Below are 288,358 nucleotides of genomic sequence, written 5' to 3'. Positions count from 1 at the left end.
AGATGGTAAGAAGGGCACAATCATGATAAAATCAAATCCCATAACTGCTAGATGGGTGACTCACAAACTAGAGAACAATTACACCACATAAGTCCACCCACTAGAGTGAAGGTTCTAAGCCCCATGACAGGCCTCCCAACCTGGGGGTCCAGCAACAGAAGGAGAAATCCCCAGAGAATCAGACTTTGAAGGCCAGAAGGATTTGATTGCAGGACTTTGACAGGACTGGGGGAAACAGAGACTCTGCTCTTGGTAGGCACACACAAAATAGTGTGTACACCAGAATCTACGGGGAAGGAGCAGTGACCCCACAGGAGACTGAACCAGATCTACCTACTAGTGTTGGAGGGTCTCCTGCAGAAGTAGAGGGTGGCAGTGGCTCTCTGCAGGGACAAGGACACTGGCAGTGGAAGTTCTGTGAAGTACTCATTGGCGTGAGCCCTCCCAGAGTCCACCATTAGCCCCATCAAAGAACTTGTAGTCTCCAGTGCTGGGTTGCCTCAGGCCAAACAACCATCAGGGAGGGAACTCAGCACCCACCCATTAGTAGAGAAGCATATTAAAGTTTTATTGTGCTCTGCCCACCAGAGCAACACTGAGATCTACTCACCACCAGTCCCTCCCATCAAGAAGCTTGCACAAGCCTCTTAGGTAGCTTCATCCACCAGAGGGTAGACAGCAGAAGCAAGAAGAACAACAATCCTGCAGGCTGTGGAAAAAAAACCACAATAACAGAAAAATAGACAAAGTGAAAAGGCAGAGGACTACATACCAGATGAAGGAACAAGATAAAACCCCAGGAAAACAACTACATGAAGTGGAGATAAGCAACTTTCCAGAAAAATAATTCAGAATAATGATAGTGAAGATGATCCAAGACCTCAGAAAGAGAATGGAGGCAAAGATCAAAAAGATGCAGACAGCTCAGATGGCGGAGAAGTAGAGAGACGTGGAGTGCATCCCTCTCCACAGATGCATTGGGAATGCACGGAAGGATGCAATAATTCCCACAGAGAGCCAGCTGAACACCAGCAGACGGCCTCGGACACCAGAAAGGGCTGCGGGGAGCCTGACATAGCCAGTAGGGAGGCATCTACGAGGGCTCAAAGAGGGTGAAGCGGCGGAGCTGTGGCAGACGGGAGGGAGTGAGAAACACACGGAGGGTCCGCAGCGCAGCTCAGGGTTCCCGGACCGAGACATCGATCCGTGGCTGAACGGAGGGTCCAGGAGTGGGAGCGTGGGAACCGGAGAGCTGGTTCAAGGTGAGAAACATTGTTACCGGTAGGGTGACGGACCGAGAGGACAGGAGTGAGGAGGTCCGCGGAGAGGAGTGCCCGTCCCTGAGAGCTGCCCGGCCGTGATGGCGGCTGGAGGCTGCAGGCTCATGGGCAGGGGGGAGGAGCTGCGCATGTAGCCTCTCTCTCTCTTTCGGCACCTCTGCAACAGGCAGTGGAGAGATGCCCCTGGGCCACCTAAGGCGCTCAGGGATAACAAGCACCCTCAGGCACTCGGGCGGGGCTAGATTAAAACCCCTTGCAACTCCAGCAGCAGGAAGAGAGAAAGGACTTGAGAAAATATTTGAAGAGATCATACCCAAAAACTTCCCTAACATGGGAAAGGAAATAGCCACACAAGTCCAGGAAGTGTAGAGAGTCCCAGGCAAGATAAACCCAAGGAGAAACATGCTGAGACACATAGTAATCAAATTGACAAAAATTAAAGACAAAGAAAAATTATTAAAAGCAACAAGGGAAAAAGAACAAGTAGCATACAAGGGAACTCACATAAGGTTAACAGCTGATCTCTCAGCAGAAACTTTGAAAGCCAGAAGAGAGTGGCACAATATATTTAAAGTGATGAAAGGGAAGAATCTACAACCAAGATTACTCTACCCAGAAAGAATCTCATTCAAATTAGACAGAGAAATCAAAAGCTTTACAGACAAGCCATAGCTAAGAGAATTCAGCACCATCAAACTAGCCTTGCAACAAATGCTAACAGAACTTCTCTAGGTGGGAAACACAAGAGAAGAAAAGGACCTACAAAAATAAACCAAAAACAATTAAGAAAATGGTAATAAGAACATATATATTGTTAATTACCTTAAATGTGAATGCATTAAATGCTCCAACCAAAAGACACAGAGTGGCTGAATGGATACAAAAACAAGACACATATATATGCTGTCTACAAGAGACCCATTTCAGACCTAGGTACATTTACAGACTGAAAGTGAAGGGATGGAAAAAGATATTCTATGCAATTGGAACTCAAAAGAAAGCTGGAATAGGAATACTCACATCAGACAAAATAGACTTTAAAATACAGACTATTGCAAGAGATGAGAAGGACACTACATAATGATCGAGGGATCACCCAGAAAGAAGATATAACAATTGTAAATATTTATACATCCAATATAGGAGCACCTCAATATATAAGGCAAATGCTAACAGCCATAAAAGGGGAAATTGACTTTAATGCAATAACAGTAGGGGACTTTAACACCCCACTTACACCAATGGACATATTATCCAAAGTGGAAAACAAATAAGGAAACACAACCTTTATATGACACAATAGACCTGATGAACTTAATTGATATTTATAGGACATTCCATCCAAAAACAACACAACACACATACTTCTCAAGTGCACATGGAACCTTCTCCAGGATAGAGCACTTGCTGGGCCACCAATGTAACCTCAATAAATTTAAGAAAATTGAAATCATATCAAACATGTTTTCCAACCACAACACTATGAGATTAGAAATAAATACAGGGGAAAAAGCATAAAAAAAAAACAAACACTTGGAGGGTAAACAATACACTACTAAATAACCAAGAGATCACTGAAGAAATCAAAGAGGAAGTAAAAAAAAAATACCTGGAGACAAATGACAATGAAAACATGACAATCCAAATACCAAGGGACGCAGCAAAAGCAGTTCTAAGAGGGAAGTTTGTAGCAATACAATCCTACCTCAAGAAATAAGAAAAATCCAAAATAAACAATCTAAACTCACATCTAAAGGAACTATAGGAAGAAGAACAAACAAAACCAAAAGTTAGTAGAAGGAAAGAAATCATAAAGATCAGAGCAGAAATAAATAAAATAGAAACAAAGAAAACAATAGATCAATAAAACTAAAAGCTGTTTTTTGAGAAGATAAACAAAATTAACAAAGCTTTGGCCAGACTCATAAAGAAAAAGAGGGAGAGGACTCAAATAAGTAAAATTAGAAAGGAAAAATTACAATGGACACTGCAGAAATACAAAGTATCATAAGAGACTACTGCAAGCAACTATATGCCAATAAAATGGACAACTTGGAAGAAATGGACAAATTCTTAGAAAGATATAAACTTCCAAGACTGAATCAGGAAGAAATAGAAAATATGAATAGACCAATCACAAATAATGAAATTAAAACTGTGATTAAAAATCTTCCAACAAACAGAAGTCCAGAACCAGATGGCTTCACAGGCGAATTCAAACAAACATTTACAGAAGAGGTAACACCCATCCTTCTCAAACTCTTCCAAAAATTGCAGAGGAAGGAACACTCCCAAACTCATTCTACAAGGCCACCGTTACCCTGCTATCAAAACCAGCCAAAGATACTACAAAAAAAGAAAATTACAGACCAATATCACTGATGAATATAGATGCAAAAATCGTCAACAAAATACTAGCAAACAGACTCCAACAACACATTTAAAGGATCATACACCTTGATCAAGTGGGGTTTACCCCAAGGGTGCAAGGATTCTTCAATATGTGCAAATCAATCAATGTGATACATGATATTAACAAATTGAAGGATAGAATCCATATGATCATCTCAATAGATACAGAAAAAAACTTTTGACAAAATTCAAACTCATTTATGATAAAAACTTTTCAGAAAGTGGTCATAAAGGGAACCTACCTCAACATAATATAGACCATACATGACAAACCCACAGCAAACATTATTCTCAAAAAAATGAAAGTGTTTCCTCTAGGATCAGGAACAAGACAAGGATGTCCACTTGCCACTATTATTCAGCTTAGTTTTGGAAGTCCTAGCCATGACACTCAGAGAAGAAAAAAAATAAAAGGAATCCAAATTGGAAAAGAAGAAACAAAACTGTCACTGTTTGCAGATGACATGATACTATACGTAGATAATCCTAAAGATGCCACCAGAAAATCACTAGAGCTAATCAATGAATTTGGTAAAGTTGTATGATACAAAATTAATGCACAGAAATCCCTTGCATTCCTATATACTAACAACGAAATATCAGAAAGAGAATTTAAGGAAATAATCCCATTCATCATTGCAACAAAAAGAATAAAGTATCTAAGAGTAAACCTACCTAAGTAGGTTTATTCCTCCTTAGGCCTGTACTCAGAAAACTATAAGATGCTGATGAAAGAAATCAAAGATGACAGAAACAGATGATGAGATATACCATGTTCTTGGATTGGAAGAATCAACATTGTGAAAATGACTATACTACCCAAAGCAATCTACAGATTCAATGCAATCCCTATCAAATTAGCAATGGCATTGCTCACAGAACTAGAACAAAAAATCTTAAAATTTGTACAGAGACACAAAAGACCCCGAATAACCAAAGCAATCTTGAGAAAAACAAACAAACAAAAAACAAAGCTGGAGGAATCAGACTCCCTGACTTCAGACTATACTACAAAGCTGCAGTGATCAAGACAGTATGGTACTGGTACAAAAACAGAAATATAGATCAATGGAACAGGATAGAAAGCCCCACAATAAACCCACACACCTATGGTCAACTAATCTATGACAAAGGAGGCAAGGATAAACAATGGAGAAAAGGCAGTCTCTTCAATAAGTTGCTCTGGGAAAACTGGACAGCTACACGTAAAAGAATGAAATTAGAACACTCCCTAACACCATACACAAAAATAAACTCAAAATGGATTAAAGACCTAAATGTAAGACTGGACACTACAACATTCTTGAAGAAAACATAAAAAGAACACTCCTTGACATAAAACACAGCAAGATCCTTTTGCATCCACCTCTTAAAGTAATACAAATAAAAACATAAATAAGCAAATGAGACCTAATGGAACTTAAAAGCTTTTGCACAGCAAAGGAAACTATAAATGAGACAAAAAGACAACCCTCAGAATGGGAGAAAATATTTGCAAACGAATCAATGGGTAAAGGATCAACCTCCAGAATATATAAACAACTCATGAAGCTCAATATCAAACAAACAAACAAACAACCCAATCAAAAAATGGGCAGAAGACCTAAATAGACATTCTGCAAAGAAGACATACAGATGGCCAGCAAACATGAAAAGATGCTCAACATAACTAATTATTAGAGAAATGCAAATCAAAACTACAATGAGGTATCACCTCACACCAGTTAGAATGGGCATCATCAAAAAATCTACAAACAATAAATGCTGGAGAGGGTGTGGAGGAAAGGAAACCCTCTTGAACTGTTGGTGGGAATGTAAACTGATGCAGCCACTATGGAGAACAGTATGGAAGTTCCTTAAAAAACTAAAAATAGAACTACCATATGAACCAGCAATCCTACTGCTGGGCACATAACCAGAGAAAACCATAATTCAGATAAATACATGCACCCCAATGTGTATTGCAGCACTATTTACAATAGCCAGGTCACATAAACAACCTAAATGTCCATCCACAGATGAATGGATAAAGAAGATGTGGTACATATATACAATGGAATATTAGCCATAAAAATGAACAAAACTGCATCATTTGTAGACACATCGATGGACCTAGAGAGTGTCATACAGAGTGAAGAGAGTCAGAAAGAGAATGACAAATATCATATAGTAACACGTGTATGTGGAATCTAGAAAAACGGTACAGAAGAACCGATTTGCAAGGCAGAAATACAGACACAGATGTAGAAAACAAATGTGTGGACACCAAAGGAGGAAACTGGGGCAGGGGTGGTGGGATGAATTGGGAGATTGGGGTTGACATGTATATGCTAATAAGTATAAAATAGATAACTAATAAAAAATTAATTTAAAAATATGCAGTTCACTATTTGCTGTAATAAATTTCAACAAAAACAAAATAAAAGGGACAAAGCTGGAGGGACTGAGGCAGAGGTTCTCAAACTTTGGCGTGCGTCATGATCCCACTGAGGGGTCGCTCAACACAGATTGCTGGACCCCCCAGGGCTTCTGATCCCTTAGGCCTGGGGTAGGGCCTATAATCTGCATTTCTAACAAGTTCCAGGTGATGTCCCTTGTGGTTCACACTCAAGGAACCACTGTATAAATGAAACAGAGTTGAAAAGTGTTCATAATTGTTGAAGCTGGGTTTGCAGTCTATGGGAGGTCCTTATACAATTCTCTCTACATTTGTGTGCTTGAAATGAGAGGTTTTTAAACATCTTTTAAACAATACATTTTCTGCACCTGTTTAGAGTTGAGAGACATGTTGACAACTCCGAAATCAAATTCTTGCCAACATCTTTCTCTACCTAAACATTGCTTGAGAAATCATGTAGCAACTCCAGTAAAACTTCAACAAACTCAACCACAGGGTGCCATTTGCCTCTCCCTTTTTGCATTTGCAGAGATTCTGGCGGTACAAAGCCGTGGGAGGAAAAGAGAATGGGTGGAATAGTCCCAGCAATTTGTCACAATGGGAAAGATCTGTGTTTAAATAATATAATTCAATAATAACCCATGTTCAGTTCAGTTGGCTGTTGAAATATTTAGTACCGTTTGGCTATGAATGACAGAAACCTACCTGCCACTCACTCCCTCTATGTCCTCTCACCAGGAAAAAAAAAAACAAAAAACAATAAAACACAGCGATTTAAATGAAAGAAATGTTTCTCTTTCCTCTGGGGCCTCATGAGCTGGTCAGGGGTCGCACCACTGCCTCTTGGCCCAACATGGCAGAAAAGGGGGATGGGACAGGACGAATCTGGACGGCTCCGGAGTCTACGAGCCTCCCACCAACGTCTCCATCTGGGTCCACTCCACCTGCCAGGGTGGCAGACAAGGGCTGCATGTAGTCAGAGAGGAGACAGATGTTCAGGAGAGCCCGAGCTCTCTGCCTGGGGGTAGGGCCAGCGGAAAGTGTAATGAAAGGACCACATTTCTGCTCTTTACACTCAGGACCCATCCAAGCCCCAGGACTCAGCCTTACAGTCAAGTCTCTTGCCAGATTACCACTGATCTACCCCAGAAAACAATGGGACAAGAAGTGCCACAACACCCACTAGCAGAGTGGAATTTGAATTCTGGTCTCCTGAACAAAAAAAGAAATGAAGAACTTATCACCTGTTCTGCTCAGTGACAAATTTCCTGGATTCTGGAGGCAAAGACGGGCCTCTTGGTCAGCATGCAGGAAAAGCAAGCACAAGTTTACAACTTGCCACTATCCTAATGGGTTAGGTCGGCAATTTCATAGTGATGCCAAGTTTTAAACACAATCTCTAGGTATCTCCACAGAGGAAAGGGAAGCATAATACAAACCCCATTCCATAATGCAAATGCCATTGGCTCTGGAGGGTCAATAAAACCCCAAGAGTCTGAAGGACAGTTGGTCCAGGGCTGACACTCAACAACACCCTCTCCAGAGGAACCAGGGTCTCTGTTTCCACCCCACCCCCTCTGCTGGCACCCTTCCCTAGAGAATGCCTTGGAGAGAGGGTACCATGCCTGTGTTTTCTGGTTCTTTCCCCTTTGGGCAGACGTGAAGAGTGAGGTTCAAGGCTGTCCAGGAAATGAGTGGCAAAGGCAGACTTCAAGCCCAAGCCTGCCTGTGCCCCAGGCCCTGTGGAGGCTGTGAGCAAGGGGAGGGGGATGGAGTGGGAGGGAGGGAGGGACGGGGCAGGGGGAGCGACTGTGGGAAGAGCTACCTCCTCCCATGCAGGGAACCACAGACCCCTCTTCCTCCTGTGAAGTGTTATAAGGGGGGCCAGCTTCCAGACCAGCACTCCATTTTTCAATCACGCCATGCAGTGGAAATGATATTACCATCACAGGACGATCAGCAAAATTGACCATTTCTTTGGGCCAACCTAGGAAACTAGCCACAGGTACAACTATGTCTTGAATAAGATGGGGCCTACGTTCCAAAAAGCAAACTGAGAAACAAGGCTTTGAAACCCCAAGAATTTGGAGGCAGAGGCTGGGGCTGAAACACAAAAGCAGGTTGGATTGGCTATAGGTAAATCCATCCCCTCCCTCACAAACAGTGCCCACCCCCGCCCTGTGTCTACTCTGTGGGGTGCGAAGATGGAGAGAGATGTGAGTAAGGGTGGACAGGTGGCCCCATTGATTCGCCCTCCTAGAATCCATGTCCTTGGCTGGCCCCGTCCCCTTGAATCTGTGCCGTGTCCAGGACCTGTTTAACCAGTGGAAAGTGGCAGAAGTGACAAAATGCTGGTTGCCAGGCTAAACCCCAAGAGGCCCTGGCAGTCTTAGCCACGTCGTGTGTTCCTGGGCCCCTGGGCCACCCCATAAGAAGTATGGTTCCCTGCTGGAGAGCCCCATGGTGAGGCCTGGGACAGCATGACAAGAGATTTCCCCAGCCCTCGTCTACTCACCAGCTGAGCTGGGGCCCTGGCTTGTTCTGTCCCAACCTCCAGCCCCTGAAATTGCAGCGCAGCAGGCCCTGAAGCCCCATGCCCCCCTAGTTTCCCCATGCCCCCCTAGTTTCCCCACCCATCTGGATTTCTGCATTTACTTCCTCAGTCCTGACCCACCGCATGAGTCAGCTGTGCCTTCGTTGTTCTGGTTCTTGGCAGGAGCAAACCCTCACCCCCTGCTTTCCCAGGACAAAACGGGGTTCAGATATTCTATATTCAGACAAGACGTTCCCAAAAGAGATGACTTACACTGGAGCACAAAGAACCTCTGTCCACTCAAGGAAAAAGGGTAATCATTGAAATAAATAAATCATGAACAGGTCTGCCAAACAGCCATCACTTAAATACCTTTAATAGGAGGGTAGATTCCATGTTTTTGGTGGCTGAGTTTTCTTTTAAAGTCAGAGGTAAACCGTATCAGTGATTCCCAATCCTGGCTGGTTGCTCATGTCGCCTTGAAAGATGTTTCAAGAGCACTTAAGAGCTTTTAAAGACACAGGTCCCCAGATCTGAAGCCCTGATGAATGCGTTAGGGAAACCTTGAACTTGATGGCTTATTAAGATGCCATCCAACAATTGGTTCTATAGTTCTATGCTGTTACTACTGTTTTTCTTATCAATGCAGAATGAGCCCCTAACTACAGCAATCATAGGAGATGTCATTTTCATCTGTAAAAAGTGTGAAAAAACCTTATTGTCATGATCATTTAGTCCGTTTTTGTAACTAGTTAAGTTTTCATTGAAAAAAAGAATTGTGTTCTGTAGAGATACAAGTATGTGTTTTTTAAATAATTCAGTCTCAACTGTTGTTAAAAACTGCTTCTTAGTATTGAAAAAAAAAAAAAAAAAAAAAAAGAACGTTGAGAGCTAAAAGTTTGAACAGCCAAAAAGAAAATAATATCCATTGGTGTTTAAAATCAAGTATGGTTTAAAATTTGCTTTAAAGATAAATAAAGCTCATTTGTATTGAGTTGTGGTTATTACTCATTGCCAGCCTCTGTGCTAGGGAGGAAGCTTTTAATCCTCCTGATAAACTCAGAGGTTGATCTTGCCTTGCACCCAGCTCACAGGGGAGACGGCAGCCACATGGGGTCACTGCGGTAATGGGAGCCAGTGTGGGGCCAGGGGACAACCCTGTTATTACACTCTTATAACTTCTGCTGTGCTTTGAAATAGAAGCAAGAAGAGAGCCATGAGACTGTAAAAACTGTAAAGAGAAAAGCCTCTCATGTGCTACATAGGGAGCCTCGGGGGACCACTCACCCAGGAAGAGGCTGGCTGCTGCAGGAAGCACATGGTAGGTGCACACAAACATGCCTGCAGCTCAATAAACGCTCGCGAGATGACTCCCTTGGGTTACCAGCACGTCGATGATGGAATGAAGCATGACCAGCCCTCCAAATGGCCCCTAGCGACCCCTTCGCAATCATTATCCACCCAAATGCCTGCTATGCTGATTTCCAGTCCCATACATGTTTGCCTGGTTTTTAAATTTTAGAATTGTAACCATGCCATGTGGACCTGTTTGCATCTACAGCTTAAGCAATTCACAAACCAGGTATGAGCTGCTCCTGTTCCAGGAAAACAGCCAGGTGGTCAGGAGAGAAGGGAGGAAGAGCCAATGCCGTTCCTTCTGGCTGCCGCCAGCCTCCTGGGCCCTAGGTCCTGCCTTCTGGGATGTGCAAATTATGAGCAGGGTTAATTCCTTTCTCATGATTTCAGTGCAATGACCCCTGTGGGTCGCCAAACCAATCACCTCACTTCACAAGAGAAAGCTGAAGCCTCCCATTAAATAAAGTGGTTCATCTGGAAGAAAGCCAGAGCTGAGGTTGGGCCTGGGACCCCTGACTCCGTCGGAGGATCGTCAACTAGTCACCTGGTACCAGCCACTGAGAGCCTGAGTGCCTGGAAGCATCTTGAGAACCCTCAGTCTCCCCTCACTGTGATAGAAGTTCAGAATGAAATGTGTTGTTAATAAAACATGGTTAGTATATACCCCCCAAAATTGAATTCAGGGTCTTGAGGAGATATTCGTATACCCATGTTCATAACAGCATTACTCACAATAGCCAAAAGGTGCTCGTTGACCAGATGATGTGCGTACAATGGAATATCATTCAGCCTTAAAAGGGAAGGAAATTCTGACACATGCTACAACATGGATGAACCTTGAGGGCATTATGTTAAGTGAAATAAGCCAGTCACGAAAGGACAAATCCTGCAGGTTCCACTTAGATGAGGTCCCTAGAGTAGTCAAACTCATAGAGCTAGAAAGTAGGATGGTGGGTGCCAGACGTTGGGGAGAAGGGGCAATTGGGAGTTGTTTAATGGGGATGGAGTTTTAGTTTGGGAAGATGAAAAAGTTCTTGAATGGATGGTGGTGATGGTTGCACAAACTATGTAAATATATTGAACCCTATTCAACTGTGTATTCTAAAATGGTTAAGATCACAAATTTTATGTCATTTATATTTTATCACAATTAAAATTTTTTAAAGATGCTAAAAGGGCTGACTGTGGGTTTTCCTGTCTTCAACCTTGTATGGACAGCATATGCCATGTGAGTGAAGAGTTGGAGCCACGCTGGCTGCACAGACATTGATTGAGGAGCTGCTTTGTGTGGCCAGGACTCCAAGCTGGCGTTGGGGTGCCCCTGCCCAAGCCCCTCCTCAGACAGGGATATGATGGTGATGGTGATGATGGTGACACCGATTAGTAAAATCCATGCTTGTGGATTCATATCTCCACTATGTGAATGAGAAGGTTGACACTCAAGAGTTTCACAGAATGCACCCAGAGCCAAGATCAGCAAGTAAAACAAATGTGTATATACAGAAAAGGCCATCTCTGGAGGCCATAAGAAATGGTTGCTTAAATTATTTTTCATTCCAAACCTTATTTCTCACATATCTCCCCCTACTAACCTCAGTCTCTTTGTTCTCAAACTACTAGGAAGCCTGTATATTTCTGGCCATCCAAAGTTAGCAGAGGTTCTAGAGTCTGTTTGGATTCCGGGGAAATTCTAAGGCCCTCCTAGAATAAAGGCTTGATGTGTTTCATAAAGTACAGACTTTCTTATCCGAGCTGTTCCACAGACTGTAAACTGCATCATAGATGTGGTCATTGCTGTGTCACTGACCATGAAACCAAGGTCTGGGGAGGGAGGGCTAAGGGTCAGCCAGAGTCCTGAGTGAAGAAAGGAAGAAGAAGGGCCCAGTGAATGCCCTGATCTCACTCAGGGTGTAAACTGATGAACAGACTGCTCTGACCTGAAGCCACTGAGAGGAGGGCTCCTCCTCCCTGAATTGGAGGAGAATAATCACATTTTGGAACAGCCCCTTCAGCACAGGTTAAGGAGTTGGTGAGGCTGAACTTGACACCCTCAGCCCCTGCTGGAGGTTCCACTTCTAGCTCACTCTGTCCTGCTCTTGGGAATCTCAGTCATTTCCACCTGGGTGGGGTCTATAGCGAGCTCCACGCTGATTTTAAGTCTACTTTCTAATGATGACGTATCCTATTGAATAAATTTCCAGAGACTTCCAAATCTCTTTGCCTTCAAAGAGAACAAAGATTTAAGACAGGAAACTGGATGATGGTGTCTGGTGGAGGGAGAGACTCAGTGGATTAACTCTGTAAGTGTCACAGGTAGCCAAGCCTTGGATGGCAAAGGTGGGGTGTCTGACTACTTCAGCAGTAAGAGAAATGTCTTTTCTAAGTTCCAAATTGATCATGTTTTTGAACAGTGTTTTTACTTTAATCTTAAACACACACACACGGAAGATTTAGAACTTGTACAATCAGCAAAAGGGGAATCCCAATGGGAACGTATAAATTCCCAGCAAATTCCTACCAGATATGGCCTGGAGCCCTCATGCCAACTGTAAGATTTCCTCTACTGCAATGTTTCTTTGTATGGATCAGAAGGCAATGACGATGCTGGTGATCTATTAAAAGCAAAATCTGCTAGTGATGCTCTCTAAGAAGCAAAATCTAGAGATTCCCTGAAACCCAGTTGCTTCATTCGACAAAAAGTTCTTTTTATATCAGCTTAATAATTGATGGTTGCTTTTAGAACTTAGTCCCTGTGTGGTCTACGGACAGTGCGGTGAAACACCCAGGCAGAGCCTCATTCAGCTGGTCAGGGTGGGGGCTGAGGTTCTGCACATCTGTGCTAACAGTCTGTAGACCATGCTTTGAATGGCAAAGTTAAAGGCATTTAATTCCCCAAAGTGACCATGAAAGGTGGCCTCAGATTATCCAGGCCCACCCAGATGTACTGATCAGAATTGGCGTTGCAGGACTTCCTAGGTGGCACAGTGGTTAAGAATCCGCCTGCCAATGCAGGGGACACAGGTTCAATTCCTGGTCCAGGAAGACCCCACATGCCGTGGAGCAACTAAGCCCATGCGCCACAACTATTGAGCCTGTGTGCCACAACTACTGAAGCCTGTGTGCCTAGAGCCTGTGCTCTACAACAAGAGAAGCCACCACAATGAGGAGCCTGTGCACCACAATGAAGAGTAGCCCTGCTCACTGCAACTAAAGAAAGCCCATGTGCAGTACCAAAGACCCAATGCAGGCAATAAATAAATAAATTTATTAAAAAAAAAAAAGAATTGGCATTACAACAGCATCCCCAGATTTGGGGAACCACCCAAGAGACCCCAAATTAGTGGGCATGGGGAGGGCCTGGGAGTCTATGCATTTACAAATCTCAGAAAGTGATTCACACACAAGCAGAAGGAAGAGGGATGTAGGATGCAGGAAAACAGAGCCCTAGGGTCCAAAGTTACATGGCCTTTATGTGACCACAGATCCTCTTTGCCCCCAAATATATAAGCCCAGCATACATGTGTGCTAGGGTTGCTGTAACAAAGCACCACACACTGTGGTTGGAACAACAGAAAACCATCATCCCACAGTTCTGAAGCCTGGAAAGTCTGAGATGAATGTGTCAGTAGGACTCTTTCCTTCTGAGGCTGTGGGAGAGAATCTGTTCCAGGCCTCTCTGTTTGAAGGTGGATGTCTTTGGTTCACACGCATCCCGTGTGCATGTCTCTGTGTCCAAATTTCCCTTTTCTATAAGGACACCAGTCATACTGGATTAGGGCTCACCCTAATGACCTCATTTGAACTTGATCACTTCTGCAAAGACCCTGTCTCCAAATAATGTCACATTCTTAAGTACTGGAGGTTAGAACTGCAGCATAAGAATTTTTTTGGGGGGGAGGGGACACAACTCACCCCATAACACCCAGAAAGGTGGGGTCAGGGGCAGCCCAGAAGCATTGCATAATGCAAGCACTAGAAACCTCTGGAACACAACAACCTCTTGTGCACAACCAAACCCCTCCTTCTCCAGTGTTGCAGTGGAACAAATGTACCACGGCTGTGAGGTTATAATGACATTTTTGTGGCAAACATGAGGTTTTGAGCCTTGATCTTTGAGGTTTACTTGCAATTTCATGGGCTAGAAAATTCACAGGTAGAAGCTCTGCAGGTTCATCATACATGAAAAAGCAAAAAGCTTGTTTTCATCTTCAGAGACTTTGGGGCTCATTGACTGGCCCACCTTTGCTTCTCCTTTTTACCTCACATATGTTTCACCACCTTTCACCTGGGAAAACTGGAAAACAAATGAAAACCTCAATTTTCAGACCAGTTGTCTCACTTGAATCCAATCTACTAAACACAATAACATAGGGTTTTTCATTCTTATACCTAAGATCATAAAGTTGAACTCCCCGAGAATCTCTAACTTTATCCCAATACAACTGAAAACTAACATTTGATTCCAAGTGAACATGGTGAGACATGGCTCATTTGATTTTTTTTGTATGTATGTGGGATACTTCAAGGTCATAAATGCTTCAGATCTCAAGGTTCAGATAATCTCCCAAATAAAGATGGATAAAAAGAGCTTTTTTTTCCGCAGTGTTTAGCCAGGCTGAAAGGATATCCTGCCTCTCAGTACCTTTCCATTTGTTTTTGCTATTCCCTTCTTTTATTCTTTCTTCCCTGTGCTTTTGTTTCATGTCACTAATTTTCTCTAATTTTCTAATCCTTTTTCATCCTTACAGGTTCCCATCTTTTTCTTTTCCTTGATTCTTAAGCTCAACTTTTACTTGTCCTGACAAAACACTAGTTATTAAACTTCAGTGCAGAAAGGGTTTCTTCCTTTTTCTTTTTCATCATTTTGTGTTCTCCTTCTCATTGGATTATAAAGAGAGATATACTGAGGTGTGGTGACAAGATTTCAGGATGCTAGGAAGTGTGGTGTCCCTGGTCTGGAGGTGTTATCCACACAGCATCACTCACTGGTGACCAAAGCTGCCAAACGTAGGGACTGGGGCAGTTTTGACTTTCCCTCCTTTGGCCTATCTGCACAGTGACTTTCACCCTCAACGGAGTCACCTCAGCTTCAAAGCACACATGATGAGAAAGGCCACTTCACCAATAGGATTCTGGTCGATTCAGCTAGCTGTCCTTCGCCTGTTTCCAGATGGTTTTTAAACTGCACTACTGTTTCTCCCCTACGAACACAGAGCTTCAAAGCAGGCATATGCTTTTTCACTCTCGCTCATACATTTAATTCCTTTCCAATTTTCTCTCCTCAGTTGTTTGCAGAGAACTGATTTCTGCATCCTCAGGAATGTCAGCATAATCCTGGATCTCTGAAGCTGGACATTTCCATTAATCATGAACAAAGGCCAGGCTGTGCCTCTCCACATGTGTTTGTCTTGCTGCTCTTTTTACTGAGACTGAGCAGTTAATCATGTGTGTCCTGGTTTATCACCTGGTGGGATGCTGGCTCCGGCGCCATGGCACCCCTGTGCTCACAGTGCCAGGAGAAGCTGGTGGATGGTCGAGAAAGCCACCCTCGGAGGGCACACTGTCACGGGTCCATGTGACAATCAGACCAATCAGACCGGGAGGCACTGCAGCTCCAGTGCCTTTGAAGAGTAGGTGCCCCTTGCAGGATCCAGACTCTGTGAGTCTCTGAAAGGCCACACATCCAAAATGCTCCTGAGACTAAAGTGCCCACCAGGAGCTCCCCCAATTACTAACTACATGGGCCACTCATACTGCTCTGCAAATAGGCTGCATGGAAAGCAAGTTATAACCAGAAGTCACTTGACCGATTCACCATGAAAGAAAAAAAAGACTATCAAAAAGCCCAGGAATCAGCACAGCACATGCTTTCTCTGGAGTAGGTCACAGCACAGGCTGTAGGAGCCACAGAGCCAAGGGGTGACCCAGAGTCTGTGCTCTGGGCTGGTGCTCACTGCCACCCACGCTGGTTTTGTACAGATCCCTCAGAGGTGTGTCACATACATTGATGGCCTGGTAAAACCATTTAAAAAGCTGCTGTTTGTTATTTGGTGGGTGTGTGGGCTTCCATCCAGTTCAGGAAGCAAGAACTAGAGGGGTAACCATGAAATACTGCAGAAGGATGAGCAGCTCCAAGCGGGCTCCAGCCACCTCTGCTGCTAACCAGCTGTCACCAACCAGCTTGGAAAGTTGAGCAACCTCTCTGGTCATCCACCCTGTCATTGGTCAGATGAGATGGTCAGGCCCACTTGGGGTGCATCCTGGGGCATCACAGCTTGTGGAGCAGCAGACTGGCATTTCTGAAAATCCTCTCCAGGTGATGCAATTTTCTGCCCCTTTAATGCACCACAGCCAGGTGCCCTTGAAGATGCCTTCCACAGCTAATGGGTTGTTTTGGGGGTGCTCTGCAGTGTTTTGAGTGTGAGGGCGCACAGGTATTTGAGTTTACAAAGAACATTCACACTGATTGTCTCATTCATTGGAGAACTCAAACCCTAGGAGGGAAGGTTCCCTTCCCAAGGACACAGAGCCAATAAATGCCACATGAGCTCTGGGTCAGGCCCCTGGACCCCTGGTCCAGCAGTCTCGTGACCCTCCTCCACTGGTTCTTGGGTAAATGGCACCAGTAGCATCTTCTCCACCCCTTCCTGACCCAAAGCACCAACAGCCTCCTTCAAACAGTGGAGAAAACCATGTTCAGAGCTCCATCCACTCAGTTTTTACTTTTATTTCAGGTTTAAGCCAATTCTTGTCAAGGTCAATAGCATCTTGGTTAACAGAATCCTTTAAAATGCAACATAAATAACCTCAAGTTGTCTTTGGCAAAACATGCTTCAGAAACATTCTTGATGGGATTTGACTGGGACAGTTGAGCTCTGTGTTCTGTGGGAGGGGCAGTCTGTCCCTGGAGCATCCTTTGAGACAGGCGTAGAAAGGTAGCTTCAGTGAATCAGGTTAGGGATTCATTCTTAGCAGCTATAAATAGCCTCTAGCCCAAGGGTTCCCAACACCCCGGGCCGTGGACCAGTATTGGTCTGTGGCCTGCTAGGAACCGGGCTGCACAGCAGGAGGTGAGTGGCCGCAGGCAAGTGCGCGAAGCTTCATGTGCCACTCCCCATTGCTCTCCAATGCTCGCATTACCTCCTGAACCATCTGCCCCCCATTCTCACTGTCCGTGGAAAAACTGTCTTCCACGAAACTGGTCCCTGGTGCCAAAAAGGTTGGGGACCTCTGCTCTAGCCTAATCTCCATCTGTATCCCAAACCTAACATTCTCATTCTTTTGTTGGGAAGTTAAGCCAACTAACTAGCTCAATCCCCATCTTGTGTCACTTCTATGAAGAAGAGATTGTTTATTTAGCAAATTCCATTTTTCATAACCCCCGTCTGCCCAACGCGGATATCCGGGCACATGGGCTGCCCTATGCTGGTTTCCTCCCCATTTCCCCTGAACCTGGCAGATCAGCTCTTTTCTTGAGGAGGCAGGTGAACAGAGTTGGTGACCAGAAGGAGTTACTCCTTCAGCAGAAACTCACCAACAGCGTGAACCCCATCTGCTACCCAGATGTCCCTCACACCCTGCTGGGTCACTCTGCTAATGGGCTATGGCCTCCAAGCAAGAGTATTATTCCTGGAGACATCTGAAATCAATCCCAAGTCTTTTCCCAGAGACTTCTCTCACCAAGGAGGAAAGACCCTGCTGGGGACGGTGCAAACGTAGGCCAGACAATCTCCAGGAATGAGAGGAACTTCCCGTGCCAGCATCCCCCAGAGAAGCACAGCCTTCGCGGGCCCTGTGTCTACTTCCTGTCAAGCAGGAGGCACTGGGACAAGAGTTTCAGAGGGGAATTTTGTTCTTATTCCCAACAAATGCCAATCCAACATGCAGAGGTTGAGCCCACAGCAGCTGCAGACCGCTAAACCTGTGAATTGTATACACTCATTCTCAGAAAAAAACATCGAGTGGGCCAAGACAATAAGAATTGCTGATTCAGAGTGTATCTGAATCAGGTGTATCTCGTGGGAGGAAAACTGATTGTAGAGGGTGGATCTGGGATATGCAGAGGGTGTATGTAGAGAGTATATGTAGAGGGTATATATAGAAGGTGTGTGTGGAGGGTGTTATGAGCTGTAGATTAGGATGAAGGAGGATATACTAAGGTCACTTTCCGGTTAGTGTTTGGTTTTAGAAAGAGTACAGAATAAGTGTTTTCAATGATTCTCCTGAAACTAACACAATCATTTAAGGTCTTCATAGACATGAAACAACTCACATACAAACTTTTCCAAATTATTTACAAGGAGCCTTTAAAAGGCAATGGGGAGATTTTTACTGGAGCACAGTGAGAAATGCTTTGAGGGCATCTTATTTTCCTCACACCTACTAAAATTTTAAATGCACTGGGCTCTCAGCAGGTTACCTTCATTCCAAAATGCTTAAGAGTCTATAAATCCTCATTTAGCTCTTAGGGAGGGCTTGTGCTGTGGCTCTTAAGACCAGTCTTCCTTAATTTGAAGGGGTTAAAATTCAGAAAGAAAATGTAATGAAGAAAGGGAGAGAGGTGAGAAAGAGTGACTTCTTTAAGTTTCTGGCAGAAAATCCAGTTTGAGAATGGAATCTGTGAGGGGAGAGAAGGCAGATGGGTGACATACCAAGAATTCTGAGAGAGCACCAGGACCTCCCCATTCCTCCCATCCCCCCACCCCCACCGCATCCCCCCACCCCCACCGCATCCCCCCACCCCCACCGCAGTGCGTCCTGTGTGATCCCCTCCCCTTGCGTGTGGGCGGGACCTAGAGCCTGCTTCCAACCGTGAGAACACAGCAGAGGGAATGCGATGTCGCTGCTGTGAGTGAATAGGTTACAACACTTTGTGTCTTTGTTGTGCTTCCTATATAAGAGAGAGACTCCTGCTGACCTTGAAGAAGCATACTGCCATGTTGTCAACTGCCTAAGGGTAGGTCAGAGACTCAGAAGATGTCTAAAACCTGAGCCAGTAGCAATTAAATTATGCCAACAACCAGGAGAGCTCTGCAGAACACACCAAACTTCAGAGGAAAATGCAGCCTGACTCCTCCCTGATCCGCAGCCCTGTGAGACCCTGAGCAGAAAACTCAGCCAAGCCATGCCCTGATTCCTAGCTCATGGGTACTGTGAGATAATAACAGGTGGTTTTTTTGGTTTTCAAAACAGCATTCTCATAATCATTTCGCATACATACAGTTCAACCATAAAAGTGTATAATTCAATGCATTTTAATGTATTCACAGCGTTATGCAGTCATCAACACTAATTCTAGCATATCTTGATCCCTCCTAAAAGAACTGTCATTCCCATTAACTATCACTCCATATTTCCCCCTACTCCTGCCCAGCCCTAAGTAACCACTAATCTAGTTTCTATCTGTATGAATTTGTCTATTCTGGACGTTTCCTGTAACTGGAATCATATAATATGAGGTCTTTAGTGACTGGATAAATTCACTTACCATATTGTATACAAGGTTCATCTATGTATTAACATGTATTATTACCACATTCATTTTTATGGCTAAATAGCATTACATTCTATGGACATACCACATTTTATTCACTAATTCATAAGTTGGTGGACATTTGGGTTGTCTCCTCTTTTGAGCTATTATGAATAATGCTGCTATAAATATTTGTGTGCATGTTTTTGTGTAGATATATGTTTTGATCCTCTTAGATATGTGTACCTAGGGGTGGAATTTATGAATCTTATGATCATTCTAGGTTTACCATTTGAGGAACTGCCAGACTATTTTCCGAGGCGACTGCACTATTTACATTCCCAGAAGTAGGTATGAACGTTCCAATTTCTCCACCTTCTAGTCAGCATCTGTTGTATCTGTTATAGTCATTCTAATGGCAATGGGGTATGTTTTGATTTGCATTTCTCTAATGACTAATGATGTCTTTACACATTGGCCATTTGTATGTTTCCTTTAGAGAAATTTCTATTCAAATCTTTTGTCTATTTTTCATTGGATTGTCTTTTTAATGTTGAGCTAAGAGTTCTTTATATGTTCTAGAAACAAGCCCCTTATCTTATAGATGATTTTCAAATACCTTCTCGCAGTCTGTGGGTTATCCTTTTCACCTTCTCGATGTATCTTTTGCAGCACAACATTTTTAATTTTGATGGTCTAATTTATATCTATTTTTTCTTTTGTTATTTATGATTTTAGTGCCATTATGTAAGAAACTGTTGGCCAGGCCAGCATCATGATGATTTACTTCTCTGCTTTCTTTTAAGAGTTTTTTGGATTTAACTCTTACATTTAGGTTGATAACTCATTTTGAGTTCATTTTTGTGTATAATGTGAGGTATGGGACCAACTTCATTTTTTAGCATGTGGATATCCAGTTGTCCCAACACCACTTGTTGGAAAGATTATTCTTTCCCCCATTGAATTGTCTTGGCACCCTTGTCAAAAATCAATTGACCATAAATGTCAAGATTTATTTCTTAACTCTCAACTTTGTTCCATTGATCTATATGACTATCCTTATACCTTAATTACAGCCGCTTTGTATTGTTTTGAAGTTGAGATGAATGAGTCCTCCAACCTTATTCTTTATTTTCAAGATTATTTTGCCTGTTCTGGGTCTCTTGCATTTCTATATGAATTATAGGATCAGCATGTCAATTTCTGCCAAAAACACCAATGGGATTTTAATTCACACTGAATATGTGGGTTATTTTGGGAAGAATAGCAATCTTAATAATATTAACTCTTATAAACCATGAAAATGGAATGTCTTTACATTTATTTAGCTCTACTTTAATTAATTTCAACAATGTTTTATAGTTTTCAGTGTAAAAGTTTTGCACTTCCTTTGTTAAATTTATTCCCAGGTATCTTTTTTTTGATCCTATTGAAAATTGAATTATTTCCTTTAACTTTTTTTTTAAATGTTCATTGCCAGTATATAGAAATACAATTGCCTTTTGTATATTGATCTTATCTTCAGAGACCTTACTGAACTGATTAATTAGTTCAAATGGTGGGTTTTTATGGTAGATTCCTTAGTATTTTCTGTATACAGTGTTATACCATCTGTGATTATAGTTTTACCTCTTCTCTAATCTGGATGCCTTTTATTTTATTTTCTTGCCTAATTGCCCTGACTAGAACTTTCAGTGAAAGATTGAATAGAAATATTAAGAGCAGACATCCTTGTTATGTTCCTGATCTTAGAGGGAAAACATTCAGTTTTTCACCATTAAGATGATGTTAGCTGTGAGTTTTTCATAAATGTCCTTTATCTGGTTTAAGTTCCCTTCTACTTTTGTTTGTTGAGTGGTTTTATTATGAAAGTATTTTGTCAGGTGATTTTTCTGCATCTATTGGTATGATCATATTTTTTGGTTTTATTCCATTAAATATCACATTACATCAATTGATTTTTAATGATTTTTAATGAATCTATTGGTTTTAATGCAACCTGGAATTACTCAGACAAATCCTCTTTGCTAATGATGTATAATACTATTTATATGCTGCTGGATTCAGTTTGTTTATATTTTGTTGAGGATTTCTACATCTATATTCATATGGAATAGTGGTCAGTAGTTTTCTTTGATGTCTTTGTCTAGTTTTGGTATCAGGATATTAGCCTTATAGCACAGTTTGGAAGTGTTCCTTCTTCTTCCATTATTTGGATAAATTTGTGAAGGATGAATATTAATTCATTATTAAATATTTGGTAGAATTCACCAGTGAAATCACCTATTTGTGGGCTTTTCTTTGTGGGTAGTTTTAAAAATAACTAGTTGAATATTTTTACTTGTTTTAGGTACATTCAGATACTCTCTTCTTGAGTCAGTTTCAGTAATTTGTATCTTGCTATGAATTTATCCATTTCATCTAAGTCAACTAATTTACTGGCATAAAATTCATAATTGGCCCTTATAATCCTCTTTATTTCTATAATGTCATGTCTTCTCTTTATTAGTTTTTTTCTTCATCTGTGTAGGTAAAGATTTGTCAATTTTGTTGTTCTTTTTAAAAGCCAACTTTGGTTCCATTGATTTTCTCTATTGTTTTACTTTTCTCTATTTCATTAATTTCTACTCTAATCTTTATTTCTTTCCTTTTGTTCACTTCATGTTTATTTTATTCTTTTTCCACTGTCTTAAGGGAGAATCTTAGGTTATTCATTAGAGATTGTTACTCTTTTTTAAATATAGTCATTTATAGCCATAAAATTTCCTCTAAGCCTTACTTTAACTGCGTCTCATAAGTTTTAATATTATGTCTTTATTTTCATTCATTTCAAAGGCTTTCCTAATGTCCCTTGTGATTGTCTCCTTTAAGTCATTTGTTATTTAGGAATGTGTTTACTCTCCACATCTTTATGAATTACCCAAATTTCCTTTTGTTAATGATTTTTAATTTCCATTCCATTGCAGCTATTGTGGACAAAAGCATACTTTGTATGATTTCAATCCTTTTAAATTTATTAAGGTTTGTTTTATAGTCTAGCATATGGTATGTCCTGGATAATATTCCATGTGTGCTTGAGAAGAATGTGTATTCTCTTGCAGAAAGGTGAAGTGTTCTTTATATGTCTGTTAGATCTCTTTGGTTATAGTGCTGTTCAAGTCTTTTATTTTCTTGTCAGTCATCTACCTAGGTTTTCTATTCATTTCTGAAAGTGGGGAATTAAAGTCTCCATCTTTTATTGTCAAATTGTATATGTCTCCCTTCAGTTATGTCAGCTTTTGCTTCATGTATTTTGGAGCTCTGTTGTTAGATGCATGCATGTTTTTAATTGTTATATCTTCCTGATGGATTGACCCTTTTATCATTATATAATGCTCCCACTTTATCTTAGTGACATTTTTGGTTTTAGACTTTATTTGGGGGATGTCATCATAGCCATTCCACTTTTCTTCTGATTACTGTTTTTAATGTATGTATACTTTCATTCTTTTACTTTCAGCCTATTTGAACTTCTGAATCTAAAGTATGTCTCCTGTGAACAGCATGTAATTTGATGTTTTTAAATTTTACCCACCTGGACAATCTCTGTCTATGATTAATTGTTTAGTTCATCTGAAATTTTACTTTTCATTTTCTGTCTCATACATTTTGATTCCTTTCTTCCTCCTTTCTTTGCATTTAGTGAATATTTTCTAGTGTGATGTTTTAGTTCTTTTAATGATTTAATGACTTTTTTCACTATTTTTAAAGTTATTTCCTTAGTGATTGCTCTAGGGTTTACAATATACATCTTAATGTATCAGAATCTACTTCAAATTGACACTAACAATTTCAGTGATATATATATCACTGAAATATATATATATATTCCCTATAACCTTTTTTGTGTTATTATCACTATACATATTATGTCTATATATGTTAAAAACTCAACAATACATTGCTATAACTAGTACTTTATGTAAAGAGGAAAAAATGAGCTAGTATATATTTTTAGTGTTGGTTCAACCACAACTTTTTGCTTTTATTTTCAAATATATTACATTTTATATGCTATAGGTCCAACAATACAAATTATATACATATAAAATACAAATTTAATATATAATATATATAGCAGTTTATACAATTACTTTTCAAATCAGTTAAGAGAAAAGAGACAACAAATAGAAAAATGTACATATTTTATAGCTACCTGCATATTTATCTCTACTGGCACACTTTGTTTTTTATGTGGATTTGAATTATTATCTAGTGTCTTTTGCTTTCAGCCTAAAGAACTGCCTTTAATACTTCTTATAAGGTAGATCTTCAAACAACAAATTTTCTGTTTCTGCTTATCTAATGATGTCTTAATTTCTCCATCATTTTTGAAGAATAGCTTCTGTTGTGTATGAGACTCTGGTTTGATAGTTTGGGGTTTTTTTTTCTTTTGGCATTTTAAGCATGTTATCCCACTGCTTTCTAGCCACCATTGCTTCTGTTGAGAAGTCAGCTATTCATTGTATTGATGTTCCCTTGTACATTATGAGTCATTTTTCCCTTGCTGCTTTCAAGATTTTCTCCTCATCTTTCAACATTTTTGACCATGATGTCTATGTCTAAGTATTCATCTTTTTGTGTTTATCCTATCTGGATTTTATTGAGCTCCTTGGATATATAGAAAAAATATTTTAAATAGAATTTGGGAAGTTCTCAGCCATTATTCTTTCAATATTTTTCCTGTTTCTTTCTTTCTCCTCTCTTCTGGTATTCTCTTTACTTTCATGTTGATGGGTTTAATGGTGTCCCATATTTCTCTGCTCTTCTGCTCATTTTGTTATATCTTGGAGCTCTCAGCCTTCTCTTAACTGCTTTTCACCAAGATATAACTCATTTCACCCAACACCCTCAGGCATAGATTCTCTACTTTCTGTGCCAAATAGTCAATCCTTTTCACTAGAGATACAGAACTATCTTTTGGCCTTCCTATCTACTGAACAGGACCTCTGCATCAGTGCACCATAGCTGGGAGGCCAGACCTTGCTTCCCTGGGAGTATCACCTCTACTTTACAGCTGCCCCTGGTCTTCTCTTCTTGCTCCTTCCAGCATGGCAGCAGGTGACTGGGGCCCCTAAGTACCTAGCCTGTCACACATGGGTATAATTTTCACCCCATGAGCCAGGCTGTGTGGGGAAAGAGAGACCTGGTCTTCTTGTCTGTGCCTGCCTGCCTTCTTGTCTCTATGGAGCTTCTGCAACACAGTGGTGGAGGATGCAAACACCACAATCTGCTCATCCCAAGATGGGCCTGTAGTAAGTACAGACTGGGCAAGAGGGGACCCTTGAATTCTTGGCTGCATGCACCCAGGGCAGAGCTTCAATCATATGGAGCTGTTGGGGCAGGAGCGTTAATAGAGCAAGCTGTGGTTCAAATTACATGACTCTCACTGTTTTTTATGAGATTTAATAGATTTTCTTAAATGAATGTTTCACTATCTGTTGTGTGGCCTTAGGACAATTTCCAGAGACTTTACATCATTGGTTTTTGGGTTTTGTTTGATAATTTCACCAGTTAAATTGTTGTTTTGTCAGAGAGAGTGTCCATGGAGCTCCTTACCCAGTCATTGCAGAAGTTCTCTAAATTTGTTTTTGTTTTTAAGCCATCAACTGTATGACAATTTGTTGCATGGCAATAGAAAACTAATAAAAGTGTGGTTTGTATTCTGATAGCTATTCTATTGAGAATGGAAAAGCAACTGCAGCAAAATGTAGGAAAAATGCCTCTTCAGGTTTATCCTTTCGAGTCAACACCCAAAAGCACAAAGCCTGAGGGCATGTATTCTTGGCGGCCACTGCCTCTTCCTGGCAAACTCACAGGGACTGGGGTGGAGCCCAAGTGCGGTACAAGTCCCAAGGAGCTTTAGGGCTCTCTTTCTTTTTTTATTGAAGTATAGGTGACATATTATATATTATATTATATTATATTATATTATATTATATTATATTATAATGTTTCAGGTATACAACTTAATGATTCAACATTTATATACCTTACAAATTGATCACCGCAGTAAGTTTAATAACCGTATGTCAGCATACAAAATTATTATAATAATACTGACTATATATCTGTGCTGTATATTACTTACCTGTGACTGCTTTATTTTATAACTGGAGGTTTGTAACTCTTAATCCCCTTTACCTGTTTCATCCAACACCCTCTTTCCCTCTTTTCTGGTGACCATAAGTTTGTGCTCTGTATCTGTAAGTCTGTTTCTGTTTTGTTTTGTTTGTTCATTTGTTTTGTTTCTTAGATTTCACATATAAATTACATCAGATGGTATTTTCCTCTGTCTGACTTATTTCACTTAGCATAATACCCTCTAGATCATCCATGTTGTCACAAATGGCACAATTTCATTCTTTTTTATGGCTGAGTAATGTTTCATTGTATATGTGTACCATCTTCTTTATCCATTCATCTGTTGATGGACACTTAGGTTGCTTCCATATTATGGCTATTGTAAATAATGCTGCAATGAACATAGGGGGTGCAAATATCTTTTAAATTAGTGCTTTCATGTTCTTCAGTAAATACCAAGAAGTGGAAATGCTGGCTCATATGATAATTCTATTTTTTTTTTTTAGGAACCTCTATACTGTTCATAGTGGCTGCAACAATTTACATTCTCACCAACAGTGCAGGAGGGTTCCCTTTACTGCACATTCTCACCAACACTTCTTAATTGTTATCTTTTTAATAATAGCCATTCTGACAGGTGTGAGATGATATCTCTTTGTGATTTTGGTTTGTATTTCCCTCGTGGTTAGTAGTGTTGAGTATCTTTTCATCTTTCTGTTGGCCATCTTTATGTCTTCCTTAGAAAAATGTTCAGTTCCTCTGCCCATTTTTAAATGGGACTGTTTGGTTTTTTGATGTTAAGTTGTATGAGTTCTTTATATATTTTGGATATTAACTCCTTATTTGATACATCATTTGCAAATATCTTCTCCCATTCAAGTAGGTTGCCTGCAGGGCTCTCTCTTTGCCTCTGCCCAGCAATCCAGGGATGTTGATAATACCACAGGCCAACTTCGGAGCCTGAAGCACCTCTACTCAGAGCAAATTAGCCCCAATTTATGACCAAGAAAAACTATTCAGTATGAGGTATGTGTTTAATTTAGACATTAAATGCAGATGTGACTTAGTTAAATTTAGTAAAATGTTCTTAGCAAATACCTAGGATTTGTTTTTCTTTTAATCATCCTGTTTGAGCTTATTGGTAAGTTATAACTAGCCATGATTAGGTTTACTAAATTCCTGTGTCTTATTTTAGAAAAGGGGTTCCATTTATATGTCAGATTGACTTTCTTTAATCCAATCATTGGGAAATATTCATGCAACCTCATTTTCAGGAACTATCATATGCCAACTGGCAGGTCCATGTGTTGTAGCCCACCATCCTAGGGAAAATTGTGAACCTACTCTGGAGAAGTGGTATGAGTCTAGACCTTCACGTGAAGCAGATATCACCTAGGGAGGAAACAAACTGAAGGCCTGACAAGGCACAGAATCACATTAGTGCTGCTGCCCTTTCTGAGAATGCCAAGGGCAGAAATGCATGGCCAAGTGAGGCTGGATGAGGCTTTGCATAGGAAGTTCATTACAGGAGTATCCATACCTGTGAAGATTCAGAACATGTTAGCCATCAGACAGTAGATAAGTGTAACTTAATCATGCATCCATGTCATGGAAAACAGCTATTGAAAATCATGTTTTTGATATTTTATGGTATAAGGAAAAAATACCAGTTATTTTAGCAAGTAGGACAGAGACTTTATATCACACAACATTAATTTATAGCATACAATACATGGTAGCTCCCTATAGATTTCATATGCATGTGTTCTATGTACATACAAATACACAGACAGTACATGGTATCTTCTTATATGTTGCACACACACATACACACACCATATGGTAGCTTTCTCTCTCTCTTTCCCTCTCTCTCTGTCTATATATATATACATATATATATATGTATGTATATAGCAGTCCTACTGTGTGCCCAGCCATGCACTGTACTAAGTGCTTAGAAATATTATCTCATTTATTCCTTGCAACAACTCTGTGAGAGTTGTATGTACTGAGTTAAATAACGTCCTCCAAAATTTATGTCCACCTGGAAACTGACTGTAATCTTATTTGGATATAGGATCTTTGCAGATGTGATCAAGTTAGGATGAGGTGATACTGGATTAGGGAGGTCCCCCATTCCAACGACTGGTGTCTTTATAAGAAGACGAAAATTTGGACACAGACGTATAGGGGAAAAGGCTATGTGAAGACAGAGATTCGAGTGATGTGTCTACAAAGCCAAGGAACATCAAGGATTTCTAGCAACCAGCAGAAGCTGGAGAGGCAGGGAAGCATCCTCCTAGCACCTTCACAGGGAGCATGGCCCTGACATCACCTGGATTTGAGTCTTCTGGCATCCAGAACTGTGAGATGATAAATTTCTATTGTTTTCAGCCACTCTTTTTATGGTACTTTGTTATGGGGGCCCTAGGATATTATTACAAAGTATCAATATACTTATCCCCATTGACTACATAAAGACAATTAGAATCAGTAGGTTTAAGGGCACACAATTAATAGCTGCAGAGACAGAATTCAAATGCCAATAAAGTGGTACCTGAGGGACCCAGAACCACAAGCCACCTTGACTCCCAGTTTTCAATAAATTTCCCAGGAAAGAAATTTTTAAACATTTCAACATTTATTTGGGGTAGTTGAACAATAGATGATTTTAATTTTTTTATTATACTTTTTTGTAAATTCCAGGTTTTTATGGTGAATATAGATAATGTTTATAAATCCAAGGGAGAGAATGTTATTAAAGAATTACGGCTCCATGCCTAGTGAGACTGTTGTCACTGGTGAAGGGCCCTCCTCACCTTTCCATTCTAGGCCCTTCCTCAGGGAGCCGGGTTGAGGCTAAAAGAACAGCAGTAAGAAATAGCAGTGATGTCTTTCCTAGGAGAAAGCCCTACAGCCAGTGGGGCAACTAGACCACTAGTGGCTTCAACTCCCAGGACAATTCTTAGTTAGTATTGGGTGGGATTCCCAGCTGAAAGCCAAGCCCATCCTGCAAGGCCTTGGTTCCCCAGAAGCACTCCCTGATGGGGTGGAAAAATTGGGGGTGGGGAGCGGCTCAAGGGAATTCTGCCTCACCCCACACTGTCCTATGACCAGCACCACCCATGTCACCCTACTCAAGCAGGCAGGCCACCAGCACAATTATTTCCACCAAGAATGCTGGTTGTTTCTTTTTCTCAGCTGAGGCTTTTGGAAACACCACCACATGAGGGCTTGAGTCTGGTATGTTCTCCTCTTCCTCCAAACTCCTACTGTGGAGTAACTCCTGGGGCAACAGCGGGGCTGCCTCCCCTGGCACCCGGGAGATGCAGATGATCCAGACAGCCCTGCCGGGGGCCTGGTATGAACTGCAGCTGTGTACTCGTCCACATGAATACTCACAAGAAAGACCGATGCTGCTCAGGGTCCTAGGAACCTGATGGTCCGCAGACCTTCCGGAGGCCTGAGAGCAGACGTCTCACTGGGCTGATGGCTCTTGGTTCCCAAGAGCAGTAGAAAACCACCTCCTGCCCCGCCCACCAGAGACCCAAAAACCACTGCTTTTTCACCCTTCCAGTTAAGATTAATATGACCAGTGTGTCAGTCTGTGTGGCCTCCCTGAAGAAACTCCTGGGGGAAGTCCTCCAACCAAAGGATGCTGACATGAGAAGCATGTTGGGGTGAATAAATGGGCCAACAGGGCATGCAAGGATAGAGTGTAATGGATCTCTGAGTCACATAGACAGTGAAGGTGGTGATGTGGCTGAGGGTGGGCAGGCAGGCATTGCAGATGATTTAAAACAAAGAGACATATGGTATTTTAAAGTTGAATAATGGCCTAGAACTAAAAGTTCTAAATTCTTCTTTTTGGGAGTTGTTTGGGTGAAGTGAGGAGGGAGGTGAAATAAGGAAACAACTAAAACATTCTGGAGAAACTTACTGTTTCTATAGTTATGAATAAAGATTTAATTATAAATGTTGAAAACAGGAAGTTTGTTGTAAATATAATCCCAATGTGAGTCAAATAAAACTGAACGTGCTGTTATTATCTACTTTCACACAGGTGTTATCTTAGATACGTGCATTCAGTGATCTGAGAAAACTTACCATGTAGAGCTTTCACTAGAAAACAGTGACATCAGGAAGCCAGGCAACCTGGTGACCACCATCTGGAAAGTTCTGCAAATGACAGGAAAGTTCAGAAAGAATGTCAGCCCTACATGCATGGCTGGCTGAAGGAGACCACTTTCCTATATCACAGAGTTACATTACCCGAAACCCACCATAACCCTGTCTCCTTCACTGTTACCTGTCAGAGCCCTCTTCTTAACTGGTCCTGCACGTGATGCTTCATGGAAACTTCTGCTTTTAATGCCTGGCTGCACCCCTTTGGAGGAGTGTGTGGGCAGTAACAGCCCCTTTTCACTTTTTTCTTCTTTATGTGAAAGCAGAATCAAAATGGAAGGAGGAGGGCAGGAGGGAGTCAGGGTATCTTGGCAGAGGGGTGGGGGCAGGGCCAGAGAGGGCTTGTCATTCATCTGTTTAATTATTTATGAGATGAGCTGTCCAGGAGCAGGAGGGAGCCGGGAGAAAGGATGAGATGAAGGATGATTGATTGAAAACATCGTGTGGAAACAGGCTTTGACCCTGGAGGAAGAAAGCGGGGATGGGAAGTCCAAGGTGGATGCAGCATCCTTGAGTAAGGTAGTCCGGGGAAGGAGGCGAAGGGTGTGCCAGTGCAGGCCACGCGGGGCGGTGCAGCATCTCCCGCTCCTGAGGGGGGCATGGGTGGGACATCTGGTGTGAGGAGAGGTGATGCTGAGAACAGCGTGGGTGGGGACCGGGACAGGGGACAGGATGTACAGCCATCAGCTCTGAGGGTTGGGCTGAGGTGAGAAGCTATAAAGTTGTGGTTTTACCGATCTGTAGGATAAAGCCTTAGAGGGCAAGAAGGCAGCTGGTTGGAAGGATTCAAAATAGGACACTAGCAGGGCAGCTGTGGCAGATGGACAAGAGGACAAGGAATTTGAGGGTGTAGAAAAGAGGTAAAATCGTGCAGGAGGAGAGCTGGGTTGTGAGGGAAGCTTGTAAAACCTTGGGCAGCGGGTCAGTGGACTAGAAAACTCCATGACGTCAGAGCACTCCTCAAAGATGGAGGAAGGAGAGGGCTGGGGTTATGCTCAGAAAGTTGGAAGTGGAAGACTTCAGGCAATCACAAGATGACCACTTGGCGTGGGTACAAAGTGAAGTGTGTAAAGGTTGTTGGAACATTGGCTGTTCACAGACACTGTAGTGGTCCGGGATGCTGGCATGAGTGTCCCTGGTAGAAGAATTCTGTTTAACATGGAATTTGTTAAAAGTCTACATGTTACCAATCCACACTTGGGTCCACTTGCCTGCACACGACAAAGCCAATCAACGGACACCAGGGTGTGGTGAAGGAAACTGCAGCATCTATTGCAGGTGCCAAGCAAGGAGTCCAACTAGCTAATACTTAAAAGGCCCGAACTCCCCAAAGGCTTTCAGGGCAAGGTTTTTAAGGATAGGGTGTGGGAGGAGGGTTGTGGGGTGTGTGGTCAGCTGATGGACGTTCTTCTGATTGGTTGATGGTGAAGTAATTGACAGTCAACGTCATCAACCCTCTGTCTCCAACTCCTCTGGGATCTGTGTGTTTGTGGGCAGCATACAGTTAACTTCTTCCACCCAGTTGGGGTTTCAGTATCTGCAAAATAGCTCAGAGGACATGGCTCAGAATATTATCTATGGCAATTGAGGAGGAACGAAAGGTCCTTGACGTCCTTTAATGGCTAAGTGTTATTATTTTGTCTTGCTTGACTGTTTTCCTTTCTTTCTTCATTTTCTCACTTCTCTGATTAAATTTGCTCTTTGGAACTTGGGGAAGGGCTAGGAGGCTAATATTTTTCTATAGACAAGAGACAGACAGAGAATATGGATGGGGGAGGGGGAAGGCCCCATAGGATCCGGCTGGGGTACATAAAGAGCTACACAAAGGCAAGATGAATACCATCTATCTGTTTTCCTAACAATTTATTCCTATAGCTTCAGAAAATATTATCAACAGTAAGATATAAAAGGAACCCTACATCCTGTATTCAGATTTTTTGGTGCCATCACAGAGCTTCTGGATCAAACCCTACTTGAACCCCACCCATATTATTTCAGGCATGTGCTTTAGGTCCTCGGTTATTTGCAGCTGAAAGCATCTAAACAGATATAGGAACTATTTGTGAAGAGTTATTTCTTTGTTTCCAATTCTTCTTCCCATCCCCTACACTAACTTAGCTAGATTAATTCTCCCAGCAGACATTAATGGTGAATTTCTCCTCAAAAAAACTTTTGCATGCAAATCAGCTGCATTGTAAACTAATAAAGCAACAACAGTGTACCTATGAAAATGATACGCTAGGGTCATGCGAAACACCAAAATAAGAACATGAACTTAAAAAAAACATTTCCGCAGAATTCAGACGTGTAGGAGGCCAGAACATAAATGTTAAAACAACAGTCACGAAAAGGAAACTTTCTCTATTATCGAGGCCAAATCTACAGGTCACCAAAACATCAGGAACACTGGCCTTGCAGGGGACAAAATGCACACACAGAGATGTTCACTCTCAGTCTTTGGTAACAGAAGAGAAACTGCCAAAGAGTGAATCCAGACAAGGCCGGGTTCACTGGCAGAATCTGTGAGGCAGAGCTTACAGAAGTACAGAGGATCACACCATTTGCCCTTTTCTTCCCTGCCTGTGTTCCTCACTGTCCTAATCTGTGAAGGCAGCCAGGCTATTTCCTGGGGGCAGTTCGTGTATGGCCCAAAGCGGAAGTTGCCAGCAAGACTCTTCCTTTGCTGGCCTTTGTTTCCCTAAGGCCTGAGCTTATGAAAAAGACTATCTTAAGAGCCTCTTTGGGAGACCAGGTGGATAGAATGTGCGTGAAATAAGAGAGCCAGAGGAGGAGGGAGGCCAGAGACGGACAGCCTGCAGGCACTCTCAGCTTGGCTACAGTACCTGTTTCGTGCTCGGCACGCAGGACAGAGAGCTCCCTAGTTCTCCAGGCCATGCCCAGCCTAGACAGTGAGGACTTCAGCAACTGCCAGGGTGGATTTCAGCTTAGAGGCCCCTCCCATCACATGAACCTCCCAGGGTGGGTGCCACCTGGGGAAAAGGAAATTACGAGACTGCCTGAGATCCAGTGCTCCAGCAGCCTGGAGGCATAAAGATTCAGAGTCTGATTTCAAGAAAACCGAAGGCATGACTGTGTCTTGCTGACCTGAGTTTGTGGTCTGAACTCAGGACCACTGCTTATCAACATACACGTGAGGTTTTACGGTGGGTTAGCCTTTTCTTAACTTTAGAAAACCAAGTCTTAAACAAAAGGGTTTGTGAGAAACATTGTTCATATGAACCAAAGAAGCTAAAATTAGACCTACTTCTCAGTATATATCTGAAAAAAACCAAAAACTAATTCAGAAAGATACAAGCATCCCAACATTTGTACCAGCACTATTTACAATTGCCAGGAGATGGAAGCAACCTAGGTGCCCATCAATAGGTGAATGGATAAAGAAGTTGTGGTGTACACACACACACACACACACACACACACACACACACACAATGGAATATTACTCAGCCGTAAAGAATGAAATTTTGCCATTTGCAGCAGCATGGACAGACTTAGAGGGCATTATGCTAAGTGAAATAAGTCAAGCAGAGAAAGACATACTGTGTGATATCACTTATATATGGAATCTAAAACATATAACAAACCAGTGAATAAAACAAAAAAGAAGCAGACTCACAGATGTAGAGAACAAAGTAGTGGTTACCAGGGGGAGGGGCGAGGGGCAACACAAGGGTAGGGGATTACAAGGTCCAAGCTATTAGGTATAAAATAAGCTGCAAGGTTGTATTGTACAGCACAGGGAATACAGCCAATATTGTATAATAACTATAAAGGGAGTATAAGCTTTCAAAATTGTGACTCACTGTACTGTACACTTGTAACTTCCATTGTATAGCAACTATTGCTTCAATTTAAAAAATAAAGTAAAATTAAAAAAATGGTATTTTAAAAATTTCCTGTTCTAAATATAACTAAAAAATCAATAGACTGATGATGTAATAAAACTGAAGACACTGGTTAGAATTCATGTTTGTTTTCATATAGGCAAGGGCAGATAGATACTGAAATAAATGTCAATCAGTGTGCATTAAAGGTTAGCCTGTACTAAGCCCTAAGCTTTAAAGGTTAGAGTCACTAACTAGCTCTGTCCACCATGGGCGTCTCGAAGCAGTGATATTCCAGGAGCAACAAGCAGATCCAGGTCCTAGATCTTAGTGTCTAAACACCAATTTCCAACAAATGGAACCACAGCTCCCTGGAGGAATGGCTGATTCCAGGACAGAGGCAAAGAAAATACCAGATGAGCTTGGAACATCTTGTTGTGCCAGAAATTAAGTGCTCCAAAAAAGAACAAAAAGATAACAGTTGGGGCATTTTGAAAGAGCATAGGAATCAACCTGGAAAAATTCCCAGTGGCTGAAGCTGGAACAAATTGGGCAACAAAATAAATAAGGAAAATATTAGATTGTAATCCAGAGAAGAAAATAAATATCTACGAGTACACACTGACATAAACAAATGATTGAAAAATAAATAAATGGGGAAATGGGACAAAACTTCCTTCACAGATTCCAAACAAAAAATGTAGGACCGAGGGAAAAAGAAAATCCCCATGAGATCCCCTCAATAATCATTGCCGCGGGCAAGGTCCACAGATGATGCTAAAATGAGTGGATATTGGCATAGTCTCAAAGTACCTACTGCAAAACATTTATTAATTCCTGTGGTGGTTTTATCATAGTTCTCAAATGCTTTGATCCACCTCCAGGAGGAGAATCTTACTTCCTCTTCCCTTGAGTGTGAGCTAGACTTAGCGCCTGGTTTCCAACTTACTGAAAGAGAAAAGCAGAACTTTCAGAGAGACCCCACCTTAACTAGGAGATCCAGGTTACTCGCACCAGGGAGGTGCAGCTGTGATGTACCTCCTGATATGAGTATATGAGGAGACACTTACCCCTATAATGTTCTCCCTAGAATAATCATGAGAAAGCCTCAGACAAACTCACACTAAGGGACGTTCTACAGAGTACCTGACCCATGCTCTTCAAAACCATCAAAGTCACACAAAGAAACACCATAAACTGTCCCAGGCCCCAGGGGAGAGTCATACAACTAATAGCAACATGGAATCCTGGATTGGATTCTGGGGTAGAAATAGGACATTGGTGGGGAAATGTGACATCTGAATGGTCTGGACTTCAGTAAATATTGTAGTGCCAATGCTAAATTCTTAGTTTTGACAAATGTACCGTGGGTACGTAAGAGTTCAACATCAGAGAAATGGTGAAGGTGAGAGTTCTCTGTACTATTTTTTTAACTCTTTGTAAATATAAATTATCTCAAAATAAAAAATTAAATTGTTTTAAAAAAAGAAGGTAGGCCATCAAATGCCAGAGGATGAGAGGCTATCGAGAAAATAGCCATACAGAAGGCCTGAAACATTTGATATATTCAAAAAATGTGGGTCCCCTTCTCTTCCCATCCTAAGTCCTTCTTCTTGCTGATGAAACAGAATAGGCCTCCTGAGTCAGCCTAAAGTGGTAGCCATTAGCTGTATTTTTCCTCAAGAAGGGTTGTAACTATCACTGGAGAGCCGTTTGAATAAGATAAATTTTTAGAGGTGGAATTTCAGGCAACAGAGACCAGCGAGGGGGCCACTTTCACCAAAGTAAAAGGCTAGTAGCTACTAGGAATGTGTCATCTGCCATTTGACTCAGCAATTCCATTTCTGTTTAGGAATTTATCCTAAGGCAAAAATCATGTATGTGTGCAAATATTTAGCTATGAAAAGACCCACTCCTGTGTTACCTATAATAATTAAAAAAGTGGAAATAAGCATCTAAGAATAAAGAATTAGTTAAATAAGCCATGGTACATCTGCAAAAGAAATATTATGAAGTCATTTAAGAAGATGTTGAAGTACAATGGAATATTATTCAGCCTTGAAAAGGAAGGGATTCTACCACATGCTACAACATGGATAAACCTGAGGACGTTATGCTCGGTGAAATCAACTAGTCACAAAGGGACAAATACTGTATGATCCCACCTATATGACATCCCTAGAGGAGTCAAATTCATAGAGACAGAAAGCAGAATGGTAGTTACCAGGGGTTGGGTGGGAGAGGAAAAGCAGGGAGTTCGTGTTTAATAAGGACAGAGTTTCAGTTTGGGAAAGTGAAAAAGCTCTGGAGGTGGATGCTGGGGATGGTTGCACAACAATGGGAATGTACTTCAAATCACAGAACAGGACATTTAAAAATGACTAAAATGGTGAATTTTATGTTATGTGTATTTTACTACAATTTTTTAAAATGTATTGAAGACACAGAATCACATGGAAACACGTAGCCAAATATTATTCAGTGGAAAAAGCCATTCAAAAAAGGATACTTAAAATATGCCATTTTTGCAAAAAAAAAAAAAAAACCCACATACATGCGCACATAGACACACACACACACACACACACACACACACACACATAGTACATAGAAAGTGTTTGGAAAGAAAATGCCACAGTGTCTACAGCTTTGGGAAGTGGGAACAAAAAATGACTGTGATTGGCTTCTTTTTACTCATTTCTATTTTCTACATTTTCTAAGGCTGAACCTTGAACACTGTCAGTCATGTCCCTGAGAGTAACTTGGAAGGTTCCATAAAGTATTTTGAACCACAGGATCGACTTTCATGGGAGTGGTTCTTGAGAGTGGAGAAAGGAGTGGAGAGGACCCCTAGAAGAAGCGCCCTTTCCAGGGAATTCCAGCAGGACTCCTGCAATGTCCCAGCCATCCCACTCCACACTCAACCTATTACACGCGAGAGCCCCTCACCTGGAGCTTGGATGTGAATATTTGGGGAGATTTATCCATGTTATTAGAGGTACATGTCAAACATTCATTTTTGCAACTTTGTGACCTCATCACCATTTACTCCTGTTGAGGGACATTGGGTTAGTTTCTAACTTTTTGCATTTAAAAATTGCTGCCACAGATATCCTCCTGCGTGTCTCCTGCTTAATCACAAGACACATACCTAAGATACTAGCTAGTCATAGCGTTTGCAGAGCAGATACTTCTTTTCCAAGTTTGTTTATAATAAAAATTCCCTGGTTTATCACAGATGAGAACAAGGCCAGGGTACATTCCAAGCTCACAAACTCTCCTAATGCCTGAATTTCCCCTCCTGCAGCTTTTCCACATGCTCTCAGGAGTGGATAAATGCTGTCATAGGTTCAATGACTCATAATGACATAAACTTGATTACGCTCAGAGATTTGGGGCTTTTTAATCAAGGCTAAATATCATACTTGTTTTCTAATGAAATGAGCGTCTAATTGAGTCATTGTTTCAGCAGAAGTGATGAAGGGGGGAGGAGGTAGGAAGTGAGTGGGTTCTTCGCACCCTGATACCACACGGGGGAGGTGGCCACCCACCCCTGGCAGCCAAGAGGGACATGGGGGTGTTACCATAAGGTAGGTGTGTGTGTGTGTGTGTGTGTACAGTGGGGGATGGCTAAGGTGTCATCTGCTGTGTTTCCTCCAATCAAAATTCTGCCTTCTATTTGGCCGAATTGGATCTTCCTATGTACCTCTTCCAACATTTTCAAGTACCTCTTTTCCTTTGTGACTGGAGAGGTGCGTTGGGAGACTTTCTCTAATGCATGCAAGTCTCAATTCATTCCAGGTAATTATCAGGAAGGTTTTAATGCTCTCAAGGCAATTGCTTTAGAGGCAGCCTACCCTCCATCTATGGTACTGTCCTTTGGGTGGGGGGCCTGGACAGGGAGTGGTTATGTCTTCCAGAAGAGTTCTGAGGCACAGGCACCCAAAAGCACTCAAAGGGAAAAGAGACTTAAACAAAAAATATTAGCAGCCCTATAAATGAAGCTTGTCAGAGAAGCATTCTTGAGTTTATAGAAAGGAAAGTAAGTTCAAAAAAGAAAAGATGCAGCTGGGTGCCCTCACATCGATGTTCTGTGGGCGTGCACATTCTGTAGCGAAATGTCCTGGAACAGGTCAGAGATCACTGAGTTTCTGCACAACTGGGAGACTTCGTTTCTGGACACGTGCCTCATTCAGCAACCAAGACAGGGCACCACTTTCCTGAGAGGCTTTTTTCCCCCTTCATTGTCCGGCATCTGGAATCTGACCTTGGAGACTCAGCACAGTTTATTTTAAGACCCAGCCACTCAACAATGCCCACACACTCCTTACTGATAAGCAAAGTTCAAAGGTGTCATAGACAGTTCCCAGAATAGAAGCGTCTCTGCTGCTTCCGGCAGCACTCCCGCTTGACTGACAGGGCGGTTCCAGGCCAGCCGCTCGTGCCCTCTCTGGCTCCACCTGCATGCGGCCACGTGCTTGGTAGACAGGCGTTTTCATCCTTCGCCTGGAGACCAGGGTCCCTAAAACCTGCTGGGACAGCAGATGAACAGGAGTCTTAGGACAGCCTATTTGTAGCACAAAGTCATAGAAATACACTGTGATTTTTTTTAACGTATATACAAATTCCCCAAGAGCAATGGAGTTCAAATTTTCATATTCCAAAGGTGCCTGGCCAACATTCCAGCACCGTGAGCTTACAAGTGTGCTCATGCTCTAATGCTTATTGTTGAAAGGTTTATTTTGCCCGCTCCCTGCCAAAAGCCATTTCTTTTAGGACTTATCTAATCTGTTTCCACAGTATTTCGAAGAGAAGATCCAGGCTTGATTTCACAGACATGCAGACTTAAATAGAAAATGACTTGTCCAAATTAGTACCTGCCCATTAGGCAATACGCGCTGGAAAACCGTCTCTTTAGCTGGCTTGCCCATTGTGAAGATGCCCCTTGCAGCCACCAGCTGGAATCTGAGAACCTGCACCATGGGTCATTGGCGCCCTGTGGGACTGTTGCCATGCTCCGCCCACCATCCTGGGGGCCCTGCAATCTCATTTTCTACACCACTGACCAACACTACTTTTCCTACAGCGTGAAGCGTACCCCCACCCCCACACGCAGTCAGAGATCCCTTTGAAACTTTGATGAAAGCCAAGGAGAACAAAGGCACTTGTTCATACAAGTATTCTGCATGCCTGTTCTACAACTGCCAGTGACATCTTCCCAGCCAATCTCAGCAGCTGCTGCCGCCTCTTCCTCACCTGCTAGTTACCTCTGGCTTTCCTCAAGAGATGACCAAGTCCTCCTAGAGGCTCCTGCACGCCCCTGACATCCGCAGGGGCTGGGCTGGCACCCTCTCACACTCATTGCTCTCAGCATGATTGTAATCACCTGGGACTTGTTTGGAGAGTGTTTATTTTGTTGTACTATTTGTGTCTTTCACAATAACACATTTATGAAACATACACACATCACAGACAGAGGCAAACAAGACACAAAGGTCTAAATTTTTTCACTGAAATGTACTCACAGTCATCACTAATTTAAAAGAATCAAAAGTTTCATGAAGGTAAAGCTTGGGAAAACTAACGCTCCTCTATTATGTGCCTACAAGAACGCAGGCATCAGTGAGACAGGTCCAGTTTGAAACTCAGAGACTTCAGTGATGTAGCTCTTTGATCACGTTTGTTTTTACACCCATTGTTTTTAAGAATAAAGAGAAAAATGGATGGTGGTAAAAAGAAAGGGCCAAGGCAAAAAGGAAGTCATGGTTTACTAAAGGTCAAAACCCTTAATGTGAACTCTTCAGAGAGACATCGATCAGGTAGAAGTATTTTTTGTGAGGTAAACACCATGGGGAAAAAGGAATGAGTCATACTGGTTAGGGGTGGCAAACATGGCCAGAGTTAGCTGTAAATATTGAAAAGTTAACTCCTCATAAACTAAGGGTTATTTTCTTAGCTAGTCCTCAGCTGATTAGGAAGGGCAAAGCAGAAACCAGCAAAATTCTGTGGGTTTTGAGTTGTTTCGACCTGCCTGGGTTCTCAGTGCTGTTCTCTGGGCTTTTGGTAAACACAGAGTGGCTTTTGACGTGCTTTTGTGTTACAAATAGAAATGTATGTTTAGGAGATGGTGCAAATGAAAACCCCAGTGTGACAATTTCACATCAGAGGTACCCTTGGGTGGTCATTGCCACATTCTGTAACCCGTGTGTGTATGTGTGTGTGTGTGTGTGTGTGTGTGTGTGTGTGTGTGTGTGTGCGCGCGCGCGCGCGCGCACAGGAGAGCAGGTCCCTGAGTGGATGCACATGTGTCTAACCCAGCTCAACAGTGGTCGCCCCCAGCTCTTGTCCATGTGGAGCCACAAAATGCATTGCTCCCACAGTGTCACCTGTGTGATGTCTAATTACTTTTTTTTTGGCCTCGCTGCACAGCTTGCAGGTCTTATTTCCCTGACCAAGGATTGAACCTGGGCCATGTCAGTGAAAGCACTGAGTCCTAACCACTGGACCACAGGGGAATTCCCTGTGTGATATTTAATTTTAACTATCAACTTGGCTGAGCCGTGGCACCCAGATGTTTGGCCCAATGTCTTTTGTGAAGGTAGTTGTAGATGTGATTGACACTTAAATCAGTAGACTTTGAGAAAAGCAGATAGCTCTCCATAAGGTGGGTAGACCTCATCCAATCATTTGAAGACCTTAAGAGAAAAAAGACCCGAGATCCCCAAGAAAGGGGATTCTGACTCCAGATGCCTTTGGACTCGAGCCACAACATCAGCTCTTCCCTGGCTCTCCAGCCTGCTGACTTACCCTATAGATTTGGACTTGCCAGCCTCCACGATCATGTTAGCCAATTCCTTAAAATAAGTCTCTTACCTGTCTGTCTGTCTATCTATATTGGTTCTGTTTCTCTGCAGAACCCTGACTAAAACATCAGATGATAAGTTCATGGCCCCTTTCTCTTGGTTGGAATCCAGGCAATGCCACCATCAGTCATGTTCTGTAGGCATCATGGTACACCCCCTTAGCTCCAGGCCTGTGCAGTGAGACACAATCCTTGCTCTCCAGGGGCCACAGTCAGGGAAGGATGTATCGAACAGAGGCCCCGGGGAGCTGAAAGGAAGCAGACATAACCCAGTCTTTGATGAGGTGGTCAGAGAATGTTTCCGGCGGGAGGAAAGCCAGCTTGGAAAGAGACAGCTAGAGAGATGGAATGCCTTCCGTTTCTTCTGGAAAAATGAGTGTCAGAATAATGGTGTAAAGCACCACTAGTCTTGGTGTTTGGGATTACGGGCTGAATTTTACCTCTGCTGATCTGCACTGGTTTGAGGCTTATTATGTTTTCACTGCAGTGGTTCCTGGCATCAGAAGCCCCCTTCAGAACTCTTTGAAATGCAGAGTGCTGGGCCCTACCCCAGAGTTTCTGACTCAGTAGGTCGGGGTAAGGCCCAATAACTTGCATTTCTCGGGTGATGTGGATGCCGCTGGTGCTGGGGCCACACTTTGGGACTCCGTCTTACTGGGACAGATTTTTAAGGATCTGTGGTCCTTCGAGATTGAGGGTGGGGTGAACCATCACATATGCAGATCTATAGGACCATTTAATCATCAACTTTACCTGGAATCCAAAAGAAAGCCACCCAAGAAAAGATGAGGTTCTCAGTGCCACCTTCTCATGGAAGAAGTGGGAGGTCACAGGTGAGCTCCTCCCCATCCCCCAATTGTCTTCACAACCACATCCACCTAGCTTCCTAGGTCACCCAGGCAAGGAATCTGGGTTAGAAGGGTGGCTCATACAACTTATATCCTTGTCCCAGGATGAGGTTTAGATCTTTTCAATCCACAGCCTCTGGAAAACTGTTCCCACAGGTGGGATCAGCAGGATGCTGAAGAATGGTGGTTGATTCTCATTTCAATCATGACCACATTTCTGTTATGCCCTCACTGGATCTGGCTTTTTCTGGGGGCTGCCTCAGTGGGGAGACGGCATGTCGAGAGGCCTGCCGTGTTCTGTCTCAGTGTCAGCCCCGGGGTCCCTCTGCCTCTGGCTTCCCTCTGCTAAGACCTCATGCTCTCCCAGACCAGAGTGACTGCAGGCTTTCTCTCAACCACCTTGCCTTCCCTCCAGCTTGTGGATGAAATCCCACAATTAAACTCCCATTTGTCTGTCCCTGCAGAAGAATGAAGACACTCTTACTTCTCAGAGCAGTGCATTATCCATTGACTGCTTGGGGATATTTATTTAAAATTAAAATATAAAGCTGCTTCCTGAGGCCATCAAATCAAAAGTTTTAGAGCCAGAGCCCAATAATCTGCATGTAAGAGCGCCCCTGACCCCATTAGGCAAGCTGAGGTTTGAGAGTCGACGGGAGAGCAAGCCTTGTCTTTAGGGACCATACAGGCTGCAAAGCAGGGAGGCATCCTCTCGGTCTCGCCCATGGCTCCGTACCAGGCTGCCTCCACCAATTCAGCCAACACATTCACTGCTATTCCAAGAGTGGGTTTCTTAGACCACCGCAGAAAAGAGGTGGGAGTGGGGAGGCAGAAAAGCTCTCAGGCAAAGCCCAGCCAGACACCAACTGGCGGGGCCACTAAGAAGAGCAGCCCTCCAGGCGGCTGGGGTAGTGGCGTGCGTGCCTACAGGATGCTGCAGCCTCAGCCTCGTGGGGTCTGGAGTGACCACTATTCACCAGAGAGCGAGTGGTCTTGCAGGGCACTGATAATTTTCTCCACTGTGAGACACCTAACTCGTCCTCCACACTGAATTTGAAAACTCCGGGAGGGAACAGCGTTCTCTGCTGACTTCTCACCTGTGTGTATGCTCGAGCCCTCCATGAACATCGACAGACCATATGGGAGAGGTCTGCTAAACAGAGTACCACCCTTTATACAGAAACATCTAACTGCCCCCGGGGGTTCCAGGGTGGGCTGGATCCCAGGGTCTGAGCCTGGTTGGGGGCGAGAGCAGGAGGGTCTGCCAGCGTGTTTTGATTCAGAGCCTCTCTGGGCCTGTCCGGAGCTCTCTTGGGAGGCAGCCTAGACCTGTCGGGTCCCACACAGGGTCTCCCTCCCCAGCAGCTGGGTCCAACCCTCAGTGGGAAGCTCACTAGTGTGGCCTTGAGGCTGCCCAAAGGCCTGCAGCCAAGGAAGGGCCAAACCTCCCAAAGTTGGTCACAGAGGCAGGAGCAGGGAGAATGGAGCTGCTTTAGAGTGACGTCAGGCAGCTCAGCTCAGCTTTCCTCCACTCAGCTCTTCCAAGGGACCCCCACGAATTCACAGCCCTGTGCCCACGGGCCAGTGTGCAGCCAGGGGGCAGGAGGCTTTCCTGCAGAGCCCAGAGCTGCCCCATCAGTGGGGTGGGCCTCTGGACCAGCACGATGATAGCCTGACAACACCATCACAGGAGCACCTGTGTACTTTTAGGGAAGTTCTAAAACTAGGATGGCACTTTGAAACTCCTTCAGAAGCTCTGTGTCAGTGGTCCTCAGTGAATGTGATTTTGTCCCCCCAGGGAATAATTGGCAGTGCCTGGAAGATATTTTTCGTTGTCACAACTGGGAGGAGGGGATGCTATTGGCATCTAATGGGTAGAGGCTCAACATCCTACAGTGCACAGGACAGGACCCGTAAGAAAGAATTTTCTGGCCCCAGATGCCAGCAGTACCAAGAATGACACCCTATTTTATATGCTTTATATGCTTTTTTTAAAAAATTTAATTTGTGTTTTTTAATGTTTCAATTAAAAAGATCTCCCAAGCATGCCGTGCTATCTCATGTCTCCAAGTATCGCATCTGTTCCCACCCCCACTCCTAAGACATCTCCCCATCCCGCCCCACCCTGCCTGCTGGATGGAGCCCTAGACCTTGACCCACCTGGCTCCTGGCTGTTTGCATTTGTGTCCTGATTTGAGTCTTTCCCAAAGCAGTTGCTGAGACAAAGTTTGGTAGCAGTAGTTCATCTGGAAATGGTTGCGGGAAACCCTTACTTGGGGAAAGGGGAGGGGGGCTAATGAAGTGTGTGCCACTGAGGTGCTGGGGGCACCTGGGGCTCAGTCCTGCTGGGAACCCTCCAGGGGCTGGGGGGACCTCCCCCATGGAGCAAGGAAGGCAGTGATCCGCAGTCCAGGCGCCTCCGTGGTGAGGGGTGACCCTGGGCATTGGCTCCCCAGCCCTTCCTGACATCAGAGTCTGGGCCTGCTCCGGGGTGGTCTGAGGGAGGGTCAGGAAGCTCGGGAGTGGGCGAGGGGCAAGGGCAGGGCTCTCGCTCAAGCTGCTGCCACTGACCTCCCCCAATAAACATGGGCATCACACTGTCACCATCACCATTTCCCCATAAACTCCTGTACAGCAGTGATCACATCTTTCAGCTTTGTGTTCCAGGGGTTGGAGGCCTGGTACCCTCGAGAGATAATTGATACAGGAAGGAAGGAACTGAATACCTGAAATATCCAAGTGGCTTATGATGGATCAGTTACTTTATTTCCACCGACCCTGCCTGCTTTGCCAACATAATAAGAAATACACTGTGAGAGCCAATTAGCCAAAATACAACCATAAAATTGTATTTGAAAATGCATTTCGTGCTCAGCATTGATCCACAGTCAGGAAGAGAAAAAGTTTATGTAACTTGATCCCTGCCAAAGAGGATGAGTATCTAATTGAGAAGACTCATACCCCATAGATTGAAAAGCAGCAGCTCTGGTGAATGTGACAAGTGTTCTCTAGGTGCACCTGCCTGCTCTTGGCCAGAGGTAAGCTGCACATAACTAACTAGGGGAGAAAATCAAAGTCGTAAGGATTTGTAAGATTTTGAGCTATCATCCCACCATCTCCACCTTTTTCTTCCAACATTTTGTTGTGAAATGTTTCAAATAAACCGAAAAGCCAAAAGAATTTTGCATTGAACACCAATATGTGTACCACCTAGATCCTACCACTCCCATTTTACCTTACCTGCTTTATCACACATCTATCCATCTCTCCACCTGTCCCACCCTCCATCCATCCATCCATCCCTACCTTCTACCTTTCAGCTCAATGACCAAGTTAACAAGCTCCAGCGTCGTGTTGCATTTATTTAGAGAAGACAGAGAATAGACATCACAGGCAACACAAATGTGCAAAGAGTTCCGATTGAAGAAAGCAAACCCATTTTGAGACGGCTTCCCTGTAGCCACATGGTGGAGGTTTAAAGCTATAGATTGCTTACAACTGTGGCCAAGCCACAGTTCTCATTTCCATCTTCAAAATCATGGGAGTTGGTAACAGCAGTGAGTACATTGTAGGAAACTTAGTTATAGCAGAATGTTGTTTTAGGACTTAAGAGAAAGGGCTAGGCCTGTGCAAGTTGATGGGGAAATGGGATCCCTTTGTGCAGTGGACTGTTCGGCAGAGGCTGTTGTCTGCTCTTCTGATGCATAAGGAGATTGTGCCCAGGAAAACCTTGCTTAAAATTACCAGTGTGGACTTTAGCTGCTGGAAATTTATTGCTTAATATTTTGGAAATTCAACTTTCCATTTCTATAGGTATTATTAAGCATGAAACATTGAACTCAGTGAGATGGATAAGGTTAGGTCACAGCTATGGGCATGTCTGAACATTTAGTTACTTGACGGCAAAGCTTAGGGATTGTTAGCAATTGTTGGTCTAATCAAAGATTTGAGAGTAAAAGGAAATGGCTGAGACACAACAGAAGAAATATTAAAAAAAAAAATAGGGAAGGACAAATAGACCACAAGACTAACATGCCATTTGAAAATGATAAATGTAGACAAAGAAATAAATAAATCAATAAAAATTGAGAAAGACTGATTAAGAAACAGAAAAAACAAAACAATACATAAGCAACGAACTATAAAAAATATGAAAGAGCAGAACAGGAACTTCCCTGGTTGCCCAGTGGTTAAGAATCCGCCTGCCAATGCAGGGGACAAGAGTTGGATCCCTGGTCCAGGAAGATCCCACATGCCACAGAGCAACTAAGCCCATGTACCACAACTACTGAGCCCACGTGCTGCAACTACTGAAGCCCTCACGCCTAAAGCCCGTGCTCCACAACAAGAGAAGCCACTGCAATGAGAAGCCTGTGCACTGCAATAAAGAGTAGCCCCTGCTCTCTGCAACTAGAGAAAATCCACATGCAGCAACAAAGACCCAACACAGAAATAAATAAATAAATCATTAAAAAAAGATTTAAAAAATTAAAAAAAAACAGCAGAACAGAGAAAATACATACTAAACTACAAGCACTGCATGCATAGCAAGATACCAAGCGCAAGATTAAAGATATTTTGTTATACATTATTATACTTGGCCTGGAGTTTACCTAAGAGTAATTTGTGTTTGTTTCGATTGCAGTGATACAAAATAAAGGCTGAAGGACAGCTAAGGATGAGAGTTGTTGCAGGGAGAGGTAAGAATCCAGAACTGTAGGCAGAAAAGCTTTCTCTCCTGCCACAGAGCATCCTTGAGCACGTGAGCATCTCCTGGGCTCCCACCGCCGCTAATGGCTATAGGAAGCCAAGTCCATACCTGCCCCACTGCTCTGCACATGGTCAGCTCAAGTGTGTTCTAATCAGCCTCCCACGAGACAAATATATTACAATGCTCAAGAAATACACATTAGTTAATGATTCCAAGTGCACTGGAAACTATTAACTGAGGTCACAGCTCTGTCTCCTGCTCTTAGCCTCCTTGGAAATAGCCTTCTCTAGGGACTGTCTTCCTCTCCTTCTTCTGGGTGGTTGTCAAATGTTGTAACAACTTCTACAGAATAAGGCAGAGTAAGTGTAACCCAGGTGCAAGCTGTCCAGGCTTTGGTGAAGAGTATCCTTAAACCAAACATTTTCCATTTACCAGTGAATTTCAATAACTTGTGCAAATTTACAAAAACAACTTGCTATGATAATAGTCAATACCTGGCACTTTGTATACTGGTTAAATAGGACAAGCATCACTCAGTATACAAGAATATTGATCACAGTAAGTATATTACTTAACATGAATGATTAAATAATTTAGGGATTGTATTGAAGATGACTTTTAAATTGAATGGAAAAGCAAATGCAATACAGAGTTGCCAGAAATAAAAATGAGACTCTCAAAACAATATATTTCCCTCTTGCAATATGAAGGGGTCACACCCATAACATATTATAAGGTATTTGGGGTTCTCTTCTGTTTTAAGAAACCCTGACCAGTGGACATGTCACCAGTTCAGTTTCTTCTGGAACACATAGCCTGGAGAACCCTGTAATGCAGTGAGGGCTGAATCCGGGAAGAGGCCTCGGCCAGAAGAAACTGGATGGTAGGCAGAATTCCCCTCCGGCTCCCTTTCCTCTCTTCCCCTGATACACACAGTGGGCAGCTAGGCTTTGGGTGGCCACCAGGGAGGGCCTGGCACCCAGCAGGCTGCTTCTCTGAGGGTGAGGCTCTGACAGGTGCTGCAAACACCCTGGGAGGCTCTGAATCAGAATTCTTCCTTACCTGAACTCTTCCAGAAGTTCCTGTCACACACAGGCTAAAAACCCAAATTTCTTACCTGGCTGATAATGACTGGACCCTCAGAGGCATACTAATTATGTCTTAATCCCTGGAACCCATAAATATGTTACCTGCCATGGCGAAGATTGCAGGGGGAATTAAGGTCACTTCTCAGGTGACTCTAGACCATCCTGGATTACCCGAGTGGGCCCAATGTAATCACAAGGGTCTTTGAAAGGGGAGGAGAGAGCCAGGGAGACAGCAGCATGAGAAAGACTCTGCCTAATGCTACTGCCTTTGAAGACGGAGGAAGGGGTCACAAGCCAAGAAACGCAGGTAGCTTCTAGCAGCAGAGAAGACATGGAAACAGATTTGACACTACAGTTTTCAGAAACGAATGCATCCTACAGACACCTTGACCTTGGCCCAGTGAGATCCATGCCAGTCTTCTCATCTCCAGAACTGTGGGGTAATACTTTTGTGTGGTTTTAAGTCACTAAGTTGGTGGTCATTTGTAAGAGCAGCAACAGAAAACCAACACAAAGCTTTGTTCCTCTGACCTTAGATTATACCCCTCTCATCCTGGCTTAATATTCTCTGGGAAAACCAACCTTCTCACTCTTCCCCAATATGCCAAGTTGGTTCCTACCTCAGGACCTTTGCACTGGCAGTTCTTTCTGCTTGTACCACTTGGCCACCAACCCTCCCCCTCCCCATTCCATTTTTGCAAGGCTTGATCTCCCAGCCAACCAGTGATATCACAGGTAAGCACACCTTCAGAGGTCTTCCTTGCAGACCTCAACACTCCTTTTCTGACTCAAAGTGATTTGGGCAAAAGGTGCCACACCCCTACTACACTCAGCTCCATATGTCACATAGATGTGTGAGTACCCAACCTTAGCCAGCATCACTCCTGGTCATTTTTTATTTCTATCTTATTCCCACAAACACTACTTTTTTCTTCTTTTCACTTTTTCCCTCTTCTCTTTTTCCTCTGATGGTTTGATACCCAAAACTAAGCAAAGTTGCACAGCTTCCTTAAAACTGACTTCATAAAGACAGGTCTTGGCTCTAACATCCAGGGTGTCCAGTCTGGCTACAAAATGGGTTGAGAATGTAATGTCCTGGAGTGATGATTCCTGGAGGTCCCTGGTGGTCCCCAAGGACTCTCATTTTCCCAGATGCACAAGTGGGATCATTAAACTCTCACACAATTGTTTTACTCCCCAGAGATGTGACTTTTGTAACAACCATGTTTGAAATTAATGCCTTGCAATTAACACTTTAAAAAAATGCTTTGAAGTCACCAAGCATCCTGGATGTGAGAGCCATCTGCCCCACATACCTGATCAGGGAAGCAGCAGGCTTTCCCCTCACCCTGCACATTCTGGCCTGGGGGCCATGCCCGGCTTCAGCCTGGCAAATAAGAGGATAAGCTTCCCCACTAGCCCTTCCAAAGCATTTGGCACCAATGTCTTCAGTCAAAGAAAGAACCAATCTAAGAAAAAACTAAAATAAAATGCAAGATAAGAAATCCAAGACACTAGTAACAATGACAGATGTTTTACAAAATTAAATTTGGTTATAAATGTTAAGAAGTTGAGTTTCTTAAATACAAGAGAGAAATTGGAAAGGACTTTTATAAATAACAAGAGGTGCATTGTAGCTATGGCACAGATCTCTCAGCTAGCCAGATTGAATTAGCCCAACATGTCTCCCCTTCAGGTGAGAGCTGTGGAGCAAGATGCAGAAAGTCTGGAGACTTCTTGGGAAGGGTCCGAAGTGGGTAACGTTCAATGGGGTTAACTTCTCAGAGTCAGCATGCAAAGTGTCCCCAAACTGACTGCAATGGACAGCCTTTCTCAAGCCAGCTGACTACATCTCTCAGTGAATATATACATATTCTTCAAGGTGGCATGTGACATTATTTTCTTCTGTCTGAATCCTACAGGTGGGCTGCCTGTGAGTGCAGACTCAGGCTGTCCAAGTCATCTGGGCCTGCGCTCACTTTGAGTGCTGAGTGGAACAGGCTGTCTGCATTCAGATGACTCCCTTGTTCTCAGAGGTCAAATTTCTCCCAAAGGCCTCCTGAAATATTGTAGTCTTTCCTTTCAGTATGTTTCCAGGTCTCTGTTCTTGCTCTCTGAGCTTTGATCTATATTGTTAGTCACTAGGAAGGGTTGAGGAAGCTTCCTTAATTGCTGAGGTTCTTAACTTGATGAGTCCCCTTTGTAGTCCAGCTTCTGCAAAGGGATTAGGAAGAGAAGACTACTCAGAAATTCTTCTGATGCAAGGCATGTTTGTGTTTCTCAGAGGCAGAGAAAGCTACCTCTAGGAAGGAAAACCACATAAACAAATTCACAGGTTAAGTTGAACTTCAGCTTTTTATTTAACAAACCCAAGCATTGCAAATGTCCTTGCTTTGAAGATCATCCTTGGAAAGTATCCAGAATGGGAACTATCCTGGCCTCCTGATGTAATTTATGTCTATGCTTTTCATTTTTCCTGATAGCATTGTCCTTCTCCATCTTTTCAAAGTGCCTGAACACTTGAGAAAAAAAAGAAAAGAAAAAAGAAAAGTAGCTGTATTCATAGTGTCAGAAAACAGTCTTGGACGTTCCTTTATTATAACTTAACATTATCAAGGCATTTCTCCCAACCACTGCCTATAACCATTCCTCCTGCATTGACAGTCACAACCAGAGAGGGTTCAAGATGGCAGCATAGGAAGACCCTGAACTCACTTCCTACCATGAACACAACAAATCTACAACTACATATGAAATAATGCCCTCAGAGAGGGACCTAAAATCCAGTTGAACAGAGCCTCCACAACAAAGGGATGCATCTAAATGGGTAAAAGGAGTAGAAATACAAGCTTGCCAGGGAAAAACCCAGATCTCAGCTGCAGTGATCCACAATCGGGAGGGATCACAAAAGTATGGGTCTTTTTCCTGAATAATGAAGGATTTGAGCTTCACATCTGACACCCAACCTCTAGGTCCTGCAGAGGAGAGATGAGCCCCCAAAACACCAGGCTTTGAAAACTAACAGGGAATATGCCCAGGAAAACTATAGAACTGTAGGGAATGGAGAACCTACACCTAAAGGGATCATGTACAAACTCATTCAACCCCAAAACCAGCTCAAAAACACCAGATTAAAAAGCACATGGACCATAAGTGAAGGAGACCCACTTACTAATCTTGAAGCATCTGCTGGATAGGCAGGAACAAGTTGGGATACTTCATAGGGACCGAGTCCCTGGTGGGAGCCATTTATGCAATCACAGGCTATCTCACAAATACTTGCATTTGCGGGCACATTTTGGAATTTTCCATCTAACCTGTTAGTGCCAGTGGGCTTGCCCTGCTGAGAGCCCTGCCCACCCCTGCAACTCAGCCAGGCCTCACAGATGACTGAGCAATAACCCCACCTGTCAACATTCTGCAGCAGACACAGCTGGGACCCACAGTCAATCTGAGGGCCATCGCTGCCCATCAGTGCCCTACCACAACAGCCACAGCCCTGCCACAACAGGAGGGTGCATATAGCCCACATAGGGGACACCCCTTGAGTGCCTGGTTCTGGTGGGCAGGCAGGATTGAACTTCTGAGCCCTACAAAACATCTCCTAAATAAGGCCACTCCTTCAAGACTTCAAGAGATAGCTAATATACCTAATACATAGAAATAAACACAGAGAATAAGGCAAAATAAGAAGGCAGAAGAATATGTTCCAATTGAAAGAACAAGACAAAACCTCAAGAAAGGAACAAAAAACAGAGATAAGCAATCTATCTGATAAGAGTTCAAAGTAAGGGTCATAAGGTTGCTCACAGAACTTGGGAGAAAAATGGATGAACTTCAACAAAGGAATAGGAAATATAAGAAAGTACCAAACAGCAGTTATACCTAAACTGAAAAATACACTAGAGGGGTTCAACAGCAGACTAGACAAGGTAGAAGAATGAATCAGTGAGATGGAAGACAAAACAATGGAACTCACCCAGCCAGAGAAGCAAAATGAAAAAAGAATTTTAAAAAGTGAAGATACATTAAGGTACCTTAGGGACAACATTGGGTAAATGTTGCATTATAAGGTTCCAGAAGGAGAAGAGAGAGAGAAAGGGACAGAAGCATTATTTGAAGAAATAGTGGCTGAAAACCTCCCTAATTTGGGGAAGGAAACAGACATCCAAGTCTAGAAAGCCTACAAAGTACCAAATAAGATGAACCCAAAGAGACACACACCAAGATACATTATAATCAAAAAGAAAAGAGTTAAAAATAAAAAGAAACTCTTAAAAGCAGCAGGAGAAAACAGTTTATTAAATACAAGGAGAATCCCATAAAGCTATCAGCAAATTTTTCAGCAGAAATTTTTACAGGCCATTGCATGCCATATTCCATGCTGAAAAGAAGAAAAACTTCAAACCAAGAATTCTCTACCCAGCAAGGTTATCATTCAAAATTGAAGGAGACATCAATAGTTTCCAGGATAAGCAAAGCTAAAAAAATGTTTATTGCCATTAAACTGGCCCTACAAGAAATATTAAAGGGATTTCTTTAAGCTTAAAGAAATGGCAGTAATTAATAATAAGAAAACATATTAAAGTAAAAATATCAGTAGAAAAGGTAACATATAATATATATTATAATGTAATAAAGATAGTGGATCAATTATTTATAAAGTAAGCATAAAGGTTAAAAGATGAAAGTAGAAAATATTACTAAAATTACAATAATTAGTTAAGGGATGCATAAAATAAAATGATGTAAAATGTGACATCAAAAGTATAAAATGTGGTGGGGGGAGTAAAAAGATAAAACTTTGGAATGTGTTCAAATTTAGGTTGCTACCAGTTAAAACAGACTACTACTTACATAGGATGTTATACATTATATGTGAATTTCATGGTAATCACAGGGGAAAAAATATAGTAAATACACAAAAGAAAATGAGAAAGGAATCTAAACATAAGACTAAAGAAAACCACCAATACATGAGGGAAGAGAGAAAGAGAAGAAGAAAGGTACAAAGATAAACTATGTAAACAGCCACAAAACAATTAACAAAATGTCAATAAGTGCATACCTACAATAATTACTTTAAACATAAATGGTTAAATCCATCAATCAAAAGACACAGAGTAGCTGGGGGAAAAAAAAGACATAAAGACATAGAGTCGCTGAGTAGAGAACAAAACAAGACACATCTATATGCTACCGACAAGAGACTCCCTTCAGAAGAAAGGACACACAGACTGAAAGCAAAAGGATGGAAAAAGATATTCCATACAAATGGAAATAAAAAGAAAGCTAGAGCAGCTATACTCATATCAGACCAAATAAACTTTAAAACAAAGACTGTAGTAAAAAGACAAATAAGGACATTACACAATAATAAAGGGGTCAATCCAGTAAGAAGATATGATATTTTTAAACGTACATGCACACAACAGAGAAACAGCAAGATATATAAAGCAAATGTTAATGTACTTAAAGGGAGAAATTGAAAGAAATAAAATAATATTAGGGGACTTTAACACCCCACTTAAATCAATGGATAGGTCATCCAGACAGAAAATAAATAAGGAAACATCGGATTTAGACAACATATTAGATCAATAATATTAATAGATGTATACAGAACATTCCATCCAAAAGCAACAGAATACACATTCTTCTTAAGTGCACATGGAATATTCTCCAGGATATGTGACATGTTAAGTCACAAGGAAAGTCTCAATAAATTCAAGAAGATTGAAATTATATCAAACATCTTCTCCAACCACAATTGTATGAAAGTAGAAATCAATCACAAGGAAAAAAAACAAAAAATAAAAAAAATGAAGACTAAACAACACACTACTGAACAACCAAAGAGTCATTGAGGAAATCAAAGAGGAAATAAAAAAAAAGATCTAGGGATTTAAAAAAAAAACCCAGAAATATTGAAAGGGAAGTTCATAACAATACAGACCTACCTCAAGAAACAAGCAAAGTCCCAAATGAACACTCTAACTTTACACCTAAAGGAACTAAAAAAAATAATAAAATAAAAAAATAAAAATAAAAAAAGAAGAAGCCCAAAATTAGAAGAAGAAAGGAAATGACAAAGGCCAGAGCAGCAATTAATGAAATAGAAACTAAAAAAAAAAAAAAAAAAAGAAAAGAAAAGATCAAACTAAAAGCCAGTTCTTAGAAAGGGTAAATAAAATCAACACACCTTTAGCTAGACTCAACAAGAAAATAAAAGAGAACTCAAATAAATAAAATCAAAGATGAAAGAAGTTACAACTGATCCATAGATGTACAAAGTATCATAAAAGACTTTTACAATCAATTATACATCAACAATTTAGACAATCTAGAAGAAATGGATAAATCTGTAGAAATGTATTATCTTCCAAGACTGAGTCTTGGAGAAATAGAAAATCTGAATAGACCAATTACTAATAAGGAGATTGAAACAGTAATCAAAATCTCCCAACAACCAAAAGCCCAGATGTTTTCACTGGTGAATTCTACAAGACATTCAAGAAAGATTTACTATCTAGTCTTCTCAAATTCTTACAAAAAATTGAAAGGAAAGGAAACCTTTCAAATACATCTTCAAAGCCAGCATTACCCTTTATCAACATCAGACAAGGACACTACAAAAGAAAATAAAATTACAGCCCAGTATGCCTGATGAACACAGATGCAAAAATCCTCAACAGAAAGGTAGCAAACCAAATCCAATGGTACATTAAAAAGATCATACACCACAATCAAGTGGGATATATTTCAGGGAAGCAAGGATGTTCAACATCAACAAGTCAATCAGTTTAACTCTGAATGCTAACCCCAGGGTCTCTGGCAGGGCTGCCACCAGGAGTCTGCAAGTGTCTCAAGCCTTACTAGCTATAACAGAGGAGTCTGGGCACTTGGGGAATTCACACAAAACCTATTTTGTGAAGGTATTCACATAAGTGACAGGAGACTGTCAAATTTATAGGAGGAATTGAACTGTTTATAAACTCCAAAATATATTTAAACCTAAGAATGGCTTCAATAATACATGAATTAATTAAAAAAGCCTTATGAGTAAGAAGTACCATGTAGACCTATTTCAACATGAGATTATCAAATATACAAAATAATAGTAAACTAAAAAAAAAAAGTCAATCAACATGATACATCACATTAACAAAGTGAAACCATAAAAATCACATAATTATCTCATAGATGCAGAAAAAGTACTTGATAAAATTAAACATCCATTCATGATAAACACTCAACAAACTGGGTGTAGAGGGAAACTACCTCAATATAATAAAGGGCATGTATGACAAACTCACAGCTAACATCATACTCAATGGTGAAAAAATTAAAAGCTTTTCCTGTAATATCAGAAATGAGACAAGAATCCCCACTCTTGCCATTTTTATTCAGCATATTATTGGTAGTCCTAGTCACAGCAATAAGACAAGAAAAAGAAATAAAATGCATCCGAACCAAAAAGAAGAAATAAAATGTCAGTATTTGTAGATGATATGGTATTATATATAGAAAACCCTAAAGACTTCATCAAAACCCTGTTAGAACTAATAAATGAATTCAGTAAAGTTGCAGGATATAAAATCAATAAACAGAAATCTGTGGCATTTCTACACACTAATTATAAACTATCAGTAAGAGAAATTAAGGAAACAGTCCCATTTACAATAGCATCCAAATGAATAAAATACTTAGGAGTAAATTTAACCAAGGATATAAAAAAAACCCTATACAACTGAAAACTAAGACACTTATGAAAGGAATTGAAGAAGACACAAATAAATGGAAAGATATTCCATGTTTATGGATTAGAAGTATTAATATTGTTAAAATGTCCATACTACTTATAGTTGGGGGGTGAATGAAGTGGGAGATTGGGATTGCCATATGTACATTACTAATAAGAAAACAAATACCAAATTGTACACTCTAAATATATGCAGTTTATTGTCTGTTAACTGTATCTCAATAAAAGTTCTTTAAAAAAAAATTCCATACTACCTAAAACAACCTGCAGATTCAATGCAGTCCCTATCAAATTTCCAATGGTATATTTCACAGAACTAGAACAAATAATTCTAAAAAATTTTATGGAACCACAAAGATCCCAAATAGCCAAGACAGTCTTAAGAAAGAAGAACAAAACTGGAGGTATCACACACCCTGATTTCAAACTCTACTACTATTTGGCATATATAGTACCTATAGTAATCTGAACCATATGATACTGGCACAAAAACATACAGAATAATAGGACAGATTGAGAGCCCAGAAATAAACCTACACATACATAGACAATTAATTTATGGCAAAGGAAAGAACATACAATGGAGAAAGGATAGTCTCTTCAATAAATGGTATTGAGAAAACTGGACAGTCACATGCAAAAAAAAAAACAAAAAACAAAAAACACTAGACCACTGTCTTATACCATTCACAAAAATTAACTCAAAATGGATTAAAGATTTGAACATAAGACCCCAAAACATAAAATTCCTAGCAGAAAACACAGGCAGTAACTTCACTGTCATTAGCCTTAATGATGTTTTTTGTGATCTGACTTCAAAGGCAAGGGAAATAAAAGCAAAAAAACAAATTGGACTACATCAAACCACAAAGTTTCTGCTCAGTGAAGGAAACCATCATCAAAATGAAAAGGTAACCTCCCTAATGGCAAAAGATACTTGCAAACCATATATCCGATAAGGAGTTAATATCTAAAATATTAATATGTTTACAAACCTCATACTACTCAACAACAAAAAATAAACAACCCATTTAAAAAGCGAAGTGTTTCAGTGGACATTTTTCCAAAGAATTCATGCAGATGGCCAGCCGACACATGAAAAGATATTCAATACCAGCAATTATTGGGGAAATACAATCAAAACACAGTGAAATATCACCTCACACCTGTTAGAATGACTATTATGGAAAAGACAAGATATAACAAATGATAGAGAGGATGTGGAGAAAAAGGAACCCTGTACACTGTTGGTGGGAATATAGATTGGTGCAGCCACTGTGGAGAATAGAATGGAAGTTCCTCAAAAAATTAAGAATAGAAATACCATATGATCCAGCTATTCCACTTTTGGGTATTTACCCAAAGAACACAAAGCCACTAATTTGAAAAGATATGTGTATCTCTATATTCATTGCAGCATTATTTATAGTTGCCAAGAGATGGATACATGGAAGCAACCTAAGTACCCCATCGGTGGATGCATTGATAAAGAAGATGTGGCATACACACACACACACACACACACACACACACACACAATACTACTCAGCCATAAAAAAGCAAAATGAAATTTTGCTATTTGCAACAACATGGATGGATCTATAGGGTATTATGCTAAGTGAAATAAGTCAGATGGAGAAAGATAAATTCTGTATGATTTCACACATATGTAAAAGCTATAAAAACAAAACAAACAAAATTAATGAAAACAAATTCATAGATACAGAGAACAGATAAGTGGTCACCAGATGTGAAGGGGGTTGAGGGGAGGGCGAAATGGTTGAAGGGGTTCAACTGTATGGTGGTGGATGGCAACTAGACTTGTAGCCATGATCACTCTGTAGTGTATACAGATGGCAAATTGTATTGAATAATTCTGTACACCTGTAACTGATATAACAGGGAAAAAAGAAAAGAAAGTCATGGCCAGTAAGTAATCCATTTTCAAATCATCATTATGTTTAATGGAAAAATCTGAAAAAGAATATATCAATGTATATATACATTGATATATATCTGAATCAGTTTGCTGTACACCTGAAATTAACACAACATTGTAAATCAACTATGTTTCAGTTTTTTAAAAAAGTGACAAACTATTGATGCATGCAACAACATGGATGAATCTCAAAAACCATCATGTTGAATAAAAGAAGCCAAACAAACATACAAAACACAAACCAAAAACAAAACCAAAAACAAAAATCATCATTATGAAGAGTGGATTTCTCCGGACCACCAACCTAGGGGTTCATCCACCTCCCTCCTGCTGGCCTGTCTCAGAAACTCCTGAGGGCTCCGTGAGCCACCACAAGGCTGGAGGTTGCAGGAGGCAGCTGGCCTCGGCTCTCACCCACACTGCTGACCACACACAGCTGGCCACATCCTGCCCTGACTCGGGCCATTCTGGGAACCTTTGATCTCAGTTCCTGGCAAACAGTTGAACCTGAGAAGGGAAGCAGTCTCCTTACCTCTGTCCCAAGGAGGGGCACTGATCAGGGCCAGGAGACCCCTGCACCTTCTTGGGAGCCCTCAGGGTCTTGTCACCAGATTCTACATGGCCATGCCTTTCCTGTGGTGGGCTTTTCCACCTGTCACCTGGCCAAAGCCCTTCCTCTTCACTCGGGACCTATGGGTCCCTGTGATGTACTTGCCTATATGCCACCTCAGAGCCAACATTTTTACTCTGATCAGGCTATCTGAGCCCTAGCTCTTCACATTGTCTCTAGGCTCGTGGGTACTCTGGCTCCACTCACCACCCTTCTCTGGACACGCAGCCCACATCCCACAGCGAGCTGACATCTGCCTGCACCATCACCCCGGAACCCTTTCCTGCCACACCCTGCAGTGATCCATGCTTGCCCTGTGCCCTGTCTGGATCCCAAGGCCCTCAGGCTGCTCAGAAACCTGCTTGGAGGGCTTTGTCATGGCCCATGGGCTTCTTGACACCAGCTATCATTTTGGAGCCATTATTAGGGCCTTGCTGAGTGGAATCTTCCTTGGATGTTTAGTTAAAGAGGCAGCTGTAAAAGTAAATTGTCTCCATGTCACAGGAGCACTGATTGGGCCCTGGCCTCGGCCACATCCGGCTACGACTCTCAGGAACCCAGGGTGTGGCCGGCTACTGTGCACCCCAACTCTCTCTGAACGGTACACCCCGTCTCCCCAACTGAAATACTGGGTATGCTGAATGCCACAGGTTTTCTCTCCCCAGTTCTCGCCCTGAGGTCACTCTCAGCTTGTCGTTTCATTTACTGCTTACACTTAACTTTTTTCTTAAAGTAAAAGACAATTTTCAAACGTAACTTTGTGATGTTTGCCTTCAGCGCTCTCTGTCATCTTGCTGTGACTCAGGCTCTGGGGAAACGGAAACCCAGACATGACAAGTGACCATCAAACCATGCAAAGAGTCTTAACTCCGAAGATGAGCTCATGTGAAACCTTAGGTGACTTGCTTTGAAAATGACCATCCTCTCCAACTCGAGGATGGAAGATGCCTTAGAGGACTGGGGCGGGGAGGGTGGGGGGGACTCAAGGGGGGGGAGTCAAGGAAGGGAGGGAATATGGGGATATGTGTATAAAAACAGATGATTAAACCTGGTGTACCCCCAAAAAAATAAAAAAAAAAATTAAAAAATTAAAAAATTAAAATAAATAAATAAATAAATAAAAAAGAAAATGACCATCCTCAGGCCACAAACCTGCAAAGAATCACAGACAGGAAAAACACAGTTGTAGACACAGTTGGATTTTAATAAAACAGGTGAAAAGAATTCCTACAGCGCTTACTCAGCAGAATCTTTAGGACTGGAATGGACGTGTGGGGGTGTGTGTGTGTGTGTGTGTGTTACTGTGTGTATGGTGTATATGAGTGTGTGTGAGTATATGTGTGGTAAGCATGTGTAACATGTGAATGTGTGTATGTGTACCTATATTAAAGCTTAGGCATCTTTGTTAGATGTGTGTTGGTTTGAGAGGAATATGTATTGAATTTACATACATGTCTGCATACCTGTATTATATACCTGTGTGTTGAATGCACACATATATGTTGCTGTATGTTGCATTTGAGATGAACACACATGTTGGGCATGTGGAGTTGGAGTTTGAAGGCCAGGGTCTCTGTGTAGCCCTCAGTGGGATGCAGGGGTTGAAGCCAGAGGTGGGGAGGTGGCCCTGGAATGGAGGTGGAGGACAGAAGTGGACCCAGCAGGTGGAGCAGCTCCTCAGCCCTGGCTGCACAGGAAACCGCCTGACCAGCAGACTCCACTGGTCTGGTCTGCAGCTGGATCCTGAGAGTGGAAGATCCCTCCGGTGATGCTAACCTGCAGGGAGGCGGGGAACTGCTGCTGCAGCCCAGAGCTCCTTCCACCCCGGTGCCTCAGAAAACACCTGCGGGTCTGTCAAAACACAGATTCTGGTGCAGGAGGTTGGCTGGGGCCTCAGAGTCTGCATGACTGATGAGCTCCCAGGCAACACCAAACCTCCATCTTTGCTTCCATAACAAAAGTGGGCTCTTAAGGTTTTCTTCTGCTCAGTTGCTCACGCCAGCCCACAGGAACACACCTCGCAGTGCCCTGGATGTTGACAGATAACCTATGCATTTATAGAATAATCAACCACGTCACCATCTCTAGGACACTATCGTCCACACCCACCAGTCTGCCTGCCCACCCTGGAGCTCGGGTCTCCAGCAACTCAGACGGTGAAGGTTCTTGCAGCCTGCAGCAGTCAGCCCAGCAGGCGTCCCAGGCCCCTGTCATCCCTCTCCTTGAGTCTGTATAGGGAGTACTTCCGCACCGTGTGCATGCCAAGGCCTGAGGGTGAAGAGTGAGGCTGATGTGTAGGTCCATTGGGTCAGGACACCCCTGCTTCAAAGCTTGCAAAGCCTCATTGTCTGAAAAGACAGTTGGAAACCCTGTGTGACAACTGAAAGGTCCGACCCCTCCCACTACCTCGCCAACCCCAGCTTCCTGCTCCCACCCTAATATACACACAGATCTCAAGCCTCGTCTAACCTCACCCAATGCCTAGAGGGCACAGGCTCTCCAGGCTTGGCACCTGCCACCCAGGTCTTCGCTCCTGGGCCTGTGTGTTTGTATCCATTCTGTAAGATGGAGGTCAGGCCCCTCCTTCAGGAAGCCTTACACCACCCCCCAGGCTGGGCTGGGAGCCCCCACCCAACCCTCTTTAACAGCAGCCCTGTCATCACCTCCACCTTCTGGTCCTTCCCACTCTACTAGATTAAAAGGGTTTTGAGGACAGACGTTTGGCCCTATTCACAGGATCCAAAGTCTATTCTGGGCCTGGCCCCACAAATGGGGGGTGGCGTTAGTTGTTAGTTGATACATTGAATAAAAATAAATAAATGAATGACTGATGAGAGGGAGGGAGAGAAGGCAGGAGGGAGGAAAGCATTTAGCTGTCCAAACCCTGTTTCCTATTTCTTTTTAAGGCCTTGGAATTTGCTCTCCATGTGGCACCGTGTGTGAACAAGAAGGGCCGGGTGAATGTAGCTGGTGCTCTGTTCAAAGTGACAAGAGTATAAACCTTTGTTGCTTAAGTAACGAGTAGACCTCATCTTCAACTTGGCGAACACTCTTGGCAGGTTACTATCCTGCAAATTCAGGTGCATGTGCTACAAACACAAGCAGGAATATTCAAAAATTCAAGGTGAACACAGCTAATATTTTGCCTCATTGTAATCCAAATCAAATAAGGTTGAGAGTGGGAAAGAAAATAAGAGAGATATAAGAATAATTTCATCTTAAATTGTCTCTCAACACAATTAACAGGAAACAGGGTAAAAATACTGCACACCAAAGCAGTAATTAGCATAAAACTCAAAAATCATCTCCAGAGCCACCAGCCATCAGAGACAACTGCCAAGCAAAGAGCTCAGGGACTTCCCTGGTGGCACAGTGGTTTAGAATCCACCTGCCAATGCAGGGGACACAGGTTCATTCCCTGCTCCAGGAAGATCCCACATGCCGCAGGGTGACTAAGCCTCTGGGCCACAACTATTGAGTCCATGTGCCACAACTATTGGAGCCTGTGCCCCTAAAGGCCATGCTCCACAACAAGAGAAGCCACTGCAATGAGGACCCCACACACCCCAACAAAGAGTAGCCCCCCACTTACTGCAACTAGAGAAAGCCTGTGTGCAGCAACAAAGACCCAACGCAGCCAATAAATTAATTAATTAATCAAGTTAAAAAAAAAAGCAAAGAGCTCAGTAGGATGACAGGGCAGCCACTCCAAAGTCAGCCTGCAGAGAAGCGTTGTCTGGACCTGAGACCTCTGTTCCACACGTGCCCAGACACACACGTACACACACGTACACACATGCATACTCCGCACAGTTTTCCCAGAGTCACATTGAGCTCTGGACCACAGAGTTGCTGAGCCTACGTTTCTCCCATCTCCAGGTTTGGAATCTGTCCAAAGGGGCCGTCTGTTTTCCCAGAGCCCTGGTTCCAAGTGTAGATTTCCCTCCTGCCCACGTATATTAAGCAATCAACTGTCAAACATTTTAATTTAGTGAATGAAAACCTCTTGACCCTAAAAGGCTGTAAATTAAATGAAACCTCCTCTGCACACCTGGCCACCTCCAGGGCTTCATCCCCCAGGTAAGCAGCCACCAGGCTGCAGGGTGTCAGGATTTCCAGGTGTTTCCTGGGGCTGCGGTGAGCCAGGTCCCAGCATGGGGTGGCTGTAGCATGCCAGTATGAGAACAAAAACACTACACACATCCTGAAAGGTCACTGATGTTACATGTGCATTTTAATTACATGAATTCAAAAAATAAAAATATCACTTCATGTAAAAAATTGGAAAAAACAGAAATCTCACCTCCTCCTCAAAAAAGGGGCCAGGAACAGCATACTTCTAAGTAAGCCAGCAGAGTGGATGTAAATTGTGTTTCCACTACATGGGAGGACAGAACACCCTCCACTCTTGTGTTGGGATTGGCTGAAATGATGCAAAACCCTCAGGTATGTGTTGCTCAAATACCATAGAGATCCGAGCCATCTTGAGAATGGAGCTTAGGGTCTGATGGCAGATGCAGAATCTAAACAGGGGTGAGGAGGAATTAGGGAGGCTTTTATCTCTTTGGCGGCCAGGAGGGAAAACAGAGAGAATCAGATGCATCAAGGAGGACTTCCTGCAGGAAACGCCTCTTCATTTGAAAGCCAAAACATGTGTAGGATCTAATGACATGAGGAGAAGAGCATGTGCAAAGGCCCTGTGGTGGGTTTCCACAGGTGGAAGGGAGAGCTAAGAGAGATGGGGTGTGACAAGGCAGGAGGTTGGCTAGAGAAAGGAAACACAAGGCACCAGGCCATGAAAGAATGGACTCTATCCTTGGAGCTGGGAGGGGCTAAGGGCTGAGGAGACAGGTAATCACCTGTGCGTTTTGAAAACATCCTTTAGATTGTAGAGTGAAAGAATTAGGGGCAGTTCAGTTGTGTTCGTGTATGACCACTGTGGAAATTAAAAGTGAGAAAGCCCCAGATCCAGCCCTGAGAAAAGTCGAAGAATAGCCTCTACTGAAGCCAGAGTTACCCACAAAGAAGAGTAAGGGAACATCAGAGAGGAGGATAAATAGATGATGAAGGAAAGAAGGACTGCCCAAAAGATGTGTCAACATCACAGTCCGCCGAGGGGCCACAGCAAGAGAAATAGGGTGCTGGGCGTAGCAGCCTATAGGTCCTTGGTGACCTGAGCAAGCGATGTTATGGTTGGAGGAACAAATCCAAGCTAAACGAGAGTGAACTGAGGAGAGAGGCAGAAAAAGAGGAAACAGCAACTTTCTTGGAAGGAGGGGAAAGATGGTAGCCATGGGGAGGAGGAAGTTATCAAGGGAGTGGCTTGTTTTGCTATTGTTGTTTTCACTGTTTAGAATGAGATTGTTTAAAATCCTGTAGTGGGCTTTCCAACTGAATGTATTGCATTGACAAAACACTTACCTCCTCTCTCTTCAGAAACCCCACCAGAATGGCAATACATGTATGAGGTTTGGGTCCCCAAGGGACAAATAGAATGGAACAGGGACATCAGGGAAAGAGATATGCATGAACTTTTGGAAGAAGAACACCTGGGTGAAGGGGCAGGAACTGCCTTGGAAGGCTTGCAGGGAGGGATGCTGACAAGGGAGGTATCAGTCTGGGAGCCGAAACAGGAGAACCCAACTGAGAGCTGCGTCCCTGTCCCACACAAGTGATTAAAGGGCACAGAACCACGCGTACACTCTCCATGTTAATTTCCTGATTTTGATATTGTACTAAAAGTATGTGAGATGTAACCATCGGGGAACTGGGTGAAGGGTACTTGCAGACTCCTATGCATCTACAATTACCTCAGGATAAAAGGTTAAATTTTTAAATAATTAAAAAGCAGAAAGTCCTTTTTTTCTGGTGAAAGATTTAACACATGATGTCCTTGTTGCAGTGGGAAAATTGAAGGGTAAATATGTTCTAATGATATATACAAGAACTAGAGTGCAGACCCCCAGTGAGAAAGAACTGAGAATGGGAAGGGGGCAGAAAGACTCCATGTAAATGTCCCATGGACTTGTTGCTCCTGAGCTTGTGGTCTCAACGTGGAGTGGGCTTTTTCCTGAGATGCCCCCTTTCTGGACGATGCAATAGAGTTCATGGAACTGAAAACCCTTGAGACAGCAGGTCCTGGGATCCCGTGGTGACTGGGGAAGCTGGAGGAAGACCATGGAGCTGCAGTCTCTCTGGGCGCCTGGAGAAGTGCTCAGAGCCAGAGCTGCAGGCCATTTCCTCCTTCCGGGCACAAAGCCTGGCCCTGTCTTCTTTCGGGTTCTCAAGTGGCTCATTGCCTCTGACTCAGCTTTTTTGATAACCACACAGTCCCCAGCTGGGGCATTTGTTTTTCTTGGGTTTACCCACCCCTCTCCAACTGGCTCAGCCTGAGCCTCTACATTTAAAATCACAATGCTCCAAAGGTTTTTTGTTTTGTTTTTTGTTTGGGTTTTTTTCCCCCTTTTTGTCCTCTTTATTTATCTTTAAGTGCCTTAAAGATAAGATAAATAAGCATTATGGCCTACTTAGCCCTGGAACAACCCTGTGGCTTTTACTGAATGGAATTTATTCTTTATGAATCGAAGTCAGTTCTTTCCAGCATAATGGAATCTGTTTTCAGATGCTGGGGGAGGACTCTCAATTACCCTGGGGCTTCAGGCAGCAGGTTAGCCTTGCAGGCAGCATTTATGTTTATGATTTACCTCTGCTTTTGTCTAACTTTGCAAGATCCTACAGCCCACAGAACTAGGAGTCTGGGGCCCTTTAGTTAGCTTTACTAGATAGAGATTGCAGCCCTGAAGCAAGGATCTAATGTCTTCACAGACTTCTGGGCCAAGGGACTAGAGAGATCAGTTTATTTTTTCCCTGATGTTTGGAATAGAGAAGGGAGCAAGAGAGTCATTGAAGGAGGACAGGGCTGGTTTGTGTGCTTGGTTTATAGAAGACTGAGAGCATTTATATAGAAAAGACTTTCTGTGTTCACGCTATTCTTATCAGCGTGAACCTTGTAAAATTACCATATTAGTGGTTTAAAGTAGCCAAGTGTGGTAATTTCACATGGTTCATTCTAATACATTCCTTTGGTAGCTAACCCCCTCCCTCTACCAAAAACGCAGCAATGTCTTTCCTCTCTTTCCCTTCCTGGTCATGCTTCCCCAGCCAGCCTCTGCTTATCCCAAGTGCTCCCATCCTAACTAATTGCAAGATTTTCCCATTCCCCAGAGACAGCAATATTCGATGTGGTCACACACAGAGGCATTAAAGACAAAGTGGGAATAGCCACAAAGAAAACTGAGGGAGGATTTTTTCCAGGCCTGACCCTTTTAAATTTTCCATTGGTATGAAAGTAGGGAGAAGAAGGATAGAGATAATCAAGGCTGAGCCTCCATAGAGCCATCATCCAGAAAATTTCCTTCTCAGGCGTCACAGGATTTGCTTTCCCCATGTGGTTTAGATTTCTTACTTTCAGGGCCCATGCTGTTCTCTTTCTTAGTTTACTCTCTCATTTTGCTGAAACTCATTCTCAAGTAATTTCCTAAGAAAGGGGCATAGAAGGAGTATTGTTTCCGTCCTTGCTTTGTCTGTAAACATCTTTATAATGCCATGAGACTTGGTTGATAATTTGGCTGAGTGTAGGATTCCAGGCTCCACTGTCTGTTAAAGCTACTGTTGAGAAATCTGGTGCTGTAATGACCACCATTTCCTGGCATGTGGCCTGGCTTATCTTTCCTTTCTCTGGAAATTGTTAGGAATTGTATTAAACCTTATATCAGTTTTGGAGAATTGACCCCTTTTAATAAGCTGAATCTTTCAATCCATGAACATGGTATATCTCTCCATTCATTCAGATCTCTGATTTCTCTTTTCAGCACTTTGTAGTTTTTAGCATACAAGTCCTGTGCATATTTTTTTTAGATTTACACTTAAGAATTTCTTTTTGTTTAGTGATTATAAGTCATATTATATTTTACATTTCAGTTTCCATATGTTTATTGCTAGTTAATCAAAAATATAATTCATTTTTGTACACCTTGTATCCTGCAAACTTGTTTATTAGCTCCAGGAGTTTTTATGTTTGTTTTTGTTTGTTTGTCTTTTATAGATTCGTTAGGATTTTTATGAGGACCATCATGCTGTCTGCAAATAGGGGCAGTTTTATTTCTTCCTTTATGACCTACATATTTTTAATGCTTTCTTTTCCTTATTTTGCTGTCTAGGACTTACAGTATCATGTTGAATAGAAGTGGTGTCAGTGAGCATCCTTGTCTTGTGCCTGATCTTGGGGGAAAGAATTCAGTTTTTCATCATCACATATATGTTAGAAGCAGGGTTTTTGCAGATGCTCTTTATCAAGTTGAGGAGGGTTCATTGTATTCCTAGTTATCTGAGAGTTTTATCATAAATGAGTGTTCAATTTTGTCAAATGCTTTTTCTGCATAGGTTGATAGGATCATATGATTTTTCTTCTTTAGCCTATAAGTACTACAGATTATATTGCTTGATTTGTGAATATTAAATCAGCATTTCATCCTTAGAATAAATTTAACTTGCTCACACTAATAATTACTTCATATATTGCTGAATTCTATTTGCTAATATTTTCTTAAGAATGCATGTGTTGGGACTTCCCTTGTGGCATAATTGTTAAGAATCTGCCTGTCAATGTAGGAGACATGGGTTTGATTTCTCATCTGGGAAGATCCCACATGCCATGGAGCAACTAAGCCCATGTGCCACAACTACTGAGCCTGCATTCTAGAGCCCATGCTCCACAACAAGAGAAGCCATCACAATGAGAAGCCAGCACACCACAATGAAGAGTAGCCCCCACCAGCTACAACTAGAGAAAGCCTGTGCACAGCAATGAAGACCCAACACAGCCAAAAATAAATAAAATTTAAAAAATAAATAAAATATTTTTAAAAAAGAATGCATGTGTCTATATTTATGAGGAATATTGGTCTGCAGTCTTCTTTTGTACTTTCTTTGTCTGGTTTTGGTATCAGGATAATACTTGCTTTATAAAATGAGTTGAGAAATGTTCTCACCTCTTCTCTTTTCTGAAAGAAATGTGCAGAATTAGCATTAACTGTTCTTTGTACACTTTGGTAGAATTTTCAGTAAAACCATCTGGGCCTGAAGATTTCTTTTTTGAGAATTTAAAAATTATGAATTCCTTTTCTTTAATAGTTATAAGGCTATTCAAATGGCTTATTTCATATTGGGAAAATCGTAGCAGATTGTGCTTTTCAAGGAATTGGTTCATTATAGCTAAGTTGTCAAATGTTATGTGTGTGGAGTTGTTCCTCCTTTTCCCTTATTATCTTTCTGATGTCTACAGGGAATGTAGTGATCACCTGTTTCATTCCTGATACTGCTATTTTCTGTCTTCCTCCATTTTTTCCTTTGTCAGTGCTGCTAGAGGTCTGTTGATTTATTGATCTTTGAAAGAACCACTTTTCATTTCTTTGATTATTTTTCTGATTTCATTTAATTAATTTCTGCTATTATCTTTCTTGCTCCCTTCTTTCTGCTTGCTTTAGGTTTGTTTTGCCTTCTTTTTTCTTGTTTCCTCAGGTAAGAGCTTAGATTATTGATTTAAGACTTTTTTCTTTTCTAATCTCAGCTTTTTGAAACGTCTTAAAAACGTGTCTTAAAAACGTCTTAATCAAGAAGAAGAGTCTGTGCATGGTTTCAATTCAATGAATATGGAAGGAAAACCTTTTCCTTTTTGTGAAAAGTTGTAGAATTTCTATGATCCATTTAAACGCCCAGACAGTTAGCATTGTACCCATTAAATGTGGTACGATGTACCATTTTCCAGATGTGGACCCTGACACTCAGAGGTTTAACAGTTTCTTTATTAATTAAGAATGATGGTGGAAGCCAGATTCCCCACGCTTCTCCCCACTACAGCATTCCAGCCTGTGCTAGACATTCTCACCAGCTGGGGCAGAGGCTGTCCATAAGAATTCAGGTTCCATCCAGTTTCCCCAAAACCAGCCACGCACAGTTCACAACCCAGAGTAGATGTGGGGACTGATAAGAGCAAGGGTGACATCTACCCTCCTCTTCCTGCCCTCAGGCTCCAGTCAAGTCAGGTCAAGGGAGCCAGGCCCTGGGCCTCTTTGTAGGCACCCAGATATTGGGCACGCATGCATAAAGCCCAGCCTATGTCTTTCAGGAGGGTTGCAACCTCCAAAGTGCTAAAATAAATCAACAAACTCCAAATAGACAGGGCATGCCAACGCTGCTACTTACCAGTGATGTGACTTTGGACAAATGTATGGCCATCTCTGTGTCTCAATTCCCTCAACAGAATAATGGGATGATACTGGTGTTCATCTCCTGGAGCTGGTCTGAGGGTTAAAGAGTTACTCTGTGTGAAGCTCTTTGAACAGTGCCTGGCAGGAGTAAGCACCCAGTCAGCACTGATATTTGTTCTTCCTACTGCCATCCAAACTCCTTCAGCCCTTTCCGCTTAAGATCCACAGCCTGTGATGGTGGAGGAGTTTGGCAATTACTGTTGCCGTTCATCTCACCACACTCTCTCTCCACCCCCATCACCAACCAACACTTCCACAATGTTGCAGATACTTGTTCGAAAAGCCAGGGACGCGGGAGGAATACACAGAACTGGTCCAAGCAGAGTGCTGACAGGTTTGCACGAAACCACCCCATCCACTGCGTGCTATATGAATGACTGGATAAACACAAGTCGGGCATTTCTGTTGAATTACACCCCAGACTGTGTATATCAACAGTCCTCCGTGAATGGAAAGCACTGCTCCAGCAAGCCACCCCCACCACAATTTCCCAGGTGCAGCATTCAGCAAGAATGGCACTTTTTTGGACTAATTTGACCCAAAGCATCAGGCTACCCAAGACTGGGCTCCCGGTTTGTGGGATTCTGGGCAGGCACTGCTGCAAGCCCTCAGACAGCTCTCCTCATCAAAACAATGGAGATAATCAAGAGTGCCTCCACCCAGCAGAGTACCTTCCAGCCTACCCTTTCTCCTCTTGCTCTCAGAGCACACAGCTTCTACTGAAAACACACCACGTGGGCAAACACACAAACACGCTGGACCCTCGCCACCACCCCAGGCTGAGTTCACATCTCCCTATCTGCTCCCACGGAAACTTCTGCCCGACTGACTACAAATTCAGAGGTTCCACGCCCTCCTCAGGTTTGGTCATTTGCTAGAACAATTCACAGAACTCAGGGAAACACTTTACTTATGCTGCTGGTTTATCATAAAGGATACAACTCAGGAAAGGCCAAATGGAAGAGATACATAGAGGAAAATGTGGAAAAAGGGCTTGGAGCTTCCATGCGCTCTCTGGGTGTACCATCCTCCTAGCACATAGATGTGTTCACCAATCCAGAATCTCCCCAAACTCAGCTGTCTAGGGGCTTTTATGCAGGAGTCATTATTTAGGCATCATTGATTAAATCATTGGCCTTTGGTGATTAATTCCATCTTCATCCCCTTTCCTCTCCCCAGAATGGGGTTGAAAGTTCCAACCCGGTAATCACATGGTTGGTTCTTTTGTCAACCACCCCCCATCCTGAAGCTATCTAGGGCCCCAGCCACCAGCCATCTTATTAGCATGCAAAAGACAGCAGATTCAAGGATTTTAGGAGCTCTGTGCCAAGAACCAGGAGCAAAGACCAAATATTTACTTTGTATTACACGGCAAGGTCCATCAGCATATCTTCTAGGAATAGTTAGACACACTACCTCCCTCACAGGAGTGCAGTCCTTCTGCAGCACACACACGCACATACATAAACACACATGTGCACACACGTGCACATATAAACACATGTATCCAAACACACACATACACACCTATACACATACATATACTCATACACCCATACACTTGCACACACATACACACAGTTACACACTTACATGAACACACACATGCTAGTCAGGTCTCTGAATATTAGAAACATCTTTACAAAATATGAAATGCGAAAAGAACAATTCCTGGACTCTCTGTTGTTCTTGACTGACAGTGAGAATGGAGAAAGGGGACACATGAGGCACAAAGATGGGGCAAGGCGATGTAGTAACTGTGGAAGCTACAAAGTCGTGAGGTCCAGCTTTGGTACGTGTCTCTGTCAACGAATGAATATTTACTGGAAAAGAGTTCTGACCGTGAGTCACAGGCCTCACTTGGCCCCAGCCAGGGTTTTTAGGTACAAAAGACCCAGTTTCACTTTGCAACTCCAATCCAGATCGATGTTTTAGAGCTATTTCTCTCCAGCACTATGTAAATGACTTCCATCAAAGTGATCTGTTGGAGAACCCCAAGACCTCAGTCCACAACATTGCCCAGGGCTCCCCAAGGACTCTTTCCTACCAGGTTCCCTTCCCTGCGGCCCACCAAGCCTACCCTACCTCCTGCCCAGGGCTCCCGCCACAGCCTTGTCCATGTGTGTGAACTCATACCACATTGTCCTGACTGCAAGCTTGAGAATCGGCCTCTGAAACCCAAAAAAAAAGTAGCATGCACACTTACTCAAGGTAAAAGCAAGGCTGAGATCCAAGAGGCAGAGGCTGGGAGGGAGGAAAGAAGGGAAAAAGAAGGTGCATTTATAGGCACAAGTGTCTGGCCTTCCCAGCTTTTCTATTCCTGCAATCCGCTCCTGCAATGTCTCGGCTCTGCTGGGGAAAGCTTCCCTGTGGGTTAGTCTTACAACTGGATGTTTTTTAACCATGTGGCACCTGCATGCCAGGCTGCAGGCACTAATGTGTTGGGAAAATAAAATGTATTTCCTTTTTAAAAATGACAAATAAGTACATAATATCATATTACATATAGCAATATATCATAATATATATTTGCTAAAATGATATTCAAGTTTGGGGCCATGTGGTTTTCAAAAGTATACAGGTATAAATCATCCTATCTTTTTATTTTATTCCCATAAGCCTAGATTTGATTTGATAGTTTGAGCATAGAGATGGACAATTTTTTTTTTAATTATTTAGTATGTGACATTTTATTTTTCTCTAACTTTTTATAATGGAAAAATTTCAAGCACATAGAGAAGGGGAGCACAATGCCCCTCAACCACCCCTGAAATCCAATAACTACCAACATTTTGTCATAACAGCTTTATGTGTACATACTGTTTTTGCTGAATCATTTTTTTTGGGGGGGGGGGTACACCAAGTTCAATCATCTGTTTTTATACACATATCCCCATATTCTCTCCCTCCCTCAACTCCCCCCCACCCTCCCTCGAGTCCCCCCCACCCTCCCCTCCCCAGTCCTCTAAGGCATCTTCCCTCCTCGAGTTGGACTCCCTTTGTTATACAACGACTTCCCACTGGCTGTCTATTTAACAGTTGGTACTATGTATATGTCTGCTACTCTCTCGCTTCATCTCAGCTTCCCCTTCACCCTGCTGAATCATTTAAAAACAACTTTCAGGTATCAAGACATTCCACCCTTCAATAGTTCAGCAGGTACCTCCTAAAAATACGGTCATTCTAGACAATAGCAGTGTGCTATTATCACACTTAATAACATGAACAATAATTCTACAATTCATTCAATACACCATCATGTGGAAACGTCCTTCAAATTCTTTCATGCTGGTTAGTTGACCCAGTAGTTGATCAGGGTCCATGCTTGTTATGCATGTTGCTTCTTTTTTTGCTGTTTTTCTACTAGAACCATTCCTACTCTTTCTCTGACATTGACTTTTTTGAGGAGACCAGGCCAATGGATACAGAATGCCCTGCTCTCTGGACTTGTCTGATCGGTTCTGCCTGGCATCATTTACCTTCTGTTCAAGCCCTTCTTTCCCGTACACCGGAAGTGAAGGCCACAGGCTTGACCTCTGACTGAAGTTTGCATTTTTAGCAAGAACACAGCATTGATGATGTGTGCTGGATTCTGTATCCCATAGTACCAGGTTGATCCTGTAGGAGGGGTGCTAAGTTTGATCCCTCCTTAAGGCCCTGACAGCCAGATGTCGCCACTGAAACGGAGAACGTTCTTCCTTTTCCAGTTAGCCTCACCAGTTCGCCACACTTTCACGGTGCTGTGCATGAAATCGCCTGGTCTGACTCAATGATTTTGCTGAGGGTTGAACAATGGGATCTTCCTGATTCTCCCATTTCTGCTACACATATAAGCCACCATTCCTCTTTAAAAAGCTGTCCCTGCAGAGGGGGAGATTTGTATTCAACAGACTCTAAGGGAGAGCTGGTTCTCTCCAGGGAAGTAATGAGAGGATATGGTTTCTAGGGACCCCCCAGTCAGGGTCCAGTGTCTGAGCTGTAAGGCCCGGCGGGGGGGGGGGGGGGGGGAGGGGGGGGCAGCGGGGGTGCCCAGTGGGCCAGCCAGAGGACTGTGTTTGGAGAGCGCTGCTCAGGGTGGGGAATCTCTGGGGAAAAGGAGTCTCATCAAAAGAGGAGTTTCAGGAATCCTCTGGTCTCCCTTGGGACACCTGCGGTAAAGAGTCCCACTGTTTTTCAGGCTTCTGGAGTCCAGGTCCTGAGGCTGGTTTTGGAGGAATCACTAGGCCTCAAGGTTGCCCTAGTAACGTCTGGATTTCAGACTTTGTCCAGTGAATGAAGACCTGGGCACCAATCAAAATAAACTTCAGCCAGTAACCTAGCCGTGCCTTTCTCATAACATGAAGCAACTAACTGAACAGATTTGTTGATGCACCAACTGACTGTTTTGGTCAGGTGTAGGCACAGTGGCCAGTACCCTGTCTTGTTACCCTGGCCATGGTGAGTTACTAAAGATGCACAGTGCCTCCTCTCCTTTTCCTGACTTGGTGCTATAGGAGTGGAACGATGAAGGCACACTTGGTTCCCCCTTATAATTTGGGGCAGAAATGGCTTCTCAGAGCTTGCACAAGACACCCTGAGCCAGTATGGAAGGCTACCATACTGGAGAGTTCTCACAGCAGCACAGACAGAGTACAGTAGATTAAGTGGAAACAAGGACAGGGCAGCACCCACCCTCCACTGAGCCCCAAAGGCCAGCCAGAGCGCTGCAGCATACTCCCCTTCCAGCCCTGCTTTTTCTCCAGGCCTGGGGTTTCTCAGCAGGGACCAACTGAGAGGGCCAGCAGAAGCACTGGCAACCGGCACTTTGTTGACTATGCCCGGTGCCTCTCAGGGCTCAGTCCCACCCCTAATAAGCATATGCTCCCAGCTCTAAGGGAAGGATGCCTGGGGCTCTTCCTCTGGAGGCAAGAGGGCAAATCACAGATAGGTAACTGAGGGAGACTTTTCTCAAGATTCCACAACTGGCTGCAGGGACACCTGCGGTCCCAGTCTGCTCAGTCCAGGAATGCACAGCCTTGCTTTGGATAGCAGGCCTTCTGGTTCCTTCTTCTTGCCTCTCTCCTTTTTCTCCTCCCTGCTTCTCTTTCTTCCTCCTTCCCCCTAGAAGCTTCCAGGGTTGCTGGTTGCTGTGTTCACTTACTCAGGACCTTCACTTTCCCTGTCCAATAGATTTGGTAGTCCCCTCCCTGGGAATTCTTCTCTGGAAGGGCTTCGCATAGATTATCTCATTTACCCACAGAAAAGGGATGAATCGCTGAGGTGTGGCACCGAAGGTCCACCTGCTCTTGTGCCCAGGTGGGTCCAGGGATTCGGAGCGAGTGCACCCCTGTGTGTGCCCTCAGTGCGTCCAGCCTCTGCGCTGGAGGCCCAGAGCAGGAGGGAGGCGGTAGGCGCAGGGTCCAAATCAAAATGTTGCCAGATGCTACATTTTGGTAGGAGTTGGTGGTCAGTCAATTTCAACCAAAAATAACCATGATCACCACAATTATGATGCCGGTGACGATAACGACCTGCCCTCAGGGCGTCCTGCCCAAGCCCAGCCTCGGACCGGTTTGGACCTGCCCACTGGGCCCCGGGGCCTGCAGCCTGGAGCTCGTCGGAGGGGCTCAGGATGTAAAGGCCATTCTGGGGCAGAGGCGGAGGGGCAAGCCAAGCCCAGGGGGACTGTGGAGGGAGGCGGGAGGCCATGGGAGAATGTCTAGGACTCGCCAGAGAGGGCCTCGACTGTGGGAGCGGGCGCCGGAGGCAGGAAGACCGGAGCGGGAGTCCGGGGGCGGAAGTCTGGGAGCCGGACGAAGGGGTTTGGGGGCAAAGGCAGGCGCGGGGTGCGGGGATGCGGTGGTGGGGGGAGGGGGGAGATGGGGGCGCAGCGCTGAGGGAAGGGGTAGGAAGGTTGAGGGGGACCTAGAAGCGAGCAAGGCAAGGGCGGAGGCCGGGGAGATGCGGGCGGAGGCGGGGAGATAAGAGAGGGGGCAAAGGGAGGCGGGAGGCAGGGGGCGGGGGTGGTGGGCGGGGAGATGCCGTGGGGCCGAGAGATGGAGCGAGGCGCGGGGAGGTTGGGGAGGAGGCTAGTGGAGGAGGGGACGTGGGGCCGCGGGAGGAAGGATTGTGTGGGGCAGGGGATGGGGCCGGGGTTCGGGGAGGTGGGGGTGGGGCGCGGGGTGGGGGCGGGGCGGGGAGGCGGAGCGCGGGCCCCGCCCGGGCGGGCCGCTGGAAAAGTTTGCGCCCAGGCTGGCGGGGGCAGAGGCTGTGGAAGCCGGTCTGGGAGACACGCGACAGGAACCCGGCACCAAGCGGCTGGACGAACCCGAGCGAGACTCCGCGGCCCGGGCAAGTGCCCCCACCCCCGAGCCCCAAGACTATCCTGGCGTCCCAGCCGTGCTCGCATCTGAGGGCAGGAAGGGGTGCCAGGATGCCGGTGGTCCAGGTGCCCTTCCCGGACGGAGGTGAGCCCACGGGGCCGAAGGGGTGGGTAGGGACGGCCGGGTCCACTTTTCTCACAAATTTCCAGCCCAACCTCGGCGCGACGGTGACCTAGGCGAGCGAGTACTACCTGAGCATCACCCCCTCCCACCAGGTCATCCATTCTCGTGACTGAGCCGAGGCGGAAGGAGAGGGGACGGTTCCTTTTTAACTAGGACAGGAGTATTTAAATGCCGAATGAAAGAGAAGTGATTCTTCACAGAGACGTTTCGTCAGTCGTTTTCCTGGGACAATTAAAAAGTTAGGTTCCCCCCCAGGATGAGGACCTGGGGACTCTGGAAGTGTGTGTATGTGCTTCTTCTCTTGGGAATATCATTCTGTTTAATTTTATTCGCCACAAAATTCCAGTTTTCCTTCTATTTCTCAAGCAAGGCAGTCAGGGCTGTCAGAATCAGGGGGCTGGAAGAAAAATTTCCTACAATGCCATAATGAGGTTCCCAGAGAAGATCAGTATGTTATCAGTATGTTACATTCATAGCTGAGATAAAGCCGGGGAAGGTCCTTCTTTGGCCTGATGCAGAAAAGTGCTAACTTTGCCACTTTTAACCCCCCAGTCTCCAAATGGTTCTCTCTCCCGATCTCTCTCGTCCTTACTTTCTGTCTTTTCCTGACATTGGACACTCTCAAGGACATACTACTTTGTGGTGTTTTTATATTTAGATGTAAGAGAGGGATTTCTTGTTGGAGTTTTAAAGGGAACATGCTTTACTTTGAGGATGAAGAAAGGTAGCAGCATGAATCAAGTCTGGCTCTTCTGGAGCTCTGGGTACTTCCAGAATTAGGCGTCTTTTTCAAGTCTGGAGTTAGCAGTTGCAGACATTATATATAATCACATGTTCATAATTTACCTTTTCAACATTCGTTTCTTCATTGATGAAAATCTTGCAGGCATGGTTAAAAAAACATAATTCCTAGAAAGTACAAGGGCAGGATTACGGTCTGTGGGTATATGACTAATAAGGATGGCCAAGCCTGTTGATGGTGTACATGGTGGTTCTGGTGTGTGTATGTGTGTGGGGTGTGGGGTGGTGTGTCTGTGTGTGTGTCTATGTGTGTGTGGTACTCAAGGAGTTCTGGAACTCTCCGGATCTGTACCAGTTCTCAACTGATGCAGAACTCAGTGTCATGGGAGAGTAATTTTGTTGCCATGGGAGAACCACACATTGGTTTTCTCGGTCAGCACACATTCCCTTTGGGCCTGCTAGTCCAGGCATTCTTGTTGCCTGACACCTGGGATCCGAAACGCAAAGTCAGCCCTTAGGATACAGACAAAATGAGTCCTCAGCCAGTTTTAATCTCTGAAAGTGCTGCTTTCCTCTTTACATTTGTGAATTTTATTAAATACATGACTCTCCTAATTTTCTACCACATGTGGATGGCGACACCCGCATTCCCTGTACAAGGAGCCTTACGTATTGGTCTAATGACAGTGTTTCTCAAAATTTAGAAACTGATTTTCCTTTGTCTGGAAATTATGACACGAATTTGATTCCATGGTATCTCTTCCACCTCTTAAAAAAGCTTCAAGATCTGCAGTGTAGGCATATATTTGTGCTGCAAAGACGTGGGGATTTGAGAATGTCATGATCTCGAAACACTTAGGGTTGCCCAACTGGAGAAACCCTTTTCTTCTGCCAGGACGTGGGACTATGATTCTGGTGCTGACACAGTTGGCAGGGCAGCCTCAGGCAGTCTGTCACATTGGCCAGGTAGCCAAGACGGTTGTGCTGTCGGCTACATGAGCCTTTCTGTTTCCTCACATTTGCCTTCGTGATTCTTATCAGTTTTGGAGCCATTTCATGTTATTCCTTTGCCATACATTGTCTGTAAAATTAATTAATTGCCTGAAGTGACATTCCATGAGCTTTTGGAGATAACATGATATTCCGAGTGGAATCCTGTCTAGTTTTAGTTAATGATACTTTTAAGTCGTTGTTACAGTTACTAGGCATAAAGTTGCCTTTTCTTTTGTTTTCATTCTATTTTTGAGGAATTACAGCTGCATCTATAAGAGGCCAGGCAATAGGCCAGTCAGGTAAGTCAGTGACAGGGTTGTTCAGAAGAGAGTGTGGTACCAATTGGGTGGCTCTGGTGTCCAATTGGCGCTGTGAGCTGGAGTGAGGGACCTGAGTCAGTTGACTAGGCTCTTTGGCCTTGAAGGTGCAGCTCCATTTCCTTGGGGTCAGAGTTTTCCAGATATTTCAGCCCTCAGATTAGCATTCCAGCATTTTGCTATCAGTTCCAAGCATGGTGGTGACACTCTTGTCACTATCTAGGTGAGGAACACGTGGAAGGGTGACAGCCTCCAGGAGAGCTTACCCCTAATGTGGTTCACTGGCCTCTGATGTCCCAGGCATCCAGCCCAGCGCAGCCTCCTCCAAGCTGTGCTGCAAAGGACAGTGACCCGCACCCCCTCCCCCGACTCAGTTTCCTCCTGTGTACATTTGGAAGGCAGAGGCTGCAGTGGGGGTCAGACATGGTACCTGCAAGGTGCATGTGCCGTGTCACCGAGTAAGAGCGCTGCTGTGGGAAAGGACCACAGGGACCCCACAGTTAGGACTTCCTGGGCAAAGCACCTCTCATTTGCATATGCCTGGAGGAGCTCATTTCCACACACTTTCATCCATCCTGTGGCAGTCTTGGTAGGAGTTCAGTCCTGTGCCCTTCCTTGTAACAAGCAGAGAAGAGAAAATTTGAGAAGGCTGGTTGAAAGGCAATGAAGGTAAAGACCTTTTGCACCTAAAGCAGTTGCCCTCCGATCGATGAGACTGCATGCCCAGGAGAGTGTGCACAGAGGCAGACACTCGAGCTCGACTGGGTCCTGGGCACAGCCTCACACCTGGGGCTCCCGGGACTGCCCCCAGATCTGTGTTAGCGTCCGAGCCTTGTCTGCTGAGAGAATGAGCTGGGGAGAGGCCACTGAAAAGCAGGAGACCCAACCAGGGACCAGCTCACTTCCACGCTACCTCCGGAGAGGAAAGGGAAAGAATTGGAATCCTGCGGTTCATCTGTGACAGCCGTTTTCTCTCACCGGGAGGTCCACTGATGGGCACAGAGCAACTCACAGGCATGCAAGACTGAGTGTGTGAAGCCTCTTGCTGTGAAATATCTCTGAAAGCAGAGTGAGGTCACCTAAGAAACTCGGAGTGAGGGGAAGTACTCATTAGCGAAGGAATTTTGCTGTGGCCATGAAATGGCCAACTCATTATTTCCTTTCTAAATTCTTCTAAACAGCAACAAAAAAACCCCTTGCTTTCCAAGAAATTTTGCTTGTTGGCAAATGTTTTGTGTTTTAATTCAGTTTGGGGGATGAACTAGGAGAACGTGCCTTTAAAAATACAGTGGCCTGCATCAGACCAGGAGAAATAATTTTCTCGCTATCTTATTGTGCTCTTTTTTTTTTTTTTTTTTTTTTTTTGCCATTACAGAAAGAAAGAGACAGACCCCAGATTGTGGAAATATCTTCCTTTGTTTTTTTTTCCTTTTTCTTCTTTTTATAGTTTGCTTATTTTTCAAATTGACATGTGTAGAGAAAGTGAGTCTCTAGTGTGGAAAGCACATCTGGAATCCATCAGCCCCTGCCGGGCTCACCCCTCCCCAAATGGAGGGAATGGAGGGAAGAGGTGGGGGGTGACACACCTCTGAACCACCTTCTAGAAGGCATCATATTCCTTCTCTGCAAAAAGAAAAAGCCTTGGTGTTGAAATGCCTTGAGGTAGACTCGAAGACCCCAACTGAATGGGGATGAAGTGAAAACTCTTAGGTAGCCGGTCTCTGTTGAGTAGATGTAAGGGAAGCTCAGGCGTGGGCAGTATACTTCAGGGGACGGGTCTGCAGGGGTCTGGGCCACTTGAGCACAGCTTGGGAATGAGAATTCTGCCTATGGATGTAAGCAAGGCCTGCTCTCAGGCACAGCTTTGTCGGAATCTGTATCTCCTATAACATGCCTGGCTTTCTGAATATGTACACGACTAGCCAGCACCCAGCCACACTTCTCAGCATCAGGCTGTATTTTTAAGTATTCCAGTGAAAATTAAGCAGTGATCAAACTTTTATAATGGAAAGGCAGATGCCGGTCACTGCCAGCCCCAGACACTTATCTTTTAAAATAAAACGTGAGCATTTGTAATGTGTAACTCTCGCCCTCTATGAGGACTTCTCCAGCTCCCCACAAATGCCAGTTCTCAGGACCGCTGGCTGAGACCCATAAGCCTCTGCAGGGACCCTCCTATCAAAGCCCAACCTAGACATCAATGCTAGGAAACCCACGGTACCCCCTGGAAACACAGGCACATGCTCGCCACAAGGACATCCTAAGCCTGTCCTAGCAGCACTGCTGAGGACACCAACACGTGGAAATCACTCCATGTCCACAACCAAGAATGAATGGAGGATGCTGCAGCCATCCACACAGTGTGAGCAATGGGAAGGAATTACCTGTATCTCCCCACATGACTCACAGGAGCATCACATTGAGGGGAGGATGCCAGGCACAACTGTAAACCATAGGGCTCCATTTATGTGAAGGTCAGACACAGGCTAAATTACTCAGGGATGAGAAGTGCGGAGAGTGGTACCATTGGGAGTGGTTAGTGACTAGAAGAGGCTATGATGGCTAGGATAGATTGGTCTCCCAGGAGCCCTGGTACCCACAGTGCCCAGCACTCCTGCAGGGACTGGCAGCAGCAGGCCAGATGAGCCAGGGAGGGCCAAGGCCCCACCTCGTCCTGAGCAGGACCCGCTGAAACTCGGAGATTCAGGGGCTGGGGAGGGTAGAGCATTCTTCCGGCAAACTCAGAGTCTGTGCTGGGGATGGAGGCCCCAGCTGTCCTCTGAGATGGTTTGGACCACGCACAATACAGTTCAGATGCATCCAAAATCAATCTGATCTCCAGCCCAGCACTTACCTCTCAGATGCGGTCCCCTTTCTAATGCTGATAATCCAAATAAAATATGCATTTAGATTCCAAAGAGAAATGGACGTCTTCCACTCATGCAAAATGCAAAGATTCATGTTTAACAAAAGAGGTTCTGAAAAAACATGCTCCTTGAGTGATTAATATTTAGTTAAGGGAAATTAGAAATCAAGCATTAATGGGAAAGCATGTTCACCCTCAGGATTCATGGTTTCGATGGGTTTCTAGACAATTTTTGTTTTGGTTATTTTCTTGCTGGTTATTAGTTTTTATTGCTTCCTTTTGTTTCCTCAATTTTATCAAAACTGTATATATTCAGGAAAAAAAAAAAAGTTGATGTGAGTCTGTGAAGCCTGTGGTGTATTTCTTCTGCCCTTCATTCCCAAGAGAAGTCCAGATGCAGCAGTTTTCAAGGGACTCGCTTCCCTGCTCTCCATACTATATAGCACAGTCAGGCGGGGAAGACTGTCCATGAGGTGCTTAAATGCCATGGAGTTATCATAGGGGAAACTAAGGCACGGGAGACACACTTTGGACACAGCCTGGTTTCAGAAGCCTTTCCGATGCAGATGCCTAGAGCCCCTTCACCCCAGTTGAGTGGGAATTCTGTACAATTCACGTTCCTGTCTTTTTAGTTAATACTGATATATGTTGAATCTTTCAGACGGCTCTGATGCTGAGTCAGTTACCATCATAACTCCTCTTGTTATGCTTGCCAATATCAGGTCCTGGGAGAGAAACCCCTGATGGGAAAGCAGATGTCTCAGAGGCATTTGAGGCAAACCCAACATGGGGGTGTCGTGAACAGAGAGGCGGCCACCTGGACGCAGCAGCAGGTGGCCTGGCCTTGCGGGGGCATGTGGAGGGCCCTCGGGCCAGCCGTGGGACCCCTTTGCCGTCGGGGAAATAGCCAGTCTCAGGATGTTGCTGCTTCATGCCTCTCGGTGGAGCAGCATGTGTGTTCCTCTTCCCTGTCTCTGTGCCACACGTTCTCCATGGATGAGGACACACATGGTGCAGTGGTAACGCATCTGTGTGGGGATGCTGGGTGCTCTCTCAGAGGCTGTGCCCCGGGGTGGGAAGTGGGGGGAAAATAACCAGGCGGCTGTGCTCTCCTGTGCCTGGATCCTACGATAGCCAGGACGGGGCAGCAAAGTGGGAGCACAGATGCTCCATTCACTGCCCACAGATGAAAGTTCTTAGATGAGCGGTACAAAAGGGCACACACGTGTACTGGGCGCCATTAATGTACATGGTGCTGTGAAAGCAGAGACGCTGCGATCTTCACAGTGTCGGTGTGAGGGTTCAATACGGGGCTCCAGGGAAAGTGCTCTGAGTGTCAGCTGCTGCTCCAGTTTCCACTCTCAAAAAGACAGCTTGCAGTTTGTTTTAAAAAGGGGTGTGCAGGGGCAGGATGATTCCAGAAAATAGTACAGAGCAGGTAGAATTTGACTTGGGGCTTGAAGGACGGACACGATTTAAATGAAAGTGGAAGAGGTGTGAGAGCAGGAGGGTCGGGGACGCTGCCCAGGAGCTGACCCCCACCTCTGCCTCTGTCTCAGGGACCTGCTGTCGAGACCCCTTGTCCTTCCCAAACCCAGACCAAGCAGGGGGACACCGGGGCTGGGTGGGGAGCCCTGCCTCCTGCCTGAGGCAGCAAGGTGACTAGGGTCAGGGGAGGCAGCCCCAGGGTCCGATGCTGCCTCCAAGGGCTCATCAACAATGGGGGAGACCTTGGCAGGTGCCCCTCCAGTACTTCATCCTTAGCCCAGCCTCAGAACCTGCCTGCTTTCCCTGTTTGAAATTAGAAGAGGTTTCTGCCAACATTTGGTGGTCAAGCTAACCCCTCCGCTCCCCCCCAGCCTTTCGTGACCTCAGATCCCCCTCAGACAGCAGGGGCCCACGTGGTTTCCAGAATAAGCCACACATCGAAGCTCCAGGACACTGGAAGAAATCTCTGCAAAGAAGCAATGGGTGGGACCGTCTCTGTCTGATGTCAGAAAACCGGAGTCCCCCAAGTTAAGGGAGGGGAGGTTTGCTAATGTCCTCAGGGCCCTGGGACCAGCACCCTACTGGCACGAAAGCATCTCTCTGGAGGGTCCCGTGGGCAGGGAGCCCTGTTTGGAGCCTCCTCTGCTTCTCACCAACAGAGCAGCTACCAACACCAACCCCAGGATCCTTCTGGCCACTGAGGCCCTCTCTGGGAATGAGCTCAGCGGGTGGGTGAGGCCTCCAGATTCCATCACACCCCAACATGCAGAGCCCCGTTTCATTGGAGAATAGTCCATGTGCCACTGAACCAAACTGAGGGTTGTGACTTAAATGTTATGAAAGTTAAAAAAACAAAACTTCTCCGGATCCCCATGGTAGGCTGTTGTAAATTAACCTCATTTGATCTTAATTATATGTTTAAATATTCAAATAACTTTAATTTAGAATAAGTGAGTTTAGTGAAATCCATTCCACCTCAGTAGTTGGGTCTGCTTCACCGTGGACGCCACAGGAGGCCCATGGATGAAGCCACAGGTAGGGGTGGAGGCGGAGGTGCCTCCAGGTGCAGTGGGGGAGGGCCGTCCGAGCCTGGCTCTTGGGCCCTCTGCCCTACTTGCTCCGGAGTGCTCCTGAGTTGGTGGTTTCTTTCCGTTCACATACCAGTTTAGTTTTGGCGATTTAGACCATTATACCTAAACTCTGAGTTTTAAGCCAGACTCAAAACTCCCCTTGGTTGTCCTCGCTTTTCTTCCCTTAGTCTCAGTAGCAGCTGATGCCGCTTTTACAGGTTTGTATTTCTTCCTCCCCCCGGCTCCACACTCAGCTGCTTGCGCGGGCAGTGGCCACATGGGCTGTGCGTGGCCTGCGCTGTCCTTCCGTTGCTGGCCAGGTGGTCAGTCTCCGAGGTCCCCACTGGGCAGAGCTGGGGGCCATCTAGACTCAGTTTCTGGCCCTGGCCTTGCCACCCGGGGATCCCACCTGGGAAGTGTGACTGCAGCACCCACCAAGGACGGTTCGGAAATCAGATGGGCATTACTCCGGATTCCATTCTGCTCTTTGGCCCTGACATAATCCTCCCCTTTCTCTCTCCCTAACTGGGAATAAGGGTTTACCAGCTCCTGTGCAGTAGAGGAGTGTGAACCAGTTAGCGTTCCTAAGCACCTTGAGATCTCCAGAGGGAAGCAGCATGTGGGTCCGCGTGCTGTGGTTACGTGATTGAATGACAGTGGTGGTCACGCGCTGTGTCCGTCCTCTGCACCTGCAGACACAGCATCGCTCCCTCTGGTCGTCACAGTTGCTTAGGAACTCTCCAGGCCCGTTCAGACTAGCCATCCAAACGCTTCAGCATTTTTAGTGCCTTTCCCCAGCTTGATGTTGCTGCTGCTCTCAGGTGCTGTTACTTTATCACTGGGCGCCCCTCCTTGTATCTTCCTGTAGGAGCCTGTCCTCAGCACCTCCGCCGTCGGGGTCTGGTTTGCATCACGACTGCGGCCTGAGCCGCCGGCTTTGCTTTCCCTGGAGATGGACGTTCCCACGGCGCCCTCTGGTGGCTTCTGGAGCAACCGACTGTGAGGGCCACGTGATGGCGACGGTTCTCACACCGCGCCCCAGACCCTACATGTCCAATGAGACCCTGCACAAACATTACAGCTATGTAGGCAAGCTGGAGGGCAGGCTGAAGGACGCCCCCGAGGGCAGCACGCTTACCACCGTTGTTTTCTTGATCATCTGCAGCTTCATTGTCTTGGAGAACCTGATGGTTTTGATTGCCATCTGGAAAAACAATAAATTTCACAACCGCATGTACTTTTTCATTGGCAACCTGGCTCTCTGCGACCTGCTGGCCGGTATAGCCTACAAGGTTAACATTCTGATGTCGGGCAAGAAGACGCTGAGCCTGTCTCTGACGGTCTGGTTCCTCCGGGAAGGCAGCATGTTCGTGGCCCTCGGGGCGTCCACCTGTAGCCTCCTGGCCATTGCTATTGAGCGGCACTTGACCATGATCAAAATGAGGCCTTACGACGCCAACAAGAAGCACCGCGTGTTTCTCCTCATTGGGATGTGCTGGCTCATCGCGTTCTCGCTGGGCGCCTTACCCATCCTGGGCTGGAACTGCCTGCAGGACCTGCCCGACTGCTCCACCATCCTGCCCCTCTACTCCAAGAAGTACATCGCCTTCTGCATCAGCATCTTCACGGCCATCCTGGTGACCATCGTGATCCTGTACACACGCATCTACTTCCTGGTGAAGTCCAGCAGCCGCAGGGTGGCCAGCCCCCACAACTCGGAGCGGTCCATGGCCCTGCTGCGGACTGTAGTGATCGTGGTGAGTGTGTTCATCGCCTGCTGGTCCCCGCTCTTCATCCTCTTCCTCGTGGATGTGGCCTGCAAGGTGAAGGAGTGTGCCGTCCTGTTCAAGGCCCAGTGGTTCATCGTGCTGGCCGTGCTCAACTCCGCCATGAACCCCGTCATCTACACACTGGCCAGCAAGGAGATGCGGCGGGCCTTCTTCCGGCTGGTCTGCACCTGCCTGGTCAGGGGCCGGGGCACCCGCTCCTCGCCCATCCAGCCTGCTCTCGACCCAAGCAGAAGCAAATCCAGTGGCAGCAACAATAGCAGCCCCTCCCCAAAAAGCAAGGAGGACCTCCCCCAGACAGCCGCCTCGCCCTGCATAACGGACAGAAACAGAACCCTGCAGAACGGAATCCTTTGCAAGTGAGGGCGCCGGCCTCCAGGAACGCGGGATCCTTGCATCTCCATGGGAGGAGCGGCAACCAGCCCTGCAGCCACGTTTATTGGTTGCCTGCCTCACCCATGGGGGCTCTTCCAGAGCTGGGACTCAGGAAATCCATCCTGCCAACAGCATGCCTGGTGTGGACGTCTCTTAAGGAGAGGATCCAAGGAATTGCCAACCCATTTTAGTGTAGACAGCGTGCCTTGTCTGTTTAGGCTCCAGGGTCCTCCACATGTACCACGCTGCTGATGTTATTAGTGGCCTTCCCCTGAATCACACCGACCACTGTCTGCTTTGCCTCCAGAGGGAAGGTCGTGGACCACACAGTGTACAATATGTTCCCCAGAACATCAAGATGATGTTTAGTAACTTTACACTACACTCTGTGCACAGAACGGGATGCTGTATGTTCCTCATTTCTGTGTTTCAGAGCACTTGCGTTTCCAATGTCTGCCACTGGTACCTGCATCAGCTGCAGTACGTGGTACCGTTACGTAAGAGGGAGTACAAGTATATTCTGACGGAACCACCAGATGTGAGGATATAGCTGGGAACTAGGTGGACACACCGGCCCCAGTCTCCTCAGACTGATATGAAGGCTCACATTAAGCAGGTTTTTGAAAGCCCAAATCTCCCAAAAGGGCTTGTCCGAGGCTGGTCTCAGATGTGTGGGTCTGACTCCAGACTGTCCTGAGACACACATTTGACAGCATCTGGAGTATCCTGGCAAGAAATAACCAAGTTCTGTGGGCGTGCATCGCCCAAGGGGACACCTGCTTCTCTTCCGTCGTTTGTCTGTGCAGAGTCTCGAGCACATCTAAAAGTCAAATTAGCCAAACTATGTGATTGTTTGGGCTTTCTCTAAATCACAGAAAAGCAAGCCAAGGTATTCCAAGAGGCTGTTCCCCAGACCGACCCAGAAAAGAACCCATGGGGGAGAAACAGAGGACAGACCCCTGGCCCATCTCACCTTTCTAATGTAATGGGGAGTTTCTGTTGAATTAGGAGAGGTTGACAAGACAGCGCTGTGATCCTATGTTGAGTTTGAATCTGTATCAGAAAACATCAAGTCAGTAACCCCCTGTGTCATCACAGCTGAGAAGCTGGAGCCGTCAGCAGCCTCATGGATTCCCGAAAGCTGACCCTGACCGTGACTATTAGAGCAGTTGATTGTGATCTGGCAGCTTGCGTTTTCTTCAAAGAAACGTAGCAATACGGTAACCTTCCTTTTCAACACAGGTTGGTCCTGTATCACTGTTTACCTTGAGAAGGAATTACTTAGAAGGCATTTTTGTACACGGTCATCCCCAAGAATTATTCATGCAGTACAAATGGATGAAAAATATGCAAATTTGCAGAGCAGTCATAAGCATATAGTTGATGTATTGAGTTCTTTGTTTAAAAAAAGAAAAAGCAACCTTCAAAAGGATTCTTCCTTGGGTAAACCTCGCATCAGAACCCCCGGGAGTTTTTAGGTTCCGTGGGAATTTTGCCTGAGTAAAGACTAAAAGCGTAGGCTTAATACATGAATAACTCTTCAAAGAGAAAGTGACTCCTCTTTGTTATCTGATTCCAGTTCCTCTTTATTAAGGAACATATCTGTGGGTCCTGGGTGATCATGGACCAACCAACATCTTTCTTAATGTTTGTTATCAATGAGATACATTCTATTTGTGAGGAGAGGCTCCTGGGTGGCATTTTTGCTGTCCTCATCACATCACTGAAAAGGAGCTGATTCTCTTGTCAAATAGCATGAGAAAATCCAGGGCATTTCTGGAAAAGTTAAGCATCAACATACTGGGATAAGAAAATAACAACAAAAAAATTGCCTCAGAGAGCCAAATATTGACCATTGCATTTTATCTTAGGTAGTGAGATGACTTAAGAACTTCATATGTTAGTTCAGAGTTGCTTGGGGGCCCCGGATGTCTGGCACTAATATTAATAACACTTTGCACCATAACCTCAACTTTTTTTGAGGTATCACAAAACTTTCAATCAATCGGAATGAAAAATACTCCAAAAAAGTAATTGTGTTTATTCGATATATGCAAAAAATAATCAAATTTAGTACCAATCTGTACATTCTTAACTAGCTAGCTGGAGATCATTTAGAAGTTGAGTGTGTCAAAGCCGCAGGGAACCTGTGCATTAGATCTCGTTCAGTTCATAAATTTTACTGCATCCCATGTTTGTTTGTTAAAAAAAAATAAAACTGAAAGCCTTTGTATAAACTCGTTGTTGGGAGTTCATGTGGGGAGCTGTGTACACCGGGGCTGCCCCTGGGGATGTGCAACTTGGCAGCGTGACCTGGTGCCCATGTTTCTCCAGGAATTAAACCACTCTGAGAATTCCAATAGCATTTCCCCTATGCTTCCTACTAGCAGAGCTGGTGTTTTAGGAAACTTCAGTGTATTGGGTGCTATTCCACCAATTTTGGTAGGTCAGTAGGGAAGGAGGTTAATAGACTACCCTTTCGATAGGGAGAAAATTGTAAGGGTCATGGCAGCCCAGGTACAGCTGAAAGATATGGGACGATGGGTTCTGCTCCATGTGGTGTAATTGAAGCAACAGGAGAGACTAGATCAGATCTGGCCCCTTCTCTAGCTTTCTCCATCACAAATGGTAAGTTTTCACTTATGCATCCTACGTTCTACATAGAAAGAGGCCAGTGTTTGGCATCACTAGTTGGTAGTGACATTCTGCCACCTTTGATACTGCCCAAGGCTGAGTGGGCAGAAGTTAACATAAATCCCGTCAGGAATGTTTTTGCCAAGCCGCCAATTTCATCCCACACCTTTGGTGTCCCGAACGGGGCTCTGCTGTGATTGTATTTTAAGAGGTCTCCTGGGGAATAATTGAGAATATCTGCTTTCTATGCAAAGGTTTCAAACTCCCCTCCTCTCCTTGGTGAGACAATACAAGATCCACCATCCAAGTGAGAGACATTTCACAGTATTCTTTATTACCCACAGACTCACACTGACAGTCAGTTAACATCAGACTATTCAGAGAACGGTTGTTTCTCTCCACCCTTGACTCATGGTTCTTCTGCACTGGTAAAGAGCCTTTCACAGAAATGTAACAAGGTGTACTTTATAGAAAACTCCTAGTTAAATTACCAAGTCCATGCTTTTAAATGTATCTACGAGTGCAAAACTTCCACACCCAATTGTTATTAGTATCTAAGTCAAATATCAAAGGGTTTGCTACGTAATCAGAAATGCACACACCACTATTCTGAAAATGAAGGCACATTTTCTGATAACCAGTGATAAGAAGTGCAGCATTGCCTAAGTGGGCGTGACAACCTCTGTCCCTGGGCCACCATGATGGTGCACAGGGACGCCATGTGGCACCTCCAGCTGGCTGCCCTAGAAGAACAGGATGTGCCCAGCGTGGCAGCAGGGCTCACAACTGGAAACCACATCATTTACTGAAGGAGTGAAGTGGATTCATTGAACATGAGGAGGGAATTTAAGCCAATTTTCTTTACCCATTGTGTTGTCAAATATCCCAAATGTTGGCCAAATAATTTAGGTTTTATTATTTTTCATAGGACAGAGATTAGAAAACTTGAAATTGGTTTTGTATTTCCACTCCTCAGAGATGTCCAAATGATGATTCTGTTCCAATATCAACATAGAAAGTGGTAAATTGGCAATAAACCAGAGACCTTCACAGTAATTCTTTTTTGTTTCACAAAAGTTAACAGAAAACAAAACACAAAATTTTCAAATATTTATCTAGATGTATAATTTGCCATCCAAATGCTTCTTAAAAAGTAATAAATATCTCATTATTACACATCAGATGTACACGGAGTTTTCTCCTAATCCTTGGATTTAAACATCAAATTTTAATTCTTATTTAGTTCTGGATACAAAGAAACATTCATGTACTTAGTTTTACAATATTTATTCTGGAACAAGTTATATTCAAGAGTCAAATGGACACAGAACATTCCACTTGCAACCCACATAGAGCTGTTACCAGAAGGTTAATTCAGTGTTCAGAAATGGATTTGCCCATTGATTTCTGCTTTAGTTGTCGCTTGATTGGTGGTTAGAAACTTTGGTTGTGGTAAAAATGTCCCAGATGAGTGAATGCATGACCTCAAACACCAGGGCTACCATGTGTGTCCCCATGTGTGTACGTTTCTGCCTACAGCATTTCAAGGTGAAGCAACAGAACAGAAACCTTAAATCGCGTGAGATTTCCTTTCTGGTACTTTCTTCAATGAGAATGGCTCTTGCAGCCCTAGGGCGGGAGCCCTGGATGCTGGGGCCTAAGGGAGTCACTCCTCTGGGCATCTGCGAATGCGGGAAGGAGGTGAGGATGAGGCAGGAGTGGCCTCACCTCTGCCTCCGGCATCCCTCCTAACACCGACCATCGTTCGTGCACGAGGGTGTCCCTGCCTCCTCCTGGGCCATCCACGCCGCGTCTGCCTGTTCTAACCCTCCCCAAGCTGTCCACGGCCCAGTCTGCAAAGCCTTCAGACTCCCCAGACCCACCCAGGAGCTCCACCCTCCAGGGTCCCAGTGAGGTTGGCCATACCAGCCATCAGGCCTGTCATGCTCCCACACCCCGTGTGAGTTTACTTCCTACTGATCATATCCTCAGGGACCTTGGCATGTTCACAGGTGCCCAGCACAGTGCCTACCTCACATGACCTAATGAAAGACGAGGCCAAGAGAAGGCTGGTTAGAAAAGCCAACAAGCGGTGCAGCTACACGCGGGAAGACCAGGCTCGGCCCCCTGGCACGCCTGCCTGGGCAGCCTCCCTGACAGCCTTCCCTGCTTGTGTTTCTCCGCTGCTGGACAAACACGGGATGTAGGTCTGGACTTGCTGCCTGCCCCCTTTCTTTTTTCTTTCTCCTCCTCTGTCCTCCCATCCTCTCCTTTCCTATGTTCCCCCATTGGCTTCTCTTCGTGTCCCTTTGTCACTTCTCACAGTGGCCCCCCTCGTGGCCCTCTTGTCCTGCTCCTGCAGCAGCCAGCACCCTCCTCCCTGCATCTGCAAATGCGAGGACCTGTCGGTCCCCAAACTCCCAGCATCTGTCTAACTTTCTAGTTGTCCTTGTTAGTTAAAATACCAAAACGCAGGGAGGTGTCCCGAGGTGCCCATCGCCCAGTCAGCCTGCACGTGCACACACACAGACAGAGATGCACATCCATTGTGATCCACGTAGGGGTATGCATGTGTATATGCGTATATACATACAGAGAGAGAGACGCACATCTGTAGTAATCAGTAGGTATATGTATGTGTGTGTGTATATATCCATATATATACATACACAATTGATATTCACAAGTCCTGGTATATAAAGTTGCAATTTTTCTGGCTGCTATAAAATATGCCAGTTTTAAAACTGTGCATGTGTTGCTTGCAAACTTATAAATATGTATAAACCCCATTATAAATAAATTGTGGCATTTTATCTGCCAGCAATGGTTGCATGGAGTTATAAACGCTCATTAATCCTCCACTTTTAAACTCACAGCATGGACTCTGGGATCTATAACATGAAGTGGCATGAAAACATAATCATACATTAGAGGGGAAAAGCCATCAACGAGACAGGCAAGGGCTAACAACTCACACCTGATGATGGTTCTGAACGTCAAGACTGCCTACCAGCATTACCCGCAATTTATTAGAAATGCAAATTCTCTGGCCCCATCCAGAAATCCTGAGTCACGAACTCCAGGGAGGATCCTCAATGGCTCTGATGCCTGCCTTTCACCCCAAGTCTGCTTATGAAGGCCCATCTCTCTGCCAAAGAACTCCCCAGCTTGGTGTGCACAGGACCGGCCAGGACGCGGTGGTTAGAAACGGCCTTCCACCAGGGCTGGGTTGTTTGGGTAAACGTCTAGCTCTCTCCCCGCCCTGGTGGATTAGCTCTGAGGTGTGTCCAGCCCTGCCTCCCTCAGTCCCCAGTGCAATTCGTTAACCACATCCTGGTGACTTGCCTGACCAGGCCTTCCTCATCAACTTTCTTTCCTTCCCCACCTCTAAGTCTACATACACTCAGCGCCTCTCTCAGGGTCTGCTTCTGAGGGACCCCAGACAAAACAAAGGAATAGAAACACTTCCTTGCCTGTGTGAATGACTCATGCCTTTATGCATTTTGGGAAAAAAAGATAGAGCATAAATGTAAACTTAAGCAGGGAAGTACTACTTGCCATTTTTCATCAGGGGCTGAGCTTTGTGTACAAGCCCTAAAGGACCCTGGTAAGTCCTGCACTCTGTCCTAGAGTCAGTCACTGTTGCCACTTTCCAGCAAGTCAACTGGCTGTGGTTTCCTCACTGAAAAATGGGTCCCTCCAGCTGTACTATCCCAAGACCCTCCCTTGCTTGCTGTCCTCTGAGGAGCAGGGACAGTTCCAGGTTTACAACACTTGCCAGTAAAGTCATTTTTTCACTTCTCTTTCTCAGGACTAACTTAAAGTTTCTCTACAGAACCCTAGAGTATCATTATGAAACCCAAGGCCAAAATTTGTCTGTGTCCTGCAGTTACCTATTTGCAGTCTTTCCATGATCTCCTTCCCCTTTCCCACCAGGCTATCACCAGTCACAGGAAGGCATTTAGGGATGGCATCCTTAAATACTCAGACATACACAGATGTACGCTTTGGAGAGGGAAGGAAACAAATGTCCTCTGTGCTTACACAGAGTCACGGGCCCCCACACCCTCTCAGGACAGGGACTACACAGCCCTGTGGTACAGGTGGAGAACCAAGGCTCAAAACCAAGGCTCAGCAACCAGCTCAAGGCTACATCGCTCTGTGCATGCAGGAGCTGCCGCGGGCTGCCCACAGAGCCTGGGATCCAAGGAAATGTGTGACTGGCCTTCACGAGCTGACCCATTCAGGGAAATAAGGACCAGGACATTCGTTTTCAAGTGTTGTGTGCATAAAGGAGTCACCCGGGCATCTGACGCTACTTGAAAGGGGAGCTCCACTGCAGGAAGGGGACATCGTCAGGACGTCAGGCTGGACACGGAGCCAGGAGACATGAGTCGACACTGTCCCCAAGCATGGGGCCCTGTGGGGGGCCCCCACAAAGTGCTGCTCCCTCCACTCCTCCCCCAGGCCTGCCTTGCCTTCAACCAGGCCTTTCCCTTTGCACACAGCTTGTCACTTTCTGTCCTCACTGGAACTGACCAGTGCTACCTTCCTCCATCGGAAGAACCCCAATTGGGCCTTTGTTCATCAACCCCAACACTTGAGATGTCCCTAAACAGAATCACTGCTCAAATGAAACACAGGTAAAAGCCAGGCAGGCTGCCCGTCCTCTGGCCTCTCAAATATAAAAAGTCCAGAAGTGGTAGCTTAAACATAGGATTTAGATGGGGAGTTACTTGATTTGAACACACCATCTGACTGTCCACCTGTTTCTTCTTTTTTTTTTTTTTCCGGGGGCAGGGGTTGCTGTGCTATGTGGCTTGCAAGATCTTAGTTCCCCAACCAGCGACTGAACCCGGGGCCCCGGCAATGAGAGTGCCAAGTCCTAAGCACAGGACCGCCAGGGAGTTCCCCACCTGCTTCTACTGTGAGCTGTTCAGAGTATCCTTAGTAGTCAGGTACCAAAGATGACTGAAATCAGTGAGCAGCCGCCCCACAACAGCCCCGCAGGATCTCAGAAGATGGGAATGTCGCTGGAAAGCACAGCTAATTTACAAAGGATGGTGCAGATGGGGGGTGGTTCTCCGGGAAGGGGAAGATGGGCCACTTTAGGACTACTGGACCCTGCTTAGCTTTCCCAGCAGACACAGAGGTCTGGGTCAAGTGGCAGGGGGCCCATGAGAGGGTCAGCCGGTCCTGGCACCCTCCACGGGCCCAGGGTGGCCCGGCACAGCGCACAGTGACCACATCCTGGGAGTCGGAGGCGCTGGAGCTGCCCTGCCTGTAAGTTTGCCTCCCAGTCCCGAGCTCCCCGTGGAGCAGAGCTCAGGAAGCACTGAGAGAGCAGAACAGCTCTGCTGCCCACCGACCGTGTGGCCTGAACAAGGTGGGCACTACCTGAGCCTCAGTTTCCCCACCCGTGAGTGAGGCTCCATGATACCCAGCATGAGGCTCTTGAAAGAAGAGATGAGATGACCCGGGTGAGCTCTTATATGCTTTACAAGTGGCAGAAAACAAAGACTAGAAAATTGCCGCCATCTGCTGCGTCTCAAATCTGCTCCAATGGCTACAAAGGAGTGCCAGGTACATCCCACCAGCATTGTTCCATGGGAGGCGATCTTAAAATCTAAGCTTAAAACTACATATTTTGAATTAATGTTGAAACAATATTTGATCCCTCAGTACTTTTAATTTTCTAAATTGATTCTCATGCAAAAAAAAAAAAAAAAAAAAACAAGCATTGCGTATCAACATTGAGATACACACTACCTTCAGAGCGGAGAGCTGCTACACCTGCAGATTACCCTTTCTTATACCCCCAAGAGAAAAAAGAAACAGATCCAGGGTTCAGGGACTCTCAGTTCTTAACTCTTGTTTCCTACTTTGCTTTGCCCTTAATAGGAACGTTATGGCCTTGCACAGCGGGGCATGCAAGACTGCTGAAAGAAGTCATTTGATCCAGTTTTATATGTGTGTACACTCACACACAGAGAAGGATCACGCATCCCCACGGAGGTCGGACCTTTATGTATACGTCTGCAGGGCTGCAGGCCTCGAGGAGACAGAGCGCAGGGCAATTCTCACAGCCACCCCACAGTCTCCGTTGTCACAGGGCAGGAGCCTGTCCCAGCGGCTGCCCGGCATCCCCGTTCAGCTCCCACTGCTTCTGGATAACTTGGAGCAGGGTACCTGTACTGCACCTGAAAACAGACCATTCCGGGAAGAGGCAGGGTGGTCTAGATTAGTGCCAGACTCCCCATAAAGTTCCAATTCACTGCAGAACATTCTAGAAGATTCAAGCCACTCTCAGCTCGGATTCACTGGATCCTCAAAGGGTAAAAACTCTACAAAAGTTCTAATATGAATCCTTGGACCTGCCCCAAGCCATCCTCAGCCATCAGGTCTACCCCATCCTCCCATCCTGGCCACACACACCCTCTAAAAGTAGAAACGGGGTTCATACACTTAGCATTAGAACTTTGCAGAATTAGCGCTCATCAGAATTTTTTAAATCTACCTTTAACTCCTCATTCTGGAAGCATCAAATTTATTACTCTCCAATGCTAAGTGTGTGCAAGGCATCTTTCTGTTGCACTGATGAAGGGGGTGCTGCCCGCAATGGGATTTCACTGGGACGAGTGCCAGCATTGCAGCACCAGTGAGAAGGTGCCAACGAATGAATGAATCCTTTTATCTTTTAAAAGACAACACCTGTTAAATCACATGGTAATCTCAAGCCAGACATTTGTTAAAAGCTAGAAACACTGTCGACTTCCTAAAACCAAAGGACTCAGAGGGAAATCCGGAAGGAAGTAGCCGGGACTAAAGCGCTGCCTGGGGCATGCACCCTCTTCGTGGAGCAATTGGGAAATCGTTGTAGAGACAAACCAGCCACTTGACCCACCCACCTCTCCAGAAGTGGGACCTCAAACTGATTCCCAGAGCTCCTGAGCCTGGTCCCGAGCTTCAGGATTACCTGAATCAGCCACTGCTGGCGGAAGGTCTCCGGACATGAAGTCTGAGCACAAGTGTTTGCACGCATCTTCCGCCCAGATCATACGCACGCTTCTTCCTCTACTGAATGTAAAGGGGGCGGGGTTTTACTGGCAGATACCACCGGAGCCCGAAGGCTAAGAGGATGTACAAACCCCCAACTACCCGGCTACTACTCCACACATCCTCATTTTGTCCCTGTACAGATAAAAACAAAGGAATCATTTACCTGTCAAGATCTTGATGAATGAGGCTTATTTTGTGCCCTATTTGGCAGTACAGTGAATCCCCAAGAACTGGACAACCAGGGTCATGGGAGATGGCATTCCTGCAGCACCACCCGACACAGCTGGAGTAATGCCTGCTCTTTAGTGCAGCGGCCCTAAACTCTGGTGCTGGAAACCCTGTGCACACAGGTGTGATGCAGGCAGCCTGGGAGGCATCGCCAAGGAGGAGGGACAGCCATGAGAACCAGCGCATCACAGTGCTTTACATGCAGAGCCTGGGCAGCATCTTGCCTTATTCTATTACAATCCCAAGTGTTTATTCCCGACCCTCCTGCTGCTTCTATTCCCTGTATTGTGCTTAGTAGGGAACACCTTCCCAGTGGAATGGGTCAGTTGAATTAACATTTTGCCCGGACAACTACAGTCAAACTTCGTTTTCATCAAAAACATACAGCACAGGACATTAGTCTTACATCTTTCTTAGTCTTAAAAAATATAAATATAGAGGGATTATTTGTACAGGATGTATAGGTATGTACACCTTTAATATGCACATGAGAATTCGGAACAAGTTTATGAAACTTGCACTTTAGGGAGGTCTTCCTCCTGGGGCTTTTGAACAAAGCTCTGAGCCAGCGGGCAGCTGCCTGAGTTCCCATGGCCTGATACCCATCTACCGAGAAGAAATGAGCCCTCCTGACCGCAGGTGCAGTGTCGGGACAGGGCAGCTGGCAAGTCACGGGTTCCTCTCCACTGGCTGCTGGAGGCAGAGCTCACTCCCGGCAGAGATGATGGGCAAGCTATTCTCCAGATGATGGTTGATGAGGTGGCTGATACTGTCAAAGATCCTGTCCTTTGTCCGGATCTGTGAGGGATGTGGAGGGAAGGTTAGCACGACCCACAGACAGAGGAAAGAGAACACCCTCCTCTGGGAGTCAGAACTGGAAGGGCAGCCTTCTTGGGCATCCAGGGTTTCCCTATGCTCTCAGAGATGGTGTCTGCCAAATCTCCGGTCACTGTCACTGGACAGTAAATTCAGTCAGTTCATCTGTCCACCCCTCGAGGACTGAGCCATGGCCTCCACCACCTGTAGCAACTGGGGGCCGTGGTGAGCTCCCCCGCCTCCCACCAGCCTCCTCTCTCTAGCTCCCCTCTGGTCCTCATGGGATCCATCCCAGAAACCTCTGTCCTGCACCACCCAGAGGTGTCTACAGGCTCCCCTTCCCCTGCCATCTGCGGGCCTTCGCATGGTGGTCCTGGCCCAGACTGCTTCTTCCACCTGGGAACCCAGCTCAGCCTCCAGGTCAGCACTTTCAGGCCCTTTCCTTTCTCACTATCCTTCACAGGCCAGCTGTCAGCATCCTGTGTGCCTGCCAGGAAGGAGCCCACAGTTGTGAGGAGGGGCCTTAAGTCCCCACTGGAGGGTGACCCTGGCTGAAATGGAAGGGCAGTGCTGCATGTTCCTGGTCACTCAGAGTTTTTAGAGATGATTATGATGCCTGTCCATGAACTTCTCCTGAACAGATGGAGGCGTAAGATGGAGTGAGGGTGCTGGGAGAAGCTTTGCCTCTTCACTCTGCTCACAGGGCCTGTGCTCTGGTCCCTGGGGGCCACCAGTCCCCCAACCCTGAGCCAGTACATTCATGGTATAGACCACACTTGAAGGAGGCAGTATGAGGTCTGGCCAGGAACAGTCTCCCAGCATGCTCTGGACACAGCCCCAGGGGCCTGCTCCTTTGAGAGGGAGCAGAGGTGGGGCAGGGAGCAGGCTCCTGGCTGCACCCACCAATGCTCCAGGCCCGTAGATGGCCCTCACAGTGGGTCTGGGATGCCTGGGTACCCCAGCCTGTCTCTCTAGCCTCATTGCTGGGAGCCCATCCCTCCCTTGGAGAAACCAGCTCTCTCCCATCCCTCCCTCAGGGATCTAAAGACACATCTGTTCAACTCATTTACTTGTCCCAATATTCTTTCCCCAAGTTCTTTTTGTTTACCTTATTTTAGTGTTGATTTAAAATGTTGTGTTAGTTTCTGCTGTACAGAAAAGTGAGTCAGTTATACATATATCAGCTGTTTTTTAGATTCTGTTCCCATGTAGGTCATTACAGAGTATTGAGTAGAGTTCCATGTGCTATACAGTAGGTCCTTATTAGTTATCTATTTTATATATAATAGTGTATATATGTCAATCCCAATTTATCCCTCTCCCCCCCCTTTCCCCCCTGGTAACCATAAATTTGTTTTCTACATCTGTGACTCTGTTTCTGTCTTGCATATAAGTTCATTTGTACCATTTTTTTAAATTCCACGTATAGGCGATATTGTATGATATTTGTCTTTCTCTGTCTGACTTACTTCACTCAGTATGACAAGCTATAGGTCCATACATCTTTCTTCAAGTTCTAAATCTCACTCCCCTTCCCTAAGGTAGCTATTCTTATCTCTCCCCCTCCTTCAATCCACCAATGGGATGTCCAACTCAGGGCTTTCAGTCCCATATCTCACTCTCTCCCTAAATCTATGCTCCAAGTGTGCATCTCAGAAGCCCCTGCCCAGTTCACCTGCTCTGGGCTTTAAACTTTTAAAAGTTAGGATGTTTTCCTCTCCTGGGATCCAACTCTGATGTGAGGTCCCTCCCCACCCACCTCTGTAAGCACTAAGGGGAAAAAACTTCCTGAGCCATGGGGTCCCCTGACTCTTGGGCATTAAGCCTCAGTAAGGGTGTAATCTGATGGACACATTCAGAAAAAAACCTTCTTGCAAGACTTTCTGGCAACTTTGCATCAAGGTTGTTTAATCTTCCTGGGGCTCCTTAGAGTTCTCCACCCAGAAAGACCCCCTGGGTAACATGACAGGCCCCTTTCTTGGAAGCTGAGGGCACCCAAAAGTTCAGCTCGAGCCTAGTATTATCGGGCTGTTGCCTTTACATTGACTCCTTTAACCCATTTCTTAATGATTAACACTCATTTGTGTTCTGGGGCAATAGGGGCAGGTGAAGGATTTATGATGGAGAAGTGTCTGGGACAGTGGTATAAACCTGGGCTCACATTGGCATCACCTGAGCTGCTTTCAGTAACCCCATGCCCAGGCCAGCTCCACCAGGAGCTTAGGATGGGGCCCAGGCACTAGCGTGTTTTATGTTCCCTCCATGATTCCAACTTGCTGCCAAGCTGAGGACCACTGGTCAATGTTTTTGTTGTATGTAGGCTGGCCAGTATAAACATGCACACTTGTAAGCAAAGGCACACAGAAGAGTAAGCCATATAAAGAAATAAGTAGTTTACTTCACTCCCGTAAATACTTGCTGAAACTCTGGTCTGGCTCCTGCCCAGAGAATTTGCAGCCCACAGAGCTATCTGTGTGGACTCACCTACCATGTGCTGGAAATGCCAATGGCTGATTTAAAAAGCCTTGCAGCCCAGACAAACCTAGGACAAACTTCTCTAGATACATAAAGGGATTCTGCTACAGTGATGACATATGAATGTTAACCCCAGAAAATTATGTGAGGCTTTGTATAGCAAAAAGTATATAAAAATGAGGGTGATAGGCTTTGTTTTAGTTCAATATGCATATATGGAAAAAGAAGAAAGATCTGAAATCAATAATCTAAGCTTCCTCTTTAGGAAACTAGAGAAAGAAGAGCATGTTAAGTTCAAAGTAAGTAAAGGGAAAGAAATAATAAAAATTAGAGCAGAAATTAATGAAATTGAAATAGGAAATCAATACAGAAAATCAATGATTCCCAAAGCTAGTTCTTTGAAAAGATAAATAAAATCAACAAGCCTCTAACCAGGCTAAATAAGAAAAAAAAAGAAAGAAGACACAAATTATTAACACCAGAAGTGAAAGAAGGGTCATCACTACAGATCTCACGGACATTAAAAGGATAATAAAGGAATATTATAAATAAGTTGAAGCTTTCCCACTAAGGTCAGGAACAAGGCAAGATGTACCATCTCATTACTCCTTTTCAACATCATAGTGGAAGTGCTAGCTAATGCAATGTCAAGAAAAGGAAATAAAATGTATGATGATTGGGAAGGAAGAAATAAAACTCTTTTCTCACAGATGATATGATTGTCTATGAATAGAATCCAAAAAAAATCAACAGCAACAACAACCAAAACAAAACAAAACAAAAACATTCCTGGAACTAAGTGATGGTAGCAAGGTTGCAGGATAAGAGGTTAACATACAAAAGTCAATTGCTTTCCTATGTACAAGCAATGAGCAAATTGAATTTGAAATTAAAAGCATACTGCTATCTATATCAGCACCCTCAAAATGAAATACTGTTATAAATCTAACAAAATATATACATAATTATATGAGGAAAGCTACAAAATTATAATGAAAGAAAGTTTTAAAAACTAAATAAATGAAGATATATTTGGTATTCTTGGATAGAAAGATTCAATATTGTCAGAATGTCAGTTCTTCCCAACTTGATCTATAGATTCAATGCAATCCCAATCAAAATCCCAGCAAGACATTGTGTGTATTGACAGACTTATTCTAAAGTTTACATGGAAAGGCAAAAGACTAAGTATAGCCAATACAATATTAAAGGAGAAGAATAAAATTGGAGGACTGATAATAATCAACTTCAAGATTTACTATAAAGCTATAGTAATCAAGATAGTGTGGTACTGGTGAAAGAACAGACCAATAGATCAATGGAACAGAATAGAGAGCCCAGAAATAGACCCACACAAATATAGATGACTAATCTTTGACAAAGAAGCAAAGGCAATACAATGGACTAAATACTGTCTTTCCAACAAATGGTGCTAGAACAACTAGACAACTACATGCAAAGAAATGAACCTAGGCACAAACCTTACACCCTTCACAAAAAATGACTCAAAATGGATGATAAGCCTAAATGTAAAATGCAAAACAGTAAAACTCCTACAAGATAACATAGGAGAAAACCTAGATGACTGTGGGTTTGGTGATGCCTTTTTATTTATGACATCAAAGGCATGGTCCATGAAAGAAGGATGTGAGAAGTGGATTTCATTAAAATTTAAAACTTTGCAAATGGCCTTGTCAAGATAATAAGAAGACCTGCCACAGAAGGGAAGAAAATATTTGCAAGAGACACATCTAATAAATAAAACAATATCTAATAAATAATAACAATAAATAATAAAAATAAAATAACTTTGGACTATTATCCAAAATATACAAAGAACTCTTAAAACCAACAATAAGAAAACAAGCAACCAGAATTAAAAATGGGCCAAGGGACTTCCCTGGTGGTGCAGTGGTTGGGAATCCGCCTGCCAACACAGGGGACACAGGTTTGAGCCCTGGTCCGGGAGGATCCTACATGCTGCAGAGCAACTAAGCCTGTGAGTCACAACTACTGAGTCTGAGCTCTAGAGCCCGCAAGCCACAACTACTGAACCACGTGTGCCTAGAGCCTGTGCTCCACAACAAGAGAAGCCACTGTGATGAGAAACCCACGCACTGCAACAAAGAGTAGCCCCCGCTCATCACAATTAGAGAAAGCTCGCACGCAGCAATGAAGACCCAACGCGACCCAAAATAAATTTAATAAATAAATAAATACATACATACATTTATTAAATAAACATTCCTAATATTTTGTTTAAATGGGCCAAATCAAGACTACATAATGGGGAAAAACAGCCTCTTCAGCAAATGGTGTTGGGAAAACTGGACATATGAAAGAATCAAGTTAGAATATTTCTCACACCATATACAGAAATAAAATGGATTAAAGACTTAAATGTAAGATCTGAAACCATAAAAATTCTAGAAGAAGACATAGTCAGACACTCTCTGACATTGATTTTAGCAATATGTTTTTAGAAATGTCTCCTCAGGCAAGGGAAACGTAAGCAAAAATGAACAGATGAGATTACATCAAACTGAAATGCTTTTGCACAGTGAAGGGAACTATAAACAAAAAAAAAAAGGCCACCTATAGAATGAGACAAGACATTTGCAAATAATATATCCAATACAGGGTTAATATCCAAAATGTACAAAGAACTCACATGACTCAACATAAAAAAGAAAATAACCCAATTAAAAATGGCCAGAGGACCTGAATGGACATTTTTCCAAAGAAGACATACAGATGGCCAACAAGCCTATGGAAAGATGCTCAACATCACTGATCACCATGGAAATGCAAATTAAAACCACAATGAAATATCACCTCACATCTGTCAGAGTAGCTATTGTCAAAAAGACAAAAAATAACGTGTTGGCCAGGATGTGAAGAAAAGAGAACCCTCCTACACTGTTGGTGGGAGTGTAAACTGATGTAGCCACTGTGGAAAACAGTATGGAGATTCCACAAAAAATTTAAAAAAGAGCTGCCGTGCGATCCAGCAATTACACCTCACTGTCCTAGCAGTGCCTGCAAAGCTGGGAGCAGCAGTGGGGTGGGAGTTGGTGGTTCAACCTCAGGATATTAATTTTTGGAGTAGAATATCCAGGTTTGGGATCTGAGGGCACAGGAAAGACTGAGAGAAGTCTCTGAGCTCTTCTCACTGCCCCTTCTTCATTGATTCTAGACATTTCCTCCATTAATATTGACTAAGCTAGGTGTGGACATCTGTCGGAAGGGACACCCTTTGCCCGGGTTTTGCTCTGCAATCTGGGCTCTTCGCCTTGAAGAGCAGTGGCAGAAGGCAGGGGTGGATGTGAGTGCCATGAAGATGGGGTGATGCAGACGGCAGTTATCCAGGAGGGCAGAAGAGAGAAGAGCCAAGTTGCAGCCTGGTGTGACCATACCCGATCACATCACAGGTACGCCTCCACACCCTCACAGGTGAGGGGCTGCTGCATCGGCCCTTTGGAACTCTAACTTTCTATCAGTATTGGGTTGTGAACTTTTGTTCTAACTGTTCAGAAAGTGTGATAATACCTTAAAAATGATTTTTTAGGAGCTCTGTAGATGGATAGAATTGTAGTCTCTCCAAATGCAGCACTTTCATCCCAGGAAGATCCTCCAGGGCCCTGCTAGTTCTACGTACTCATCTCTGTGAGGCTTACAGGATGCCAGATGATAAGACACTGCTCAAGAAAACACCAAAAAAGTCCTCATTCCAGCTTAAAGGAGGAAGGCTGGGACACTCAATACATCCCCAAGCTGTCTGACCCCATGGGGTCCTCCACCACCAGAGGCCACGCCAGATACACTTCCAGTGGGGAGAGGACCCTGGGCCCAGGATGCACACCCAGGGAGGACAGAGCCATCCCACAAAGCTAACCTGATAACTTGGTAAAAATCTGTGAACACAGAGCAAACTAGGAAGACAAAAAGCACAGAGCAGCATGGACAGTAGGCTTTTCTGCAAGCCTGGCTGGGCTGAAGGGCAGCAGAGGTTGGATGCTCAGCTGTGTCCTTGCAGATGAGGGTCAGCCACACCCTTCCCAAGACAGAAGCAGTGTGCCTTCTGCTCCCTCTAGTGGCCAGCAGCACACAATGGCGAAGAAATTGAACTGAGAGCTGGAAGGTTCCTTCAATATTTTCTGGTGTTGCCCTCCCCAACCATTTTCTTCTTAGTCATGAAGCAACCATGTGACACAGAGCCGCAGGCAGAGGCCCCAAAATGTACCAGCCGGGCAGGATGCGTTCACTAGACTATGGTTCTCAACTTGAGCAGCATCAAAAGCCCCTGGGGTCTTCTGGAAGCACAGACTGCCTGATCACGGCACCCAGAGGTTCTGACTCAGCAGGTGGGGCCTGAGAATTTGCATTTCTAGCAGGTTCCAGGTGATGCTGCTGCTGCTGGAGAGGGGACCCCACTCTGAGAACCACTGGGCAAGAAGAGTACAGCCCAGAGCTCTGTTGGTCTAATTGCATTGTTGGCAGGAACGTGACAGTACCTGCCCTGTTTATTCAGCCCCCCCACCCACCCAGTATCAAAACAGAAACAATGGGACCTTCTCAAGATGCCCCACTGAGATGTAAACCAGCCTGGGGGCCCCGAGCCAGACCACAGCCCTTCCCCTCCTCACCCAGCTGGGTACCAAGCAGCATCATGTGCACTTTGTTAAGCACCACTGCACGTGCCCTCAACCCCTTGTAGTGAGAAGAAGCCAATTTTGGGCACCTGGATTCACATCCCCACCTGCCACCTCTTAATGGTGCCCTTTAGGGGAGGCTACTGACATCTCTGAGCCTTCATTTCCCTGTAAAATGGTTATCATAATACTCCTACTTCATAGGGTTCTCATCAGAAGCGAATGATTAATGCACGTGAAGAATTTCACACAGTACACGCCCCCTAAGACACACTCAATAAATGCTTGCTGTTCTATTTTTCATACCGTACTGAGCACTTTAAACTTACCCTGAAGGCAAAGCACATCCTGCAGAGATTTAGAGCAGGGAATGACATTAGTGGAGCCTCCTGCTGGCAGTGAAATTGGGGTGGGGTGGGGGAGCAGCCATTAAAAAAAATTGTGCCTTAACAAGTACACTCAATCAATGACAAAATGATTACATTCAGCCCCATCCAAAGGGTGGCACTAGAACGGGCAAAGTTGTCAGTTGAAGGCATCTCTTGATGAAAATTCTGGCTCCACAGGAACAGTTGCACACACCAAGCTGTGGCTCTCTGTTTACTGTCTCAGCTTTGGCTGGATCCACTGGGAGACCCTCCCACCCCCAAGGGTTCATGCATGAATGCAACCTAACCCAAGTGGGATGCAGACCCACCCCAGCCACATTGTCAGGCCTCTTCCAGACTTTAAATTAAGATGCAGGCCAGGTCCTTTCTAAACCCAGTGGCCACAGGGCCAGCTCCACATCAGCGCCCAGGACTGCAATGCCAAGGGTCACACTTGGAATCTTGCACGCCAATTGCTTACATTTTCCAATCAACAACTTGGCCCACATGAACACTCACTTTCCATCCAAACTGTAAGACTGACCATGAATCCCTGCACAGCTGGGGTCCTATATATCTTTCAATCTCCCCCTCCTACCCCATGGTTTCACTGACCAGCCACATCCAGGGTGAGGGGGGCAATTTGGGGCCCCCTGGCCCTGGTTCCTTCAATATCTAACCTCCCTTTCTTTTCCAGTTCCAAGGTACTAAGGAGTCTCAATCATCCCCAAGTTTGCCCAAAACTCAGCAAAGTCTATTTTTGATAACAGAAAAGAAAAAAGGTAGAAGGCTGACCATGGTAATGAAAAGGGAAATTCATAGGAAATGTTCACCAATTAGGATTTCCTCAGAGCCATGCCGGAGAAGCACAAAAATGTTGTGGACACATTTGCTCCAAGATCCCTTATGGCACTGGTGTATTTATAGAAAAAAGGAGGGAAGGTTCCTTACCAAATACTGAGTAGAGGAGATACTAAAATGCACCTATGTGTTTTTATTTCTTTAACTTTGCAATCATTGAAAGAAAATAGAGATGGGTGAATAGCTGATATTTTACATCATTAAATGATTCTCTTTTTACAGGAAAGGTATGAGTAAAGGAATTCTAATTTAAAATGTAAGGCTGCATATAGGCAGTGTCTTATTCCATCTTTGCCAACCCTAGTGAAATGACAGTAGAGGAATAAACTTCTAAAACAAAAGAAAAGGAGGCGGATTGCCAGTGTATACTGTAACCTCAGCACACTGTGGGCTAGCAGAAAAGAGGAAGCCTGCTAAAATAAAAGAGCAAGAAGGAGGGTAGCATAGAATGTAGGGGGAGGATGGACCCTACAGCTGAGGAGAGAGATGAGCAATGGTGAGCGGGAGAGCAGTTAGGCTGCCTGGAGGATGCTCCAGAGTAACTGAGCCAGAAGCTCCACCACCCCCTCCTTCCCCTTTGTCTCCTTACAGCCAAACTAGCATTTTAACTTCAGGGAAGAAGTCAGAGAATGCCTATCCAAAGAAATTAAATAGGATGCCTGGGTAAAATTAAGGCTATAGGAGGGTAATGTTGATTCCAAGTAAAACACTCCTGGGAGGCACTCAGCATGAGAGTTCAAGCTCCCTCCTCTCCTTCTCAACCTAGAGTCCTCTAATCTGTCAGAAAACAGCTCCCCTTCATCTAATCACCTCCAAACTATCCATACCCCATGCCTTACCCACCATACACACATAAAGTCAATCTGTCTTCAATGATAATGCCAGGAAAGACTATAGGGAACAATATCTAAATGTATTACATCAGAGGAGACCCATCCCAGGAAAGTCAATCCAGTCTCTTGTTCTTATATATGGTTGAAATATACTGGGCATCTTAAGAATGCCAGTATCATGAAAAAGAAATATCATAATGAGAAAACAAACACCTGGCTCCAGAAGTTAAGTTGGAAAATAGACAAAATATTTAAAACAACTCATATTAATAACATCAAAAATTTAAAAAATACTCCTTTTTTAACCATTAAAAAGAACAAGAGGCACCAAAAAAAAAAAAAAAAAACTAATCATAAGACAACAAATTTTTTTTTAGAAATTAAATATACAATCTGTAAAATTATACAGAAGTTTGGAAGATCTTCAAAGAAAGCTTTTAGAACATAGAGCAAATTTTCAAAGAACTGGGAACTTGCCGGAAAGAAGAGACAGAAGGTCAATCCAAGAGGTCCATCTCCCGATTGGGTGTTCCAAGAAAAAAGAATATAGAAGGCAAACAGTTATCAAAGAAATAATACAAAGAAATTTCTCTGACTTAAAAAAACAAAATTTTTCACATTGAAAGTGTTCATCATATCCCTGAAAAAATGAATGAGAAAAAGTGCATACTTAGATTCATGATCATGTCATTGTAGAAGAAAAAACAAACAAACAAAACACACCCTAAAAATGTCTAGAAGGTAAAGAAAAAAGAACCTACAAAAGATCAAGAATGAGAGTGGTCATGCTACAACCAACCATAAGGTGAATCAAAGTGACTTCAAAATATATTTTCAGACATGTAGGAATGAGAAACTTCGTGTCTATGCACCTGTTTTGAGGAAGCACTCCAATGAAAAGTGAGTGAAAACCACAAAAGAGGGAGATAGAGTATACACAACAGGCTGAAACTCACCTAGGACTTCCATGAAATTATGTCCTTAGAATGATAGATTTGCTTTAGAAATGTATTAGTCCATATTAGAACAGAAAATCAGACTGACTTCATGTATATTCCAAAAATAGATGGAACGACCTGGATAACAGTAATGACATGGTGAGAAAAACTTAGGTCTCTTCTCTCAAGAAGAAGGCAATTAGAACTTCAAAATTAACTTATATAAAAGTATTATATAAAATAATATGAATATAATACAATATTAGACCTAACATAGAAATGTAATATATATATTACATATATGCCACTAATAGCAGAAAGAAGGTGGGTGGAGCAAAGCTGCATTGGGATAAGGAAATAATTTCAGAGGGTGAGGTTATAATTATAACAAGGTATTGTTGGTTTTGTTACATTAATAGATTTAATATGCATAACAATAATGCCGCGTAAATGTTCTCTGTCCAAAATGGAATGAAATTGGGAATCAATAGCAGTAAAAAAATTTCAGAAAAACACAAATATGTAGATATTCAACAAAAAACTTCTACATGACCAATGAGCCAAAGATACATTGAGGGAGGAAGGGTTAATGAATTGGGAGATTGGGATTGACATATATACACTAATATGTATAAAATAGATAACTAATAAGAACCTGCTGATTAGCACAGGGAACTCCACTTCACTGTACAGTAGAAACTAACACAACATTGTAAAACAACTATACCCCAATTAACAAAAAATCTAAAGACATATGAATTTTATCCCTGAACAGACACTGATGCCATTTTTAATCACTGATAAGAAGGTAGAAGCAAAATCCAAACTAAACTCATCTAGTGGTGATTAACATTCCATGAGTTTACTAACATATTTCTCAAACTTTTCTTAAGTATTCTCATAACTACATTAAAGAATCTCTCAGTGGTCCTGGAACTTCAGGAGGGTAACCACTATTTAGCTCCTGCATTCTTATTACAAGTATATGAATGATTTAGAATAAATATTTTGAAATGTTAAGATTATTTCACAGCTTGCAATAATTTCTTTGTACCTCTACATAGTTTGATGGGAAAGAAGGGGGAAATTCAGAACCTACATAAAAGATTGAAGTAAAATCTAATACAAAACAGAGATTGCTAACACAGCATACAGATGCTAAAATTGCATGGATAAATGATTTTGAAAACCATCAGACAGACGTTCCACAGGGTTAAAAAGAGAGAAAGAGAGAGATATCAGAAGGGAAATAAGGAAATACTTTTAATAAATGAAAATAAAGACACAAGAGACCAAACTTATGGGATGCAGCTAAAGCTAAGAAATGTGCAGCCCTAAATGTCTATATTAAGAAAGAATAAAAATCTCAAATCAATAACATAACCTCCCACCTTAAGACAGTGAGAAAAGAAGAGCAAACTAAACCTAAGGCATGAAAAGGAAAGAAATTCAAAGATTAAAGCAGAGATAAACAAAATAAATAATGGAAAAACAGTACAGAAAAATGAATGAAACTAAAAGTTGATTCTTTGGAAAGATCAACAAACTTGACAAACCTTTTGCTGGATTGACCAAATTAAAAAACACAGAAGACTTATATTACTATAATCAGAAACAAAAGGGAAGATATTTCCCCCACGTTATAGAAATAAAAAATGATTATAAAAGAATACCATGGAAAATTGTATGTCAACTAATTTGATGTTAGATGAAATGGACAAATTCTTAGACACAAACTATCAAAACTCACTCAAGAAGAAACAGGAAATCTGGATACAGCTATAACAGTGAAGAGACTCAAGTAGTAAACAGAAAAACTACCCCAAAAGAAAACCCCAGGGCCAGATAGTTTTCTACCAAATATTTAAAGAATAATTAATACCAATTCTCAGGAAACTTTTCTGAAAAAACCAGAATATTAGGGAATACTTCTAAACTCAAGCAAGGAGGCCAGTAGTACCCTGATACCAAAACCAGACAAAGAAACCACAAGAAAAGAGAATTACAGACTATTATCTCCTATAAATATGGATACAAAAAAATCCTCAACAAAAATACTAGCAAATCAAATCCAGAAACATATAAAAAGAATGTGGCATATATATACAATGGACTATTACTCAGCTATAAAAAGGAATGAAATTGAGCTATATGTAATGAGATGGATAGACCTAGAGTCTGTCATACAGAGTGAAGTAAGCCAGAAAGAGAAAAACAAATATAGTATGCTAACTCATATATACGGAATCTAAAAAAAAAAAAAAAAAATGGTACTGATGAACCCAATGACAAGACAAGAATAAGGATGCAGATGCAGAGAATGGACTGGAGGACATGGGGTTGGGGAAGCAGGGGGCAAAGGGGAAGCTGGGACGAAGTGAGAGAGTAGCATAGACATATATATACTAACAACTGTAAAATAGATAGCCAGTGGGAAGTTGCTGTATAACAAAGGAAGATCAACTCAATGATGGGTGATGCCTTAGAGGGCCGGGATGGGGAGGGTGGGGGGGGGAATTGCGGGAGGGAGGGAATATGGGGATATGTGTATAAATACAGCTGATTGACTTTGGCATACCTCAAAAACTGGTACAAGAGTGTAAAGCAATTATATTCCAATAAAGAGCCAAAAAAATAAAAATTAAAAAATTAAAAACATTTAAAAAATAAAAAAAGAATTATACACCATGACCAAGTGGAATTTATGACAGTAATGTAAGGTTGGTTCCATATCTGAAAACCAGTTTATTTAATTGAACATATCAATAGAATAAATAACAAAAATCACATAATTATCTCAATAGGCACTAAAAAAAACAGTTGATAAAATCCAACACCCTTTCAGGTTAAGAAATACTCAACAAACTAGGAGTAGAAGGAAATTTTCTTAACCTGATAAAGGACATCCACATAAAACTCACAAGATCACATGAATGGTGAAAGATTGGATCCTTTACCCTTAGGATAAGGAAAAAGACAAAGATGACCACTCTTGCCACTTCTGTTCAACATCATACTTGATGTTCTAGCATCCAGATTTGAAAGCAGAAGTAAACTATCTCTATTCACAGATGGCATGACCTTATATATATAGAAAATCCTTAAGAAATCACTAAAAAATACGATTAGTATTTGAGTTCAGCAAGTTTGCAGGATACAAGGTAAATACAAATAATTGATTGTATTTGCATACATGCAAAGAATAGCATGAGGATGAAATTAAGAAAATAATTGCATTCATGAAAACATCCAAGAAAAAATAGAGAGGAATAAATGTAGCAAAACAAGTGCAAAACTTACACTTTGAAAACTACAAAACATTGTCAAAAGAAATTAAAGAAGATCTAAATAAGTAGAAAAAATCCCATGTTCATAGACAGAAGACTTAACATTGTTAAGATGGCAATACTCTCTACCCACCCCCCACCCCACTGATCTATAGATTTAACACAATCCCAATAAAAATGCCATCTGACTTCTTTGTAGAAAATGACAAGCTGATTTTAAAATTTATATAAAATTGTGAAGATTCCTGAATAGCCAAAACAGTCTTGAAAAAGAGCAAAGTCAGAGAACTCACTCTCTTTAATCTAAAAAGTTACTACAAGCAGCAGTAATCAAGACAACCTGGTACTGGCACAAAGGTAGACATAGAGACCAACAGAACAGAATTGAGATTCAGAAACACACCAACACATATATGGTCAATTGGTTTTCAACAATGCCAAACTTATGCAATGAGGGAAAGAATAGTCTTTTTAACAAATGATGCTGAGAAATAGGATATCCACATGCAAAGTAATAAAATTGAACCAATACCTCACCCCATATACACAAATTAACTCAAAATGGACCAAAGACGTAAATGTGAAAGTTAAAACTATGAAACTCTTAGAAAAAGCAGAGGGGTAAATCTTCATGACAGAGACTTTAAAACAACTTGAAGATGTATTAAAGATGCTCAAAGAACTAAATGAAGATGAGAAAGTCAAGGAAATTATGTATGAACAAGATGGAAACATTAATAAAACCTATTTAGAAAACCTAAATGAAACCAAGAAGAAATTCTGAAATGGAAAAGCACAATAACTGAAAAGAAAAATTTACTAGAGAAGTTCAAAAATAGATTTGGGTAGACAGAAGAAAGAATTGGGTAAATTGAAGATAGACAATTAAAATTATTGAGTCTCAGGAACAGAAGGGAAAAAGATTGAAGAAAAGTGAACAGAGCCTAAAGGACCTGTGGGACACCATAAAGAGACCAACATATGCATTGTCAAAGTGCTGGATGGAGAAGAGAGAGAAAGACATAGTACTTGAAGAAATGACAAAAAAGTTCCCAAATTTGAGGAAATACATAAATGTAATCATCCAAGAAGCTCAGTGAACTCTAAGAAGGGTGAATACAAAGAGACCCAAACCAAGACACGTTATAATCAAACTGTCAAAGCCAAAGACAAAGAGATAATCTTGAAGGCAGCAAGAAAGAAATGACTTGTCACATACAAGAGATCTTCAATAAGATTTTTCATCAGAAACTTTGGAGGCCAGAAGGCAGAGGGTTGATATATTTAAAAGCTAAAAAAAAATTGTTAGTTAAGAATCTTATTTCCAACAAAACTGTCCTTCAAAAGTGAAAGAGAAATTAAGACATTCACAGATAAACAAAAGCTAAGTTAGTTCATTTCCAATAGACCTGCTTGCAAGAAATGCTGAAAGGAATTCTGCAGGTTGAAATGAAAGACACTAGATAGTAACTCAAAGTTGTATTAAGAAAAAAAGATCAGAGTGGAGGTAAAACCATGGGCAATTATAAAAGCTAGCATTATTGTAACTTTGGTTTGTAACTTCATATTTTGTTTTCTACATAATTTATGAAACTATTGCATTAAAATGTTAGTTTATATTTTTGGACACACAACATATAAAGATGTAATCTTTAGAACACCAACAACTGAAAGGAGTGGGGACAGAGTTTTAAAGAAGAGGATTTTGTATGCTATTGAAGTTAAGATGCTACAAATTCAAATTAGAATGTTATAAATTTAAGATGTTAAATATAATCCCCATGGTAACTACAAGGAAAGTAGAGGTAGAATAAACACTAAAGGAAATGAGAAGGGAATTAAGGTATTTTACACACAAAAAATCAACTAAACACAAAGAAGACAGTAATGTAAGAAATGAGAGACAAAAGAGCTATACGGTATATAGAACACGAATAGCAAAATTACAGAAGTAAGTCCCTTCCTATCAGTAATTACTTTAAACGTAGATGGATTGAACACTCCAATCAAAAGACAGAGATGTGAAGAATAGATACATTTTTTAAAAATCCAACTAAATGCTCTCTACAAGAGACTCATTTTAGATCCAAAGACACAAGTAGGTTGAAAGTGAAAGGATGGAAATATATATTCCATGCAAATAGTAAGCAAAAGAGAGTGAGAGTAGATATACAAATATCAGACAAAATAGACTTTAACTCAAGAAAGTTTACAAGTGACAAAGAAGGACATTATATACTAATTAAAATTTTAATACAGCAAGAAGATATAACAGTTACATACATTTACACATCTAATAATAGACTATTAAATTATACGAAGCAAAAATTGACAGAATTGAAGAGAGAAATGGACAGTTTTCCAACATTATTTGAAGACTTCGATACCCTACTTTCAATAATGATAAGTACGGAAATAGAGGACTTGAACAACACAATACACCAACTAGATCAAACAGACTATACACAGCTCTCTAACAACAGAATATACATTCTTCTCAAGTGCACATAGGATACCTTCCAAGATAGACCATATGTTAGGCCACAAATTAAGTTTCCATAGATTTTAAAAGAAAGATATCATAAAAAGTATCTTCTCTAACCACAACAGGATGAAGCTAGATATCAATAAGAGAAAATATTTATAGCTTTAAGCATTTATATTAAAAACAAGGAAGATCAGGACTTCCCTGGTGGTGCAGTGGTCTGCCAATGCAGGGGACATGGGTTCTATCTCTGGGCCAGGAAGATACCACATGCCACAGAGCAACAAAACCCATGCACCACAACTACTGAGACTACACTCTGGAGGCTATGAGCCACAACTACTGAGCCCACACTCTGCAGCTACTGAAGCCCTCACACCTGGAGCCCATGCTCCACAACAAGAGAAGCCACCACAATGAGAAGCCTGCACACCACAATGAAGAGTAGCCCCTGCTTGCCACAGCTAGAGAAAGCCTGCACACAGCAACAAAAACCCAACACAGCCAATGAATGAATGAATGAATGAATGAATGAATTTAAAAAAACAAGGAAGATCTAACAACCTATATTTATAACTTAAGAAACAAGAAAAAGAAGAACAAACTAAACTGAAAGCAAGCAGAAGGAAGAAAATAAGAAAGATTAGAGCAGATCTAAATGAGACTGAGAATAGAAAAAAAAAACAGAAAAAAGCAATGAAACAAAAAGTTTTCTTCAAAAAGGTCAACAAAACTGACAAACCTTTAGCTAGACTAAGAAAAGAGGAACAAAATTTCAAAATTATTAAAATCAGAAATGAAATAGCAACATTATTACTGGTCCTACAGAAATAAAAAGAATTATAAAAGAGTACTATGAACAACAGTATGCAAATTGGATAATCTAGATGAAATAGACAAATTCCTAGAAACACAAAGCCTACCAAGACTAAATCACAAAGAAATAGAAAATATGAATAGATTTATAACCAGTAAGGAGATTGAATCAGTAATCAAAAGTCCCCTAACAAAGAAAAGCCCTAGAAAATTGAAATCATATCAAGCATCTTCTCAGACCACAACGCCATGAGACTAGATATCAATTACAGGAAAAACACTGCAAAAAAGACAAACACATGGAGGCTAAACAATTCACTCTTAAACAACCAAGGAATCACTAAAGAAATGAAAGAGGAAATCCAAAAATATCTAGAAACAAATGACAGCGAAAACACAACAACCCAAAACCTATGGGATGCAGCAAAAGCAGTTCTAAGAGGGAAGTTTATAGCAATACAGGCCTACCTTAAGAAACAAGAAAATGATCGAATAAACAACCTAACCTTACACCTCAAACAACTAGAGAAAGAAGAACAAAGAAACCCCAAAGTGAGCAGAAGGAAAGAAGTCATAAAGATCATATCAGAAATAAATGAAAAAGAAAGGAAGGAAACCATAAGAAAAATAAATAAAACTAAAAGCTGGTTCTTTGAGAAGATTAACAAAATTGATAAACCATTAGCCAGACTCATCAAGAAAAAAAGGGAGAAGATGCAAATCAACAGAATTAGAAATGAAAAAGGAGAAGTAACAACAGACACCTCAGAAATACAAAACATCATGAGAGACTACTACAAGCAACTATATGCCAATCAATTGGATAACCTGGAAGAAATGGATACATTCTTAGAAAAATACAATCTTCCAAGACTGAACCAGGAAGAAATAGAAACCATGAACAGACCAATCACAAGTACGGAAATTGAGGCAGTGATTAAAAATCTCCCAACACACAAAAGCCCAGGGCCAGATGGGTTCACGGGCGAATTCTATCAAACATTTCGAGAAGAGCTAACACCTATCCTTCTCAAACTCTTCCAAAATATCGCAGAAGGCGGAGCACTCCCAAACTCATTCTACGAGGCTACCATCACCCTAATACCAAAACCAGGCAAAGATGTCACAAAAAAAGAAAACTACAGACCAATATCACTGATGAATATAGATGCAAAAATCCTCAACAAAATACTAGCTAACAGACTCCAACAGCACATTAAAAAAATCATACACCATGATCAAGTGGGGTTTATCCCTGGGATGCAAGGATTCTTCAATATACGCAAATCAATCAACGTGATACATCATATCAACAACTTGAAGGATAAAAACCATATGATCATCTCAATAGATGCAGAAAAAGCTTTTGACAAAGTTCAACATCCATTTATGATAAAAGCTCTCCAGAAAATGGGCATAGAAGGAAATTACCTCAACATAATAAAAGCCATATATGAAAAACCAAAAGCCAACAGCGTTCTCAATGGGGAAAAACTGGAAGAATTCCCTCTAAGAACAGGAACAAGACAAGGGTGTCCACTCTCACCATTATTATTCAACATAGTTTTGGAAGTTTTAGCCACAGCAATCAGAAAAGAAAAAGAAATCAAAGGAATCCAAATTGGAAAAGAAGAAGTAAAATTGTCACTCTTTGCAGATGACATGATATTATACATAGAAAACCCTAAAGACTCTACCAGAAAGTTGCTAGCACTAATTGATGAGTTTAGTAAAGTAGCAGGATACAAAATTAATGCACAGAAATCTCTTGCATTCCTATACACTAACAATGGAAGAGCAGAAAGTAAAATTAAAGAAACTCTCCCATTCACCATTGCAACAAAAAGAATAAAATACCTAGGAATAAACCTGCCTAAGGAGACAAAAGATCTGTATGCAGAAAACTTTAAGACATTATGAAAGAAATCAAAGACGACACAAACAGATGGAGAGACATACCATGTTCCTGGATTGGAAGAATCAACATCGTGAAAATGACAGTACTACCCAAAGCAATTTACAGATTCAATGCAATCCCAATCAAATTACCAATGGCATTTTTCACAGAACTAGAGCAAGAAATCTTATGATTTGTATGGAAACGCAAAAGACCCCGAATCGCCAAAGCAATCTTGAGAAGGAAAAATGGAGTTGGTGGAATCAGGCTTCCTGACTTCAAACTATACTACAAGGCCATAGTGATCAAGACAGTATGGTACTGGCACAAAAATAGAAAGGATCAATGGAATAGAATAGAGAACTCAGAAGTAAGCCCAAACACATATGGGCACCTTATCTTTGACAAAGGAGGCATGAGTATACAATGGAAAAAAGACAGCCTCTTCAATAAGTGGTGCTGAGAAAATTGGACAGCAACATGTAAAAGAATGAAATTAGAACACTTCCTAACACCATACACAAAAATAAACTCCAAATGGATTAAAGACCTACATGTAAGGCCAGACACTATCAAACTCCTAGAGGAAAACATAGGCAGAACACTCTATGACATCCATCAAAGCAACATCCTTTTGGACCCACCTCCTAGAATCATGGAAATAAAATCAAGAATAAACAAATGGGACCTCATGAAACTTAAAAGCTTTCGCACAGCAAAAGAAACCATAAACAAGACTAAAAGGCAACCCTCAGAATGGGAAAAAATAATTGCCTATGAAACAACGGACAAAGGATTAACCTCTAAAATATACAAGCAGCTCATGAAGCTTAACACCAAAAAAGCAAATAACCCAATCCACAAATGGGCAGAAGACCTAAATAGACATTTCTCCAAAGAAGACATACAGATGGCCAACAAACACATGAAAAGATGCTCAACATCACTCATCATCAGAGAAATGCAAGTCAAAGCCACAATGAGGTATCACCTCACACCAATCAGAATGGCCATCATCACAAAATCTGGAAACAACAAATGTTGGAGAGGGTGTGGAGAAAAGGGAACTCTCCTGCACTGTTGGTGGGACTGTAAGTTGGTACAGCCACTATGGAAAACAATTTGGAGGTTCCTTAAAAAACTACAAATAGAACTACCATATGATCCAGTCATCCCACTCCTGGGCATATACCCAAAGAAAACCATAATCCCAAAAGAAACTTGTACCATCATGTTTATTGCAGCACTCTTTACAATAGCCAGGACATGGAAGCAACCTAAATGCCCATCAACAAATGAATGGATACAGAAGATGTGGCATATATACACAATGGAATATTACTCAGCTATAGAAAGGGATGAGATGGAGCTATATGTAATGAGGTGGATAGAACTACAGTCTGTCATACAGAGTGAAGTAAGTCAGAAAGAGAAGGACAAATATTGTATGCTAACTCACATATACGGAATCTAAAAATGGTACTGATGAACTCAGTGACAAGAACAAGGATGCAGATACAGAGAATGGACTGGAGAACTAGAGGTATGGGAGGGGGCGGGGGGTGAAGGGGAAACTGAGATGAAGCGAGAGAGTAGCACAGACATATATATACTACCAACTGTAAAATAGTCAGTGGGAAGTTGTTGTATAACAAAGGGAGTCCAACTCGAGGATGGAAGATGCCTTAGAGGACTGGGCCGGGGAGGGTGGGGGGACTTGAGGGGGGGGAATCAAGGAAGGGAGGGAATACAGGGATATGTGTATAAAAACAGATGATTGAACCTGGTGTACCCCAAAAAAAATAATAAAAAAAAAAAAAAAGAAAAGAAAAGTCCTAGTCTTAATGACTTCACTGGTGACTTCTTCAAACATTTAAAAAAGAACTCACACCAATCTTTTTCAAACTTCTCCCAAAAAACAGAGAGAAGGAGACACTTTTTAACTCATACCATGTGACTAGCATTACCCTGATACCAAAGCCAGATAAGGATGCTACAAGAAAAGAAAACTACAGACATACATCCTTCATGAGCATCAATGTAATAATGCTAAAAAAAATTGGAAAACCAAATTCAGCAGCATATTAAAAGGATTATGCAGTGTGACCAAGTGAGATTTATTACTGGAATGTAAGAATGGCTCAACTTACGAAAACACATCACATTATCAGAACGAACAGGGGAAAGAACATCTCAACTAATGCAGAAAACCTTTGAAAAAATTTAATATCCTTCCACAGAAGGAAATTACTTCAACATAATACAAACCATACATGAAAAACTCATGGCCAACATCATATGCAATGGCAAAAAACTAAAAGCTTTTCCTCTAAGATCAGGAACAAGGCAAGGATGCTTGCTTTCACCTCCTATTCAACATAACAATCCTGTTCAACACAGAAGTTTGTTTTAGCCAGAGTAATTAAGCAAGAAGAAAAACAAAAAGCAACCAACTGGAAAGAAAGGAGTAAAATTATCTCTGTTTGCAGATGATATGATCTTACATGGAGAAGCCCTAAAGATTCCACACACAAATTTGTTAGAAGCAAAAAATGAGTTCAGCAAATTAGCAGGATATAAAGTTAACACACAAAAATCAGTTGCATTTCTATATACTAACAATGAACCATCTGAAAATTAAAATAAGAATTCAATTCCATTTACAATTACACCAAAAAGAATAAGACACTTAGGAATTAACTTAGCCAAGGAGGAAAAAGACTTGCACAATGAAGACTGCAAAACACTGCTGAAAGAAATTAAAGAAGATATAAAAAAGTGGAAACACATTCCATGTTGATGCAGAAGACTTAATATTGTCAAGATGTCAATACTACACAAAGTGAGCTAAAGGTTTGATGTAATCCCTATCAAAGTTCTGATGATGTTTTTTGCAGAAATGGAAAAATCCATTCTAAAATTCATATAGAACATCAAGGGACATGAATAGCCAAAACAATCTTGAAAAGAAAGAACAAATTTAAAAGACTCACACTTCCTCATTTCAAAACTCACTACAAAGTTACAGTAATCAAAATAGTATGGTACTGATATAAAGACAGGCTTATAGGCCGATGGAATAGAATAGAGAGCTCAGAAATAAACCCTCACACATATGGTCAAATGTTTTTTGACAAGGATGCCAGGATCATTCACTAGAGAAAGGACAGTATTTTTAACAAATGGCACTGGGAAAACTGGATATCTACATGCAAAAGAATAAAGTTGTACCCTTAGCTAACACAATATACAAAAACTAACTGAAAATGAATCATAGATCTAAATGTAAGACCTAAAGCTTTTAGAAGAAAACATAGGACAAAAGCTTCAAGACATTGAATCTGCAATGATGTCTTAGATATAACACCAAAGGCACAGGCAACTAAAGAAAATATATACAAATTGGACTTCATGAATTTTTAAAATCTGTGCTTCAAAAGACATTATCAACAAATGTAAAAAGGCAACACAAAAAAAGGAAGAAAATATTTGTAAACCATGTATTTAATAAGGAATTAATATCCAGAATATATAGAGAATTCCTAAAACTCAACAATTAAAAAAAGCAAATAACTCAATTTAAAAGTGGGCAAAGAGATGGAATATAGAGGATTAGCTCAAGATGGCAGAATAGAAGGACATGCACTCACTCCTTCTTACAAGAACATAGGAATCACAAATAACTAATGAACAACCACTGAAAAAAAAAATGCTGGAACCTACCAAAAACACCTTACATCCAAAGACAAAGGAGAAGTCACAACAAGATAGTAGGAGGGGTGCAATCACAATAAAATCAAATTCCATACCTGCCAGGTGGGTGACTCACAGACTGGAAAACAAGTATACCACAGAGATTCTCCCACTAGAGTGAAAGTTCTGAGCCCCATGTCAGGTTTCCCAGCCTGGGGGTCCAGAAACAGGAAGAGGAATCCCCAGAGAATCTGGCTTTGAAGGCCAGTGGGATTTGATTGCAGGACTTCCACTGGACTGGGGGAAACAGAAACTCCATACTTGGAGGGCATACACCAGGACCCAGGGGGAAAAAGCAGTGACTAGATCTACCTGCTAGTATTGGAGGTGGCTGTGGCTTACTGTGGGGACAAAGACACTGGCAGTAGCAGTTCTGGGAAGTAGTCATTGATATGAGCCCTCCCAGATGCCACCATTAGCCCCAAGAAAAAGCCTGTAGGTGCCAGTGCTGGGTTACCTCAGGCCAAACAATCAACAGGGAGGGAACACAGCCCCATGCATCAGCAGACAAGCAAATTAAAGTTTTACTGAGCACCATCCTGCTGAAGAGGGACAAGACCCATCTCTACTCACCACCGGTCCCTCCCATCAGGAAGCTTGCACAAGCCTCTTAGATAGCCTCATCCACCAGAGGCAGACAGCATAAGCAAGAACTACAATCCTGCAGTCTATAGAACAAAAGCCACAATTGCAGAAAGTTAGACAAAAAGAAACAGCAGAGGATTATGTCCCAGATGAAGGAACAAGATAAAACTCCAGAAAAACAACTAAGTGAAGTTGAGATAGGCAACCTTCTGGAAAAAGAATTCAGAATAATGATAGTGAAGATGATCCAGGATCCGAGAAAAAAACAATGAAGGCAAAGATTGAGGAGACATTAGAAATGCTTAACAAAGACCTAGAAGAACAAAAGAGAAATCAAGCAGAGAGCAATACAATAATTGAAATGAAAAATACACTAGAAGGAATCAATAGCAGAATAACTGAGGCAGAAGAAAGGATAAGTGACCTGGAAGACAGAATGGTGGAAATCACTGTTGCAGAATAGAATAAAGGAAAAAGAATGAAAAGAAATGAAGACAGTCTTAAGAGACCTCCGGGACAACATTAAATTCACCAACATTCTCATTATAGGAGTCCTATAAGGAAAAGAGAGAGACAAAAGACCTGAGAAAAATTTAAGGAGATAATGGTTGAAAAATTCCATAACATGGGAAAGAAAACAGTCACCCAAGTCCAGGAAGTGCAGAGAGTCCCAGGAAAGATAAACCCAAGGAGGAACATGCCAAGACACATAATAATCAAAGTGACAAAAATTAAAGACAAAGAAAAAATATTAAAAGCAGCAAGAGCCAAACAACAAATAACACACAAAGGTACTCCCATAAGGTTAACAGCTGATTTTTCAGCAGAAACTCTTCAGGCCAGAAGGGAGTGGCATGATATATTTAAAGTGAGGAAAGGGAAGAACCTACAACCAAGAATATCCAGCAAGGATCTCATTCAGGTTTGATGGAGAAATCAAAAGCTTTACAGACAAGCAAAACTAAGAGAATTCGGCACCACCAGACCAGCTTTGCAACAAATGCTAGAGGAACTTCTCTAGGCAGGAAAGATACTGGCAACTTAAAACAACCTTGTACATATATAGACTGTTATACAAAACCTAATGGGAACAGCAAACCCAAAAAATAAGATAGATATACACATACAAAAGAAAAAGCAATCCAAACACATCAAACCACAAGAGAAGAGAACAAAAGAGGAAGGGAAGAAAAAAGACCTACCAAAAAAAAAAACCCAGTGTTCCTATTGGAACATACATATCGATAATTACCTTAAATGTAAATGGATTCAGTGCTCCAACCAAAAGACACAGACTGGCTGAATGGACACAAAAACAAGACCCATATATACGCTGTCTACACAAGTCCCACTTCAGACCTAGGGACACATACAAACTGAAAGTGACAGGATGGAAAAAGATATTCCATGCAAATGGAAATCAAAAGAAAGCTGGAGTAGTGATACTCATATCAGATAAAATAGACTTTAAAATAAAGACTGTTATAAGAGACAAAGAAGGACACTACATGATCATCAAGGGATCAATCCAAGAAGAATATATAACAATTGCAAATATACATGTACCTAACATAGAAGCACCTTGATATGTAAGGCAAATACTAACAGCCATAATGGGAGAAATGATCAGTAACACAATATGAGTGGGGGACTTTAACACCCCACTTTCATCAGTAGACACATCATCCAGAAAGAAAATTAATAAACACAGGCCTTAAGTGACACATTAGACTAGATGGACATAATTGATATTTATAAAGCATTCAATCTAAAAGCTGCAGAATACACATTCTTCTCAAGTGCACACAGAACATTCTCCAGGGTTGACCACATGCTGGGCCACAAAGTGAGCCATGGTAAACTTAAGAAAACTGAAATCATATCAGGCATCTTTTCCAACCACAGTGCTATGAGATTAGAAATAAACTACAAGAAAAAAAACTGTAAAAAACACAAATATGTGGAGGCCAAACAATAGGCTACTAAACAACCAATGGATCACTGAAGAAATCAAAGAGGAAATCAAAAAATACTTAGAGACAAATCAAAATGAAAGCATAATGATCCACCTCTGTGATGCAGCAAAAGCAGTTCTAAAAGGGAAGCTTATAGCAATACAATCTTACCTCAGGAAATAAGAAAAATTTCAAATAAACAACCTAACCTTACACCTAAAGCAACTAGAGAAAGAAGAATAAACAAAACCTAAAGTTAGTAGAAGGAAAGAAATAAAGATCAGAGCAGAAACAAATGAAACAGAGACAAAGAAAACAATAGCAAAGATCAATGAAACTAAAAGCTGGTTCTTTGAAAAGATAAACAAAATTGATAAACCTTTAGCCAGATTCATCAAGAAAAAAAGGGAGAGGATTCAAATCAATAAAATTAGAAATGAAAAAAAGTTACAATTGACACCACAGAAATGCAAAGGATCATAAGATACCACTACAAGCAACTGTATGCCAATCAGATGGACAACCTGGAAGAAATGGGTAAATTCTTAGAAAAGTACAACCTTCTAAGACTGAACCAAGAAGAAATATAAAATATGAACAGACCAATCACAAGCACTGAAATTGAAACTGATTTAAAAACTCCCAACAAACAAAAGTCCAAGACCCAATGGCTTTACAGGAGAATTCTACCAAACAGTTAGAGAAGAATTAACATCTATCCTTCTGAAACTGTCCCAAAAAAACTGCAGAGGAAGGGAAACTCCCAAACTCATTCCATGAGGCCACCATCGCCCTGATACTAAAATCAGATAAAGATACCACAAAAAAAAAAAAAAAAAAAAAAAGATATTACGCCAATATCACTGATGAACATGGATGCAAAAATCCTCAACAAAACACAAGCAAACAGAATTCAACAACACATTAAAAGGATCATACACCATGATCAAATGGGATTTATCCCAGGGATGCAAGGATGTTTTCAATATCTGCAAATCAATCAGTGTGATACACCACCACAACAAACTGAAGAATTAAAACCATATGATCATCTCAATAGAGGCAGAACAAAGCTTTTGAAAAAATTCAACACCCATTTATGATAAAAACTCTTCAGAAAGTGGACATAGAGGGAACTTACCTCAACATAATAAAGGCCATATGTGACAAACTTACAGTTAACATCATACTCAATGGTGAAAAGCTGAAAGCATTTCCTCTAAGATCAGGAACAAGACAAGGATGTCCACTCTCACCACTTTTATTCAACATAGTTTTGGAAGTCCTAGTCTTGGCATTCAGAGAAGAAAAAGAAATAAAAGGAATCCAAATTGGAAAAGAAGAAGTAAAATTGTTGCTATTTGTGGATGACATGATACTGTACATAGAAAATCCTGAAGATGCTACCAGAAAACTAGTAGGGCCCATCAATGAATTTGATTACAAAATTAATACACAGAAATCTCTTGCATTTCTATACACTAACAACAAAAGATCAGAAAGAGAAATTCAAGAAACAATCCCATTTACAATCACATCAGAAAGAATAAAATACCTAGAAGTAAACCCACCTAAGGAGACAAAAGACCTGTACTCTGAAAACTATAAGATGCTAATGAAAGAAGCTGAAGATGACACAAACCGATGTAAATATATACCATGTTCTTGGATTGGAAGAATCAATATTGTCAAAATGACTATACTACACAAGGTAAGCTACAGATTCAATGCAATCCCTATCAAATTACCAATGGCATTATTCACAGAGCTAGAACAAAAAATCCTAAAATTTGTATGGAGACACAAAAGACCCTGAATAGCCAAAACAATTTTGAGAAAGAAAAACAGAGCTGGAGGAATCAGGCTCCCTGACTTCAGACTATACTACAAGGCTATAGTCATCAAAACAGTATGGTACTGGCACAAAAATAGAAATTTAGATCAAAGGAACAGAATAGGAAGCCCAGAAATAAACCCACACACCTATGGTCACCTAATCTACCTAAAGGAGGCAAAACTATACAATGGTGGAAAGACAATCTCTTCAATAAATGGTGCTGGGAAAACTGGACAGCTACATGTAAAAAAATGAAATTAGAACATTCTTTAACACCATACACAAAACTAAGCTCAAAATGGATTAAAAACCTAGACATGAGACTGGACACTATAAAACTCTTAAAGGAAAATATTGGCAGAACACTCTCTAACGTAAATTGTAACAAGATCTTTTTTGACCCATCTCCCAGAGTAATGGCAATAAAAACAAAAATAAACAAATTGGCCTTAATTAAACTCAAAAGCTTTTTGCACAGCAAAGGAAACCACAAACAAACAAACAAACAAACAAAAACAACACACAGATTGGGAGAAAATATTTGCAAATGATGTGACCAACGAGGGATTGGTCTTCAAAATGCAGCTTACTATCATCAAAGCAAACAACCCAATTAAAAACATGGACAGAAGACCTAAATAGACATTTCTCCAAAGAGGACATACAGATGGCCAAGAGGCACATGGAAAGATATTCAATGTCACTAATTATTAGCGAAATGCAAAACAAAACTACAATGAGATATCACCTCATGCCAGTCAATTGGCTATCATCAAAAAATCCACAAAGTAAATGCTGGAGAGGGTGCAGAGAGAAGGGAACCCTCCTACACTGTTGGTGGGAATGTAAATTGATACAGCCACTATAGAGAACAGTATGGAGGTTTCTTAAAAAACTAAAAATAGAGCTACCATTGCATATGCCCTGCAATCCCACTCTAGGGCATATATCTGGAGAAAAACATGGTCTGAAAGGATACATGCACCCCAAAGTTCATTACAGCACTGTTTACAATAGCCCAGACATGGATTCAACTGAAATGTCTATCAACAGAGGAGTGGATAAAGAAGATGTGGTACATATATACAATGGAATATTACTCAGCCATTAAAATGAATGAAATAGTGCCATTTGCAGCAACATGGATGGATCTAGAAATTGTCATACTGAGTGAAGTGAATCAGACAGAGAAAGAGAAATATATGATATGGCTTACATGCAGAATCTAAAAAGAGAGTATACAAATGAACTTGTTTACAAAACAGAAACAGACTCACAGACTTAGAGAACAAACTTATGGTTACAAGGGGGAAGGGGGTGGGGGGGAAGGGATAGTTAGGGAGTTTGAGATTGCCATGTACACACTGCTATGTTTAAAATGGATAACTGACATGGACCTACTATATAGGTCTGTGTCGGTTATCTTCTCAATATTATGTAACAACCTAAGTGGGAAAAGAATTTGCAAAAGAATATATACATGTATATGTATAACTGAATCACTTTGCCATACATCTGAAACTGTATAGCAAATCACAACATTGTTAATCAACTATATTCCAATATAAAATAAAAAGTTTTTTTAAAAAGGGCAAAGAATTTGAACTGACATTTATCTAAGGAAGATATACACGTGACCAATAAGCACACATTAAGATGCTCAACAAAACTGATCATTAGGGAAATGCAAATCAAAAGTACAATTAAGTACCATCTCACATCCATTAGGATGGCTACTATAAAAAAAAATAAAATAAAACAGAAAATAACAAGTGTAGGTGAGGATGTATAGAAACTGGAACACTTGTATACTGTTGGTAGAAATATAAAATGGTGCAGCCACTGTGGAAAACAGTATGATGGTTTCTCAGAAAAATATTAAAAATGAATTACCACATGATCCAGTAAATCTACTTCTGTATATATACTAAAAAAATTGAAAGCAGGGTCTAGAAAAGGTATTTGCACACCAAGTTTCATAGCAGCATTTTTAACATAGCTAAAACATGGAAGGAATCCAAGTGTTCATCAACTGATGAATAGATAAGTAAAATGTGATATATACATACAATGGAATATTATTTAGCCCTAAAAAGAAAGGAATTATTACATATGCTACAATGTGAAGGAAACTTGAGGGCATTATGCTAAGTGAAGTAAACCAGTTACAAAGAAACAAATACTGTATGATTCTACTTATATGAGGTACTTAGAGTAGTCAAAATTATAGATACAGAAAGTAAAATAGTGGATGCCAGGGGCTGGGGGGTGGGAATGGGGAATTACTGTTTAATGGGCATAAAGTTTCAGTTTTGCAGATGAGAAGAATTCTGTGGGTGGATGGTGGTGATAGTTGCATAACTATATGAACATACTTAATATCACTGAACTGTACACTCAAAAATGGTTACGATGGTAAATTTTGTATTATATATATATTTTACCACAATAAGAAGAAATGAAGAGGGGGAAAAAAGAAAAGGAAGAAAAAAAGTGGGCAAAGGATCTGAACAGACATTTCTCCAAAGAAGATACAAAAATGGCCAATAAGCACATGAAAAGATTCTCAACATCAAAAGTCATCAAGAAAAATGCACATCAAAACCACAGTAGTATACCACCTTACATCCACTAGGATGGCTAGAATCAAAAAATCACATAATCACAAGTGTTCGTGATGACACAGAAATTGGAACCCTTATACACTGCTGGTTAGAATGTAAAATGGTACAGCTGCTCTGGAAAACTATCTTGCATTTCATCAAGTGACTAATTATAAAGTTACTGTTTGACCTAGCAATTCCATTCCCAAATATATATCCAAGATAAATGAAATATATGTCCACACAGGGCCTTGCATGTAATGTTTATGGCTGCATTATTCACAATAGTCAAGTGCTCATCAACAGACTAATCATAAATAAAATGTGGTATGTCCATAAATGGAATATTATTCAACCATAAAAAGGAACAAAGTATTGACACAGGTTACAGCATAGATAAACCTTTAAAAAATCATGTTAAGTGAAAGAAGTTAGTCACAAAAGTGCACACATTATATGATTCTATTCATATGAAAGTCCAGAATGGGATAATCTATAGAGACAGAAAATAGCTGAGGGGTTCCTAAGGCTGGACGATGGGAGAATAGGGGGTGATAGCTAAATGGTACAGTATAAAAATGTTCCAAAATGGACTGTGATGACTGATGCACATATCTGTGAATATACTAAAAACAACGGAATTGTACACTTTAAATGGGTATTATGTAAATTATGTCCCAATAAACTGTTTTTAAAGATCTCTATGTCTACCAGTTCATAGAAAATACAGGAGACAGCAAACAAGTTAAATAAAGCCACAGGGAAGCAAGGACCCAAATCATAACAAGCAATATTCTACAGACAAACGTCTAGTTCCTTAAACAAAGCAAGGTGTGGAGGGAAACAGAAAGAAAGATGCAACCAAGCAAGAGTCTTAAGAGACATAATGAAATGCACAATGTGGACCGTCTATGGATTCTGATTCCAACAAATTTACTCTAAAAAGAACATCTTTGAGATAAACAGGAAGACTTGAGTATGTTCAGTAATTATTTTTGGTTTGTTTGGCTATAACAATGATATGTTGTTATTATTGTTTTGCTGCTGTTGTTGTTTTAATGTCCTTATTGGTAGAGATGCGTGCTAAAGTTACAGGAGGCCCAGGATCTGCTGTGAAGTACTTTGAAAAGTTCCTCCTTCCCCTTCCTTTCCTCTCCTTTTCCTTCCTAAAGGAACAGTCAGTCCAAAAGCCAAGAAGACAGGTGTCTGTGCTGTGGGGGTCGTGTAGCCACAATGGCCCAAAGTAGCATCCTGGAGTGGGGGCAGAATGGGAGTGCCTACCAGCTGGATGGATGATTGGATGCATGGGTGGGTGGATGGATGGTTGGATGGATGGATGGATGGACGGACAGACTGGCACAGGGTGTCAGAGGCATCCATGCCAGGGAGAAGGTTGGGCAGCCCAGTATGGAGGTCAGAGCAAACGAGGGGGAGGGCATGTATGTAAGAGGGTAGAGTGACGTGAGCATCTGAGCATAAACAGGGTGAGGAGGAAATCCACGTGGGGAACAATGGTTGGGCAGAGGAGTCAAAGTCCAGGCTGGGTGAGGAAGGTTTCTATGCAGGGGAGGGGCAGCAGCCGTGACGGGAGACATATCACATACAAGGGAGTTCATCAAATAGGTAAAAATGTTGAGAATAATGGGAGTCAGGTTTCTCACTGTTGGAGAGGGGAGTTATAAATGTAGAAAAGGAAAAGAGTAAAATGAACCCTGTGGTAGCAGCTTGGAATTGAAAGAATTGTTGTGAACTCATGGTTTCCAATATATAGAGATAGATATAGGACTAGACACAGAAATAAATAATTCTGTCCATGTAGAGGCCCTGGGAGCAGTAATACCCCATCACCAATGAGCACACGCAGTGCCCAGATCTTGGTGTCTGAAGGGACCAGGCCAGGGTTCCTGTGGGGTGATTGCAGGACCAGGCCAAGTGGAAGAAAAGCCTCTTCTATCACTTTACATCAGAAGGAAGAAGATGCTGAAAGTTAAGAACATGTCAAAAGGACACAGAAGCCAGCTTGAAGGAGCATCGAAATAAGTACAGTAACTAACTGTAGCCCGTTGAATAAAATAGGAAACCATGAATCCACACTAACAAAAATGAATACATGAATAGGTTGAAAATGTGATCAGAAAGAGTGTATTTGTGTAGTTTCAAAGTACCTCCCCCCAAATATTAATTCAAGGGAAAGGACAGCCTGCCATGGGGAAGCCCACCAACACCTCCATGAAGCTGTCCAGGTGAACACTCGCCTGCAGTCAGCATTTCCCCAGCAGGATGTGGCAACACAGGCAGCAGTGTTTCTGCAATAGTTTGGCTAAGATGTGAAACCTGACCCCAATAAAGAGGAAACATCAGATGAACTCACATCGAGAACTGTTCCAGGTTGAAGGAGGCTAAATAGACATCACCACTAAATGCAACACATGATTCTGAACTGCATCCTTCAGGATAAAGGACAAACTTGGGGTAATAAAAGGGCTCTGGAGGATGAGGTGGGGGTGAGGCACCAGGATAAAGGCCTGATTTGGGTTCTTTTTTGTTTATTTGGTTTGGTTTGGTTTGGTTTGGTTTGGTTTGGTTTGGTTTGGTTTGGTTTGGTTTTGGTTGTTATTGTTTTTGTTTTTTTAATAGCTACACCTTTTTTTTTTTTTTTTGGCTGCATTGGGTCTTCGTTGCTTTGCAGGCTTTCTCTAGTTGCAGCAAATGGGCTTCTCAGTGCAGTGGCTTCTCTTGTTGTGGGGCATGGGCTCTAGGCATGCAGGCTTTGGTAGTTGTGGCACGTGGGCTCAGTAGTTGTGGCTCTCGGGCTTAGTTGCTCTGTGGCATGTGGGATCTTCCCGGACCAGGGGTCAAACCCATGTGCCCTGCATTAGCAGGTGGATTCTTAACCACTGGGCCACAAGGGAAGTCCCCTGATTTGGGTTCTGTACCATAATTAGGCAGGAGAATCGTTTGAAGGAACCCACTCTCAAGAACTCTCAAAGGTGATGGAATACTTCAGCAATTTACTCTCAAATAATTCCAAAGAAAAAAGTTTTCTGTACTATGCTTCCAAAAGATACTCCAAAGAAATGGTGTGTGATACAGGTAAATCCAGATTGGAACGATATGGTCATTTTTGCAGCCAATAATAGGTACATGGGAGTTCATTAGACCATTTTCTTTACTCATGTGTGTTAAAGGAAAAAGGAAAGGCACTGCTGGCAGGATACAGACAAAGGAAGAAGGGGGAGGAAAGAAAGGGCCTGCAGGGTTCCCATTCCCCATGAGGCAGGGAAGGGAGTCCTGAAACACTGGTTCTAACACTGATGGAATCAGAGAGAAGCTTGGTGGATTTTAAGGCACAAAAACAACCACTAGAAAAACTAAAACACTTGTCAAAAAATGAAAGAAGTAGCAAAAATGAAGTAAGGAGTTTTCACAGGGAACATCAAGAAATGATGTCTTGAAATATTAAATCGATGCATCAAGCACTTTTCAGAGAACTTTAAAGAGGATCTGCTGGCAGGGCTTGTCTCTCAGAATCAGGAGTGGGGTGAAAAGGAGGAAGGGGTCCTATTATTCTTCATTAAAGCCTTTCTGTAGTATCTTATTTGTTTATATTTTGGGGGTGTTGCTTTGATAGAAAGTTAAAAGACATATTGCTGAGATGGACTTATCGGTAAGGCACTGTTCATGCTTCCTTAAATTTCTCCCCCTCTCTTGGGGTCAGGTGAGGACTAATGGAACATGAGATGAGTGATGTGTATCACTTCCCCAGTGAGGCCATTGAGAGCTGCTGCACTTCCTCCATGCCTCTCTTCTCCATGGTGACAAGGTAGACCCGGGAGATGGATGTGCCTGCATCCCTGAGCCATCCAGGCAAAGACCAGGGAGTCCAGGGAGCCCCCCACCCCCCCCACACACACAGGCTTGAGTGGGAGTGGAAGCTCTGCTGGATTAAACCACATTTAACCAGAATCCACCTCTTATTTGTTACAGCAGCACAGCCTAGACTGACTGGTATAAAGGGAATTTTAAAACAACAAGGCTTTATTAAGTGGAGGGGTGGGGGGAAGGGGGCTTTTTATTTTCTTAATTACCCTGAGAAGAAAATAAAAACCTAATAAATGCGAATATGGAACGGTTGCCATGGTTTGGTGACGTTAGGAATGCAGTGAATGTGGAATGGTTGTCATGGTTTGGTGATGTTAGGAATGCAAAAGCCCCTGTACATGCTCTCAAATGTGCCATAACCTGAGACTACATGAATGAAGCCCACGGAACCCCCAGCCATATGTAGCAGCAGCTTGTTCAAGTGCAAGAACGATGCCCAGCTCACTTTGTTGGCCCTTCAAGGCCAAAGTGATGAATCAATGATCAATGACTCAGGGAATAATTTTAGACACAGAGGGCTGACTAAATGTTTCTGAAAGACATTGAAAAGAAAATAAAGTGCACCAGCCTCCATATCTGAGGCTGATCCTACAGACCCACTCGCCCACCTCTTTCCTGCAGCTATTTTCTAGGGTCGGTAGCCTCAGTGCCTCCCCAGGAGCTCAGAGGCCCTGCCACAGCCCTCCTCGTCACCCACCTTCCCAGCACCCCCCAGGCACCCTCTTCTTGAACAATCAGCGCATGGTGGGAAGGCACATAGGTTGGTATACTCTGGAGTAAATTTAGACGCAGAACTGTTTTGCATCCTTATTTCTCTGAGTAATCTGTTCTGCCAAGTTTCCCCCTTTATAGTTAGGGACCAACTAATTACCATGAAAATCAGATGAATAAATATTGAAGAGAATGTGTTCATTGTCTATTTTGGTGTCCTCACAGCAAGGAAGCGACATTACATTTTTAATTAAGTCTTTCATTTCCATTTTCTTTTTCAGCTAAAGCTGTCCTCTATAGGATCAATTAAGCTAGATAATCAGATCCAACCAAAAGGCCCCCAAAAGAATAGTTATTAGTAGGTGTGATTTATACATTTCCCCAATCACACTGCGAATTTCTCCTCCAAAATTAAAGCTGTATAGACAGCACAGCTTGGGGTGTTCGGGGCTTGCTCAGACACCTGGTCTAACTTCATCTCCTCCTTATCTTCTACATTATCTTGATACTGGTTCATGAATGTATAATATATTAGTAGTAGTATATATCTTCTTGGTTTTTGTTTGTTTTTATTTTTTTAAAAACTTTGAGATATAATTGACATACAATAGACTGCATATATTTAGTATATATCTTTTTGTAAATCATCCTTTTGTCTGTAAGCACTAAGTGAACAAAAAAAGTAATCATCTTTGGTCTATAAAGGGGTATAATTTAGCTGAATTTTAACTTTAAAAATATATATAAAATTTTCAGCCAAAATATTTATATTCTCATAGGATTGCTTAGGTATTTTCTTTCCTATTTTCCTTTAGATAGCTGTAACTAATTCAATTGGCAGCCATTGCAGATGGAAAGAATTCTGGACTGAGTCTATGTAGAAAATCTTATTTGTGACCCCCATGTCACCTGAAAAAGCCTGAGGTTGATTTATGTGTTCAGTTGTCTAGTGCTTATTGAACATCTACTATGTGGCAGGCACTATTCTAGATAGTGGGAAATACTGCAGTGGACAATTCTGCTACCCTCACGGAGACTATAGTCTAATGGGGGAAAGCAAGTAATAAACAAATTAGCAAATAAATGAGTGCTTGTTTGTGATAAGTGCTTAAGGGTAAGAATAAATCAGGGTAAAGAAATAGGGGGTATCTAGGGGATTCTATTTGAGGTAAAATGGTGGGAGAAGTCTCCTCTGATCTGGAGTAAACCTAGATCATTGTAAGAGATAAGTATAACTGCATAACCTTGACACCCAAACCAGGTGAGCACACACAAGCGAAGGAAGCAAAGATGAAGACAGATACCTCTTATGAAAGCAGCACCTGAAAAAATCCTAAAGGAAATATTAGGATTCCAAATCCATAATTACCATGTCAAGACCAAGCAGGGTTTATGCCAGATTGCAACACCAGAAAAATCTACCCGTGTAATTCCCCACATGAATGGACTTTAGGAAAAGAATCATGATATTATCTCATTTGATAAAGTTCAATACCTATACATGATAAAAGTAATTGGGTAATTAATTTGTATCAATATGTTAATAAAAGCAGAGATTATCCTTTTAACTGGTTCATGGACATATCCCAGGTGCCAAAAACAATGCCTAGATTAATAGTCATTCAGTACACATTTGTTGAGTGGATGAATGAATGAATGAATGCATGAAGTTTTCTTGGTTGATAAGGACATCTACCAAAAGCTTACCTCATTCTAAAGGGAACAAAGCCTCCAACACTCCCTTTCAGGTTGGAACCTGAACAAGGGTGCCCTCTCCTGGCCAATGATCAAAGGTGCCCTCTAAGGTCTGGGATTGGAAGGCAAGTGAAAAAACTGTCAGTGTTTGCAATGGCATGACCACTGGTCTAGTAAAACCACCACAATCAGCAAAATTCCCAGGCTCAACATCACACTACTTTCCTCTCCCTGCAGCAATAACTACTGAGAAAAAGTAATCAAAAAGAGTAGCATAGACATATATATACTACCAACTGCAAAATAGATAGCTAGTGGAAAGTTGATGTATAACAAAGGGAGATCAACTCGATGATCGGTGATGCCTTGGAGGGCCAGGACAGGGAGGGTGGGAGGGAGTCACAGAAGGGAGGGAATATGGGGATGTGTGTATAAATACAGCTGATTCACTTTGGTGTACCTCAAAAGCTGGTACAAGAGTGTAAAGCAATTATATTCCAATAAAGAGTTTAAAAAAATAATAATAATAACATACCACTTACGGCTTCCCTGGTGGTGCAGTGGTTAAGAATCCAACTGCCAATGCAGGGGACAGGGTTCGATCCCTGGGCCAGGAAGATACCACATGCCACAGAGCAACTAAGCCTGTGCACCACAACTATTGAGACTGCACTCTGAAGCCTGTGAGCCACAACTACTGAAGCCCTCACACCTGGATCCTGTGCTGCACAACAAGAGAAGCCACCGCAATAAGAAGCCTGTGCACCACAACAAGGAGTAGCCCCTGCTCACCGCAACTAGAGAAAGCCCAGCAACAAAGACCCAATGCAGCCAATAAATAATTTTAAAAAATTGAAAAAAAAAAAAACATACCACTTACAATAGGAACTAAAACTAGACACCCTGGGAAGCAACCTAATAAAGGAAACAGAAGAACATTCTGGAGAGAATTTTAAAATTCTAACAAAAGACATTTTAAAACTAAATAAGTGGAGACATGCCATGTTAATGGAGGTGATGATTTAATATAGAAAAATGTCAGCTCTCCCCAAATTAACCTATAAATTCAGTACACATCCTATCAAAACAGCAGCATATATTTTTGGTGACTTGATAAACTGAATCTAAAATCAGAACAAAGAATAAAGGTCTGAGGATAGCTAAGACAATTTATAAAAAGGAGACAAAAGGAAGGACTCACAGCACCAGATATTAAGACAGTTTAAAGCCGTAATGACTAAAGCAGTATGGAACTTGCATGAGGAACAGACAGTCAAATCAACAGAACAGAACTGAGAGTCCAGAAACAGACCCATGACACAGAGACTTAGTGTGTAATAGAAGGATCATCACTGCCACACAGAAAAGATGAATTATTTGGTAAATAGTGACTGGAGAATTGGCTCACTACCTGGTGATTTTTAAATTGTTGGGTCCTATCTTATATCATCTTCAAAAGTAACTTCAGTTAGAATTGAAAGGTAAATGTGAAAGATAAAACAATAAAGCTAATAGGAGAAAATATAGAAGAATACAGTATATCTGTGTTTTGTAGGTGAGAAATCTTGTAAAACTCAAAACTATAAACCATAAAGAGGAAAATTGATGGATTCAGCTACATTCCCCAAAAAAAGACTCTTATTTGATGAAGAATGTCACAGACAAAAGTATCTAATAGGTGAAGAAGTGGGGGGTACATACGGAGATTCTATGGCTGGAATAAATTCAAGAAAACCCAATAAGAAGATTAAGAGAGAAACATGGGAGGAAGATAGGAACATAAAATTTATGGAGAAACCTAAGTGCAAAGAACTGCACAGCAAACAATGAGGCATCACTTTACTCCCCACCCCCACCAGATCAGCAGAACCAGAGAGAGAAGGGGCAGATGCGGGACCCTCACACTCTGCTGTGGGCACATCGGCAGCCTAGCCACTCTGGGAGCAGATGCAACCCCCAGTGACATTAAATGTATGTATATCCTGTGATCAAAAACTCCACTCCTAGGATATGCCCCAGAGACACTGTCCCAGGTGCAGGAGAAACAGGCATGAGGTTTGCAGCACCTAAGATTTTTCGGTGCTTCACAAGAGAGCTCAGGAAGTGATATGCAGACCATGTATCCACTGAGCCCCAGATGGCCCACCCAAGTAACAATTCAGTATTCGGAAGGCACCACTGACAGATCTCAAAAACATGCATCGAAGGGAAAAAGAAATGATTTGTGGAGTAATAGCATGTTTGCAAATTGCTAAAACACACAAACAAAATATGTGTTTTCTCTGGTAGGCATATATGTAAAAAAAAAAATCTACACAACTAAAGAAGGTGAATTTGAAGGATATAGTTACATTCATGGGGAGTGGCTGCCCAGGTGGAGAGCGGAAGAGAAAGTGCAGAGATCTAGGGAGCTGAGGTGTGCAGGCAACTCAGTCTAGACACCTGAGGCAACAAATCTCAGGTAACACCACCTCCTTCCCCAAATACACCACAGTTAAATTGCGTCCAAGCCCAATTGAAGACTCTTCATCCCTACCTGTCAATCAAAAAATTCAATATCCTTCCTAGAGAACAGACGTGTGATTTCCAAGAGGGATAGGGGAGGAAAGGATTGGAAGTTTGGGATTAGCAGAAGCAAACTATTATATATAGGATGGATAAACAGCAGAGTTGTACTGTATACCACAGGGAACTGTATTCAATATCCTGTGATTAAACCATATGAAAAATAACATGAAAAAGAACATATACGCATACCTGAGTCACTTTGATGTACAGCAGAAATTAATACAATACTGTAAATCAACTGTACTTCAATAATTTTTTTTTTAAATGCAATGTTCTTAACCACTGTTGAGATAACCCTACCTGCTGCTTTGTTTTCACTAGTTAAAAGATTTTAAACCACAATCCTGGAATTTACTCAATGGTTAGGTTAATGTAACTACATTTATTAAACTTAGTACTTCTCAGACTGTGCCAGGGTGAAGTCAAGTTTATTTATTGACTGGAAGATGGGATATTCAGTCAACCCCGCAGGATTGTTTGGACACGACCGTACTGCCAAGAAGAGCCACACTCACTGTCACGAGGCATTACTTCTCTGGGTGGAAAAGCAAGAGACTAGTTAATAGGGAGCTTACTTACCGCTTCATCACATTTTACGCCTGCAAATAAAAACCCGTGATTCAACTTGCAGAGACATTTGAGGTAAATATTAAAAGCCCAGAAGCCCTGTACTACTTTGCCCACTATGAACATATTTGGAAAGAAAACTTTCTCAGTTTTCGTATTTATTTTAAAGAACACGAGAATTAAGGCTTTCAACCTGGGCCCTGTTTCCAAGTTTTATAACTTGCACAGGGGGCCCTGACCATGGGCTCTTGTAGCCCGGCTCTGGCCGGAAAGCATAAGTCCTCTGGATCTGGTTTCCAGGGTCCCAGAGGAGTGACCGTCAGGACTCAGCAGGCATATGTAGGTAGAGGAGGGAAAGTGGTCCCCAGTGCAGTGACCCCCCCCCCCCCCGGGTGAGACTATTAGGGGGAGGCTGGCCAGTGCAGGCCACATTCCTCCCTGTGCTCACCGTGCCTTCTGGGTCCACGAGCAACAGGTGCTTGGCCTGGCCATTGTGCATGCCAGTGAGGACGAAGGAGCCCGGGTTGGTGGTGCTCTTCCTGACCAAGAAGTCTCCATCTCTCTTCAGCAGACCCTCTGCCTCCTTCCTGCTCATCTCCCCTTGGTACCAAGGCTCTGCTTTCAGCTCTTCCAGCATCTTAGCATCTGGGGGTCTGGGTGAGATGGGGCTGATGCACTCCACAGAGGCTGCCTTGCTCAACACAGGCCCCAAGGACTGGTTCTTGAGAGCATCTTCAAAAGGTTCTGCCAACAACATTTGCCAGCAACACATCAATCCCAAGGAGAACAAATGATAAACAGTACAATGTGAGCGCTGGAAATGCAAAGGCAACTTCTACCAGAAAAAAAAAGAAGTAGAGAAAAATGACTGACTGGTAATATAACAAGATTCATCATAACAAGCATTTGAAAGCAGAGCCCGAATCTTGGCATGACTCTTTCTGATGAGTCTGCTTTCCCAAGACAGCTGGGCATTGTGTCTCGTGCCAAACATTCAAGCACACCCTTGTCTCACTGTTAGAATGACTTCATTTTTGCACTCTACAAGAGTCCATGCATATTACATGCCATCTACTTTCTCTGGAACATTGGCTAGCCTCTTCAACAAATGTGTTCTCTTCTGAAGAAAAACCTGCCAATACCAAAGAAAATACACAAAGGAAAAGACAAGTTGCACAGATTTGATTGCGTGCAAAACTGAAACCCAGCCTGACAAATGTTTCTTTCAAAATTTTTGTATTAGGTGAATTTTTAAAAGAGAAGAAAACTGACATTTATTGGTCCCTTTTGTGTGACTTGCTCCAGGCTAGGATCTCTACCTCCCCTTGACCTTCACTTGGTTCCCTGCAGAAAAAGGCTCTTGTGTGACTGTTTGAGATTGAGCTTGACTTCATGCCCTTCCAAACACACTTCTCACTGCAGGGCATGGCTCTAACAGCAGCAATTACCAGCGGTAAGAGAAGTCGCCAGGCACGTCTAATTAAATCTCAATGTTGGATTTTCAAACAAGGTGATATGTACAACACCACTCTGGAAAATGCACATAGTGCTACACAAGTGTAAGGTGTTGTGATGATTACAAGGGTGAGTCAAAAATTATCTGCCCTCCAGTTATATTAAAACTTCTGTTGACTGCACTGTCTTATCAGCACTTTCCATTCAAGGCTACTGTCTCCCCAGTCACTGCTGTGCAGATGTGAACGTGTTACATCAGTTCATTTGTAACTGCAGTGCGAGCAAAAATGGATGCCTCACTTGTGATTTTCACAAAGAAGAGCAGCGTGCAGGGATTCGGTTTTTGTGGTCTGAGGGTGTGCACGTCCACACGCTTCTGCCCACACTGTCGACACTATGCAAAAACTTCATTTTGAGGTGTTAAAGCATCCTCCCTATAGTCCTGATCTCACTCCATCAGACATTCACCCATTTGGTCCCCTGAAAGCAGCCCTACGAGGACCAAGACTCACTTCTGATGAAGTGAAGACAGAGGCGCATTTGTGGTTCACAGTTCAGCCTAGAACATTTTTTAATGAGGGAATACAAAAGCTTGTAGACAGATGGACAAAGTGTATTGAAAAGCAAGGAGATTATGTCAAAAAATGATGTATTTGTCTTCTCTAAAGGTTAACTAAAACAAATTCTACAGCCAGAGTGCGGATAATTTTTGACTCACCCTCCTATTTAGGACCACACTGCCAACCTGGTGCAATGCAAGCACCGCAAGAACAGGAATAGTTCTCTCCTGGGCACAGCTACATGCCCAGAGTCCAACATTGTGCCTGGGACACAGTTTGTACCCATAAATATTCAGTGACTGCTGTAAAATCTGACCAGCTTGTTAAATGTTAGTAGAGAATGGGCAGAAGTGAAGTAAATAAATAAAAACAAAACAAAATCATTTGGACACATGTTAAATCACTTACAGATTTGGGGCAAAAAATGGTTAAAACTATGGACTATAATTATGATTGTAGATTTTCTCTTTTTATTCTATTTTTTTCCCTGACTACCTGGAGTGGTTAAAAGTGTGTACTCTGTTCCTGTACCATCACCATCATTACCCCCATCACCATCACCACAAGGTCATCACCACCATCATAATCCCCATCACCTCAGCCCCACCACTATCAACACCATCATCTCCATCACTATCCACACCATCATCACCATTACCATCACCACACTCCTCAGCATCACCACCACCATCACTACCTTTACCATCACTGTCAGCACCACTACCACCATCATTATTTAGCAGTAGTGATTCAAGATATACACAGAGTGCTAGGTCTATTTTTCCACACTTTTCAATAGATACTAGCCTCTCCAGGGCTCTTTCTACTTTCTGTTTCCCCTTCTCTAGTTTTGGGAGTAAAAATTGATGGATGAGAAAAGGGAGGTTCTGGCTTTAATCTTTCCCATCTCAAACCCCAGCCTAATCTAACTCTCTTCAGGCTCTGGGCCCAAGAGTCACTGGTAAATGGACCAAATTAAACAGTTGAAAATTGTCTGACCATAAACACAACTACTAAACTGAAGTTGGGAGATATTGTTACAGGTGGAGCAGAGGCTCGAAGAGCTATCATTTTGCTCTGCATTTTGCAAAGTTGCTTCATACCTCCTAGGCTATTTCCACATATTTTTTTTTAAATGAAGAGATTGAATTAGATGATTCTACAGTTCTTCTGGCTCTGGCAATTTTTTAAGTCAGAATGGGAGTCCAGTGTCCCATTCTGGGGAAGGATAGACTTTTGTTGTCATGGTGCAGCCTATTCATAAAAACACTCAACCCTGTCCTCACCCACACACAGTACCAAGTGTTGAACCAGCGGTAAAGTTACCAGACCTCTAGGGTTCTCTGTCTCTTCCTCTGTAAAATAATAATGATAATATCTACCCATAGGACTATTGCAAAAATTAAGTAAAATAATAAGCACCTAGACACTTGGTAGAAACTCACTAAATGCTAATCTCCTCTCCCTTCCTCTTCAGCCTGTAAAATTTTCAAGGAAATTGAAAAAGAAATTTGGGGATGTAAAGCTGTTTGTGAGCTTGGAAAGTCCTTAACAGCAATTTACACTTTCATTAATCAGTTCACAGATGATTTATTTTTCCTAATCTATATGACAAACAAAGGCCCATGGTACATGTCACACTGTAGTGCCATCAACAGTAGTTTGGGGTCACTCTTCTTATCCCGTTTTATTTTTCATCAGAGCACTTGTCACTACCTGTAACACATGGTGGTTATTTAAACTCCAGCAGAGTAGGAATTTTGTCTATTTTGTTTTCCTCTATATCCCCAATAAGTAGAATAGTATTTGACACATGGTAGGTGTTCAGTGGAGAGGAGGAAGGAGAGAGAGAAAGAGAAAAAGTGAGAGGGAAAATGAGTGCATGCAGGCAAACAAGAGGGTACATTAGAATTTCTTACTTATATGTTAGTCTTGTTCAACAGACTAACAGGGGCCAAGCCATTTCATCTTGGCATCCTTAAAACTGATACAGTATTTGGCACACAATACCCAATTAATAACTAAGTGAAGAAATAAATGAATGCATTTATTCATGTATATCATTTGTTTCAATACAATCTTCAAGAGCAAAGTCAATTATGAAAAGAAGGGGGAGTTGCTTTGCCTCTGGACTACAGAGAAGGCTGTAATCCCAAAGCAGGAGTTGGCCAAGTTCAAAGCCTTGAAAAGTCCAGTCATAACCTAGAAAAGTACCACTAATCAGCATCATTAACCAAAAACCCACTAGAGGAAAATTCAGTAGTTGCACAGGTTTCAAACAAAAGACAATGTAAGAAACAGCCTCCCAAGAGAAAAAGACAAAGGAAAATGGAAACCCACTCATGTCAAAGAGGTCTTTCCGTGGGCTGCTCTCGGCACTGCTGCCTGCAGCTGGCCCGCTCTGCAGTGGGATGCGCTGGGTGTTGACATAGGTGGGGGCTTCTCCCATAGGGGCCACATGAGATTTCCCTTCTGGCATGCTGTAGATGTCCAAGGACCCTGCAACAAGAAAACAGCCCTCTTTTCTCTTCTGATCGTATCACTATTCATGTTAAGCTACCCAGTGTTTCACAGAAAATTTCCTTTAGCCCATTCATAAGAAAATCCTTCTTTCAGATGCCCATCTGTTAAATCTCCTCTGTGACCCTTTCACACCCTGTTGTACTCCACTGGTATGCTTTTCACTCCTTCCTGTCAAAATGGGACCTGCCAGCCCAGGATGATGGACATCGCGAAGGTGAGGAGACTTACCAAGACCCTAGGACCCTCTGACCCAGGCTGGGGGGAGCAGCGGGGGCCACACCTGCTATAGAAGCTGGCTCGGCCTCCTCATCCACTTTACAAAGGACTGAGATCAAAATAACTGAGCAGAAGAACAACGAGCCTTATTTTCATTGCTCTTTTTTTGTGTAGGTGAATGCTTCGTATGTTAACTCCATTAGAAATGCAATGCAGCTGCTGTGACCCCATTTTATAAAGTTCCTTCCTAATGAATTGAGGTACCTTCCTTATAAAACAGAGTCAAGCTTGTGCCTTCATGGGACTTCCCAACTGGACCAAGACTCTGTCAAGGCTGGGCCAGCGTGTCCCTGCTGTTGTTGCCTGAAGTGAATGAAGGGTGCTGCCCTGCTCTAGTCACTATCTGATTCTTTGTATGGGATCTCTGTTTCTAACACGCTTCCACAGATGCTCTCAAGATTGCCTTGGGCCTGGAGAGAGGTCACCTTTCTAGGTGGTGGGGGGTGGAAGTTGGCTCAATCCAGCTGGCAAGCGTGGGCTCAGGGCTTTTGGAGAAGCTTTATCTAGAGCCCATTGAAGGACTTTTGGCAGCACCACTGTCTCTGGCCTGTAAACATGAGAAGGCAAGTGTCCTGTGGAAATCCCTTCTCTGGGGAGCATCTCTACAAAGTCCTGAGCTGTGTCTACTCCTCTCCCTGGACGTGGTTTCTATGTTACACTGGTCATTTCTGTGCTACGAGCTCTGGCTTAATGATGATACGTCTGTATGAACTGCAGAGAACTCAGTCTGTAAAAAGAACTTTACAAACTAATTTTTAAAAGTGAATAAATTGCTGACCACGGCCCTTTCCCACTTCAGATGATTGCGGGTGCTGAGTCAGGGGCAGGGAGACATCCTCCCTGGTGGTGGTACCCACAGTTCAATTTTTATTTAGGGGAAATGGCTGCTAGCAGGTTAATAAAGGACATTCTTATTTGTTCTGTGGACAAGATATTTATTGCTTTCAAATAAGAACTTGAAATGTATTGAGAATTATGAGTCTCAAGTTCCAGGTCAAGAACTTGTGTAAGACTCATTTTTGCCCTGGCGAATCTCTTATATTGTCTGTTCTTGATCTGGCTGGAATAACTTGAATACAAAAAAAGACCTCATTTTCAAATAAACCTGAAAAATTTTTCAATAGAGGAAATATCTAATGTAAGTAACGTATCTCCTTTAGTCTTTAGCAGTTATTATATGTCTATGTACACGATCATTGTACTGTACAATGCTTTTTAAATGTATATAAAACAAAGATGAAACATGTAAAAAAAAGTGCCTCTGGCAAAGTTAGAACTTTAATTTGCTATTTACATCGTATTCTGGGGTAGAGCCATGTGGTTTACTGCCTGGGCAGCATGGATGGGTCATCTTTCAGCTGGGGCAGGCAAGACATGAAATTCTCTCACGACGGGGAAATTTTAAAAAGATATTGTCTTGTTCCTGTTCTTAGAAGGAATGCTTTCAGTTTTTCACCATTGAGAATGATGTTGGTTTTTGGTTTGTCAGATACGGCTTTTATTATGAGGAGGTAGTTTCCTTCTATGCCCACTCTCTGGAGAGTTTTTATCATAAATGGATGCTGAATTCTGTCCAAAGCTTTTTCTGCATCTATTATTATACGGTTTTTATCCTTGTTTGTTAATATGATATATCACATTGATTGGTTTGCGTATATTGAGAGTGGGAAGCTGCTGCATAGCACAGGGAGATCAACTCGATGATGGGTGATGACTTTAGGGAGGGCTGGGATAGGGAGGGTGGGAGGGAGTCGCAGGAAGGAGGGGATATGGGGATGTATGCATAAATACAGCTGACTCACTTTGTTGTACAGCAGAAACTGGCACAACAGTGTAAAGCAATTATACTCCAATAAAGAACTTTAAAAAAAAGATATTGTCAATTACTTGCTGGCACAAATGGCAATAATGAAGGGAAAAGCCTTCATGTTAAACCAACAAGTGGTTAAATTTATATACATAGAAGCGTACATTGGGTCTTAACCCACCGTCACTCCATCTCCTTGGGGCCCTGTACAGTTTGTAGTGCCCTGGAGCTATTGAAAGTTATAGAAATGTTTGAGCAGGGGAAACGTTTAAAAGTAAAAGAAGCTTTTAAAATGTATGTATACATATACACACACATATATATGTATGTGTAGGAATAACTGTCTAGAGAATAGAGACTTAAGTTAGCAGCTAGTTTAAACTGAATGGTCCTTAAGTAGTCATATTATTTTTAATGTGGGCTGTAGGTGCACGCTAATAGGTTTGAGAAGAGGTAGAAGTGTCCTCTCAAAGGACCTAAGGCCTGTGCCATCTCTGCCAAAGGCCAGTGTCACTCACTCTTCCTGAGCTGACCCTGGAGAGGGGAGGCGGGGTGAGGCAAGGAAGGGAAAGCTACAAGCTACTCTTAGGAGCCATGGGGGTTCAGTCCTGCTGAGGAACTTAGGGAAAGCACAAAGCACACCCCAGAGTCTCCCAAACCAGCCCTGTTTGAAATGGGTGGAGGTTCCCCTGGGGAGGTGAATTCCTCAGCCCCTGGACCGGCAAGCCCTCCTGCCAGAGAAAGGCCCTAGGAGAACAGTCTCAGGGTGCAGAACAAGAAGCAATGGGGGAGGGGGCAGTGCTGATCCTGGTACAGGGGTGGAATCCTCTCACGTGTGCCCTCAGACATGCCTGACAGCCATTATTTCTATTTCTATGATCTGGTCGGGAATCTGCAGCCCCACCCACGGCAAGTGTTTCCAGTGGGCCACTCTACCACTCCACAGGAGAGGGACTACCCACTAGGGAGCACATCACTTTTGAAAAATACTTTTGATGTTTCTTGTCCACCTCACCTTGCCTCTCACCTTGCCTGACAGGTGTTTGCTGCCAGTCTTCGCCAAACGGGTCTCCTAAGTGTCTCCCCTGGTAGTAAGTTTGCTCTTTTCCTGCAAACTATAGACATATGTAAATACACAAAGTGGAAAAGTCATCCTTTTCTTGTTTCTGCACCTTTAAAAGCCATAGGACAGCAGAAGGGAGTTCAATGGCCAATGGACTGCATACCTATTACAACCAATTTTCCCTTCATGCCTCTCAGTTGGCATTAAGATTTGGGAAATAAATTAGTGTAGGTGTTAGAAAGCGGCTGCATCTCATCAAAACTACAAATGCCCCCTGTTTTCATTACCTCCCACCCCTTCCCTAAGTGTGACCATAAATCGAGCTCTTTTACAAGTAGCCACATCACTCAACATGACCAAAACTAGATTTCAGTTAAAGATTATCTATGTGTCAGAACATAATTCCCACCCAGCACATACACCCATAATCATTTACATCTTGGCAAGTCCACCTCACCAATTCCTTCTGAGTGTTAGAGCTATTGACACTTGGTTTCAATGTTATTTGCCACTTTCATTGGTGTCATTGTCATTCACATAAGGTAGGTAATATCAAAAAATTCCCTATAACAAAGAGATATCATGGAGATACTGTAACTCTAGAAAGCAAATGCCTTGCTAGAATTTTGAGTTAGAGGGAAAATCAGGGAAATGAGTGAAATAGAAAAACTCAAAAAAATCTCATGTTAAAGGCTTATATCCACTCTCTTTTCAAGAGAACCCAAAGCATCCCAGGCCTTTTAAAAGTCTTGAACTCTCTCTTTGCCTCATTAAGTTCACAGCATAGTGGGATTTGTCATAGGATAAAGAGGGAACTCCCAGACTTGTAACTCAGGAATCACAATATTGCTCCAAGGCATTTGACTAAGCCTTGTGATGTTAAAACAAAAAGCTTCCCCTAGTTATCTGCTTTGTGAAATTCAAGGGGAAAAATTTGTAAGTTTTTCTGTCTGGACCTGAAAATAGATTTGAAGAAAGCAAAAGGAAATAAAGTTCAGTTAGCCACCATCCATGGAAAAAGGAATAAGACTCACCTGCGCTGTGTCAGGACCGTGGGGTCTGGTTTTCAGTCGAGCATCAACAAACCCCCCTGGAGGAGGTGTCTTGCTTGGAATGCTGTTATAGTATGGGTGGTCTGAGCCATCACCCTCCTCTTCAGTCCATGGCTCATCTAGACTCTGCATTCTGTTAAAAGAGGATTTTCAAGGACTTTAGTCAAAAGTTGAACTTGCAGTCAAAACTAAAAAATCTTATGTTAGTAACTGTTGCCCCGGAAAGCAGAGTTTAGTCACTGCCCCTTCAACCATCTAGGTCTCAAGCATATTTAAAAAAGCAGATGAGTGGTTTGACCAAATATCTCTGCCTTATTCACAGTTTTACCCTTTAGAAAATTCTGGTTATATTTGAAACAGGAAAGAACTCCTTTTCTAAAATTACATTTTAATAAGGAAAGACATAATTTATATGTAAGGATAACCAGCTTTTCAAGGCATAGACACACATTTTAGTACATCATGAAATTTACCCAAAGCAAAGTTAACTTTAAAATGGAGATTTAGTGACGTCAGGGAAAATGGCAGAGTAAGGACCTCTGAAAATTCTCTCCTCTGTAATAGCAACAAGAAAGCCAGCAAAAATTTTCATAATCAACTTTTTCATTACTCTGGAAATTAACCAGAAGCTTGTAGCAACCTAAAGTGTGTTTATTAATCAAACAAACAAACAAACAAACACAAACAGCTGTCAGAATGACAGTTTTGTTGCATTTTAACTTGCTTTATTGCCATCTTCATGTAGTCTTAAAGTCACACAGCCACAGTGAAAACCAGCTCCCTGATATTCATGGGAAAGGGCAAAACAGCACTGAGGCTCCTTCAAAGACCTATTCCCAGAGAGCTGGCATTATGATGTTTCTGCTCACTCTCTAGAATACTCCACTCCCAAGGTTGTCTTTATTTCACCTGATTCAGAGCTTGCCCAGGGAAAACAGCTTCTTCCCCAGGGTCATTTGTCAAAAACAATTAAAGGCAACTGTTTAACACTGTGGCTCCCTGAAACAGTAGAAAACATTTGGGGTAAAGAGCAAGGTAATCAAAAAGTCTAAAAGAAAAGCTTGAAAATAATAAGCTTTGACACAATTCTAGGAATCTAGAAGACTACATGTGTACATAGGGCTGTTTTCATGTCCAGGGTTTTATGCCTACTCAGAAAAGATGTAAAAAAGCTCTAGTTCTCACCTGTGACTGACTTTGAAGCTTTGCACAAGCAGGAAGTGAAAGCTAAAGCAGACTAAAACTGCCTAGCCAAGTGTTGAAGGAGTGGCCAAACACAGACACAGAGTCCCTCAGCAAAAACTGGGAGACTTAGTGCTTTAGACATTTAAGGAAATCTTGCTTTGATCATTGACTGTCTAATAAGTGAATTGAGCTGAGTTGTCAGTGGCCATATATGATGAAAAATACAGATTTTACTAAGTTAGTTTAGAAAAGCCATTAAAATAAACAACCACAACAAATTCTGAGGAGGGTAGAAATCAGATTTCCAGAGTCATCACACTATATTATTTATTTTTTTTTATATATTTCCACTAATGTACTTTTTTTTAGTTTTTTTTTTTTAAAGTTCTTTATTGGAGTATAATTTATTTACACTGTTGTGCCAGTTTTTGCTGTACAACAAAGTAAATCAGCTGTATTTATACACATATAAAATTTCCAATTTCAACAAAAAATTATGAAATAAAAAAAAAGATTTGATTCATACACAAGAAAAAAAAAAAGCAATGAATAGAAACTGTCCCTGAGGAAACTCAGGTTTTAGACTAACTAGACAAAGACTTTAAATTAGCTACTTTAAACATATTCTGAGACCTAAAGGAAACAAAAAAATTAAACATGACAATGTTGTCTCACCAAATGGGGAATAACAAAGAGATACACACCTACACACCTCATAATCAAACTGATTAAAGCCAAAGAGAAAGAATCATGAAGGTAGCAAGAGAGAAGCAGCTTATCATGCACAAAGGATCCTCAATAATATTAGCAGTTGCTTTCTTATCAGAACCAATGGAGGCCAGAAGGCAGTGAGATGTCACATTCCAAGTACCAAAAGAAAAAGACTATCTACCAATAACTCTATATAGGTATACTTTTATTGTCTTATTGTGCTTCACTTCATTGCATTTCACAGATTTCACAATTTGCATTTTTCACAAATTGAAGGTTTGTAGCAACCCTGCATTGAACAAGTTTTCAGTGTTATTTTTCCAACAGCATTTGCTCACTTCATGTCTCTGTGTCACATTTTGGTACTTTTCACAATATTTCAAACTTTTTCATTATTATTATATTTGTTATGGTGATCTGTGATCAGTGATCTCTGATGTTACTACTGTAATTGTTTTGGGGTGTCACAAACTGCATCCATATAAGATGGCAAACAATCAATAAATGTGTGTTCTGACTGTTCCATCAACTAACTATTCCCCCATCTTTATCCCTCTTCTCTGGCCTCCTTATTCCCTGAGACACAACAACATTGAAATTAGGCCTATTAATAACCCTACAATGGACTCTAAGTGTTCAAATGAAAGGAAGAGTCATATATCTCTCACTTTAAATCAAAAGCTAGTAAAGATTAAGCTTAGGGAGGAAAGCATGTCAAAAGCTGAGACAGGGCAACAGCTAGGCTTCTTGTGCCAAACAGCCAAGTCGTGAATGCAAAGGAAACATTCTTGAAGGAAATTAAAAGTGCTGCTCCGATGAACACATGAATGATAAGAAAGTGAAACAGCCTTATTGCTGATATGGAGAAAGTTTTAGTGGTCTGGATAGAAGATAAAACCAATCACAACATTATCTTAAGCCAAAGCCTAATCCAGACGAAGGCTCTAACTCTCTTCAATTCTATGAAGGCTAAGAGAGATGAGGAAGCTGCAGAAAAAAAAAACTTGAATCTAGCGGAGGTTGGTTCATGAGGCTTAAGGAAAGAAACCATTTCCATGACATCAAAGAGCAAAGTAAAGCAGCAAGTGCTGATGTAGAAGCTGTAGCAAGTTATCCAAAAGATTTAGCTAAGATAATTAATGAAGGTGGCTACACTAAACAACAGACTTTCAATGTAGATAAAACAGCCTCATATTGGAAGAAGAGTCCATCAAGGAATTTCATAGCTAGAGAGAAGTCAATGCCTGGCTTTAAATCTTCAAAAGACAGACTGACGCTCTTGTTAGGGGCTAATGCAGCTGCTGACTTTAAGTTGAAGCCAGTGCTCATTTACCATTCTGAAAATTCTAGGGCCCTTAAGAATTATGCTAAATCTACTCTGCCTATGCTCTACAAATGCAACAACAAAGCCTGGATGTCAGCACATCTGTTTACAGCATGGTTTACTGAATATTTCAAGCCCACAATTGAGGCCTACTGCTTGGAAAAAAAAAGATTCATTTCAAAATATTACTACTCATTGACAATGCATCTAGTCTCCCAAGAGCTCCAATTGAAATGTCAGTGAGATTAATGTTGTTTTCATACCTGCTAACAGAACATCCATTCTGCAGCCCATGGATCAAGGAGTCATTTCAATTTCAAATCGTATTATTTAAGAAATGTATTTCATAAGGCTGTAGCTGCCATAGATAGTTATTCCTCTGATTGATCTGAGCAAAGTCAATTGAAAACCTTCTGGAAAGGATTGTCTATTCTAGATGTCATCAAAAACACTCATGATTCATGGAAAGAGATAAAATCATCACCATTAATAGGAGTTTGGAAGAAGTTAATTTCAACCTTCTAGAATGACTTTGAGGGGTTCAAGATATCAGTTGAGGAAGCAACTGCAGTTATGGTGGAAAAGTAAAGAGAACTAGAATTACACATGGAGTCTGAAGGTGAGACTGAATTGCTGTAATGTTATGATAAAACTTTAATGGATGAGGAGCTGTGTCTTAGGGTTGAGCAAAGAGAGTGATTTCTTGAGATGGAATCTATTCTTGGTGAGGATGCTGTGAAGATTGTTGCAATGACAGCAAAGGGTTAGAATGTTACATAAAATTTTGTTGATAAAGCAGTGGCAGGGTTTGAGAGGAGTGACTCCAAATCTGAAGGGAAATGCTATCAAATAGCACTGCATGCTACAGAGAAATTATTCATGAAAGGAAGAGTCAATCGGTATGGCAAAATTCATTGTTGTCTTGTTTTAAGAATTTGTCACAGTCACCCCCAACCTTCAGCAACCATCATCCCTGATCAGTAGGCAACCATCAATATTGAGGCAAGACCCTCTACCAGCAAAAAGATTACAACTCACTCAGATGATGGTTAGCAGTTTTTAGCAATAAATTATTTTTAATTAAGGTGTGTACATTATTTTTTAGACATAATAGTATTGCACACTTAATAGATTACTATATAGTGTAAACATAACTCTTCAATGCACTAGGAAACCAAAAATTTGTGTGACCTGTTTTATTGTGATATTCACTTTATTGCAGTGGTCTGGAACCAAACCCTCAATATCTCTGAGGTAAGCCTGTAGCCAGAAAAACTATCCTTCAAAATGAATCAAAAGTTAAGACAGTACCAGATAAATAAAAACCCAGAAAATTCATCACTAACAAATCTGCTATGCAAAAATATATTAAAGGAAATACTTCAGGCTAAAATGAAAGCCACTAAACAATAATTTGTGTCAACATGAAAAAACAGAGGATAATGGTAAAGTTAAATACATAAGTAAATATTGAAACAGTATAAATGTAGTTTTTGTCCATTACTCTTTTCCTCTCCTCTCTGACTTAAAAAACAACTGAATAAAGTGTTGATGAGTGTTGATGAGCATTCAGTGTATAAATATGGAATCTTCATATCATGATAGCACAATGGAAGATGAAAAAATAAAGCCACAAAGGAGCAAAGTTTTTGTATACTATTTTGTACACAATTAACTTGGTGTTAATATGAACTAAATTGTTACAAATTAAGATGATAGTTGTAATCCCCAGGACAACCACTAAGAATATAACTTTAAAAAGATAATAAAATAAAAGGTAAAGAAAAGATTGCACTTAAAAATATTTATTTGACACCAAAGAAAACAGTTATGGAGAAACAAAGGGACAAAAAATGACATAACACAATGGAAAAAAAATAGCAAAATGTCAGGTAAAATCCTACTTTATCAGCAATTACATTAAATGTAAATACATTGAACACTCCAATTAAAAAACAAAGATTAAAAAAAAAAGATTGGCAGAATGGATTTTTAAGAAAACATGATCTGACTATATGCTTCCTACAAGAGATACATTTTGGATTTAAAGACATTTTTAGATATAAAACACATATTTTAGAGTTAAAACACATTTTAAAGATTTAGGTTGAAAGTAAAAGAATGTAAAAAGGTATTTCATGCAAACAGTAATCAAAAGAGAGTTTGGTAGCTTTACTAATATCAGACAAAATAGACTTCAAGGCAAATATTTTTACTAGAGACAAAGAAAGAAATTTTATAATGATAAAAGAACAACCAATCAAGAAGATACAATAATTATAAACCTATATGTATCTCACAACAGATGCTAAAATATATGAAGCAAAATCTCACAGAATCAAAGGGAGAAATAGTGCAATAGTAATAGTTGAAGACATCAATACCCACTTTCAATAATGGATAGAACAACCAGAGAGAATATTGGGAAATAGGAAATTGAACACTATACATCAACTAGACTTAACAGACATCTATAGAACACTTCATTCAATAACAGAATATAAATTTTTCTTGAGTGCACATGTAACCTTCTCCAGGACAGACCATATGTTAAGCCGCAAAATAAGACTCAAAATTTTTAAAAGATTAAAATCATACAACATATGTTTTCAGACTATAATGCAGTCAAAGTAGAAATCAATACTAGGAAGAAATTTGGGAAATTCTCAAATATGAATAAATTAAACAGCACATGCCTAAAGAACAAATGGATCAAAAAAACAAATCACAGGGAAATTGGAAGAAATTTTCAAATGAATGAAAACAAAAACAACATACCAATACTTATGGGCTGAACATAAAGCAGTGCTTAGAGGGAAATTTATGAGCTGTAAGTGCCTATATGATAAAAGATAACCTCAAATCAATAATCTGACCTTCTACTTTAATAACCTAGAAAATAAGAGCTAAACCCAAAGCAAGCAGAAAGGAGAATAATAAATATTAAAGTTGAAATAAATAAAATAGTAGAAAATCAACAGTTAGTTATTGGTTTCAATAAGAAAGATCAACAATATTGACAAGTCTATAGCTAGACTGGGCAAGAAAAAAGAGAGAAGACTCAAATTACCAAAATTAGGAAGGAAAGAGGAAAAACTGCTACCGACCATACAGAAATTAAAAGGATTATAAGAGAAACTATTAAAAATTATATGCCAACAAATTAGATAACCTATGAAATGGAAAAATTCCTGCAAAGACACAACCTACCAAAAATGACTCAAGAAGAAATAGAGGAGATAGGATTAAGATGGCAGAGTAGGAGGACGTGCACTCACTCCCTCTTGCAAGAGCACCAGAATTACAACTAAATGCTGAACAATCATCAACAGAAAGACACTGGAACTCACCAAAAAAGACACCCCACATCCAGAGACAAAGGAGAAGTTACAATGAGATGGTAGGAGGGGTGCAATCGCATTAAAATCAAATCCCATAAATGCTGGGTGAGTGACTCACAAACTGGAGAACAGTTATACTGCAGAAGTCCACCCACTAAAGTGAGGGTTCTGAGCCCCACATTAGGCTTACCAACCTGGGAGCCCAGCAACGGGAGAAGGAATCCCCAGAGAATCAGACTTTGAAAGCCAGTGGGATTTGATTGCAGGACCTCCACAGGACTGGAGGAAACAGAGACTCCACTCTTGGAGGGCATGCAAAAAAAGTGTGCTCACCAGGACCCAGGGGGAAGGAGCAGTGACCCCATAGGAGACTGAACCAGACCTAGCTGCTGGTGTTGGAGCATTGCCTGCAGAGGTGGGGGGCAGCTGTGGCTCACCAAGGAGACAGGGGCACTGGCAGCAGGGGTTCTGGGAAGTGCTCATTGGCATGAACCCTCCCAGAGTCCACCATTAGCCCCACCAAAGAGCCTGTAAGCTCCAGTGCTAGGTAGCCTCAGACCAAACAACCAACAAGGTGTGAACACAGGCCCACCCATTAGCAGACAAGCAGATTAAAGTTTTACTGAGCTCTGCCCATCAAATTGGATTAAAGTCTTACTGCGCTCTGCCCACCCAGCCCAACCCACCATCAGTCCCTCCCATCAGGAAGCACCCACAAGCCTCCTAGATAGCTTCCTCCACAAGAGGGTAGACAGCAGTATCAAGCAGTATCAGCAGTATTTCATCTTGTGGAACTGAAAACCACAGCCACAGAAAGATAGAGAAAATGAAAAAGCAGAGGACTTTGTACCAGATGAAGGGACAGGATAAAAACCCAGGAAAACAACTGAATGAAGAGGAGATAGGCACCCTTACAGAAAAACAATTCAGAATGATGATGATGAAGATGATCCAGGACTTTGGAAAAAGACTGGATGCAAAGATTGAAAAGTTTACCAAAAACCTAGAAGAATTAAAAAGCAAACAAACAGAGATATGTAACACAATAACGGAAATGAAAAATACACTAGAAGGAACCAACAGCAGATTAACTGAGGCAGAAGGGCGAATAAGTGACCTGGAAGACAGAATGGTGAAAATCACTGATGCAGAAAAGAATAAGGAAAAAAGAATGAAAAGAACTGAAGACAGCCTAAGATACCTCTGGGACAATGTTAAACGCACCAACATTCGCATTATAGGGGTCCCAGAAGGAGAAGAGAGAGAGAAAGGACCTGAGAAAATACTGGAAAAGATTATAGTTGAAAACTTCCCTAACATGGGAAAGGAAATAGCTACCCAAGTCCAGGCAGCACAGAGAGTCCCAGGCAGGATAAACCCAAGGAGAAACATGCCAAGACGTATAGTAGTCAAACTGACAAAAATTAAAGACAGAGAAAAAATTTTAAAAGCAACAAGGGAAAAATGACAAATAACATACAAGGGAACTCCCATCAGGTTAACAGCTGATTTCTCATCAGAAACTCTGCAAGCCAGAAGGGAGTGGCACAATATATTTCAAGTGATGAAAGGGAAGAACCTACAAGCAAGAATACTCTACCCAGAAAGGATCTCATTCAGATTTGATGGAGAGATCAAAAGCTTTCCAGCCAAGCAACAGCTAAGAGAATTCAGCGCCACCAAACCAGCCCTACAACAAATGCTAAAGGAACTTCTCTAATCAGGAAGCATAAGAGAAGAAAAGGAACTACAAGATCAAAAACAAAACAATTAAGAAAATGGTAATAGGAACATACATATCAATGATTATCTTGAATGTAAAAGGACTAAATGCACCAACCAAAAGACACAGACTGGCTGAATGGATACAAAAACAAGACCCATATATATGCTGTCTCCAAGAGACTCACTTCAGACCTAGGGACACATACAGACTGAAAGTGAGGGGATGGAAAAAGATATTCCATGCAAATGGAAATCTAAAGAAAGCTGGAGTAGCAATAGTTACATCAGATAAAATAGACTTTAAAATAAAAAATGTTACAAGAGGCAAGAAAGGACATTACATAAAGATCAAGGAATCCATCCAAGAAGAGGAGATAACAATTATAAATATATATGCACCCAAGATAGGAGCACCTCAATACATAAGGCAAATGCTAATAACTATGAAAGAGGAAATGCAAGGCAGAAATAGAGACACAGATGTAGAGAACAAACACATGGACACCAAGTGGGGAAAGTGGGGAGGGTTGGGGGGGATGAATTGGGAGATTGGGATACCAAATTTTACAATCTAAATATATGCTGTTTATTGTCTGTTAACTGTATCTCAATAAAACTTCTTTAAAAAAAAGAAGAAATAGAAAATCTAAACAGACTTGTAACAGATAAAGAGATTAAATTAGGAATCAAAATCTTGCATTCCAAGAAAAACCCAGAATCATATGTCTTCTTGGTGATTTCTACCTAACATTTAAAGGAGAATTAACAGCAATTCTTCACAACTCTTCCAAAAAATAGAAGAGGAAATAAGTTTCCAATCTCAATCTCTGATGTCAGTGCTACTCTGATACCAAAACCAGACAAAGGCACCACAAGGAAAAAAAAAAAAAAACTGCAGACCAATCTCTCTTATGAATATGAATGGAAAAATCCTCAACAAAATACTAGCAAACCAAATCCAGCAACACACAGAAAGAATCATGCACCATAACTAAGTAGGATTCTTCTAGGAAAGCAAGGTTGGTTCAATGTTCAAAAATCAACTAATGTAATATGTTATACCAATAGGATAAAAACAAATACCAAATACTCATTTCGGTAGACACACAAAAATCATTTGACAAAATCTAACACTTTTCCATGACAAAAACCCTCAAAAAACTTGGAATAGAAGAGCATTTTCTCAACCTGGAAAAGAGCATCTATGAAAAGCCCACAGCTAAGAACACAATTAATGGTGAAAGCTTGAATGCTTTCCTCTTAAGATTAGTAATATGACAATGTTGCCTCGTCTTTCCACCTCTATTCATTGCACTAGAGATTCTAGTCAGAACAATTAGACAATAAAAAGAAATAAAAGAATTCAGATTAGGAAGTAAAAAGTAAAACTATATTTATTTCAATAGGACATGATCTTGTATATAAAAAATACTGAGTACGCACTCACACACACACAGATGATTAGAGCTAATAAATGAATTCAGCAAGTTTGCAGGATACATTATCAATATACAAAGATCAATTTTATTTTTTATACATTAACACTGAAAAAATTAGCAAGCAATTCAATTTATTACAGTATCAAAAAGAATAAAAGATTTATTCTTTTGGTAGTAAAAATTATCAAACCAAATGCAAGACTTACACACTGAAAGTTACAAAACACTGTTGAAAGAAATTAAAGAAACTCTAAATAAATGGAAAGACCTCCTTTGTTCAGGGATTGGAAGACTTAATATTGTTAAGATGGAAGTACTCCTCAAATTGGTCTACAGATTCAAGACAATCTCTATCAAAATCCCAATTGTCTTTTTTTCAAAAACAGACAAGCTCTGTTAAAATTCATTTGAAACTTCAAGGGGCCCAGAATAGTCAAAACAATCTTAACAAAGAAGAATATAAGTTGGAGGACTCATACTTCCTGATTTCAAACTAACTATAAAGCTATACTCTTCAAGGATATGTGGTACTGGCATAAGGACAGACATATAAATCAATGGAATAGAATTGAGTCCATAAATAAACCCATACATTTATGGTCAATTGATTTCAACAAGGATGCCCAGACAATTCAATGTGTGAAAGAATAATCTTTTCAACAAATGGTGCTGTGACAACTGAATAGCCATTTGTGAAAAACTGAAGCTGAACTCTTACCTCACACCATATACAAAAGTTAACTCAAATGGATTAAAGACCTGAATGTAAGAGCTAAAAGTCAGAAGAAAACATAGATGTAAATTTTCATGACCTTGGATTGAATAATGGTTTCTTACACATGATACCAAAAACAAAAGCAACCAAGGAGAAAATAAGTAAATTAATTGGATTTCACCAAAATTCAAAACTATTGTGCTTCAAAGAACATTATCAAAAAAATTCAAGGACAACACAAAAAAATAGGAGAAAATATTTGCTAATCCTATATCTGAAAAGAAACTTGTATCTAGAATATATAAAGAACTTCTATACAAGTCAACAATAAAAAGACAAATAACTCAATCTTAAAAAAATAGGCTAAGTATTTGAGCAGACATTTCCCCAAAGAAGATATAAAAACAGCCAAAAAGCACATGAAAAGATGCTTGACATCATTAGTCATCAAGAAAATGCAAATCAAAACCACAGTCAGAGACCACTTTGTATTCACTAGGATAGCTAAAATCAAAATGATGTACAATAATAAACATCAGTGAAACTGGAACTCATACATTGCTGGTGAAAATATAAAATGGTACAGCCACTTTGGAAAAAAGTTGGGCAGTTTCTCAAAATTTTAGCATGTGACTGAGCAATTCCACTCCTATTTATATATACCCAAGAGTATTGAAACATCTGTCCCCACAGGAACTTGTACACATCTTCATAGAAGCATTAATCATAAGAACTAAAAGGTGAAAATAACCCATATGTCCATAAATTGGTGACTGAATAAACAAAAGGTAACATATGCATACAAAGGAATATTATTCAGCCCTAAAAAAATGCCACACTGATACATGCTACAATATGGATTAACCTTGAAAACTTCCAATAACTCAAAGAAGTCAGGCACATATTGTATGATTCCATTTATATAAAATGCCCAGAATTGGTAAATCAGTGAAGACAGAAATTAGAGTAGTGGTTGTCTTGGAAAAGGGGGTTTTAAATTGGGGAGTAACTGCTAATGAGTATGGGGTTTCTTTCTGGGGTGATGGAAATGTTCTGGAATTATAGTGATGGTGGTTGTACTTGTACTATCTTTGACAATACTAAATATCACAGAACTATATATTTTTAAAGGGCAATTTTATCATAAATAAATTATATATCAATTAAAAAATAATAAACAGAACTTTGGCTACATTGGAATTCTTTTTCGTTGTCTTCTCTGGTTTTTTGTTGTAAATAATTTTGGCTTTCTGCAAGAAAAATCAGAGGAGAAATTCTCTAAGGCAAATCACACCATACCAAAAAACCCATTCATTTGAAAATATTATTTTTGTTTTCCAGTTGGAGATGGGCAATGAATCCAGATCACAGAATCTCTCCCTGTGACTCCCAATGAACAAAAAATAATTCACAAATAAGTAAAGCCATCCACTCACCAGCTGCAAGAGAAGAAGGAAAGAGGAAGTCATGTGCCACCAACATGATACTTTGAGATGCAAGGGCAGCTTGCTGGGCCCTAATGCTGCCACACTCACTCCACACTCACCTGTCCCCAACTCTGCTCTGAGGAATGTGGACAAAGATGCTGACTGTACCAAATTCCCATACCTCCAGCTTATTCCCAATTTGAAGAGAAATGGCCTGAACAAGTGAGCAGAAAACTCATGGAGAACTGCTCACAGATAAAACCTCCTGTCTTGCTGGCCTCTGGGAAATCTAGAAGGAAAAGGGGCCAGTGCCCTTCACTGTCCAGGGTCCCCAAAACAGGGTGGGGAGGGGAAGTGGGGTATGGCAGCTGGAGGTAAGGTGGGTTCTCTCATAGCCCAGGATGTCCCCAGCTGGGACAGAAGGCGGTGTATTCCCACCTGCTCCCTGGATCTCAGACCTACTCAGTGGACACAACAAGCAGCTTGTCAGACAAGATGAGATTGATGTCGGGAAACAGAGGTCCCATTGTTCCTGCTCTGCTTTAGAAATTTTATACCATTACTTGCATATTGGGTTGACAATTTTCTTGGTAGATAAGGTCTCTCTACTTCATTCTCTTTCCCCTAAACTTCTTCAAACTTTATTATATAGAAACACATACAGGATTCCATACCTTAAGTATATTCCCAGAGAAGCATGGTAGTTCAATTAACTCCCCCCACTCACTTTTTGACATATTATTTTAATAGAATTTATTTGACTCCTTTGCAACATTTCAAAAGTACAGAAAAGACTAAATTAATATAAAAGACACCTACACATTCACCATTGAGATTAAACAAGTGTGAACATTTTGCTGTATTTGATACCTTTTTTTTAAAGAAATAAAATTTGTCAAACTCACTTTGGATAAATAAATATGTGGTATTAACAGTAAAATATTAATGGTAGTCTCTAGATGGTTGGTACACAGGTATTCACTGCAAAATCTTCTTGCATATTGGAACATTGTTATTATAAAATGTTAGGGAGGGGAACTTCCCTGGTGATCCAGTGGTAAAGAATTCATCCTACAATGTGGGGGATGCAAGTTCGATCCCTGGTCGGGGAACTAAGATCCCACAAGCCACGGGACAACTAAGTCCCCATGCCACAACTACTGAGCCCATGCACCTCAACTACAGAGCCCACATGCCACAAACTACAGAGCCCATGCTCTCTGGAGCCCATGCGCCACAACTAGAGAGCCCATGCACCACAACTAGAGAGCCCATATGCCCTGCAGCCCGCACGACACAACAAGAGGCAAGAAAACCCACACACTACAACAAAGAGCTCATGTGCCACAATGAAAGATCCCACGTGCCGCAACTAAGATTCTGCATGTTGCAGCTAAGACCTGATGCAGCCAAAAATTAAAAAATAAATTAAAAAATGATAAATAAAATAAAGCAAAATAAAACAAAACGTTAGGGAGGAAATAACTTAACAAAATCATTTAAAGCCCACCCCATGTCCCTGTCATCCTCAGATGTCCTAGAGTTGGTATGTAATATTCTTACATGTTTTTATACTATTTATACACATGCATTATCCATAAACTAGGTATAAAATTGTTTACGTTTCTAAAATTTCCATAAATCATTCATATCCTTTTTCAGTCCACTTAAAATATTTGAGATTAATTCTGGTAATGCAAATATACTGATGAATTCTGTTTAATGACTATGTCCCACTGTAATATAAAATTTAGCACTTTGTTCACCCACTCTCCTGCCACGGGCTATTGGGTCCTTGCCACTTTCTAACTCTTTTTTTCCCACAGCTTATATGAGTTTGCAGAAGTCTTTATCAACTGGGAAAAAAATGGGGCCTTCGTAGGCCCCTCCAGAATGAATGTCTTAAAAGAAATTTTCCAGTGGATGAAGGAAAAAAAAATTAAAAGTCTCTTTCAGGGAAGGTGAAGACTTCAGAGAGATGAAAGTAGCCTTCATAATAATGAAGGTAACCTAAAAATAATAAAATAAAATAATAAAATAAAATAAAATAAAATAGAAAAGATAAAATAATAATGAAGGTAGAGGTGGGCACTGCCTTCACGACTAAGTCCTGGAATGTGGCTGCAGAAGTAAGACAAAACGTGAAAAGCAAATTCAGGAGAAATAAAATAAAGTTTTATTGACAGCAAACACACCATTGTAATAGGCTTTCAGTAGGACTGGTGACTGAATGACCAATATGTCCAATATTAGTTTTTTTAATGCTGCATGGAATATTCTTATGTCCTAAGGAAACTCAAGGGTAGACCTTGAACACTTTTTATGATAAACTGAATATCTTACAATTCCTGTTTACATTCACTATTTCATTTAACACTTAAAATCCTGCCAAGACACTATTATTCCTATTTTATGGAGAAAACTGTTGAGACCCAGAATGGTTAAAGAACTCACAGACCATCAAGTCTGAAAGCTACAAAAGCCAATGAAGCAGAATCAATGCTGGTCATTCCAAGCACATGGCCTCAAGAAGGGAGCCTCTGAATCAGGACTTTGGCTAACCCTGAGGACAAGGACAACGGGACAGGTAGAGCCCATGGTGACGTCAACCCAAGGAGGCAACATAAGGAAACATCACATGCTTGCCGAGGAAACAGAACAAAACATATTACGATGTTTTTTGTTTTTTGTAACCTTGGCTACTGTCACTATAGTTTCGAGAAAATGTTCTTCTAAACATTGGGAGCATCGGCCATATGTTGGTGGCCATCTGTCGGTTTCCCGAGCCATGGCCCAGCACTGGCCAGGTGTCTCCGGGCCCAGGAAGCCCTGTGATTAACTGTGTTTGTTCAGAGCACTCCTCAGGGAGGTGGTTTTGTCGTTTTCCCTTTTCACGTGTTTTTAAGAGGAAAGGTCGGAAAATGCAGAGAGGCCACTGCAGACAGTGTCATAGCACTACTCACCGGTCGTGGAGAGCAGGGATCTTGGAAGGACACTGCAAATATTGCTTAAACCGGAGCTCAAAGGCTTGACCGATGGAGCCGATGACATCCTGGGCCAGCCCGTCACAACATTCCAGAATGTGACAAGCTGTGGGAGCAAGGGGCACAAGGACCATTAGAGACAGACACTGGAGCTACCCAGGCTCCTTCTTCCTGAGGGTGAAACCCTGCATCCTAGGGAATAGGAGAGGGACAAGGAGGTACCTTTCTTGACATGTCCTGGCAGCTCTGCATGCAGCTTAATCCCTGCCAGCCCCAGCTGTACAGTTTCACCTTAGGGATCCATTTCTTAATAGCCTGTTCTCTCCAAAAGTAAAGGTTCTGTTTGCAAGTAAATTTTAACATCTGAAAGTTCAATTTGATCGCTCTTCAATTGCTTCAGAGTCTATAAAACATCAACTTGGAACTCAGTAGGGAAACAGGGTTTGGAAGGAAACCTTAACAAGACAAAGAACTTGATAGTAACAAGAAACAAATCCCTTTAAGACCCCGCAAGCCTTAAAAAATGGACTTAAAGGGGCTCTTATCAAATGAATCTTGAGGTATCCAATGGATTTAGAGCAAGTTGTTTGCTTACTTCCTAGTGAGATTAAAGTGTCATCACTGAATGTGGCAACTCAAAGCAATGTGATTAACAACCTTTTAAGATGAGTTTAAAGGGATATTAATTAACCAGTATGACCATCCCACCACACGCCACCTGCATCTACACTGGATGAGACTGAGTATTCATGCTGGGTCTCAGAAAAGGGGTGTTGGCTGCTGGACAAGGGCCCCTCAGGGACCCAGAGCAACCCTTAACCCCTCTGGGGTGCCTGCTGTCCTGGTGGCCAGGCTGTGGGATAACCCCTGTGGAACCTTCAGAGAAAAGAGGGTTGAGTGGGGAAAGGCACCCCTCTCTGCTCGACAAGAAAGTAGAATGTCTCCTCCCCAGACACACATCTACGGCATCCCACAGAAGAGTCCCAGCCCCTGCACACTGCCCCGTGACCAGCATGCCATGCTCTGTTACCAATGAGATAAAGGCATTCTCCCTGGAGAAAATGACAGGTGCATGTGTCACACTCCATCTTTCTCTTGCCACCAGTTAGGATACAACTGTGTTTCGAGGAGGTTCCTCCAGGAGCACAGTGGGTGACCAGCAGTGAGGAGAGGCATTGCTACAGGGGTAGCTGTTCCCCAGCAGTGATTAGGGAGATGCAGAATCGTCCCCGCACTGCAGGAGAAGCGAGCACAGAAAGAGGACTCATTAAGATGGAAAACTGCGAGGGAAGGAACACAGACATCACCACCTCCACAGTTTGGCCGCTCTTCCATCACGATGCCGCCTTCTCCATGCACAAAGCCAGCCAGGCACCACAGAGCTCACCCTGATGGTGGCTGCTAGGCTGGGGCGGGGCGGGGCTCAGGCTTCTTCTCCCCACAGGCTCTAGGATCCCTCCTGGAGGGATGTCCCCCGCATGCTTCTGAGGATGCAGGGACAAGCATTTCCTGGGAAGAGCAAGGGTAACTGGGTTGCTGCTTCAGACTGCAATGCAATTCCCTGGATGCACTAGCCCTGTCTCAGATACGGCCAAGGGATTTGTCCAGGGAGACAAATGTCCTGGCTGTATTTTTATTACTGAGTACTGATATTGTTTTATGTTATTACTGATATTAGTATTTATTGTCAACCCAGGTAGGCACAAAACAAGCCCACATTAAGCAGCTGTTGGAGTCACGTGGTTGTTCATTAACAGATAGGAGTGAAGTGTCTTTCTAGCTAATAAGGAAGTAGGAGTGTAGGATGGAACGAGGGAAAGACTCCCCCACTTGCCCTGTGTTTCTAGCCACACCTGCCCCCTCCACCCAGCATCAGGACCAGCCAAGAGAACTGACTGGCCTGTACTTTGCAGAACCAGAATAATGATTGGGGATGGGTCAAGCAGGTGAAGCTTATTTTTCTTTTAAGGAGAAAAGTAGCGCCATAGCCTTTAACATAGTGAACAAAGAATAAGGTTTCTGCAGAGGAGGCTGTATAATCAATTCACACAGCCCATTTATCTTCTACACACCAGAGAACATGAGGCCTAAAACGCATCTTCTTCAAGTCAGTTCCTGGGACATTTGGAAGATGCAGGGCTCTGGGTGGAAGCAGCCTTGCTCGGTGAAGATGGGGCCCTCGTATCTGATCTGGATACCAGAGGGTGACAGGACCTACAGATGCAGAATTAAATCACAACTCCAGGCTCTAGGGTCTGGCTCAGTCCTCGGTGGACCAAGCAAATGTCATCTATTAGTTGGGTCTGAGGCTCCTTCTATAGAATAGCCTCTTTGTGGTTCAGAAACTCACTCAAAATCCAGAACTAACCCTGGGCTGCCAGTCTGTCTGGGCCTGTATTTTCCCTGAGTGTTGCAATGGTCTTTAGCTAAAAGCCGCTAACCTCTAACCTCACCTGTGTGACGGTGTGTGTGAGGAATGATGAGGTTCTCGCCAAAGGTAACCATTGAGGCTGCTTGTTTTACATCCCATGAAGAAAGGATGGAGCTGAAGGTGTCATTCACAAGCAAGAAGGAGAACTGGTTGAGAGGCACATACAGAGTGGTGGGGCCCAGAATCAAGACTCAAAATGATGTTGTAAAACCTGAAACATGGCCACAAACAAACACAGGAGAAGCAGAATGGGGTCATTCCTCATTCCATCCTTTCTGGAGGAAACCGGCCCTTTGGCAGTGGTGCCGTAGTGTGGGTGGTCTCCTGGGTGGGGGTGAGGGGTGCTTGTTTGCCCATGCTGGTCTCTCTCTTTGACCAATAAGCAAGGCTGACATCACTCTCCAGGAGAGCTGGCTCAGACCCCACAGCAGCTCAGCCCTGACACTAGTGAAGGGACTTCATCAGGCCTCATCAGAGGCCGCTCCCCACCTGAGATGAGCCACTTGAGAGCAGGATGTGCTGTGGCCCTTGTAATTGTACCAGATAGTACTGGGACATGGCATCTTTCCTCACACAACAGCCTCCTAATAGGTCAACCATACATCTTCCACACATGGCAGACACTGGCAGGTCAGAAGTTACTCTGAAAGATGCCAGTTCAGCTTCCCCATGGCTCCAAATATGTCCAGGGGCCGGTGGCTGCACCTGTCCGTCAGTCCTCAAGGGTGCTCTGGCCATCTGATGGATAAGCGGAGTGCAGGCCAGCTGGGGCCTCCATTCGTCTGAGCTTGCTCTCTGAGCCCTGCCTGAGGCAGCTGCTCTGTTAATCAGCACAGGCAAGTCACGCTGCAATAACAAACAGCCCCTGCATCTCAGTGGCTGTAAACAATCCCATTTGCACTTGCTCATTTCTGGGCAACTCTCCCAGGTGGTGACTCCATGAACCAGGCTGCTGTGATGTTTTAATCCTGAATTTCAACGCAAGGCCTCCTCCACAATCCAGGGGAGAAAGAGACAACAGGACCTTGCACCAGCACTAACTGCCTCACCCATTCTGCTCTCGGCCCATCATACAAAACTGTCACCTGCATCCTCCTCCACCCAGGAGGGGTGGGCTGAACAGCCTCCTGGGAGCTTGGGAGGAGTGAGGTCAGCACATCAGTGAGCACCAGCAATGCCTGTCACATGCACCAAACACCCAAATGGCTTTACTTCTATAAATAAGAAATTGTCAAGCTTTTCTCATGTTTACTACTGAAGAACCCTACTATACTGAGCATGTGTCCCAAATACGTGTCTACTTATTTATAAATAATGAACATATATTCCTGTGTTAATATAATAGTATGTACATTATAAAAATATTTTTAAAAGATGTTTAAAATGATATGATAAAGATAAAATAAAGTTCAAGATGTCTTGTTGGCCCTGAAAGCATCAGACCGTCTTTTATTATCTCAAGGCATGTTAAATACTTTGAGTGAGATTCATCATAAAGATGGATAGAAATGCATCTTTCCATCTTTGAAATATTTTTCTTAATCATTTTGAGTTTGGAGGGGTTGATTCCTTACCTTATCTGATTAGATTATTGTTGTTTTTATTACTTTGTAAATGTAAGACCCCACTTCCCCCACCCCCGCTGTGGTCAGGAGCAGCTGACACACAGAAATGATGTCACCAGCTCACTGCACCCTTTACATATGATTATGGGGTGAAGGCCCCTCTATCTCCGATCAGCAGTGACTATAAACAGAGGTGCCAGCAGGTGTTTCCCACCACAGCAGCTGCTTCCACACCCTGGGATGCCACCTGCACCCCCACCTTGGTGGGCATGGTTTTCATGGGGGGACTCCGCAAGTATGGGCAGAAAACCTCTCAGGATCTGTGCTGTCCTTTTAAGAAGTCATGACCCCTCCCACCCATGCCCACACCACCCCCAACTCACACTTCACAGCCATCCAGCCTCCCCAAAGCAGCCCAGCTCTTGAAGGGGACCCTTCTCAGACTGTCCCACTGTCCTCTCATCTAGACTCACAGACTCTCCAAGAGTTCAAACTCACAGCCACATTCTCTACCAACTGGCAACTGACACAGGGAATCTCGGAGACACCTGGGGTCATTACCCAATCAGAAAAAATCCTACCAAACAATGATTGCTGTCTTTTCCTAGTGGGCTCAAAACTCTCACCCCTTAAAAGGAACACTGAACACCAGTAAATTCTTACCAGAGAACTGGAGACTCCAAACTCAAGCATAGTTTTCAGCCAACCCTGGTCTGTTCACTTAATATGTCTACATGTTTCTTATTATTACAGATCTTTTTGATCTGAGACAGGTAAGAACTCCAAGATTCAGCTCCCATGCTCTTAATTAGGAGTTGTTTAATATGTGTTTTAGTCCTAGAGGGGCAAACTAAAACTTTATAAGGAGATAATTTTGCACCCATCAGACTGGCAGGAATTGAAAAGTTTGAAAATGCCAAGTAGTGAACAAGGTATAAAGCCAAGGAGGTTTCCTGTGCCACTTGTGGAATTATGAAGTGAAATAACCATTTTTTAAAAGCCGAAGATGTCCCAAAACACAGTGATTTGTCCCAGGGAAGTTCTAAGGAAATTCTTGCACATGAGCACAAGGCAAATGTACAAAATATTTACTGAAGACTTCACTCAAGAGACACTTATTGAGCATCAACTGTGTACCAGGCCCTGCCCCAGGATCTACAGATACAGCAAGAAACAAAACAGAACCCTGCTCTCACTGAGCTTACAATCTAGAGGGTGAACACTGAAAATAAAAAAGGAAAACTGTACCATTAGAATGGGTTGAATGGTGGCCCCTCCAAAGCCCTGTCTGCATCCTGACCCCCTGAACCTGTGAAAAAGGAGTCTCTGCAGCTGTGATTAAGTTAAGGACCTCAAGATGCGATCATTCTGGATTAGGGTGGGCTAATGGCTAGTTTCTTATAAGGGACAGAAGAGAAGATGACACAGACACAGAGGAGGAGGAGGTGATGTGAGGATGGAGGCTGAGAGTAGAGTGATGCAGTCACAAGCCAAGGACCCCTGGAGCCACGAGATGCTGAAAGAGGCAGGAAGTCTCCTGCCCTGGAACCTTTGAAGGGAGCATGGCCCTGCCGACAGCTTGATTTCAGACCCCTAGCCTCCAGAACTGTGAGAGAGCAAACGTTTGTTGTCTTAAGTCACAAAGTTTGTGGTAATTTGTTATAGCAGTCACAGGAAACTAACACAGCCATAAGGACAATAATGTAAAATAAAGGGGATGAAGGAGGAGGATGGTGCAGGGTGACATGTAGGATGACCGGGAAGGCCATCTAGGAGGTGACATTGCAGAAGAAGCCTGGAGGAAGGCAGGAGTGAGCCATAGGAAGGTCTAGGATAAGAATGTTGCAAACATAGGGCTCAACAAGTGCAAAGGCCCTGAGGCAGGTGCTTGCTTGACATGATCAAGAAAGAATCAGAATGTCAGTGGAGCTGGAGTGGAGCTGGGGGAGGTCATAGGAAAAAAGATAGGGGGTAGAGCAGGCGTGAGCTCACAATGTGATGAGTGAGATGAGCAGATGCTGTGTGGAGGGAGGAAAGACAGCTCTGTGGCTTGTCCAGGGGAGGGGGCTAGGAGGCTTCTGAGCAGAAATGTGCAGCAGGCTGGTAAATACCCAAGTCTGACTTCCAGCCAGAGGCCTGGGCTAGGCAGGAACATTCAGTCTTTGGCACAGAATGTTTAAAGCCAAGGGACTGGCTTGTTTGTAAAAGAACAAAACAAAACAAAAACATAACACAGTTGACACTAGCCAGATATGGGAAACAACCTAATCCTTCACCCACAGGAAAATTAACCTCCCACCACAGTGCTATTAGATGGAATTTAACCTCCTGGTTTAAAATAAATAAATAAATCATTGCTTTCACCTGTTATACAGATGAAGTGTTGCTTCTAAGGGAAAGAAAAGTCAGAGGAGGTGCTGTATTATTTAAGGAGTTCATACTCTTTAAGGTTCTCCCAGAAAGTCGCCTCCTGCAGCCTACAACTGTCTGAGGCCAGAGGAACCCTAAATTCAATGTTGCAATGACCATGAGCGAGTAGAGAAGCCTGGAGAAGGAAGTGCAGCTGTGGGAGGCAGCAGTCCACGTGGGGCTTCCCGCTCAAGCCCACTCATCACGTTTCGTTCATTCAGGAAATCCTGGGGAAAGGGCAGCAGGATGTGTTAGAAGCTATACAGGCTGAACACGCAGGCCTCTCGGCGTTCGGGTCAGCACCATCTATGCATCAGATGTGACTTTCTACCACAAGTTCACAAGTTCCAGAGGGCGCCTGAACCAGGATGCTACTGTGGTTATAAATTATAGGAAGTACATGCCACCTGCAGGCAGCTAAGTAGGGCATTATTTTTTAGCTACTTTTGTGACCCAAACAGTCCATTCTGAACTAATAGATGCATAAGGTAGCAGGGGATGGGAGTCACTGGGTATTAATACAATTCCAGTGTGAAAAGAAAATGGTATATTAGGATCCAGCAAAGCCTGATTTCTTGGGCATTTTATCCTACATATGTCAGTACTCAGTTTCCAGATCTCCTGTTGGCCCTACCTTTCAACTATAAGGTACCAACCTTAAGAAACGTCATTATTTCTTTCTTTTTTAATAAATTTATTCATTTATTTATTGCATTGGGTCTTCATTGTTGTACGTGGGCTTTCTCTAGTTGCTGAGAGCAGGGGGCTGGTCTTCGTTGCGGTGTGAGGGCTTCTCATTGCCGTGGCTTCTCTTGTTGAGGAGCACGGGCTCTAGGTGCGCGGGCTTCAGTAGTTGTGGCACGTGGGCTTCGTTGCGCCTCGGCATGTGGGATCTTCCCAGAGCAGGGATCGAACCTGTGTCCCCTGCCTTGGCAGACAGTTTCTTAACTACTGCGCCACCAGGGAAGGCCCAAGAAACTTCATTCTTTTGCAGCTCTTATCTCCTCAAGATGGTGGTGGTGGTTAACATGCAGCTTAATGACATGGGTCAGAGATCCTTTGCCCTTCCACCAGGTTAATTATATAAGCCATGGGTTCTTGATACTAGAGAGAAAAATATAAATTTTTCTCACTGTAAACACTTTTAGATTAACCAAAAACACACACCAGAATGTATAAGCAGGAATTGGCGTGGAAAAGACAAATGGTAACGGTGAGGGACTTTGACCCGTCTCTGTAGGGTTTTGACAGAAGACTTTCTGGCTCCAGATGTGCCTTGACACCTGCCCGTCTTGAGGAGCTCTGCCTGCAGCCAGGGAACCACTGTGCTGCGAGGCTCACTCCAGCATGGCGACTGGGGCCTCTGCGTGGGAAGTTGGAGATATAAGAGCCCAAAGAAGAACACTCACTCCCAGAATGTCTTCCTAATCTGACTCCCACATGACAGAGGCCATTCTTACTAAATCAAACTCTCTGCCTGGCCTAGGGATGGAGGAAGGAGAACAGAGCATCCAGGGAGGCCCTCCAGCAGCTCCTTAGGGAAGGAGGTAATGGTGGGGTGGACACACATGGGATGGAGGCAAAGCGATACTTCGCCTCCAAAGAGATACTGCTCGTGGCTGCATCTGTGACTCCCCTCCCTTCCCACACTGCCTCCCAGGAGCTGAAACTGCCTGTGTGCGTGTGGGGAACAGAGAGGTGATGGATAAGGAAGGCTGCAGATTCCTGTCAGAGGGCAGGCCCAGTTCCCCTCCCCTGAATCTGAGCTGCCTGGGACTGCTTTGACTAGTAAACTGTGACGGAGGTGAAGCTGTGCCTGGTCTTTCACTGGAAGCATCCACTTTGGCATCGTGGAGCCCAGAGTTGTATGTGGGAAGTCCTACTGCCCTGATGGAGGGGCCACTTGGAGAGACCCTGAGACTCATGCAGAGGGAGAAGGACCCTGCTGGCTTAGACTTCCAGTCCTCCCGGCCAAGGTCCAATGCATGGAAGTGAAGTCAACTTGGACCTTCTAGGCCAGGCCAGTCACCAGCCAAAGACCACCTGATATCCATTGATGCCACGTAGAGCAGAAGAATTGGCCAACTGAGCCCTGCCTGGACCCTTGATACTTAATCATATCAAAAGATATTTTTAAATGATGGCTGTTAGGCCATTAAGCATTGTTATAGGCAACAGACACCTGGAAGGAGGGAGTGATCATCTCCTATCAAGCATCTCAAAGGACTCCTATACATGCTGTGCCCCCAAAGCACCAGCTACAGGGCAGAGGTCTGGCGTCTGTCTTCACACTAGCACTGCACGCGGGTCCCACAGGGAGGTGGTCCATCAACCACCCAGCACATGGAGTGAATCCTGATTTCCATGACTTTGAAAAGGTACTGTGGGCAGAAGGCACTGCTGGTTTGCACCTGTGAAACAATATAATAGCTTATATGCTTCTATGGCCCTAAGGGAAATTGTACAGAGTTAAATTCCTTCAGGGTCTGGACCTAGAGCCTGATTTCTCAGCCCTGGCTGCACATGGGGATCATCTGGAGATCTTTTAGAAATACAGTTGCCTGGGTACCCCTCTCTGAGGCCTGAGCATTGAGACACTTTTAAGGCTCCCCAGGTGATTCTAAAGTATAGTTCATTTTCAGAACCATTGACCTAGAAGCCATTAAAGGTGTCCAAAAAAAAGTCTAAGATTAGTTGAGGTTAACTTAGAACAAACAAAAATAAAGGAAGAACTTCCACACGTGTTAACTCTGGGCTGAGTGCAGCCTGCCACCTCCCCCTCCCCCAAAGTTGGTGGGAAAACAGAATGCTAAAATCTGATCTATGTTGAAATTTTAAAAGAAGAAGGGAATATACGTGTATGCAGACAGGTATAAAAATTCTGCAAAGCCAACTAGGAAATCTTAACAATTGGTACCTGGGGTAGAGGGTGGGAGGAGGAGAGGGAACCAATGGGTGGTGAAGAGAAGTGCCACTTGTATTGTTTAATTTAACACAATATAAACGCACTCCCACAGGTGACCTTCCTCAGTGAGTTCTAAACTGGAGTTGTGTGGCACCTGGTGGTGGCCTGGGATTCAAGGGTAGCACCCCCTAGTCAGCCCACCCACCCAGGCTTGTAAACGTCAGGGGATTTTGTAAATGAAAGAAATGGGGTGGTGGGTATGGAGGGAGGGTCTAGGAATAACAGGTCCGTGAAGATGAGAAGTACTTGAATGCTTCAGATCCCTGACCCAGCCTGTGACTGACTGGGCAGCACCTGAGCTTGGACACTGGCCTCCAGGGCTGTGCAGGGCAGTGCGAGGCTTCTCGGGGAGGCTTAGTTGGCAGCAGACGCACAAAGAGACAGAGCCGGGGAGGAAGGCAGCCATTTGTAAAGTCTTCAGGTGTAACTGAGTCCACCTTCAGGGGATGAATGGGGGCTACTGTGCACAGGTCAGGTGTACCAAGCTCTAGCCATCTGGACACAGGTGTGTGTTTGAAGCTCTCAGACAGCTAGCGTCTCCTAACCCAGCCAGGTATGCCGCCACACTTCACTGCCTGCAAACCTCAATTATTGCTAACAGTACGATATGATACTTGTTCCTTTGAGTGAAGAGGGCTGAGATCATGAGGACCATCTGGTGTCCACGGTTAAACCTGGCTGCACGTGAATGAGAGATGACAAAAGTCACACATCACTTACCTCTGCGATTAACAGGGTCCTTAGCTACGTATGCGACATAGTCTGTTGTGTCCTGTGAGAGAAAAATGAGATGTCACATCGCCAATCACAGGTGAAGACAGGACAGCAGACACATCGTGCACAGAGCAGCTCAGTAGCCAAGAGCAACCCAGATGACAGCCCAGCTGAATGGCATTTCTCAAACTGCATGGCGGGCAGAAGTCACCGGGGATCTTGTGAGATGCAGATTCTGACTCGGTGGGGCAGGAGCAGGACCGAGGTTTTGCATTTGCAAACAGCTCTTGGGAGACCCTGATGCAGCTTCGCCTCACCCACAGCTTGAGCAGCAAGGATGTGAAGAGCACCGGTTCTCGGCATGTTGGATCACCCAAGGAGCTGTAAAAACACTAATCCCTGAGTCCCAACTCCCAGATAATCTGATTTAACTGGAGTGGATGTGAGGCCCGGGCATCAGGGATGTTTAAAAGCTCCCCAGATGATTCCATTATGAACCAAGGCTGAGAGCCACTGCTGTCAGCTGTCTTCAACAATGGTCCTCAAATCTGAGCTGCCGTCAGAATCCCCGGCAGGGCTTGTTACGGCACAGATTGCTGAGTCCCACCCCAGGATCTCTGATTGGGCAGGTCTGAGGTGAGGCCCTGAAATGTACATTTCCGACAAGCTTCCAGGTGTCGCTACTGCTCTGGGGGCCACACTGAGAAAACTAGAAGTGGATGTTCAAAGGTTGGTTAACAACACCCCTCATGGATGGATAAGACACGGTGACATAAGTAGTCATTTTAGTCCTTTTAAGATGTTTCAAAATTATGAGCCCTTTTGAGAAGTCTCACCCTTACACATGAAATATAAGTCCCCTTGCCTGCCTCATCTACTTGGCGCACAGAGGACACGATGACCTCAGAAGTGGGCTGAGGCAACCATGTGAATTTTAGTTTCAAAACAGTCAGAGGAAACAATAACTCTCTTAGTTCTTGAAAGCAAAAGAAAGACCTTCCTGCAAAGTTGACATTTTCAACATCCGAAAAGTCTCAGGCGGGCAACTGGTAAAGGTCTCCCTCATTGCTGTGGATATTTCCCCAGTGGGCTGCCTTAAGAGGACTCCAAGGTCATTGATTAGCTCCCAACGTTTTCAGCATTTGCAAGATTCTCTGTCGTGAGTTCCTTCATTGTGAGTCTCTATGGGCAGAGGAGGCGACCCCTTCTCTCTCTACAGCGTTGCAGAAAACCCTCTAACTCGAGAGGAGAAGAGGGAAAGGGAGCATGGGGATGGGGGTGGGATCCCATGGGTATAAGCACCCACTGCAGGGAGTAGATGGTGCAAGGCACTGTTCCAAACATCACTGCCCTGAAACTCACAACCACCCACTAAGACTAAGAAGGGAGAGAGCTCTTCCGGCAGCTCTTGACATAGTATTGGGCTGCTACCCTGGGGTCATTCTCCAGCAGGCAGTCTGTCTAAGCTTTTTCCTCTTCCTGCTCAGGCCACTATCTTTTGGTGTCTTCACAGACTGACCTGGGAAAGGGAGTGGGAGACTGTCAAACCAACCAACCTGGCTTCCTGTCATTTCATCAAGGAAGATTTGGTTAGAATCTGAAGCTATCGGCAAAAACAAGGATTGTAGCTTGTAATCACAGACACTCTGCCTGGATTCAGGAGATGTGAACAACAGAAGTGGCCTTAGGGAGCACTCGTGTTTCTCAATCTGAGATCCATGGAACCCTAGGGTTGGGTAGGTATATTTTCCAGCGTCTGAGACATCACCAGAATCTCTTTTTATGGTTTCATTTCCATGATAATCTTGAAAGTTAATACAAGAACATGAAGGATCACCCGAACGACAATTGTGTCATCAAGCTCTGCATGCAATTTCAGTACGAAGATTTTCAGCGGGGTTTCCAACATTATGGGTGTCAGGTTTTTAAAGAAAAGAACAGTCAGACTAGGTGGCTTTGCCCCACCCGAAGCAGATTAATGTCACATTTGTACACAATGATGTACGACTGAAGTGTTTACTTGAATAGAAGAAATCAGTGGAAGGAGTGAGTCATCCGGCGCTTGCAGCAGTAGAGAGATGCAGACCTCAAAGGCTTCTGCACCATAGTAGCCAGTTTTAGAGTCACTTTGGGAGCAGAGATTTAGTTTCAACAAAACTTTACTCATTGGGACTTCCCTGGTGGCGCAGTCATTAAGAATCCGCCTGCCAGTGCAGGGGACATGGGTTTGATCGCTGGTCCAGGAAGATCCCACATGCCTCGGAGCAACTAAGCCTGTGCGCCACAACTACTGAGCCTGCGCTCTAGAGCCCGGGAGCCACAACTACTGAGCCCGTGTGCCACACCTACTGAAGCCCTCACACTAGAGCCCGTGCTCCACAACAAGAGAAGCCACTGCACTGAGAAGCCCATGCACTGCAATGAACTGTAGCCCCTGCTCACTGCAACTAGAGAAAGCCCACATGCATCAACGAAGACCTGACACAGACAATAAATAAATAAATAAATAAATAAATCCAGGAAAAAAAAAAACTTTACTCACTGACTTTACTGCGTTTATTTGTACTTAACTTCCAAGTTTGATTGGGGTTTACAGCTCAATATATAAATATAAGGAGTCTATACATAATTTGTTTTTGTACATATTTGGGTAACAAAATGAATTTAAGTCCACACTAGTGGCATATACAAGGAAATTCTTCTTTTTAAATTCTTACCCCAGTCTGAGAAACGCTCCTCTGGCTCCAAGCTAGGGAAGGAAGACTAGGCAAGAGATGTGATGTGTCCCTGTCACTCAGATGATCAATGGCCAAGCCAAGGACACAGCTTTTCTGATGCCACTATTGATGCATTCCTGGCACAAGGGGGGAGGGTATGGATGTTCAAAACAATGTTCTTGACATCACCCGGTCACACAGTGAGCACTCTGAGTTCCAAAGATGGGGCTGCCAAGTGCTTGTTCTGTATTTATCCATGTCTGTTCTCACTCCCCAGGTTTTTCTGAGTCTGACCATTATTCTGGCATTCTTTTGGTGATCTTTTAAAACTGCTAATAATAGTAGATTCTAATCGTAGTATGCCTTTTTTATTGTAGGGATTAACAGTGTTTTCCAGTCTGTCTTATTTGACATTTCAAAATGCCATTTTCTTACCCAGTCAACTGAGGCACAAAGCAAAAAGTATATGTACACTTAGCAGCAGAACAAGGAATAGAACCTAGAATTGTTGCTTTTATTTAAAACATCTACCAATTGTAATGGTTACAAATAAATGTGGAATAGGAACTCAGGCACAATGTGATATGCATTTGAACTGGTTAAAATAAAAAGTAACCAGGCTTCCTATTCCCTGGAATCATGACATTTTCTGTATCAGAAAAAAAAAATATCAAAAGTTATGTATTACTTTAAGGGTCACCGAATGTTTCCTTTTTTTTTTAAGAAGAGGTGATGGGGAAAATTGAAAATAGTTCACAGATCTTTGTTCATCCTGGAGAATAAAATAATTTTAACACAGGACAATGTATTTGGCTTTCCGTTTTCTAGTTCTCTGCATCTCTACTCATAATGTCATCATGAAGATGGGGTTTGACACAGGTTCTTGAAAGGAGCTATTGATGCAGCCATGCAGTGTTTCTGCCTCATTTTTCAAACTGGGTTACCTTTCAAATTTAAGAAACTATGGTTCCAAGAATCACATTAGGCTAGCAAGTAGACAACCTCTGCAAATTAACTAGATCGGTTACAGATATAAGTACAGATATGTGTATATGCGTGGTATAGGTAGAGAAAAAGTGCGTATACATGACTAGATGTAATCTTCAGAAATACTCCTTGGATGGGCTTGATTATGGAAGATTTACATTTTCTTTGTTTTATTATTATTATTTTAAATTTATTATTTTTTTGTTTTTTGGCTTCATTGGATCTTCATTGCTGCATGCAGGCTTTCTCAAGTTGTGGCGAGCGGGGGCTACTCTTCATTGTGGTATGCAGGCTTCTCAGTGTGCTGACTTCTCTTGCTGCAGAGCATGAGCTCTAGGCACTTGGGCTTCTGTGGTTGCAGCACGCAGTCTCAGTAGTTGTGGCACTCGGGCTTCAGTGGTTGCAGCACGCAGGCTCAGTAGTTGTGGCACTCGGGCTTCAGTAGTTGCTGCGAGGCATGTGGGATCTTCCCGGATCAGGGCTCGAACCCGTGTCCCCTGCATTGGCAGGTGGATTCTTAACCACTGCGCCACCAGGGAAGTCCCAACTTCCACTTTCTCAACATACACCTCAATGGGATATTTCATTTTGCAATGGAGCATAAAAAATTAAAGGATTGGAAAGAAAGTAAAGGAAGGGAAGGAAAGGAAAAAAGAAGAGGAAAGCATCCTGGAAGACTTTTGAAAATTAGACCCTAAGTATGAAATAGGGCCAAAGCCAGTGGAACCCACTGAATGGGATGTTTAAATAATGCTCTGGTCATCCTGTGACACTTTAGCAGAGGTTTAAGGGCAAAGAACCATCTGCAGGTTGGCCAAATCTCTCTCCTGCCAGTGCCCTTGGCTCGAGGATCTGAGACAGGGTGATGTCTGGAGCCTCTCCCTGCAGCCCGCATCACCCCAGCCGGAGCACGGAGTGATGCTGGGGAGATAGGAGTGATGCCTCCTTGGAGGCTGCAGCAGGTGGGAGAGGGGAGGGCAGGCACGGGCTTTCCTGTAGCTAAGACACTGGGTGCCATGATCATACTGTCCTTTGGAAACGTCGAGGCTGGAGCCAGCAGTGGAAATCACTCCCTCGATCTGGCTTTCAATATGCAAACAGCAGTTCTACAATCAGGTTACTCAGGTATGAGTATGGGAAGAAAGGTATAGGAGTTAAACACAGGGTGTAGGAAAAATCCCCTTCCCCTTCCCAGGCTAGAAATAGACAAGGTCCCTGGCCTTGGGATAAGGGGTAATATAACGCTCTGATTACTCAGGCTACCTTGGACCAGTAAACTCTTACAGAAAATCTGAGCACTGCCTACCAACAATTTGACAAAATAATACAAACAATAACGATAACACAAACACTGCCCTGCTTGAGGAGGAAGTGGTTTTCTGAGTCCTGCCTTTCCCGACACTGAAACTGAATGCTGGCATTGCGTCGTAGAATTCCTGACCGAACGTGGGGAGCAAATCCCCTTGTTACTCCAACTTCTTAATAAAAGAAGCCGTGAAAACTAGAACATTTTCCTTCTATTCTCTATCCTCCCTCTCTTTCTCTCTCTATCTCTGCAACTCCTTCCCTGTTGGCAAAGGAAATCATTAAAACACTACAGTGTGTGTAAAATAGATAGCCAGTGGGAAGTTGTTGTATAACAAAGGGAGTTCAACTCAAGGATGGAAGATGCCTTAGTGGACTGGGATGGGGACAATGGGGGGGACTCGAGGGAGGGTGGGGGTGAAGTCAAGGGAGGGAGGGAATATGGGGATATGTGTATAAAAACAGATGACTGAACTTGGTGTACCCCCCAAAAATAATAAATAAATAAATAAAATTAAAAAAAAAAACTACAGTGTGAAATTTGGAGAGAAATTTCAAGTATTTATGAATAAACCAGACTAAGTAAATTCACAGCCTTTGAAAACACTTAAACTCCAAACACAGGGGACCCCAGGGGAGAGCCAATAGAAAAACAGGGACAAAGCAGGACTGGCAGAGTCACGCGCACACCTCGGCAGCTTGGGAAACCAGGGAGCTATGTCATTACCCCTTAAGAAAGCCAATGCTTCAAGGATTTTTGACAGCTTTTAACTACTGAAATAAAGTTTAATGGTAGTCCTTGTCATGGGTTACCCCTAAAAATAGTGATACTCAGGAAGAGCTTACGAAAGGGAAGTGAAAATAGCTGGTATCACAATTAACTTTCTTTATAGGGCCCTGATAGACATGCTTTTGAAGCAGGGTCCCTTCTCAGCAATTCTGACAAGCACAAGAGGAAACAACTCCAAGGGCACTTACCGGGTCTCCCCCAGAGGCAAAGGAGATGGACTGCATGTGATGATTCGCTATAATCTGCCAGGCCCAAAACAAGAAACGAGATGCGCCGTTATTACCCTTCCCATGTCTTGGAAAACCAACTGTTTATTGGCAGGCAATACAAATCAACGAGGTTTCCTGAAAATTGGTAAAATTCGTACCCAATGAAAATAACAATTATAAACGGAATAACAACAGATAACCTTGAATGAACTTTCGCAGAGTCAGCGGCTCATCTAACTGCTTTGCCAGCATTATCTCATTGAAGTCTCACAGCAGCCCTGTGTGGTAGGAACTGTGGCAACTCCATTTTACAGATGGGGAGGCTGAGGCCCCCGAGGGCTAAGCAGTTGGCTTCAAGCTCTACAGCTAGTAAAAGGCAGAGCTGTGACCAAACACAGGGGGCCTTAACAACCACTCCTCTTCGAGAAAGAAAACGTCTCACCCACACACCAAAACATTTCAACTGCGCAGTTTCTGTGTCCAAAGACATATGGGGACTTCAGTACAGACCCCATAGTTGGAGCGGAGGGATATGTGGCTGTCCCCTGCTTCACCCTGTTTGTATCATGAGCACATGAATTAGAAAGCCTGCATCCAAGATCAAAATTGGTGCCCTCTCAGGCACTCTTGTAATTTATCAATTTAAAAACCAGCGAGGATGTTCCAAGTTAATTTTAAAATAGGAAATTTCCATCAGCATTATAAACTGCAGCGTACAGTGGAATTCAGTAGACACTGAGTAAATTAGAAGCTGCCCTAAATTTAAAAAGCTACAGAAGCCTTCCATGCTATTTTTATCATTTTAAAGACAATGTAATGACATTGAAGAAAATTTCCGGGGGTGGGAACAGCACTCTTGTCCGCATCCCAGCATAAGCAGGTTTCTCTCTGCACAGCCCCCTCAGGCCCTCGCCAGCAGGCAGGCAGAATTTACAGTGCTGTAATCCTACCATCCAAGGGATTTTTCCAACCATGCTCCAATAAAACTCAAAGCAAAACTATAACTGAATTACAAGGTAAAATGAGATATTTTTAAATGCCTACTTCAGGTGTTGGCACTTGCAAAACTACTCAGAAAAACCTGAGCCTATAAATGAATAAAAACAAGGAGTCTAGCTCTGTTGCCATGTCCCCACACCCACCTGGATCTAACTAATAGTTGCCCTTTGCAGCTTTCTGAATCCTGCCTCTGGTCCAGGGGCAGAGCACTCCCAGGAGAGCAATGAGGACACAGCAGTCCCCAAATGATGACAAACTATGGCTTCTAAAGCTGTTCGTTTTTGTTTATTGAATTTTTTCTTTATTTCATTTTGGATCCTAAAGCAGCTCGAAAACCGGGGTTTGGAAATCAAAGTGGACACAAAGACTTAAGAAAAAACTGGAAATCATATTTGGTCAGTATGACCATTACTGTGTGATTGCATGTTGTCCCTTTGGGTAAGATAGAAATTGAAAAGGAGAGTCCGAAAATTAGAGCTAATTAACTAAAGGATATATTTTGCTCTGAGAGTATTTCATCTTGTTTCTTCTCCTTGAGAGCTCTGGAAAGGAGAGCTAGCATGGCCTTTCTGCTGTATCTCTGGATTGGGAAGGGCGTGCCCACCTGGTCTCCTTCTCAGTTCGCTACAGTCAGGCCCTTAGCTGGGGAGAGGCTGAGGGATGTGAGCTCTGGCTCTCGCCAAACCTTCCTCAGTCTGTGCTCATGTCATCTGAGCTGGCATGCCCCAGGCATCCCCTCAGCCCAGCATGCCCTCCCATCCCCCTAAGCCACGGGCAGAACAAGACCTGGACATACCTAACCAGCCCCCACCCCCGGGAGGGGAGGGCCAACCATGGGGACAGCGTCCTCTCTGCTCTAAGACGCTGCCTCTCTCTCTTTTTTTTATTTTTTGAAGTGGGACATGAGGTAGAAGGGGAAATTTGGAGATAAGGTCTCACAGAATTGAGGACTGTGGTCTGAGGATTCCTAGAAGCAAACAAAAGTTGCAACAGCCACATGGAATAAGGATGGAAGAGAACTGACTTGTGGTTGCCAAGGGGAATGGGGCGAGGGGGAAGGATTGGGAGTTTGGGGGTAGCAAATGAGAACCATCATACGCAGGATGGATAAACAACAAGGTCCTACTGTAGAGCACAGGGAACTGGATTCAATATCCTGTGCTAAACCATAATAGAAAAGAATTTTTAAAAGAATGTGTATATTTATTTGTATAACTGAATCACATTGCTGTATAGCGGAAATGAACACAACATTGTAAATCAACCATACTTCAGTTAAAAATAAAAAGAATGGAAGAGGGCGTGTGAGGGCAGTGCTGAGGGGACCCACTTCATCAGCTTCCATGCCCAGAGCGTGGTGCAGCCTGAGCCACCACAGCTGGAGGCAGCTCCAGAGAAAGGTGGGCCCTGTCGCATGTTCTTAATCTACCACCTGACTGGTTACCCATCCCTCAGAAGGGCCAATGAGAAAAGACAAGGAATCATCCATCAGTTGTGTGAGAACAAAGAAATGGAGTGAGACGTGGCATCCACTATGTCAAAACACAACCCAGGCGTGGGTTCTTGTTTCTATGTTAGATCTAGAATTTATTTCAACATCTTGGGTTGGGGCAGAGCTGGGGTGGTGTCCCATTCATCCTAAATGAAGCTTGGGATGCTGCTTGCTTACCTGCGGAATATGGAAATCAATAAACATGAATATGTATAGCAACATGAAGGTACCCCTGGGCATCCCTGGTAACACACTGCCAGAGTCGGGAAGTGTGTCATTCAGAGGTCTGTGGATTGCCCGTCCTTCTCCGTGCAGGCACATCCGAATCCCAGCTTACACTGCTGGCAATGGAGGCCCAGACTGAGCAGGGCAGGTGAGGGAGGGCTACATCCCACCTCCCAACTTTTCACCTCCTTTGCCTTCTTTGGCATTCATAACTGCCCTGTTGGTTCCAGGACAGCTACTCATACACCCATTTTCCCAGCTAAAGGAACCAACAATCAGAGAAACTTAGGAGATAGGCACTGCAGAAAAACTCAGCTATCTTAACAGAATTCGCCTCAATAAACATCATCGCCCCCACCTCAGTCAGTAAGGACCCCTTCCACACTGGACATGCCACAGATGTACCATAGTGCATCAACCTGTCAACTATGAGAGGACCCAAAATAAAAACCAGCTAAGAAATAAAAAATACTCCCAATTAAACTATGATGTACCACCATCTCAAAGATGATAAATGTGAAAATAAAATGTGGGCTGGAGAATCAACAAAATACAGTATGAAAGAAAACAAAATAAGTCAAGGACATTGAAAAGAGACTTTTGCACGCACACACACAAACACACACCCCTCTTTTTACACTGTAAGTAAAGTGATGATTTCATGTCTTATCCTCAAAGAAAAAGGAAATTTATAGCAGAATTCAAGAGACCCAATTCCATCCATCATTCTTTGGGCAACCTTTGGAAGTGGCCAGAGTTTGTAGACTGGTGAAGATTTTACACACATGTGCTCCGCAGGGACCCAGTAAAGCTGGAAACGGGAAGCCCTGTGCAAGAGTCACAGTCTAGGGGCTCTGGGCAGGGCAGGGCTGGGCGCCTACAGACCTGTTTCGAGTCGGGCGTCCGCAGGTTCAGGCTGGCGGTGGATATGGTCAGGGAGATGCTCAAGCCCGCAAACTGGAGGTTGCTCTTGCCCAGGATGCTGGACAACATTTTGCTTGGAGGCTGTGAAATCAAGCAGCATTATTTTAGCTTTCCATTCACGGGAGGCCGCACTGTCAGAGCCTCTATGCTGTTCCATCTACCACACCTCCAACCTCCACCGTCCCCTCTCATCAGGCACGTGATGGCAACGTGCCAGGAAAGAGCTAGGAGGGTGGGATCTGACACTAACACACGAATTCTAGAGTAGAAGTAGGCAAACTGTAAAGTACCTGATGTGCACACACCGAGATGAGGACCGAGCGGGAAGGTCAGAGGTGTCAGCCCACCAGCCAGCTCAGGTGGCAATGTGTCTCATGGGGTCACGCGTAAGCCCCAGGAAGGCACCACATGCCAGGGTCTGAAGATTTACAGTCTCAGAAACCAGTTTCATCCCACCAGGAGTCAAACTACTCAGGATCAGACTGAAATGGACCAGCTCATGGGACTGATGAGCAATTAATGGTCCAATTAAAACCCGGGGCTCTGGAGCCAGCACCAGGATGGACAGATCCGGTTCTGCTTGAACCAGCTCTTCAGAACTGTCCTTGGCACAGGAATAGACAGGCTGCCCCTTCCTTCCTTTTCAGATTAGAACATACCCTCTTTTGAGATGCAAAATTAACATTAGTTCTTAACTAGGAAGGCACCCTTTCGAATCCCCCACCAGAGCTATTTAAAACTAGAGATGCCTGGGCCCCGCCCTGGAGATTCTGATTAAGCATACCCAGGGTGGAGGCCAGAAATCGACATTGTTTCCGCCACCATGGCCAAGAGGACTGTGAAGGAAGCCAGAGACTTGCTGGTTGGGTACCACGAGGCTATGAAAGAGGAGGTTCCCTATCTCTGTTCTCAGACACCCTCCTAGTTCCTGTATTCAAGATTCCGGAGGCTTCCCTGGTTCTCTATGTCCCCTGTGGGCTGATTGGAACATCTAGATGAGCCTTCATCCAAAGTTCTCTGCCTGAAACCCAGTTGCTCTGCAGGCTCACAGATGTCTCCAGGCTATGAAGACAGAGCTGACCCGCAGCCCTGGGGGCAGCAGAGGCAATCACACAACCTGCCTCAGAACCTCGGACAGACTCAGAGATACTCACAGGGGCGCGCTCCCACCATTCAGTCCAGGCATAGAAAAGTCCAGATGGTGGGTATTTAATTACATATTCAATTGACACTTAAGGAAAGAGTTTGTCTGCGCTTTCTCTTAATCCAGTTTTCTTCTTCTGGTCCAACCACCTCTGGGATGAAAAAGAGTCCAGGGGCTGAACGCGCAGCCTGTGGAGCCAGGCGGCCTGAGCTTGAGCTCAGCTCCACCACCTTCTCTCATTGTGGGTTCTCATCCCTGTGCCTCAGTTTTTATCATCTGTGAAATGGGGATATCCAATGGTGTCCTAGAGCTGGCTTGTGCCAGCGCATGAGAGACAATTATTAAATTTTTAGGAATTTTATGAGCTGGCCATTAAAAAGAACTGCTATTAAAAATTAATTTAGGTAAACTTACAATTAAATCAATTACATTTAAAAAACAAAGAATAAATACTCAAAACTTATCACTTGCTAATTATTGCCTCATTAGCTATTACCTATGCTGTTCAGGTTACTTAGGCCCATTGCATGTGGTGGGGACACTGTGTAATGGTGACCTACAGCACATCTCCTCCCAACTCCACTTTTGGAATGTCAGGTTAGAGCTTCTAGTCGCCCATGGTGGAAACATTTTTTGCCACTGAAACTGGCAAACACAACAAAGTCAGTGCTTCAATCTCCACCTCCAGCCCCAAGAGCCTATTGCTAAATTTTTACCAGCACACCACTGAGGGCATCAACCACAAAGACTTGTTCTAATGAAGTGAATTAACGTACATAAAGGCTGAGAAGAACTCCTGGCCCTGGTTTACGTGTCTTTAGGTATAGGCCTGGGGTGTTTACTTTGGCAACCCTATCAGTTAGCCTTGAGAACTAACTGCCCTCCTCAACCATGTGGCAAAGAGGGAATCTAAGCTTTTTGTTTTTAAAAGTGACAAGAGGCCAGGACGGGGAGGGTGGGGGGGTGGGGGGGGAGTCACGGAAGGGAGGGGATGTGGGGAGATGTGTATAAATACAACCGATTCACTTTGGTGTACCTCATAAGCTGGTACAAGAGTGTAAAGCAATTATATTCCCATAAAGTGCTTAAAAAAAGAAAAAATAAAACAAACTCAACCATGATCATCTTCAAACAAACAAACAACAAAAAAGTGACAAGAGTCACTGCGATTTACCCCCCTTTAAACCAACGGCTGTCTCTTGGTTCCCCACCACCAGCAAAAAAAATAAAGTGACAAGAGCCAGGCCACGGAAAAGAGAAACTGAACAATTGTGTGTGATTAAGGATGCTGAGTGGTGACAGAAGAGAGAAAAAGTAAAGGAGACAGAGGTAGACACAGAGCTGGGAGGACTGTACCTTTCTCTTCCTGAAGGCTCCCTTGGCTCCAGGGACGGCTTCGCAAACCCGGCTGATGGCTTCCCTTAAGAGAACAGTAAGAGAGATTCATTTTACCCCATCCATCAGGATTACATAACCCAGACGCTCTACACGAGCAAAAAAACAAGACTAAGCAAACCACAAACCACGCATCTTAGAGCCTCTGACTGGCAGTATCCTAATTCTTCCTGTTGCTGTGGTTGTATCCTAAGGGTGTGATGTGTATGCATGCCACCCTGTCTTTTTCTTTTTTTAACGTTTGGTTAAGATGACGTTTTAGAAAATCAGTGCCCTGAAGTGCTGAAATGCACTATTCTGGATGTTTTATCATGGCTGTGGTCGTGGCACGAGGCCCAAAGCTAATCAAGCATTGCTATGGATCGAGATCTTTCTGAAGTGAGTCAGAATGTAATTAAAAGAAATTTGGTCCTTTGAGTGTTATTCCCAGCTTGTACGGTTACTAAATATCATAAAATCAAGAGGATTTTGAAGGAGGAAAGGAACTCCAGGGGTATGCAAATGAGCCAGAAATGAGGCTCTGTGTAGGCATTTCTAAAGCAGCTACAATGTGCCGGGCACTGTGCTGAGGAAGGAGGCAAGGAGCATCCTAGGTACCAAGGGGGCCTGACAGGAGGACCAGCTGCAGAGGGTCTGATCCACAGGTCTGCCCGGGGCAGGAGGGCATGGGAGCAGTGGGAGGCTGCTACGTTCCAGATGTTGGAGGCTGGGAGGATGTGGCTTGAACAGGTGCTTAAAAGCAAGCATAGCTCAGCTTTGTGACTCAGCCTCAGTGAGAAATGATGGGTGATATGCCAAAGGCAGCTCCAAAGTCAGGAGCTCAGAAAGGAGCCGGGTGAACTTCTCAACTCCCACACGGGGAAGGACAAAATAGTAAAAGAACACAGAAAAAAAAAAGGAATTGAGAGCAACACTGAATGATAAAGATGATGGGTCCTCAGAAACATTCCGCAAACTTTCTCAGCTGAATACTTCTTTAAATTATTTTCTGTCATCTAGAAAAATAATTACTGTCACAATATAGTGCTTTTAAGAGAAATATGACCTTGTCAAATTAGGTAAGAGACTATCAAGATAAGCTTCACATTTGCCATTCAATTCATTGTACAGAGAGGAGAAAGAAATACTATTCTAAAAGTTCAAATGCCATAAAAACTGTAGATTATGAATCACCATGACTCAGAAAAAGTTTATTTGAAAGAAACAAATGTTTTTTGATTTTTATCCTTGGTCATTTATTTTTTAATAATATTCTAAAAGTGGTTCTATCAGAATGTTCATCCAAAGTATTTTCTAAAGGTAAATTCCTTATTGAAGAGAGTCAAATTGTTTCTCTAGAGAAACATGCAAGAAAAGCATCTACATTTTATCTGTTTAACTTTTTAAAGTTTGATGTGTGTCTGCACTGTGCTTGCTATGTTAAATGATATATTTAGCTGAGCAAAGCAGCTCAGTCTCTGATAGTCCCAGCAGGCTGGAAAGACTTTATTTGGTGAAACGTTTCCCGTAAGTCATTCCTTAAATACCCCTAGCAAGCATCAGATTTCTTTTCCCATCCACCAACATGGAGGATAAGAGAGAAAAAAAAAAATCAATCTTGGACGACAGTCTTCAAAAAGGAAACTTCAAATGTCTAACTTATTATATGGGTTACATATCATCAAACATCTAAAGTAGTCAGGCCATCAAGCTTGGGCAGGAGGCCTTGCTACGCACTACGTGCCACTCTGGGAGAAGGAGGTGGGAGCACCAGTGAGCATTAAGAATGGGTGTGTGGAGAAAATGCTGCACATAATAAACATGGTCTATCAAACAAATCCTCCCCCAGAGAGGTAAGCAAGCATATCAGGGCACATTCAGAGACTCAACCTTTTGGCCTTAAATTTTGCCAATGTAAGACATTCCAGAAATTTCTCAGAGCTCATGGACTCAAGAAAGTCCTAGGGATCCCCAGCCTTGTGAGCCAGCCTTTAAGAATCCTCAAGGAGGTTTGCGAACCAAGCTGCTTTTCAGAAGAAAATGCTCTCCTTTCATCATTGGCAGAAATTTGTTTCTGATGCTCATATAACTTTTGTGTGTGGATTCTCATTTCAAACAGGTTGACGGTATCTATTTCTGTTTGAAATAGAACTGTGACATAACTATTAGTAATTGCAATAGTTAGATGACTGAGATTAGTAACTTGAACTCCAAAGTCTAATTTAAATGTAACCATTCTTATTGTCCCTCATTACTGCTTAGCAGAGTGCCGTTGGGTGAGCAATACTATTTTAACTGGTTCATTTGGCAATAATTATCTAGCTTTGTATAAATCCATTTACTCCCAGTTTGAGCATCAGGTAGCGATTTTGCCCTGTCTTCAGTAATGGAGAGTGCTTCCTAACATTCTGTCCAGTAAGACCCTGTTTGGTAAGCCAAACCATGACCCTGGAGTTCAGTTAATATGAAAATGGAATACTTGGCACCTCCAGAATCATCTGAAAGTAACTGAAGCCAGCCCCAAGTGCTAATCCTAACTTCCTCGTGAGGTCACCACCTTCCCCTCTTCAGTCTAAAATTCTCATCATTAGAGCCAGCACCTTTGACATTTAACAGCTTTTTCATTGGGATACAGTACTGGATGCTTTGCAATCATGCAGCAGCATCTCATTGCTACCCACCCAACCTCCCCAAACACATACACACACATGCACACACATATTTTACAGACTAAAACAATAAAAAAAATAGGACATCTGGGTTATTTCTACACACATTTGCTCATACTCTAGTGGGGGGTGGTGGTAGTACAACAACAAACTCATATAATGGCAAATTGCAGTCAATTTCATGAAGAATCAAAAAGGATAGATACGTAGAATGTGCAGATAAGTAGAACATGCCACCCCTCAATATGCCTCTCTGGTATAAGGATCATTTTGAGCCAAAGGCAGTTGAGAAGAAGCAGATACAAGAAAAGCTCCCTGCACGTCCCCTATTTGCTGAAAAGCAGGACATAAATTTGTAAAAGCGTCCCCCGCCCCTCTCTACCAGGAAGGACAGCAGTTAATCAGTGCATGCTTTAAGCAAGTTTGTTTTTCTCTTGTTAATCTGTCTTCTGTTAGTCTAATTCGCAGGGTCCCAGCCAAAGAACACAGGCGGGCAGAGCACAGAAGTTTTTTTCCTCCCCTACAGAATAAATGCTGTAATGTATGTCAATAGCAGGAAGAGTTACCCCCGTCAGTGGCATTCAAATGCCTGGGCAACTATCCAGGAAAAAAGCAAGTTGAGTTCCTATCTTAAGCCTTACAGACAAATAAATCCTAGACAGATCGCAAATTTAATTTGTTTGTGATGAAACCATAAAAGTACTAAAAGAAAACTGGGAAGACTTTTTTTTAATCTCTGAATCTTAGAATGATACAGAAACCATAAAAGAAAATATTGACACAATATCATAAAAATAAAACTTTATGCATAAGAAAAAGATGGTAACATTTCACAAAGAGACAATTGTCCTAATATAAGCCAAGAAGGGAAACATCAAAAAGCCAATGCAAAATGAGTAAAAGATACGAACAAAGAGTTCACACAGGAAATAAATGGCTCTTGAAAATATGAAAAGATTCTCAGCTTTACTCATAATAAGAGTACAAGTTAAAGCCTATACTAAAAGTCAATTTTCACAGCTGAAGATTTAAGCTTGATAAGACCTTGTAGGTAAAGTATCTCGCATCATTGAGAATGTAGCCTGATGCAGTCTGCGTAGGGGCAGATTGGTCATATCCCTAAGAAACCCCTTTCATCCAGCAGTTCTACTTCTAGGAATGCATCCTCTAAATACTCTCAGTGGCCAGAATATTCACAGACACACTATTGATTGCAGTAATGTTTATAATAGACTGATGTGAAACCGTCAACATCTATCATGGGGCCAGTTCAATAAATCATGGTACCTCCAAAATACGGACCGTCAACAGCATTGTTGATGATGTCCTCTCTACTCTCACCCCCATTTTCTTCCTCAGCCCCCTCCAAGCCACTCTTGTTCCCACTAACTGTCCCTGCAAAGTTGACAACACCCTCCCTGGCACGAAATTGACAGGCAATCTACTTGCCTCACTTTCTTGACACACTTCTTTTTTCTTGACTTCTTTGATCCCACAGTCCTCTCACATCCTCCACCTTCCTGGGTGCTCCTGGTCAGTTTCTTGCCTTCTCCGTGACTCTACCACTAAGTCACCGAGAGCCCCAAGGATCCATTCCACCCACCTCCTCTCTGTCCTCTGTGTGACCTGGATGAGTGGACGGTACAATCTGAGAACAAGTTCACTGCCCCAGCGTCTTCTGTCTGAATCCACTCGGGGGCCAGCTCCTCCCTTGGCCTTGGATGAAGCCCCAGGCATGCCCCACATCTAGTCCACTCACTTCCAAAGAAGAAAATGTCTTCAGTAACTTACAACCTACTCCATTTTCCGATTTCTTGTGCTAAAAATACTCAATGCTAGCATAATAGTAAAAGCCAAGAACATGATTTAAAGCTAGAGCTCTCCTCCCTCCCTTATCACTGCCTGGGACCCAAAACCTCCCAGCGGCCCAGGAAGGAGATGCCTTCCAACCTTGGCTGGGGTGGGGGTCTGGGCGTGCATATGAAGAAGTCAGGGAGCACTGAGTGACACGGACAGCCCCCGGGGCTGGGCCCTCTGGCCAGGGCTGAGGTTGGCAGCCAACTCCTCTCACAGCCACTCTCCTTGCTCCTCCCCCAACCCCTGGAATATCTGGGTGCCTGTGCTGTGACATGGACACACCTTCCCCCTCCAGCGTCAACACTCACGGGGTAGCTCCAGCCCCTCGCTGCCAACACAGCCCCAATCTTTAGCAGAAAGCTTTCTAGGGTGGGTCCAGTGGGGTCAGTGCCCGTTAGGGTGCCTCCTGCCCACAGCACCTTCCATCAGCAGGAGGTAATTTCTCCCCAAACACACCCACTCCTGCTTCAGGTCTCAGTGTTGTGGTCCAATGGGCTCCCCAGGATCTGGGGGACACACGCCAAAGTCAGCGTCATCTTCTCAAAGCCCCTCACTCTATCGGAAGCCAGGGGGAGCCACCTGGCCCCTCCCACATTATCAGGGTAGGGATCACAGGACACAGGACTCTAGCCAAAGAAATCTGCTCCGTAATTCCCAACCTCATTCATTATACCTTCCAGGTGAGTATTGGACACATAACAGCAAAATAGATTGCCACACCCATCTCACCTTCCCAAGCCCTGCCTGGGTGGTCCCACATCATAGCCCTGCTGGAGCCATGCCCTACCTTGGACCTCAGCTAAACGAAGACAAAGTCTAATTTTACTCTGCAATTACCTCCATCCACTCCTGTTTGAAGGTGTCTTATTGCCTCTAGCTCCAAAGGCCTTATTTATGTTCATCTCCAGCCTCACCACCTCCCAGGAGGTTGGTACCAGGGTTTTATAGACAATTACCACGTCCAATTGATATCTCCAGGTCACTGTCTTAGAGTCTTCTCAGACAACATTTTCAAAACAAGCCTTGACTGTCCCCACCGAAAGCGTTCCTCCCCTGCTCTTCCCATGGCAGAAAAGAGGACCATGGTCCAGAGAGTTGCCCCCACCCCACACCGAGGGGCTGTCCTTGGTCCTCCCATGCCACCCCCACACCAAATCCATCACAGCCCTGACCACCGTGGAGAAGACAAAACAGTCTGTGTCCTCAAGAAACCTACAGAGCAGTGGAAGAGACTAACAGCTCGTGGAATCATCTAGAGAAGACGGAGCCAGAGCACGTGCACTATTAATTACAGGAGGGCAGTTCTGTCTGTCTCTCAGAGAAACGAGAGGGCAGGTACACCCAGTCCACAGAGAAGCCTCAGTGCTAAAGGAACTGGAACCTGGGGTGGTAGAAGACCTCAGGAGAAAGTACATATTGGAACCAGGGCCAGAGGAGCATGACAGGCTGGACGTGTAAGGAGCAGCCTCATGGAGCGGTGGGTGTGCAGGGAAATGACAGACTGCTTCAGATTTGCAGAGGGCCAGGGAAAAGAGGCACAGGAGTTCAGAAATCAATCTCAGGTCCGAGAAGCATTCAGGGATGCGCTGAGGGATGACAAAAAACAGAGGTCTTTTAAATAGGGCTGATGTGATAGAAATAGGACTGAACAGACATTAACCGACCAGCCGTGTGCCGGACGCAGGGAGCGTTGAGAAACAGCAGGCAGGGAGACCCCTCCCTCCCCCCACTCCCCCGGCCCGCCCCCGGCCTTCTGTGGTGAAAGTGACGATGAAAAGACAAGAAAACGGCGAGTTGTTTTCTCCCATTTGGAGTAGAAAACCCGCAGGCCTGCCTGATCGTGGCAAGTGGCATGCAGGGTGGGGCCATAGACGGCTCACTCTCACCGTGGGGACAGCCTCTCCCCCTCCCCAAGGATGCGGAAAGCGGCCCATTATTTCTGACCATTATCTCACTATCACGAGACACAGGTGGGCAACGTCTGAGGGCTGACACCCAACGAGAAGGGGGCCAGGAGGCTGCCAGCCAGGGTGAGAGGGCACGCAGGGGCGCAGGGCGCTCAGGGGGCCACGTAGAGCAAATGGCTTCTTCCCAGCTTCATCCACGCAAATGGATCAAAACTTCCCAGCACCTACATCCAAGTATAACCAAACCATTCGGCAGACAAACCAAACCATTAGGCATCAAAAATACCTCAAATTTAATTTGTCAGTTTCACCAGAACAGATTGAAACCACTTAATCTTCCAACAACAGGTATGTTGCAAGCAGAAGCAGAGCCATGAATTTTGAAATCTGTGCACCCCTTGAAAAATCAGTGAGATGGGATTGACATCTACACACTGCAGTACTTAAAATAGATAACCGACAAGGACATACTGTAGAGCACTGTGAAGGCTGCTCAGTATTCTGTAATAACCTAAATAAGAAAAGAATTTGAAAAAGAATAGATACATGTATCTGTATAACCGAATCACTTCGCTGTACACCTGAAACTAACACCACATTGTTAATCAACTATGCTCCAACATAAAACAAAAAAATCAGTGAGATGCCAAAGCAAGTTCCCTAATTGTCATAATTTTATGAAGTCACCTATGCCATTGTTATTCTAACATTCCCAATGCCTGTGATTTGCCCCAGACACACATACACAGTAGGTGTCAACAAATACTGGTCAATGATTATTAAACAGATGCAAAAAAAAATAGTATTCTATAATTTCTCATTTAAAAAAAAAGACCAATAGGAAACTAGAAAAGAGATTCCTTAACCATGCTGTACAATGTCTCACAAAATGAAAGATAAACCCTTGGGCTTGCTAAAAAAATACGGATCAAAGAATAAAACCCCCAAAATAACACTGAAGCTAACATTGCTAATGCTTTAAATAACAAAAGTTCACTCAAGGTCACAGGTGGTATCACAGACATCTTTGTTTGAGAGAGCTGGGACTGGCTTTATTCTTAGGAACGCTTGCACTGAATTTTCTTTTCTGTTTTAAAATTCTGACTGTTGGGTTATAAAAGGTTCTCTGCTTCCAGTTCAATTACTTCAAGATACTGATAAGCCAATCAAAGAGAAAGTTACACCTCATAATTGCTCTTTTTGGCAGGTGCAATTTTATAAAAAGCCAAGTTCTCAGATAATAAGGATGGGTCCACCCAGCCGCACTGTGCTCCTGGCAAGGTGATACCACTTGCCTCCAGGGCACCAACCACCAAGTGGCTGAATGGGGCTGCCCGAAGCAGCGTGGAATCCACAGACCTTGGAAATCCTGCATGTATCTGTCTTTACTGCCAACTTTTTGGAGAGATGCATCTTCTGAGATCAAATACCACAAGCTTTAAAGAACCCAACTCCATTGAAATCTGCTTCCTTATAGCAAAGCAGAAATACAGGAGAAGCAAGTAAACCTGACCCCAAAGTCTCTGACCCTTTGGATACATACACCAAAAACACAAGGTGACCTTACATTTGTCAGGCTCTGTTCTACGTGCTTTCAAGGTATGGCCTCATTTAATCCGCACACATCCTTGGGAGGTTGGACCACTGATGCTGCTTTTATAGTTGAGGAGATGGAGGCACAGAGTAGTTAAGCAACATGCCTGAGAGCATACAGCCAGCAAGCACCTAAGCCTGCTCAGAGCCCAGGGAGTGAACCCACAGCTATAGGACCAGGCTTCGTGGGAGGTCCAGGAAATGCACACTAATCTATAAGTGCTGATGTTGTGTGGGTGACTGGGAGGCTGTAGGAGGTAGGGAGGGGCCTGTTTCCATACTCCCTGGGAGAAGCCTGGGTCCAGAATTTCCAACCACATCCCATGAAGGTCGGACAGGCCTCGGTCACAAAGTCTCTCTGTGGCTCTAGTCTTGACTGAACCGCCTAGACCGAGACCAAACACCTGGTCTTCCTTCCCTCTGTCCTCTATGTCCACTTTTCTTTGTAAAATGGCAGCTACATCACCGTGGGTGTCCCTTTGGCCAGGCAGCTCAGACACCTAGGCCGTGCCTGCTCCTGCACCTTGCTCTCTACCGACCGCAAACTGGGACCCATTTCCCCATGAGATCTCTCCCTTTAGGATCCTGTGGGTGGATGGATGCAGCTAAAAATAGGCTCAGCCAACAGGAGGCTCTCCAGTGCAGCCCCGCTTAACAATCCTGTGCCACACACAGACACATCCTTTGTCACTATTTTCTGTGTATCATGACATCTTGAGATCTTAAAGAATCTTTCTAGCTGAGGAGAGACCACCCCTCTGGGCTTAGTCAATTCTTTGAGACAACAAAGGGCCGGGTCCAGAGCACCTGTGACATGCAGTTTAACCAGTCCAGGGCCAGGCCGCCTCTCCCAGGCCCCTGCACCCCAGAGGCAGCATTCCACTGCTTTACTCATCCCAGGACCAGGCGCCAGGCAACTGGGACCAGGCCTATAGCTCAGAGCCTGCAGCAGTCATTCAAACTAGCCATCCTAAAGTGTTCCTCCTGCTCTGCCTTGCCTTTCCCGTGGAAACGCCAGTAAAGGCTCTGGCCTAAGCCTCCTGTCTCCTGTCCTCTGCCTCCCGCACAGTCTGGTGCTTCCCCCATCCGTGGCTCCCAACATCAGGTAGTACTGGAGGGCGGGGAGCTCATGCCAGCCTCACAGCAACTCAGGGGGCCGTCTCAGTCTCACAGCTCCTCCTCTCTACTCTTGGGGGAAAGGTGGGAGACCCCGGGCGGGCATCTCAGTGAGCTCACCCTTTCAGGGCAGCTGCTGGGGCTAGCGGAAGAAGGGGGGAGGAGCCCTGGGGAGCGCGAGGGGAGGAGGAGGGGAGCGGACGGAGAGACACGGGACACCCCACGCTCCCGCCTCTTTCAGTGGTCCACTTCACTGGTCCCAAAACATCCTCTCTGTCACCATTTTATCAATAATAAAACAACAGCAGATTATTATATAACTCTAGAAGACGAGCAGCGTGTAATACAGGAAGCCAAAGTACAAATTCCAAGAAATAAATACTCCACAGACACAATAGGTTGTTTTTTTTTTTCAAAAATAAGTTTAATTTCAGGCAAGAGCGACAAGGCAATCAGTCAAAAGGAAGACCCCTCGGCCCTGTGGGAAAGGACGGGGAGGTCCCCAGAGAGGTGCGGAAGTGCAGGGCAGGGGGCAGGGCAGGAGCCCCGCGAGGGAGATAAGCAGGACAGCCGGCGGAGAAGTGGAGAATTCGGAGCGCGGGAGTCAGCACCCGCACGTGGACCGCAGAGGTGGCGAGGGGCGCTCCCGGGGTGTGGAGGCCCCCTTCCCTCCGGGTCCTCAGAAAGTGCCTTTCAGTGAGAGCACATCTGCAAAGCAAGAGGAAAAAATGCTGGTTTGATTCTTCCTCATGTGTAAATGCTGTTAATCCCACCCCTTTCTGTGGGAGGCACCATCACGGTGGTGTTTCTTTAGACAAGGTGCATTTCCCTTCTCTGATCATTCAACAAGCTCCATTCGTCATAGGCTGCTCTATCTGGAGAGAATTCCTGTCTTAGCCCTCTTGTCTGACTTTCTGTCCCTATTTTCCTGTTTCTGTGTAGATGTGAAAACAAAGTCCCTCTGGTTGAATTTGTGCAGGAGAAAGGACAAGAGGGAACAAGACGGAGGCCTGAGGGAAACATTAGAAATAAACTTTCGAAGAAATATACTGGGCAGTTGCTGTGTGTGGAGGTAATTCTCTATTTAAGGGGCAGAGTGGGAGGGGACTGGGAATCTGGGACCTGGAGGGTGCCTCTTCAGGTTCCCTGCGAATGAATGAGGACTCTAAGCTGCGGGGGGGGGGGGGGGGGCAGGGGGGGTCAGGGACACACGCCCACACATGCATGCACACGTGCCCACCAAGAACCCCAGGGGTGAGGGAGCCTCTGTTAGGTGCCTTCACACACCTCATCTCCCTGAGCTACCACCACTGAGATGTAGGCATCATCCTTCCCTTTTGGGAAAAATAAACTAAGATAAAAGGAATTAAGCTCAGAGAAGATACTTAATTCCTTCCAAAATCCCACTGTATTAGAAAAGTCAAAATCTGAATTAGATCCTTGGGGCTCCACAGCCCAGCCTTTCCCAGCCCTGAGTCTCCTTAGAGGTTGTGGTGGGGAGGCCCCACCACCTTAACTCATCTGATGCACCCAGTGAACCAGGGGCCATCCAGGTGGCCATCAGCCACCATGAGTGAGGAAGCGGGCACCCCCACAGTCACACAGGAAGAAGGGACAAGCCTGTCAGGCTGGGACATCTGCCCTCAGATTGAGATCTCACCCCATCACCACAGCCCACAAATACCAGGGACAACACTGCTGGGTGTGCAGCACTGCTGGGTGACACTGGGCATGGCCCCAGAGCTCCAAGCCTTTCTGGTTCATGAGGGTTCTCAACACTTCTGAGCCTCCTTCAGAGCTACCCAAGTGGTTAGGGTTCAAGATGGCAGAGTAGAAGGACGTGTGCTCACTCTCTCCTGCGAGAGCACTGGAATCATAACTAACTGCTGAACAATCATTGACAGGAAGACACTGGAACTCACCAAAAAACACCCCACATCAAAGACAAAGGAGAAGCCACAATGAGACAGCAGGAGGGGCACAATCACGATAAAATCAAATCCCATCACCACTGGGTGGGGGACTCACAAACTGGAGAACAATTATACCACAGGAGTCCACCCACTGGAGTGAGGGTTCTGAGCCTCACGTCAGACTTCCCAACCCCAGGGTCCAGCAACAGCAGGAGGAATCCCCAGAGAATCAGACTTTGAAGGCCAGTGGGATTTGATAGCAGGACTTCCACAAGACTGGAGGAAACAGAGATTCCACTCTTGGAGGTCACACAAAAAGTAGCGTGCACACCAAGACCCAGGGAGAAGGAGCAGTGACCTCACAGGAGACAGAACTAGACCCACCTGCTGGTGTTGCAGGGTCACCTGCAGAGGCAGGGGGTGGCTGTGGCTCAACACATGGATGAGGATGCTGGTGGTGGGGGTTCTGGGAAGTGCTCATTGGCATGAGCCCTCCCAGAGTCTGCCATTAGCCCCACCAAAGACCCTGTAAGCTCCACGCTGGGTCGCCTCAGGCCAAACAACCAACAGGGAGGGAACTCAGTCCCACCTATCAGCAGACAAGTATATTAAAGTTTTTCTGAGCTCTGCCCACCAGAGCAACACCTAGCTCTACCCACCACTAGTCCCTCCCTTTAGAAAGTGGGCACAAGCCTCTTAGATAGCCTCATCCACCAGAGGGCAGACAGCAGTAGCAGGAAGAACTATAATCCAGCAGCCTGTGGAATGAAAACCACAGTCACAGAAAGACAAAGAAAATGAAAAGGCAGAGGACTTTGTACCAGATGAAGGAACAAGATAAAACCCCAGAAAAATAACTAAATGAAGTGGAGATAAGCAACCTTCCAAAAAAAGAATTCAGAATAATGATAGTGAAGATGATCCAGGACTTTGAAAAGACTGGATGCAAAGATAGAAAAGATGCAAGAAAAATTTAACAAAGACCTAGAAGAATTAAAGAACCAACAAACAGACATAAGCAATACAATAACTGAAATGAAAAATACACTAGAAAGAACCAAGAGCAGAATAACTGACACAGAAGAACAGATAAGTGACCTGGAAGACAGAATGATGGAAATCACTGCTGCAGAAGAGAAGAAAGAAAAAAGAATGAAAAGAAATGAAGACAGCCTAAGACACCTCTGGGACAACATTAAATGCACCAACATTTGCAGAGAAAATATTGGAAGATATTATAGTTGAAAACTTCCCTAACATGGGAAAGGAAATAGCCACCCAAGTCCAGGAAGCACAGAGAGTGCCAGGAAGGATAAACCCAAGGAGAAACACGCCAAAACACACAGTAATCAAATTGACAAAAGTTAAAGACAAAGAAAAAATTTTAAAAGCCACAAGGGAAAAACTACAAATAATATACTAAAGAACTCCCTTAAGGTTAACAGCTGATTTCTCAGCAGAAACTCTGCAAGCCAAAAGGTAATGGCATAATATATTTAAAGTGATGAAAGGGAAGAATCTACAACCAAGAATACTCTACCCAACAAGGATCTCATTCAGATTTGATGGAGAAATCAAAAGCTTTACAGACAAGCAAAACTAAGAGAATTCAGCACCACTAGACTAGCCCTACAACAAATGCTAAAGGAAATTCTCTAAGTGGGAAACACAAGAGAAGAAAAGGACCTACAAAAACAAACCCAAAACAATTCAGAAAATGGTAATAGGGACACACATATCGATAATTACCTTGAATGTAAATGGATTCAATGCTCCAACCAAAAGACACAGACTGGCTGAATGGATACAAAAACAAGACCCATATATATGCAATCTACAAGAGACCCATTTCAGACCTAGGAACACAAGCAGATTGAAAGTGAGGGAATGGAAAAAGATATTCCATGCAAATGGAAATCAAAAGAAAGCTGGAGCAGCGATACTCATATCAGTTAAAATAGGCTTTAAAATAAAGAATATTGCAAGAGACAAGAAAGGACACTACATAATGATCAAGGGATCAATCCAAGAAGAAAATATAACAATTGTAAACATATATGCACCCAACATAGGACCACCTCAATACATAAGGCAAATGCTAACAACTATAAAAGAGGAAATCAACAGTAACACAAAAATAGTGGAGGACTTTACTACCCCACTTACACCAATGGACAGATCATCCAGGCAGAAAATTAATAAGGAAACACAAGCTTTAAATGACACAACAGACCAGATAGATTTAATTGACATTTATAGGACATTCCATCTAAAAACAGCAGATTACACATTCTTCTCGAATGCACACAGAACATTCTCCAGGATAGATCACATCTTGGGTCACAAATCAAGCCTTGGTAAATTTAAGAAAATTGAAATCATATCAAGCACCATTTCCAACCACAATGCTATGAGATTAGAAATCAATTACAGGAAAAAAAAATGATCAAAAGTACAAACACGTAGGCTAAACAATATGCTACTAAATAACGAAGAGATCATTGAAGAAATCAAAGAAGACATCAAAAAATACCTAGAGACAAATGACAATGAAAACACAACAATCCAAAACCTGTGGGATGCAGCAAAAGCAGTTCTAAAAGGGAAGTTTATAGCAATACAATCTTACCTCAAGAAACAAGAAAAACCCCAAACAAACAGTCTAATCCTACACCTAAAGAGAATAGAGAAAGAAGAACAAGCAAACTCAAAGTTAGTAGAAGGAAATAAATCATAAAGATCAGAGCAGAAAGAAATGAAATAGAAACAAAGAAAACAATAGCAAAGATCAATAAAACTAAAAGCTGGTTCTTTGAGAAGATAAACAAAATTCATAAACCTTTAGCAAAACTCATCAAGAAAAAGAGGGATAAGACTCAAATCAATAAAATTAGAAATGAAACAGGAGAAGTCACAACAGGCACCACAGAAATAAAATGCATCATGAGACTACTACAAGCAACAATATGCCAATAAAATGGACAACCTGGAAGAAGTGGACAAGTTCTTAGAAAGGTATAACATTCCAAGACTGAATCAGGAAGAAATAGAAAACATGAACAGACCAATCGCAAGTAATGAAATTGAAACAGTGATTAAAAATCTTCCAACAAACAAAAGTCCAGGACCAGATGGATTCACAGGTCAATTCTATCAAACATTTAGAGAACAGCTAACACCCATCCTTCTCAAATTCTTCCAAAAAGTTGCAGAAGGAGGAAAACTCCCAAATTCATTCTATGAGGACAACATCACCCTGATACCAAAACCAGACAAAGACACTACAAAAAAAGAAAAATATGGACCAACATCACTGATCAATATAGATGCAAAAATCCTTAATAAAATACTAGCCAACAGAATCCAACAACACAGTAAAAGGATCATACACCATGATCAAGTGGGATTTATCCCAGGGATGCAGGGATTTGTCAATATATGCAAATCAATCAATGTGATACACCATATTAACAAATTGAAGAATAAAAACCATATGATCATCCCAGTAGATGCTGAAAAAGCCTTTGAAAAAATTCAACACCTATTTATGATAAAAAAGAATAACTCTCGAGTAAGTGGGCATAGAGGGAATATACATCAACATAATAAATGCCATATACGACAAACCCACAGCAAACATCATTCCCAATGGTGAAAAACTGAAAGCATTCCCTCTAAGATCAGGAACAAGACAAGGATGTCCACTCTCACCACTACTATTCAACATAGTTTGGGAAGTTCTTGCCACTGCAATCAGAGAAGAAAAAGAAATAAAAGGAATCCAATTTGGAAAAGAAGAATTAAAACTGTCACTGTTCACAGGTGACATGATACTATACATAGAAGATCCTAAAGATGCCACCAGAAAACTACTAGAGCTCATCAATGAATCTGGTAAAGTTGCAGGATACAAAATTAACACACAGAAATCTCTAGCATTCCTATACACTAACAATGAAAGATCAGAAAGAGAAATTAAGGAAACAATCCCATGCACCATTGCAACAAAAAGAAGAAAATATCTAGGAATAAACCTAACTAAGGAGGTAAAAGACCTGTACTCAGAAAACTATAAGACACGGATGAAAGAAGTCAAAGATGACAGAAACAGATGGAGAGATATACCATGTTCTTGGACCAGAAGAATGAACATTGTGAAAATGTCTATACTACACAAAGCAATCTACAGGTTCAATGCAATCCCTATCAAATTACCAATGGCATTTTTTACAAAACTAGAACAAAGAATCCTAAAATTTGTATGGAGACACAAAAGACCCTGAATAGCCAAAGTAATCTTGAGGTAAAAAAACACAGCAGGAGGAATCAGATGACTTCAGACTATACTACAAAGCTACAGTAATCAAGACAATATGGTACTGGCACAAAAACAGCAATTTAGATCAATGGAACAGGATAGACAGCCCAGAGATAAACTATGGTCAACTAATCTATGACAAAGGAAGCAAAGATATATAATGGAGAAAAGACAGCCTTTTCAATAAGTGGTGCTGGGAAAACTGGACAGCTACATGTAAAAGAATGAAATTAGAACACTCCCTAACACCATACACAAAAATAAACAAAAAATGTATTAAAGACCTAAATGTAAAGCCAGACACCATAAAATCCCTAGAGGAAAACATAGGAAGAACACTCTTTTTTTTTTAAATTTATTTATTTATTTATTATTTTTTGGGGGGTACACCAAGTTCAATCATCTGTTTTTATACACATATCCCCATATTCCCTCCCTCCCTCGACTCACCCCCCACCCAACCTCGAGTCCCCCCCACCTTCCCTGTCCCAGTCCTCTAAGGCATCTTCCATCCTCAAGTTGAACTCCCTTTGTTATACAACAACTTCCCACTGGCTACCTATTTTACAGTTGGTAGTATATATATGTCTGTGTTACTCTCTCGCTTTGTCTCAGCTTCCCCTTCACCCCCCGCCCCCTCCCAAACCTTGAGTTCTCCAGTCCATTCTCTGCATCTGTGTCCTTGTTCTTGTCACTGAGTTCATCAGTACCATTTTTAGATTCCATATATGTGAGTTAGCATACAATATTTATCTTTCTCTTTCTGACTTACTTCACTCTGTATGACAGACTCTAGGTCTATCCACCTCATTACATATAGCTCCATCTCATCCCTTTTTATAGCTGAGTAATATTCCATTGTATATATATGTCACATCTTCTTTATCTATTCATGGGAAGAACACTCTTTGACATAAATCACAGCAATATCTTTTTTGACTCACCTCCTAGAGTAGTGCAAATAAAAACAAAAATAAACAAGTGGGACCTAATGAAACTTCAAATCTTTTGCATAGCAAAGGAAACTATAAACAAGACAAAAAGACAACCCTCAGAATGGGAGAAAATATTTGCAAATGAATCAGCAGACAAAGGATTAATCTCCAAAATATATAAACAGTTCATCCAGCTCAATATCAAAGAAACAAACAACCCAATCAAAAAGCGGGCAGAAGATCTAAATAGGCATTTTTCCAAAGAAGACATACAGGTGGCCAAGAGGCACATGAAAAGCTGCTCAACATCACTAATTATTAGAGAAAGCAAATCAAAACTACAATGAGGCATCACCTCACACCAGTTAGAATGGGCATCATCAGAAAATCTACAAACAATAAATGCTGGAGAGGGTATGTAGAATAGGGAGCCCTCTTGCATTGTTGGTGGGAATGTAAATTGATACAGCCACTACAGAGAACTGTATGACGGTTTCTTGCAAAACTAAAAATAGAGTTACCATATGACCCAGAAATCCCACTACTGGGCATAAACCCAGAGAACACCCTCATCCAAAAAGAAACATGCACCACAATGTTCATTGCAGTGCTATTTACAATAGCCAGGACATGGAAGCAATCTAAATGTCCATCAGCAGATGAATGGATAAAGAAGATGTGGTACATATATACAATGGAATATTACTCAGCCATAAAAAGGAATGAAATTGGGACATTTGTAGAAACATGGATGGACCTAGAGACTGTCATACAGAGTGAACTAAGTCAGAAAGAGAAAAACAAATATTGTATATTAACACATATATGCGGAATCTAGAAAAATGATATATATCAACCAGTTTGCAAGGCAGAGATAGAGACACAGATATAGAGAACCAACATTTGGACACCAAGGGAGGAAAGTGGGTGGTGGAGGTTGGGGTGGGATGAATTGGGAGATTGAGATTGCGATATATACATTACTAATAAGAAAAAAATATCAAATTGTGCACTAAATACATGAAGTTTATTGTATGTCAATTTTATCTCAATAAAAGTCCTCAAAAAAAAAAAAAAAAGCTACCCAAGCATATCATTGGGTCCACACAGAATCTCATGAACCAAGGACAGCAACAACACACAACAACATGGGGAAGGCAGGGGGAGGGCTCAAAGTATTGTGCTGAATAAAATAAGGCAGACACCAAAAACCTCATCTGGTATGATTCTATTTATGTGAAATTCTAGAAAAGGCAAAATTAAAGGGCTAGAAAATATTCTGGTTGCCTGGGGCAGACTTGGGGATGGCTACTGACTACAAAAAGCATAAGGGAATTTGGAAGGGGGGATAAAAATGTTCTATATCTTCTACCTGGTGGTAATTAAATGATTGTATACAATTGCCAACACTCATCAAACTGTACACTTAAAGTGGGTGGATTTTGTGTGTCAGACTTCAATTAATCAAGGAGAGCATTTATAGTCACATAAAAATTTTTTAATGAAATAAGAAATATAGCCTACACTTTGACCACCAATGCACACTAAGGTACATATCCAAGAGAAATGCCTGCACAAGTTCCCTGGAAGGCTCACAAAAATGTGCATAGCAGCCATGTGGTATCACACTCCCTAGGTACCACTTATCAGTAGAAAAGAGCAGACAACAGCATGAATGAAGCTCAAAGAGAAGATGATGAGGGAGAGGAAAAAAGCAGACACAAGGACCGGCTATACGTTCCCATTTATGAGAAGTTGAAGAACAGGGTGGGGGTTTATCGGCTTGGGAAGGCACAGAGGGCATTCTGGGGTCTGGGAATGTTCTAAGTCTTGATCTGGGAGTCAGCTGTTCCGTGTATGCGTGTGTAAAATTCCAGCAAGTCATACACTGAATGTGTGTGCACTCTACTGGAGGTATGTTATACCTCAACAAATTCACTGTTAAACGCAAAACAAGAATGAAAATTCAAACAGGAAAACCAGCAAGCAGGACCGGAATGTATTCTGCTCTGTCACTAGGACACACTGTAGCTTTTGAAGCTCGAGAAAAAGGTGATGAAAATAATTGTGGAAAAGGAATGTGATCTTTTTAAAGGAGAAACTGGAGGAGAAAGTGTTGCTGAGCAAATTCTTAGGGGTCTAATGTGAAAGTGAGTCTCTGTGGTGAAGCATCCTGGGACAAGCTGAGGTGCGATGGAAGGAAGGTGGGAACCCAAGAGGCATTTTCAAGAAGAGCACATGCAATCTGAAAACATTGACTTTGAGCCTGGTGATGGGGTGCTGTTATTGCCAAGGTAGGAAGATGTAAAAGTAATAATAATAGCCACAGCTAACACTTATGGAGTGTTTGCTAAGTGTCTGGCCCTGTTCTATGATTTTGAGTATATTAATATTTTAATATGATAGGAATCATTACGATTCCCATTTTACAGGTGAGAACCTAAGACCAGAGAGGTTAAGTGGCCTGCCCAAGGTCACACAGCTGGGAGGTGACAGTAGGGAGTGGATCTAGTTTATAGTATAAGCCCTGGATGTTGGAAGAAATTTGATGAGTTCAGACTGGGGCACCTGACATTAGAGTCACAACAAACACCTATCACCTATGAGGCGATCAAACATAAACTCACATGCGAAAGGACTCTGAAATAAAAAAGCTAAACACTACACACGTGTAAATGATCATTCCTGTTAAAGCCACAATGAGATGCCACGTCATACCTATCAAGATGACTATTATTAAAATAAAAATTTTTAAGTAAACCTAAAATAGAAAGTGTTGGCAAGGATGTGGAGAAACTGGAACACTTGTGCATTGCTGGTGGGAAGGTAAGATGGTGCTGCTGCTGTGGGAATTGGTATGAAGGTCGCTTAGAAAATTAAACACAGACTGACCGTATGATCCAGCAATTTCACTTCTGGGTATATATCCAAAAAAATTATATATATATAATATAGTAATATAATGTATATACTATATTATATATATAATATAATATATATGTCTATCTCCAAAAAAAGCAGGGACTTGGGTATTTGTACACCCATGTTCATAGGAGACTATTCACAGTAGCCTAAAGGTGGTAGCAACCTGTGTCCATTGACCAAATGAATGGGTAAACCAAATGTGCAATATACATAGAGTGGAATATGATTTGGCCTTAAAAAAGGAGGAAACTGACACATGCCACAACATGGATGAACTTTGAGGACATTCTGCTAAGTGAAATCAGCCACTTATAAAAAGACAAATGCTGTATGAGTCCTTCTATATGAGGTCCCTAGAGGAGTCAAATTCACAGAGACAGAAAGTAGGACGGAGGTTGCCGGCGGGGTGAGGGGAACAAGGAATGGGAAGTGATTGTTTAACGGAGAGAGAGTTCCAGTTTGGGAAGATGAAAGAGTCCTAGAGATGAATGGTGGTGATGGTTACACAATGTGAATGTACTTAATGCCATTGAACTGTACGGTTAAAAACAGTTAAATGGTTAAAATGGTGAATTTTAAAGCAATCATTGCTGTCAGAGCCAGATACCAAGAGCCGTGTGTATATCCACAAGGGCCACGACAGCAGCCTGGCATAAAAGTGTAGTATGTCTCCCACCTACAGGCTAACCCACTGGGTCACAGGCAACCGACAGAGATTCAAGGATTTCAATCTTGTCCTTCATTCTGGGTATAATTAAACCATCAGGATTTCCTGTCAAATGCATCATCATTTTTCAATACATTTTTATGCCCATAAGGATAGAATTCCTGCCTGAGGCTATAAATAATTGAGCTAAGGCCCTCTCAAACCTAAATGATAACATGCTTCTCATGGGACATCCTTCAGCACATCCTGTGCTCTGCAGCTATTAAAAGGCTTTGTGGGCGTCTGGCCACATGTCAGAAAGCGCTGACTCAGATGTAAACAAACCCAGCTAAGAAATAATAAATAACATATATTTAGGCACATACATTTCAGAGGATCAGGGTCTACTCTACTGCACGTACTAATGTTGAATACGGACGGATGAGAGAGTCGTATTCAGATGAAAACAAGAATTCTGTTAAACATACAAAATGCTACCGTCTAATAACTGGGCATGAGATGATTCTCGATTCCCCAAGAACCAGGCATCATTACTTGCTTGTGTCCTGGATTCAGGAAGCTGAACGGAGACCATGAAGCAGACCCCATCCCATCTACCCCCAAGTAAGGTCTGTGCTCAGACTCGCCCCCACCAGATGTGAAGAGCTGAGTGAATTTCCATTAAGACTAAGTGAATAGACTGGAGGGAGTGACCTGGAGATAATATATGCACATAATATAAAATTAAATTAATAATATGAACCTGATTACTTAATATGACATTTAAGAAAAAATGAAGGGCACAAAACTTTGCATAGAGAGTGATGCAAAAATGTGAAAAATTAAGGGAAAACTTCCCCTTCCCTTTTTGTGTATTTTTCTTTGTTTTTTAAAATTTCTTTGGTGGGCATGTATGTGTGACTTTTATGATGAAATCTAATTTCATTTTAAGGTATGTAGGTTAGTGTAAAGCAGCAGTTTTAATCCAGGAGACATTGGGCAAAGTTTGAAGACAGTTTGAGTCATTGCAATGTTGGGGAATTGGGTGTCTAGTACATAGAGTTCAGAGGGGCTTTTAAACATCTTAAAATTCACAGAACTGCCCCCCACAACAAAGCATGATCTTGCCCCAAAAGTCAGTGATGCTGAGAAACCCTACTGTAGAGCCTATTTTTGTTTCCCATATGGGACCACAGTGCCTGGACGCCCACTCCCCAGGCCACCAGTGTGTGTGTGTGTGTGTGTGTGTGTGTGTGTGTGTTCCCAGGAGGACCCCGTGGATATACTCTTTGCACGAGAGAAAGATGTCTGAGGAAGGTAGGCAGGGTGTGAAAATCGCTGAAGTGGCCGCCCCCACTCTCCAGGTGCACACTCAGGGAGCGCCCAGTGTGCAGGCTACAGGGACAGCCTGACCCTACCTTCACCATCACCTGGCTGTCCTGTAGGTCCCAAAGGGTCAAGAGGGAACATGGGTGAGGATGGCCTGGGTCTCTGATGGTCACTGGCAGCAAGGAGCATTTGCTAGCACTTCAGATGCTCCTCGAAGGGTCTGAAAACCAGACCCCCGGGATCTGCCTGCCTGCTGCCCTCCCCAGGCAGAGGGGTCCTGGGCTCTGGAAAGAATGGAGGTGGACAAGGGGTCCAGCAACAACCTGCTAAACTCAGGGCCTGAGGAAGTGCGGATTGTTTAGTTGAAACAGAAGAGAGCATGACAAGGAGTGGTCAGGGCCTTGTAAGAGTGTGGAGGAAATTGCATGAGGCAGCATGGAGCCAGTCGCCCCAGCCCTGCAAGGGGAGCCTTCTGGTGCAGGTGCTCCCAACCCAAGAGACACGAGATAGAAGTTCCACCAGAGGGGCTGCTGCAGAGACCCTGGGTCCTGAGGGGGATGCCCCAGAGCATGGATACCAGCCAGCCTAGGGTACCAGCAGGCAGCTTGGGGAGAAGGAGTTCATTCTCTTAAAAGAACACCAGCCACAAACCATGTCCCCCAGAGGAGGCAGGGTCAGATTCACCATTCAACAATATGTCTCTCTCTGATATTTTAGGTATTAAAGTGCATTATACTAAATTACAGGAAATTACAGATTAGCTAATTGAATTTACTTTCCAGTGCTGAAAGGCTTCACTTCAAAAGGAGTTATAAGCTGCTAATCTGGAAATTATCCAATAAGTCTTCATTTTTCCAGGTTATAAGTAGAAAATTAAAATGTGAAGAGAAAGGATGCTATCCCACAATATTACAGTCAAACAAAGGAAGCCAGGTCTTCTAAAATAAGTGCCTTCCATTCTGCTAAGCAGATATAGCTACACTAATTTTCATAGAAAAGGCCCTGGGGCAAAAAGGAAGAAAAAGTTTAATATCACTTTTTCTATTTAGAGTTTGTCTTATTAAGCACATCTTCTGGGCTGCCACTATTCGCAATTTGCTTTTTCGGATGCTTCATTTTTAGTCCTTTCCCTGGATTCATGAAAATTTAAGATTTCAACAAACAATTGATTAAGTACCTGCTTTGTACTAGGTCTCTTCTAGTGACAGCCTGTGGCCTTTGTGGGCCATGAGAATGCCTCACTGAGAGCTCATTAAGGAAACTCAAACCTGGCTTTCAGATATCTTGGCTCAATCCCCTCTGCATTCAGATATTTTAGACTTTGTTCTTTTTAAATAATAAACAATAAATACTGAGAGCTTTTAATGATGAGAAATGTTTATGATTATAATGGAGGAAAGCTGAATATAAATTTTATATACAGTCTAAGCACTATTACATCAATAATGTATATGAAAAATACACTATCTTAACTCATCGAAGTTGACATCATCAACATGAAGACAAAGTGACACCAGGCACCTCCTAATGTCATGCACTGAGAAGGACACAACAATTTCTATTGTTGACTGCCAGAAATACATAACCTGAAATGAATCACGGGAAAGCAACAGGAAAATTAAAAGTGGGGAAATTATACTCTTAATAAATGTCAATGTCAAGAAAAACAAAGAAAGGCTGGGGAACTGTTCCAGATTAAAGCAGTCCAAAGAGACATGATGACTAAATGCAATGTGGGAGCCTGGATGGAATCCTGGACTGGGCAAAAACAGCTATGGAGGACATTAGTGGGACAATTGATGAAATGTGGAGATGGGCAGTAGATTAAGTAATAGTATTCTATCGGTGTTACAGTTCAAGATTTGATCTCTGTGCTCTGGATATGTAAGAAAATGTCCTTGTGCTTAGGAAAGACACTCTTACATAGTTAAGGTCCATGAAGCACAGTATCTCCAACTTGCTCTCAAATGGTTCAGAAAAAATAACAGAGATTTGCAGGAATCCTTTGTCCTATTCTTACACCTTTTCTGTTAGTTTAAAATCACATAAAATGTTTTAAAATGCATGGAAAAAATGAAGGAAATGCCATATTTTATCAAATTGAAGATGCAGCTGATTGCAAAATGGATCATATTGCATGTCCCAGAAATAAAGAAAAAACTATGACACAATACTTCATCAAGTAGAATTTTTTCTTTTATCCTTTCAGAGAATGTTTTTAGACTTATTAATGCATGGATGTATATATATACATATCACTTATATATGTAAAAAGAAATAGGTAAGTGAAATATATAGACTAAAATATTCCTCCAACCTCTTTGCATTGTGTTTTCAACACTTCCAAGTCACGTTCTGATTCAGTTGCTGGTATCTGTGCATTTCTATGCAACATCGTACGCTGAGCCATCACAAATGTAGGTGAGACAGCAGTTTTTAAAAGAATGCTCCATGACTATTTTGGTATTTTCTTCCAAGCCACTGAAGTCTATTATGCAAGAGTTAATGCTTGGCCTTTCCAAAAGGGCTTGGGGGGAAGGATTTTGAGCAAACTGAAGACTCACGTTCCCTTGAATGGTTGGTGGACTGACATTGAGGGTCAAAGTTGTCTACTTGAGCTGACATGAACAACAGTCATGTACACGTGCTCAGCAATGGCAGCAAACATACAACTGCAGTCCACCAGGCAGGAAGAGGTTAAGACACGATTGAGTATAGATGCATCCAGATTTCAGAGATGTTGAAATGTGAAAAGAGTGCATCTGAAAGTTGAAATGTGGTATTTTAAAATATTTAACAATGTTGGGTTTGTGGGTAGGAGGTTACACTGCTTCTAAACATTCCAATTTTGTACCAATATGTATGCATTAATTTTTTGGTGTTATTTTTATATTCAGAAAAAAAAGAATACATCTTGATCCACAGAATAGAGTTATTTTATGAAAATTTTATGCCTGATTATTATCTGTGCATTCCCTCTGTTTCCCATGGCAAAAAATTCTCCACCTATTAGTTCAGCTCTAAGAAGCTTCTCTGATGTAAAATGCATCAACTGACCCAATAATTATTAATCAAAGTCTGTGAGGTGTAAGGAAAAGCCAGTCTCTGACGATGCCACCAAGGGTCTTAGAAGCTTAGCGGCTCTCTTCCCTGCAGAAGGGAAGGCACTACAATGAAAGGATTATAAGAGGCACATTATTTTTTATGTTTTAACATTTCTGAAACCTCTGTGGGCCAGGCAGCAGTCATGATGTAGCTGCCACTTCCTGCAGGTATGCATCCCAACTTGCAAAGTGAGTATCACTAGTTTGAAAAAAATTTCAGAGACAATAGTGGGAAGACTGGTTTCTTGAGGTATAATTTACATAAGGTAAAATTCACTCTTTTAGATGTTCAGTTCTATGACCTTTGAAAAGCACGCACAGTCACATAACCACCACAGAATCAAGGGACAGAATATTTCCATTATACCTGAAAGGTTTCCCACACCCCTTTTGTGGGCAATCCCTTCCCCCCACCTCCAGACCTTGGCCACTGGTGATCTGATCTCTGCCTCTAGTTTTACCTTTTCCAGAATGTCATATAAATGGAGCCATATAGCATGCAGCCTTTTGTATCTGGCTTCTTTCACTAAGCACAGTGCTTTTGAGATTTATCTATGTTATTGGATGTATAAAGATTTTGTTGAACAGACCATTAGTGAGATAGAGTCAATAATCAAAATCTTTCCAACACAGAAAACCCCAGGACCGATGGCTTCACTGGTGAATTCTATAAAACATTTAAAGAAGAATTAATTCTGATTCTCCTCAAAGTCTTCCAAAAAAGAGGAGAGGAGGGAAAAGTTCCAAACTCATCTTATGAGACCAGCATTACCCAGATACCAAAACCAAACAAGGACAATACAAGAAAAGAAATCATGGGCCAATATCCCTGAGGAACATAGATGCAAAAATCCTCAACAAAATATTAGTAAACCAAATTCAACAACCATTAAAAGGAGCATACATTATGATCAAGTGGGATTTATTCCAGAGATGTAAGGATGGTTCACTATCTGCACATCAGTCCACGTGATACACCACATTAACAAAAGGAAGGATAAAAATTATAATGACCACTTCAGTAGATGCAGAAAAAATTTTGACAAAATTCAATATCCAATCATGATAAAAACTCTCAATAAAGGGAACATACCTCAACTTAATGAAGGACATATGTGACAAGCCCACAACTAACGTTATACTCAATGGTGAAAACCTGAAAGCTACTCCAAGATCAGGAATAAGAAAAGGATGCCCATTCTTGCCACTTTTATACCACATAGTATTGGAAGTTCTAGCCAGAGCAATTAGGCAAGAAAAAGAAATAAAAGGCATCCAAATCGGAAAGGAAGAAGTAAAACCGTCTCTATTTGCAAATAAGATAGTATGTGTAGAAAAGCCTAAAGACTCCACCAAAAAAAAACTGTTAGAACTAATAAACAAATTCAGTAAAGCTGCAGGAAACAAAATCAATACACAAAAATCAGTTATGTTTCTATACACTAGCAATGAACTATCAGAAAGAAATTAAGAAAACAATCGCATTTACAATTGCATCAAAGAATGAAATACCTATGAATAAATTTAACCAAGAAAGTGAAAGATCTGTACACTGAAAACTGTTAACACACTGATGAAAGAAATTGAAGAAGACACAAATAAATGGAAAGATATTCCATGCTCCTGGAATGAAGGAATTAATACTGTTAAAATATCCATACTACCTAAAACAATATACAGATTCAATGCAATCCCTATCAAAATTCCAATAGCATTTCTCACAGAAATAGAACAATCTTAAACTTCATATGGAACCATGATATACCCTGATTAGCCAAAGCAATCTTAAGAAAGAACAAACCTGGAGACATAACACTTCTTGATTTCAAAGCCATAGTAATAAAAATGGAACCAATAGACAGCCCAGAAATGAACCCACTCATGGTCAATTGATTTACTACAAAGGAGCCAAGAATATACAATGGGAAAAATATATTTTCTTCAGTAAATGATGCTGGGAAAACTGGACAGCCACATGTAAAAGAATAAAACTGGACCATCTTACACAATAGACAAAAATAAACTCAAATGGATTAAAGGATTGAGCATAAGACCAGAATCTTCTAAAAGAAAAAAAATAGGGGATAAGCTCCTTGACATAGGTCTTGGCAATGATTTTTTGGGGGTTGACACCAAAATAAAAGGTAACAAAAGCAAAAGTAAGGGACTTTCCTGGTGGCACAGTGGTTAAGAATCCACCTGCCAATGCAGGACACATGGGTTTGAGCCCCATTCCAGGAAGATCCCACATGCCGCAGAGCAACTAAGCCTGTGGGCCACAATTAGTGAGCTTGCACTGTAGAGCCTGTAAGCCACAACTACTGAGCCCACATGCCACAACTACTGAAGCCCGTGCACCTAGAGTCCATGCTCCACAACAAAAGAAGCCACTGCAATGAGAAGCCCACACACCGCAAGGAAGAGTAGCCCTTGCTTGCTGCAAATAGAGAAAGCCTGTGTGCAGCAATGAAGACCCAATGCAGCCATTAAATAAATAAATAAATTTATTTTTTAAAAAAGCAAAAGTAAACAAGTGGAACTACCTCAAACTAAAAAGCTTCTGCACAGCAAAAGAAAGCATCAACAAAATGAAAAGGCAACCTACACAATGGGAGAAAATATTTGCAAATCATCTATCTGATAAAATGTTAATATCAAAAATATATAAAGCACTCATACAACTCAATAGTAAAAAAGAAAATTCAATTAAAAAATGAGCAGAACTGAATATGCATTTTTCCAAAGAAGACACAAATGGCCAACAGGTACATGAAAAGGTGATCAACACTACTAATTATCAGAGAAATGCATATCAAAATCACAGTGAGATATCAGGTGCCAACCTGTTAGGGTAGCTCTCATCAAAAACAGAAGAGAGAAGCATTGTTGAGGACATTGAGAAAAGTGAATCTTTGTGCACTGCTGGTGGGAATGTAAATTAGTGCACCCACTATGGAGAGCAGTATGGAGGTTCTTCAGAAAATAAAAACAGACCTATCATGTGATCCAGCAATTCCACTTTTGGGTATATATCCAAAGCAAATGAAATAACTATCTCAAAGAGATATCTGCACCCCCTTATTCATTGTAGCATTACTTACAATAGCCTAGATTTGCAAACAACCTAAATATCCATCAATGGATGAATGGATAAAGAAAACATGGTACATATATCCAATAGAATATTATTCAGCCACAGAAAAGAAGGAAATCCTGCCATTTGTGACAACATGGATGGACCTTGAGGGCATTATGCTATTGAAATAAGTCAGACAAAAAGAAATATTCTATAATACTACTTATATGTGAAATCTAAAAACATCAGACTCACACAAGCAGAGGACAGAGCGCTTGTTGCCAGAGATGAGGGAAGGGGATGGGGGAAATGCGTGAAGGCAGGCAAAAGATATAAACTTCCAGTTATAAGGTAAATAAGTTCCAGGGATAAAATGTACAGCATGGTAACCATAAAATTTTTTTTTTTAAGATTTCGTTCCTCTTTATTGCTGAGTAGTATCTCATTATGTTGACATACAATTTGGTCTGCTCATTCTTCGGTAGATGCATATTTGAGCTTTTTCCAATTTAAGACAGTTGTGAATAAAGTTGCTATGAACGTGCATACACAGGGTTTTTTATGTTGTATGAATATGTTTTCATTTCTCTTTAAAATAAAAAGTGAGATTGCTGGGTCATATGGCAAGTGGGCCACATGTCAACTTTATGAGAAGTTGCCTAACGTTTTTCCAAAGTAACTGTATTTTGCATGGCCAGCAGCCACGTCTGAAAGCTGCAGGTGCTCCTCCACATCATAGCCAGCCCTTGGTATTGTCAGGGTGTCTTTTTTTGTTCTGGCTTGTTTGCTATTCTGATAGGTGTGTAGCAGTAGATCAAAACGGTTTTACTTTACATTTCCCTAAAGACTAACAATGCTGACCATCTTTTCGTGTGCTTATTTGTCATCCATGTCTCTTCCTTGGTAAAGTGCTAGTCACATCACTTGCTCATTTTTTTAAAATTTTTTTGTAAGAACTTTTATTGAGATATAATTGACATACAATAAACAGCATATATTTAAAAAGTGTACAATTTGATATTTTTTTCTTATTAGTAATGTATATATGGCAATCCCAGTCTCCCAATTCATCCCACCCCAACCTCCCCCCAGTCCCCACCTTTCCCCCCTTGGTGTCCATATGTTTGTTCTCTACATCTGTCTCTATTTCTGCCTTTCACTTGCTTGTTTTTAAAACTGGTTTGTTGCAAAATTTCTTTCTGTGTTACAGTTTACATCTTTATCAGATATCTGTTTTGTAAATATTTTTACCCTGTCAATGGTTTGTCTTTCATTTTTTTAACAATGTTTTTCAAAGAGAAAAATTTTAATTGGATGAAGCAAATTTGTCCTTTATTTTTTCTTTTATGATTTGTGTTTTTTGTGTTCTAGGAAGTCTTTGCCTAACCCAAGGTTACAAAGACTATCTCAAATGTTTTATTCCAGAATTTATGCAGTTATACCATTTGGGTTTAGGAGTATGAGTCATTTCAACTTTTGTCTAAGTAACTTTTGTATATGTGTGAGAAATTTTGTTGTATATGGTGATAGAAGTTCATTGTTGTTTTTGTTGTTCTTGGGTTTTGCATGTAGATACCCAATTGTCTCAGCAGCATTTGTTGAAAAGACTATCCTTTCTCAATTGAGTTATCTTGACAATTTTGTCAAAAATAAATTGACCATTATGTGTGGCTATGTTTCTGGACACTACAAGTCTGTCTTTGTGTCCTTATGTGTGAGTTCTCTTTGTATTGCTTTTTCAAAATTGTTTTGGCTGTTCTAGATCTTTGACTATCCTATATATACTGAAGAATCAGCTTGTCAATATCTACAAAAAGCATTCTGGGATATTGATTGGAATTGTGTTAATATTTATCTATATTATAGATCAATTTGGAAGGATATGACATTTGAGCAATACTGTCTTCCAAACCATGAACACAGTATATTTATCCATTTATTTAGATCCTCTTTAATTTCTCTCATCAATGTTTAGAAGTTTCCGCATATAAATCTTACACATATTTTGTTAAATTTAACACTAAGTATTTCATGTTTTCTGCACTATTGTAAATGGTCCTTTTCAAATTTCATTTTTCAATTAATCTTTGCTAGTATGTAAAAATACAGGATACAATTGATACGAGTATCAGTTGCATCCTGCAAATTTGCTAAACTCACTTATTAGTTCTAGTAGCTTTTATGTAGAGTCTTCCGGAGTTTCTACATAGGTGATTATGTCATCTACAAATAAAAGCAATTTTATTTCTTCCTGTCTAATTTGCATGGCTTTTACTTTTTTTTTTTTTTTCTTGTCTTACTGCACTAAGATCTCTAGTACAATGTTAAATAAGAGTTGTGAAAGTAGATATTCCTGCCTTGTTCCTGATAATAGAGGGAAAGTATTTTGTTTTCCATCATTAACTATGATATAGGCTGTAGGGTTTTTGTGTATGTCTTGCTATCAGATTAAGGAAGTTTCCTTCTATTGGTAGTGTGCTGGGCATTTTTATCATGAATGTGTGTTGAGTTTTATCAAAGGTTTTTCTGCACCTATTGAGATTTTCATATATTTTTTCTTTCTTAGTCTGCTGATATGGGTAATTACATTGATTGATTTTTTTTTTTAATGTTGAACCAACCTCACAAGCCTTGGATAACCCCTCCAGTGTACGATGTATTATCTTTTTGATATATTGCTAGATTCAATTTACTGCTATGTTGTTAGGGTTTTGTATCTAAGTTCACAAGTTGTTTTGTTTTTGCTTTTGTTTTATAATGCCTTTGTCTGATTTTGGTATCAGGATAATGCTGGTCTCAAAAAAATGAACTGGGAATTGTTCCCTCCTATTTTCTGGAAGAGACTGTGAAAAGCTGGTGTTATTTCTTCTTTACATGTTTGGTAGAATTCACCAATGGAACCATGTGGCTCTCAAGTTTTCTCTGTGGGAAGGTTTGTTTGTTGTTTTGTTTTGTTTTTACTTTCTTTTTATTTTTTGGCCATGTTGAATGGCACATGGGATCTTAGTTCCCCGACCAGAGATTGAACCCACAGCCCCTGCACTGGAAGAACAGAGTCTAAACAACTGGACTGCCAGGGAAGTCCCCTGTTTGTTGTTTTTAACATGAGCTTAATTTCTTTAACAGATACAGACCTATTATCTATTTTTTCTTTAAGCCACTTTGGTAGTTGTACCTTTAAAAGAATTTGTCTATTTTATCTTAATTATTCAATTTGTTGTTATAAAATTGTTCATAATATTCCCTTCTTATCCTGGCAGTGTCTGTAGTATTTGTAGTAATGTTCCCTCCTTACTTCCTGTTATTGGTAATTTGAATTTTCTCTCTCTTTCCTTGACCAGTCTAAGTAATAGTTTATCAATTTTAGTGCTTTTTAAAAACCACCTTTTAGTTTCAAATATTTTTTCATTCTTTTTCTGATTCCAATTTTATTGATTTCTAATGCTCTTGAAGCAGCCTAAAGGACAATACACTTAGAAAAAAACATACCAAGATTCAGAGTCAAAAAAAAAAAAATGATCCACTATATTCAGACTCTGAATTAGAAGCAATTTTTAGGAATACCTTTTTCATATTACTTATATTTTCCTTCTAACAAATGTACAGTATTATAATGATATAACTCTGGATCTGCAAAAATCCAAAATAACTTTTTCAATATATGTAAATTGAATCTAAGTGATGTGAAACCATTGTGCTATATATTAACAGGCAGTGCTTTTGTTTTAGTGGTTATTAAAAAAATGAAGTGTTTTATATAGGCGATGGTATTTTAAAGTAGATGAAATATGGCCTGTGTTTTGAAAAGTCTAATACAATGTGCAAGAAGGTAAAACCCTGAAGAGCAGTTCAGACAAAGTGGTCTTATAGCTCAGGGCCCAAGCAAATACTTCTTGTGGCTGAATATTTGGCCTTGAAGTGTGACAGTGGACCAATAAGTCAGTGTGGTTGTGCAAAGGAAGCGTAGTGGGGAGTTATAAGAAGTACATTTGGAAAGGTATGCTGGGGCAGGTCAAATAGAACACTGAATAATAAGTTAATTTTTTTTTCCACTGTATTCTGCAGATAATGGGTAAGACAATGAAACTTAACAGGGAGTAATATGTTTCAGGCATATTAACGGATTAACAAGTACAAAGAAAACTGAAGGAGAGAGAGACTAGAAGAAAGGAGAGAAATCACTAGGGAAGCTTCCAAGGGAGAATCAACAGCATTGGTAACTGAACAGGGAGGAGAGATGATATAAGACTGACTCCCTGATTTCTATAAGCATTCAAGGAGATGTGAGCTGGACCCAGCTATGGTGATACAGGTGAGAATGGAGGGACATAAACAAAACAGGCAGAGAGAGGTTGCTTAGGACTTGGCAACTGACTGAACATCTCCAAGAAGACACAGGTCCAGTCAGCTGCTAAAAATACAGGGCTGGACTTAAGAGAAGATGCAGAGGTGCAGATACAGATTTGCGGCTTATATACCTAGAAGTGTTACTTAAAGCAATGAGATTACCAACAAGGAGAGGATATAATAAAAATGAAAATATCAATATTAGTTAACATGTCTTGAGCCCTTCCATGTACCAGACAGCATGTTAAGTGCTTCTCAGATAGTAACACAATTTCTTCTCAACCCTATGAAGGAGGGTTACCATTACGATTCCCATTTTAAAGACAGGGAAACTGAGACGCAGAGAACTTAAGTTATTTGCACAAGATCATACAGATGAAATGTTGTTCAGTCTAGTAGAAGCCCAGATAATCTGACTCCAGAACCTGCAGCACTAGGAGACCTCTGCAAGAGCAAAGAGATCCTTATGGAATGATATACTTGGGGTAAGTGAACTCAGAGAAAGAGACAGAAAAGGAGCAATCAGAGGGGCACATTCTTACACAAATGTGCTTCTGGCATGAGGATTATAAATATACACCATGCCAGATGGTCCTTAAGGAGAGTATGGAATGAACGCCACAGATTCATCTTATAGATTCTATTTAAACCATTCTAAGCCACCAAGTCGTGTATGCTCTCCATTTTAAAAATTTTTGGATGAGTGGGATCACTTGAAAAAAATAAATGGACCTATTTTCAAAGCTGTGGTTTCATAGATGGTAGTTGCAAACGGTTCCGAAGTTAAAAATAGAACTCTGGAATACTGCTTCTCAAAGTGTGGTACCTGATCCGGCAGCATCAGCGCCCGCTGAAAACTTGGTAGAAATGCAAATTCTCAGCTCCCACCCTAGTCCTACTGAATCAGAAAGTCTGGGGGTGGGGCCCAGCCATCTGTTAACGAGCTCTCCAGGTGATTTTGATTTATGTCCAAGTTTGAGAACCCCACTGTTCTAGAAAATAAAATATGTGTATGTGTGTTAAATCTTTGGGGACCCTGTCCCAAGTCAGAACATATCTGTGTGGCCCCTCTATGCCCAGCCTGCTGGATTCTTCAGAAAATCCATAGTACAGTAGAACCCAGGTTAGATGAGAAGTCCTTTCCATGTCCTGTAATATGGTAGAGAAGAGACACAAGATCTTCTGTTCCTACTGCTGTCATCCAGAGATATTAGCAGGTCACCTTGGGGATCACCCAGTCCTCGCCCCAACCCAGTGCAGCAGAATCTCCATGGGAGGGCATCAGGTAATGGACAAGTTTCCTGTTTCCTCTGTCTTCACTTCAAAGAGTGACATGTCTTTACCAACCCAAGGTTTCACAGGAGATAGAGCCAGCAGCTAAAGAAGTAAATAAATAGCCAAAAAGCAAACCAAATAAATCTTGAGGCTGTGCACATGAGACTTTGCAAAGTCCTCGACTTGCTCAGCTTAAACCCTTAGACATTGTGCATAACCCCTTTCTCTGTGTTTCAATGACATATGAACTTTTCCTAGCCACTCACCCTTCCTAGCCACACATCCTGTGCAGTCAACTGGCTGCCCAAGCCCATGCCAAGCCCTAAGCTGTCTGTCCATGTGTGTCCAGTGGACCCTGACACTTCCACCCAGCAGACTGTCAGCAGAAAGATCTCCTCACCCAGATTTCCAGGAGCAGGTCCCATGGTTGGAAGTTTTCATGCCCTCGGGCACTATGCCCTCACTGGGAGATACAGCTATGTAACTTGCACCTGATCCCCATGATCAGCTTGCCAGAAAATTATGATGATGAAGTCATCTTGACAAAAATGTTAACCAGTGTTTGACGTGAAAGGAGAAACAAGGAAGTAGAATAACGTCTGTATTTTCCAGTTTGCGAAAAAAACAAGAATCAGACTGGTTTATTCCAATGGTTAAGGTGAGAAAAGGAAGATGACTCCCTCAGAACCTCTGGGTGAAAGAGACGGCACCTCATCCTTTCCACCCAGCCCACCCCGTCTCACTCCACTTCTATGCAGCCTTTCCCACTTCACAGCCCCCCACCCAGCCCACCCTTTCTTGTCTCGTCTATCCTCTCACCCCCCAGTTCCCCCTCCCCACTGCACCTCTCCCCATTCTAACTTACCCTACTCACTTTGAGTTAGTTAAGGTGGCAGGGGCCTCATCCTTTCTACAAGCTATTCATATGAAAAGTTTTTTAAAGCACTTTTATTATATTTCTTTCCATTATTTAGTGAAATTCAATGCAGTGTGACTGAAGCACAGGACAAACATTCCCAGGATGAATAAAGCACATAGAATGGGAGTAGCATAGTCTTTGCAGAGCCCACTCTGCCCCCACAACTGATCCTTTTCCTTATGTATATTTGCCCCTTTCATCCCAACCAGACTGCAAGTGCCTCGTTTTCTTTGTGCCCTGCTCAAGGCCATCAAGTCGCTGTGGTCAGGAAAGGAGCTTTTTAATTAACAGGGAATTTCCATCTTCCAATGGTGCCGCCCTGCCCAGTGTGCATCTAGGGTTTGCCAGCACTTGTGGCTTCCCGAAGGATGCAACCAACTTGATCAAGCAAGAACAGGAGACTCTTGACTCTGGATTCTGACTTGCTCTAGTTCCAATCTGGAGTTTACCACATCCTGGCTCTGTGATCTTAAGACAGTTTTTGTAAACTTTCTGACCCTCAGCTTCCTCATCTCCAAAATGCACACAACCTGCCTCCCAGGGATCCTGAGAGAAGACCCCACGTGTGCTCACCACTATCTGAAATTATTATGCCAAACGACATGAAATTGCCAACATTTGATGATTTTCAACTACAAAGACGACAAGTTCATGCGGTTCACCTTAACATCCTTCTTTTGTATATGTCTGTGTGCTTATTTTCTCTCCCTGCAGTAGACGGTTAGCTTTTATTTAGTGCTCTGTTCCTAATATCTAAACAGTGACTGGAAATGGTACGTGATCAATAAAAATTTGTTGAATGAATGAATGACATGCTTAGAACAATATAGTAAGTATCCAATACTATTATTATTGTTATTATTATTATTTTATTAGCAGCAGCAGCAGAAGAAATTGGCAAAGCAGAAGGATAGTATGAAATACTAGATAATACTGGCTCACATGAAAATTAATGCCACATTACCAAATATTTTATCCTTTCCAGTAACTTCAAACCAAAATTTCTTTTCAGCTAGAAAACCTGCCCTGAATGGAATTGGTTGCTATTGATAATTAGAACAATATCAATCAGTAGTTGATACTATCATATACAGAAATTTGGAAAGAGTGAACTGCAAAATTAAATCCATGATCAAAACCTCATCCAGATTTGCTGAATACCTACTATGTGCCTGGTGCAGCCCCAGCACTTTGTAGGTCTCATTTCTAAGACTCTCAACAAGCCTGCTTGTGGGGGTTCCAGCCCTAATCCACAGGTGAGGAACAAACCCTGATAGGTAATGAGAAGCTGGAATGCTCCTCTCGGGTGAGAGGTAATTCTGGGATGGTACCCAAGGATCCCTTTACTCACCTGCTAGGTTAGGAACGCCACCCATGTAAATACAGACAGCTGTCTAAAGATAGGGCCAGGACAGCTGCTCAGAGAGTCCGCAAGAGAAAAATCCAACTCAGAGAGACAGGCCCTGGAGCCGAGTGTTTGGTGCTTCAAGCCTTCAGCCAGAGCTGTCATCTCACAGCCTCCAGCCCACCCTGGGCTCCATGGACGTCCCTGTAAGTATGGCCACGCTGCCTCCAGAGCCAGAGTCTGGCCTCCGCTGCTCTGATGGAGGCTTTGCCAACACCCTCCCCAGTAGGCTCCTCACACTGAGTCTCAGATTAAGGCACACGCACACGTGGGTCTGGAAGGGAACAGCCTTGAGACCTTCCCTGTGCACAGCCTGTGCCAGATGTTTCCAGAAGTAGTCTCACCGAATCTTCACCAAGTGGGTGAATGCCTCAACACGTATTACCATGCAGAGATGGAACACAAAATTGAGGCCCATCAGAAAGCAGACACCCCTGTCCCTTTACCTTGGGGTCCTCTTGGCGTCCTAAAGGCAGAAGGGCTTGGGGCTGGACCTCAGATAGGTGCAGGCTGTGCCCACGTTCCTTCTCTGCATCCAACTCAGGCCCTACCCTTTGACAGGCATTAGAATTACTGCACGGAGGCAGACAGGCAGAACCCCTTGTGGGGCCCAAGTGGCAGCAATTGCCTCAAGTGTTATGCTTCCTTCCTGTCTGCCCTGTGGTCGGGGGAGGCATTCACCATGGGGTTAAATGCTTCCTCCCCCAGGAAGTCCTCCCAGACTTGTCCAGGCCTCGGGGACCTCCTTGCATGTTTCGGTGGTACTTTTCCCATGCTTGCTGTTGCCTGTCCCACTGCCTTGTGACTCTGGGCCTCTTTCCCCAGTCATGGTTTCTCGGGCACCTGTGATCCACGCATCCCCATCTAGCACATTCCTGCACGCAAACGATGACGAAGGAGGCGCAGGGGTATAAAACTATTCTGGTTGGTGTTAAGCCCAGGAGTAATGATGTAGAAGTAAAGCGGAAGGACTCAGCCTGCTTCATCCAAAGCCCGGATGCGTTTCACGCAGGCAAGCTGGTGTTTTCAAAAAGGATTCTAAACTGAGAAAACACTAACTCCCTCCCTGCCAGGCCTCGCCCCCCTGGGGGTGGAAGTCTTCGAGAGGCTCAGCCTGCGAAACATGTTCAGAACAAGTAAATTTAGAACGAACCAGTAAGGCTAAAATCGCAAGTTAACCAACCTGCGCTAGCTGAGTACACAGCAATGGGTGGGCAGGCTGTTCACACCCGCTGCTCTCCTTTCTAATCCTGAGAGTCAACCAGCCTCGGGGAAGATTTTTACAGATTTGCTCCTTTTCCTGGCATGTTGAACTTAAATCAACATTAGAGGTGTTTATGTTGTAGTGAAAAAGGAATTCTCCAATATCATAACCGAGGAGTCTAATTGGAGAGATCAGATCCGCGGAGCACCAAGGCACATGAACAAAAGTCAGCCTTGTTTTCCATGTCACCTGCCAGGTGTCAAGCGCACATCTTAATACCACTGATGCAATGGATATACAAATAAGGAACTTTCCAAATTCCTTCTCTGAGCCTGCTAAGTGAGAAAGCCATAGAATCAAAGTCCTGCCCATTTGGTGCAGCAATGCAGAGTCCCTGACACAGTCCAAGAGGAAAGGATCACCCCAAACTTGAAAAGAAGATGTTCAGACCTCCCCACCCCTGCTTCCTGGCTATTTCCATCTTTCTACTGGTCAGGATGGTGCAACCAGACCGCATGTCATTCCCTGGACCGTGTGCAGTTCTCCCAGAGGCAGAGGTGCCCGGAGCCTTACCTGTCCTTCTTCCTCTGCATCTGTCTTCTGTCCCCGCAGCTGCTCACAGGCTGAACACCGCCCTGAGGATGGGAAAGCCTCTACGAACAACACAAATACCTTGTTAGTAAAGGTGGCCTTTCCTCAAACTGCACCCTGTACACTGCTCCCATGCCCCATGAACTGGTGATGAAATGGCCACGTGACACAAATGTTTGAAGAGAAATGGTGAAGGGCTACAGTGGACGTGGTGTGGGTGGAGGAGGCCAGGGCGCCTGGCCCGCAGCCTGGTTGGCCTCTCTCTTGTAGGAAGTCCAATGAGGACGCACAGTGCACAGGAGGGGAAAAGCACCGCAACTGAGATGGATGCACACAGATGAGGATGCTCAGGGGCTTGATGGAGTTTGAAGGGTTGCATGGTGAAAGGTTTTTACCTTGGCCTTTTTTTTTCCTTTTTTTCTTTTTTTCCTTGTTCTCTTTTGAGAGCATTGAGAGAATGTCGGAAGCCAGAAGTGACTGGTTAAGCGAGAGTTACCAAGCCTTCCAGGTCGACTCAGGGAAGGGAGGGTAGACACAGTGGAGAAGCCACGCTGAGGCCATCTAGCTTGCCCTCCTTCAGGCTGAGAATGGACCCCTCCATGCACCCAACTGGCAAGAGACCCCTGCAAGCCAGACCTCCAATCTCACTGTATCAGGAGCATCCGTGATTTTTAACACCTCATCTCTGGGCTCCCTCCTTGCTGGCTCTTTTGTTCAAACTCACGGCCCTGTAGCTATCACAGTGCCCAGCACTGCCAGCCCAATTCCACGTGGTCACACATCTACCTTCCAACCAAAGTCCCTGCAGGAAACACCGGATGGAAAAGGTCCCAGCATCACAGCGTTCAGTCCCACTCACCAGCTCATGGCTGATTCTGTGTCCATTTACACTCTGCCTCCTTGGGCTGTCGTAACGTGAGAAGGTCGTGGCTCAGTGGCTCTGAATTTCAACACCAGTGCTCGCATCCACAGTAAAAGTCGCCGGAGACCCCATCGACAGGTTGAATAAGAACAAAAGGAAATAACTTCCCCAAAGAAGAATGTTCTCCTTTCACAAATTTTGAGTTTGGTTTCAAACCAAAGGGATTTTATGCACGTTCCTGGGGCATTTTCAAAACACACCAGTTCTGAAGCAGAACCCTCCAGCGTGTGGATGCAAAGCAGAATGCTAGGAGCAGTCACGTCCATGGGCAGTGCTGGTGAAACGATGCCAACTTTAACATAAGGGAAACAAAAACCCTTAACTAGTCTCCACACTTCGGAAAAAGCAAATTTGTGTCAGGCCCTGGACAATGTTTTGTACGTTTATAGGAGCTCACCCAGTAAGTGTAGCAAAGCCACGTGTCTGCAAGCGCCTGAGTGGAAAGCAAACTCGATGGTTATCAGATGAATCCAAGCAGTGCAAGAGGTCAGCTGGGGTCACTTAGAACCAAAAATACATGTCAGATGTTCGCACTTACTGTTGGAGAAGGACCACTTTGCTGAGGGCTCTGGGTTTAACTGCATATACATTTATAGCTTTCCATGCCCTAAAAATGTCTTAAGGTGATTTCCAATAATAGATAAAGTTTAACGTGATAAATCAGATAAAAATTAGCAGGTGGGATGGGGGAAAGAAAGTAAGCCCACACTCTTCCCGTCACCATGGTATATGGGAGCTTCCGTCACCCTACAGGGCGGCCTGAGAGCACGCTCCCCCCGGAGTCCGCTCCATTCGATGAGGCACGTCCCTCTCTAACGGGAAGTACAGTAACTCAATTCAGCCCGTCCCCCAAGGTGAGGGGAGAGAAGTCGCAGGAGAGGACCTCTCAGGGAGGCGCGGGGTGTGGTCCCCAAGGGCAGAGTGGCCAGTCACTGGAACAGTGGCCAGCAGCATTGTGCCACGTGTTGAGATCCAGCGGCTTAACTCAGACAAAAGCTGAGGTCTCTGACTTTGACCTCCAGCTGGGGAGCTGGGTTCTCCCTGCTTGGGGACCCCACCTTCCCCAGAGTGACACTTCAGGGGCCGCAGAGCATGGTGTGAAATCCAAGCAGGGAGAATGGCCCCTCATGGGGTTTTAGGGACTGTGAGGTGGTGCTGGTGGTGGGGAAGGGAGCAGAGGGCAGTTCTCACAAGCTGTAGAGTGGCCAAGCTTCTGCAGTGGGATTCCTGTGTGGCCTCAATAGTGCCATGTCATAAGGGTGTAGGGAGTCTTCCAGGACAGGGGATACACTGAGGGGTAGGAGCTCAAGGGATTTGCCTTCTGCGAGGCCATGAGGGTGTATGCAGACCAGGAGCACATTGGGAAGCTAGTTCTTCTACAGATGCTATTTCTTCTTCTGGCTCATGTCTCCATCCCCTGGGCAGACTTCCATAAACACTCTACGTACGCCACCAGCAGGCTGACCCAGGGAAGCAGCGGGTGTCAAGGCCACAATCTACACGCCCTCAAGCGCCCCCGTGGTTGCCAACACTCACTTCTTTGGACACTGGAGTCTTGCGTCCCAATACGTGTTGAATGCTCAGGCAACAGGACAGAATAAAGACTTAACAAGGCTGCCCTTTGGCCAGGCCCTGTCCTTTGGACATCAGATGTAGAAATTGCTCTATTTCCCACAACAACCACTGAGGTGGAAATTGGCAGAGCTGGGCTCCACATACAGGCCATCTCCTCCACACGGCGGGCACCAATTACTGCGAACGAGTCACCAAGCTCCTCTGCCCAGAGCACTAAAAGTGCAAGGCCATTAACAGCCACCATCAATGGCAGCTCCCAGCTAGTTTGTTTTTTTGTTTTTTGTTTTGTTTTGTTTTTGGGGGGGTACACCAAGTTCAATCATCTGTTTTTATACACATATCCCCGTATTCCCTCCCTCCCTTGACTCCCCTCCCCACCCTCCCCGTCCCAGCTAGTTTTCAAAGTTACCTATTAGTAAGAGATTGGTCGTCCACAGGTGGTGTTACCGCAAGTACCACAATCAATCTGAACCCCGACGCAGGAACAGCATAAAATTAAACTGACCCCAATAAAAGGATGCCTGGTTTGGCTATCAAAGCCTCTAAGAGACACATCCAAACCTTGAAAGAACGGAACAAATAAGACTGTTTGCTTATAAAATATATATATATTTTTACGAAAGGCATGGCTAAGAAGCTTTGGAAACAGGTTTTCCTAGGGCCTGATATAACTTAATTACAACATTAGATTTCCCTACAACCTTTCAAGAATGCCTTCAGTATATAAAGTAAACCACAGTCGTAGAGTTTTATCATAGGCGTGTTTAACACTCAGCTACCATGTAGGCTTTAAAATGTGCCACATCTACAGGACATCACTGGGCATTCTTGTCCTGGGTGCAAAGGCTTCTTTCTGATGCTTACTTGTCAAACTGTTTCCTACAAGTGGTCTCTGGCTGTTAACTAAAGTAAGAAACATGTCACGTAATCAGAATGAGGCAAGAGACAGAAAGCATCATAGAGAAAAGCAAACATAGTTTTTAAAAAGTCTAATAAACTCAAAAGAACGTATATGTATATATATGCATAACCAAATCACTTTGCTGTACAGCAGAAATTAACACAACATTGTAAATCAACTATACTTCAATTAAAATAAATTAATTAATCTTTTAAAAAGAGTTTAATAAACCCAAGGCAATTCTGGTATAACCAGATTCAACACAAAGTTTCCTGAGTCAAAGAACGGCACTGCACTCGGCACATTATCCTGCCGTATCTTTGCTAAAATCTAAATGGAATGTGATTGCATGTCTGTTCCATGGCTTTCTTCTACCACTACTATCATTATATCTGCCCATTTGGGTTCTGCCTCAAAGAGCGCCCAGACCTTCCTCCAAGGGCACGCTGGGAGTGCAAGGGAATGCAGTTGCAATCATTGACAATTCTCTTTAAAAACAACTGCCACCACACACAACATTGTAGACCAAATTTACTTCAATTTTTTTAAGTTAAAACAAAAACTGCCAGGACCTCCAAGAAGGTGATCAGTGTCACGGGTTCTGGTATCCCCAGACCCGTGGTAAGTGCTCTGCCCATACACCCTGCACGGCACATGTCTTTTCATGGCTGGGATGAATGAATGATTGACTAAACATTCAAACTTTTAAATGCTCTCCCTTCAAAATACCATTCTTTTGCATTGGCAATTTCCATAAGCCATTTTCTACAAGTATGTGGAGATGGATTCTTCCCTTGGTGTAGACTGCTGCTGTCAGTGTGTTCCCACTATGTGTCTTGAGTTGCTTTAGAGAGAAAGGGAACATCAACTCTTTTGAACACAGATTTCTTCAGTGAGCAAGAAGAGGTTTCATTGCGGTATATAAAACGTAGAATTGAGGTACATAAAACGTAGAATTGAGGTATGTACCTTACTGAGCAACTAATTACGACAAATAATTGCTTTCTAAAGATCAATGTTTAGTTTTCGGCTTGCTAATCCAAAGACATCCAATAGAGAGATTTGAATGAAATAAAAATGAGGCATTTTCTGAGGTTACTATTTAGATTAAACAATTTCACAACTGCCAAAACAATATAAGCTCTTCACCCTTGGAAATGTAGCTATCTCATAGACCCAGTCCTAGCTTTGGTTCTCTTCTTCAAGACGTCTTGAAATTGGCATTTTTCTAAAGGCACAAGCTCTACTAAAAAAAAACAAACAAACAATGCTCAAAAACAATGCTTAAAACAGATGCTTAAAAACAATGGGTAAAAACAGAACTGGCCCTTGAGAAGTTTAGAATCTAGATGAGGCTGGGGAATATGTAAACCTGTTCAAAATCACTGACACCTTAAAAGAATTGGTCTGCTTTCTAAATTATTACTCACATTAAGATTTCTTCTTCCAATTCTATGCATTTTATTCTCTGTGTATACTGTTGGAAATTCTCTCTTGACATCTTGATTTTCTTTTTAAAAAGAAATAACACAGTTTGGTAGATTTTAAAATATCAATATTATCTTAGAGTTTCACTTATTAAAGAAACAAATATAAACACTCCATTTGTCTGCAGTTTATAAAAAGAGCTTAGAAGTGGGGGGTGTCCTTCAGGGGGCTTGTATCAAGACACACGTGTCACAAACATGGATGAACAATCAGAAGACTTGAAGCAGTGGGTCCTGACTCCCTGTCACCCATCACCAGCACTCAAGGGGCAGACTTTCCCTCTGAAAACTTCTAGTTGTTAACCTCAGAAAGCATTCCTTTCCAAATTAAAATCACAGGAGTCCATTTTCAAAAGGGCTTACCTGGTAATTTGAGTCCTTGTACTGAAGTCAAGTGACCTCATTGAGCGAAGAACTTCAATGCACCCCAAGTACTGCAAGGGGAGAAAACGTAAATCATGAGCCCTGAGAACTGAGATGAAGAGACAATTCCTAACTACAACAAGGCCATTTTGGGAGCCATACACATTTCTTAGCCACACTAACTTTTTATTCATGGTGATACTTTGTTCTGTTTCTATAAAAGTAATAACTCACACCCATTAAAAAATATCCTGAGTGCTAACATTGGGCACCATACTTAACTTTTCTGAAACTGATTAGTATGTTCACTTTCTTTAGAAATACATTTTCGAAAACTTTGGTTGAGGAATAACTTGCATGCCATAAAATGCAGAAATCTTATTGTTTAAACATGTCATGTAACCACCACCCAAACCTCAACATCCCAGCATCACATTTCTAGTCATTTATGAAGCTTCTAGAGGTTTATAATTTTTAAAGAAAGAATGAAAACACTATAATACAACATTTTGGCCAACATTAAACTTCCTTATTTAATATATGCACTGGGGTTCTATGAATAAACTATAGATTTCCCCCAAAGGTACTTTCTTTTGGTTTACCAGAAAGACCTCTTCTGCATTATTTAACATAAGTTTTCAGAATTTCAACTTACACATGTGAATTTGTGGCTAAATATTTTATCAGTTTTACACGTGAAAATGTAAGTGTGTATGTGAATATATGGCCACAACTAAAGCTATAGACAAACAACTAGAGTGGAAGTGATAGAATATATTTGTGCTCCAAAGCCCTTAGGGAGTTTGAAGGTACAGATGTTTTATACCAATGCCTTTAAATTTAGACTTAGCAGGAAGAGACTTCATGGTGTAGTACAGAAAAGACTGCATTTGAATTATTCAGAAAACCTGAATTTGAGCCTGGCTCTGTCATGTCTTCTTATATAACTTTCAGCAAAACTTTAAACTTCTCTGAAATGTGACTATTACACCAACCACTGTACAGTCACAGAGTTATTTAAATACAACCACCTCCAACAGTTATGTTGGTACCATGAATGGTCACAGAGACATACGAATTAGAGGACCACCAACATTGCAGAGTCATGTGATTAAAGTGACAACATCACAGAATCAAGTGACTACCAAGACCAACATCACAGAATTATGTAAATACTACAAGAATATCACAAGTCACATGAAGACGACGGACAGCAGTGCATGGTTATGTGACTACTGCCGCTGTTATAGAGTTGTGTGGGTGCCATCACCACCACAGCAGAGTTACATGACAATCACTGTCACCCCATAACATATGTGGAAACCACGACCCACTTTGCCGAGTTATAGGAATGCCACACCCAACACTGTCATGGTTATATGAACATTATAACAAAATCCCAGAAGTATGTGAATGCCACCACCAGCAACATTACAAAGTGGAGTAGCTACTTCCACCAAAGTGGCCAAGTTGTGTCAGTATCTCTCAGAGATATGTGACTACCGTCACCACCCCCACTGCAGTTACGCAAATTCCACATCCCTAGTCACAGACTTAGGGGAACCCCACGACCACCACTGGAGACGTGCAACTATGGCATGGCCACTGCAGATCATCTGATTACCATGCCCACCATCACAGGGCTATAGGAGACCACTTTATAACATTGCAGAGATATGGGCGTACCACCAACACCACCACAGCATCATGTGATTCTCTCAGTTATGGGAATATCACTATTTCACAGTGATATGTTAATGCCAACACCACCATTGTCATACAGCTGTGTAAATACCATGACCAAGTCCTGGTGTTATCTGAACCACACCATCACCACCATCACAAGATATGTACATAGCAACACCAGTGTTGCAGAGTTATGCCAACACCATGACCAAATAACGTCTTAGGGTTATAGGAATACCGTGATGAATTTCACAGTGTCTGTGAACCCAACCTCCATCAATGTTGCAGGGTCATGTGAATACACGACCTATGTCACATAGTTATTTCAATACCACTGCTTGGGCTGCACCCTACAGGCCTGCAAGCCCTGCACTTGCCCAGCCTCAAGACCCAAGAAAGAGCTCAGAGTCAGCGACAGAGACATCAATGGTTTAATGGATGGAGGAACTCGCATGTCTGAAGCAAGGTCCTGGAGCGACACTCTACCATGCGCAGCAGACGGCGAGCAGGATATGGCAGTAGTCTTCACTCCCAGAGAGAGAGGGAGGTTACCCATTAGAGGGAGAATTGACATCAGGTTGGCTCATCAATTACCGGGGAAACCAGCAGAGGAGCACATCCCTCACCACCCCTCTGATAAGCTATCACAATGGAGGTGCTCTGATCTAAAGACCAGAACGATCACTAGCTGGGGCCAGGGTCAAGTATGTGGAAAGGTTAGTGATGTGAATAGGATGTAAGTGAAGCAGGCACTGGTTGAGCAGGGAATGTACAGAGAGCAAGAGAACAGTTATCTTGGGTGGCCTGATCATATACCACCTCTGCCCCAACCATGAGAGTATGTGAAATGTGAACATCTGGCCAACCTCACAGAGCCATGGAAATAACATCAGCAACACTATCATAAAGTCACATGAACACACCCACCACAACTGCAGATTATGTGTATGCAAACACGACCACCATGACAGGGCTACGTGGATACCATGACCAACGTCACAGAGCCACGGGAATAGACAGTCAACAATGAGGTTATGGGGAGACTACCACCAACATGACCACTGAGTTATGTGACTACCACAGCCAACACCATGGGTTGTGTAAGTACCATAACCAATATCCAACATCATTTGAACCATAACCAATATCCACCACCAGTACCACATCATCACAGTTATGGGACTATCATGACCACCACAGCAGGGTTATACGAAGACCACCTTCACCCACTTCACAGAATACCAACAACATGACCAACATAGCAGAGTCACGTGAACACCACCACCACGAACTTTGCAGAGTTCTTTGAATAACACAGCCAACTCTGCAGAGTTATATGACTATGACCACAACCAATGTCACAGATTCTTGTGAATACTGTCACCAACATGAAATGCAAAGCCATGTGAATCCCATGACAAATGTAGCAGAGTCATGTGTAGACTAACTTCTCAGCTATGTGGTTACCACCACCACCTTCACAGGTATGTCAGTACCTCCACTGCTGTCACAGTTATATGAAGACCATGACTGACTTCAGGGAATTACACGGTGACCACCCCACCACGTTTACAGTGCTACTCGAACACCAGCACCAACATCGCTGAGTTGAATTACCCTCCCAAGGGTCTATAGCAATTTGTCCTCTCAGCACCAATGTCTAAGTAAGTTTATTTCTCTATCATAACAGTGGACAGAATCAATCTTTTGAATCTTTGCCTCTCATGGGCAAAAGTATTTCTTTTTTTCTTTTGTCATGTTTTAATTTGGATCTCCCTGATATCTAATAAGATTATGTGGTTTTTTTATTTGTTTATTGGCTATTTGTACTTCTTTTTCTGTTAATTGACTATTCATATCTCTGGCCCAATTTTCTATTAAGTTCTTTTTCTTTTTCTTATAGATTAATGTGATGTTAGTCTCCCATTTAATCATTTTTCTCTTGATGGTCAGCTTCCACATTTTACCTAAAAGAATTTTTAATGTAGAAATATGGTAATAATTACTGTGATCACATGTCTATCCTTTTCCATATGGCTTTGAAATGCCCTGTCTTGTTGAGAAGGTCTTGTGTCCCTAAATTCTTATAATAGTCTCCCAAATTTTACCTTAACAATATTTATTATTTATTTATCTACATGTTCACTTTAATATTTTTCATTTAACTTTTTAATCTGTTTGGAATTTGTCTATATAGGCTATGGCATGAATTATAATACTAGCCTCCAAATGGACTACTATTTATATCAGTACCACTGATTTAATAATTCATCCATGTCTTCCTGGATTAATGTGCCAATTTTGTTGTATATCAAATTCCTACTTCTGTATGGACTTTTACCTGAACTCTATTATATGTCATTTGTCAATTTCTGTATCTCTTGTATATATTTTTCCTTACGAACTTTAAGATCATTCTGTCAAGTTCTCCTGTCCCCCAAAAACTATTTGGATTCCAATCAAAATTTTATATCTTCATTTGAAGAGAACTTATATTTATTATTAAGTTTTTGTATCCATAAACATGAGAGTTGTCTCCATTTCAGATATCATTTATTGCCTTTAATAAGACTTTGTGGTCTTTATTTATATATATATATATATATATATATATATATATATATATATATATATATCCTATACTTTTCTTCTTCAATGTTTTCCAAGGCAGTATTTTCTAAGTTTTGGTAACCACAGGGAATAAAAGTTTGATTTTTCCATTCCATGTCTACCTGATTTTTGTCTATATAGAAAATTCAATCAATGGGCTCCAGAGATGTACAAAACTGAAGAATTATGAAAGCCTGGACAGTGGAGCCCAGAAAACCTCCCAGAAATGAAGACAACCTCTTAGCACCACAGAAACTGAAATACAAAAGAGAGTATAAAGTCGCGGAACTTAGATACAGAAGTTCCTGCATCAGCCTCACAGGAATTCCAGGAAAAGAAACAAGTGGAGAGAAAGGAATATTTAAGAACAAAGAGAATAATACGTGCAGTGTTGTAGGGAGGCTACAAGGCTCAAGAAGAAATATGAAGAAAGATTCACTTTTTTCATATTTCAGTGCAAATGAACTAGGAGAGAAACATCCTGAAAACATTTCATGAGGGAGAAAAAAAATAGGTTACTTACAAAGAAAGTTCTCTTTCAGCACAAAATACATGAAAACAAATAACATCAAAAGACTAAAGAAGAAAAGTACTTAGCCAAGAATCTTATATCCACCCAAACTAGCATTCAAGTGGGAGGGCAAAGCAAAGACTCAGAAAGTTAACCACCCACAGACGCTCTCTGAAAGAATTATTCCAGGAAAACAAGGAATACAAAAAAGAGAAGGATGTGGGCTATGAGAAACAATGATAAGGAAAGAATCAACAAAATTCACAGGTACACCTTATGCCTTAATAATTATTGATGCATAACTCTAAATATTTTTTTACAATGATGGGGAGCTAAAAACTCAGAAGATCTCAATATGGCTGGTAGGGGACAGATAAAAAAGAGTGGTTAAAGAGGATAAAGGCAGCTTGCTAAAGGCAGTTGTGTTTTCTGAAGGTAGGCCCAGAACTGATTAATTATAGGTAGTAGTGGAAAAATGTAAGTTTACATACATGTGTAAAAAATTATAAACCACTGTAAAAATAAGAATGAACTGATCAACTTCCAAACGAAATAGCCCTGCCAGCAAAAAGAAGGGGAAAAATAAAAAATGCATAAATGAAAGGCAAAGAAAAAACATAAAACAAGACATCAGCGATAGGTCTAAACACCTCAGTGATCACAATAATCATGAATGTATCAAACCCTCTAGTTAAAGGTCAAAGACTTTGACACTGGTTAAAAATATATGTGTGATATATACAATGGAATGTTAGCCATAAAATGGAATGAAATGGAGTTATTTGTAGTGAGGTGGATGGACCTAGAGTCTGTCATACAGAGTGAAGTAAGTCAGAAAGAGAAAAACAAATACCGTATGCTAACTCATATATATGGAATCTAAAAAAATGGTACTGATGAACCCAGTGACAGGGCAAGAATAAAGATTTAGATGTAGAGAATGGACTTGAGGACACTTTGGGCGGGGAGGCAAAGGGGAAGCTGGGACGAAGTGAGAGGGTAGCATTGACATAAATACACTACCAAATGTAAAATGACACATATACAAAATACACTACCGGATAGCTAGTGGGAAGCTGCTGCATAACACGGGGAGATCAACTCAATGACTGGTGATGGGGATGGGATAGGGAGGGTGGGAGGCAGACTCAAGAGGGAGGGCATATGGGGATATATGTATAAATACAGGTGATTCACTTTGTGGTACAGTGGAAACTAGCACAACAGTATAAAGCAATTATACTCCAATAAAGATCTGGAAAAAAAAAAAGACCAAAAAAGAAAAATGTGTGTTAAATAAGATGGCAAAGAAAATACTAAGAAGATAAAACAGACCCAAATCAGGCAAATGCTAACAAAAGAAAGCAGGGAAATAATATCCCATTTACAATCAAAAGAAAGAAGAAACATGAAATAAACAAGAATTTTGCGAGATTAAGTTGAAGAAAAAATTTAATGAAGGATGAATAAATTTTTTAAAATCTGCTTATATAGAAAGACATGCCATGATTTCTGGATTGGGTGATTTACTACTAAACACATGCCAATCCTCCTCCAAATTCATGTATAATTTCACTGATGCCAATTAAAGTCCCAACAGGACTTTTCCCTCAGAACTTGAAAAATTAATTGCAAAACTTATAAAGGAGGATCCTTGAAAACACAAGGAAATTTCTGAAGAAGACAAAAATGAAAAGAAACTGGTGAAAATTATGTGATATTGACATTGGGATAGACAAATCATGCAAGGGACTAGAATGGGACCCAGAAGAAAGAGGTGTATAGATCTGTGAGCATCACTAGAAAAGATAAGCCAGCCAATAAGTGTGAGAATTTGACTAGTTGTACATTAGGAAAAGGATCTATCAAGACAGCCCTGCTCGCAGCTGCTGTGTATGGTGTATAGGTTTGTATTATGTTTGAAAGGCATGCCCTCTCCAAAATGCTCACCTAACCCCATGCACAAAAGTAACACCAAAAGGATTAAAGAGCTAAAGCTAAGAAATAAAATCATTGAAGCATTACAAGAAGTATAAAATTATATTTCTATCAAAATACCTAAAACTCAAAGGCCATAAGTGAGCTCATGAAAGGTAATCATTTTTGAAGAAAAAGACAAATGATATAAACAACATGAAAAGGCAAGTGAAAGACTGAGAAAAATCCAAAACAAACCAACAAAAAAATGAAGCAAGCCCATCAACTTAATAGACAAAATAGGCAAAGCATAAACAGAAGATTCACAGAGGAAGTAAGACAACTGGCCAACACGCATCTATGAAGACCCAGATGGATGGATCAGAGAAATTAAAATAACACCAGAGATACAATTTTTCACCCAGCAGAATGGTCAATTGAGTGAGGAAGCAAGAAAATGGGCCCTATCACACATTCTCGTAACAAGTATAATTTGGTGAAAACTTTTTGGAAGATTCTTTGGAGGTATCCATGGATATGGAAAATGTGCTTGCCTTTTACCCACTAATGTTATTTGTAGGTTTCTCTTCATGCATAAGTGTATGAAATTGTACATGCAAAGTATTCATTACTTCGTTGCCTGTAAAGAGTGAAAATCTGAACCCCCTCCTCAAATATTGATCAATGAATGTACGGTTAAATACTTAGGGCACATCCAAACGGTGGTTCCAAAGGCAGCCATTTTTTTAATGATTTCAGCTTAGTCTCAAAAAAAACACTGTTACTTCCTCCACATTTTACTTGTTCAAGCAAGTCACAGTGTCAGCCCAGATTCAAGGAAAGGGGACCACTTAAGGGTGTGAACACAAGGATGCTTGGGTCACTGGGTCCACCTTTGGAGGCATAAGGGCACAGAGCAGAGACAAAGATGGCACAGATACTGCTGGCAAGAGCAGTGGGAAGGAGGAAGAGTTAGGAAGGAGTATTATCTCTGAATACTTCTATATTATTTAGACATTTTATAACAAAAAAAAGTTCATTTATTACTTGTACAGTTACAAAACGAGGAAAATTTAAAATATTTTCCACCAAAAGAAAAAGACCACGCTTAATAAAATTGGACCTCCAAGCTCTGACATAGAATTGATCCAAAGTGATCAAGGTCATCTGATGTCTCAAATTTCAAGGGATCTGGAACAGCCCTCCTGAATCCTCTGGAGAGCTCCCTTGTTCTGAGAATGCGATGGAAAGTGAAGTGGCTAGTAACCAGCCACCCCTCTCAGGGAGGCTGTTCCTATGATGGGCGTCTTTGAATTCCAGCCCCCAGCCTCAGCACCTGGTCAGGATGGGTGTGTGATCCCAGCCAGGCCAAAGAGGCACAGTCCTGGGGGTTCTGGTGGAATTGCCTGGACTGTCTACAGTCTAGGAGTCACAAGCTCCCACGCAGCTTCTGAGAGCTGCACAGTTAACAATAACTGTTCCTCAGTCCCCATACCTTTTGGGTCAGAGGAGATTAGAAGAATTTATGAATGATTAACCCTGATGGTGGACTTCCCTGGTGGTGCAGTGGTTAAGAATCCATCTGCCAATGCAGGGAACACGGGTTCGAGTCCTGGTCAGGGAAGAGCCCACATGTTGCGGAGCAACTAAGCCTGTGCGCCACAGCTACTGAAGCCTGTGTGCCTAGAGCCCATGCTCTGCTACAAAAGAAGGCACTGCAATGAAAAGCCCAAGCACTGCAACAAAGAGGAGCCCACGCTCACTGCAACTAGAGAAAGTCCGCATGCAGCAATGAAGACCCAATGCAGCCAAATATAAATAAATAAATAAACTTCTTTGGGAAAAAAAAAAGAAAAACCTCTGGTGATTTCTAGCTTCAGTGCCTATTAGAGGCACCTTTCAAATTTCATTTGGAATTATAGTAAGCCCAGGCTCGTTACTTTCAAGCATGGCCCATAAATGGGGATGTCGTCCATTCTAGACCTGAAGAAAAGTCTATTACATCTTCAATATTTTGTTAGCCTACTGAGTAATCTGCCTTCTAGGCTTCTAGTACTGGGCAAAGAAACATCTCTTAAATGACCTTAAAATACTTAAGTAATCATTAAATGGTAGCTATTAATAATATAAGCATTTGTTTACTAACTACATGCAAAAAGACCCTACATCATTCATGTCACAATTAATAAACACTTATCTACACCTGTTAGGATGCTCATGTAGAGAGAATCTGAAAACCTTACAGTTTACTGGTCATCCTTTGACAGCTACCCCATGGGGCAGCAAAAGAAACGTGCTATAGCCAGAGTGAAAGACAAATTGCTGGGAAATTGAAGGAGAGACCACAAAGCACTGTCCACGTGAACTGTGACTCTGGGGCAGTGACCCTCAAAGTGTGGTCCCCTGGCCAGCAGCAGCTTCTGGGAACTTGTTGGAAATGCAAGTCCCAAGCTTACTGCAAGCTCTCTGTGGATTCTGATGTCCACTCAAGTCTGAGATTTGTCTGTATGAAGACTGATCTAATTATCTGAACTTTCTTTATCTGATCAGTGCTGTATTCAGGGTATGTAAGTTCAAATCTTGATTTTTCCATTTAACAGTTGAAACCTTAGTTTTTTTGAGATAAATGTCCCAGAAACTTGCTTTCCTTAAATAAGAGCAGTGGTGATGATATCTATCTCCTGGATTTGCTATGAGTATAAAATCCACCTGTGAAGTATTTCACATAACTCCTGGCATACATGTGGCTCATGATACCAGTAATATTATTATTTGTTCACGTCAGGCCAGGTTCCTAGAGGTACCTTCACACACGGAACTGAGGCCTCAGCTACAGTTCATACTTAGCTAAAAATGGCATATGTTTCAGTATGTTTTATTTTTTTCAAACTCCAGCTAACCTTGAGGGTCCCAGGACTTTGTGGCTTTGCACTCCTCCTGTTTTCTGCAATAAGCCCTGGACACAGCCCCCAGGGAGGGCAACAAAACATCCAAAATCTTAGGAAACTGATGGCATAACATTGGTAAATGGACTTTGTGAAAACCCAAGTTCACGATATTAAACTAAAGTATTTCAAGTGGAGTCTGAAGGCTTTCTTCAGGAAACAGGAATATGGGCAAACAGCACTATTATTAAAAATAATAACTCAAGGGCACAGAATAAAATCAGCTTTCTGGATGAGAAACGTTAAAAGCAAAAACACCTAGGGTTGGAGACGGAGTTCTTATAACAGAAGTGAGTGTCATTGATAGAATAAACTGAGCCAGCTTGTTCGAGAATTCAAAGAAATTTTTTAAAAAAGAATTCAAAGAAATAATGGGGTGTGTAGGCAAGAATCCAGAGCTGTCAGAAAAAGAGTTGCAACTTACAAAGATCCTGAAAGAAAACTCAATTCATCCGGAGCAGGAGGAAAATAAGGGGAAGTGTTGTTGCTTCAATACATAAGAAAAGAGCGATAACCGCCAAGAGCACTAAGACAAAAGCCGTTATTTTGTAAAAGAGGGTCTTGATAAAGACGTTTCTTGGCAACTGTGCAGCTGAGCCAACTACAAATGAACGGAAAGGGCAGGAAGCCAAAAAAGAGTTGGGAAAGATTAGTCACAGATCTGTCACCATCCACTGACTCTGATGGCTCCTGCCTCACCCCAAAGAACCGGGAGCTGGCATCTCAGAGGTCTACAGAGACCTGGAGGCACGGAACCTTGGCCGTGAGTGCCTGGACGAAGGTGACATCAGAACTGTCCTAACATGTGTGTTAATCCCTGCCCCACCAGGAGTTTTAGGGAGTGAGGGGGACTGGAGGATTGGGGACACAGTGTTGGAGCCAGAATTGCAAAAGGTCCCCATGGGATTCAGGAATTTAGGGACAGAGGGACCTGGGTCCTCGAACAACAGAAAACTTCCTGGTGCTCAGGACTCGCAGATGGGCTAGGAGGCCAGGAAAGGTTTTCAGTGCTCACTGAAACCTGCCACCCTGAACCAACAACTCCCAGGCCCTGAAATCTACCCCACTCTTACTGGTTGCTTCGACCCTCTGGAACCTGAGGGGCAGAGCCTCTTGCACGGTTAGAGTGTCAGTGTGCTTTGCAAATTGCCAGGCAATACTCAAATTACAAATATGCTCTTCATTCTTCGGGGAGAGGGAGGTAGCACTGTGCCCACCCAGACTTTCAAAGCTGTGCCCACCCTTCTTGAGCCTTCAAGGGGCACTGGGGTTGTATCCTGAGCACTAGTGCCTGTTCTTCAGGACCATGGCCAGAGCTGAGTTTTCACCGCGAGGCTCCATCTGCTTGAAATTCGTGAACATGAATAGAAGGTTAAATCATTAAAAAAAAAAAAAAAAAAAAAAAGGCTGCAAATGCTAAAAAAAGAAAACGAAAAAGAAAAAAAAAGAAAGCAGGGCAATACTATCTTTTATTTAAAATAATAATAATCTAGACTAATGCCTTCTTTTTCCTATTTTCTCTGCCTAATCAAACACACATCCACATTTCTCTCTCTCTTGCTATGTGTGTGTGTGTGTGTGTGTGTGTGTGTGTGTGTGTGTGTTTATATCCATAAAGGATATGACAAGATACACACCTGGCATGCCACAGGGAGTATGCTGAGGGAGAGAAGTGGCCTTGTACTTTGATTTCATACCATTAAAGACTGTTGGATTTTCGTGTGTGTGTAACAAGCGCAAAAAGAGTAAATGCATGACTCATATTAAAAATAGTTTTTAATCTGTATAACCACACAGAAAATAATTTTTTATATGTATAAAGAGGCTCCATTCTTTTGCTCCAGAAACTTCATTTCTGAAATTATAAGGAATGGGTCTTAATGATCCCTACTCCTAAAAAAGCTTCATACACAAAGATTCTCTATCAACTATTATTTATTACAAGAACAACAAAGACACAAACTAAACACTCCTCAGGAGTTGAAGGTCAGTGTGATGAAGCTATTGAATGGACCATGTCATCATCACATATTTATGAAGACTATATAAATACTGAGAAAAGAATGCAACATAGTCAATTTTTTAAAACTATATAGTATGATAATAAGCACATCTTTCAAAAGCTACATATAAATAACATAAGGAATTATACCAAAATGTTAATCATTATGAGCAAACATTTATTAAGCACTCACTGTGTGCACGCATGGTGCTGACTATTTTAAGCAGTGACTCCTGCAATAGCCCCACGTAACAGGTGCTATCACTAGCTCCATTGTACAAGGTGGAAATGGAGGCAGAGTATGAAGAAGGCAATTTCCAGGACATACCCAGGTGGCCACCAAACATGTGAAGATGCACTCAACTTCATTAGCACTCAAAGGTATGCAATTTAAACCACAATGAGAAATTGAAAATTGGCAAAAATTGAAAAGTTTAATGACACCAGTGTTGGTGGAAGTGAGATGAAACAGTGCTTACTTACTGTTGGTGGGACCATAATTGCTATAAGCATTTCAAAGAATGGCTCGAAAATTTAGATGTGCATTCTTCTCTTTTGATCCAAAACTTCTCTTGTGGAAAATTACTCGAGGGAGATTCTCACACATTTTAAGAAGGGACATGTGCAAAGATTTTTACTGTGTGATTGTATTAGATTTTTACTGTGTTACTGTATTAGGAAGAAATTAAATCATGGTTGATCCAAGCAGTAATTTTTTTTAAATGGATCTTTTTTTGAAAAATTTCCAAGGCAAGTAAAATAATAATAATAAAGCTAACATCGGGAAAGTCTCATTCCATTTATGTTAAAACTGAAAAAGGAAAACCCACAATACTACATATTCCTAGTGGTATATATGTCTGCATAGATGCATGTATATACAGAGAAAAAAAGATCTTCATGAACAGGCAACAAACTGGTAACTGCAGTGACCACTGGAAAGGAATCTGATACCTGATTGTTGTGAAGAGGGACTTTTGCTTTTTCACTCTATGTGACATAATTTTCTTCAGCAGGAATGTACCCATGTATTACTTATGCAATTACAAATAATTACGTAGCTAAAGGGCAAATGAAATAAACCATACTTAGAGTAATGGTTCTCAAAATTGAGCACACATTAGAAGCACCTGGGCTTTTTGAGCTCAGCGTGCTAGGCCCTCCCCACTCCAGAGTTTCTGACTCAGTAGGTCTGCATGGGGCCTGATGCTGATATCTGTTCAGAGGGCACACTTGATCCTTGGGTCCAGTCCTTACAAAGGTGAAATGCTGAGCTTACAGGGTCACAGAGGATCCAAGATTTGAACCCAGACCTCCTCATATAAGACCCTAACTCTTAATTTCAATAACTTGCTGCCCAGGGCTATCTTTGTGTTGTGGGATTAAAGAGGATTTGTTTTCTGACCATTTTTAAAAATATATTCTTAAATACACTTATTAGGTTTTTAAACATAGTATCAACTCATCCTGAAAATCCGTAAACTATACTTTCTGTATTTTCCAAAGTTTGTAAGTATTCGTTGCTTAGGTAGTTTTTTAAAAAATTACATAACAAGCTCCCTTTGTCTCAGTGAAGCACCTGCCTGAGACAAGGACTTCCTGGTGTGAATCTGAGCTGAGCTCTGAAGAGGACTCAGCTCTCTGGGGTGGGGGACGAGCTCTCACTCCATTTACAATGGGCATGCAGAGCTGGCAACACACATCCTTTCCCTAACAGTGGACATAACCTCAAAAACAAGTAGGCTTAATTAAACCAAGGAAATTAAGAAGGAAATGCATTCCTATCATGAATGAGAAGTTTTTTTTTTCTGTTTAAAAAGTTAATAAAGGTCCTGGATGATGTTGACTGTCTGCATGCACACTGCAGCCTCCCCCTTCTACTCAAATCCTCAGTACTGGAAGAAGAGTTATAAAGAATAGGTGAATCCCTAATTACAATGGGAAGTAGACAAAGGGGCATATCAGCAGACCAGCCACATTAAGGCTTCCCTGAAAGAGGAAAGCCAATCAGAATAGGACTGAAGAAAGAAATCACAAACACCATGCACAGAGCAGAGGACTGACACAGGAGCACTGATGAGCACAGAGAGCATCAAAAGGATGTTATCAAGAGAATGCCTTGTTGAGGCTTCCTCCTGGTTCCTGAACTAACTGCTTACGGGAAGGTATGATCACAATGATTGACTTAACATAATCAAGACCACACCTAGAGATGGGCACGATTCCTGAAATCTATCCATTGCTGCTACATATCTGGAAAGAACAAAGGGAGACTGAGGAGTCAACCACACTAAACCCTAACAGCATAAAAGTACAAAGAGTGGGGATGAGTAAAAGAAAATTTAAAAGACATTGAAGATACATCCAGACATTTCAACACCCATCAAATATAAGATGCGGGCATAAGAATACAGAGAAGAGGTAAGAGAAGACTCAATTTCTCCCTTGAAATATTCCACCAAGTGCTAAGCAAAATTAAAAGAACAGTGAATTCCCTGGTGGTTCAGTGGTTAGGACTCCAGGCTTCCACTGTAGAGGGCACAGGTTTGATCCCTGGTCAGGGAACTAAGATCCTGCAAGTAACACAGTTCAGCCACTCCACCTCCCCTCGCAAAAAGAGACTAAAAGAACAAAAGAACAAAAAAACCCAAGTCTTGGTGTAATGTCAGAACAATGATAAAGAAGAAATTCTAGAAAGTTTGAAGTTGGATAGGAATATTCAATTACTTAAAAAAGAATTAGACATAAAAATGTACTTAATGCCTCTGAACTGTACACTTAAAATGGTTAAAATGGTAAATTTTATGTTTGTATATTTTAGCACAATTTAAAATACATACATACATAAATACATAGATAAAAGAATGAGCAGATGGGCAGCAGACCTCTCAGTAGCAACTTCAGGTACAAAAAGACCATGGAGCAACATCTTCAAAATTCTGAAAGAAGATAATTTTTGAACATAGAATTCAACACCCAGCTAAACTATACCATGGAGGGGGACAGGTAGAGAACATTCTCAGATACACAAAGATTCAGAAAGTTTACTGCACAGAAACTCTCTCTGAAAGAATTACTCAAGTTTGTACTCAGTGAGAATTAAAATAAATCCTAGAAAAAGAAATGGGAAATAAGATGCAATATTTAATAATCAATGAAATAAACTAAGTTTAAACATCCTGTGGTTGTGTCTTAATATAATAATAATTTGGAAGAGAAAAAGATGGCGGCGAAGTAGAGAGACGTGGAGTGCATCCCTCTCCACAGATGCATTGGGAATGCACGGAAGGACACAGTCATTCCCACAGAGAACCAGCTGAACACCAGCAGACGGCCTCGGACACCGGAAAGGGCTGCGGAGAACCTGACATAGCCGACTGAATATTCGTCTAATCCAATACTTGGACATTAGTCTGAGGCTTGGACAGTCTTCTATAAACACCTCTATCACCAGGACAAGCAACCCCAAAAGCTTGGACAACCATGAGGAAACAAAGAAACACCATGCAGGCAAAGGAGCAGGAAAAAAACCCACAAGACCAAATAAATGAGGAGGAAATAGGAAAAATGCCTGAAAAAGAATTTAGAGTAATGATAGTAAAAATGATACAAAATCTCGATAACAAATTAGAGAAAGTACAAGAAACAGTTCATAAGAACTCAGAAAAACAAACAGCAATGGATAACAAAATAACTGAAATTAAAAATACTCTAGATGCTCTAACCAGCAGAATGACTGAGGCAGAAGAACGAATAAGTGAGTTGGAAGATAGAATGGAAGAAATAAACGCCACAGAGCAGGAAAAAGATAAAAAAATAAAAAGACTAGAAGACAGCCTCAGAGACCTCAGTGATAACCTTAAACGTACCAACATTCGAATTATAGGCATCCCAGAAGAAGAAGAAAACAAGAAAGGGTCTGTGAAAATATTTGAAGAGGTTCTAGTGGAAAACTTCCCCAACATGGGAAAGGAAATAATTCACCAAGTCCAAGAAGCACAGAGAGTCCCATACAGAATAAACCCAAGGAGAAATACACCAAGACACATATTAATCAAACTAACGACAATTCAACACAAAGAAAAAATATTAAAAGCAGCAAGAGAAAAGCAACAAACAACATATAAGGGAAAACCCATCAGGATAACAGCTGACCTTTCTACAGAAACTCTGCAGGCCAGAAGGGAATGGCAGGATATACTGAAAGTCCTGAAAGAGAGAAACCTACAGCCAAGAATACTTTACCCAGCAAGAATCTCATTCAGATTTGAGGGAGAAATCAAAAGCTTTCCAGACAACCAAAAGTTAAGAGAATTCAGCACCACCAAACCAGCCTTACAACAAGTGCTAAAGGAACTTCTCTAAGTAGGAAACACAAGAAAAGGAAAACACCTACAAATACAAACCCAAAACAATTAAGAAAATGGTAATTGGAACACACATGTCAATAATCACTTTAAATGTCAATGGATTAAATGCTCCAACCAAAAGACACAGACTGGCTGAATGGATACAAAAACAAGACCCTTCTATATGCTGCCTACAAGAAACCCACTTCAGACCAAGGGATACATATAGACTGAAAGTGAAGGGATGGAAAAAGATATTCCATGCAAATGGAAGTCAAAAGAAAGCTGGAGTAGCAATACTCATATCAGACAAATTAGACTTGAAAGTAAAGACTATTAAAAGAGACAAGGAAGGGCACTACATAATGATCAAGGGATCCATCCAAGAAGAACATATCACAATGGTAAGTATCTATGCCCCCAATATAGGAGCACCTCAATACATAAGGCAAATGCTAACAGCTATAAAAGGGGACATCGACAGTAACACAATAATAGTGGGAGACTTGAACACCCCACTTACATCAATGGACAGATCATCCAAACAGAAAATAAATAAAGACACACAAGCTTTAAATGACACATTAGACCATCTCGACTTCATTGATATTTATAGGACATTCCATCCAAAAACGACAGACTACACTTTCTTCTCAAGTGCACACGGAACATTTTCCAGGATAGATCACATCTTGGGTCACAAATCAAACCTCAGCAAATTCAAGAAAATTGAAATCATATCAAGCATCTTCTCAGACCACAACGCCATGAGACTAGATATCAATTACAGGAAAAAAACTGCAAAAAATACAAACACATGGAGGCTAAACAATTCACTATTAAACAACCAAGGAATCACTACAGAAATCAAAGAGGAAATCAAAAAGTATCTAGAAACAAATGACAACGAAAACACAACAACCCAAAACCTATGGGACGCAGCAAAAGCAGTTCTAAGAGGGAAGTTTATAGCAATACAGTCCTACCTTAAGAAACAAGAAAATGATCGAATAAACAACCTAACCTTACACCTCAAACAACTAGAGAAAGAAGAACAAAGAAACCCCAAAGTGAGCAGAAGGAAAGAAATCATAAAGATCAGAGCAGAAATAAATGAAAAAGAAAGGAAAGAAACCATAAGAAAAATAAATAAAACTAAAAGCTGGTTCTTTGAGAAGATTAACAAAATTGATAAACCATTAGCCAGACTCATCAAGAAAAAAAGGGAGAAGATGCAAATCAACAGAATTAGAAATGAAAAAGGAGAAGTCACAACGGACACCTCAGAAATACAAAACATCATGAGAGACTACTACAAGCAACTATATGCCAATCAATTGGATAACCTGGAAGAAATGGATACATTCTTAGAAAAATACAATCTTCCAAGACTGAACCAGGAAGAAATAGAAACCATGAACAGACCAATCACAAGTACAGAAATTGAGGCAGTGATTAAAAATCTCCCAACACACAAAAGCCCAGGACCAGATGGATTCACAGGCGAATTCTATCAAACATTTCGAGAAGAGTTAACACCTATCCTTCTCAAACTCTTCCAAAATATTGCAGAAGGCGGAGCACTCCCAAACTCATTCTATGAGGCTACCATCACCCTGATACCAAAACCAGGCAAAGATGTCACAAAAAAAGAAAACTACAGACCAATATCACTGATGAATATAGATGCAAAAATCCTCAACAAAATACTAGCGAACAGACTGCAACAGCACATTAAAAAAATCATACACCATGATCAAGTGGGGTTTATCCCTGGGATGCAAGGATTCTTCAATATACGCAAATCAATCAACGTCATACATCATATCAACAAATTGAAGGATAAAAACCATATGATCATTTCAATAGATGCAGAAAAAGCTTTTGACAAAGTTCAACATCCATTTATGATAAAAGCTCTCCAGAAAATGGGCATAGAAGGAAATTACCTCAACATCATAAAAGCCATATATGACAAACCAAAAGCCAACATTGTTCTCAATGGAGAAAAACTGGAAGAATTCCCTCTAAGAACAGGAACAAGACAAGGGTGTCCACTCTCACCACTGTTATTCAACATAGTTTTGGAAGTGTTAGCCACAGCAATCAGAGAAGAAAAAGAAATCAAAGGAATCCAAATTGGAAAAGAAGAAGTAAAATTATCACTCTTTGCAGATGACATGATACTATATATAGAAAACCCTAAAGACTCTACCAGAAAACTGCTAGCACTCATTGATGAGTTTAGTAAAGTAGCAGGATACAAAATTAATGCACAGAAATCTCTTGCATTCCTATACACTAACAACAGAAGAGCAGAAAGAGAAATTAAGGAAACTCTCCCATTCACCATTGCAACCAAAAGAATAAAATACCTAGGAATAAACCTGCCTAAGGAGGCAAAAGATCTGTATGCAGAAAACTTTAAGACATTGATGAAAGAAATCAAAGATGACATAAACAGATGGAGGGATATACCATGTTCCTGGATTGGAAGAATCAACATCGTGAAAATGACTGTACTACCCAAAGCAATTTACAGATTTAATGCAATCCCGATCAGATTACCAATGGCATTTTTCACAGAACTAGAGCAAGAAATCTTACGATTTGTATGGAAACGCAAAAGACCCCGAATATCCAAAGCAATCTTGAGAAGGAAAAATGGAGTTGGTGGAATCAGGCTTCCTGACTTCAAACTATACTACAAGGCCATAGTGATCAAGACAGTATGGTACTGGCACAAAAATAGAAAGGAAGATCAATGGAACAGAATAGAGAACTCACAAGTAAGCCCAAACACATATGGGCACCTTATCTTTGACAAAGGAGGCACGAGTATACAATGGAAAAAAGACAGCCTCTTCAATAAGTGGTGCTGGGAAAATTGGACAGCAACATGTAAAAGAATGAAATTAGAACACTTCCTAACACCATACACAAAAATAAACTCCAAATGGATTAAAGACCTACATATAAGGCCAGACACTATCAAACTCCTAGAGGAAAACATAGGCAGAACACTCTTTGACATACATCAAAGCAACATCCTTTTTGACCCACCTCCTAGAATCATGGAAATAAAATCAAGAATAAATGAATGGGACCTCATGAAACTTAAAAGCTTTTGCACAGCAAAAGAAACCATAAACAAGACTAAAAGGCAACCCTCAGAATGGGAAAAAATAATTGCCTATGAAACAACGGACAAAGGATTAACCTCCAAAGTATACAAGCAGCTCATGCAGCTTCATACCAAAAAAGCAAATAACCCAATCCACAAATGGGCAGAAGACCTAAATAGACATTTCTCCAAAGAAGACATACAGATGGCCAACAAACACATGAAAAGATGCTCAACATCACTCATCATCAGAGAAATGCAAGTCAAAGCCACAATGAGGTATCACCTCACACCAATCAGAATGGCCATCATCACAAAGTCTGGAAACAACAAATGTTGGAGAGGGTGTGGAGAAAAGGGAACTCTCCTGCACTGTTGGTGGGACTGTAAGTTGGTACAGCCACTATGGAAAACAATTTGGAGGTTCCTTAAAAAACTACAAATAGAACTACCATATGATCCAGTCATCCCACTCCTGGGCATATACCCAAAGAAAACCATAATCCCAAAAGAAACTTGTACCATCATGTTTATTGCAGCACTCTTTACAATAGCCAGGACATGGAAGCAACCTAAATGCCCATCAACAAATGAATGGATACAGAAGATGTGGCATATATATATAATGGAATATTACTCAGCTATAAAAAGGGATGAGATGGAGCTATATGTAATGAGGTGGATAGAACTACAATCTGTCATACAGAGTGAAGTAAGTCAGAAAGAGAAAGACAAATATTGTATGCTAACTCACATATACGGAATCTAAAAATGGTACTGATGAACTCAGTGACAAGAACAGGGAAGCAGATACAGGGAACGGACTGGAGAACTCGAGGTATGGGAGGGGGCGGGGGGTGAAGGGGAAACTGAGAAGAAGCGGGAGAGTAGTACAGACATATATATACTACCAACTGTAAAATAGTCAGTGGGAAGTTGTTGTATAACAAAGGGAGTCCAACTCGAGGATGGAAGATGCCTTAGAGGACTGGGGCAGGGAGGGTGGGGGGGAATCGAGGGGGGGGCGTCAAGGAAGGGAGGGAATATGGGGATATGTGTATAAAAACAGTTGATTGAACCTGGTGTACCCCCCAAAAAAATAAAATAAAATAATAATAATAAAAAATAATAATAATAATAATAATTTGGAACTAAAATCCTATATTGACATGGATGGTAGATGGAGCATAGCAGAGGGAAGATGGCAATGAAGGGAAATGAAAGGCGGTGAGGCTCTTGAACCCTCTGGAGTAGAATACAGACTAACTTCAGATACTAAAGCTAGTATGAGAAAAATACCAGTGTGCATTACATTTTAAGGTAACTGCAAGTGGAAAATACACAAATGAAAGATGATCGGTTTCATTAGTCATCATTGAACCACAATGCACACACTACACATCCACCTGGATGCAAAAAACAATATCAAGAGTGGGGGAGGATGTGGAGCAACAGGAACTCTTTCACTGCTAGTGGGACTGTAAACTGGGGCAAACACTTGGGAAAACTCTTTGGCATTTTCTTCTGAAACTGAAGATGTGCCTACCCTGTGATCCAGCAATTCCACTCCAAGAGAAATAAATCCATCTGCCACCAAAAGAAATGTACAAAAATATTCATAGTAGCTGTATTCATAATAGTCCCAAACTGAAGGAAAACCAAGTATTCATCAATGGTGTGATGAATAAATAGTGATATATTCACAGAATACGGTGATGGTACAGCAATGAGAATCGGAAGAACCTCAACTATACGCAAAAATTTATCTCTATAACTGACAAAGAAGAGCCTCTAACCACGTCACTCATTCTGTAAATGTTGACAGAGCCCCCCGTCTGTGACAGAACTAATCTAAGCAGATGGCAGGACACCAGCAAACAGGATAGATGAGGTCGTGCACTGACCGAGGGTCCATCCTAGTCAGGAAAGTAGGTAATAAATATAAATAATTGTTCTATCCTTCACCTGCCTATTCTGCAGGTGAAGGGGCTTCACGCGCCAACTCCACACCCATACTCCTAACCAAACCAAATTTTTCATCATCGCCTTCTCCATCCCACCTTCTCACACCTCCTGTGTCCATATATGCGATGCCCTCCTGCCTGCAATCCTTCCTTTCCTCCCCTCCTTCCCACTTCCCCTTCTCAGATCCCTTCCAATCCTTAATGATCCACATCAAATATCAGCCACCCAGAAGGTTCCCTTCCCCCCTCAAGTAATAGCATCCTTCATCTTGTGAGAGCACTTTTTGTGTTCTGCTGCCGTGGACCTCTTTGCCTGTTTGCGTGGTGCCTTTTCACCATTTTGTCATGGCACAATGCTTGGCACAGAGAATGTAACAAAGTTATGCTGCTGAAATTCAAAATGAGGAAAAGGTAAACCCTTGGGGCTCTCTGGCATTGCCATGCCCTCCCTCCCTATTAGTTCCCTAACATCCCAGGATGCGTCCGAAATGTCGAGTTAGTGCCCTGCATCATCGTCCCCAAACCCAGTGCAGGCTCCAACACCCATTTACACATTTTGTCACCCAGAAGAATCTGCAGGATTGTGCCTTTACGCCTCTTTTCATTCCTAATGCCTCACACGGAATGGGTGCAAAGTCAATGTTTGGTGAATGTATTCACTAAAGGCTAACGAAGTTAAAGATGCTTTCAACATCCCTCCAGTAATCAGAAATAGAAAGCTTATAACACTGCATTTGATAATGCAGGAATCTCGTGAATCATAATTTTTTCATTAACTTTTTATTTCACTTATTAGCACCAATTTATGCTGGTTTGTGATATGTAATATACTTGAACATTCTCTGATTGTGTTTCCCTGAAATTATTCTGGAATTTATACATTTGACTGTTAAATAAGCCTTTTCACTTAGCTATATTAATCCAAGTGAGTGTCTGAGGGTGTGTATGTTAAGTTAAAGAACAATGTAGAAAACAAGGTGGGGGGTGGGGATGCTGCTCCAGCAGAGGAAGAGGGGAGTAAAAAGCGCAACAAATGTTTGCGGCGATATTCGGTAATTATTCCAAAAATAAAAACGTTTTTTTTTTAATTCAGGAATGGAAAAAAGCAGACTATAACACTATTGCTATAAATTTCAACATTTTCTCTCAGTTTACCCTAGGTGTCAATTTTCCCCCGTCTAGGGCAGTATCCTGGAAATGGATACAGGTAACATTCAATCGGGATGACAGGTGCATTTCCTAAAAGGTCAGGAAGTTAACAGTTTTCCAGTTGAATCACATGCTTAGTCTCCCAGTGACTAATGACAATTTTAAAATGAATCTATATTCTATGAGTTAACCACCTAATCTCTAAGTCTATATGTTACCTGGCATGCGCGCTTTTAAGCCAAGTATGCCACAATTACACAATCCAACATGTATTCAACACTTCTGTGTGCCAAGCACTACAATATGAAAATGAACAAGAAAAGCCATTGATCTCAAATTTCACTGCTGCGTCTTCTGTTATTTTAAAAGCATAAGAAGACAGCTTTATGAACGGCACGTGTCACTTTTGCTGGCTGCAGATGACAAAGCCTCACGAAGCTTTGCATATTTCTGCATTCAGCTTGATAGACAAGAGTGGACTTTGGACTCATACTGCCCTAGGTTACAGACCCATCTCATGGCTGTGTGAACTGCAGCAAACCACTGGGCCTTTTTGAGTCTCTTTTTCCTCATCCGTAAAATGGGATTACTATGAGAAATACACAGACAGCATGGATTTTAAACAAGTGGCATTAATTAAGCTGTGCATAAGGAGTGAAAGCTACATATACTATATTCAGGACACTGACCATTCACCCACAACACATTCCTGTGATAAGTATTTCAATCGGCTTTTCATAAAGCTTGTACCGATTTAGACATCCGCTCAGGGTATATGAGAGCACCTTTCCCCTCCCTCTTTGCCAACTCTGAAGGATATGACTTGTTCTCACTTTGTTATTTACCTGAAAATGATCATTTTTACAATGAAATTCATTGCTTCAGAAATGAAATTTTATTTATATTTTAATGCCAAGTCCCTTTCACCTAATCTAAGGAAATAAGGAGGGATTCATTAGAAAAAGCACGGCCCCCCCACACCCCCTCCTGAGACCTTTCACCCTGTGCCCTGTTATCTAAAACCCTTTCCATCTTTCTTCATCTAGATGACTGCTCTCACATTCAGACCTCACATGCTTGATGAAGTAAAGTCCCCCTTCCCTCTGGCTCATTTTATTTAACATGCCTGCATTTTTAGGAATTCTTTTTTATTGAGATATAATCCACCTGCTATAAAAAGTCATTCTTTTACCATATACCATTCAGTCATTTTTAGCATATTCACAATATTGTACAACCAACCCCACTCTTTAACTCCAGAACATCTTCATCACCCCCAAAATAAGCCTGGGGAAAGAATCATTAGCAGTCTCCACCCTCTCTCCACCCCAGCTCCTGGTAAGCACTAATCCACTTTTTATTTCTACAGAATTGCCAATTCTGGACATTCTATATAAATGGAATTACAAGCGTGCACTTCTGTGCCTGGCTTCTTTCACTCAACGTGTTTTCATGGCTCATCCAGGTTATAGCAGGCGTCGGTATTTCATTCCTTTTCATAGGTGAATACTATTCCATTGTATCCATCCAGCAGCTGATGGACATGAGTTATGTCCACTTTGGGGCTATTATGAAGAAAGCTGCCGTGAACATCTGTGTACAAGTTTTCATGTGAACATATGCTTCCAGTTCTCCTGGGTGCGTACCTAGGAGTGGAATTGCTGGTTCACGTGGTAACTCTATGTTTAACATTTTGAAGAACCACCAAAACTTTTTCCAAAGCCGGTGTAGCATTTTACACTCCCATCAGCAGCATACGAGTTCCAATTCCCCCACATCTTCACCGACAGCACTTGCTATTGTCTGTCTTTTTTGTTTCAGCTATCCTAGTGGGTGTGAAGTGATGTCTTATTGTGGTTTTGATTTGCATTTCCCTAATGACTAAAGATGTTGAGCATCTTTTCATGTGATTACTGGCCATCTGTATGTCTTTTTTGGAGAAATGTCTGTTCAAATCCTTTGCTCATTTTTTAAATTGGGTTATTTTTGTCTCTATTGTTGAAATAGAATAATTCCTTATATATTCTCGATGTCAGTCCCTTATCAGACATATGATTTGCAAATATTTGCTCCCATTCTGTGGCTGTCTTTTCATTTTCTTGACAGTGTCCTTTGAAGCACAACATTTTTTTATTTTAATGAAGTTCAATTTACCTATTTTTCTTTTGTTGTTTATGCTTTTAGTATCATAGCTAAGAAACAATTGCCTAATCCATGGTCACAAAAGATTTACCCCTAAGTGTTTTCAATGAGTTTCGTGGTTTTAGCTCTTACATTTAAGTCTTTGATCCATTGTGAGTTTATTTTTATGTATGACGTGGGAAGAGGTCCAACTTCATTTTTTGCATGTGGATATCTAGTTGTCCTAGCATCATCTGCTGAAAAGACAGTTCTCTGCTGAACAGTGTCGGAAATTTTGTCAAAAATAAATTGATATACAAGTATGGATTTACTTCTGGACTCTCAATTCTATTTCATTGATCTATAAGTCTATACATAAGCAAGTATCATATTGTCTTGAAATCAGAAAATGTGAGTCCTTTAGCTTTTTTCTTCCTTATCAAGATTATTTAGCTGCATTTTTAAATTATTAGTTTTTAAATTGCCTTTATTTGATTAGCTTGTTTATTTCATTAGTTTCTGACTTCCTCACTGGAATGTAAGCCCTATGAGGCAAGAGACCATATCTGGTTTTTTTTATTCCCAGTTTGTACCCTCCACACCTGTACAGGGCCTAAGTATAAACTCAGTGTGATTTATTGAGTAAATGAATGATTGAATACCCAAGTTTTCATAGTGATAAATATTAGAAACAGCTTCAATATTAAAAAATAAGAAAATGTTTAAAAAAGTTATAATACATTAATGGGATAGAATATTATGCAATCATTAAAAATCATGTCTTCTAGGGAATTTCTTGACAGTCCAGCGGTTAGGACTACCTGTCACTGCTGAGGGCCCAGGTTCAATTCGTGTTTGGGAAACTAAGATCCCACAAGCCGCACAGCGTGGCCAAAAAACAAAAACAAAGACAAAAAACCATGTCTTCTAAGAATCATTGAACCTGATCTCAATTTTGCATAAGTGATAATAAGGGCTAAAAAAAATCATGGAAATCTTAATAGCAGTTACAATGAAAAATTGTGATTATAGGTCATTTTAATTTTCCTCTTTGTGCTTTTCTCTAGTTTCTCCTTTTTCTGCAATTAGAATGTATTGCTTTCATAAGAGAAAGCTAAACATTATTAACTAAAAGTATCCGTATTTAGTAAGGTTGTGTACAGACTTTTGGATGTGCAATAATAGTCAGTGAATCTCTTTTCAGGATTTTGTCGTTAGTGGCACCAACCGTTAGTGACTTGAGTGGCTTCAGGTTCTATCAGGGAACAGGCACATGCAACAAATTGTTCTCTGGCAAATTCGAGGTAAAGATGTGGAGAGTACAGTAAGAACTTTTAGACTCTTTCAAGGTATTTTACTTTGTTTCTATGATGTACTCAAAATGTGTGTACAGCTGCTGTTTCTTGGTGAACCATAGTTCATACCAACTGTTCTTTTCTTCCTTGGTTGCAAGTCTATACCACAGAATTCATAAACATTTGATGTCAATAAGAATATAAAATGCTTATTCATTTGTTTCTGCCCCAAGTTGAATTTGTCTTATTCTTCACAATTTCTGAATCACTCCCTCATTCTCTTAGGAAATCTTACATCCCCCACCCATTGCTTGGAGTCTTGACTGTGCCTCACGTGGGAGGTGTGCATTGTCTCCACTGTTCAGCTCTGAACTTGGGCATGTCACATGCTTTGGCGGATAGAATGTGGGTAGCCATGACATGCTCAATGCCTAAGGAGAAGTTGTAAGAGGCTTTGTGAGAGCCCACCCTTTCTATTACTGTTCCCCTCTCTTATGAGAATGGGCACCTCTCACATAGGAGCCTGTCCATTGCCACGGCTCCCAGAATGAAGACACGTATGTAGCGTATCGCAGTCGAATCAGAGCCATAGGTACCTTGCAACGTGCATCCAATGTGATAACAAATAAACTTTTGTTATTGTAAGCTTAAAAAAAGAAAGAGGCGGAGCGTAAAGTACACTACAAACAAGCTCCTGCCTGACTCTCATCTCTGACTTTGTGAATCATCACTCAACAACCTGTGGGAACCCAAAGGCCCAGGGCAGGCTGTGAACTTCACCACTTTCATCCAAATCCCCAATGGTGACCAGTGCACCTGAGCACATGTAAGGGCTGCTGCACCCACTATCAAATAGAGTTCAAATGTCATCAGCTTATAGAATGCATGGCAACTTTAAGTTCAAACAAAATTCTGCTCCAGAAATTATAAGTTTGAAAAATCCTTTAGAATTGAAGTTAGCTTGGCCCAACTATCTTAGCAAGTTGGCCACAAACGCTTTTGTTCAAGAGCAACTTCTCTACAAATAACAAATGCTGGAGACAATGCTGAGGAAAGGGGATCCTCCTATACTGTCGATGGGAATGTAAATTGGTGCAGCCACTGCGGAAAACAGTATGGAGGCTCCTTTAAAAACTAAAAGTAGAGTTGCCATGTGATCCAGCAATCCCACTCCTGGGCATATATCCAGAGAAAACTGTAATTCAAAAAGATACATGCACCCCAATGTTCACAGCAGCACTATTTACAAGCCAAGACATGGAAGCAACCTAAATGTCTGTCGACAGATGAATGGATAAAGAAGAGGTGGTGCATATATACAGTGGAATATTACTCAGCCATAAAAAAGAATGAAATATTGCCATTTGCAGCAACATGGATGGACCTAGAGATCATCATACTAAGTGAAGTAAATCAGAAAAAGGACAAATATGGTATGATATAACCTATATGTGGAATCTAAAATATGACACAAATGAATTTACTTACAAAACAAAAACAGACTCACAGACATAGAAAACAAACTTATGGTTACCAAAAGGAAAGGGAGAGAGAGAGGGATAAATTAGGATTTGGGGATTAGCAGATACAAACTATTATATACAAAGCACGAGGGTGAGTCAAAAATTATCCACATTCTGGCTGTAGAACTTACTTTAACTTTTAGAAAAGACAAATACATCATTTTTCGACCTAATCTCCTTGCTTTTCAATACACTTTGTCCACCTATCAACAAGCTTTCGTATTCCCTCATTAAAAAATGTTCTAGGCTGAGCTGCGAGCCACGAATGCACCGCTGCCTTCACTTCATCAGAAGTGAATCTTCGTCCTCGTAGAGTTGCTTTCAGGGGACCAGACAGGTGAAAGTCTGATGGAGCAACTTCTCTATCCATTCATACATACTTCTTCGAGACAAAACACTTTCTCCATACTGTGCACAAAGTCTTCGATAAATAACGGCACCAGGTACACCCTCAGACCACAAAAAAGCAATCCCTGCACACTGCTCTTCTTTCATGCACATCGCAAGCGGGGTATCCATTTTTTCTCGCATTGCAATTACAAATGAACTGATGTAACACGTTGACATCTGCACAGCTGTGACTGGGGAGCCAGTAGCCTTGAATGGAAAGTGCTGATAAGACAGTGCAGCCAACAGAAGTTTTAATATAACCAGAGTGCGGATAACTTTTGACTCACCCTCATAGATAAACAAAAAGGTCCTACTCGATAGCACAAGGAACTATATTCAATATCCTGTAACAAACCATAATGGAAAAGAATATATGATATATACGTGTGTGTGTGTGTGTGTATATATATATATATATATATATATATATATATATATATATCACTTTGCTGTACACCAGAAACTAACATTTAAATCAGCTATATTTCAATTTTTTAAAAAAGAGCAATTTCTCACAATTTTCAAGTCAACCATGCCCTCTCTCCCACTTATATAACATGGCATGTAATTCTGTCTGGTACTGCTATTAAATAATTCCAGGTTCCAAAATGATTTGATTTAGTGATGCTAAAGTTAGGATTATTTGTTACGACTGTTCGTACATATTTGAGAAAAGGAAAACTCTAGATTTCATCAATTACTTTCCCTAATCTACTTTATATGGAATTTCATATCCTTAAAGTTATATATTTATAAGACTTCCTCAAAAACTATCCTTGAGTTTATTGAAAAGTTACTGTCCACAAAAAAAAAAGAATGGGCCATACTTAACAGCACTAATTTGGCCAATATTGTAGCATTTTTTTCATTAATAAGTTCATGAACAGAAACTAATCAATGGTAGCAGAAGTGAGAATAGTGGGTACCCTTAGGAGAGTCCTTACTGGCTGGGGCAGGAGGAAGCCTGGGAGGACCTGGGAATATGCTTTAGATCTTTGTCAGGTGCTTGTGTGGGTGTCGTATGTTTGTAAATGTATGGTGCTCGTTGAGCTGAACCAAGGCTGCATGCTCCACTGTGTAGTCAACAAAAAAGAATAAAAGATCATTGCTTCTAAAAGAGCCCTCAAAATCATTTTATTGTTAATGCTTAACTTTTTCTGACGACTTATGTAGGTTCATTGTAAAAAATTTGGAAAATACAAACAAGCATCAAAAAATGAAAATCATTTCTAATCAACCCACCAGAATAACCTGGCTTTATAAGTGTTTCAAGTCCTGTAACAGCTCAGTTTCTGTTCACTGGCTTATAGGGCAGCTGGCAAGCTCTTTATCAGAACCTATCAACTTCACCACTGACACCAGAAGCGATGGCCGCATAGACACCACCCACCCACAATGCAACCTGTTTCCAACATCCATGCTGCTTCTCCCCAGTAGCAAAAACCAGTTGGCTGGTTTTCAAAACCAGTTGCTGGCAATTACTTTGTTAGTCACCCTCCACAACAAAACCTATGCTGTTCATACTGCAGCCCCAAAGAAAATGTGCAGAAGCTGTGAAGCTGAGAACCCAAAATAGCGACCAGGAAGAGCAATCACCTCCCAGCCTTTGTCCCATCGAGCCTCAACCTCACGTCCACCTCAATGGCATCGAGTACAGCACTGTACCATCACATCCCTCTCCTGGAATGGATTCACATGAGTTAGCAGGCTGAGCTGACACAGAGATGGAGTCACAATCTTGTGATATGACAGTGCTCTTTCTTGAATAAAGCAGATGAATAAGCAATCTCTTTGACCGAAGACAGAGCTCATCCCTGATTCATAGAACTTTGGAGAGGTAAGCTCCAGATTCAATAATAGGGCCATGGGTGGCTCAGGTAGCAAACTTCCAGGAAGTCTCTGTCACCTGCAAGGCACTGTGCCAACTGCCCTACTAATGTTCACACACTGCACTCCTCCTGACGACCCTTCTTATAAGAAGGTGCTGCGGTAACCCCCATTTCAGACAAGGGACCTGAGGTTCAGATGCACCTCTTCCTGGTGGGCATTACCCTGGAGAAGGGAATATTAAGGGTTAAGTCAAGTTGTCATGTGTCCAGAGAACATGTGAAGTAAAGCCAGAAATGTGTTTCCGGTGCAGTGGCACCAAGGGCACGTGAAGAGGGAGATGCTGCAGGATGGTGCTGTGGGAATAAATGGGTTGGGTATGGAGAGAGGTGACAACCCACTTTCAGTTTCCCCATTTCCTTTATCAGATTTTTTTCAGCTCCCATGCAGGGAAGAAATTAGCCATTTGGTTCCATAGGAACCATATGTCTACGTTTCCTTAGCCAGCGCGACAATTCTCTTTTAATCTTTCATCTCACCGGGAAAATTATATTAATACAAATGCCATACAGGCTTTCATCAAAAAAGCCAGGATGTCTTTGTAAATGTTAGCTGGTGGCGTGTGTCATCCATCTCATTTACTATGAGGAAGCTGAGTCAGAGAGAGGAAGTATGACTGGGGTTTGGTTAAAAGTAAACCACTGTGCTTCATTTCATCTGAAAATCACAGCAACACAATAGGCCACATCTGCTATTCAAAGTCAAAGAAAAAGAGGGAAGAAATATTCCCAAAATACATACTGGTATCACAGCTAAAGCCAGGTCCTAGCTAATGTGTGAAGGAGGCAAAGCTGACCAGCCCTCTTTTTCCTGTGGAGTGTGTCTCCATTGACCACTTTCATCCTCACTCTGACACTGAACTAGCTGCTTGGTCTCAGAAGATACATTGCTTTTCTTCACCCCCCACCATCTGAAAAAAATAAAAATAAAGAGATTACTGGACAAGACGACCCCTGAGGTCTACATAGCTTCTCTCTGTGTAGCCAAACCCCTTGCAGGCCTAGCGCCAGCAGCCACCTTCTTAGCCCAGCCAGCCTTCTTCTGCACTGGGCCTTGAGCCCCAGTCTCAGTACTGGGCCTCCGTTTAATTGGGCCAGACTGTGACTGGATGCCTGGCTTTGCCCTCCACTCCTCGCCACACTCCCTTTGCCTGGAGCCTGTCTCACTGTCCTGGCTCTTAGGGAGCGGCCGCCAGCCCACTGTCTGGATTCTAACAGCTGAGAACCAGGCCGAGCTGCCTTGGAAACCTTGTCATGGCAACAGGATCTGTTGAAATAGCCCCTTCTACATTCCTAGGATGGGTGACTCGCATCTTCTCTCTTTCAATCTTTGTCAGCGTCTATTCATCTTATTGATTTTTTCCAAGAATCAGATTTTTCTTTCATTCACTTCTCTCTATTGATTTTGTTATTCGTTACATTGATTTCTGCTTTTATCTGTGTTATTTTCTTCTTGCTGCTTGCTTTGGCTTTATTTTGTTTTGATAAGGGATTTATTTTTTTTTTTTTCTATTTTGTTCTCTTTTAGTGTCTGGAGCTAGATACTTGGATGATTGGTTGGAGAAACTTTTTCCAATGTAAGCATTTGTTGCTATAAATTTCCCTCTTGGCACTAATCTAGCTGCATCCTACATATTTTGATATGATATAGTTTCACTTTCATTCAGTTCTATATATTTTCTAAATTTTCTTTGAAATTTTTCCTTTGTCCCCTGAATTATTTATAGGCATGTTGCTTAATTTCCAAGTGTTTGGATCTTTTCCTGTTGTCTTTCCTTATTGCTTTCTAATTTGAATCCATTGTGGTCAGAGAACACGCTCTGCATGATTTCAATGATCTTAAACTTGGTTAGATGTGCTTGTTTTACGGCTTGAGCTATGGGCTGTGTTGGTAGGTGTTCCATGGGCATTTGATAAGGACGTTTATTCTGCTGTGGTCTCTTGGAAGTCTCTATGGATGTCTACTAGATTCTGCTGGTTGATTATGTTGTTCAGTTTTGTATATTCTTTCTGATTTTCAGCACAGTAGCCTATCCATTGCTCATAGCGGGCTGTGGAAGTCTCCATCTATCATTGTGGATATATACAAGTATTTCTGCACTTGCTTCTGTTACAAGAATCGGTTCAGATTACACACACGTTGTTGCATCATGGTCTTCTCATCTAGCAATGCCTTGTGAAATCCAGTCAACCATAATAAAACTCTCACTCACTGATTTAAATGTCTGCACGTTACTGTGCACGGTGATCGCACCAGAACTTATTCCACCATTCTACTGTGGGACAGTCACTTGTTTTATGGGTGGCATTATTCCCAATGATGATTCCACTGGCCTTCTTAATTGCAAAGTTTCTGAGTTTTGATGACAAAGGCTGATGGTCAGAAGCTCTCAATAGTTGAGTGGCCTATAGTGGGGGGAGGGGAGGAGGGCAGAGGTGAGTTTACACTGAGCTTTTTGATAAAAAGAAGTGTGACTCTGAAAATCATCTGCTTGTAGATTATAGCAAATAAGGCATAAAGAAAACCCTATCATCCTTTCTTGGCAAAAGCAGCAGCTGTATCTTAGACAAAGATGAATTTGTCTCTGCCGTGTAGGCATATGAACCAAGGCCCAAATTATTCTTAGGACAGGACAAAACTCTACAAATAGAATATATACCAACCCAAGCACTTCCACCAAATTCTTTACATGAGCAAAGTCTCTTAAATGTAATTTACAAACTAAGACATAAACAGATAAGAGAATCTAGGATATTGTGAGATCAGGACTATTGACTGAGTAAGAAATGTTTAGCTTTGAGAGGAAGAAGTGAGGGAAATATACCTCCAGCTCCCTCAGGGACTGTCACCTGGTAATGAAGGAGATCAGACCTGCAATCATCAGCTACATGGAGGGAGGTCATAGAGTGCCATCCAACAAGGACCAGCATTGGACTGGTCCCCCCATTGAATAGGCAGCATCCTGACTCTAAGAGGCTACAGCCCATTACCAATAGATGGCAGCCAACATCTCAGCATCCCTCTGACTGTGGCCAGCCTGCAGTGGAATGTCTTTCCCACCCCCTAGTCAAATGCTGTGCCCACCCCCACCTCCAAAGTGTTCCTCGCTCTGGTTCTCCTGTTGGAACATCATCTGCCCCTCCACCCACCCAGATCTGGACAATCTTTCACGACGCAGTGAAAAATCCCACGCCCTCTGTGAAGCCTTTCTCGACAACTCCAGCCACCACCGACTTCTCACCATGCTATTAGCACCTTATTGAACATGAATTTATTTTTTCTTTCTTTTTAAAATGGAGCAGCTTTTCCTCCTCAACTGGATCACAAGTTCCTTTTGGAAAATCTCCTGTACCTCTTTCACAACCTACAATACCTTCCACAGGACAAGGCAAGTAATTGAGCCCTCGAAACATACTTGTTGATACATTCGTTTTCCCTTGTTCTTTTTCATAAATCCATGTGCTTTAATTAAAGGTGGGGGCATGTGGAAGTGTTCGGGAGGGTTTAGCTTTCTGTTTGGAAACATCCTGGTGACATTTGGCTATACAATATTTTAACATAATAATGATTATTCATGGCTCTCATTAAAGCCCATTCTCTTACTGAAACCCTTCTGTAATTAGCTTTAAAGGGAAAGAGCAATAAAAGGAGAATTCATGGGTCTGCTAACAAGGCTCCTCATCTATGGAACAGCCTGTTAAGACTTTGGGTAGTCTGCATCACACATGCCAGTTCATGGAAAGAACAATCATCGAAGGATTTTTCAACAGAACAGAGTTCAAAGTGTGCCTCTCTGAAGTTATATTCTTAATCACCAGCATGTATACAGAGGCCCACAGGACACCCTCCTGACCAGTCACCTTCCTCAGTGTCCTACAGTCACCTCGATTCCTCCACCTGCACATTGTAAGTGTTGATCACAGGCTCTTTCCCCAGGGAAGTTTTGGGAAGAGCCAGCTGAACCTCCTTTTCCACAATTCACGACCTCATATCACACACATGTAACCCCCCTCCAGAGAATGACTTCCTTGAAAGCAGGGACCACTTAATTCATCTTGGGTTCTCAGGAGCCCCAGCAATAGGCATGCGGTAGGTTCCCCCTTAGCATGAACTGAACTGCTGAACACAAAGACAAACCCACAGGGCTGTGGAGACCCTGAGGAGTGATCATTCACTCTGCCTCATAGGAGGGAACAGCTGTGAGTCTTGAAAGCTAACAGTTATTCCAGCCCAAGACGGAGTGGACAGAAAGGACCCAGAGTGGGAGAATTTGAGCTAAGACCTGAGTTTGGGGAAAATCAGTTGTTTCATGTGGCTGAAATTTTGCGGACCGAGGGGCAAGAAATGAGGTTCAAGAGCTAAACTGAAGCCAAACCATGAAAGTGTGTGTGTCATCATCAGGCGTTTGGATTGAGTTGTATAAGCGAAGGCAAGCAACAGAGAGCTTTTAATCAGGAAGATGAGACATATTTTACAAAGATAAATGATTCACCACATTAACAGAAAAAAGGTGAAAAATATATACTTATTTCACTAGATGCTGAAAACTAATTTGGAAGTTAATTTGGAAAACTAGGGTGTTAAGAAATGTTTCTTAACTTGTAAAAGTGTATCTAATAGTAAATGTCCTCCTTTATAATAAAGTACGGAGGAGTCACTTTGTAGCCAGGAGTGAAAAAGTCACCCTTCACCAATAGAACTGGTTACTGTACTCCAGGTCCCACAAATGTAATAAGAAAAGATTAATATGAGCTAAAACTTATTGTAGCCACAAGCAAAAATATTTGCCCAAACGGAAAGATGCGTGTAGAAGAATGTTCCTTATTTTCCTGTCTGTGATAAACTGGGAACTATCTACATGTCTAACAATAGGGAACTGACGGAATAAATATTAGTACCTCCATGTATATGAATATGAAGTAAACGCCAAAAAGAATGAAGCAGAACTACAGGCACTAATGTCAAAAGATTTCCAAGGCATATTAAATGAAAAGAGCAAGTCACAGAAAAATGTATGTAGAATACTTTGCTTTGTGAAACGGAAAAGAAAAAGAAAAGATAAAAGAAAGCAGAGGGAAAAAGTGTGTGTGTCTGGAAATATAAATAGCAAATAGGTGATGGTAATTATCTCTGAAAGGAAGAAAATTAGAAGGGAAGGCAGTTGAGGGGAAACTTTGAAACATCTAAATAAGACTATATCATATTTTTTATCCAATTTAAAAAGAAGAGTCTTTCCCAAAGCAATCATCTGAAGACCAGGTAGCTTACTGTAATAATCACAGCAAGAAATGGTGAAACCATGAATCAGGATAAAAGGAAAGGAAAAGAAGATGTGAAATCCTATTGAGTAGAAATGATAGTTTAGTGACTGAAGAGATGGAATGGATTTGGGAAAAGGGGGTATTCAAGGATGGCTTTGAGGTCTTGAATTTGGAAAGGAGGTGAGCAGTGACACCATTAACTAAGGAACAGAATGTAGGCGGGGAAGGTTGTGAATTCATGTGAGACACACTTCATTTATGAGGCCATGAAACGCCAGATGGGCAGGTCGCAGGGACAGTATCAGTGCAGACCTGGGCTCAATGTACACCACTGGCCTTTGCCCCGATACTGGTCCAAGCCACCGTCATCCCTCCCGATTGTCTCCCAGTTGTCTCTACTTTCATTCTTGCCTTTCCAATCTGTTCTCTACACAAAAGTTAGAATAATCTTTCAGAAAATGTCCAGTGGTTGCCCACTGCACTTGCTTGGTGCTGGCCACCCCCTAGGGACCCTCCCTCTGACTCAATACACTAATTACATTGTGTACTGTCAGTTTCTGTAACATCATTCTAGAATGAAACACACACGTGTGCATGCACACACACACACACACACACACGCATGCATGAACACATCTGCATACCAATCCCATCTACCTTCCTGGATCTCTAGGGCTCTGTTTCTGTACCACCTCCTTGGAGAAGCCATCCTTGATTTCTGCATCCTCACCACCAATGTAATCTGGTATTTTCTCTCATCTGTCTCTACTAGTGGCACCAAAAGAGCAGGAAACATGCTTATTTAATCACCTCTTTATCCCCAACACCTAGCACAGGCCTACCCCAGAATGGGAACTCAAAAAACACTAGTTGGATGAAATAATTGGCTAGTATATTGATGGAGGAATAAATTAATAAGTGGATGAATGGAGAGGATAAGACAGCTCACAAATAATCCAGGAACAGAAATAAGAAGAAAAAATAAAGAGGAAGAACATGCATAGCAGATGCCAGGAATCTGGGAGAAAGGCTGTGAGGCGACAGCACCAGGTGAAATGGGGTTTTAGAGTTTAAAATTAGGGGTCACCGAGGAACCTTTTCCAGACACTGTCCCTGGATCAGGAGAAGCCAACTCTGAAATGAGAAGGAGGGGGTGGAGAGGGAAGAAGGGATGCTTGGAGGAGAAGCTGTTTTAGGTGCAAGCAGACTAAGGAGGAGGCCCACAAAAATATGTTATATTTTTTAGAAGGTAATACTCAAAACTCAACACTTCTTAATCATTGTGTGACACAATGTTACTATCGTCCACACCCTTGAAGCTGGCTCTGCAAAGCTGTGTTACTGCACATCCTTTCCCAACTCCCAGCGGCAGGAGGGTTTAACCATTTACACCACAAGAATTGGTGAACCCTACAAATCATGACGTTTTTGTCCAGAAAGCCAGGCGTTAATGTTTCCTAGCACATCCCTGCCCTGGGAGTCTTAAGCAACAGATAGCACAGGGGTGAGGGGTGGGGAGGGGGTGTGTTACAATAAAAGAACAGGAGTTTGTGGGCCACCCTGGAACATCAGAATCCCTCCTCCTGGCCATCATTTGATGATTTTTTATTTTCTTCTCCCACACGAGTAAATAAGTCACGCTGCAAACAAGGTTATTATCTATTACAGGAGTTGCTACTTCCCGTGGAAAAAAAATCACAGCTCAGTCCCTCAGATAGTGCAGCCACCACTGCCTTACAAAGAACCATTCTTTAAAAAGCAGTGTCTCCAGGCCAGAGAGCAGGAGGAGAGTCTGGAGGTGGAAGGGTCCTGAAGGACGGGGGCCAGTGGAACCCGTCAGGGACGACAAAGGTTGACACGAGTGAGGACCAGCGTTTCTGGACTGTGTCCCAGCTTCCATCCGTCACAAGGATGTGGACAAAAGATGGAAGCTCCTCAGAAGGTGAGCTCAGGACAGGCTCAGGTGCCCAATGGTGCTTCCTCTGCCCAGGACCCAGCTTGCCCACCTGATGCTCAGTCTTCCACACAAAGCCCGCTTCCTGAAAGGGGCCAGCCCTGGCCACATCCACTGTCTGGTGATGTTTACTCTTCATTCTCTAATTTGCTTGAGGCCACAAATAGAAGCGCACATGAAAGCGTTTTTTTAAATCCATGAGAGCAACTCCTAAATTGAGAAAACTAGATTTATAAGTTATTGTTATTTGCAAATTAGAAAAAAAAATACATGGTTTTTCCATTTTAGCGGTGACATATCTTGATCTAGAAACATCTGTTTTCCTTCCTAGGGCCTTTGTCCCTGGTTGAGAGCCTGTACCACAGACACATAAGATGGCTATATTTCCACCATTGAATTTGTTCTGACCTCTGGTGAAGACGCTAGGTGTGACACCATCATTTATCCTCCACGCTGAACCAGTGTGCAAACCAGACACACACACTTGCCACTGGTCCTAATAAAGACCTATTTCACAGCTCTCCTGGTGAACAGAGGTCATAATTCATCATCTCATATTCCAGGACCTTAGTTTGAGGTCCTGCCTGAGGAATTTTTAAAGGTGTCTCCATTTGGTGCCCAGAGAAACGGTAAGGAAAGCTGAGACTCTTCCAAGTGAGATATTTTGTCATTTCCTTTCTCTCATCTTCATTCTCCCAAGGAATATGAATCTCCTTAAGTGTTTGGGTGAGCTAGTGGCCCCTCTAGATGAGATTCTAAAAGTTTGTGTACAGCTTGTGATGGTAAATTTTATGTGTTAACTTGGCTGGGCGACTGGGTACCAGATTCTGGGTATGTCTGTGAAGGTGTTCCTGGATGACTTTGACATTTAAATGTATAGACTGAATAAAGCAAACTGCCCTCCCTAATGTCAGTGGGCTCATTCAATCAACTGAAGGCCTGAGTAGAACAAAAAACTGACCCTCCGGGGATAAGCGGGAATTCCTCTTGCCTGATGGCCTTCAAGCTGGGATGATGGCTTTTTCCTGCCTGTGGACTCACACTGAAACATTGGCTCTTCCTGGGTCTCAGGCCTGCTGACTCACCCTGCAGACTTCTCAGCTCCCATAATCACAGGCACCAATGCCTTGTCACAGATTTTCTATATATATGCACTTCCTATCTGTTCTCTTTCTCTGGAGACCCTGGACTAATACACTGCTATAAAAACAGTTTGGGAGGAAGCCCGTTCCTAAAAGGATCCTCTGGTTGCTAGAGGAGGTGGGGTGGTCCAGGGGAGCCTGAGCTGGGTGGGTGGGGAGGTACAGCTCCCACCCCATCACCTGGGGGTGCCCACCAGAGGCATCTCCTGGATCCCAACATCATCACCTCTGAAAGAAAAATCACAGAGGCTGCCCCACCTCCTCTGCCTTGGGGACCACAGAGTCGAATGCAGGGATGTCCCAGTGCCTGTGACCCTGACTGTTCTCTGCCAGACTTGGAACCGCTATTAAGCCTAATCCCGCGACTTATTCATCAGAACCTTGAGTTCTATCTGAACACTGAGGGGGGTCCCCCACCCAGCTCAGCATGATTCAGGAAGCAGGGGATGGGTGCTGGTGGCCCTGAGCTGACACCTGTAAGAAGCTGCCTGCCAGCCTGCAGGGTCATTAGACCATTCTCTCTTTCTTTTATGGTGATGTGTTTTGTATGTTGTATGTATGTTTGAAAATCTCCATAGTAAACATTTCCATTTGATAAAGAAGGTTTGCAAAAGAACCAGGTAGGTGACAACCCAAGGCCACAGGGCTGCCAGAAAAAGAAGGTGACCAGTCGGCGTCTGGGTTTAGAGTCAGTGACCATGTTTCTCTGGCGGCCCTGGGGCCCATCTGATGACGAGTCCCAGTCTCCTGAGGCTGATTTCTCTGCCTATCCCTCTCATTGTTCTTGCCTTATAGAGGTAATTCAGTGTTGGAGGAAAACTGTCTGTTCCCCACGCGCCCTCCCTGGCGTTCAGGGGCGGGCAGGACACCTGGGGGCAAGGCTCCTTTCCTGCTGGGCAGGCTACGGGGACTTCTGCTTGAACTGGCCACTGCTCGGGAAGATCAGAGGGTCCAAACTGAGGCCCAGAGGGCAAGGAAGGAAGAAAGACGTGCCTGTTCATAGGAGGTAAAGGGCTCTTCAGGATCTGACACGGTGCAGCCCAGTGGTCCCAGCAGGACCCAACTGTGTGCACACACGGCACCCACCTCCAGGAGGATCCATGTGCCATGAGAGGGGCTGGCTCTTCCACACAAAGAACACCACGTTTTCATTGTTTTATCCCAAGAGGTAAAAGCGCTGTTACTCACTCTTTGGGGGAAAGCATAAGAGTCCCTGATATTATAGTGTTTCTGCAGAAAACCAGGCGAGGGGCTAGTTTTCCATCAACAGAGCTAGAACCGTGTTGTGGCTTTTCAAAATTTTTTTAAACAGAAGGTTTCTGTGTGGGCAAGTGGTATTAGAAATGCTAAATATTTGCAAAGCAAAAAGCAATCAGATTGAACCTGGTCTGTCGGTCCCTCGAGACTGCCAATTATATTTAATAGAATTTGATAAAATAAAGTTTGTCGGAAAGATCCCAGCAGAGAGCACTGCTGACGTGAGGCTGGATGAAGGCCAAGTTCCACTGAGTTTGCAGGGTTGGTGCAAGTTTAAATTCTTAAAATTTGGAATGAAATCTTTGCTGCTTTTTCTGGCCATTCAATAGACAGCAGTGAGGAAAGGCTCTACCAAGGGTCCTTCGCTTCAGGAAAACAGCACGTTTCAGATGATACACTAGGATGGCTTCAAGTCTAAAGGAAGCAGCGTCGTAACAACAAGCTCTTTGAACGTTTTTTCTCAGAAAGCCTTGGCTTTGAGGGGGTTTAGATATTCTGATGCTGCTGGGGGTCAGGAACGCCCCTGATAAGGTGAGACTCCAGCCCCTCAGCTCTCCCTTTTCTTCAGCTTTTCCTCCCGCATCTAGGTTTCCTTACAGTTCCTGCAGGAGACACGATCATGGCTAGAAACCCAGATCTCCGCTGGAAGGTGGTGGAACTTACCAGACCTCTCTTGTGGACAGGCAAGGCAAGTTTCAGCCCAGAATCCAAGGGCCAAAGACCATGGATGCCCTGAGCTGCCATCAATGCCGGAGCAAGGGCACAGGCTGATCCCAGCCTGAGGCACCGCACAGAGTCAAGAAGATGCTAGAGGATGCCAGCTCCCCAAGAAGAGCAGCAACTGGTCCTCTCCTCCCAGGCATGTCAGGGGTGCACACAGCACCTTCTCTCCACCAAGGTGAAGAGCACAGCACTGCCTGAACCATGGAAACTCAGTCTTTAGCCTGGCATCTTGGTGGGATCCAGTGGTTCTCAGGGAGATTCCTGGCCCCCCACCCTCCAAGTTTAACTAGTGCCATTCTGTTTGTTTTAAGGAAACATTGCCAATCTTCGTGCTGGGAGGTACAGACTGACACACATCAGCAGGCCATTGTCATCACCCTGGTGATGGGGAGGAAGAGGCGAAACCACACAGGGACAGAATGATTTGTTGTTTTTTTACCTCAGCTGAAAATCAATACTTATGCATTTGCAGGACCAAAAGCAACCTGTAAGATTATTGTACAGTTACACATGCACATACACACACACCATGGTCAGCATTCATCCTGTTGTGCACTTACACACACACACACACATATAAAAACACACAGAGTTAACATCCACCAACTCAGTAGGCCATTCTTATAGTTAATGACCCCCACCATAAAGACATTATTTATCCACTGCATATAGTAGGTTTTTTTATGCTAAAATTCAAATTTTTTTTCTTGTCCTTTATGCAGGAAATAAGCACAACTGACCATTTCTTTCCATTTCATCTGAAGCCATCTTATTTCTGAATTAAGTAATTCCATTTAACTTCACTCGTCCTTAGGTATTTTCATTTAAAATGCTGAATCCTGGACTTCCCTGGTGGCGCAGTGGTTAAGAATCTGCCTGCCAATGCAGGGGACACGGATTCAAGCCCTGGTCCGGAGAAGATCCCACATGCCGTGGAGCAACAAAGCCCGTGGGCCACAACTACTGAAGCCCACGTGCCTAGAGCCCGTGCTCCACCACAAGAGAAGCCACCACACTCAGAAGCCCACCCACCGCAATGAAGAGTAGCCCCCACTCGCCAAAATTAGAGAAGGCCTGCACGCAGCAACAAAGACCCAATGCAGCCAAAAAAAAAAAGTTGCTGAATCCTCATGGCGCTTCCCTCTGAACCCCACAAAACTTTCTGGGTGGCAACACCATGGGGTCTGCCCTAGGCCGCAGCTACAGCAGGCACCTGACCCTGGGAAGCACACCCGGATACCGCGGTGCAGCCCAGACGCCCCTTTCTTCCAGATGCACAAGGTACAGGATCAAGGAACTGCTCCAGACACCCGCCTCCTTCCCCATGCCATGGGTGCCTGGCTGAGCACGACCCACCCCTCTACTTCCTGCGACCCCATGGAAACATCCAGAGAGGGGGGCTGACCTCTTGAGCCCCACACTCTGAGGTGGCCACGTGGATCTGGGGTCCCAGTATCCAGGCACCCCCTCGACCCTCCGTGTTGAGGCTCCATCCCTGCTGAGAGACATCACAACCAAGCAAGGGGCTGCAGGCTTCACACGTCCTTCAGGATGAGCCTGCCGGCTAGAAAGCCAGCCACTTCCATGCTTCGCACTTTTGCTGCCCGTTTCCCATGACACAACTTTGCTTAAATGATATTTATTCATGTTCCTCAAAAATAGGACATATGTTCAGAGATAAAACAGAGTGAGGACGTAGAGGAGGAAGAAATCTGCTCTTTGTAAGATTAAAATTTCATCAAAAGCTTATCTTTCAGAATCTTTTTCTCTTAAACATGAATATGAAAGCATGAATGAAATAATCAAGTGTTTCTGGAAATATAACATTTACTCTTTTGTAATAACCCTGTCCAAAGTCATTACAAGTTGTCTACTGTGTGTGTGTGTGTGTGTGTATGTGGGGTGACGGGTATGTACATGTGTGTGTGTGGTATGTGGTGTATGTGTGATGTGTGTGTGGTGTGGGGTATGTATATGAGTGTGCGTGTCGTGGGTGTGTGTGTGTGTGTGTGTGTGTGGTGGGGGTATGTGTGTGTGCGTGTGTGGTGGGGTATGTATGTGAGTGTGTGTGGTAGGGGTATGTGTGTGTGCGTGTGTGGTGGGGTATGTATGTGAGTGTGTGTGGTGGGGTATGTATGTGAATGTGTGTGGTGGGGGTATGTATGTGAGTGTGTGTGGTAGGGGTGTGTGTGTGTGTGTGTGTGTGTGTGTGGTGGGGGTATGTGTGTGTGCGTGTGTGGTGGGGTATGTATGTGAGTGTGTGTGATAGGGGTGTGTGTGTGTGTGTGTGTGTGTGGTGGGGGTGTGTGTGTGTGTGTGGTGGGGGGTACATATGTTTGTGTGTCTGGTGGGGGTATGTATGTGTGTATGTGTGGTGTATGTGGATGTAGTGTGTCTGTACACACATTTAATGCATGTGCTATACTGTGTCACATAAAAAAAGAATATGACTCAACCATAAAAAAGGAATGAAATGGAGCTATATGTAACGAGGTGGATAGACCTAGAGTCTGTCATACAGAGTGAAGTAAGCCAGAAAGAGAAAAACAAATACTGTATGCTAACTCATATATACAGAATATTAAAAAAAAAATGATACTGATGAACCCAGTGACAGGGCAAGAATAAGGATGCAGATGCAGAGAATGGACTGGAGGACACAGGGTTAGGGGGGCGGGGGGCGGGGGGCGAAGGGCAAGCTGGGACAAAGTGAGAGAGTAGCATAGACATATTTACACTACCAATTATAAAATAGATAGCTAGTGGGAAGTTGCTGTATAACAAAGGGAGATCAACTCAATGATGGGTGATGCCTTAGAGGGCCAGGACAGGGAGTGTGGGAGGGAGTCACGGGAGGGATGGGATATGGGGATATATGTATAAATACAGCTGATTCATTTTGGTGTACCTCAAAAGCTGGTGCAAGAGTGTAAAGCATTTATATTCCAATAAAGAGCTTAAAAAAAAAGATGTTATACTTTCCAGATCAAATTAATGATTTTGTCTAATAATCTCAAAAGAATTTCTTAAACTGTTTTTCAAACGATTTTAACATTTTACATGTAAGCCACCCATTTATGAGATTTTTCAACAATTTTTTTAAAAAATCAACTTTTAAAGTTGTATTCTAAATGAAGGAACAATTTTTAAATCTAGAATGAAAACAAATTCAGTCAATCTCGCCATAATATATCATGGCTATACTTGAAAGGGCTTTGTTGATGATGGTTTAATATGACCATAGCTCACAGCTATCAAAAGAATGTAATGCCAAGAAAAAAATATTTTAGATATTTTTGCTAAGAAAAAGGTTTAAAATATTTTTAAAGACAGGCAAGTGAAAACGGTACCAATTAAGAATACATTTTAGAGTACAGTTAATAAAGACCATCTATAAAAAGCAATAGAACATTTATAAATAAAATGAATAATTTATACCACCCTAAATATCATCAGATTCACAAATGGCAGAAACAAGATAATTTTAAAGAGCTCTTGTGAAAACAAGGCTTCATTCCAAAAGAAAAACAACCCAGCACACTCGGAAATAATTCAGTAGTTCTCTAATTCTTAACATCTCCTGTAAACAGCTCGTAATGTAGAGCTATTGTCAGTAAAGATATAACACTCTTTGCGGACCAAAACCTCGGCTGTGGGAGGGAGCCGCCACGGGAGTTATGGACACATAACCTACTTTCTCACCGTGTTGCCGGTAATCAGCAAGAACTTGGGCCTCCTGATTCTCACCATGGGCACTCAAGTCAGTCCTAAACGTGGTCACTTTTATCCTGTTTCAAGTCTCTGGTGTGATGAGCTGTAAGGAGAGCCCTTCTTTGGAGCAAACCCCCAGGGCCCACGGCTAATCAGTTACATCGCACCCAGCATTGCCTTCCACGGGGGTGGTTTGCAGGGTCAAGGCTGAACCTCAAGGCCGCACTTGCCTTCAAATGCCTCTTCCACCTCAGCCAATGGTTATTTTTAAGAACTGACCCCCAACTGTTCATGTCTATGTCTCCTTCCTAAACCGTTGGCTCTGTGGATCTGCGGGCGGAACACCTGAACAGTGCCTGCTCAAGACGAGTAGCAGCCCTTACGGGCACTCAGGCTCCTCGGCAGCTTGGACTTTCAGGGAATAGAATTTAAAAGTGGGCAGCAGTGTGATCTACACGTGTCTGCACTTCTCTAGGCCTTTCAAGTTCAAATTTAAAACAGTTTTAATATAGAATTGTAATGAAAATATTCATTGCTCTTTGCTGTTATGATTTTTCTCTTCTGTCTATATTTCTCTTGTGTCACTAAAAGGAAAAACCAAGTGTCAAGGATACTTAGGCAGGTACAAAGGTGCTGCAGATGGGAGCTCCTGATGCAAATAAATACAAACCTGGAGGCTGCCTGGACCCTTCTTCACCTGCAAAACCTCACATTCTTAACAGCAGACTCAAGGGATGGCATGAAGGACAAATTAAACATGCTCTGAGCTTGGAATTCTACTGCTGCTCAGGTACTTCTGTTTTTAAATTTTAAATCCTTCATTAATTAATATTACAACCTACTAATCAAATAGTTTGATGTTTCCTAATTGGTCAAAACCCACCAGCCTTCTGTATTTTACGACTTCCACTTTCATGTAAGTAGATTATATTGAAATGTTTTTGAAGACTAAATCTGTGTGCAATATCCTAATACTATCTGTAGGTAGGTATTTTTATGAGGTGGGAAATCTACAATTATACAGCAGGTGAATCTTTCAGGAAGCTGGAAAACATTTGGGGGGCTTCCTTAATTTAGAAACACACTTAAATCAAAGAGAATAAGTTGTTTCCCAAACCCTAAGCCTTTAGATTTTGCAGCTGATGTACAAGCATGTTAGAAAGATTGCCCCTTTCTATCTACCAAAGACCTTTTCAAGTCAGAATACCAATAAAACTATTCACAAGTCAGCAAATAATACCAAAATTTTTTTTCAGTTTTGTGATTTTTCAACAAAATAAGTTCATGTTCTAAACTCAACATGGGCAATTCAGAAATGTGCACCAACAGAGGGCCACGTGATACTGTGAATCAAATGTGCGCAGAAGAAATTGTCCTTTAATGCCTGGTCTCCTTTGCTGTGTGATTTCAAACTTCTCCAAGGAAGCCTGAGCTTATGTTCCTATGATGCCACCATTCACAACTGAAGATGGACCAGGCAAGGCACACTAACCTGCCCTGCTATGTGCCCACAGGTCACTGCAATCCTTTGGCACAACAAAGTGACCCCAAATCCAGGAGGCTCGGCACAGACCCAGCCCTCTGCCTATTTGAACGCTGCTGCTGCTGCTATAGGGGGTGTCACAACCCAATGGCCCAGCAAAGAAGCCTAGTTGTAGCTGCTCATCATTCTTCAGCTACAACTGACATTTAGAACTGGATGTCTGCCTTCATCCTTCAAAAAGCAAGAGTAAAGCCCTAAGCAAAGGGAACGATTTTTTTTTTAAGGAAAACTTTGAAGGCATAAATTTGAAAATTCTCCCTTCATTTGGAAACTACCCTCTATCTTCACCATGACGAGTATAAAAAGCTTTGCAAACACCTGTCTATTTCAGACGTAGGCTTTTTGTTGTTGTTGTTGTTGTCTAGATAGCAATTATACTAGCATGCCACAAGTAATATACTCTGGCCTCACTTCTTAACCTCAGAGTTGTCAGGATTTTTTGTTTGGTTCTGTTTTTTCTCTTTTCTTCTCATTTTTGGCTCCTGGTTATATAATTTAAAGAAGGAATACAAGAAGAATATTCTTCTTCTTTTATAATAAACTCAACCGGCTACGCATACTTTATCCCTTTGCAAAATATATTAATTAATCCATTTTCAGAAGCTAAGAATGAAGATTAAATTAAAAGCAGCCTCAAAAGGAGAAAAGGCCCATTTTTAGTATCTATGATCACATTCCTTTGTCAGTACTTTTTAGATAGTTAAAGATGATCCACAAAGTTAACTGTTTCCTTTAATATTTGGTTCAAAAGTACCAAGGTACAACTTTTTGCCTGGGGATGTGGCTTGTAGAATTTTTAAACTGTATCTGTAGCCAGCGTGTATCAACTAGGCGGCCTGCAGGCTTCTCAATGTGATTGACAGCGCTGTGGAGACAGAGTTTGCCTCTCATTTCTTTTTAAACAAAAAGCAGTGCCTTGGAGTGATGGCTCTGAAACAATGTCGTTTTGACCCCTTCCCGCTGTCTGGAGGCTGTCTGCCCAGCTATAGAGCACTGTGGTGCCTCTCTGCTGCCCGGCAGCCAGCAGGACGTGATAAGCCTTTGGCAGACCAGTTGAACATGGCTGAGTATTTGTTCTTTAAATATCACAGAATACTTGCATAAGGGAAGAATTTTGTGGACTACATCGGGCATGATTGTATAATTTTTTGGGTTGGAGGAAAAAGATCTCCATTCCAGCCTGTGGCTCAGCTTGCTTTAGCCTATTTAAATGGAAGACTACAGTCCCCAGGGAAAAACAGTCCCAAATTCTCCTTCTGCTGCTGTAAACCAAAGCAGTTAGGTATGAAATGAAAGGCAGACACCAAAGAAAACCTTGCTGGGTAAGAAAGTACAACCCATCTGGTATCAAGCAAGGACAGCACTTGGCCTGCACTGCAAAGAGCTGGAAATTCTTGTCGTGAGAGAAATGAAACCATCCACCCTGCCACCTGGGGCAAACACAGCATAAGTAGTGACACCGCCTGCCTTTCTCATCGCAGGGGCTGCCCAGTTCTTCCAACTGTGTATACTGTACCCTAGGTAGGCCTGATGCCCACTTCCCAGGGAGAGTGGTCCATGTCGAGAGGGGTACTGGCCGGACACATGGCAAAGCGAGGTGGCAAAGGCATGCCAAAGGAGTGGAGCCAAGGGAAACCAGGACAGAGTGAGGTCACGGATTTCAACCCTTCTCCCCATGGATGCGCAACGGGCGCGTTTGGTGTGCCCGGTTCCCCCTACCAGGAGAGCTGACTACGGAGGAGTGCGCACCTCCTGGCCTCCAAGGCGACCCACTGTGCCGGACGCCCCTGCGCCCGGGCTTTCCCACCCGGCAGCCCGCACCCGCACCCACCTTGACAACGTAGGTGACTCCGGCCCCCAGCACCTGGTCGCTGGCGTGCGGGGCGCGGGGCGGCGGCTCGTCGCCGGGTCGGCCCTTCCTGGCGGCGCGCATGGCCGGGGCGCGGGGGCCGGGGGGCGTGCTGCCGTCCGGGGCGGCCAGGCTGGGCGCGCTGCAGCTGCCCGAGAGCCGCGCGCCCGCCCGCTCCCTGGCCGCCGACAGGCCGCGGAGGCCCGAGCTGGAGAGTTTCAGGTGGGACACCTTGTGGAGCAGGTGGCCCAGGCTGCCCGGCCCATCGTCGGGCGCCCTGCGCAGCGCGTCTCCGGACACCAGGTAGGGGGCCGCCGCCGGGGCCGCGCGCGCCGCCGAGACCTTGCCACCGCCGCTCACCGACAGGTTGTGCAGAAGGTCATCGACCGATGTCACAGAGTCATTCCTGAAGCGGTTGTACTTGGTGCGTGGAAGCATGCCCCTCCGTGGGCTCGCCGCATCCGCCCGGGCGCTGCAGGTGCCGGCCCCGGCGCGGGCTGCCGCGCATAGCAGGCGAGCCGCGGTCCCCGGGGCGGGACGAAGCGGCCGGGACAGAAGGCTGGGGGGCGAGAGCAGCGGCGCCGGCCTCCCACCGCTAACACCCCGCACGGCAGCGGCCGCGCAGCCCCGGCCCGGGACTCGGCTGCTGAGGGCGGCACGTTTGCTTTGCAAAAGTCATAGTTTCCTCTGATGAGCGCCCAGCTGCTTGGGGCTGCTCACAGCAAAAGCATGACTCACTCCGAGAGGAGACCCTTCTCAACAAAGGCTCGGTGAGCACTGCAAATCACTTCCTGTAGCAAAAAAAAAAAAAAAAAAAAGGAAAAAAAGAAGAAGAAAAAAACCACATACACCCACTGACAGCACACTAGAGCCAATCAATTCTCAAATTTCCTTTCTCTACCTTCCCAGATATTTCCTTCCAACCTTTGGTTTTTCGCCTCCCCATCCCCCGCCCCCCACCTCAGCATTTGTGCCAGAGGTAAATCCAGTTCCTTCAGATTGATCAGATGAACTTTCAGAAACCTATAATTCTATGCTAGGGTTTTTTCTTCTCTGTTCAGCCCATCTGTGTGAGCCTGGAAAAGTGTCTGACGGCGCAGCGTTAAAATGTGACGAAGGATTTTTAAGAATAAGATCTTCAGCGGATCCTCATGGATTCTGATTTGGAAAGTAGCAGGAATTGTTAAATGGACAAAAAAAGGAATAGTCACTCCCAGGTGAACATAAAATACCAATTTCCAGGGTATTTCTTCTTTTCAAAGCAACAGAGCAGCCATGACAAGTGTCTTTGTGGCAATGCAGTTCCTAAAAAAAAAAAAAAAAAAAAATCTGCATATGAACTTCTGCCCAGAGCCAGTGAGGGTCTCTTCCCTGCTAATTTACAGCAGTCTTTCTCAGCCAGGGTTCAGTTGAAAACCTACTTCCGAAAAAGAAGAGTGCTTCTTTGATGAATGGCAACAAGCTCCAGAAATCCATTCCAAAAAGGGGGCTGTGCTTGAAGCTTTATTCCAACTGAATGTGCTCAAGCTCTGGAAAAATGCCTAAGAAACGCTACAGATACATTTCAATATCCCTTTAGTCTCTGCCTGCAACCCTGCAGTAAGGAAGAAAAAAAATGCAGCTGCTCTCATTACACATCAAATCCGCAGAAAAATGCCTTGTCTTCAGGAGTCAGACACGGGCTGCAGTTGAAACGCACAGGCCTCCTTCCTGTCAGTTAGCAGAACAGAGCATTGCCCCCACCCCCAGAAGGTCTGCAGAGACGCCAACCCCCTGACCCCTGTCACCATGGGGTCTGCCGGTCTTCATCGTCTATTGAGAGAAGCTGCCCGACACAGTAAAACGTCCCCTGTCCAAGTTTCCCGGCTACTTCTGTGCAAAAAATGAATTTACCTCTAGCACGTTATCGGGTCACCCTGAGTCTTCTCACACCCACGACTAGACATGTGACACGAGGCACCGAGCCTTGAAGAGCTTTATGGAAGAGGGTTTAACGAGTGCCACTCCTGGCGGGCCAGGTGAGGCCCGCTGCGGGGAAGCAGGAGCGCAGAGGAGCGGCGGCCCCCCTGCCAGGGCCGCAGGCCTAGCCGAGCAGCCGCCTGGCACTCATTTTTTTCCTTCCCTTTGCTGGCATAGCAACAGCAAACGCACACCCCAGAGAAGATGGTGATGGCTATCCAAGTCCCCCCCAGTCTGAAACAAAACTGCCCTATCATTCCCAAACCGTGATCTTCATTAGAAGCAGACAAAAACGGCAAAATGTGAATGAAATGCTGTTAGTGTGAATGAAAGGGCTAGCGAGCAAGCCAGCGTTTCTGTGAATGAAGCAGGGCCTTGCAGCCGGCGCCAGGCAATCCCCTAGTTCCAGCGGCCTCAGCCAATGAGCAGCCGCCCTGATGACTCATTCAACAAAAGCTTGCTCAATAGTGGAAGATTCCATTTCAATCAAAGGCGGGATCTTTCATCCAACGGCAGTGTGGGGGAAAAACAAAAAAAAAGCACACACAAAAAAGCCAGTCTGATTACAAAGATGCAGGGAGGAAGGAGACCGCTGTTATGAAGAGAGGAAAAACTAGTTTTTCCAAGGAAATTCAAAAACCATTGGACAGGTATGAGTGTGAACAGGATTGCCCGCTTGGAGGTGAGCTGTGCCCTAAAACTTTCATTCAGCCATTCATTTACATCAAGGAGCAACTATGAATGCTCCATTCTGTTCAGCGTTTATTATGAATGTACACTGAATGCATATTCAGAACCTAGGCTCCTCGCCCTCGATTCTTTTTGTGAAAGGAATATAGAACAGCCATGCACGTTCTGAGTCTCCGAGGAGGAAAAAAAAAGGCTACGTGGTTAACCCTTTAGCCAACGGGAGACTTTCATTTCTTTTGTTAGGAGGAGGCAAGTAAAGGGAAATTGACGATTTTAAAATGTAAATAGCAATACGAATTGACCCCTTGTAAGAAGATATGTAATCTAAAAGGGTGATTAATGTTTTAAGAATACTATAGTACAGTAAAACCTCACTTATCCGGAAGATGGGATCAGCATTTTGGAATATAGGAGGAAAGCAGAAAGACAATCCCAAAGGCTTCCCAGCACCAAAATAGAAGCTGAAAGGCCAGACAAGAAGCCCCAACCCCTCCCTCCCAGGACAGCCCTGTGGGCCCTCAGTGGGGGCTGTTACTGCTTATTTTAGACATTATCCCAAAGGCCCAAGCTTTGGGTTTATCAGCCTAGGACAACATGAAGATGGATGATGGATGAAATTTTCATAGTCTGGTGACACAGACAAAAACAGAAAAAAGGACACCATTATTAACTCAGCCTCAAGAAAGGCAGGCAGCCTGGGGCCTTTCCAGAATATTTGTTTTTCTTTTTAAATATATTCATTTAAAAATGCATTGATTTTCTATAGTTTCCATAACCACAAAATCAGTGGTTTAAAACAACGCAAATGTGTTATCTCCCAATGCTGTAAGTCAGAAGTCCAAAATGGCTCACAAGGGGATTAAGTCAAGATGTGACCAGGGCTCATGCCTTCTGGAGTTTCTAGAGAAGAATCCTTCTCCTTGCCTTCTCCTGCTTCTAGAGACTGTCCAAACAGATGTTCCTGAGGATGGGCCATGAGCTGGGCCCTGGGGAGAAGGTTTCATTCTAGCAAAAGAGGCAGAAAATTGAAAATTAATATTATACCGCAGTATGCTATGTAAGTGTTTTAATATGTGTGAAATACAAAAACTATCCAGAGGGAACCATGCTGAGCTTGGCCTAAGGATGTCAAGGGTGACTACAGTGGGGGAGATGACCCCCAAGCAGAATTTTGAGGGACTACTGGGATCTTCCAGGAAGGCTGAGGGGAAAAGCTACCTCAGAAGGAGATGCTGTGTGGGGAACAACTCAAGGCTTGAATGGGCTCAGGATTTCCAGAATCCTGTGTAGGTTGGTTGAGCTGGTGCAGAGCGTTGGGAAGCCAGGCCACTAAGAGGGCCCGACCCAGAGGGTCTAGGGATAACCGGTAACTTCCTTGAGATGCCTGAGCAGGCCTGCAGTGGCTTGAGAGGGGTGACACAGTCAAGTTTGCATTTTATGTGGACACCTTGACAGTGATACAGGGTGGCTCTGGGGAGTTGTTCACAGAACAAGTAAAAAATGATGGGGTCTTGAAGGAAGACCAGAGCAGTGGGCTGGAAAAGAGACAGTAAAAAGACTTGGGTGACAAGGATGGGAAAGTGGACCAGGTTGGCTTGTCTGGAGGCAAAGCTGAGATGGAGTTTGGGGTGCAAGATGCTTGTTGGGGACCAACCTCCATGGAAGGCAGGAGGAGGCTGCAGGATTGGACGGAAGGAGAAGTGGGGCTTTGTGAAACCACACATGCCCCAGCCTGGTGCGCCCCCCACTGAGGACCCCCCTGTAGTCTGCAGGGTCCCCCTCGCTCCCTCTCTCCTCACTCCGTCAGCTGCCCCAGAAATAATGGCCTCCAACCAAGCATGCTTTGCAGCTGAGCCCTTGATGGAGTGTACAGTAGAAACCACCTGCTCACCACACCCTGGCAGCAGGGCAGGGGGCCGGCTGTGGAAGAGTCTGACCAGGGGCCTCTGCCTCTCTCCTGGAGAGGAGTACAGAGCAAAGGCTATACTTCTGATTTGGATGGTGAGCCTGAGTGAATCTCATCCATTAGGATAAAGAGCACAGGTGGCTGAGGGAAAGGTATGGGCTGGTTTCTGAATGCACGTGCGTGGTGGAGCTTCCACGGAGAGCTGTCCAGAGCTGAGGAGCAGTCAGGGCTGGAGGCTGAAACTTAACAGTCATAGGTGTGCAGGTGACTTTGAGTCTTCAGTGACTCGAGCAAACTTAGGAAGAACAACAAGGAGGGATTCCTGAGGAAATGCCAGACTTCCCGCATGGGAGCTGAGAAAAAATAATCAGGAGTTGGAGGATACGTACGGAAAACTAGTTGGATGGATGCATGTGTCTTAGTTGGGGCTGTGATAACAAAATACCATAGACTGGGCAGCTTTGATAACCAACATTTATTTCTCACAGTTCTGGGGGCAGGAAGCGCATGATCTAATCTCCAGCAGATTTGCCTCTGGTGAGCATCCACTTCCTGGTTCATAGAGCACCACCGTCTCCCTGAGTCCTCACCTGGTGGAAGGGGCAAAGGAGTTCTCTGGGGGTGTCTTTTCTAAGAGTACTAATCCCACTCATAAGGGCTCCATCCTCATGACCTACTCACCTCCCAAAACCCAACGTCCAAATATCATCATGTTGGGGGTTTGGTTTCAATATGAGCATTTGTAGCGCACAAGTACTGGTTTCAAGAGAAAATCAGTGATGATTAATAAGAGCAGCAGTGGCAATCCTAACTTCTTTGACCGCACACCCCCATGTGCCGAGTGCTGCACTCCTGACATCTCCTTCAATCCCATGACCTGTGAGATAGTTTATACCCCATTCTGCACAGAAAGAAACAGAGGATCAAAGGGGTTATGAGATGTGCCCAGGCCACAAAGGGTTAGGAACTGGCTATTCTGTCTGACTCCAAACCCGTGTTTATGACCACAGCCTCAGAGAGCTTGAGTAAGGACCTGCTGAGAATCACCTTTGGAGGTGGTGATTACCCATCACAGCACCTTACCAGCATAATGGAGGGGCTGCCACTTAGGTCACAGGTGCCAACTGAACGAGATATGACTAAATGCATGAAAAAAAATCATACTCTCCAAAAGAGTAAGTGCAACAAAAGGGAAGGTATAGGGCAATGGTTGGAAATACATCAGGGAGAATAAAACAGGTGATAGAAGAGTTAGGGGTGTGTTTAGAGTAAAGGTGTGGGCTTTAGAGTAGAACAGGATAGGAGATATGGAGATCCTGGAAAGGGAGGGTCAGGAGGATAAGGGGAGCTATCGCCCTAGAAAGGGCAGTGGGATAGAGGGAAGAATTGGGGAGCAGACCATTTGGGGTTGAGTAGGAAACAGGTGGTTCCAAGGAGGACACCTTAATGAAGAAACATTTTTAGAGATGTGGTTAAGAAAGTCCAAAGGATGGTGATAGTGAACAAGGAATGTACCAATTCTACAAGCATCAAGCCATTAGCCACTACAGCTGCCCAACTGTGCACCCTGAGGGGAATTCAGGGTGGAGAAAAACAGGAAACATTCTGTGCTTTGGATATTAGCCCTAGATAATTAAGATGCATATATCAAGGAATAATTTCAAAGGACCCAGATTCCTACATCTTCTTATACATAGAAAAGAAATAAAGTCATTAAGCTGAGATGTCTGTTTTTTGTGATTAGCAGGAATCTTTTTTTTTTTAATTATGATTTTTTTTTTGGCTGTGTTGGGTCTTCGGTGCTGTGTGTGGGCTTTCTGTGTTTGTGGCGAGGGGGGCTATGCACGGTTTCTCATTGTGGTGGCTTCACTTTTTGCAGACCACAGGCTCTAAGTGCTTGGGCTTCAGTAGTTGTGGCACATGGGCTCAGTAGTTGTGGCACACAGGCTTAGTTGCTCCGCAGCATGTGGGATCTTCCCGAATCAGGGATCAAATCTGTGTCTGCTGCATTGGCAGGCGGATTCTTAACCACTGCACCACCAGGGAAGTCCCCAGAAGTAATCTTTTGATGCTTGATTTTTTTGTAGAAAAAAAAAAAAACAACTCATATGTATCCTGGCTCCTCCCTTACCTCTTCAGGACAATTTCATCAGAGCTATCTGAGAGGCTGTCTCCCGGGTACAGTTCTCAATAAGACTACCAAATAAAACTTAACTCGCAACTTTTAGGTTGTGCATTTTTCTTCAGTCAATATGACACACCAGGAATTCCTAAGAGCCAGAAGCCATTCCCACCTTTTAGGTCTGAAGGAATGGGAAGACAACTGAATTTCTGGAGCCAGTGGAATTCCAGCTGGAATTTTGGAAGTAGGGCCACCAGGAGGAGTTACAGTTTTGGAAGAATAAAGTTACTGACAGAGAAGTAGGACCAATGATAGGACGGTGAGGGAACAGAGAATAAATGCCCCAGCTTCTCTCTCCCCAGTCTGTGACATCCTGTTAGTGTCTCTCATTAGCCAAACTCACAGGAAGCCAGAGGTCCAAGGAGCTTGGTGATGGGGAGTAAGGGGTCAGCCTCCCAGGCGCAGAGCAGGCTGGGCAGAGTAAAGGCAGGTGGACCACAGCCATCACCATGAGTGTGTCTGAGGATAAATCTGTCTGGGGCCATGGTAAGAAGCCAAAAGATTTTTATACCTTATGTGGATGTTATACCTGATTTCCTCTGTAACATAAAAGTCAAGATTGTAGTTGAAAAGTAGGAGAGGTCCATTTAAGTAAGGAAAGGAACAGAGGATGCTGCTGACAAATGAGGAAGAGCAAAGATATCCCTGCACAGCCTTATGAACCCACCATGATTCTGTGGTGTCCCCGAGGGCAGAGGTGTGATTTTCTTGAAAGGGTCCCTCCGCTGACTTGTGGGCTGGAAGATAGTAGATTATCAGGTGGAGGGTTCATTCAAGGATGCAGGCAGGGGAGAGAAGGAGAGGAGAAGGCAGGCTAGCAGGAGTGGGAGATGGGCTATGGAGAGAAGAAGGACAGAGATGGAAGTAGCCCTGGAAGGAGTTTTAAATGAAGCACAGTGGTATTGAGGAGGAGGAGCACTGGGGAGGTGGCAGCAGAGATCTTTTGGGATGCAAATCCGAGGGAAGTGGCAGGGAGCAGAAGGTCCCTAATGGTGCCCCTGAGGCATAGAAGCAGCCTCCCAGGAGGCTGAAGGGGGGGCTGGTGGGGGGCAGGGGTGGGGGGGGCTCCGTTTCACTAAAGCTGGAGGTTGGGGGTCATCCTGGGAGGAGAGTGAGGCTGGAAGGAAACTCATTCCCTCAACAACATGGGAAGGGATGGAGGGGCTGGGCACTGGGGAAGAAAGAATGAGACCATAGGATGTTTAGAATGGAAGAAACTTGAGCCCCACGTAGACCTGACAGTGAAGAAAGGGTCCCAGACTGAGGGGCAGATATCCTCTCTACAGGGACCCTCAGGTCCCTGGATGTAGGAATGTCTGTCGTATAGGAATCCTCTGTAACAGGTCACCTGATGGTGAGAAAGCTGGGTGCTGAATACTGAGTGTGCCCGAAGGTTCAGCACTAAGGACAGTTTCTTCTTAAAAATTTGATTTTGTTTTTTAAAATTGAGGTATAGTTGATTAACAATATTATATAAATTTCAGGTGTACAATATAGTGATACACAACTTTTTAAATTACACTCCGTTTATAGTTATTATAAAATATTGGCTATGTTCCCTGTGCTGTACAATATATCCTTGTATCTTATTTATTTTATATATAGTAGTTTGTATCTCTTAATCCCTTACTCCTAGCTTGCCCCACCCCTGCTACCTTTCCTCTCCCCACTGGTAACCACTAGTTTGTTCTCTGTATCTGTGAGTCTGTTTCTTTTTTGTTACATTCACTAGTTTGTTTTATTTTTTAGATTCCACATATGTGATAACATGCAGTATTTGTCTTTCTCTCTCTGACATTTCACTAAGCATAATATCCTCCAGGTCCAACTAAGCTGTTGCAAATGGCAAAATTTTATTCATTTTTATGGCTGAGTAATATTCCTGTGTGTGTGTGTGTGTGTGTGTGTGTATCAGTTGATGGACACTTAGGTTGCTTCCATATCTTGGCTACTGTAATAATGCTACCATGAACATTGGAGGTGCATGTATCATTTCAAATTAGTGTTTTTGTTTTCTTTGGCTATATACCCAGGAGTACAATTGCTAGATTCCCATGGTAGTTCTATTTTTAGTTTTTTGAGGAACCTCCATATTGTTTCTACAGTGGCTGACCAATTTACATTCCCACAGTGCACAAGGGTTCCATTTTCTCCACATTCTTGCCAACACTTGTTATTTGTTGTCTTTTTGATAATAGACATTCTGATGGGTGTGAGGTGATATCTCATTGTGGTTTTGATTTGCATTGATCAGATTAGTGATGTTGAGCATCTTTTCATGCACCAATGGCCATCTGTATGCCTTCTTTGGGAAAGTTTCTATTCAGATCCTCTGCCCATTTTTTAATTGCGTTTTTTTTGTTTGTTTTTTTTTTTTGATGTTGAGTTTTATGAGTTGTTTATATATTTTGGACATTAACCCCTCATCAGATACATCATTTCCAAATATCTTTTCCCAGTCAGTAGGTGATCATCTCATTTTATTGACAGTTTTCTTCTCTGTGCAAAAGCTTTTTAGTTTGATGTCTTCCCAATTGTTTATTTTTGCTTTTATTTCCATTCCCTGGGGAGGCATATCCAAAAAAAATTACTAAGACCAATGTCAAAGAACTTACTGCCTATGTTTTCTTCTAGAAGCTTTATGGTTTCAGGTCTTACATTTAAGTCTTTAATCCATTTCAAATTTATTTTTGTGTATGATATGAGAGAGTAGTCCATATTGATTCTTTTGCATGTAGCCATCCAGTTTTCCCAACACCATTTAAGAAGCTGTCTTTTCCCCATTGTATATTCTCACCTCCTTTGTCATAAATTAATGCTCACATATGTGTAGGTTCATTTCTGGGCTTTCTATCCTGTTCCGTTCATCTATGTGTCTATTTTTGTGCCAGTACCATACTGGTTTGATTACTGTAGCTTTGCAATATAGTTTGAAACCAGGGAGCCTGATACATCCAGCTTTGTTCTTTCTCAAGATCGTTTTGACTATTTTGGGTCTTTTGTATTTTGATACAAATTTTAGAATAATTTGTTCTAATTCTGTGAAAAATGCCTTTGGTATTTTGATACAGATTGCATTGCGTTTGTAGGTTGCCTTGGGTAGTATGGTTGCTTTAACAATATTAATTCTGCCAATCCATGAAGATGGTATATCCTTCCGTTTGTTTGTGTCATCTTCAATTTCTTTCATCAGTGTCTTATAGTTTTCCTTATATTCCTTTGTAAAATAACTTTTAGCTTTTCCTGAAGAATTAATTCATTTAGAAAAAACTTAGTGGATTCTATATTCCTGTCAATTCCTTAATCATATGCATGTCTAATTTTATGTAGAAACAATTTCATGTTTCTAATTTTCCCCTAAAGAATCTATTTTCAGAGACTATTTGTTTTATAATATAATCTCCACAAATATATTTCATGGCTGAATAATATTCCATAGAACTGAGGAAACATAATTCCCTTAGGCCTTCCCCATCACTGGATGCTTCGGTTGTTTCTAATTTATCAGTGCCATAAACATTGCCATAATGAGAGCCTTTGCACATCCAGCTTGCATTGTATCCTTGGATTATTTCTCAGTAAATCGCAAGGAAAGCAGACTTCCATAGCTCTTGATTAATATTGCTAAGTGCATTTCCTGAAGTCCTTTATGTTTTCACTTCTGATAGTGGTCTGCAGGAGTAGACCTGTGTCTCTGAAGTCTTTATTTGGTTTTCATAGTGGTAAATGGTTTCTTTTAATAGATACAAGATAGTTATTCAAGAATCTGGGCTTTTAACTTGTATAGACAATGCCATACCTCTGCCTTCATTCTGATTGGTTGGCTCAAAACCAAAAGTGGTGAGATTTGCCCAGACCTGGAAGGGGGGCCGGGGTGGGGGGGAGTTGTGGGGAGTCTGCCTGTGGACTTTAACTTGTACAGACCCTCACCTACAATTTTCCATCAAACGGAGGCCCTGCTTTGAATTTCACACTCATCTTTCTGGACTCACAGTATTGTTTGGGCTGTTTTTAATTTGGATTATTTCTGCCAGACTCTGTGTGGGTTTTTACTATTGTCAAATGTTTACCATTTTTACACTTTTTGAAAAATATTTTATATAATTCTGTATAATATAATTACTTTATTATATAATTATTTACATATTGTATAATATATTATACATTGTGATTTACACATAAGTATATATACTAATGTACTTATATAATCTATATTGGTGTAATATTGGTATATATTAATTAAAAGTATTATTTCTCTTTCATATGGATATGTGCTGTGATTTATACGTAATCATATATACTAATATAGTTATATAGCCTACATTTGTACAATGTTTATATATATTAATTATATGTGTTCTGGCCCTTTCATATGGATGTATTATGTCTTATGATTTACACATAATTATATATACTAACATGCTTATACAATCTTTGTATAATACGAGGGTGAGTCAAAAATTATCCGCACTCCAGTTATATTAAAACTTCTGTTGTCTGCACTGTCTTATCAGTGCTTTCTCTTCAAGGCTACTATCTCCCCAGTCACTGCTGTGCAGCTGTGAACATGTTACATCAGTTCATTTGTAACTACAGTGAGAGCAAAAATGGATGCCCCGCTTGTGATTTGCATGAAAGAAGAGCAGTATGCAGTGATTTTTTTTTTGTGCTCTGAGGGTGTACCTACTAGTGCTGTTATTTATAGAAGAGAAAGTGTTTTGTCTCAAAGAAGTGTGTATGAACGAATAGAGAAGTTCAAGGAAGGTTGCACAAGTGTTAGTCATCAAGAAGGAGCTGGAAGCCTGTCCACGTGAAGACGTGAAGACAGCAGTGAATTCGTGGCTCACAGGTCAGCCTAAAACATTTTTTAATGAGGGAATATGAAAGCTTGTTGATAGGTGGACAAAGTGTATTGAAAAGCAAAGAGATTATATTGAAAAATGATGTATTTGTCTTTTCTAAAAGTTAATTAAAATAAATTCTACAACCAGAGTGCGGATAATTTTTGACTCATCTTCATATTTATATATATTAATTATTTGTATTATTTCTCCTTCATGTGGAGAGCCAGAAGCAACAACACTGTGGCATCAGTATGCTGACACTGGTCCCCAGAAAGGCTTTCACTGTCTCAGAGGCACGTAGCAAGTCTGGGAATATAAATCCTGTAAATTTCCCCACTGCAGCCACCATGCTATGTTCAATGGTTCTCAGACGAGGATCCCCTGGTGGGCTTGTCATCATGAAGTTGGCTGGCCCCACCTGGAGTTTCCGACTTAGTAGTTGTGGGTGGTTTCCAGGTGACCACCATGCTGCCCAGCCACTTCCCACATGAACGATGCCTACTGACCACTCAGCGACTGTGCAAGCCAGTGATTCCCAACTGAAAACCAAACCCCTGGACATGTTCCAGCCATAGTGCACAACAGACAAACGGTTCCACCTGCCAGCATCTGGGGACATCAAGGTGGTTAACCTTGAAAAGGCTGGCAAGTCAAAATCCTGGCAAATTCCTGACACAGGAACTCAGTAGAACTCTTGGAGAACTTCACAATGTGAAATCCATTTGCAACAGAGTTCCCAATATTGGCTTCACATTCGAAATCTTGAGAATTTCCTAATCAAAGAAGCCAGAAATTTAAACCAAGAATCCCAAAAATAATAACAGCTAAAATGATGTGCCAAATACTTTTCTAAGTACTTTAAATGTTCTCTCATTTTTACAAGCTCCCTAATCACATATGCACTGTCATTGCCTTTGTTTTATAGGTGGGGAAACTGAGGCACAGAGAGCTTAAGTGACAGTTCACAAAATCACAGGCTAGTTAGGGTAGAGCCAGGGCTTGGCTTCAGCAGCTCTGGTCAACCAGGCTGTTGATGACTGACCTACAGCCTTAGGAGTTAGCAACACCATGTACCTGGGGACTTGCATGCAAAGGGGAGAGGCTGACATAAGCAGGCTTACTTGAGAGTTTTTTTAAAAGCAGTTGGATCGCAGGTCTTTCCCCAACACTAGACATCAGGGCTGTAGCTTCCTGCCCACCCTGTCAAAGATAAGCTGTTTTTGCTCTGGATAAGGTGGGGTGGAGGTGTCTGGCCTGAGACACCGGGTACAGATAAGAGTGAGCACAGCAGGGGAAAGGCTGGGCTGGGAAACGTACCCACAGTAAGTCCACCACAAATACCTCTTGCTCTTCCCTTTTGATAATTAAAACCCAACAGAAATTTAAAAATCCATTTCACACAGGAGTTGGATAATAAAATTGAGGATATCTAGAAACCCAAACAAAATTACAAAATGACAGAAAGTCGAAAAGATAAGAAATTAAACCCCCGAACCAGAAGATTCATCAGCCAAATTATAGGAGTTGCAGGAAGGAAAAAGAGAGAGATAGAGATAGAGGGGGGAGGGGGAGGGAAGGAGGGAGGGAGGGAAAAAGGGGTGAAGGAAGGGAGGGAGGGAGGAGGAAAGGGGAAATGAGAGAATAATCAGTGAAATAACACAGCAAAATTTCCCAGAACGGAAGCACATAAGTGCTGAGACCAACCAGGATTCAGGTACAAAGAGAACATTCTGTGTGGAAAAGCCTCTGTGGGAGAGAGAGAGAGAGAGAGAGAGAGAGAGAAAAGCAGTTCACATATAAAGAATTAGGATCAGAAACATCAGAAAGTAGACTTCCCTAAAGCCATGCCCTCAAAATTATGAGGAGAAATGATTTCTGATTAGACTTTTATACCCAGTCAAATTATCAACTAAGAGTGAAGGTAAAAAAAGACAGTTTTAGATATTCAACTTTAGATATTCAGAGTCCCAAAGACAGTTTTAGATATTCAGAGTCCCCCCCAAATCTGCATTTTTTTCTCAGGCAGCTATGATGAGATGTGCTCCCCGTACCCCCAGGGCAGATATTTCAAAGGGCAAGGCGTGGGTTGCAAGAAATGGGACCCAATCCAAAATAGAGGGAACGAGAAAGTCAAGGGTGATAACGAGGAGTCCTCCAAGATGGCCCTGCAAGGGCAGGCGGGGGGTGCCAGGAGAGCACGTTACAGGAAGGTAAAACTGGACGCAGAGAGAGGCAGCCCAGACCATTGGTGGGGGCTTGGGGGTACTGCTCACAATAAGCGCAAAGAATACAAAATGAATTAAAAAGGCAACCTTTCAACTCCAAGGAATGTAAAGAGTTGGGGCAGAAAAGGAGGACTCGTTGCAGCATATTGTGTGGCTCAGTTCTCAGTAATATTTGCATAATTAAAGTAATGTAAACACTGAATGTTAATCTAACCAAAATACACTATAATTGTACCAGGAAATTGGGGTTTGGGGAGTGTGTGTGTGGTGCGAAGGTATTACCAATTTCAAAGAACTGATTGATTCCAAGGAATAATTGAAACTCATTGCTGCTGGGGTGTGGGAAATAGAAAAAGAATGGATGGGGCTGCCATTTCTCCAGACATGCCTTGTACAACTGATGGACCCTTCAGATGGCATTCACACATAGCTTCAGCCCAGAGGTTTGTAGATCAAGCACTGCAATCAGAAACCCCAACCAGGGCCTTTCCTGGTGGTGCAGTGGTTAGGAATCTGCCTGCCAATGCAGGGGACATGGGTTCGAGCCCTGGTCTGGGAAGATCCCACATGCTGCAGAGCAACGAAGCCCATGTGCCACAATTACTGAGCCTGAGCTTTAGAGCCTGTAAGCCACAACTATTGAGCCCACATGCTGCAACTACTGAAGCCCATGCACCTACTGAAGCCCATACACCTACAGCCTGTGCTCCACAACAAGAAAAGCCACCACAATGAGAAGCCTGTGAACCACAAGGGAGAGTAACCCCCCCACACCCCCGCAAGCAGGGAAAGCCCGTGTGTAGTATCGAAGACCCAATGCAGCTAATAAGTAAATAAATGAATAAATAAATTTAAAAAAAAAGAAACCCCAACCAGGAAAAAAATTACATTCTGCATTAAGCCTCTGATTTTGACAGTTTTGTATCTTAATGGTCTCACCAGAAGGAACTGGCTATAATGTACTTCCAGATATCTAAGTGAATTGACATGTTGGGTGAAATTTCTTATGACTGCCGGTCAGTCTGTGTACTGAGAGACTGCCAAGACTGATGGCTGGTTTTATAGAAATTCATACTAAGTGCTTCTGCTATTTGACCTGTGCTTTGGCTGATCTTTGGGTAACTCCTGCTGGCAGCCTCAAAGGCCCATCTATCCTCAGGGCAGGGTATTACCATTTGCTAAGAGGGCATGCAGCTCACTGATACAAAAATTCAATCTGGTCAGAGTGCAAAACAGTGCCACCACTTTGGAAAACAGTTTGGCAATTTCTTAAAAGGTTGAACACAGACTTACTCCTACACCCAGCAATTCTACATCTTAGAATCTACTCAAGAAGAAGGAAAATATATGTCCACAAAAGACTGGTGCACAAATGTTCATAGCATCATTATTCATCATAGCCAAACAGTGGAAACAACCCAGATGTCCATCAGCTGGTGAATGAAAGACTGCTCTGTAGTAAAAAGAAACAAATTATTGACACACACTACAACCCAAAACTGTTATGCTGAGAGAAAGAAGCCAGACCTGGTAGACCACCAGTATGATTCTATTTATATGAAATGTTCAGACAAGGCAAATCTATTGAGACAGGAAGCAGATTAGTGAATGCCTGCAGTGGGGGTGGGGGGAGGGGAGGGACAGGAGTAAGGGATTGACTACAAATGGGCACAAGCAAGGTTTTTAGGGTGATAGAAACATTTTAGAACTACACTGTGGTGACATAGTGCAGTCCTGTAAATTTACTAAATTTCTAAATTGTAAAGATTATTTACTAAAAATTAATTTTTGAATGGGTGAATTTTACAGTATGCAAACAATCTGTCTTAAGAAAAATATTTTGAAACACTTCTTTATAAAAAAATGGAAACTAAGACATGATTTTGTGTAAAAGCATTTCCATTCTGATTCTCCAGGTGACATTATCGGTTAGATCTTCCTTCAAGTTCTTTTTTCCTCATATAAGATGTTACACGAAGTCAGCTGCATTGCACTTCACCAACAGCAAAGCTGTTTGGGGTGGGATGGGGTGAGATGGAGAGAGAGGTATTTAACAAAATAAAGTATCTGCAATTGCAGCAAATGAGAGAGAATATTTTCCAGCTTTTAAAATGGGGCATACTTGGACTTCCCTGGTAGCGCAGTGGTTAAAAATCTCCCTGCCAATGTAGGGGACATGGGTTTAAACCCTGGTCTGGGAAGATCCCACATGCTTCAGAGCAAATAAGCCCGTTTGCCATAACCACTGAGCCTGCACTCTAGAGCCCACGAACCACAACTACTGAGCCTATGTGCTGCAACTACTGAAGCCCGAGCACCTAGAGCCTGTGCTCAGCAACAAGAGAAGCCACCGCAATGAGAAGCCCACACACCACAACGAAGAGCAGCCCCCACTTGCTGCAACTAGAGAAAGCCTGTACACAGCAATGAAGATGCAATACAGCCAATAAATAAATAAATGAATAAAATAAATTGGGGCATACTATACAATATGATATGATATGATATAAAACAAAACTATATATATCGAGTTTTCTCTGAGGAATTGTGCCCCAATGACATTACATTTTGAAATAGAGATCTTCTCTTAGGTACTTCGCAACATTAAGTGTTAGTTGAGGGTGATGATACTGGGTCCCATCTCGAGAGAGTGTAGACGTAAATCTGGGATGATACAAATGTGAAAGGTGGAAAGAAATAATCCTATCAGCAGTTAATGAAAACCGGTGCCCGATATTAGAGGGGGGGATAGGGAGGGTGGGAAGAAGTCACAGGAGGGAGGGAATATGGGGATATATGTATAAACACAGCTGATCCACTTTGTTGTACAGCAGAAACTGGCACAGCAGTGTAAAGCAATTATACTCAAACAAAGAGCTTAAAAAAAAAATCTACTATGATCTACTATAAAAAGTCATTTTTTTAAATTTGTTTTAAAAGTTGATTTATTTTTGTGTGAATTTTTCAAAATTGCACGCTTTACTGCTTCCATTTGGCTTTCCTTGCAGGTTTTATTAAACCATCAAAGCATACTAGGTTTAAAGAGTTAGCGTGGATTTAGGGAGAGTTTGACTGCCTCTAAGTTGGCCTAAGACCTCCCTTTCAAGGATAGAGAATAATGGAGGACTAACTGATAATAATCTGTAATGTTATATAATCTATAACACTATAAATGAATAAGAATATGTGAATAACATATAATAATTTATAATACTATACAAGAACATTTCCCTACCCTGAGTCTATAGGCTGCCATTTAATACTATTTAGCTGTGATTATAGGTTAGCTTTGCCCTGTTTTTCCTTTTCTGAATCAGACACTTACGTAGAGGTGTGGTCAAGATGAAATAGCTTTTAAAATTCAGATTTTCCAAGTGAGAGTTTAGAGTAATCATTATTTGATGCTAAGCATTCACACCTCCTCTAACAGTAATCTTAACTGACTGGAGCATAGAATGTACAAAATTCAAAACACTATAAAGTTTGAATTAGATATCTGAGTGATATTTACATCTTAATAAAAGGAGTTTGTGTATTTAGACATATCAGGCCAGTTCTATCAGAAAGCCAGGTCAAGAACAAGAAAAATAAATGATATTTTCAGTTCCAGGAGACTTGGGAATTTTGCCTCTGTTACTACATAGATCTGCATGATTTGTACAGTAATGTCAGTATGGACTAGATTATACTGTGGTAACAAAAGACCCAACATCTCATGGCACATTTATTACTTTATCTGCACATCAACTCTGGGTCATCTACACTCTGCTCCCTGTTGTCTTCTCTTAGGTGCTCAGTTAGCAGAGCAGCCTCTTGTGCCCATGATCCTGTGCAGACAGAACAGTGCTGCTAATGCTCACACCTTCCAGATTCTCTCAGGAAGTGACACCCGTAACTCTGCTCACATGTCACTGGCCAGAGCACATCATGTGACCATGCCTGGGTAGTGCATGTTGATGCTATTCAACCTTCCTGGGGAAAGTGGAGCAATGACTAGTGAATGACTGGTAATGCAGTGTTCCCCAGCCACACTTGTCTCTACTGAGAAGGCTGTGAAGTCCCCAAGTGCAAAGGCTGCCCTAAGAATCCATGTACCTTCAGCATCTCAATTCTGCCTGGCACAAGTTCCATGCTCAATCACATCTCAGGAAACACCAACCCCGTGAATGGTTGGGTAAATGGATAGATGAAGAATAAATGAATACTAAAGTCACATAATCTAGGGCTTGACTAGAGGAACAAGACAATGATGCCTGCTTTCACCATTTTTATTCAGTAGAGTTCTAAAAGTCCTAGCCAAAGCAATTGTGTAAGAAAAAGAAATGCAAGTGTTTATAATTGGAAAGGAAGCAGAAAAATTATGTGTTCACAGATGACATGATTTTATATGTAGAAAACTCTAAAGATTACACACACATATAAAGAAAAAAACCTGTTAGAACTAATAAATTCAACAAAGTTTCAGGATACAAAATCAACACACAAAAATCATTTGTGTTTTTATATAGTAGCAGGGAGCAACCTGAAAAGGAAGTTAAGAAAACAATTCCATTTACAATAGCATCAAAAAGAATAAAATTCTTCAGAATAAATTTAACCAAGGAGGTGAAAAACTTGTACATTGAAAACTATAAAATGTTACCAAAAGAAATTTTAAAAGATAAATAAATGAAAAGACATCTATGTACATGAATTGGAAGACTTAATATTGTTAATATGTTAATATTTCCCAAAGCAATCTGCAGATTTAATGCAATCCTTGTCAAAATTGCAATGGTGTGTTTTGCAAAAATAGAAAAGTCCATGCAAAAATTCAAATGGAATATCAAGGACCTGATAGCCAATACAGTGTTGTTGTTGTTTTTTCAATTAAGTCAACTTTTATTTTGGCATCAATATCACAAAACATTGCCATGCTACAATTTGAGAACACCAATTCTAAGAGAATACAGCACTAGATTCAGACAAATAAGTCTTTTAGTGATCATTAAGCACTTGAAAACTTTAAAACAGGTAGAGATAGGAAGGGGAGACTCAGCAGTCTTCATGAAAAGACCATGACAAGAACAATATCATTTCAATTCAGCACAGCAACACAAGATTTCTTTATCTACTACTTTATCTACTTATCTACTAGAAAAAAAGTTTAAGATTTTCTTATCTTTTTTCAGTCAGCAATTAATACAAATATTTGCTACCTCTCACTAGAGATATCCAAGGAATATCTAAAGATAATAGTTTATAGGGATTTTGGCTGAATTCTAGATAATTCAGTTAGGTAGACTGCTTAAATTTTTTCTTTGAAAGAGATCAATTCAGTGAAAATAATCATTTGGGGCTGGTACAGGACACACATCAATGGGTCCTATTTAATGGTATTGAAAACATTTTAACATCTCTGAAAATATTAAGTTCAAGAATTTTAAAATAATTCCTATACAGTACTTTTGATTAAGCAGTTTATTTGAATTCAATAATAAAATAATGTTAGCCTTGGGAGATTCAAGGTAAATAATAATAACATAAAGAAATCAGCCTCCCCAATTGTTTTAATATTAGAAATAATAAAGACAACTAACTTATGTAAAAATATTATATTTAAGTAATAGTAAATGGTGAAAATTTTCAAGATGAAGTTTTTAGAAGAAAGGAGAGGCTGGTACTTCTAATAAAAATATTTAATAAATTTTGTAATGTGATTCTAATGGTGTTAGTGTTGGAGAGTAAATAATAACTGATGGAACGAGGATTTTTTATTGGTAATTATATCATTACATATTTAAATTTTTCCACTGGAAGCCTAAAAACCTGTGATTGAGTATACAGAAGAGCATTAAGTATGTGCCATTTGTGAGAGCAAAGCCAAGACATCAAATGAGAATTCTGAAGTTATAATATCATTTCCAGGGTCCTGCAGAATACCAATCTTTTTTTTCAACTTTGGGTCAAAATATCTACAAGACTGTGGTTGGAAGCCTCCAAATAGGGCTATGGAGTAGTCATGTTTTTTTCTTCTGGGCCTTGTGCCTTCTACCAGTTCTTCTTG

At 42.4% G+C, this 288,358-nt stretch overlaps 2 protein-coding genes and 2 pseudogenes across 2 annotated transcripts; 2 read left to right on the top strand and 2 right to left on the bottom strand.

The window, feature by feature from the left end:
* The first annotated feature begins 74,019 nt into the window (after positions 1 to 74,019).
* On the top strand, positions 74,020 to 86,097 carry S1PR3 (sphingosine-1-phosphate receptor 3). Its single transcript, XM_057723017.1, has 2 exons — positions 74,020 to 74,198; positions 82,581 to 86,097. Exon 2 carries the CDS (start codon positions 82,726 to 82,728, stop codon positions 83,860 to 83,862), a length of 1,137 nt encoding a protein of 378 aa, XP_057579000.1. The 5' UTR covers positions 74,020 to 74,198; positions 82,581 to 82,725; the 3' UTR covers positions 83,863 to 86,097.
* An 8,367-nt stretch (positions 86,098 to 94,464) lies between these two features.
* SHC3 (SHC adaptor protein 3) lies at positions 94,465 to 268,944 on the bottom strand. The gene is made up of 12 exons (XM_057723384.1): positions 268,489 to 268,944; positions 221,594 to 221,664; positions 179,199 to 179,262; positions 176,660 to 176,779; positions 173,038 to 173,091; positions 167,057 to 167,108; positions 156,946 to 157,072; positions 142,098 to 142,248; positions 141,028 to 141,115; positions 137,735 to 137,893; positions 133,828 to 134,123; positions 94,465 to 94,593 (listed from the first exon to the last, which is right to left on the bottom strand). Exons 1-12 carry the CDS (start codon positions 268,942 to 268,944, stop codon positions 94,465 to 94,467), a joined length of 1,767 nt encoding a protein of 588 aa, XP_057579367.1.
* Positions 144,633 to 146,371, top strand: LOC130845739 (tigger transposable element-derived protein 1-like; annotated as a pseudogene).
* A 19,201-nt stretch (positions 268,945 to 288,145) lies between the features above and the next one.
* Positions 288,146 to 288,358, bottom strand: part of LOC130844414 (kelch-like protein 7) — a 1,169-nt pseudogene continuing 956 nt past the window's right edge.

This window comes from Hippopotamus amphibius, chromosome 2, assembly GCF_030028045.1.
Source record: "Hippopotamus amphibius kiboko isolate mHipAmp2 chromosome 2, mHipAmp2.hap2, whole genome shotgun sequence".
Taxonomy (NCBI): domain Eukaryota; kingdom Metazoa; phylum Chordata; class Mammalia; order Artiodactyla; family Hippopotamidae; genus Hippopotamus; species Hippopotamus amphibius.
The sequence above is the reverse complement of the archived record's forward strand: the minus strand, read 5'-3'. Positions and strand labels throughout refer to the sequence as shown.

Bases quoted from the DNA above. Each gene is read 5' to 3' on its own strand.
- SHC3 (XM_057723384.1), bottom strand. From the start codon at position 268,944: ATGCTTCCACGCACCAAGTACAACCGCTTCAGGAATGACTCTGTGACA. The intron at 141,116-142,097 runs GTGAGTCTTATT...ATATGTCTATAG, and splicing joins ACGGTCCTGACACAGCGCAG to TTTGCAGGAAAAGAGCAAAC. The intron at 94,594-133,827 runs GTGAGCACAGGG...CATCCCTCACAG, and splicing joins TCGTGGACCCAGAAGGCACG to ATCCGGACAAAGGACAGGAT.
- S1PR3 (XM_057723017.1), top strand. From the start codon at position 82,726: ATGGCGACGGTTCTCACACCGCGCCCCAGACCCTACATGTCCAATGAG.